The sequence below is a fragment of the Lissotriton vulgaris genome, chromosome 5 (assembly GCF_964263255.1).
Source record: "Lissotriton vulgaris chromosome 5, aLisVul1.2, whole genome shotgun sequence".
Lineage (NCBI taxonomy): Eukaryota > Metazoa > Chordata > Amphibia > Caudata > Salamandridae > Lissotriton > Lissotriton vulgaris.
In genome coordinates this window covers 1,219,754,225-1,220,042,582 of record NC_141693.1, presented here as the reverse complement: position 1 = coordinate 1,220,042,582, position 288,358 = coordinate 1,219,754,225, and the positions used below count along the sequence as shown (strand labels likewise).

The window sequence follows — 288,358 nt, the reverse complement described above, 5'->3', positions numbered from 1 at the left end:
TTTCTACAGCAAAATCTCATAAATGAGGCCTATGTCAGTAGTCAAATATTCGTGGTACAAAGTGGGCCTTATGGCGTATAGTGTTTCAAACTCCTACAGACTGTGCATACACTGTTCTATATACCTGCATGTTTGTTTTATTTATGTTGAATTTCACAGTTTCTATCTTTTTACTTCCACCAAACACTCTGTTACTCTTGGCATAGTTTTCTAGTGACTCATTGATCAGTGTGTAGTAAGGCATTCACTACATTAAAACAGTAATTAGTAGTTGTACAATAAGTGGTATATCCCCAGAGATATGACAGTTATTGTGCACTGTGACATCACCACCATGGATGCATCGTATTTACAATGTGGTGCACTATGAGTCAAAAGTGGCACAGATATGTAATGTAATCGTGCTGTGAAAATGGTGCATTGCTTGATTTGCGTTGGAAGCGCAATGCAGCTCCAGGAATGCTCTTTGGGCCCTATACTCATAATGCTGTGTCAATCCTTACACCTGCTTCAAACAAGTGCAGGGTTTTGACACAGTATAAGCTGAAAAGTGACTGAATCAAATCTTTTAGATTTCACTTACTTACTTTTAGGTGGCGTTCCTGCGCCAGAACACCCCCCCCACCTGCGCAAGAAAGCCTCCTTCTGGCGCAGGGCTTTACAATGTGACGCACCTTCCAATTACATCACATTGTAAATATCATACATTATGGTACATCTTTTGCACCACCACTGCATCACAAATGTGATGCAACAGTTGTGTAAAAGAGGCACAAGGACGTTATAAAACCACCCTTAATACATACAAATTCATCCAGGCAGTTTTACCAATAGTGCAAATTGAAGCATAGACTTGTAACATATTTATATACATATGTTACATTCAAGTGCTTTGGAGGAACTACAGTATACTATAAGTAAACACCTTATAGATTTATGCTGTAGCACATCCTTAAAGTTATGCACGTTCACATTCACCATACACTACTAATGTATTCATTCATTCTTTTTAGAACTACACATTCTTTCTGACAAACATTTACAGACTAACATAGAAGTATAGTTCTTTTTTTGACCAGTAGTGGTAGTTCTAAAAAGAGCAGGTTTTTTTGTCGTTTTATATTTTTTTTTGTAGTTTTTTCAACATTTCTTTTTCTTTTTTGAAAACCCCCCCAGAAAAATGGAACGGTGCTGCTCCTGCCTCTTGACAATGAGGTCCACAGATTGCTCTCCATAGCACAGCAACTGATTGCAATATTTGCAGTGGAAAGTTATGTTAGCAAACTGGGGAACAATAATAGGGGTAGGACCGTGTCCAGGAGGTGGTGGTGGTGCCTCCCTTGCATAGTTGACCGGATGCAAATTTCTAATGTGACGGTCTATACTCGCCGTCCCAAAAGAGTATTTTTTCGTAGGGTCACCTCTTGACAATGTAACATCACATATCTTGCATGTGACCTTAGGTGCATTCACCTTTTTTTGGCCCTCTGGAAAACTGAAAAAATTCCAAATTAAAGCTTCTTTTTTTTTCTTCTAAGGAGGCTCATTTAAAAATTCATTTTCATCTGATGAATGGTCAGAGGGTGATTGAGGCAGACCAGCCATATTGATGAAAAAACTTCTACTTGACTTCAGCTCCAAATAAATGATCCTGCTCCTCAGAAAGTCCAAGTGGAATGATCAAAATGGGAGGGGGCCTTTCAACAGTTGGAATAGGAAGTATTATGAACCAATGAAATCTCTTCTTTTAATGTCACATGACTGTGCGTACTCTTGCGGTGCGCTTATGGAGCTCTTACGCTGTGCTTACGTTGCTCTTACGGTGCGAGTACGAACGGCGTGCCATCGCGATGGGCGTAATTGCTTTGAACAATGATATACGCTTATTAAAAGTTAAAATAAACTATTTTCTTGATTATCCCAGATAATGTCTACATTTAAACTTCACAATAAATACATAGATATATCTTTTTTAACTTTATAAAACTTTTGTGGGGTACGCGCACGGTGCGTCGTACGAACGCAAATGACATTACACGGAAGCGCTGATGCGCGTCGTAACGTCAATATGTATTTGTGATGTATGCGCATGTACACGCTGAGTACAACTTACAGTACAAAAGACGGTGCGATTACCATACGCATACGGTGCGTTTATCCCAAAAAAAAAAAATTATGTAGAATTTCATTTTTATATATATATATATTTTTTTTTTTTAAATATACCTTTTTTGTATTTGTTTTTGTTTTTAGTTTATATTAAAATATAACATTTGAATAAAAAAAGAAAATGTAAATATTTATTGTAAAAATGAAGAAAAAAGTTTAAAAAGAAAGAAATTAAAAAAGAATACATTTAACAATTATCATTTATAACACCTTAGAAATTCACTGAAAAAAACCATAGATTTCAGCCACGTTATAGTTAGGAATTAGCATGTAAAAAACCTTGGAAATTCACTGAAAAAACAATGGATTTCAGCCATGTTATAGTTAGGAATTAGCATTTACAAAACCTTGCAAATTCACTGAATTTGAAAAGCAATATTGTACAACATTCAAGTAAGTTTAGAAACGAATAAGAAGAAGAATCACTTTAAAGATTTTTTAAAAAGAATTAGTAGTAAAACTTATATTTAATTAAATTACAGATTCTGCATATTTTGCTGAATTGATAAAGAAATTTCTACGAACCAAACAAATTAAAAATAATATATAAGTACCTACGCATATTAATCGTAATTTTTATATTTTTAATAAATTTACAGCATACCGCTATTAGTTTAAAAAAGGCAACCTTTATATATTTTTTTAAAAGCCACAATATAATTTAGGAAGACACATTTTTAAACGTAATTGAACTAAAAATGAAATGAGTTTCAAATAAAAAGGAATATATATTTTTTTTTATAATTCACGAAATGTCAAATTTTTTCATAAACAGCACAACTAAAATTTTTCCGAAAAGGACAACTTTAAAAAATTGCTAATATACACATATTTATTACCATTTTCACACAGAAAATCAAGAAAGAAAAAAAACAAGTGCAACAGTACGGAAAGTGTGAGATAGTGTAGAGGCAGGATTTGCTATTCTAACTCCAGGAAGGTGCTGCAGTAGGGAAAGTGTGAGATAATGTAGGGTTAGGAATTACTATTCTAACTCCAAGATTGTGCATTAGTAGGGAAAGTGTGACATAGTGTAGGGCCAGAATTGACTATTCTAACTCCAGGAAGATGCTGCAGAAGGGAAAATGTGGGACAGTGTAGGGGCAGGATTTACTATTCTAACTCCAGGAGGTGCAGCAGTGGGGAAAGTGTGGGATTGAGTAATTGCATCATTAACTATTCTAACTCCAAGAAAGTGCAGCAATAGGGAAAGTGTGGGATAGTGTAGAGGCAGGTTTTACAAATTCTATCACAAAAAAGGAACTGCAGTAGGGAAAATGTAGGACAGTGTATGGGTACAGTAAAATAAATATGACCTTTTCCAAAGAAATGCAGACATTTTTGTTTGTTTAAAATACATTTAATCCAAAAAATAAAATTTTGTACTTTTCTCTGTTTACAGAATCTCTAAGAAGTCATCAAACAACCAAAACTAAAGTCAAAACCCTCAAAATCAGACAACAGAACAAGGAAAATACACCTGATTCTATAGGTAATTAAAATTATAACTCAAACCTATGATTTAAAACTAAAAACAGTTCTTCATTTTAATTTCTCCAGAAAGGTGCTACAGTAGAGAAAGTGTGGCATAGTGTAAAGGAAGAATTTGCTATTCTAACTCCAGGAAGGTGCTGTAGTAGGAAAAGTGTGTGACAGTGTAGGGGCACCATTTACTATTCTAACTCCAGGAAGGTGCGGCAGTAGGGAAAGTGTGGGATAGTGTAGGGGCAGGATTTACTATTCTAACTCCAGCAAGGTACAACAGTAGGGAAAGTGTAAAATAGTGTAGGGGCAGCATTTACTATTCTAACTCCAGGAAGGTGCAATAGTAGGGAAAGTGAGGGATAGTGTAGGGGTAAGATTTGCTACTCTAACTCCAGGAAGGTGCAACATTAGGGAAAGTGTGGGATAGTGTAGGGACAGTATTTACTATTCTAACTCCAGGAAGGTGCAGCAGTAGGGAAAATGTGGGACAGTATAGAGGCATAATTAACTTTTCTAACTCCAGGACGTGCAACAGTAGGGAAAGTGTGGGTTTGAGTAAATGCATCATTTACTATTCTAACTCCAAGAAGGTGCAGCAGTAGGGAAAGTCTGGGATAGTGTAGGGGCAGGTTTTACTATTCTATCTCCAAAAAGGAACTAAAGTAGGGAAAATTAAGGATAGTGTATGTGAACAGTAAAATAAAAGTTACATTTTCCAAAGAAATGCAGACATTTTTGTTTGTTGAAAAACATTTCTTTCAAAAATTACATTTTCATACTTTTCTCTGTTCACAGAATCTCTAAGACGTCTTCAAAAAACCAAAACTAAAGTCAAAACCCTCAAAATCAGACAACAGAACAAGGAAAATACACCTGATTCAAAAGGTAATTAAAATTATAACTCCAAGCTATGAATTAAAACAAAAAACAGTTCTTCATTTTAATTATTCCAGAAAGGTGCTGCAGTAGGGAAAGTGTGGCATAGTGTAGAGGAGGGATTTACTATTCTAACTCCAGGAAGGTGCTGCGGTAGGGAAAGTGTGGGACAGTGTAGGGGCAGGATTTACTTTTTTAACTCCAGTAAGGCGCAACATTAGGGAAAGTGTGGGATAGTGTAAGTGCAGCATTTACTATTCTAACTCCAGGAAGGTGCAAGAGTACGATAAGTGTGGGATCGTGTAAGGGCAAAATTTACTATTTTAACTCCAGGAAGGTGCAACAGTAGGGAAAGTGTGGGATACTGTAAGGGCAGCCTTTACTATTCTAACTCCAGGAAGGTGAAGCAGTAGGGAAAGTGTGGGATAGTGAAGGTGCAGGATTAGTTATTCAAACTCCATGTAGTTGCAGCAGTAGAAAATATTTTGGATAGTGGACGGATAACATTTCATTTTTTAAAACAATGATGAAAGAACAGAAAAGTTATTTTAAGCTTTTTTCCTTAAATGCAATCATTCTTGTTTGTTTAAAATACATTGAAACAATAAATAACATAATCCTTTTTTTCTTTTTTTGCACAATCTCAATAAAAACATCTTTGAACACTACAAGGAATAAAGACCAAACTCAAAAGGTAATTCAAATAAAAAAACTAAGCAATAAAACAAAACTAATGAGAAAATGTGATTAATAAAACTCCTGGAACATGCAGCAGAGGGAAAGTGTGGCATAGTGTAGGGGCAGCATTTCCTATTCTAACTCCAGGAAGGTGCACCAGTAGGGAAAGTGTGGGATAGCGTAGGGGTAAGATTAGCTATTCTAACTCCAGGAAGGTGCTGCAGTAGGGAAACTGTGGTATAGTGTAAGGGCAGCATTTGCTATTCTAAGTCCAGGAAGGTGCAGCAGTAGGGAAAGTGTTGGAAAGTGCAAGGGTAGGATTAGCTATTCTTACTCCAGGAAGGTGCAGCAGTAGAGAAAGTTTTGGATAGTGTAGGGGCAGGATTTACTATTCAAACTCCAGGAAGGTGCTACAGTACAGAAAGTGTAAGATAGTGTAGGGGCAGCATTTACTATTCTTATTAAAAAAATATGCAGCAGTAGGGAAAGTGAGGGATAATGTAGGGGTATAATTTACTAATCTAACTCCAGGAAGATTCAGCAGTAGGGAAAGTGTAAGGTAGTATAGGAGCAGTATTTACTATTGTAACTCCAGTAAGGTGCATCTGCAGAGAAAGTGAGGGATAGTGTTGTTTCTTATTTTCTTATTTAAAAAACACATACTAAAATAATACTTTTTTTACAGAAAATGTCTACTCAGGAAACAGCTTCTTACATCAAAAGTAGGAAAGGAAACAAATTATTGAAACACGCAGGATACATATATTGTAAAGAAAGGATACGTTTTCCACGTAATCATTGGAGGTGTGTGCAATACTACTCATCCCATTGCAGCGGCAGAGCGGTTACCCATGATGACATCATTATTAAAACAACAGAACATAACCACTCTGCCTCTGCAATGGAGATTGAAGTAAGGGAAACCTTAAACGAAAGGAAAGAAATTGCATGCACCTCCAATGATTCCACTGGATCTATTTTAAGAGAGGTTGCACAGCATGTCCCCAGTCATGTTGCTTAATATGCCTATTATTCCTAATTTGAGAAGAATTATACAAAGACAAAAGCAGGCACGTAACACATACTACAACTCCTCATACCTTTTCTGACATTACAATTCCTAATGAACTTACTATTTCTTTTGCTGATGAACCATTCCTCTGCATGACAACAAAAACCCTCAAAAACGTATTCTTATTTTTAGTACACCCCGCAACCTTGTTAAGTTAGAAAATAGTGAAATTTGTATGATGGATGGGACGTTTAAAAGTACGCCCCATCCTTTCACCCAAATTTACACTATTCATGCAAAGATTAACCATAATGTGATCCCCTTAGTATATAGTTTGCTACCTGATAAGCAATCTGCAACCTACACTGAACTTTTATCAGTGATTAAAAGCACAACATCAAAAAGTCCTAGGAAAATAATAGTTGATTTTGAATTGAGTATGATCATTGTGATCACTAAAACGTACACGGATACCCAAATTCAGGGATGTTTTTTGCATTTTTCCCAGGCATTCTGGCGTAAACTACAAAAAACATCCCTGGTTGCAGATGTCTCAACGGATAGCATACTACAGTTTGAATTAAAAAAATTAACATCACTTTGATTTGTTCCTCCCGAAAGTGTACACGAGTACTACGCTGCTATTACAGAATCAGAATTTTTTAATGCAAATGAAGAAAAATTGGCACCCATTCTAAATTATTTTAAAGACACATGGTTTGGGCACCTAAGCAGATCGGGTCGCAGGAGGAAGCCATGTTTCCATGTGGAGTGGTGGAACTGTTACACAAGCTGTTTAGAGGGAGAAGCAAAAACAAATAATGCCATTGAGGGATGGCATAACTCCTTCAACCATACAATTGGGAAACAACACACTAACTTCGACTCTTTTTTGGAAACTTTGAAGAAGGAGCAAAGTTTTCAAGAAATGAGACTTTCTCAAACATTGACTGGTAGCCTAAACCCACGAATTTCAAAAAAATCAAAGGAAATGTCTGAGAGACTATTGGGTATACTGCAACAATTTTCGTTGTGTGTGGCTCTAGACTACCTGGAAAATGTTGCTAACATTCTACATTTATAAATATCTTTTTCAACTTACTTTCCTGCTTTGCCCTAAATTTAATAAAACACAAAAAACAATTGACAGTAAAAAAAATTTACATTTTTTTTTGTAAATTAACGTCGGGTCAGCCTACCTGTAGTTACCTTCTTTCTTTTTCTTATTCTTTTTCCCACCACAATATATCAGTTTTTTGCAAAATCCAAAAATTTAAAGTAGAAGGGATAAAAAATGATTTCTTCTTTTCCCAAAGTGGATCTCCAAATCAATGTTCCGACCATCAGAAAGCATAGCTTATATTTAAAAATGCATTTAATAAGAACGAAAAAATATCTTCTTGACTTTCATAAAAAAGTGTCTTCTTAAAAAACCTGTTTGAAAAATCCATGTATTTTTCTTCTGTTTTTTTCCCTAAAAAAATAATTTAAAGTCAAAATGTGATCTTCTTTGAAATCCATAATCATGGGAATCCTATATTTTGCAAAGTCCATGTTTTCAAATGTTTTAAGTCCAATAAAACCATGTACTTTTTGAAATCCATTTTGCACACAGTCCAAGATCTTTTTCTTCTTCCTGTAGGTCATAGGAAACGTTTTTGAAGGGTGATTGGCATTCCATTTAATATGTAAGGTTCATAAAATGATTCTTTTGGACAAACCTTGAAGAAAATGAAGACTAATCCTGGAAATTCTTGTTTCTTCAGTAAAGTTAAATCCAATATATCCATTGTCCATAAGCATCCCAATAAAATCCAAGAAAATCCAAATGCAAATTCTTCTCCACTCCTTCTTGATAGAATTCCCAAATCCATCTTCTTCTTGAATACAAAACAATGTGCAAAAAATGCAAAAAAACTGTAGTAGCATCCTAAATGAATTACTAACTCCTAGCAAAACATTTTCTCTCTTTGTCACCCTTGCTAGTTTTCTAATAATTCCCAAAGGCATTATTTGTGTAATTTTGAAAAGCAAAGTGCACAAAAAACCAAATCTCAAAAAAACATTTCGAAAGAAATACTACCTCCTAGAAACACATATTCTCACTATATCACCCTTTCTAGTTTCCTATTTGTTCCAAAAACTCTTCTTGGTTTAAATTACAAAAGTCAAGTACAAATAATAAATTCTACCTCCTAACAAAACATATTCTCACTATGTCACCCTAGCTAGTTTCCATTTTATTTAGAAACTTTTTTTGATTAATTCACAAAAGCCAAGTGCAGAAAAAGTAAATACTACCTCCTAGCAAAACATATTCTCACTATTCCACCCTAACTACTTTCAAAAAAGTTTGCAAACAATAATTTACAATAATTTGAAAGTAAATTTCAAAGTCGTTCACAATAAGGAAAAAACCGAAGCATTTTTTCTAACTCGAACATCATAAATTAATGCTTTACATGTTAAGGGAAAACAATAAGATATTTTAAAACAATGCATTTTTAATTATACCTTTGCGTAAACAAAACAATAGTAAAACACCATTATAAAACATAACTATTTCCTTTTATTTTACATTTCCAAACCCCAAATAACTTTTTCCTTTTACATTTAGCGACCCGACATAGGCATACTCTAGAAACATGATCGGTGACATGCTGTTTTTACAAAATTAACATTACATTTGTAAACCGCAACCTCTCCTTATCCTTTCTTTACAATATATGTAAACTTTTTTTCTTTCTACTGTATATAAATAAAGTTTAAAGTGTTTCCTACCTGACCGCAGATCAGCTTCCTGCTGCTTCCTCCATCGATGCTCTTCAAAATGGCCACTTAAGTTCACGTTTATGCGTCGACGTCATCGGAAGCTGCAAAGATTGAAAAAGGACTATTTATTTAACTTGTATTTAATTCATGTTAAAAATATTTTTTTAAATATTACATTACATAATAACATTTTTGTAAAATAAGCAAAAATTCAAATAAAAATAATACTTTGATATATCAATTTGTTTTTATAAAATATTATTTTTCAAAACTATCGTATCTTTGTTTTAATTAATGTATTTATTTTATCTTAAACTTAAACTATGAAGTTGCAACATGTAAAATAATGGTTCTTTATTCTTACCTCTATGCTTATTCCATTTCCTTCCAAAAGTTCTCCTTTCTTCCTTTTTTCCAGCTTCCAAAATAGTTCAGCGATAGACATAGTTTCAGCTATCAAAATAAATGAAGGACAAATCTTCCCATTGCGTTCAATGCAAAAACGTGGGAATTTTTTTAAATAAATTTATTATAAATCATTTATTCACTTAATAAAATATTTAATAAATTTTACATTAATCTTTACATTTTAAGTGATTTTCCCAATATATTTAAATATAAACAAAAATTAAAAATATTTGTTTTTAAATTTCTTTTTTTTTAAATTACTAACTCTATTTCCTTTAAAATTCCTTTAAAAACTTTGTTAAAATATACTTTCTATCAAATCATATTTAAAAAAATCTAGTATTAATTTTTCTGTTAAGGTTACTTTTAAATTAAATTTTAAAATCAATACTCAACTCTCAAAATTTCTTCATCATTTAGTCCCTCATCTAATATTATTTAAATTAATACCTGAGTATTAAATTACTACATCAATTCACCACAATTTTGACCCACTAAACATTTATATAAAATTAATACCTGAGTATTAAAATACTTCAACGATGCTTCATTTTCACTCTCTAAAACTTTTAAAAATATTTTCTTTAAAATATAAACTTTAAATTATCCCCAAAACATTATTCCCTGTTAAAATATATTTTTCAATTTTAGTTGAGTATTACTTTTAGTCTTATAAACTCTATATTATCTTTTATCATTTTTAATATTTTAATTTAACAATAATTGTTTTAAATAAATACTTGAGTATTAATTCCCATTTTTAAAATTATAAATACATAAATTTCATAATTTTCTTAAAACATAATTTTGACAAATTATTACATTTATATTTGTAAAACCCTTGTTTTAAATTACTAAACTAATAAATTACTTATAAAAAATGTGAAACTCTTTTTTATAAAAAAACATTAAAAATAAAATAAACTAAAAAAAATATTAAATACAACATAATACTTACGTTGTAAAAGTACTTGCGTTGTAAAGGCACTTGCGTTGTAAAGGCATGCGTTGTAAAAGCATGCGTTGTAAAGGCACTTGCGTTGTAAAAGTTGTGTTGAAATGGTAGTGCGTTGTAAAATTGCGTTGTAAAGGATGTTCCCCGAAATTAGTGATAGGGGCTATTTTTGTATGGTAAAATTAGGAGTTGCGTACCCAGCGCAATGCTCAGTGCGGACCCTTGGTGTGCATGTGTTGGATGCACGACTCATAACCTGTAGGGTGCACGACTTCAACGCGTTTGGTGCGCAACTTCATTGTGTTGGGTGCACGACTCTGACATGTTGGGTGTGCTACTCCAAGCAAAGAAATAATAATATTTTTCAGATATACATCAAGCTTATGTGTTTAGTTCTTTGGTGGCTCTAAAAGGAGCACTACTGTTTATTGAGAGATGTTGGTACCTACAAGTAAGTACCTATGAAGAGTCTAAAGTTCAAGAGGAAGACTCTGTTACCCTCATCTGTAAAATGTACACCATGTCTCCTATGGATGTACGTTTTTACAACGCGATGTATTACATCGCGGTACTTTACAACGCGTCTTTTACAACGTAAGTCATTACCACGACTTGCACTGTAGGGGTGCTGGGCTTAGGAATAGTTAAATTTACTATTCCAACACCAGCCTACGTACAGTAGGGAAGGAGTTGGAATAGTAAATCTTCTCTTCCTTAGCCTAGAGCGCCCTCCAGCGCAAGTCGTGGTTACGACTTGCGTTGTAAAAGACGCGTTGTAACTGCACTGCGGGGTAACATCCGCGTTGTAAAGGATGTTCCCCGTCTCCTATAGATGCCATCCATATTGAAACGCAGATTGTCATGGTGAATGGAACCCATTCTATAATCTCGGAGAAAAGCAGAAATAGATTTATTGACATGTTTCCAAGCTTTCTCAATCTGTGGACAAATTTGAGTGGACCAGTTCCATTTCTACCTTTGGCATATTTTAGAATAGACAAAGGCAGTTTGGGGGAAAAGTGACATCAATTCTGTAAAGGTTTCCTTTATAAGCAGTTCCAGATGTAGCCCAGTGAAAGTGCCTAGGTCATTGCCACCACAGTGCACGATTATGAGGTCAGGGTGTTGGAGATGCAAAAAGGATTTAACCAATGGCATCAATTGGAGCCACTTTAACCTTCTCTGTCCAATCCATTTAATGTCTACATTTGGTAAAGCTAGGTCTTTGTCCATGTTTCTGTTTTCTGCATACCTTTGGCTCCAGAAAATATAGCTGTGTCCCACAATCCACACTCTGAGCATGTTGAAGGGAGGTCTGGATGCACTCAGATGGTCTCTGTATGTGAAATGTCAGTTTGACAAGTGTGATTTTTTTAAAATGGTGGATAAGATGCAGTTTTGAAAAAGAAAAAAAATGAATGGCTGTTTGAGATCATTCTAGTCTCAAAAGTAAGGTGCATGTTTCTGTTTTTTTAAAGCATGTTTTTTATTGGCTTAGAAAAGGTATTTGAAAGGAACATTACATAGGATACGCTAATGTTTTGAATAGTCAAGCACACTTGCTGTTTGGATTAGCAACATTGTGTGCTGAACTTCTGACCTAAGAGTTCAATTAAGAGTTCCAGGAACTGTTTCTATGGTAACAGGCAGTGAGCAGATTGGGGGTAGGGTTCAAATTTATGTCACTTGGAAAGGGCTGAAATGTCTAACCAATAGAAATGTGTGTTAGCTTTTGAATTATTGTGGGAAGCAATTTCATTTGCTATTTGCATGTATTTGTTTGGAGAATGAGAGTAAAAGCTTGCCATTTTTTTTGTTTTGCTAAGGTGCACAGAATAGAGATTCTGTATAAGAAAATCTGGTGTGTGACTGACATACTTTTTAATCTACAAATCAATTTCAAAGGTAACCTATTCTTTTGTGAGAGGTTGTATTTGGTATGTTTGTTTTTAATAAGATTAATGTGTTTCTCTTGGTAAAGTGCAGGGAGTAGTGTTGCTTGTCTAAATTCAGTGTGTGAGACTGTGTATTAACACCATCGCTGCTGATGGTATCCTTCTCCTGTGCTGGGCCCTAATGTAAATGGGTGTGGTCATGATGAGCTCAGCTAGTCATGAGCACACGAGAGGTATACCTCATGATGAGCTGAGCTCGTCATGAGCATCGTAGGGGTTAAAATATGTGGAATGTGTGCAGTCATGTTTCCTGTTCCAGACTGCTAAATGTTTTTATAGTAAAGTGCAAGGGGTACTGTTAATTGCCTAGAATCACACTGTGAGTCAGTGTGCATTTGGGAAAATTGTGAGAGAAGCATTTGGCTGTTTGATGTGTTTGCAGACACATAAGTGCTTAAAACCTTTCTTGATATTAAGTTTTGGTAGAATTAGAAAATAGACATTGCTTATGTATTTGGAAAATGAGTTAGGCTTTAACATTGAAATGCAGTAATGAAATATGTGAAATGTGTGCTGACACTTTCGTTTTTGCAGATCAGTGAATGTGTTTTGATAAAGTACAAGAGATATTATTGGTTGTCTAGAATCACACTGATACTCTGTGTACATTTGGGAACTGTTGTGAGAGAAGCCTGTGCGTATTTCATGTGCCTTCAGTTCTATTACTGGTTAAAAACTTATGCTGTTGCCAAGTTTTGGTAGAATTTGAAAGCAGTCATTGCTTTTGTATTTTAAAATGTATCAGGCTTGTACTCTCAAATGTAGAAATGAAATATGTGAAATGTCTTCTAGACTAGTGAATAGTGTTGCTTCTCTAGAATCACACTGTGAGTGTGTGTTCATTTGTAAAGCATTGTGAGAGAAGCATTTGGTAACTTCATGTGTAGTTGTACTACGATAATCATTCAGCCATTATCCAATTGCTTATGCAGCGATTCAGAGCCTTAGCACATGTACTGCTTCAAAATTCTATGGACTATGCATGTAGTGATCTAAACACCTTCACACTTCTGTTTCAGGTCTACAATTTCCCAGTTAGTATCCATACACTCCAGGAAATAACCTATGACTGCTCTTGCAAACCCATTGTGACTCTTTCAGCAGCATGTAATAATCCTTTCAGTAAAGTGCAAGGGATACTGTTATTTGTACAGAATCACACTGTGAGTGAGTGTGCATTTAGGAAAATTGAGAGAGAATCATTTGGTTGCTTGATGTGTTTGTAGACACATAAGTACATGCACTCATGTAGTGAGCCAGATTTAAGGGCATGAAGTGCTTTAAATTGTTATGTGCTATGCATGTACTGGTCTAACCACCTTCACACTTCTGTTTCAGGCCTACAATTCCCCAGTTAGTATCCATACACTGCAGGAAACACCCTGTGAGTGCTGTTGCAATCCCATAGTGACTCTTTCAGTACCATGTAGTATCATTTCATTAAAGTGCAAGGGATACTTTTATTTGTATAGAATCACGCTGTGCAGTCAGTGTGCATTTGGGAAAATTGAGAGTGAATCATTTGGTCGATTGATGTGTTTGTAGACACATAAGTACATGTACTCATGCAGTGAGCCAGGTTTTAGGACACACAGTGCCTCAAATTGTTATGTACTATGCATGTTCTGGTTTAACCACCTTCACACTTCTGTTTCAGGCCTATAGTTCCCCATTTACTATCCATACACTCCAGCAAACACTCTGTGAGTGCTCTTGCAATCCCATAGTGACTCTTTCAGTAGCATGTAGAAATCATTTTAGTAAAGTGCAAAGGATACTGCTATTTATCTAGAATCACACTGTGAGTCAGTGTGCATTTGGGAAAATTGGGAGAGAATCATTTGGTTGCTTGATGTGTTTTATAAACACATAATTAAGGGTATTCATGCAGTGAGCCAGGCTTTAGGGTGCGCAGTCCTTCAAGCTTGTATGTACAATGTATGTACAGGTCTAACCACCTTCACACTTGTGTTTCAGGCCTACAATTCTCCAGTCTGTATCCATACACTCCAACAAACATCTTGTGAGTGCTCTTACAATGCTATAGTGACTCTTTCAGTACCATGTAGTAATCCTTTTAGTAAAGTAAAACTGAATCAAGCGAGGCTTTAGAGTATGGAATGCTTCAAACTCTTATATACATGCAGTGCTCTAACCACCTTCACACTTGTATTTAAGAGCTACAATTTCTGAGTCAGTATTTATATCAAATGTGTTTGTATAGTAATAGAAAAGTATAACATAAAGTTATTAATATACATTTATTTATTGTTATTTTTTACAAATACTGTTTATCGTCATTAAAATAAAGTTGTCATGCCGGACAAAGTAAGAAAAAGAAAAGGACAGTAAAAGGACAGTTACTTGAAGAAAACTCAACCACAAGTATTGGATGACCAACATAATGTGGCTAAAAAGAGAACATTTTCTGGACATTATTAAAAATATTACTAGACTCAGAAAGAATATTGAAAATGTTGAAAGCGCTGAAATTGTTCCAAGCACAAAAAAAAGTGCAAAAAATAGGAAAGGAAAAAAAGGCAATACACTTACAAAGGATACTACTTATTGCAAAAGGAGAGAAAATCAATATAAAGAAATCCGTAAAAAAAATGTTATAAAAGAGTAGTACGTAATTTGTTAAAAGATATGAAGAAATATAAAAAGAGAGCACTGTTTTATAAAATGAAGACTGAGAAACAAATAAGGTTTTGGATCCTACGTCTACCCAGCCCGGATCTCAACAACAGGGTAAACAGAACAAAGTGGCTGGATAGGAAAAATTCATATCGTGAGTAATAGCGACGCAGTTTCAAAATTTCAAAAACACAAGGGCAAACCAAGGACTGTCACGACAGTGATTTCATGAGTACAATATCTACACATATACAAAAGTACAAATATACAATATTTACAATATGAATGAAGCAAAACGAATGACAGCAAATAAGCAGGAGTGACACACAAAAAACAATGAATCAATACAATATTCACAAATTAATTGCATTCATAAACAGTGAAAAATTCATGCAAGAAGCAAGGGGACAACCAGTCCGTGAGAATGTGAAACCAAGGGACAGGCGGGGACAGATGGAATGGGACGCCTGCCTGCCTGACAACACTGCGGTACAATATTTATGTTGGGTTGCACAGCTAGGATCTCAAGTAATGGACAATTTCTTTTCCTAGATGCACCCTTGTGAATAACCGCAGGGTGAAGGTGTCGACGCGTTTCGAACCCGGGAATTTAGGGTTCTCTTCAGGACGGGGACTGGGAACAGTGAGTCTGCACGTGGCAAGGAGTATGCCTCGGTGTCGGTAATTCACAAAGAAATGGAGTTATCTGTGGTTCACCAGGTGTGATTCGTGTTGATATGTTGCCCACCGCACGGTGCAAAACTCGGGGGGGGGGAGGAAACAGCTCACATTATCGCTGTGTTTCAAGGCTTCGTAAAAAGGTGTCTGGTCTCATGCGCCAATTTACAGCCAGCGGGCGGTGTCTCCGAGGCCCCGGACTTGTTCAGCAGGATTGAATCTCTTCTCCGGCGAGTCAACATACAGTCAACTGTATGTTGACTGTATGTTGACTGTATGCTGACTCGACGGAGAAGAGATTCAATCCTGCTGAACAAGTCCCGGGCCTCGGAGACACCGCCCGCTGGCTCTAAATTGGCGCATGAGACCAGACACCTTTTTACGAAGCCTTCAAACACAGCGATAATGTGAGCTGTTTCCCCCCCCCCCCCGAGTTTTGCACCGCGCGGTGGGCAACATATCAACACGAATCACACCTGGTGAACCACAGATAACTCCATTTCTTTGCGAATTACCGACACCGAGGCATACTCCTTGCCACGTGCAGACTCACTGTTCCCAGTCCCCGTCCTGAAGAGAACCCTAAATTCCCGGGTTCGAAACGCGTCGACACCTTCACCCTGCGGTTATTCACAAGGGTGCATCTAGGAAAAGAAATTGTCCATTACTTGAGATCCTAGCTGTGCAACCCAACATAAATATTGTACCGCAGTGTTGTCAGGCAGGCAGGCGTCCCATTCCATCTGTCCCCGCCTGTCCCTTGGTTTCACATTCTCACGGACTGGTTGTCCCCTTGCTTCTTGCATGAATTTTTCACTGTTTATGAATGCAATTAATTTGTGAATATTGTATTGATTCATTGTTTTTTGTGTGTCACTCCTGCTTATTTGCTGTCATTCGTTTTGCTTCATTCATATTGTAAATATTGTATATTTGTACTTTTGTATATGTGTAGATATTGTACTCATGAAATCACTGTCGTGACAGTCCTTGGTTTGCCCTTGTGTTTTTGAAATTTTGAAAAACCATAAAAAGAAAATAAATTTGCTTTGGTACTTATGACTGTGGCTACGTAGTACACATTGACTGCGTCGCTATTACTCACGATATGAATTTTTCCTATCCAGCCACTTTGTTATAAAATGAAGAAGCATATTGAATCTATATTGTTGAAAAGGCTTTTGAAGTAAATAGGAAATTATTTATTTTAGTCTTGAACAGAATTTGATCACTAGATAAACAAATCCATTTAATGAGGGCCAAAAGTAAGAAGAAAAGAGTAATTAACAAAACTAATTTTTGTGATGTGTTTTAGGGGAATGGAAACACAGTTCAAGTCCTGAACCTTTCTTTAATGAAGAGAGTTATTTTCAGACCAATGATTTGTTGCATGCAGTTGACACCAGTGGTCAAGCTTATGAGGTTAGAAATGGTTGTCCAATTAAGAAAGAGAAAATGGTTCCCAGAAATGCAGAAGAAGTGATAGCTGATGAAGTTCTAGGCAGATGTCCTAAAGCCCCAGTGTTTACTTGGGATGGCAGTAGTATGTGTATGACAAGAATCTATTGATCTCTTACGAACATATACTAAAGAAGTGTTAAACAAAAGATTAAGAACTTGAAAGGCCTAGACCCTTGTAGAGTAAGAAAAAATACTGGTTTGCAAGGTCATTCTCTGGCTTTTCTTTCTAGGAAAGTTTGTCAAAGTGCTTTTCACCATTTCAGGATGTTGGCAGTACATCATAGTCAAATGCGGAAGTTAGTCAGAAGATTGTATTATGCAAAAAGTCCAGCACTAAAGTGCAATGAGTTGAACAGTGCTCTTTTGCGTGGGTCAGTTTCAGATGTGAGGATGATTTGTGATAACATTGAGTTTTGTTACTTGGGTTCTGAAGAAGAGAGTGCAGAAACTGAGACATCAATAGAAGAAAATGTTGAAGAGAATTTTGAACCTAGTTGTACAAAAAATATTGAAGGTGAAATTATAAAGTTTGAGGTGATTTCTGGTGAAAGGCCAAATTTTTCTTGTACTTGTCGGCGAACTCACTATAAAAGTCAGACTAGGAGTGTTGATTTGTATTTAAAAATTGAAAAAGAAACTAATGGTGTGTGGAAGGAGTTTGCAACGTATTTGTTGGTAGAGAATTGTTTTGATTTGGGTTCTGATCAGCGTATATGTAAATATTGTCATGACAAATTAGATGAGAATAAAATGCCCGCTAGAGATGTGCATAATAATTTAGAGTTAGTTGCTATTCCTCCAGAACTGATAGATTTAAATACCTATGAGTCCTTTCTCATTCAATGTGTGCACCCGTTTCAGGCTATTGTTCGTATGGAGCCTAAAATAGGTAAATTGCCTCCTTCAGATTTTCAAAGAGGATTAAAAGGAAGAGTTGTGTATTTACCGTTAGATTTAAAGAAAAATATTGAAACTATTGGTGTAGAGAATGTAGAAAGTGTACCACTAGTTATTCTTGCTAATGGTGTGCTGACTAAGAATAAGAAAATCTGGCAGGAGTTAGTGCATGTTAGTAAAGTACAGAAGGCAACTTTGTATTTGATAAAAAACAATACGTACTATAACAATGTTTATATGGGAGAAGACAAAATACTTTTAGCACTAGATACTGAAAAGTCAAGTGGACAAATTGAAAAAGTGGACATGTTAAAATGTGAAGAAATCTTTGAGCATTACAGTGTGCATCCACTTTGTTCAAAAATAGTGATGGGGAACACTATTGAGTTGTTCCAAATGAAAAAAGCAAAAGGAGGTCCCATGAGTGTATGGGAAGAGAGCTTGGAAGTGTGTTGTTTTCCGCAGTTGTTTCCAACAGGAAAAGGTGGACAATATGATGAATGTCCTGTGTAGATTCCTGCATCTGAATATCGGACAACAAGATTATATGCAGAAGATCCAAGATTTCGACAATGTATCCCTTATATCTTTCATCTTTTGTTTGAAAGTGACTTGTCTGGACTTTCATATGCAGTCAATCAGATTTTAAAAACGAATACATCGGCAAAATGTATCTGCAAAGGATTTTATGGATAAAGTGCACTGGAGAGATGATCATTTAGAATCTCAGCTGTTTAATCTGATCGCATGTCAGCGTGGAACTAATGAATATTGGTACCGTCGTCATGGAGAAGTGAAATGTATGCTACGGTACTTAGGAACTTCTACATGGTTCCTTACCCTAAGCTGTGCTGAGTACGCTTGGGATGATTTACTTGAATTTCTTCGAGAGACAAATTCCAAAATAAAAAATATTGAATACAAGACACCTGGGGAATTGTGCTCTTTAGATACTGTTAATGTATGCAGGTATTTCAATCATAGATTTGAAGCTATGATGTCTTTTATCTGCAATAAAAAAAATCCTCCTCTTGGAGAAGTTGTGGATTTTTTGGGGAATAAGGAGTATCAAGCAAGAGGTGCTCATCATATACATATGCTGTTATGGATCAAGGACTCCCCCAAATTTGGAACAGAAGCGGATGATACTGTTTTGTCTTTTATTGAACAATAGCCACATGTGTTGTACCCAAAAGCACAGAAGAAAACAACTTAAGAGAACAAAGACACCGATGTGGAAAATACAGTTGACAAAATTACAAGTCTAAGGATAAGTTCTACACCAAATGTAATTTTCCATTTCCATGTCCTGTAATAAACAAATTTAATCAAAAGTGAAAATGGACACAAGTTACACCTTTTAACCTTCGGTTTAAAAGATGAAGAGTACCCTCAAAAACTCAATGCATACGGAGGTGCGGTATATATGGTTCATCTGCCCCGCATTGTAGTTGTGGCAGTTATCATCGGGTTGATCTTCTGTGTGTGAACTGCCAGCCTCACCCGAGGCACCTCTGGGTTATATGGTGCAGTGTCCAGAGATATGAGGGTTTCCCCACTATACACAGTGCAAAAAGGAAAGAAAAAAGTGATGTGCAAAAAATTATTTTAAAAAAGGGAAATAACCCCAAGGATTTATTTAAGGGGTATATTTCCACTATTGTTTAAAATAGGACTGTACTTTACGTAGAACGAGTTACTGGGTCTACAAGTGTTTGGTAAAAAAGCGTCGACATGTTTCAGCTCCTTGGGCCCTACGGGTCTATGGAGCTTTCGTCAGGACTTGTACAAAAAAGACACACAAACATAGAGATTATACTCACACTATTTGTGCAGTATCAGTTTGTCAATTTTCGAACTCTTTAATTAGAGATCGTTTCGCCACCTCAGGGGAGTTCGCTTACTAAAGCCCCGAGCCGCGTGTAGGAAGTCTCCTGACTTGTGCTGGCTCTGCCCCCGGATATGTTTGTGTGTCTTTTTTGTACAAGTCTTGACGAAAGCTCCATAGACACGTAGGGCCCAAGGAGCTGAAACATGTCGACGCTTTTTTACCAAACACTTGTAGACCCAGTAACTCGTTCTACGTAAAGTACAGTCCTATTTTAAACAATAGTGGAAATATACCCCTTAAATAAATCCTTGGGGTTATTTCCCAATTTTTAAAATTATTTTTTACACATCACTTTTTTCTTTCCTTTTTGCACTGTGTATAGTGGGGAAACCCTCATATCTCTGGACACTGCACCATATAACCCAGAGGTGCCTCGGGTGAGGCTGGCAGTTCACACACAGAAGATCATCCCGATGATAACTGCCACAACTACAATGCGGGGCGGATGAACCATATATACCGCACCTCCGTATGCATTGAGTTTTTGAGGGTACTCTTCATCTTTTAAACCAAAGGTTAAAAGGTGTAACTAGTGTCCATTTTCTCTTTTGATTAAATTTGTCTCATACCTAGGGGAAAGAAACGGACACTATTTTTCCTCATCCCTCCATTTGATGAACATACATGTCCTGTAATATCCAAAGGAAGAGTGAACAGTTTTATGTCATCTTTGGCACATACCATCACAAGAAAGTCTCCAAAAAACACCTTCAACTTAAGCAGAAGCAAAGAGTCAAAATACATAAATGACTACAATCCAGTTATTCTGTCCATGTGGAATGCTAACATGGATATTCAGTACGTTGCGGGCAATTCCATTGCTGTTGCTGTTGTCTAGTGAAACAAACGAAAGGAAATTTGATTAATCACAGGAAGCTGAGTTGCGACAATGCTGATAAAAGGAAATTTTACTATTTAGCTCTTTTGCAACTGTTCAAACCGTGGCGTTCAGAACTGGAGTTACTTGGAGATTTCCAGAGCTATGAGGACTCCTTCAATACTTGTAAATATAGCATAGAATGCAGTGCTTTTGCAAATTATGTGAACATTTTGAACGATTAAATTGATGAAGAAGCCACAATTACAGCTGAGATTGCTAGAGACAGTGCTCAAGACAGTCAAAGTTCTGCTGCGCTGAGTCAGGATATACTAGGACAACCAATTGTGGAAAATGAAGCAGCCATCACCATGAATGAGGTGGAAACAGTAATGCATCAAGCTCAAGAAGATGTAATGGACTTAGCAAACTTGGAAGAACAATTACATGTTGAACAGAAAGAAATATGTCAGCAAGTAAGACAACAGATTGACCATGTATTTCTTCATGAAAAGAAAGAATTCACAAGTACATCATTTCAACCTATCCGAATGTATGTGAGTGGACAAGCTGGAACAGGAAAAAGTTTCTTAATTAAAGTTATCACCAGTTATCTACAGAAAACAACTGAGTCACATTTGTCTTGTGTTGTAACTGATCCAACTGGGTTGGCAGCACACAACATCAAAGGAATTACATTACATCGTTTACTAATGCTACCTGTGGAGCATGAAAACAAATTGGAATATCACAAGCTAGCTGGAGAAGCTTGTGGTGAAGTTTCAAGACTGCTGAAGAAAATGAAACTTCTGATTTTTGATGTGGTAAGCATGGTCTCAAACTTAATGCTTGCTTTTGTGCATTTAAGAATGCAGCAAATTCTTAAAACAGAGTATGACGTGTTCTTTGGAGGAAAACATGTCATAGTTTTCAGAGATCTTCTGCAACTCAGTCCCGTAAAAGGCCAACCAGTATTTAAAACACTTGCACATGAAGATACCAGAAAGTATCTGGGTGGTGTTGGAAACGTGACCATTTGGTCATATTTTGAATACAAAGAACTCATTACAAATATGCGACAGGCAAATGAAACTTCAAAACCTGGCTCTTCGACAGACCCCCTCCTTGATGGAATGGAACCTGCACCCCCCCACCCCTAGCACCTTGAGACCCTTACGGGTGAGTAGTTGCGCTTAAACAAACTCCTGATTGATTGATTGATTACTTGATGTTGATTATGGAACTATTGTTCAAGATATAAGAATTGGACTACTGACAGAACATGGCAAACAAGCTTTGAAGAGTCGAATACTTTACAATTTGTTTCCAAATGAAGATATATTTCCAGAGAAAATGTATATGAAATTTACAGAAAACAAATCTGTAATCTGCTTAATGTCAACACTGCGCGAGTGTTGTATATTCAACTAACAACTTTTGAAACTGGAAAATGAAGAAATAATAAAAATGGAAGCCATCGATAAAAAAGAGCATGAAGGAATCACTATTACTTTGACAAAATTGGATTCTTTAAAAAAAACGGTATCTAAAACTGCTGGTTTAGAAAAGAATCTATATGAATGTAGAACCTGTCAAGTCATTTTAAGGCGTAACTTGGACGTAGAAAAAGGCTTAATAAATGGAGCAATGGGAAAAGTTGTGGATTTTGTTAATTATCAGAATAAAGATGGAATTGAATTGTTAAAAATTACATTTGATCAGATTGAAGAAGTTAAACAAATTGGTCGTTGTCCAGTTTGTTTTTTGCTTGTTAAAGATTTATATGTCCGCAGAAACAGTTTCCACTTTCTCTGGCATTTTCAGCGACTATTCATAAATCTCAAGGTTTATTTGTTGACAGTGCTTTGGTGAACATTGGAAATACTGTGTTTAAAGAGGGTATGGCATATGTTGCTTTGTCGCGAGTCAGAACATTATCTGGTTTATTTTTGATGACACAAAGGTTACTGCAGATGCAAACTCTGTCAAAGAGTATAATAGGTTAAGAAGAACATATGCTCCCAATTTAGGTCCATATCCTGCATTTGAAAAGTGTGTAGTAGGTCGAAAAAGAAGGTATGAGAATTTCTGTAGTGAAGGTATAGAGAAGGAAAAAAAGATAATGTCATTGCAAGCAAAAAGAAAAAGGACACTATGGAAGAGATGGTTGGTTATCAGTTTGAAAATAGTTCAGGTGTCAACTGCTATGCTAATGAAGTGGTCACTGTTGTTTTCTTTCTTGAAGGTTTGCAACAGCAAATTATGGAGAATCGGGGAAAAAAGATTTTGTTCCTTGTTGCATTCCATTTATGAAACATTGAAAACTGATTCAAGTGAAATACTAAGGGCCCGATTCACAGAACGAACTTAAGACAAAATCCTAAACTTACTACAATTTGGTATTCACAGAATGCACTTACTACTATTTGGCATTCACAGAATGCACTTACTACTATGGCCGGGATACCCATCACCCCCTCCCAACACAATCCCCAAGAATGGGAAGACGGAAACAATTCTTGAGTTTTTGGAAGGCGGGAGGGAGTTACCCTCCCGGCCGTATTTATTAAAAATATGAAACAAAATTAAAACATTAAAATAACAGTTTCATATCATGTACAATTTCATTTACACATTACGATGTTTATTGGCTAACCTTAACATATCTCTAATACAAAGGTTCTCCTAGCCGATTCTAAAACATCCTGTAAATGCATTTCTCAAAATTCAAATTGTACATCCTAACATTACGGGCCAACGGCAAGGTCGTAACCGGTGTCAGATCCCTAAATACCAGAACTCCCCCCCCTTACTTGTGAGGGGCGGGCGCACAGAGGACTGTACCTCTGTGCCAACTTCCAATTTCCCTTGTCTTAACGGGGGCCCCATATTTACTCGACGCCATCTTGGTGGTCGTCCGAGGACTCGTGTGAGGTGTCTAGAAGGTAGCGTAGACTCCCCTCCCACCCCACACTGCTTACCACATCCGCCGTCGCGGATGTCCTGGCCCCGGGAAATTCCCAGGAGGGGCCCGTAGCCCCTCCTCCCCAGGGAGGGGCCTTGACCGCCTTCCCTTTCGGCGGCCCCATCCTTAGAGGGTACCGCCTCCCCGTGTGAGGGGCCAAAGGCCGCCTCCCCCCGGGCGCTCCCATCCATAATGGGTGGCGCCCCACCTCTAGGGATCTTCCAATTACTGCTCACCGATCATGACCTTACCGCCCGTCCAAAAAATAAATACGACAGTTTTTTAACCTAATGAGGACGGAATAAACAGTTATAATGGACATTTCAGCATAAACTTCTAACTATGCAATCACTGCTCTTTCAATTCAGCTGCGATATTTCGCCTAAAAAGAATAACCATTTTATTGTCACACCAAAAACAATCCAAACTTTATTTGAAACAACCTGAAAAGAGATAATATCCTCGTTAATCAACTTTATTGCAATACAAATCGCTGCCATCAGGGGCTGGTGGGTGGGTCAAAATTGGCTCCTTGTTCCGTCTCGGGCTCACACGTGCAACGAGGGGGTGCAGCTTCCAAGCACAGGAATAAGAGGATGCTTCCTTGGATTTTTGCTCCTTTTATTCTTCCTCGGGGGGGGCGTGGACCCTCCTCCAACCGCCTACGGGGCGTGTCCAACGGTGTAGGTGTCTAGGACAACCCCTCTTGGGCGGGAAAAGGCGCGCCCCGGCTACGCCACTTCGGGCCTACCAGCCGAGACACACCTCCCGCCCAAAATGGTTTCCCGGGGGGATCGGGGCACCCAACCATACGTTCGGGGGGACCGAGTGGTTGCCCCTTTCCATATGGCCGGGATACCCATCACCCCCTCCCAACACAATCCCCAAGAATGGGAAGACGGAAACAATTCTTGAGTTTTTGGAAGGCGGGAGGGAGTTACCCTCCCGGCCGTATTTATTAAAAATATGAAACAAAATTAAAACATTAAAATAACAGTTTCATATCATGTACAATTTCATTTACACATTACGATGTTTATTGGCTAACCTTAACATATCTCTAATACAAAGGTTCTCCTAGCCGATTCTAAAACATCCTGTAAATGCATTTCTCAAAATTCAAATTGTACATCCTAACATTACGGGCCAACGGCAAGGTCGTAACCGGTGTCAGATCCCTAAATACCAGAACTCCCCCCCTTACTTTTGAGTAGCGGGCGCACAGAGGACTGTACCTCTGTGCCAACTTCCAATTTCCCTTGTCTTAACGGGGTCCCCATATTTACTCGACGCCATCTTGTTGGTCGTCCGAGGACTCGTGTGAGGTGTCTAGAAGGTAGCGTAGACCCCCCTCCCACCCCACACTGCTTACCACATCCGCCGTCGCGGATGTCCTGGCCCCGGGAAATTCCCAGGAGGGGCCCGTAGCCCCTCCTCCCCAGGGAGGGGCCTTGACCGCCTTCCCTTTTGGCGGCCCCATCCTTAGAGGGTACCGCCTCCCTGTGTGAGGGGCCAATGGCCGCCTCCCCCCGGGTGCTCCCATCCATAATGGGTGGCGCCCCACCTCTAGGGATCTTCCAATTACTGCTCACCGATCATGACCTTACCGCCACAGGCCGGATAGTTGACCGGCTATCCGGACCCCCCACAAAACTCCTACTAAAGGTCATGGCTACACAAACTTATTAACCAAGCTACGAAGTCACCTATGAGTAAGACATTTCCCTCCCGGGACAAGTGGACCCCGTCTTCCAGATACATATGGTCCCCCCCGGATACATCCATGCGGAACACAATGCAAATTTCCTGTACGAAACAACCTACCTAGTTTGTTATTAACCTTCTTTACCGATTGATTCAAGGCTGACACAGAGAGGGCCCCCGCCACACCTTCCGAGGAATCATGTGTGACCATGCAATCGTGCACCCCGGAACCCTTCTCGCCAACCAACTTACTGAGGATAAGATTAACTCGAGAAGTACTCGTCGACCAATGATCACCAAATCATTGCCCCCAAGATGCACTATGATTACAGACGGCGGTGACCTTGTCCGCCCTAACAGTCCCTCCATAAAACCTTGAAACTGGTCAATACAGAGCCCGCCCCTTCCGTGGAAGGTCACCCTGTACCCGTATTCCCCAGCCACGTGAATCAAGTCACCTGCTTTGAATACGTCCGCGGCGCGCCTCACGTATGAGTGGCCAACGACCCACACCACTCTTCCCTCAGCCGGTGATCTTTGACCGCTGGTCCCCAGGTGTCGGGTCAACTGCACAGTCCGCCCCGCAAAGCCTGCTTGCGAAATTGAAAACCAAACAGAAGACAAGAAGCGTGAGTGCATGACATTAGCTTCACAACATGTGCAACCGCACATACCTTTTATAACAATTTGAAGACCAACGCCCCAACTGTTTCACCTTCTCCACACTCAGACCCCTGGCTGTAGCCTCTGTAGCAGCCCCTATCCGGAAGGAATGGGTCCCAAAATCCCTCGGGTCCAAGCTCGCTGCCGCGATTGCCATTGTTAACACTCGCTGAAACTGAAATCTAGTCAGTGGGGTGGCGTCGGTGTGCCTCAGCAAGCTCCCCCCCATGATGCCGCCCTCTGCGCTAAATACTCCTCCACGCATTTTACCGGGAACATGGGAGACCCCGGAATCCGCTGGACTACCACACTGTCCCCGATGGCTCCCTGATCGGTCTTGGACTTGGCTATTGTGACTACCATGTGCTACTTGTGGGACACCCCCGCGCCGCACGGCCAGCAGCTGCTGCGTGCGCCCCTTGCCTGCCCTCTGCCTCGCTGCTGCCTCGTTTGCCGGTCGCCGGCTGCCGCCGCTGCGGTTGTTTTTGCCCTTTGTTTTGATGTTAATTTGTGCCTGCTTTGTTTTTCTCTCTTTTTGCCCATGTTTTTTCGTTTATTTGTGCCTGTTTTGTTTTAATTTGTATTTTCCCCGTGTTCTTGCTTCCTTCCTTGTTGTCCGCCTACCTCGCCGCCCTCCGCCCTCCCTTCCCGCCACCGCCGCTTGTCCCCGCCCCTTTTTTCTCTTCTGTAACCCTCCCCGCTCCCGCCTCCCAGCTGCTCCGCCCACCCGCGCACTTGGCCTTAAATGGCGACCGTGCGACGCAGGTGAGTGTGACCCACTTGTGGGACACCCCCGCGCCGCACGGCCACCAGCTGCTGCGTGTGCCCCTTGCCTGCCCTCTGCCTCGCTGCTGCCTCGTTTGCCGGTCGCCGGCTGCCGCCGCTGCGGTTGTTTTTGCCCTTTGTTTTGACGTTAATTTGTGCCTGCTTTGTTTTTCTCTCTTTTTGCCCTTGTTTTTTCGTTTATTTGTGCCTGTTTTGTTTTAATTTGTATTTTCCCCGTGTTCTTGCTTCCTTCCTTGTTGTCCGCCTACCTCGCCGCCCTCCGCCCTCCCTTCCCGCCACCGCCGCTTGTCCCCGCCCCTTTTTTCTCTTCTGTAACGCTCCCGCCTCCCAGCTGCTCCGCCCACCCGCGCACTTCGCCTTAAATGGCGACCGTGCGAACGCGCAGCGGGCGCGCCGATTGTGCGCCGAAGGCGCGCCAAAGGTAAGCCCGTCTGCGCCCGTCCGCGACCGGATCGCGACCAGCGCCAGGACCCCTGGCCCACGAAGACCCCGACCTACCCGCCTGACGTACTCAGCCGCCACCCTCATCGCTCTCAACACCGGCCGACTCCCAGAATGCCATCAAGCCACTCCAAGACGTACCCACGGACCTTTCAGCTGCCACGCCTGCAAGTTCTCCTGCATCCGGACCAGCCCCGCACCAGCACCCGCCAAGTCGAACACCAGCAGCACCCACCTCAAGTGCATCCTGCTCAACACCCGCTCCGTCCAAAGACACGCCATCGAACTCTGGAACCTCCTAGACGCCACAGCCCCTGACGTTGCCTTCCTCACGGAGACCTGGATGAACGCCTCTTCAGCTCCCGACATCGCCATCGCTATCCCAGAGGGCTACAAGATCGTCCGGAGGGACCGAAACCGCAACCAGATGGGAGGAGGCATCGCCATCATCCACAGGAACACCATCCGTCTCACGACCAGCACCGACAACACCCTGACCAGCGCCGAACACCTGCATTTCCAGATCCACACCAACCCGAACACCACCCTCAGAGGCACCCTGATCTACCGACCCCCTGGACCACGCACGCAATTCAGCGAGGACATCGCCGACTTCGTCAGCCCGCATGCCCTCCCCTCCGCTGACTACATCCTCCTGAGAGACCTCAACTTCCATCTGGAGAACAACAACGACCGCAACACCAGCACCCTGCTCGACAACCTCGCCAACCTGGGACTCAAGCAACTGGTGTCCACCCCCACCCACCTCGCCGGACACACACTCGACGCCGTCTTCTCATCCAGCACAGACATCGACTTCAGCCACGCCACAGAGCTTCAATGGACGGACCACAGCTGCGTCCACTTCACCTTCAAGAGAACGACGACCCACCATCACCAGCAACAGGCCGCCCGCAGAAGCTGGAACAAGATCACAGCAGACCAGCTCGCCACCTCCCTGAGCCAGCACCCTCCTGCCAGCTCAGCGAACCCCACCCAGGCCGCCGACAACCTCACGAAGTGGATCAGCAACTGCGCGGACGAACTCGCCCCGCTGAGGACCCCACCTAGCAGACCCGGCAGCAAGAAGGCCCCATGGTTCACCGACGAACTCAAGAGCTCCAAGAAGAACTGCCGAGCCCTCGAGAAAGTCTGGAAAAGGGAACCGACACCGGACAACAGGACCTCCTACAAACTTGCCACCCGGAAACACCACCAGCTGATCCGCGCCGCCAAGAAAACAGCATTCAAGGACCGGTTGGACAACAACGCAGACAACTGCAAGGAACTCTTCAACATCGTGAAAGAGCTTTCCAACCCCAGCGCAGGAAACAACGACGTCACCCCATCGCAAGACCTCTGCAACTCCCTCGCTTCATACTTCCACAACAAGATCACGGACATACACAGCAGCTTCAACAACCAACCAACGCACACCATGACCGAACAACCACCCCCCACCACCACCCTCCACGCCTGGACCCCGATCAGCACCAAAGACACCATCCGCACGATGAACTCCATCCGCTCCGGATCACCGACCGACCCCTGCCCTCACCACGTCTTCAACAAGGCCGACGCTGTCATCGTACCCCACCTGCGAGACATCATCAACACATCCTTCGACACCACCATCTTCCCTGAGAGCTGGAAACACGCCGAACTCAGCGCTCTACTCAAGAAACCAACAGCGGACCCCACCGACCTCAAGAATTACCGCCCCATCTCGCTTCTCCCGTTTCCAGCCAAAGTCATCGAGAAGACCGTCAACAAGCAGATGGCCGCCTTCCTCGAGACGAACGGATCCCTCGACCCCTCACAGTCCGGCTTCCGAGCCAAACACAGCACCGAGACCGCCCTCATCGCTGCCACCGATGACATCCGAGCCCTGATGGAAAAATGGAGAAACAGCGGCCCTCATCCTCCTAGACCTCTCCGCGGCATTCGACACGGTCTGCCACCGCACCCTAGTACGGCGCCTCAGCAACATCGGAATCCAGGACAAGGCGCTGGAATGGATCATCTCCTTCCTCGACGGAAGAACACAGAGAGTCCGCCTACCACCGTACAAGTCAGAGGCCTCCGAAGTCATCTGCGGCGTCCCCCAAGGATCATCTCTGAGCCCCACCCTCTTCAACGTCTACATGAGCCCCCTCGCGGCCATCGTACGCAAACACAACCTCAGCATAATCTCCTACGCCGACGACACCCAGCTGATCCTCTCCCTGACCAACGACCCCGCCGCCGCCAGAGCCAACCTGCACGAAGGGATGAAAGAGGTAGCCGAGTGGATGACGACCAGCCGCCTGAAACTGAACTCGGACAAGACGGAGGTCCTCATCCTGGGCTCCTCACCCTCCGCCTGGGACGACTCCTGGTGGCCTCCCGCCCTGGGCACAGCACCCAAACCGACAGACCATGCACGAAACCTGGGCTTCATCCTGGACTCCTCCCTCTCCATGACCAGGCAAGTCAACAACGTCTCCTCGGCGTGCTTCAACATCCTACGCATGCTACGGAAGATCTTCCGGTGGATCCCCACAGAGACCAGGAAGACCGTCACCCAGGCCCTCGTCACCAGCCGACTGGACTACGGCAACGCCCTCTACGCCGGTACCACCGCCAAGCTCCAGAAGAGACTCCAGCGGATCCAAAACGCCTCAGCCAGACTCATCCTCGACATCCCACGAACCAGCCACATCTCCGGACATCTGAGAGACCTTCACTGGCTCCCCGTCAACAAGAGAATCACCTTCCGCCTCCTCACCCACGCACACAAAGCCCTACACGACCAAGGCCCGAGCTACCTCAACAGCCGAGTCAACTTCTACGCTCCCAAACGCCACCTCCGATCAGCCAACCACGCCCTCGCCGCCGTCCCCCGCATCCGAAGAGCGACTACAGGAGGAAGGTCCTTCTCCTACCTGGCCGCCAAGACCTGGAACTCCCTCCCGACCGACCTGCGCCTGACCCAAGACCACCTCTCCTTCAGGAAGAAGCTGAAGACCTGGCTGTTCGAGCAGTAGCGGCACCCCCACCCCCCCCCCAGCGCCTTGAGACCCTACGGGTATGTAGCGCGCTCTATAAGTGTCACTGATTGATTGATTGATTACCATTGTGTCACCCCTTATCTGAATGTGTTCTCGACACAGACCTCCCCCCGTATCCTGCTTATTCCTTGCTACCAGCTCGCTTACCCGCATAGCCCCATGGAATGCTAATGCAAAAGCGGCCCGGAACAGCACCGTCTCCGTTTGAGATGAACAAGTCGCAGGGAGTACGGACATTAACATGGACAACCTTGCTAGATCTATCGGGTGCCTCTCATCCTACCTACGGCCCTCAAGGCGTTGCCACCCACGCAATACCTTCTTTACGAGAAAGGACGATGTGGGGTCATGGATGCCATGCGCCTGCGCCATAAAGGCAATGGCGGCCCTGTGCCTATTGGCTGTTGCCAGTGATCGGCCTGTGCCTGATGTAGTGCTACCAGAAATTTCAGGACATACTCCTCCTGCCCCCAATGCTCCCCCCTAGCTGGACCCAAAAATGACCAATAGGAACGGAACGCTCCTTCATATGCCTTCCTTGTCCTGGGTGCTAGACTCTCTCCCACGAGGTTTTGTAATCCGGGGCACCGAGAGACCAGAGAGCTTCGGGAAATGGTGCCGCCACCAAGTCCGCTGAGGGCAGAAAACCCTGGAAGGCCTGCATATGGGAACGAGAGAGTGCATCAGCTGCCTGGTTCAGTACCCCCGGCACGTGTCTTGCCCTAAAGTGGACGTTTAATCTCATACATAGCAGGACAATTTCCTTCAGTAATCTCAAAATCCACTTGCAGCGTGCTGCCTGATTATTGATACATTCCACAACAGTCATATTATCAGACCAGAACACTACAGCGTGATCACGAAACCCCTCTGGCCATGTTTTCAAGGCTACCAGAATGGGGAACAGCTCAAGAAACCCAATGTTACCTGTGAGCCCACTATCGTGCCACCACGCCGGCCATGTTTGCGCCGACCATCGATTACCAAAGATGGCGCCAAAGCCCACACTTCCTGCCGAGTCGGTCCACAACCCCAGCTCCTCGGAGGAAGCTGATGGTTTGTTCCACACGACGCGACCGTTGAAATCCGCCAGAAATGCCAGCCATATGCGCATATCCTGGCGAACTTCTGCTGACAGTCTTGTGCGGTGGTGCCCTTCCTTGAGGCCCACCATGGCTTGTGCGATAGAGCGGGAAAAGGGGCGAGCCATCTGTATCACTCTAAGGGCAAAGTTAAGTTGACCCACAGCTTGTTGCAACTGATGGAGAGTTACTTTCCTCTCGCCAAGGCATATTCCAAGAGAGGCTTAAAATTTCATTACCTTCTCCATGGGTAAACGGAAGTACCCCTCCACTGAATCGAGCTCAATTCCCAGAAACTCAAGTGAAGTAGATGGCCCCACTGTCTTGCCTGGTGCCAATGGCACGCCGAATCCTTTCATGAGATTACAAAATTCATTCAAAGCCTGTTCACATTCCGTGCCCCCGGCTGCCCCCAGAAACAGAAAATCATCAAGGTAATGCATAACCTGTGTGAAGCCCGTGGCTCTGGTGAACGCCCATTGCAAAAAAGTACTGAACTTCTCAAAATACGCACAGGAGATGGAGCAACCCATCGGCATACATTTATCCATGTAGTAGCGTCCTTGAAACACAAAACCTAAGAGACGCTGATCTTGTGGGTGTACCGGGAGCAACCGGAACGCTGACTCGATATCTGATTTAGCCATCAGCGCTCCGGGCCCCAGGCGATTCAACATGGCGACGGCCTCATCAAAGGATGCGTACCGCACCGAACAAACTCCCGGGTCAATCGCATCGTTCACCGAAAGACCCCCAGGAGCGGATAAATTATGGATTAATCGAAACTCACCTGGGTCCTTCTTGGGGACTACTCCCAACGGTGAACAAACAAAGTTAACAACAGGCGGATTCACATACGGTCCCGCAACTCGGGTCACCTCCTTTGCAATTTTTGCCTGTACCACCGCCGTATTTTGTTGAACAGATAGTTGATTTTTACACTGTGCTTCCCCCTGAAAATCCCCCGCCGGGATGTGGAAACCATATGAGAAACCATCTCGCAACACCCCAGCGGAGACATGATCAGGGTGTTCGTTCAGCCAAGGGATCAATGCCATGATGTCAACGGGAGTAGGTAACGGTGCCCTCGGTCGATGTTAGACCTGTTTGGCTCCTCCTCTACCTCCTGTCTCACCATTCTTGGCTCTGCACAAACTCTCGGGGTGTGAAGACTGCCCGCACCCTGCACACTCATGCCTGAACTTGCATGTCCCTTGTGGCCTAGTGCACTTGCCTCTGTTAAAGCTCCAACAGACCCCTTTTTTACCTGAGTTCCCATTATTCTTTGTGTGCTGATCCCCGTTGGCGCCTGCCCGAAAGGGCTCCGCCGAATAATGGCGGGAAGGCTCTGTCCCATTCCCGCCAAAAGAAGACGACTTCGCCGTGTTCGGCATACCCTGCTTCTGCCATGAAATGGAGTCGAAACAATCCCACATCAGGGATGAGTCGTGCTCCTTGGCCTTACGAAATTTGTTATCATAACTCATCCATTGATTGCATTCGTATGATTCATAAAATTCCATAATACGTGTTTGATAACAGGCTAATTCCGCCAACAGTTCAGGCCTACGTTCCCCCATGATTGCAGTGAACATTCCAAAGGCCCTGGCCCAATTAGCGATCGTTTCATCTACTCTGAAACCCGCCATTTTTGCACGCCATACACTCGGATGTAACAACTCCTTCTGATTTTTAACGTGCTCTATCTCATAGTGATCGGTCAACAGAGAAAACATATTCACATATTTATCAGCCCAGATCCTTTCTTTCACATCCATCGGAATATGCTGCACCACCCTTTCCCTCCTTGAGGGTAACGATCCCACCCCCGCCATTGGCAACGGCTCTTACCCGAACCGGTAGCTGTATCTGTTGTTGCTGCCGTTCCAACGCTCGCCGCCGCCCTTTCCGAGGGAACCTGCGGGGAAACAAGAGGACAAGGTGCCTTCGCAACATCTCTCGATTGCCGCAACTGCTTCATTATTAACCTGGCCTCTTTGGCCGTGTCTCCTGGTGCCCCACCACTCTCGTTGTTCTTGCCCAACCATGTCGCCAACTGGGCGGCCAGTTCGGGAGGCATATCCCCCTCGCTAACGGGTGTAACTACCACAGGGATCGGCTGTCCCGCGTTCGGGATCGGAACTGGGGCCTCCACCGGACTGACCGGGCTTGCTGGAGGGGACTCGAGCACCGGGGCCTCCCCTCCTGCCGCCCTATTCCTGGCCCTTTTACCTCTCCCGGCAGGGACTACTCCCGGCAATGCTGGTCCGATGACTTTCTTCGGTCTACCCGTGCCATTCATTGCCGCCATCTGCTTCTTCATGTTCGCCATATCCTTTACCAGCATGCGAAGCATTTGTTCGGTCCCAACCTTCTTTCCGACCTTCTTGCCAGGCATCGTCTACGGATATTTGATTCGAGGTCCTGGATCCAAAGCTTTGGACTCACTGAAAGAGAAACTCAAAAATTACAAGCTCTCAAAATTGGCTCCTTGTTCCGTCTCGGGCTCACACGTGCAACGAGGGGGTGCAGCTTCCAAGCACAGGAACAAGAGGATGCTTCCTTGGATTGTTGCTCCTTTTATTCTTCCTCGGGGGGGCGTGGACCCTCCTCCAACCGCCTACGGGGCGTGTCCAACGATGTAGGTGTCTAGGACAACCCCTCTTGGGCGGGAAAAGGCGCGCCCCGGCTACGCCACTTCGGGCCTACCAGCCGAGACACACCTCCCGCCCAAAATGGTTTCCCGGGTGGATCGGGGCACCCAATCATACGTTCGGGGGGACCGAGTGGTCGCCCCTTTCCATTCCGGTATTCACAGAATGAACTTACTACTTTTGGGATTCACAGAATGAACTTACTACTTTCGGGATTCACAGAATAGACTTACGACTACTAACTTTACGTCCGCCGCCGGGCCGTAATTTACGGCACTTTGGCGGAATTAGCGGCACATAATCGCGTTTTACGATTACGGGCCGTAATTTACGATTACGGGCCGTGATTTACGATTACGGGCCGTAATTGACGAGTACGGGCCGTAATTTACGATTGCTGGCCGTTGGTCAGGATAGCCGATGGGAAACACCTGGCCAGGGTCCACCCATCCCCCAACATGGATCAGCTGACACACAGCAGCCAACCCCAGCCCTGCAGCATGTATGAATGCAGAGCAGACACAAGCAATCCCTTTTCAGGATGTCACTGAACGTGTTTGTAGCACTACCCCTTGCCATGGGGCAAAACCACTTGAGGAGGAGGAGGAGAGCAGAGAGGATCTATAGGCAGAGGATCAACCCATTTGGAATGTCCAGCCAGGATGTAAGGGCCAGGTACCGTTTCCCACCTGAAGTAATCTTGGAAATGGTATGTGAGTGGGAGCAGGAACTTGACTCTGTGACCTGCTGCTCACATGCAATACCAGCATTCCTCAAGATCCTTTCTGTCCTCCACTTCTTTGCTACTGGGTCCTTCCAAAGGGTCACCAGTGACCATGTGGGCATTTCCCAGGCGAGCCAGTCGCGGGGCCTGCATCAGGTACTGAGATGCATCACTGCTAGAGCCCCCAACTACATCAAAATGCCATATACACTGGACATGAGACAAAGGGCAGCAAGAGATTTTTATCTCCTTGCACAATTCCCACGTGTGCTGGGTGCAATTGATTGCACCCATGTGGCCCTTCAGCCACCCCGCCACATTGCACACATCTTCTGCAACAGACACAGATGGTATTCCATCAATGTTCAAGCAGTCTGTGATGCCAGTGGAAGGTTCATCAATGTGCATGCAGCGTTCCCAGGCAGTACACATGATAGCTTCATATTCCGCATGTCACCTCTTGCTCGGCGTATGGCTGATGGAGAATTTGGTAACATGTGGCTACTGGGTAAGTACCAAGCACTGAAAATTAGTGATATGCGTCATTGAAATGTCTGAATGCCCCCCAATAGTAACGATTGTACAATGAGAAACATGGCTCAACAGACACTGCATGTATGAACGTATAGATCATGTCCTAAGAAAGTCAAAGAGTGACATGTTAACAACTGCCCTTTCTTCCCTCCTCAGGCGACGCTGGGTATGCACTCTCTCCACATCTCCTCACCCCTTACAGGCGTGCTAACACTGTACATCAGCGTAGGTACAATAGGGCACACATACGTACTCGAGCCATCATCGAGCGCAATTTTGGTCTGTTGAAGTCGCGATTCAGATGTCTCGACCGTACAGGGGGTGTGCTTCTGTACTCCCCAGTAGTCATGTGCAAGATCATACTAGCCTGTTGTGTTTTGCACAACATTGCTCTAATGCATGGCTTACACATGCCTCTCGAACCTCGACTAGCTCTGAATGTGGGAGCCCAGCCTATTGCACATGACCGACGTCAGGGCATGCAAGTCCGTGATCAGCTTGTTGCCACGTATTTTGCATGAGCAACCTGTGGTGTCACGGACATGTGGTTTGCTGTCTGTTGTCAATGATGAAATGTGGACAGACACAACAGTGTCCATAAATCCCACCCTGAGATGACTTTGCAAACAACACTAACTGCATGCATATCACAGCTGCTGACAGAAGTCAATAGGTGGATTGTGCCTCAGGTCACGTGCCCATGTCAGCGATTAGCGTAGTGGACATCCCTTAAACAAACTATTCACGCTGATGAAAAACAATACATGTCCTGAGAGACATACCTGGACCTCATAAGGATGGGTCACCAAATCACAACAGGTTGCATACTCAGGCCTATGACCACTACAGAATTGACTCCCCCACAAATGATGGGCCCAGAATGTGAGTGATGATGTCATAGGAGAATCATGCACCATGGATCTGATTTACAATAAGAGTTGCATCTCTGCATATCAGCAGGGATGCCCCAGTAATTGTGCCTCACAGCAGACATCCCTTGCGCCATCATGGCTGTGCCGCATTTACAAAGCTGTGCGCTGTGGGCCAAGTATAGACAGAAGCGTGAAGCATATGCTGTCATAAAGGTGAAGCACCACTGGAGTTGGGTCGCAAGTGCAACGCAGCTCCAGCAAGGCAAGCGGCGGGCCGATGCCTAACATGCTGCATCAATTCTTAGGCCTCCTACAAGCAGGCGCAGGGTTGTGACGCAGCATGGCCATGAAAATGAGTGTAATTTTGTACATTTCACGCTGCCACTGTTCAGAGGTGTTTGTGTGCTGGAACGCCTCCCCCCTGTGCAGGAACGCACAACTGCGGTGCAGGGCCTTACAATATTACACATTTCACAGAAGCGTCACGTTGAAGACACCCCACAGCATGGAGTTGGTGCAGCGCTGCTGCACCACTAAAGTTACGCTACTGTGGCGCAATTGGGGCACACAGGGGTTGTATAGCTGCCCCCATATGTATCTGACATATCCACACATCTCCACACCAATGTTACATAACACTTCATTCAACTCTGATACTGAGTACTCAATATGAACTACATGTCCCATAATGCAAAGTATGAGAATTGGAAAGTGGGATGGATGTAGTCAGCCCCCTACCCCCCGTCAGTGCATAAATGACATGAAATGATCTGTCCCCCCTATTGATACATATTCATGAATCACACCTGCATTGTCATTTCACTTTCCCCTACATCAGAACAACAGGATGGCAGTGGATATGTTTACTGAATGTGGATGGCCCAGGATGAAAACAAAAGGGCTGCAAAATACTTCCTGTGATGTATTTCCTGTCTCCCACTACCTGTATGACATTTCCTGTATGAATTAATGTGTTCCGGGTCAATTTCGTGAGTTACGGCGCAAAATCGTAATTTCCGGTGCCGCATCGTAATGCGCGTGCACGTAAACGACGCCCCTGAACCGGAAACTACGAAATCGGGCCGTAAATTACGAAAATAAACTAGAACACATCCTTTCATACAGGCAATGTAATACATGAAGTGGGAGACAGGAAATACATCACAGGAAGTACTTGGCAGCCATTTTGTGGTCATTCTGAGTCATCCTCTATCACTGATCAGATCCTCAGGCATCCTGCTGCTCTTATCTGACCTATTTCCCCATAATGGCTGAGGAATATGAGGAGAGAGCCCCCCCTTTCTCAGACAGGGAGTTGGACATCTTGGTGGAGGGGTGCTGGAGAAATTCCCTCAGCTATATGGGGACCCTGAGCACCAACTGAGCACTGCAGCCCGGGGCAGGCTTTGGGCCATCATCGCCGAGCGCTGCAGTGCAGTGGGAGTGGCAACCAGGAGGGCTAGGGCGTGCCGCAAGCGCTGGGACGACCTGAAGCGGTGGGCCCGTCACAAGGCTACGGAGCTGGCTGGCCTGTCCTCCCAGCACCATGTACATCGTCCTCGCCTCTCACCACTATACAGGAGGGTCCTGCAAGCAGCGTGGCCGACCCTCCATGCTCAGCTGGAGGAGCACGAGCAGCATAGACCTAGTAAGTGCACCATATGCAATATGAGTCTGGGAGTAGGATGTGAGTGAAACAGTGCTGTACCATTGTGTGTCCCATGCCTCCATTAGCCAATTCCATGTCCAAGCAGCAGTCACCAAGTTTCAAGAGGCACACTGTGGAATATGGACTTTACAGGCCAGAGTGCATTTTGGGAGTCGTAGTTTTATCATGACAACTGGGTATATGAGCCACACTCATGCATCCATATTGAATTCTGCTCTGCCAGCACCACTACAATTGAACCAAGTCAATCATAACGGATGTGTGCATTGGATGAGCGATGATACAGAGACTGTCCAGTCTACACATGGCAGGTCATAGGGATTGGATGTTGTGATTAGCATTGCACCTGCAGTGTTGTGTTCCAATTGAGGCAGATCATCATGTGCCTTGGAGTCAAGACAGATTTTGAGATCCTTGCATCACTCACAAGTCTTCATAGGTCTGCAAGGTGTGTCCACTGACAGACGTCCCACCCTCAGTGGCCTGTATGACATTTTACATGTACAAGTAACTGACACAACCGCCCACCACTGTTCAGCGGTGTACGGCACTACCTTGTCAGTTAGGTAAGCCACTATGTAGCACTGGATTGTCGAAGATGTGTGGGGACATCAAAAGGCTAGACACACAATGTAGCCAGAGGAGTACTCCAGACCCCATGTTGATGTGTGACCCACATTTGTCTTGTCCCATACAATGCTACAAAGCAGATGACACTTGTCCAGATGTTAAATAGCTGCAAATCCATATCAATGGCCAATATCTATTATATCTGGACTCTTCATGTTCTCCTCTGGTGACTTGTAGTTGAACTGGCGCATGCAGCTGTGACACGACACACACATCACAACAATGCCAAGGTTGAGGTATGGATAATGCAGTTGCGCAAGCCACAATGACACACATGAGATGTCCATGTCAAACTCAAATCAGCATATGACAGTGCATACATGTAATGCAAGTGCATGGACTGAATGGGGGTTGGGTGCACACTGCCTCACAGTCCCAGCACGGTTTGTCCCTTTGCATCCTGGTAAATGCAGTACACATTCCAAACTTACTTTGGAATAATCTGGAGTCAAACACCAAAGTTGATGCTGACTTTGCTGTATATCCCTAGACACGTGTTCCTGGAATGAGTGCTACATCAGTAGAGAGCAGCAGATTCAGAGAGAGCAAAGTAAATCATCTGGGTTTGCTGTGTGCCTGTGAGTGTTACTGTGACCTGAGAGGAACTTGGCAGCATTCCCAGCAAACACTGATGATTCAGGAGTCAGTTAGTATTGTACACAGCATTTACCCGGATGCAAAGGGGCAAACTGTGCTGGGACTGTGAGGCAGTGTGCTCCCAACCACCACTTAGTCCATAAGGATGGAGCACACAAAGCGCCATGCTGCTGGATTATTACAACGTGACGCATACGGTGCAGGATCGCATCCTAAAAGTGGCTGAGTAAAACTACAAGATTTCACTCAGTCACTATTAGGGCCAAGCGGAGTCAATTCTACGCACCTGCTTGAAGCAGGTGTAAGGGTTGCCGCAGCATGTTAGCGATCGTGCACCCCTGAGCCTTGCTGGAGGCGGGTTCGCACTTGCCACGCCACTCCAGCAAAGCCCGGCTATTCCACCAGGGATGCATTACACATCTGCCCACCCAAGCGCCACGGTGTGCCGCTTTGTACATGCGGTCCATCAGGGGTGACGCACGGGTGGGCTGATGCGTTGCAACTCGACACACCTCTGCTGATTAGAGGAGATGCGGCAGAAGTTGTAAATCACCCCCTGATAACTGTACAGTGTGATCAGAGATAAACAAATTCGGACCTAGGCTATTCTATGTATGTGTAGCGTCATGCATGTAACAACCACCACATCAAGATTTTGCTTACACTTCTGCAGGCACGGATGGTGAGACAGGAGATCCGCAGGAACAAGTCCGGAGAAGTAGGCCATCAGTCCGCCGGCGGCCAAACCCTCTTTCCAGCAGCGAGGAGGAGGAGGAGCCCTCAACATCTGCAGGCCAGGGGGTTTCACCCACCCAGGATGAAGAAGGACACAACACTGGTACTATGTCCCGGGTGGAGGATGTGGAGATTGAAGGGGGGGATGAAGGAGCGGACACCTCGGACCATGATGCGGGGGATAGCCACTCACCCACACATACATCACCAGTGGGTCACGATGAGGTGTCCCCGGGGCAGGGCAACGTTCAATCTGGGCCTGCCATCAGCCCCTTTCTACCTCGAGAGTCCCCCATGCCATCGGGGGCTTCAGCTCAATCCCCTGATACCTGTCACCCTCCTCGTAGCCGCCAAGCCGAACCCATCCGCTCCAGACCTGAGGCACCACATCCCTACAGTGCCCCCCTCCCCAGTGCCGGTGCTGTTCCTCCTGTGGCTGTGCCAGCGGACTTGAGTTGGGTAGTCGAGGGTCAACCTGACATGTCCGCTCGCATCTTGCTACAGGTGTGTCTGGAGATACGCTCGATGCAGGCGCACCTAGTCCGATCTTTGGACAACCTCGGCACCCAAGTCCAGTCCCTGAACACAGCCATTATGTCTTTCATCTCCCAAGTGCCTTCCCATACCACCGTCAATGTGTCCCCCTGTCCGTTGCCCCACACTGTTTCCCCCCATACTCCTCGTGTGTCACGTTCCCGTGTGGTGCCTGTTCCTGCATCAGCCAGCCGTGTGCCTGCATCGGACACTGAGGATCTGGACATTGTGGTCCTGGAGGATGACCAGAAAGACACTGGACTGTTGGACTGAGACATTGTTTTTGACGAAGATTTCTTTTTCCCCTTGTGAATAGACTGGTTCCCATGACGCTACCTGACGTATTTTATTTGTTTGGCCCCACCCAAATCCAAGTTCCCTTCTCCTTCTGCATTAAGATCATCATTTGTTTTCCTTTCTCCCTTCCAAACGGACGGTTTGTTTGTGTCCCTACATAAAGAACTTTGCAGAATTATACTTTGTCTGACTAATTTGCCTTCATTTTGAATGTCTATTCCCAAATATAGACACATATTTAGTAAGTCATATGCTATGCACATTACAACGTGTTGCTATAATGTGTTACACTTGTACCTGTCTCACACACACACACACACACACACACATACATGTCTACATCGTCAGAAGGGACATGGTACACAACAGGATATTACTTTAGTAGATATTTATTGTCAAATTACTCCTAAGGAGCCCAAAACAAATTGGCCATATCAATGGCGGTCATGTTTGCATTTCCGCAATATTGGGGGGGAGGAACGCGGTGAGGGGTGAGGTTGAGGTTGTCGCCTTCGTGTTTGTGGGTGTTGTCCAGGCTGATCAAGAGTTGCAGGTGCCGATGGTGTCTGCCCATTAGGTGTCTGTGGCTGGACAAGGGCTGGTTGATCAGGTGGTTGAAGTGAGTGTGCAGAGGTTGTTGGTGGCTGGGCAGGTAGTGGGGGTGGTGGGAGTGACTGTGCAGAGGTTGTTGGTGGCTGGGCAGGTAGTGGGGGTGGAGGGAGTGACTGTGCAGAGGTTGTTGGTGGCTGGGCAGGTAGTGGGGGTGGTGGGAGTGACTGTGCAGAGGTTGTTGGTGGCTGGGCAGGTAGTGGGGGTGGTGGGAGTGACTGTGCAGAGGTTGTTGGTGGCTGGGTAGGTAGTGGGGGTGGTGGGAGTGACTGTGCAGAGGTTGTTGGTGGCTGGGCAGGTAGTGGGGGTGGTGGGAGTGACTGTGCAGAGGTTGTTGGTGGCTGGGAAGGTAGTGGGGGTGGTGGGAGTGACTGTGCAGAGGTTGTTGGTGGCTGGGCAGGTAGTGGGGGTGGTGGGAGTGACTGTGCAGAGATTGTTGGTGGCTGGGCAGGTAGTGGGGGTGGTGGGCGTGCCTGTTTAGGGTGCGGGTGTGTTTGTTTACCTTGGCTGTGGTGCTGTGCAGTTTGTGTTACAGGTGTGGGGATGTGCTCTCCTACAGGCCGACATGATTGTTCCCCTCCCTGCGTTGGCCGTGAAGGTAGACTTTGGACCACTCTCACCATGGCCTCCATCATCTTCCTGGCCGAGGCATGGTGTCTTGCACTCTCTTCCCTTTGGATGGATATCAGGTCTCTCATATTTCTAGACATTTCCTGCCAAGTGCTATCCATCCTATCCCAAGCTTGGCTCACCCTGTCCATCACCTGAGGGAATTGGGCCATGTCCTGCAGGGACCCAGCAATGTTTGACAGGGTAGCCCCTATGGCCCGAATGTCCTGCCTCACATCTGCCTGCTGTTGGAAGAAGTCCTGCTCCCACTGGCCACCATCGTCATGTGCAGGCCCCCTCTGCTGGTGTCTGCCAGGGATGAGATGAGGAGGTCCAACAACAGGGGGGCTGGCAGGTAGAAGTCTGTGGGCAGGAGAATCGTTCCCAGGGGATACCTGGTCCACAACAGGGCTGGTACTTCCCACAGATGGTGGAGAGAATGGCAGGGATGAACTGTGTAGGGAAGAGTGGGTAGGGGAACTACCATGTGGGTGCCGGACGTGAGGGCTGTGAGTGAGTGATGACTGTGAGTGGATGTGTGGGAGCCGTGGCTGGTTAGATTTATGCTGTGGTATTGATGGTTTGAGAGGAGGCAGACGGGCGTTGCTTGTCAGAGAATGTGAGGCCGGGACGTCAGTATTGTCATCCCCGGAGTCAATAAAATTGTACTCATCATCCTCCTCAAAGACAACGTCCTCTTGATCTTAATCCTCCTCCTCTTGGGCTTGAGTTGCAGCCGACATTGCTGCCTGGAGGATCAGGGGATTCTCCCCTCAGATTTCCGGTCGGCCAGCACTGGTTGTCGGTCTGTGAGCCTCTCCCTTAGCATCATCTGAAACACAGAGGTTGCAACTGTATTGGTGATTGACCAGGTATTACATGTGCAGCAACACCAGGGTTGTATTTACTGCACTTTGCATCAGCAGATGAGGATCATGTGATCAGGTTAGGGTACCACCACAAATGGCCGCTCACACCATAGCCCTGAGGTGTTACACAGAGATCTACATGATACTAGCAAACTCACCAGTTCCAGTCACAACTCTCTGTCCCTTCGCGCTCCCCCCTGGTGTATCCTGTTGCACCTGTCTCCTCATAGTTGTTGTAGACATAGCTGTAGAGGGTAGGAACAACATTGTCAACGATCTGCCTCACCAAATGACAGACATGCATATGTGTCACTCCTGGTCTGTATTTCACTTTCTAATCAACAACTGTTGATTCCATGTAGAAGGGTATCTCGATCTCTGTCATGGCTTTGTAATCTAAGTTGTTGACACTCCTCATTTTTTTTGTGACAACATTTTTATTGCAACACCAAATTAATGATACAGACATAATCATCATGTCATATGCAATATACATAGCAGGAAAGGCACATCACTAAATTTCGCTCCTAAATCCGCCAGGCAAGTCCCCAGAAAGAGGACTAAACTGCCAGCACGCTGAGTCCATTCCCTGTTGCATAGTTTAGTGTCCATGGTCATATTAACAGGAGGTAGTGGATTGCTTTTGTACTTTTCACCCCTCCCCCACCCCTATCAACCACCCTCCTCCCCAACTTCTGACAGGCCCAAACTCCCCCCCCCCCCCCCCCTGTGGCTGCGCTGCTCGATAACCCAGGTAGGTGTAAGGTCTGGTGTGCGCAAGGAGGTCTTGTACATTCACTAAGGTGTGTCCCTAGTTGTGTCTTGGGGATCATCTTGTTGACACTCCTCATGCCCGATTTACCTGAGGGACATGTGCGCGACGGTTTCACAGCTGCTGCCAGGATGTCATGCATCCCCCGGGATGGTGTCCGCTGCAGTGGTCTCATCCTGTCAGCACCTGTGATGAGAAATACATGTCCATATTTTAGTAAAACAGATTGTAGCTATGAGATCAAATTACTTTCTCATTAGCCATTTGTGGATGATCAAGGACGATGTGCAGCATGTGTAGCTCATTGACTTAACATGTGGGCACCTGCTCACAAGCAGCATTTGCAAGCTTACAGCCATGCAGCACTGACATCAATAAGATGACACATCAACTGATGGACTTGTATGAGAAGGTTACTGATTTCACCCTTACCATTGTGACTGACTATTTTCATGGGTGTAATGTTGTCTGTTGACAAGTCAGAAAGGAGTTCATGTGTGAGATGTGCAATTGTCAGGGGCCTGATGTTGTCCATTTGTGCTTCCCTACCCATGGGGTCACACCACTCATTTTTGATTGAGAGAACACAGATTACTAATGTCCATCCTTTGAGTGTTCTCTGTTCCCATGCTCCATTTCCAACATCATGGAACTACTTACATGACAACAAATAGTGTCTTGTGCAGCAGACATCCAAACCTCATATTTCATACACTCACCTATACATGTGAATATGGGAGGCAAGCAGAAGACAACATTTGGTTTAGATCACACATTGCAGATGAGGTGAGAAGCTTTGAATCTTCCCACCTGCATTGGATTATCCTGTTACTCTTCAGCAAAATCATTTTGCTGGTGTAACTGCATGAAGATTCACCTTAGCAGCCCCTACGCCCATCTCACAGGTACACAACTGGCACCAGTGTGTGCCTCAGCCATACCAATTTCATATTGATTTGACCATGTTACTTTTGCTAGGGATTTAGCATATCATTGACTTGCAAGCCTGTTGTGTTGTGGACGTTTCTTATGACACATTGTTCTATTGTATGTCCATTGTGCACACACTTGGCATACATTTTGTGTCAGCATCTCATTTGCCACCAGGGTCTGATCGGCCATGTGTCCAAATGCCCTATGTGAGCATATTGTGATGCAGGATAACAGTGTTGTAAAACACATACGGTGGAGGTGAAAGGCAAAATTGATAAGCATTCAGCAAGTTTGACTTACCGTGGCCCAGCACCGGACCAGTATGTGGTCCCTGGACAGATGTCGAGTCCAACCTAGCAGAAGTCAGTGGGCGTCTGGGGTTCTGGGAGGACTGCATTGTACCTACAATGATACGATTGTTTAGCTACTTTACATTCCTGCTGCCACATGTGATGCATTCAATTTCTGGCACAGGACGGGCACAAGCAGTCATGGTCACCACCGTTGCAGAAGTGTGTCATACATTTTGTAATGAGTGATCCCACACATAACTTAGATTGGGCCCACTACCTTGATGCTACCTATATCACAATGACATGCCTATGAATCCAGAGGTAAAGTCTACTATCGTGCTTTGTTGATGTCCGGAAATTATCCATCCAATGTACGCAGTACATGATCAGCTGTGTGGACTGTGCTGAATAAAGTATGTATGAAAGATTAGAAGTTGGACAGTGTATGCATAGTCAATACTACAGAGACTGGTATCTCACTGTTTGGTCTTCATTTCCGTATCGGTGCAAATACTATTTCTTGATTAGGTCTACAAACACTATGACAATATGGTGTGTACACCCTTTTGACTTGTTGTGGATATTGATTACAGGATTGCTTTCCACGTTCTGGGTCTGTTGGTGTAATACATGTTGTGTACCACATTTACAAAGGTATGATGAGCCAAGTCATTTTATGATTTGTCTTTCGCTGTTCACTAATGTCATATGTTAAAGCTGAATGTCCATTGACAACTCCAATTGTAATGCAGCAAATGTAGCATAAAAGGTTAACTTACATAGCTGGGCACTATTTGTCCCTCTGTCGTCTTCTGACGATGTATGCATTTTGACCATCTCCTGTCCACTTTGACTTACCAGTTAGTGTGGTTGACATGCCTTCCTCGGTACGTTGCCGATTCCTCCTATGCGATGCGGTGACCTCTGCTACTGCAGGTGTCTGTGCTTTGGCTGGATGTGTCAATGGGTGAGAAGAGAGAAAAGTAGACAAATGGGAAATGTGCTTGTGTAAAGTTCCGGGGATTTGCCCATGTCTTCGGTGTGATAACAGTATTGCCCGGAACTGCCGCAGACAAGGCAGGTATGAGCAGTGGTGTGTTGGGGTTGTAATGGCGTGGCAGAGTGGAAATTGGACAACAGGATATGTGTTGGACATATTCACATCAGAGGATACTCTCACCATCTACTTTGTGATTTATGCTGGCACAGGGTGGTGTACTTTTTGGAGATTTTGTGGCAGGTTTACAACCCCCTAGAAAAAGAATTTACACTGTTGTTGCATCACTTATGTGACAAAAAGGTGGTGTACGACAGACAACACATTTAGGATTATTCGCAACGTGACGCTACTATGGTGAATCGTCATGTTGTGAGGCCCTGCGCAACGTCAGCTTGGAGGTAGGCAGGGTGTGCACTCCTTTGGGATATGCCGCATCCAAGTGAGTCAGTGTATACATGATTTCACAGTATCACTTATCAGAGGCCGCTGCTTGAAGCAGATGTAAGGAGTGGCACAGCACGTTAGGTATGGGCAATGCATGGACATTGTTGGAGTTGCAACGCTCTTGCGACACAACTTCAGCAAAGCCCCCCCTAGACACCATCAGATTCAACACACATCTGTCTATCCCTGCACCACAGTGCACCACCACATGTACACAACACATCCGTATTTGCGCAAGGGTTGAATTGCATGTCACATTGGTACTGGCGCTTCCCTGCTAATGTTTGTCATTCGATTATTTATTTATTTAACTTAATTTTAAATTTCCATTTGTCATTGCACATTTTCTGTTAATATGTACAGTTATTGAATTAGGTGGTTTGTGTATGTATGGCATCAGTACTGTGCACATGTTTTTAATAGGGTGGGGGGGTATTAGCCTTTTCTGATGCAAAGGATGCTGGGACTTGTGGTGCTACGTAGTGGGTGACACATGAGTCTCTGACTAACCATATATTTATATGCACTTTGGACAATTCCCATGCTCACTATGACAGTGTAACACAGACAATCTCTTCATGCACATTTTCTTTTCATTCCACTTACCTGGTACCACGTTGCGGACGTTACTAACAGGCAGCCCATGGACCAAGTGGGGGTGTATTGTGCTCAGGATATCCTCCTCCAGTGGGGCGAGCTGGATGCGGGGTCCAAGGCATGCAGCAGGGAGGACTCTGCTCAGTTCTATCCTGGAGAATTTTTCCTTCACCCTCTGCTTTTCGTCCTGCCATTTTTTTTTATGTCATGTGCAGTTCGCCTCTCCACCCCCAGGGCTGAGACAGCGTGGGCTATCTGCTGCCATAGTTCTTGCTTCTGTGCCCCACTGGTGTAGAATGGTGGTAGTCCATATAGGCGGCTGTGGTGCCTTACTATGTATTCCACTAGCATGGTGGTCTCCTCTGCTGTGAAATTTTTTTTTCCTTCTCAACTCCATGTTCTCTTGCACTGGAAGCATTGTATTGACAGTCTCTCTGTGGCCAAACCTGTTCCTTCACTGTGTGGTGCTTTTATGTGTTTTGTGGTACTGGTCAATTAGTGTTAATTGGCTTCAGCTGTAGCTTGGTGGGGGATGGTAGGCAGTGGCAGCATACACCATGGCAAAATGGAGCTGTTGGCTGGGATTGGCTGCTGTGTGTCAGCTGATCCATGTTGGGGGATGGGTGGACCTTGGCCGGGTGTTTCCCATTGGCTAACATGACCAACGGCCAGTAGTCGTAAATTACGGCCCGTAATCGTAAATTACGGCCCGTAATCGTAAATTACGGCCCGTAATGGTAAAACGCGATTATGTGCCGTTAATTCCGCCAAAGTGCCGTAAAATACGGCCCGGCGGCGTAAATTACGGCCCGGCGGCGGACGTAAAGTTAGTAGTCGTAAGTCTATTCTGTGAATCCCGAAAGTAGTAAGTTCATTCTGTGAATCCCAAAAGTAGTAAGTTCATTCTGTGAATACCGGAAGTAGTAAGTCCATTCTGTGAATGCCAAATAGTAGTAAGTGCATTCTGTGAATACCAAATTGTAGTAAGTTTAGGATTTTGTCTTAAGTTCATTCTGTGAATCGGGCCCATAGTGTTTCTGATGTTCGTAATCTTTTGGATGTATTTTCTGGTTCTACACAATTTACGCAAAATATCCAACAAGATGCTCAGGAATTTCAAATCTATATGCTTACTGTATTGGCAAATGAAGGTGTAGACACAGAGAATATTTTGGGCTTTTGTTATATATGAGACCATCATTGTGAAAATTGTATGTATACATGTAGCACTAATGTAGACACTGAAAGATTTCTATATTTGACATTACCGGACTGTAAATCAGTGTCTTTCAATAAATTAGTTAAAGCTGCAAATCAAAACATGGAGTGTAGCCAATGCAAATCAAAAATGTTATCAACATTATTTATACATAGATATGGACAACATATAATTATAATAATGCAACGTTGTACAACTGATGGTAGAAAATTTTACACCTTAATAAAACATTTTTTAGCAAGTCAACTATCAATATCAAGAAGGACTTTTCTAGCAGTAGCAATAATTGTCCATGATGGTCCTTCCACAACATCTGGACATTACACTGCCTATCTAAAATGTGGCAAAGGCTAGACACTTTGTAATGATGCTCAGTTGGTTTTCAACAACGTTTGCCTAGCAAATTACCAAATTCCTACCTAATATTTTTAAAGCCAAAGTTTTAGGAAGATAATTCAGCCTCTGAGGAATTTATTATTATGATTTAATAGGATTACCATTGGATAATTTACATAAAAAGGAGTGCAACAATACCATTTGGCCACATGGAAAGGCATATGTTTGAATTATGGACTTTTTTCTTGCACATTGACTCGGTGTATACTTTTAAGCGACAACATTTACAGTGCTTATAAATGTAAGTTATAAAATTTTCTTAGCAATAGGGATTTTATATATGTGTGATTTGTATTATACTGTATATTTTTGAGGATGGATTCTTTTTTTTTTAAACAATCTTATTGATTGGTTTTTTTGCCCGCTGTTATGTGATGAGTACGATTGAAATCACTGTTTCTAGTGAAATTCAATATATTCTAAGAACAGCAAAAAAGGCAAAGAAATTGCTTTGTAAAATGTCTGAATTATGCTGTTGTTAAAAATATGTTATTACATATTATAACTATATTTTCTTTTCTTTCACAGATCCTAATTCTAAAATAAGCAATTTACCACAATTTACATTATTAAAAACAACTGAATAAAATGTGTAGCGTTTTTAGATGTATTACTGCTGAGGTAAGTTTAAGTAAGTCTTAAAATGCAAAATGGTGTGTGTTTGCACACAGTTGAAAAAAGGTAAGATAGATGGAGTAGATTTGTACTATTGAATTCCATTGCAGACAGGTATCAAATAGGACACAGCTTCAGAGCACCTGTGTGCAAGACACATGGTATAATATACAATGGAGAGATATGGTGGTCTTGTAGGGCCTTATAATTTCAGAATTAAAAGAAATAAAACTCTTTAACTTAAAGCACATCACTGAGTGTTTTTGCACATATCACATTAGGCCCCATCTCTTCCCTTCAGTAATGTATAAACATGTCCTATAAGTTTCCTAAAATGTAAGTACTTAAAAATGTATCTAAGAATTGGCCTAGCCATTAACTCTCTTTCATATTTACAAGGAGAGGAAAAGGCACTCTGTATATCTTTTGTTTTCCATGTAAATACAATCTCATCATACAAGCCACTTTGCTTTGAAAAGGCGTTCTATAGGTGTTGCTGTGTGTGTTTGCACTGAACACTCATAGAACAAGACACATCTCCAGTTTTATCAAAAATCATAAATCTGGAGATGTGTGTGAATGCTACACCATCCTCCAATTGGTGTAGCAAGGCACAACAAGGAGAATTGTTTTCACTTCTCCTCATTTTTTCTCTTTCAATATATGCTACAATGCACAGCATATCTTGAAGGAGAAAAATGCCTTTACTGATTGTTTTTGTGCAGGAAGGTGTCCATTCCTGCACAAAAACAATCTACGCATGACACAGACATTCTTACACCATGGTGCAAGGGTGCCGGTGTCACCACATGGCTGCAGTTTAAGCAGCTGTGCAGAGGGAAGCACAGATTTGTAACATATTTATGTACATATGTTACATCCCTGTGCTTTGGAAGTACCATAGCATGCTGTAGTTAGACAGTTTACTGTGTCATGCTGCAGCACTTCCTTATAGTTCTGCACTTATCCATTCACCATACACTACAAATGCTTTCTTTCATTCAATTATCTAGGAGGTATTCCACTCCATGTAATACAATTGGGGGAATCTTTGCATTATAAACCTTACATAGCTTGTTAAAATGTCTTTTTCCAACTGAATTAAAATAAAACATTTAAGGTGCTCTGTTGAGATATGCCCATTGATATTATATGTTTCATGTAGTGTTGATGGCTTAAATAGTCCAGAGTGAGCCTGCCTAAGTAGTAGGGGTGGGCGGATTTTGCGAAATCCACTTTTGCAAACTATCGCAAAAATGTTAAAAATCTCTGCGAATACGCGGAAATATCGCAAAGATGCAGAAGTTTTTTTCCCGCCCATTCACAATATTTTCTGCGTGATCGTGTCTCTCCAACTTACCCATGCAGTCGCTCTTGGGCGTGGCCATCTTGTTTTCACTTGACCCGCCCGCTCGCATTGCTTACTTCCTGTTCCGGGTTACGCAATGCATGCTCGTGGTACGTATTTCCTGTTCGGGAACGCTTTTACGTGTTCGCAGCGGTTTTAAGTGCTCGGGGAGAAATATCGCGCAAACTTGATCACGTGGTTGCAATGGGCGCGGCCATCTTGTTTTTCACTCTAATGATATGGTTCTGGGGCCTGATTTTCAATCCTCCCTCTATCTTTCCAATCCTTTGTTTCTAGACACTTTTAAAAAAATATTTTGTAGTTACTATCTCTCTTACTATTTTCCTGTTTCTATATTTTAGTTTTTTGTCTACTTTTTGTGTGTTTTTAGCTACTTTTACACTCTTTTTCTATTGCCTGTTATTTTCATTTCCTTTGCTTACTTTTTTAATTTTATTACCTTTTCTTTCCCGCCCCATCTCACTCTCCCCAGAACCATGTTGAAGGGTAGGGCTTACCGCAGCCAGAGCCGCGACTGCCTTCCTTGCGGAAGGCGGTGTCCACGAGGGGTGCAGGCACGGGCCTTATTTGGGGAGGTGGAGTTGGCTGCACTCATTTTCTTTGTGCAGCGCCACCACCCCTCAACCCTGGCAGCAGGTGACTGGCCTGGATCCGGGTACGGGCTCCGGGAGCATCGGCAGAGGTGGGGGAAGGTGCACCAGGCAGTGTTCCGGCGCACCCAGGCCCAGTTGACGCATCGGTGGTCCGACATCTTGGACCTAGAGCAGGACCTGCTGGACCTGCTAGGAGTGGAGGTCCCGGGTCTTGGCGAGTAACTATTTAATTATTACTACTTTGTGTCTGTTCTTCTGCTCTGTGTTATATAATTATATTGCGAATATCTTTTTTTTCCAACAAGCTAGAATGCTGCTGCTAACATTACAGGTTAATTACGTTTAAAAGTCTTCTATGATTGTTATGACACAGGTGCTCTTCTGCGCTTCTACTAATCTTTCTTGTTTGCAACTTTGCGTTTGCGCTCGCTTAGGGTGATTATGTAAGAGTTTATTTTAGAGAAATTAAGTTACAGAATGCTATAGTGACTCTAGCCCTTCCTTTGTACTGGTACTAAGAGATGGGGCGAATTGATACTTAGGTTTAGTTACTTTGTATGAGTTTGTAATTTTTTAGTGGTATGCGTGATGTCCCCTTTGTTGCGTCACTTGTTGCTAGTACCATCTTTATTAGAACCTTTTCTAGTTTTTTTCAATGAGTGGTAATAGGCTTAGCACTAGCAGAACATCAGCATCATTCAATCAACCAAAAATGTGGTTTATACAAAAATGTAGACATGTGTCCTCCATTTATTTGACCATATGCATTGTTGAGGATTAAAAGAAGTGGAAATGCATACTTAATGTACAATTGGCACACCTGTAATAGGTGGGCTAGGTCAGGTGGTACGTCGTACTTAGGCTTAGTTAGTATTCTGGAATCAGAATGGAAGACTGGATTAGTGTTGATAAATAGTAAGTCGTCGATCCGCGAATACCCCGATACTACTTGTTGAACAGATGAAATCAGATCAGTCAATTTAGTTATTGCAATTGTTGTTTACCGTTCTTTAAAAATATTTTATTTGTTTGACACCATCCATCAATGTTTGTCTCTTTCTGATATCTTTCCTGTTCAGCACCCAGGTGCAGGCAGACAGGGGCACAGTCGGCGGGACAAGAACAGCAAGAGGAGGACACCAATGCGGGCTCTTCTGCTGGCTCTAGTAAGTCTTCTTGTTTTTAATAATAATTCTTATTCCATAACTTTTACTGCACCATATTTTTCCCGAACTATTGTTTCCGTTTCCTAATGCTATTTTTTACCAACAAATATCCTTCAATCTGTACTGTTTCGAAAATCTTGTTATCCCTTCCTCTGCTATGATGACTCTATGTGAACTACTACTACTATTTGTCTGTCTGTACTGTAGTAGCTAAGCTTGCCCAGATGGCCACTCTTTATTTAAAAGATTTTAAATAAAACTCAGATTCACCAGTAGCTTTATCCATTGAGTCCAGACCTTTGGGTTGTCCTCTTGTACTACTTCTAGTCTTATTGATCTTGAGTCTTTATTAATCCTGAGGTTTTGACAATTCACACCAACAAATGCCCAACCAGATTTACTATTTCGATATGACAGGACATACTACTACTGTTGTAGGGATTTTGCACACACAGACCTTTGCACAAGAAAATAGGATGTTGGTGATGGGAGGTTGGACCTTCCTCACACACCTCAATCAGAAGTTCAGAACCCACCACAATCCCCTGCCCGACTAGTTATAGTAGTGTCTTATCATAACTATTAGCTTTCTGAACCCTCCCCTCAAGATACCCAACATGTAGACAACCCAGAACTTAACACACCCAACGTCTGTGTTGTGGAAGCAATGCACATGCACACCCTTACTTTCGCTCGCTCGCTCACTCGTGTAAGTCCACACCAAATAGCACCAAGTCTATGTAAGTTCATAATTTTTATTTTGAATTGACAAGCTCTGTACGCTATAATGCAGCACCAACAAGAACATCAATAACATTAAAAAATAAACATTGTTACACTTACTTACAGTTGGGAAATAAATCATGATAACTGAACAGTTGTGGAAGCACCACCATCCCCTAGGTAGGAATATAGTTTATATAAATGTATAAATGAAGATCTCTGAGTGAATTCTGGGGACCCCTCACCTTAGAAGAACCTAGTACTGGTAGTTGTTGCATCATAAGCTCTGCAAAGCTCTGGTTCGTAGAAGGGAATCTTCCGTCTGTAATGCGAAAAATGAAATGGTGCGCGTTAGTATATTGCAAGCATTTGTCAGCCGTGCCAAAAAGTGCAGCTTTTATGGATAAGCAATATGGACTAACAGTACACCAGAACTTCATAAAAAAATGGCTTGTTAATGTTTTGGTTGACCGCTTGTACGCAGCGCTTAACCAGTAGCAGTATGAGGTCATGTGGGCTCAAAGGTGTCTTATACAACAAGCTGCAAGGTAACGTGTGCAAAAATAAAAGACACAAAGGTAAAATGGTTGCATGGCTCGGGCTAACTAAGCAAAGGCTAGAATGACCCTTGGGACCATGTATAACTACTAGTGTATACTCTACTACTGTACTAGTGATGTATGTTGTATGACGCCTAAAAAATGTGTAATGTTTTCTAGGAGCACTACCGACCACCATTGCCGGGGCAAATGGTGAAGGCGACGCGGAGGGAGAGGATGTGGCAGTTGCCGATACCGACAGATGGGTAGGGGAAGTACCAGCACCAGTGGCGGGCAGTGGTAACTTAGATTCATAATCCTTAACGATTAACATTACACTCACTGCAAATGTGTACTGTTTGTATACTGTACTGTTGAGACTTAGGGCCCCAATAGGATGGCAGGCGGATTGCCCCAGCCGGGCCGGTGGTAGTCATCGCCAGCCCGGCATGGGCAAACCTCCCGGCATCCCTGTAGAAAAGACCCCCTGCCATTACTGGCAGGGGGTTCCGTGGCAGATAGAAACCGTCTGCCGATTTTCCGCACAGTCGACATGTCATGGTGGAAAAGGATTCAATATGGTGGCGGTGTCTGAAACACACCGCCAGCCAAATAATCTGCATTTTGAAATGCCTTTCTGTGGCGGCATTGCCACCACAGAAAGGCATGCGGAGTATGCTTGGGGGGGCCCGTTGAGGGCTTCCATGGAGGGTGCCTATGGTACCCCCCTGCCTTTCAAAGCACAACGTGGCAGACTACGAGCAGGGCCTGTCACGTTGTGCTTGGAAAAGCACAACATGTATTTTTAGCATAGTGGCGGGCGCATCCTAATTGTCCCCACAGGACCCCAACCTCATGGCAGGTGGTCCCTTTTAGCGTGAGGATGGTGGGCGGACTAAGTCAGCCCGCCATCCTAATGATACCCTAAGTAAGTAAGAGTAGTTTGTATTGAGTAACTAATGGCCTCATCTATCTGTGATTTCAACTCCGCTTTGAAAGTTTTATGGAGAAGACTAAAAGCCAGATCAGATCACCTGGTGTTGAACTAAAAAGTCAAAGACGGGTGGAAGGAAGAAGCACGGACGAGATGTGATATTTATTTTGACTGACAGAGAGAAAGATACGTATCATGCAAGCATTTGTGGTATGTATCTATCCTCCCACTTGCTTGGGCTTTAACATTTGCAGGGTTTTTTTCAGGCATTCAACCAACCATCCATCAGATTCTTTACTATCAGCCACCTTTGCAAATGTTAAAGCCCAAGCAAGTGGGACGATACTTACATACCACAAATGTTATGTACTGTGCTTTATAGTGCTACCATGCCACTATGTGTATAATTAACTTGTCTTACTGTTTTTCTAAGAATATATTTTACAATTGTTTTCTATTTTCTTTTTGATATACTGCTACTCCTTCCAAACCTGACCGGAAGGAGTTGGCCGCCAAGGCACGGCGCCGCAAGCTGGAGGCAATCCAGAGAGGATAGCACCACCCGCTGCCGCATTGCCATCTCTGGTGCCCCCGCCCAACTGTGGCTGCAACTGCTGCGCTCTAAAGTGCTGTGTTGCCCGACTAGAGGAGCAAGTGCGTGTCCTCCTCCAATTCCGCCACACATAGAGTCCCTGTCGGATGTATGATGTTACAACGCATACTTTTACAACGCATACCTTTACAACGCATTTTTTACAACGCAACACCCATTACAACGCATTCTATTACAACGCATGCCATTACAATGAATCTTTAGAAACTACCTTTACAACGCATTCCATTACAACGCATACTACCTTTACAACGCATACCATTACAACGCATAACATTACATTGCATGTAAGGTTAAGTATTGGATAGTGTAGGGGTAAAAATTACTATTCTAACTCCAGGGGGTGCAATAGTAGGGTAAGTGTTGGATAGTGTAGGGGTAAAAATTACTATTCTAACTACAGGGGGTGCAACAGTAGGGTAAGTGTTGGATAGTGTAGGGGTAAAAATTACTATTCTAACTCCAGGGGGTGCAACAGTAGGGTAAGTGTTGGATAGTGTAAGGGTACTATGCGTTGTATTGTTATGAGTTGTAATGGTATGCATTGTAATGACTGCGTTGTAATGACATGTGTTCTATTGGTATGCATTGTAGTGTCATGCGTTGTAATGTTTGAGATGTAATGGCATGCATTGTAATGGATGAATACATTGAAAACATGTCCATTATTAATTATGCCTCCCCCAAACTTCTCTTACCTTTGCTTGATGTTTAACTTAGGCACCGCGATGGCTGAATGGTGATGATGGTTTCTTTTTTCTAACATGGGGGCAAAACCTGCTGCACACTTAAGTAAAGTTCAGGCACAAAAGATGTCTCAATGGACATAAAGTTCAATGATCACAGACGGAGGATTCTTCTTATTTTATTTTCTGTTCATGGAAAAGCCAGCCGACACGTGTTTCGTCGCCAGAAAACACAGTTTCCGCGACTCTTCAGGGCTGAAGGAAATAGGTGTATAACCACAGGTCGCGTTGCCGGTGATAATTCCGGCTCTGCTCAAGACCGGGTTAGTCAGAAACTTTAAAACGTGTAGTAAGTTTCCACAGCATGAACCCGGAACCACTACGCGTTTCTGAAGAGCCGCGTACTGACTCCCCGCACTACGGGGACTTTATGCTGTGGAAACTTACTACACGTTTTACTTCGATACATGCCATTAGGATACATCTTGATCTACGTTACCCGAAGAACCCCACACCTAAGTACACTTTTTTATATAGAATCTTTGCCACGCACTTCTTGGAGAAGATCACTTTGGAATTTATAAAGTTTCTGACTAACCCGGTCTTGAGCAGAGCCGGGTCGGAATTATCACCGGCAACGCGACCTGTGGTTATACACCTATTTCCTTCAGCCCTGACAGCGACGAAACACGTGTCGGCTGGCTTTTCCATGAACAGAAAATAAAATAAGAAGAATCCTCCGTCTGTGATCATTGAACTTTATGTCCATTGAGACATCTTTTGTGCCTGAACTTTACTTAAGTGTGCAGCAGGTTTTGCCCTTTTTTGTACATAGTGTGTTCCCTGAGCATACTTCGAGGGGTTTCAGGGATTTACCCCTATCTTGCATGCACCTTTCACTTCACTGTATTCTCCTGCGCGTCAACCCTAGCAGTGCGCCCAGCATTTCCCTTACACTTAAAACCCTGTTTGTTGTTGTTCTTTTTTCTAACATGCCATGATTGGGGTGGTGGTGGTAGTAGTAGTAGTAGTAGACACTGGCAGAGCAGCAGCATTTGCAAAAAAAGGAAATGAGACAGTCATTCGACTTTGAGAGACTGTTCGAGGAGTAGTAGAATGAAGTACAGTACAGAACCTACCAAGCAACAATAATATGCAAAAATATTTTACAACAAAACATAATGGTGGTGGGGATAGCCTACTAGACAGAGTTACAAACTACAGTTGTGTTGAGTTACTTGACTAGGCTTACAGCGTAACAGTTAGTGCTGTGTATGAGGATGACAACAAATCCAATCAATGCCGTCAATTAATGCTGAGGTTTATGTTCCTTTGTTAAAAATCACCTCTAAAATATACTGCTCATGGGTGGGCAAGCAGAAGAGGATCACCGCTCCGCCTTGAAATTGAAGTACTGTTGCTTTCGCCACATCCGCCCCAGCTAGCGTGTAATTAATTATTGGTGTACATTTAATTTAGTCACAACTCAATAAGTCACACATCCCGGGGAAAGAGGGTTAGGGTTTGTTGAATGGATGGTAAGGGGGTTTAGGGAAAGGTTTGACAGTGAAAAACAGTACGCATGGGCAAACAACAAATGACAATCTTTGTAGACTACCATATCCATATCAATATGTCAAGGGAGAAAAAGGAAATGCATGCATGATGATGATTGATAAGGAGACCCGGATTACGTACACTTCTTGTTCAGTTGATTCGGTCTTAATACTTTTACAGATAGCAAATACAATTTTTAAATATTGGTACGGATGAATCATAAAGAGAGAGCAAACCTAATGATAATAACAACAACAAGAATAACACACTGTTGTAAAGATTGTAGATAAAAAAATGAATCAAATTATTTAAAAGAAGATGAAAGTTGATACTGTTACTGTGTTCTCCTGGTCAAAAATGTGTACTGGATTTGCATCTCGGCATTCCTCTTGGTCCTCTAATCCATCAATCTTGGGTGTCGCCACTCGCCAGTCGCCACTGCCCGCCTGGAAAAAAATGTAGATTTATTGGTAAGGTAAGAGTGCATTGTAATGTTTTCCCAAGTATAGGGCAAGGCCCGGTCTGTAATTGTAGATAGAAAAACAAAGGGGATATTGAGAAACAAAGTTGAAACAAATGCACAAGTTATGGTGCAGTGCAACAAGAACACTTTCCGAGTCTGCATGTATGTATCATCTCTACTCTAGTCTGTTTCCAGCATTGACCTTCAACAACAACAGGACAGAGCAGGCCCACAGTGATGGCACATTGCTTAGCAAATCCTACGTTTTGAGTACTTTGTTTTTTAAAGAGTTGGACAAAGCACAAATCCATTCCAAAAATAGCATTTTACAATTTGAGTTAGTAAATCAATGTACCGCAGTCATCCCACCGCTACACTTGACCCCACTTCTACACAGACATTTGGGTCTGCTGTGGTTGTTGTTGACGTGTTTACCTTTAGGCTTTTATATGCCACTCATGAAACGTTCTCCTGACTTGTTATATATTCCATCAATCATCTCCGATACTTGTACTGACTGACTGTGAAGATCGGCCTGCAGTAGAAGTAAAATTTTGTTATTACACAACAAGAGTAGAAATATTATTGACTTGAGTGACTCTTTAGTGTGTACAGTAAGACTACTAGTACACTTTGACTTCAATCTTCGTGCACAACAAACAAACAACAAAAACACAAACACCAATCGCTCAGAGTCAGGTGTCCAATACATGCCATTCATTTTCATTACCTGTTCCTTCTCATCTCAAGTTAACAGGCCGTCTTTTTCGCCATCATCATGATGGATGGTGCTGTTGTCATACTCAGTGTACAGATTGAGTCCCCTTCCTGTATTCAATCAAAAGAAATGTATAAAGCTGCAGTAGAAGTACAAATTTCTTTTTTGCAAGAGGGGGAAAATTGCCTTGAGTTACGTTTAGTGTGCACTGTAGAAAGATGATTAGTGCACAATGACATAACTTCATGCACAACAAACAACAACAAAATCACTCAGTCTGCGACTCTGCACCCAATGCATGGCATCAATCATTACCTGTTCCATCTCATTTTCAGTTAATGGGCAGTCTCTATCGGCTCTGAAAGGAGGATAGCTATAGTAGTCATCATGTTCCACTTCTTTTGGTGGGACTAGGAAAGCTTTTATTTTTTCTTCTATTTTCTATCATCCAATCATCATGAGGGCAATGGATTTAGGCAGGAGATTCAGTATGATGGAGCGAAGGAGCTGGATTTGGAGGACTGTACTGTCAAATGCAGACACCTGAAACTTGTATATTGAAATAAGAAGAGTAGAAAACGGTGGTAATGGATTTGTTGTGATTCAAAGTTTGTAACCGGAACGACAGACACAGTAATAAAGGAAAATAAGGGAGGAAGACAGTAAGTGCAAGCCTAATTGTCAGGGAAGTAAAGCTCGTCCTCAAACTCTGGGGGTTCAGCCAGTAGTAGGTAATCATGTGACACACTACTTACGCTATCTGAGCCACTGTCATCATCTTCCTCCCTTGCTTCATGTATTGTGTAATTCGGTGGTATGAAGTGCTGATTCATTTTGATCATTGTTAACCTCTCCACGTTTTTGGGCGAGAGACTGGTCCTTCTCACTTTTACAATGGAACCAGCAGCATTGAAAACACGTTCTGAAGAGACACTTGCGACAGGGCAAGCCAGATTGCTTATCGTTAGCCTGTTGAGCAGTGGCCATTCAGCCCCTTTCCTATACCAATACTGCCATGGGTTTTGACCAATGTATACCTCTACTGGGTCGTCCAGATAGGCCTGGACCCTCTGCTCAATGTTCAGGGGTGCTGCTGCTAACCTTTATGGCTCTTTTCTCTGTGCATCAGCACTGTGCTTATTAATGCCTAACTGTAAATACCAATCATGTAACAATTCTACTTGGCCTGATGATCCAGTTATTGTAGTTGTTGTCGATAGTGAAGGTGACTGTTGTGAGCCAAATGCACTGCTCTGAGCCTCCGAAGTTGCACTTGATGCTGCATGCCCTGCTGCAGTTCTTCTTGTGGGTTGATCTAGCGGGCTTTTAATTAGCAGCTGTTCATTGTCCGACTTGCTCACTGCCTCAGCTATCCAAGTTTTGTAGCGGGCAACATCCATCTCTGAAAAAGGAATGAATGTCTTCAGTCCCAATTTTGCCCGTGGATCCAGAATTGTGGCAGAAATGTAATGTTCTTGTGACTAAATCTTATTGTGCACCCTTGTATTTTCAGCTAAGCAACGGGCTAAGCTCTCCACCAAGTCATAGTCTTCCTTTTTTTCCTCTACACCTTTGTATGATTCAGACACCTTCTTCAGCTGATGCTCTAGCATTTGCAATAATAGGATAGCTTGGCCCATTGTACAGTCATCCTTGCTGACTTCACGTGTGAAGACCTCAAAAGGACGAAGCATCTCAGTCAGGAATTTAATAGGCACCATTGGTCCATCTGAAGGCTCATGCCTTTCACAGTAGCATCCCCTCTTCGCATGACATATTCATTGAGTGACCTGTACTGCTCAAACAGACGATCAAGCATGTAATACGTTGAGTTCCAACGTGTTGCCACCTCCTGGATGAGTGCTTTGACTGGCATTCTATAGTCACGTTGAATGATCCTCAGCTACTTCCGAGCGTTAAAAGAATGGCTGAAATTAGTGCATATTCTTCTGCAGATGGTCAGTAACTTCGGGGCGACACGGCCGGCGTGTGTGTAGTGTGCGACCCCACCCCCATTTGTAACTTTAAAGCTCCCTTGAGCAGCGGGCTGAGGAGCCTGTGATCCGGCACCTAAGCGCCTGAGTGGTACTATACCTGGCAGATATTGGCAGCCATCGGCAACCCCAGTACACGGCCTATCCCTGCTGATGAGGGGTAATACCCCAAAACATGTGTCCAGGGATGGCGAAGACAGCGAAGATAGCAGAAGATCGAAAGATGATGCATCGCGAACACTTTACTACATTGACCAGAGTCCTTAGGGGCGACACCACCGGTGTGCGAGTAGTGTGCGACCCCACCCCCATTTGTAACTTTAAAGCTCCCTTGAGCACCGGGCTGACGAGCCTGGGATCCCGCACCTACGCGCCTGAGTGGTACTATACCTGGCAGATATTGGCAGCCATCGGCAACCCCAGTACACGGCCTATCCCTGCTGATGAGGGGTAATACCCCAAAACATGTGTCCAGGGATGGCGAAGACAGCGAAGATAGCAGAAGATCGAAAGATGATGCATCGCGAACACTTTACTACATTGACCATAGTCCTTAGGGGCGACACCGCCGGTGTGTGAGTAGTGTGCGACCCCACCCCCATTTGTAACTTTAAAGCTCCCTTGAGCAGCGGGCTGACGAGCCTGGGATCCCGCACCTACGCGCCTGAGTGATACTATACCTGGCAGATATTGGCAGCCATCGGCAACCCCAGTACACGACCTATCCCTGCTGATGACTGCTGAAGTGGAGAAGCGTGGCTCAGTGGTTAGAGGCGGCAGACCCGGAAGCTGAGATCGGCCGTGGACCAGGGTTCGAGTCCCCGCCTCGGCGGGTCTCAGGCTCAAAATTCCACGGAGTCGACAATTCTCGCTCCGGTGCCTACTCGACTCACGGGGTCACACTCTGCGACTCTGGGCAATAGCTTGCTTAATCTCCACTACGGCCCCTCGCGGCGGGATGCCTGGCTTTCACCTTGTGGATACCTGGCCGGGGTATCTCACAGGGGAATACCAGGATGGGTTCCCTAAGCAAGCGCCTTGAGACCCCTGGGTTAAAGTGTTGCGCTATATAAATCGAAGCACATTTACATTTACATTTACATTTAATACCCTGAAACACGTGTCCAGGGATGGCAAAGACAGCGAAGATAGCAGAAGATTGAAAGATGATGCATCGCAAACACTTTACTACATTGACCAGAGTCCTTAGGGGCGACACCGCCGGTGTGTGAGTAGTGTGCGACCCCACCCCCATTTTTAACTTGCTGACTATGGGTTCTTTTTTCAGAAAGTCTTGAACTATAATGTTTATGCAGTGCCCCAAACACGGAACCCTGAAATAGGAACCAAGGTCCATGACCTTAAGTACATTACTGCCATTATCTGTGGCAATACTAAGCCCTCTTGGGCGCAGCCATTCAAAAACCTTGCTGCAAAACTCTTCCAAAATGTTTACAGCAGTATGAGATTTCTCCATGGCGAACATGGCTACAGTTGCATGTTTCCGAGTAGTTTTAAAAATCTCAGCTGTGCCAACAGCACCTCGTTCAGATAGCTTATCTCTAACCCCCACATAAGAGACCCAGTGTGCAGTGATGCACATGTAATCTGTGGCTTGGCAACTGGTCCACATGTCTGTTGTCAGGTGGATATTGTGAACAGCACTCTGCTGCAAAGCTTGTCCGACCAATTCCAGCACATCATGATGTAGTGCCGGAACAGCAATTCTTGCGAAATAGGACCGGCTGGGAACCTTCCATTTAGGGCAGATGGCTGACACAAATTCAAGGAAACCCACCCCTTCCACAAATGAAAAAGGGAGAAGATCCAGTGCTAACATTTTAGCCAGCTTCGCATTGTACAACCGTGCCGTTGGATGGTTGCGTTGGAACTGCCCCTCCAACCTAAGCATGCTCTCAATGGTAGGCTGGATTATTTTCCTTTGTGGGGCTGTTGTTTTCATTAACCCCCTTAGGCTCAACGACGCAGTTTGCCTCAATGCAGTACTCGGTCGCCTTTGTGTCTCCGCCTGACTCTGAGTATGGCTCTTACTGTGGTGCCACTCAGATGTTACTGAGGAGGATGTGGGCGATACCACTATACTACAGGGGACAAGGCTTTGAAATGCCCCCCTCTTCTTCACATTCCACCGCAATAATATCATCCCCTGATCCTTCATGCCCAAATTCAATGGGTTGAGTTTTTTTACTTTGTTTTAAGAGAAGTAGGTGATTCTCCCACACAATAGTGTGGTGTATTCTGAGATGACTTGCTTGGCCTCCAGTACCATAGTTTGTACCAAGCTTACGCGCTGAACACCTGTGAGACAAATTGAGCATATAGCAACGTTCTCCTCCTTGATGCTAACAGAAAAGAAGTCCCAAACTGGGGAGGAAAACTTTCTGGCACTGCTGGATGTGACACTTTCAATACCAGATTAACTGGGGGGTGTGCTTGGAATGTGCCTCTGTGCAGCTACACTGGGACTTTTACTACCACTACCTACTGAGATGGTTGAGCTGGAAATATAACAGCTGGAGGTTGTGGTGGTGTAACCTGTGTTGGTGGTATCCATGCTACATCCCGCTCAGTAGCAGCCTTTCTGGATAGGGTGAGAATGTTGGTCTCCATCCCCTTTGGGGCGGCCGTGATGTGCGTGATGACTGGCTCGTCTTCATCAACATCATCCCCCTCTTCTGTATCTACCTCCATAACTCTAAGTTTTTCTGGAACCTTCCTTTTCAGAAGCAATGTCTTGTGGCGTGCATCACTCACAGACTGAGCTGGTGGCTGCCATGTGGCATCACAATCATTAGAAGCCGGGCTTGAAGAAGAAGATGATGGACTAAGCCTTATTTTCCTTGCTGGTGGTCTGGAAGACAATAGATCTTCCGAAAACAGTGGTTTGCTCCACTTTGTCTGGAGGAATCTCGATTTCCTGAAATGCCCCTACGTCAGGAGCAACAACTACTATTGTGGGCTGTTCTTGAGGCTGCTGCTGTTCTTGCGACTGCTGCTGCTGTTCTTCTTGCGGCTGCTGCTGCTGTTCTTGCGGCAGCTGCTGTTGTTTTTTGTTGCGCCTGCTGCTGCTGTTCTTGTTGCGCTTGTTGCTGTTCTTGTTGCGGCTGCACACTTATCTGCTGATTTTCCGCCTGCGTTGATTGTGTACTACTTTGCGATAATGACATTTCAACATCGCTGCTCGTTAGTAGGCTGGCTACCTCTGCGACACTCAAGTGCTTGGGCCTAGGTTGGTGGGGTTGGACCGCTGGTGCGGAGATGCTGCTCCCAGCTTGGTCCCCGGACAACGCTGCTGCAGGCGTAACTTTTTTGGACCCCAAAAAAGCATTGGCCGGCGCACCAGTCGTGGTTAATGGCACTTCCCATTTCTGTTCCTTCTTCTCACTGGCAACATTGTTGGTACTGGACCTGGTGCCTTTCTTTGGGGCCATCTTCAGATGTCAGGCAGGACGCAGATGCACGACAAGTTGTGGTCACACGTGGACGTGATGCGCAGCATTACTTCTGTGTGGCTGGCAGTACAACGGGTGATGATGATGACACCTCCTGCTCTGGCTTTTTGTGCACCTAAAAGCAAATGAGCCAGGAGAAGAACATCAGTGAAAAGTTGCATTTGTTGTTGTGGTTCAGTTGCTTACTACTGTACTAGTGCAAACTAAAGATATAGTCTAGCCATTTCTGAGACTTTGTCAACAAGGGCTTTGTTATACTACTGTGTACACAGTCACACACTACACTTTCACGAAGGATAGGAAAGAGAATAAGAACCACCAAAATTAAAATGTAATGGAAGTGGACCCTATATGCCATTAAATTATTTGAACATCACATCATTCATGGAACTGCTGCTGGTAAAGGGGGTGGATGGATAGAAGCAGTAAGCCAATAGGAAAACCATGCAGGCCTAAATGGCAAAAGCAGGACACTAATAACTCCCAACACAAAAAAGGCCACCAGCCACATGGACACTCACAAATCACAAGCAACAAGCAAGGGGCCTGGGAAGAAAACACCAAGAGCTGACAAAAGGTCTATAAAAGCCAGGCAAAGGATGCATGCTAAAGCACACTGCTCTGCCTTTTTCATGCAACAAAATGCAAATACGAAAATTCACAGGCCCCAAAAAGTTCTGCAGTAAGCATGGGTGTAAAATCTGTTTCGCGGGCGAATCTGCGGATATTTGGCAATTTCGCGGTCCGCAAATCGCACGAATTTGCCCAAAAATCCGCAAATTCACAAGCTGCTAATTATTTTAATTGGTCGCGCTTTAAAAATACAATATCGCTCACGCGGCATTGACTTACCGTGATTCTGAGTCCGCCGAGTTGTTTTTCTCCCGGTTTGCGTGTTCTGCGCCATTTTCAATCTTGCTGTGTGATCGCGCAAGAGTTTTTCAAACGCAATTACGTCATCGCGGCTCGCCATCTTGCACAGCGAGAGTTTGACAACGCGAGTACGTCATAAAGGCCCGCGATCACGCATTGCGGGAGTAAACAATGCCGAACACGTAGATGTGGCGTGCAGCTGACTTGCGGCGGGAGATTTGAACAGCTCGAGTTCCCGAAATTGCAAAAATTGCAATTCTGCACAAGAAATCCACCACAGGAAGCATAAACCTTGTGAAAATGATGATTTTGTTCAGAATAACTCCTCAGATTGACATTTGGCTGCACTTTTTAGTGCAAGGAGTCCATTTTTTGGGGGGGGTGTGGGAGGAAGGAAGTGCCCCAGAGTCTCCAACTTCCTGTTCCTGTCCAGCAGGCTCCTCCCAGGGCTTTGTCCATGTCCTGGTCACTTTTGAATTGGATCTGGAGCTGGAAGGATTACTTTTTGTGGCTGCTGCTGGATATTTTTATTTGAGGACTTTTTGGACTTAGGAGTTTGGATCACTTTTGGACTTGAGATTTTACAAGTAAGTTGGTGTTGTTTGTTTGGGGCATTGCAGTTGAGGCAACTACAGTTTTAAAACTTTTTTCACAACTTTAAGAAAATATATATTGTGGGTCGACACAGTATTCAGTAGGCCCAGGGTTAGTCATAGGTGCATGATACAACTGTTTCTGGGATTTTTTTAACTTAATTCTCATTTATGTCATGGAATTTTAGCTCACTGTTATATTTTGATTTTTTTTTAATTTTGGGGTGCCTGTAGAGCCTCACTAGCCAGTAGGCCCAGGTGTAGTGAGTGGTGCATGGACCTAGTCTTTCTGTGGGGTGTCCTGAATTTAAACATCATTGAGGGCATGGATGGCATTGGATTGTGGTGATTGTTGTGTTTTTCGACTTTTTGGGGTGGTGTTGGGGCCTCGCCATGTGGGTGGGGGCCATTTTGAGGCCTGGTCCAGGCAGGGCCTGGCCATGCTGCTGAGGGTCAAGGGTCCATTTTGAAACCAGGCAGTGTGCTCAGGCCTGCACCCGGTTTGCCTTGCTTTCAACCATTATGCCCAGGTGTAGTGAGTGGTGCATGGATCTAGTTTTTCTGTGGGGTATCTTAAATTTAAACATCCTTGAGGGCATGGATGACATTGGATTGTGGTGATTTTTGTGTGTTTTTTGACTTTTTGGGGTGTTGTTGGGGCCTGGCCATGTGGGTGGGGCCATTTTGAGGCCTGGTACAAGCAGGGCCTGGCCATGTGGTAGGGGTCAAGGAGCCATTTTGAAGCCAGGCAGTGTGCTCAGGCCTGCACCCAGTTTGCCTTGCTTTCAACCATTATGCCTAGGGTTACTCAGTGGTGCATGGACCTAGTCTTTCTGTGGGGTGTCTTCAATTTAAACATCCTTGAGGGCATGGATGGCATTGGATTATGGTGATTTTTGTGTGTTTTTCGACTTTTTGGGGTGTTTAACTGATGTTCCTCTGGCTTCCATTGCTTTTTGGTGCATAGGAGAACCACCAGTGCCAGGAAGAAGTCCTGCAGCGGTGTGTGCAGCACAACGTCACGTGACGTCACGTGTGGCCACAGACAAGACAACTCTGCAATTCGTGCAACTGCAGCCTGCTGTTCTGACATCTGAAGAAGATGGCTCCAAAGAAAGGTGGCCGTAGCGCCTCAGCGAAAAAAGTTGCCAGTGCCACTGCCAGTAAGAAGGAGCAGAAGAAGCAAGTGGCACCACCTACCAAGTAGACTGGTGTGACCACCAGCACCTTTTTTGGGAAGAAAAAAATACGCCTGCAGCAGCAGCGGTGTCCGCCAAGGACCAAGCTGGAAGAGAAATGTTTAGCGGCAGCCCAGAACAATGATGGTTACAACTTTGGTATGATTATAAAACGCTACCAGCAAGCACTAAAGTTTATATATCCAGAGGAGGCAGCGAGGGTTGTTTACCTGCAGTTCGATAACCGAGGGGCTAACACTGGATACTTGATAGAGTATCACAAGGAGTTTGTTGTAAAGAGATGTTAGTGTTGTTTTTGTGCACAAGTGTAAAGATAACAATTTCACAACTGATTATTGTTACTGTTTTTGTATTTATAGTGACCCCTGAAGAAGTGCAACTATGCACGAAATGAATTGGGTTTTTTAAACAAATAAACACTGTCCTGAACGAAGAATGCTTTATTCGTGTTGTCACTGAGAGGTCTGGATGGACACGGTGGGAACATTAGAAATCTGGACAAATGGCATGAACACTCCGTTTGAGGAATATGCTAATATGTGGAAAGATTAGTAATGGACTAAGTAAGAAGGATGACTAGTTGGAATAAAACATGGTATACTTGTTGGAAAATGTGCCTGAAGGCATTATGACGCTGTGCGACGGATTAGCGCGAAATGACGCTCCATAATGGTGTTGTGTTCACAAAAGTGCTTTTGGGCATTGCACTTGAGAAGTCTGCATGCTAAAAAAATGGAAACAGAGAAAATATTGGTTTAAAAATGTTTATAATGTTAAGCATTGGTGTGCATCCTGTCCCCTACTAATGTTGAAACACAAAGAATGTCCTACTCGGGATTGCACCCACTTGATCTGAGATATCACCAAAAGACAAGAAAAGATCGCAGTATTCACTCATTCGGACTTAACATCGTGATTCAGGAAGGATAGAGACAATTTGGATTTAAACAAGAACATTTTTATATTACAAGTCAAACTTGGAGGTCAAGTAGTTTGCAGATTGGCAGTATATGCTTCATGTGGTATTGTGGGATGTGCAGTTTTTGAGCACAATGGAACAGGTAGCCAGTAACTGTAACCCAGAAAGAGCGTGTTTTTTGAACTGAAGTGGGTAGTGGACGGGCCAATTAGGAAGGTTTTAAGGCAGGCAGATCCAGGGAGAGTGATCGTCAAGAATTTCAGCCGTCAGAGATACGGGAGGTGCTTTGTATGAGTTCAGCGCAGGTATGTGAAACACGGCGTAATGATTCCAGGATTTGGGCTGATTAATTTAGTTTAGGGGTTTGCCAATGCACGATAAATAACTAATACTATATGCTTTTAAATATGAGTTCTGTTTTAAAAAATGTGTTCGGCAGAAGAATAGAGGTCATGTGACCACAAGGAAGTTATCAGCATTTAGGCAGCCTAATTGAGTTCAAAGGCTGGGCAGACGCGCGATAAACAGCACACTTTAAATGCTTTAAAAATGGGTTTATCAGCATGAGAAGTTAACAGTAAATCTCTCGAGAATGTTGGGAAGAAGAGAAATGTTTAGCGGCAGCCCAGAACAATGATGGCTACAACTTTGGTAGGATTATAAAACGCTACCAGCAAGCACTAACGTTTATATATCCAGAGGTGGCAGCGAGGGTTGTTTACCTGCAGTTCGATAACCGAGGGGCTAACACTGGATACTTGATAGAGTATCACGAGGAGTTTGTTGTAAAGAGATGTTAGTCTTGTTTTTGTGCACAAGTGTAAAGATAACAATTTCACAACTGATTATTGTTACTGTTTTTGTATTTATAGTCACCCCTAAAGAAGTGCAACTATGCATGAAATGCATTGGGTTTTTTAAACAAATAAACACTGTCCTGAACGAAGAATGCTTTATTCGTGTTGTCACTGAGAGGTTTGGATGGACACGGTGGGAACATTAGAAATCTGGACAAATGGCATGAACACTAACGGTGGGCGGCCAGCTACGCTCCGTCTGCGGAGTGTGCGTAGTGCCACCTACGACGCATTTTGCGGAGCTGGCGGAGCCAGGCGGCACTACGCACGCTCCGCAGACGGAGCGTAGCTGGCCGCCACCCGCCTCCCTCCCGCCCTCCCTAAATACTTTGAAATCAAAGAATCAAATAATTTAAAAAGCACTTACCTTGCCGCCGCTGCCCGCCGCGTCCCCGGGGCTCACTATCTTCCGTCTTCCGTCATCTATACTAATGCGCATGCGCGGGCGGCCGCGCATGCGCATTTTCTCGTGAAAATGCGCACGCGCGGCCGCCCGCGCATGCGCATTAGTATAGATGACGGAAGATAGTGAGCCCCGGGGACGCGGCGGGCAGCGGCGGCAAGGTAAGTGCTTTTTAAATTATTTGATTCTTTGATTTCAAAGTATTTAGGGAGGGCGGGAGGGAGGCGGGTGGCGGGGCTGGCGGCCAGTGGTGTTTGCGGAGTGGGGCTACGCGGAGTGCGGAGGTGGGCGTAGTTTCTCGCCCACTTCGCGTAGCTCCGCGAAGCCCCACTCCGCGAACTCCGCCCAGGGTTAATGAACACTCCGTTTGAGGAATATGCTAATATGTGGAAAGATTAGTAATGGACTAAGTAAGAAGGATGACTAGTTGGAATAAAACATGGTATACTTGTTGGAAAATGTGCCAGAAGGCATTATGACGCTGTGCGACGGATTGGCGCGAAATGACGCTCCATAATGGTGTTATGTCTTGAATTTAAACATTGTGGTGATTTTTGTGTGTTTTTTGACTTTTTGGGGTGTTTAACTGATGTTCCTCTGGCTTCCATTGCTTTTAGGTGCACAAGAGAACCACCAGTGCCAGGAAGAAGTCCTGCAGCGGTGTGTGCAGCACAACATCATGTGACGTTACGTGTGGCCACAGACAAGACAACTCTGCCATTCGTGCAACTGCAGCCTGCTGTTCTGACATCTGAAGAAGATGGCCCCAAAGAAAGGTGGCCGTAGCGCCTCAGCGAAAAAAGTTGCCAGTGCCACTACCAGTAAGAAGGAGCAGAAGAAGCAAGTGGCACCACCTACCAAGTAGACTGGTGTGACCACCAGCACCTTTTTTGGGAAGAAAAAAAACTACGCCTGCAACAGCAGCGGTGTCCGCCGAGGACCAAGCTGGAAGCAGTACCTCCGCTTCATTGGGCTCAATGCCACCACGCCAAGTTAGGTCCAAGACAATGAGTGCTGCTGTGGCAGCCACTTTGGTTGTTCAATCACCATCGACCAGTGATCTTGGCTCATCACAAGAAAGTACCATCCAATCAACGCCTGGTGTAACTCACTGACGTGTGTTCAACAACCACAGCTGCAACGACAACCACAGGTGCAACTAGTACAAGCGCAAGTACATGGGCAAGGAGAGGTGCAAGGAGAGACGCAAGTAGAGCCACAAGGAGAGGCGCATGGACAGGTGCATGGAGAGGTGCAACTAGAGGTTCATGGAGCGGCACAACGGCCTACAACGCTTGATCCTCCAGAAGTAGGGGCACATCATGAAATTGATATGCAAGAGGAGGTATCATCCGAGGAAGCCACTCCTCCTGATGATGATCCATTGTCTTCCAGATCCCCAGCAAGAAAAAGGTCAAGGATGGCTACTACTACAAGTTCTTCTTCAAGCCCTCTTCATTCTGATGACCTTGATCTTGATTGGAACCCACAAATGCAGTCTGAGAGTGAGGCACGCCATGAGCCGACAAAGGTAGCTAAGCCTAAAAGGAAGGCTCCTGCAAGGCTTCGACTTATGGGTGATGACGACGAACAAGAAGTGGTGTCTTCTGCTGCTGATGAACAGTCTGACGATGACCCAGTCATCACAGTCGTCAATACAGCCCCAGCCGGCATGCAGCAGACAGACATTTTCACCCTATCCCGAATGGCTGCTGAGGGGGATGTGGGCGGCGTGGCACTGGTACCACCACCAACGCAGTTAACTACAACACCGACACAACCTACAGCTTCCATATTTTTTTATTCAGAAGGGCCGGCAGGACCCTCCATCCAGCTCGACCTCAAGTAGTGGTGCTGTAAGTGAACAACAGAAACAAATTCAGCCACGCCGATCCTCCACTTCATCCGGCATTCAAACTCAAAGTAGTACCTCCACCACCAGCAGACATTTCCAGTCCCCAGTTTGGGACTTCTTTACTGTTAGCCTAAGTGTGGAAAACATGGTCGTTTGTTCAATTTGTAAAACATTAGTTAGTCGGGGTAAGCTTGGTACCAACTATGGTACCGGAGGCCAGAGAGGTCATCTCAAGAAACACCACACTATCATTTGGGATGCACACATAAGGAAGATCGAGGAAGGAAAAAGAAAAACAAATCCAAATGTATCCCTTGATATTCCATCTGATGATGACGAGAGGCTGATCGTGCAGGGGGGAAGTGAAGCAGCGACATACATTTTTTCTGGTACACCCAGTACCCCTGGCAGCAGCACTGCAGTGGTATCGCCCACACCCTCTACCCCTGCAACATGTATGAGGCACACTAAGAGTCTGGGAGAGACACCAATGCGAAAATTACTGGGCCTAACTGGTTTGAAGAAGACATCATCATCATCACGTAAAATGATCCAGCCCACCATTCGCAGAATGTTGTAGTCGGAGGCGCCATTTGAACGCAACCACCCAACGGTACATCTGTATAACGCAAAGCTGGCTAAAATGCTAGCGCTGGACCTTCTCCCTTTTTCTTTCGTGGAAGGGGTGGGGTTTCTAGAATTAGTGGCAACAGTCTGCCCTAAATGGAAGGTTCCTAACCGGTCCTATTTGGCCAGAGTTGCGGTTCCAGCACTACATCAAGATGTGCTGGAGGTGATTGGGGCAACTTTGCAGAAGAGTGCTGTCCACACTATCCACTTGACAACACACATGTGGACCAGTTGCCAAGCCCATGATTACATGTGCATCGCTGCACACTGGGTCTCTTTTGCAGGGGTTAGAGACAAGTCAAGTGCGGGTGTTGACCCGAACACACTTTTTCAAGCTACTCGTAAACATGCAACATTAGCCATGTTTGCCATGGAGAAATCTCATACTGCAGTAAACATTTTGGAGGAGTTTAAAAGTAAGGTCTCTGAATGGCTGCTTCCAAGAAATCGCATAGTTGGGTATGTTTCACCGGATAATGGCAGTAATATAGTTAAGGCCATGCAGCAAGGTGACTATTTCAGAGTGCGTGGTTTGGCGCATAGTATTAACATCGTGGTGCAAGATTTCTTGAAAAATGAAAACACAGTCAGCAAGTTACTGATCACCTGCCGAAGAATCTGCACACATTTCAGCCATTCTTTAAGGCCCAGAAGCAGCTGAGGGGCATTCAACATGAACGTAGACTGCCAGTCAAAGGACTCATCCAGGAGGTGGCAACACATTGGAACTCAACCTTTTACATGCTTGAGCGTCAGTCTGAGCAGTGCATGGTAATCAATGAGTATGTCTTTCGACGGGGTTCTACTATGAAAGACATGAGGCTAAAGTTGGAGGAATGGAAGCTAGTTAAAAGCCTGACAGACATGCTTCGTCCTTTTGAGGTCTTCACGCGTGAAGTCAGCAGAGAGAACTGTTCTTTGGGCAAAGCAATCCCATTGTTGGTCATGCTAGAGCACCAACTGAAGGCGGTGTCTTCAACGTTCAGAGATGCTGCTGAAAAGCAAGACGCATATCAGTTGTCGGAGAGGTTATTAAGCCGTCTAGTTGACAATGAAAGGCTTAAAAACATACATACAGAACAACATTACATTTGTGCCACTATTCTGGATCCACGGTACAAAAAGGCAGTTGCCAGCAAAGCATTCATTACTTTTGATGAAGCAGATGTTTGCAAAGTACAAACATTGGCTAGCTGTGTCAGCCACTCGGTTCGAAAAAGATCGGCAGAAAAATCAAGGAGCCGGCAGAAGTCCAACTGACTCAGCAGGCCATCCGGCGTCAAGTTCCACTTCTGAATCTGTGGACGAAGGGAGTCACTTTCCCTCACAGCCGTTAACGACACCAGCAGCAATCGTATCATCATCCTCACCTGCACCAGGCCCAGCCATAATATTGTCGGAAGCGGATTGGCTAACTCTTCAAGGGTTTGCTCGTTCCAGTGCTGCAAAGGCCACAGATAGTGGGCAAAGTGGAGCAACCGTGGATAACCTTGAGTCGATGGTTCAGGCCTATCTGGATGACCTAACAGAGGTCTTTGTTAATAAGAACCCATTGCTGTATTGGTACAGGAAAATGCCTCTATGGCCACTGATCACCAACCTGGCTCTAAATTATTTGTCTTGCCCACTCGCAAGTGTATCTTCTGAACGTGTTTTCAGTGCTGTTGGTGCCATTGTAACTTCAAAAAGGACCCGCCTCTCGGCCAAAAATGTGGGGAGGTTAACACTGATCAAGATGAATCAGCACTTTATACCACCAGATTATAAAGTACGTGAATGCAAGCAGGAAGAAGAGGACACCTACTTAGGTGACGGAAGTTCTTCTCTGTTAGCTGACCTACTCCCGTCTCAATTCATGGAGCTTGAGGACGAGCTCTACTTCCCTGACACCGAGGCCTGAAAATGACTTCCTTTTTTTGTCCTTATTCACTTTAATTCCTGTGTGTCTTTCTTTGTTTTGCAATGTTTACCACAAAAAAACTCTAATTACCTAATCACAACAAGTCCATCAGCAGCACTGTCTTCATCTTGCATTCCTTATTGATTTGAAGGTGCCGCAGTCTGCATTCCTGAGGTTCACAAGTTCACAACTCAATCATGCTCCTCTATACTCCTCCTCCAGACTCCCCCTATCCATTTCCCTCAAGGCAGATGGATGGATTACGAGGAGTCCCCTCAAGTGGGACTGAAATTACTGACTGACTGCATGCTTGCTGATTGCTGACAGAGTTACTTCTGATATTGACAGGAGAGGCTGCCCTGTGGGCCCTCACTTTCCGAAGACGATGCAGACAAAAAGTAGAACAGGTTTTGAATAATTGAGAAGATGGCATGCAATGGACAGCAATGGCTGTCTGGCTCTGATGAGACCAATTGCTGTTTGTTTTTTGTGCATGAAATGATGAATCATATGTCTTGTCGTAGTTATTATTTAATCTTTTACACAGTAATTGTAACTCATGTCAACTACTCTGTTTTTTTTACCTTGTTTAATTCAAATTGTACTTCAAATTTAGGGGCCACTATGTTGCATTTCACAATATGCAAAATGTCCTTGGAGCGGACTCACTTGCCAATATACCATGATGATTGATTAAATAATATATCTTTTTTCTTTACAGTCACTCACTGGGATGGATGGATCATCAGCGTTGGTTTACAGAAGAACTATGGCCAATTTGTTAGTGGCAAACAGGTAAACCAGTCTACAACAACTAGATTCAAAAGCAATGGACCGCACTCCGCCGGTCCATTGCTTTTGAATCTACAAATTAGCTCCCTTGAGCTTCGAGCTGACGAGCTCCTGGACGACGCACCTGCGTGCCGGTTCGGGCATCCAAGCCTTTGACGATTGTTTGGCGGCCTTCTCTTCCACCCCTAAACCATTTCTCTACTGATGAGGGAAGTTATCCCGAAACCCGAGCCATGTCTCTGGAGACATCCAAAAACCCGGGACATGGATCGGGTCTAGAGATCATCAGTCCAACAAGTATTTACTTGCACCCACTTGGGTGAACCACTCTTCAACTTCAAGTACCAGAATCCCAAGGGGCAACCTGGAGGAGGGGCTAGCGGAGTGCGGTCCATTGCTTTTAAATCTACAAATTGGCTCCCTTGAGCTTCGAGCTGATGAGCTCCTGGACGACGCACCTGCGTGCCGGTTCGGGCATCTAGGCCTTTGACGGTTGTTTGGCAGCCTTCTCTTCCACCCCTAAACCATTTCTCTACTGATGAGGGAAGTTATCCCGAAACCCGAGCCATGTCTCGGGCGACATCCAAAAACCCGGGACATGGATCGGGTCTAGAGATCATCAGTCCAACAAGTACTTACTTGCACCCACTTGGGTGAATCATTCTTCAATTCCAAGTACCAGAATCCCAAGGGGCGACCCGGAGGAGGGGCTAGCGGAGTGCTGTCCATTGCTTTTGAATCTACAAATTGGCTCCCTTGAGCTTCGACCTGACGAGCTCCTGGACGACGCACCTGCGTGCCGGCTCGGGCATCCAGGCCTTTGACGTTTGTTTGGCGGCCTTCTCTTCCACCCCTAAACCATTTCTCTACTGATGAGGGAAGTTATCCCGAAACCCGAGCCATGTCTCGGGCGACATCCAAAAACCCAGGACATGGATCGGGTCTAGTTACATCAGTCCAACTAGTACTTACTTGCACCCACTTGGGTGAACCACTCTTCAACTCCAAGTACCAGAATCCCAAGGGGCGACCCGGAGGAGGGGCTAGCGGAGTGCGGTCCATTGCTTTTGAATCTACAAATTGGCTCCCTTGAGCTTCGAGCTGACGAGCTCCTGGACTACGCACCAGCGTGCCGGTTCGGGCATCCAGGCCTTTGACGATTGTTTGGCGGCCTTCTCTTCCACCCCTAAACCATTTCTCTACTGATGAGGGAAGTTATCCCGAAACCCGAGCCATGTCTCGGGAGACATCCAAAAACCCGGGATATGGATCGGGTCTAGAGATCATCAGTCCAACAAGTACTTACTTGCACCCACTTGGGTGAACCACTCTTCAACTCCAAGTACCAGAATCCCAAGGGACGACCCGGAGGAGGGGCTAGCGGAGTGCGGTCCATTGCTTTTGAATCTACAAATTGGCTCCCTTGAGCTTCGAGCTGACGAGCTCCTGGACGACGCACCTGCGTGCCGGTTCGGGCATCCAGGCCTTTGACGATTGTTTGGCGGCCTTCTCTTCCACCCCTAAACCATTTCTCTACTGATGAGGGAAGTTATCCCGAAACCCGAGCCATGTCTCGGGAGACATCCAAAAACCCGGGACATGGATCGGGTCTAGAGATCATCAGTCCAACAAGTACTTTCTTGCACCCACTTGGGTGAACCACTCTTTAACTCCAAGTACCAGAATCCCAAGGGGCGACCCGGAGGAGGGGCTAGCGGAGTGCGGTCCATTGCTTTTGAATCTACAAATTGGCTCCCTTGAGCTTCGAGCTGACGTGCCCCTGGCCGACGCACCGGCGTGCCGGTTCGGGCATCCAGACCTTTGACGATTGTTTGGCGACCTTCTCTTCCACCCCTAAACCATTTCTCTACTAATGAGGGAAGTTATCCCGAAACCCGAGCCATGTCTCGGGAGACATCCAAAAACCCGGGACATGGATCGGGTCTAGAGATCATCAGTCCAACAAGTACTTACTTGCACCCACTTGGGTGAACCACTCTTCAACTCCAAGTACCAGAATCCCAAGGGGCGACCCGGAGGAGGGGTTAGCGGAGTGCGGTCCATTGCTTTTGAATCTACAAATTGGCTCCCTTGAGCTTCGAGCTGACGAGCTCCTGGAAGACGCACCTGCGTGCCGGTTCGGGCATCCAGGCCTTTGACGATTGTTTGGCGACCTTCTCTTCCACCCCTAAACCATTTCTCTACTGATGAGGGAAGTTATACCGAAACCCGAGCCATGTCTCGGGAGACATCCAAAAACCCGGGACATGGATCGGGTCTAGAGATCATCAGTCCAACAAGTACTTACTTGCACCCACTTGGGTGAACCACTCTTCAACTCCAAGTACCAGAATCCTAAGGGGCGACCCGGAGGAGGGGCTAGCGGAGTGCGGTCCATTGCTTTTGAATCCCCAGTCTACAACAACTACTACAGCAGAACTACATGTCGGTCTATTCATGGTATGTAGTGGTCGAGGGCGAGGCAGTGTACTGTTGTTGTTATGCCAGGCAGCGTCCACTCCAGACAGCAGTTCATGTAAAATTGGGGCTATGTGGCTTGCTCCATATAATATGCTTTGTCTGTCTGACAAAGAGCCTAGGTTTGCTACATCAGGTTGCTTCACTCAGTGGTGCCTGCCTTGACCGTCTGCATGGCACTGTCTTAAGCTTGGGCCAAACATCCTTTATGTTTGCAAAATTTGCAGTTTTTCGGTATTTCGCAAATCTCGCTAAATTACCGAAAAATCGCAAATTCTTGAGCGGAACGGATTTTTGGCCCATGCTTGCGCCAGGGCTATGCAGACGTCAAGGCAGGCACCACTGAGTGAAGCATTCTCCTGATGTAGCATACCTAGGCTCTTTGACACAGACAGACAAAGCATATCTAGGGTTTAGGGTTCAGTGTGATTTACTAGGGTATTTGGGTTTAAGTTGGTATGGTTCACGCTGAGTCTAGGGCTCGGGGCCCGATGCAGGCTTGTTCATAATGATGTTGGCAAGGTTTTAGAGGGGTTTGGTGTTCTTTGGTTCAGATTTGGCAGAATGTTGGCCTTTTTGGGTGTTTTGCGGGCGTGTGTGTTTGGGTGAAAACTAAGTGAAAACTGGTCGTAGACCTCCTCCTTCTTCTTCTTCTTCAAAGAGCGCAGTGGTTCGATTTTGTTCTTTCTTCCTGAGATTCTTGGGAATCGCGGTAACAAGTGACTGTCCAGATAAGTTTCAAGAGGATGGAAGTAGTGGAAGTGCTGAAAACAGCGCAATTTACCATGTTTTGAATATACCAGTATTGCATGTTTTTGGGGGGCTGTTTGGGGGTGCTCTAGATTTGTGGGGGTGGGTCAGGGGCTGGGAGCACTGCTGGGATAGTCTAATTTTGATTGCGAGTATTTTGAAGAAAATCCATGGTTGAAAAGGGGGGTTTGGGCCTAGTTGCAGACAGCGTTTTGGCTCAATTTAAACTGAGGCCTAGCAGTATTGCGTGTTTTTGGGGGGCTGTTTGGGGGTGTTCTAAATTTGTGGGGAAGGGTCTGGGGGTCTGGGAGCACTGCTGGGATAGCATAATTTTGATTGCAAGTGATTTGAAGAAAATCCATGGTGGGAAAGGGGAGTTAAGGCCTAGCTGCAGAGCGCATTTGGACTGAATTGAAGGTAGGCCCATTTTTGCTTTTTGCCTGTTTGAGGGTGTTCTGTTTTTTTGCCGGTGGGTTCAGGGGTCTGGGGGCATAGCTGGGGAGGTCTAATATCGGAATTAAGTGGTTTGGACAAAATCCATGGTGAAAACGTTTTTCAGTTTTCGCTCACTTGCCTGTTTTTGGGGGCTGTTTGGGGGGCTTCTAGGTTATTGTGGGTGGGTTTTGGGGTCTGGGAGCACTGCTGGCACAGTCTAATTTTGATTTCATTTGTTTTTCAGAAAATCCATGGTGGAAAAGGGGAGTTAGGGACTAGCTGCAGAGAGCATTTGGACTGAATTGAAGGTAGGCCCATTTTTGCTTTTTGCCTGTTTGGGGTTGTTCTGCTTTTTTGCGGGTGACTGCAGGGGTCTGGGGGCATATCTGGGAAGGTGTAATATCGGAATCAAGTGGTTTGGACTAAATCCATGGTGAAAACGTTTTTCAGTTTTCAGACTTTTCGCTCACTTTTGTGTTTTCGGGGGGCTGTTTGGTGGGGTTCCTGGTGTTTGGGGGTTGGGGGGTCTTGGAGCAATGCTGGGCATGCCTAATTTTGGTTGCAAGTGGTTGGAGAAAATCCATGGTTGAAAAGGGGGGATTTGTCCTAGTTGCAGAAAGCGTTTGGCACTATTTTTAACTTAGGGCTCGTTAGGGTTAGCAGTATTGCATGTGTTTTGGGGTGTTCTAGATTTTTCCGACTGGGTTCTGGGATCTTGGAGCACTCGTGGGAATGTCTAATTCTGGTTGCAAGTTGTTTGAAGAAAATCCATGGTGGGAAAGGGGGGTTTTGGGCATACTTTCTGAGTGGGTTTTGGCACGATTTGAGATTAGGCCTCTGAGAGGTAGGCAGGTAGCAGTATTCTGCACGTTTTTGGAAGGGTAATGTGGGGTGTTCTAGATTTTGGGGCGTGATACTGTCACCACTGAAACTGAAAGTGTTATTTTTGCACTACACAGCGTACCTTATATTGTTTTTAATCCGTGGTGTTTTTTATCACTTACTGTTGTGTTTTTCCATCAACAATTACAGGCAGGCTTTTACCCTGTGCCATCGAACAATGTACTCAGGCTTACCATTAGCAATCCGCAATTCCGCATCAGGCAGGCAGTGGACAGTGTGTCTGGTCACCAAGATTGATCGACGGAGCATCCGATGGAATGAAGGAGTAACGCGAATAAGAGGAACGGCTGGATGCATCAACTTCACAAAAATTCAACAGGACAACTACAACATACAGTTACAGTATCCTCTTAAATTCTCCTTATCTTTTAAATGATATTGTTGTGAACTTGAACTTACTTCTACGAGTGTGACTAATTTAATGTTCTAATAATACGTTTTTATTCTCTCTGAGGGCAGAGAGGCAAGTGAAATTGCGTAATTACTGCAGCCCTGTACTGTCAACTTGTTTCTTCATATTTACTAGTAAGTTGCAGTAAGTAGTTGTACTACTTTTCAGTAACCTAACCATCCATTTAGCAAACAACTTCATGCATGTAGTAGTGCACTTCCTTTATGTCCCTAAGATTTATCAATATCTTCAAATCCTAAGATTTGTTTCTCGTCATTTGTTGTTTGTCCATGCTGTGTTTTTTTTTCCTCCCTACCAAACTTTCTCAAAAACTCCCATTCCCATCCAATTTGCAAACCCTAACCCTCTTCCACTGGGCTGTGTGGTATTTCATTGAGGCGTGACTAACAACAACAATAAATTCCACACACTTGCTGGGGAGGATACGGTCAAAGCAACCAAAATCATTCCAATCAGAATTTCATATGCACCATCGTGGATTGATGATCGTCAAGAACATCCTCCTCCTACACGACGTGAAGAATCAAATGCTTAATGCTTACGTTACGTTGATTTGTCCTTTGCTTTAATTTCTTATAGCAGTCAAACTCCACGCAACTACTACTTATATTTACAATAATTTAGCACTGCTTAGGCTACAATTTATATTAACAACAAGGGGTGGTGAGGGACAGAGTCTCTGAATTAAACAGAATACTCTCACCCAGTCAAGAGATCAGGGCTAGATCCAACACCGTTTTTTAGCTCACTGCACCATCCCAGTTTCAGAACCTGGCTGTATGCAAATTAGTCTGTTCCTGTCCCAGTGCATGATGGGAACAGGGCAAACCAAACTACAAAAGCCAATTCTTACACTGGGAAGGAAACAAGCTACCGGGGACCGGTTTCTGGCATTTCAGCCTCTTCGGCCCGGCTTGCTTGAATCCTGATGGTGCAATGAGCAAGGGACTCACATCTGAGTATACCCTTCCACGCTTAGGGTGGACAAAAATATTAACAACAAGGGGTGGTGAGGGACAGAGTCTCTGAATTAAACAGAATACTCTCACCCAGTCAAGAGATCAGGGCTAGATCCAACACCGTTTTTTAGCTCACTGCACCATCCCAGTTTCAGAACCTGGCTGTATGCAAATTAGTCTGTTCCTGTCCCAGTGCATGATGGGAACAGGGCAAACCAAACTACAAAAGCCAATTCTTACACTGGGAAGGAAACAAGCTACCGGGGACCGGTTTCTGGCATTTCAGCCTCTTCGGCCCGGCTTGCTTGAATCCTGATGGTGCAATGAGCAAGGGACTCACATCTGAGTATACCCTTCCACGCTTAGGGTGGACAAAAATATTAACAACAAGGGGTGGTGAGGGACAGAGTCTCTGAATTAAACAGAATACTCTCACCCAGTCAAGAGATCAGGGCTAGATCCAACACCGTTTTTTAGCTCACTGCACCATCCCAGTTTCAGAACCTGGCTGTATGCAAATTAGTCTGTTCCTGTCCCAGTGCATGATGGGAACAGGGCAAACCAAACTACAAAAGCCAATTCTTACACTGGGAAGGAAACAAGCTACCGGGGACCGGTTTCTGGCATTTCAGCCTCTTCGGCCCGGCTTGCTTGAATCCTGATGGTGCAATGAGCAAGGGACTCACATCTGAGTATACCCTTCCACGCTTAGGGTGGACAAAAATATTAACAACAAGGGGTGGTGAGGGACAGAGTCTCTGAATTAAACAGAATACTCTCACCCAGTCAAGAGATCAGGGCTAGATCCAACACCGTTTTTTAGCTCACTGCACCATCCCAGTTTCAGAACCTGGCTGTATGCAAATTAGTCTGTTCCTGTCCCAGTTCATGATGGGAACAGGGCAAACCAAACTACAAAAGCCAATTCTTACACTGGGAAGGAAACAAGCTACCGGGGACCGGTTTCTGGCATTTCAGCCTCTTCGGCCCGGCTTGCTTGAATCCTGATGGTGCAATGAGCAAGGGACTCACATCTGAGTATACCCTTCCACGCTTAGGGTGGACAAAAATATTAACAACAAGGGGTGGTGAGGGACAGAGTCTCTGAATTAAACAGAATACTCTCACCCAGTCAAGAGATCAGGGCTAGATCCAACACCGTTTTTTAGCTCACTGCACCATCCCAGTTTCAGAACCTGGCTGTATGCAAATTAGTCTGTTCCTGTCCCAGTGCATGATGGGAACAGGGCAAACCAAACTACAAAAGCCAATTCTTACACTGGGAAGGAAACAAGCTACCGGGGACCGGTTTCTGGCATTTCAGCCTCTTCGGCCCGGCTTGCTTGAATCCTGATGGTGCAATGAGCAAGGGACTCACATCTGAGTATACCCTTCCACGCTTAGGGTGGACAAAAATATTAACAACAAGGGGTGGTGAGGGACAGAGTCTCTGAATTAAACAGAATACTCTCACCCAGTCAAGAGATCAGGGCTAGATCCAACACCGTTTTTTAGCTCACTGCACCATCCCAGTTTCAGAACCTGGCTGTATGCAAATTAGTCTGTTCCTGTCCCAGTGCATGATGGGAACAGGGCAAACCAAACTACAAAAGCCAATTCTTACACTGGGAAGGAAACAAGCTACCGGGGACCGGTTTCTGGCATTTCAGCCTCTTCGGCCCGGCTTGCTTGAATCCTGATGGTGCAATGAGCAAGGGACTCACATCTGAGTATACCCTTCCACGCTTAGGGTGGACAAAAATATTAACAACAAGGGGTGGTGAGGGACAGAGTCTCTGAATTAAACAGAATACTCTCACCCAGTCAAGAGATCAGGGCTAGATCCAACACCGTTTTTTAGCTCACTGCACCATCCCAGTTTCAGAACCTGGCTGTATGCAAATTAGTCTGTTCCTGTCCCAGTGCATGATGGGAACAGGGCAAACCAAACTACAAAAGCCAATTCTTACACTGGGAAGGAAACAAGCTACCGGGGACCGGTTTCTGGCATTTCAGCCTCTTCGGCCCGGCTTGCTTGAATCCTGATGGTGCAATGAGCAAGGGACTCACATCTGAGTATACCCTTCCACGCTTAGGGTGGACAAAAATATTAACAACAAGGGGTGGTGAGGGACAGAGTCTCTGAATTAAACAGAATACTCTCACCCAGTCAAGAGATCAGGGCTAGATCCAACACCGTTTTTTAGCTCACTGCACCATCCCAGTTTCAGAACCTGGCTGTATGCAAATTAGTCTGTTCCTGTCCCAGACACTCTGTTCATCACCACCCCCTTTTGTAAATCGATTTTGGCCACTATAGGTGTGGCAGGGTATACTCAGACATGAGTCCCTTTCTCACTGCTCCATCAGGATTCAAGCAAGCCGGGCCGAAGAGGCTGAAATGCCAGAAACCGGTCCCCGGTAGCTTGTCTCCTTTCTGGTGAAGAATTGGCTTGGTAGTTTAGTCTGCCCTGTTCCCATGATGCACTGGGCCAGGGACAGACTGATTTGCATATAGCCAGGTTCTGAGCTGGGATGGGGCAGTGAGATAAATAACGGTGATGGATCAAGCCCTGATCTTTGGACTGGGTAAGAGTGGTCTGCTCAATTCAGACACTCTGTTCATCACCACCCCCTTTTGTAAATCGATTTTGGCCACTATAGGTGTGGCAGGGTATACTCAGACATGAGTCCCTTTCTCACTGCTCCATCAGGATTCAAGCAAGCCGGGCCGAAGAGGCTGAAATGCCAGAAACCGGTCCCCGGTAGCTTGTCTCCTTTCTGGTGAAGAATTGGCTTGGTAGTTTAGTCTGCCCTGTTCCCATGATGCACTGGGCCAGGGACAGACTGATTTGCATATAGCCAGGTTCTGAGCTGGGATGGGGCAGTGAGATAAATAACGGTGATGGATCAAGCCCTGATCTTTGGACTGGGTAAGAGTGGTCTGCTCAATTCAGACACTCTGTTCATCACCACCCCCTTTTGTAAATAGGCTACAATTTATGGCACTGTTCTCTACCGTACTATCTATTGTACTGTTTCCAATGCTACGCTCAGGCCACTCAATGTTTCATTTCCTTTTTTTTCATATGCTGCTACTGCCAGTGTGTACCACTACTGCTACCAGCACAACAATGATATTGCATCCGTTGAGGATTCAAGTCAACAACCAACCTTAATCAACATTTGCAATGCAGGCAGCCCTGTGGCTGCCCCTATTCTCAAACACGAATCACAGGTAAGATAAGCATTTTGGAGAGGTAGAATAATGGGCTAGGACTGGGAGGCGAGCAGAGACTGACAGTACTACTAGTAAAGTACAGAAGAAGGGCTACTGAATTCACTAACTCGGTTACTTGCATTTTGGTACATTTCAGAACTAGATGTTTCATTCATGCTGGTAAGTTTGAAGAAACCAAACGTCCAGAAACCACCGCCAACCCCCACACAAAATAATATGAACGCGTATACTGTGTTTTGGTATGAAAAATATAATTATTAAGAAATATATATTATTGATGTTGTCACAAAAATAAAATAAATTACCCCAACTCACCCCCCCTCACTAACCAAACCAATGTCCAAAAATCCAAAAGTCCCCTTTCCCAAAAACCCAATTCCCACCCCCCCAACAGTCTTTAAAAATGGGGCAAGGGACAGTCACTTCCTCCGGTGGCGTAGTGTGGACAGCTGCTGCTGCACGTCCCGCAGCTCTTTGCTGAGATCCTGGAGCTGGCGCTGATGTTTTTCGCCCAAACGCTCCAGTTATTCCCCATTTTTACGGAGCCGGCACTGATGTACCATCCAGGATCTGGGGTGGCAGCTGATTTTGTTGCTGCTGTGCGGCGGGAGGCTGTCGGGCCACGGCTCCGTTTGGCAGGAGGTTTCTGGCTGGTGGACCCAGGGGCACTGGAGGAGGATGTAGTGGTTGCTGTCTCATCCTGCTCCCGAGCCCACAGCCGCCGATACTCAGCGCAAATAGCCTCCAGCTTACGGGCCCTGGCCCGGACAGCCATCTCCTTGCGCGTGAGCTTTTTTGGAGTACCATCTATGAAGAAAGAAAGAAAATTACTGTAGCCAATAGTCTTTAACATAAAGTTAAAATAATTCAACGGAAAGTTGACTCTGAGTAACACCAGCAAGTAGCAAACACAGTATAACATGTTGGCATGTATCTTTCCGCTGTCTTTGTAAGCCTGTGACATTACTGGGAGCTTCGGGAATTCCACTAGCAGCACTATGGATGGAATCTCTACTACATACATAGTCAGAGAGTACTAAAAAAGTCATTTTTTACTTTTTTCTCTTTTTTTTGCAAAATAAATTACTTGTACGTGAACTTGTGGTAGCCGGCATAATGGCACCTCACTCAGCTTGCACCCAAGAAATACAGACACAAGACATGATGATGCAGACTCACAGTACTTTAAGCAGTACATGCAGGTGGGGATAGGAAGGTCTTACTTTTCTATAGGGTTGGCACTGCCACTGGCCATACTTCATCCACTCAGCGTTTGCTCTACTACATCATACACCTCTGCTATCGATGAGAAAAAAGAAGATAACATCCAGGCTTCCAAAGTACGTCTATGATTCTTCTTAATGTCTCAAATATACCAAAATGTCTTTTTGTCAACAACCAACTAACACCCTTTTCATTATATTTTGGAATCCACTGTCTTCTTATCTTGACTTGCATTCAAAAAAACATTCTTTACAGTCATAAATATTAAGACTCGCTCGTCCTTCGTTTCACCCTTCTTTCACTTTTCGTTCTTCACATCCCTAAACTACATCTGATATGACTTGGCTTCACAATAAAAATTTGCAGGCTGAGTTGAAGTGAAATCGAGGGGGCTATTGCTTACCTGAGAAGGACCGCCGCTAATGCTATTACAACTCAAGGATGACTGTCTTCTCCGTGATAGCCCAAAAAGTAGTTCTAAATTAGTAACTGTTCTTAACAGTACAGTGTACTTATACTAGTGTACTGTGTACTACTGTACAGTACATCATACACTCCTTTGCGAGCCTACTCAAAAAAATTGCAATAAGTAAGGAGAATAATAACTTACCACCGTCCGCCGCCGTGGAGTTCCCCCCCCAGCTCCTCCTGTTGGCAACGCCGCATCCAGCACTAGAGTGGACCCCTCGGCACTGCTGGCCCCGGCAATGGTGGTCATCTGTGCCGCATCAGATGTTGTGACGTCTAGGAAAAACATGTCATATTTTCAGATGCCATACACAACCCCCTATTTTGTCTCGTAATGGAAGAAAATGTTGCATAACACATTTTTTATTACTGGGATTGAAAAAAAGTAACGGTTTTGGGAAGGGTGTTAACGTTTTTTATGCTTACTAGCAGCCCGTCCCGACGTTGTCCGGGTATGAATTGATGCCGGCCAGTAGTATATTGTTTTGTAGGATTTCGTTTTGATAGCATTTCTTATCTGCGACAGGCCTGTGACAGTGCACTGCTGTTGCACTTAAGAGTGCGCTTTCAGTAGTGTGTGAACTCGAGTTTCCCTACTTTATTTTTCCTTGCAATATTATATAGCGCAAACTCGACAACATGGCATGAGCACAATTTACATTACAGAAGAACACATTCATTTGTGGTAGGCACGGGGAGACAAAGCGATTTGCCTGGAATTACAGGATGTTGAGCTGATGCTGAGATTCGAACGTAGCTCCCCAGCTCTAAAGTTCGCAATTCTAGAACTTGTGGCGAGAGGTGTGTCTAAAAGTGTATGTCGGTGCTGGCCATCAAGGAGAGAGACCTGTGCATTTATCAAATCAGTGGTGAAAAAATACGAGTATGTTGCTGAAGATGTGGGCCGCTGTGCCACCAATGTACTTATTGGGGGAGGGTAAACACCCATTATTCCGCAACTTTCTTTCCGCATACCATCGCTCCACATACTTTCATTATGAAAGTACCATGACTACGCAATGCCATTATAACACATGGCATTAAATTTTATATGCTTTTACCACGCATACATTTACAACGAAATTCGTTGTAAAAGCATGAATGGTAAAAGCATGTTTTTTTTTAATGTTTGGATAAGGTAAGTATGGGTATAGGGGTATACGTTTTGGGGTACTGAGGTATATGTTTTGGGGTGTTTGGGTATTTTAAGGGTTCAGATATAGTTTTGGGTTATGGGGTACAGGGGTAGTTTTAGGGATTAGGGATAGGTATGGGTTTTGGGGTACAGGGGTATTGTTAGGGTTCAGGGCTAGGTTTGGATTTTGGGGTATAGGAGTATTTTTAGGGTTCAGCGGTAGGTTTGGGTTTTGGGGTACAGGGGTATTTTAAGGGTTCAGCGCTAGGTTTGGATTTTGGGGTACAGGGGTATTTTTAGGGTTCAGGGCTAGGTTTGGGTTTTAGGATACAGGGGTATTTTAGGGTGCAGGGGGAAGGTTTGGGTTTTGGGGAACCGGGTTATTTTTATGGTTCAGGGCTAGGTTTCGGTTTTGGGGTACAGGGGTATTTTTAGGGTTCAGAGGTAGGTTTGGGTTTTGGGGTATAGGGTTATTTTAAGGGTTCAGGGCTAGGTTTGGGTTATGGGGTACAGGGGTATTTTTAGGGTTCAGAGGTAGGTTTGGGTTTTGGGGTACAGGGGTATTTTAAGGGCTCAGGGATAGGTTTGGGTTTTGGGGTACAGGGGTATTTTAGGGTTCAGGGGTAGGTTTGGGTTTTGGGGAACAGGGATATTTTTAGGGTTCAGGGCTAGGTTTGGATGTTGGGGTATAGGAGGATTTTTAGGGTTCAGCGGTAGGTTTGGGTTTTTGGGTACAGGGGGATTTTAAGGGTTCAGGGCTAGGTTTGGGTTTTGGGGTACAGGGGAATTTTTAGGGTTCAGGGCTAGGTTTGGGTTTTGGGGTACAGGGGTATTTTAGGGTTCAGGGGTAGGTTTGGGTTTTTGGGAACAGGGTTATTTTTATGGTTCAGGGCTAGGTTTGGGTTTTGGGGTACAGGCGTATTTTTAGGGTTCAGAGGTAGGTTTGGGTTTTGGGGTACAGGGGTATTTTAAGGGTTCAGGGCTAGGTCTGGGTTTTGGGGTACAGGGGTATTTTTAGGGTTCAGGGGTAGGTTTGGGTTTTGAGGTACAGGGTATTTATAGTGTTCAGGGCTAGGTTTGGGTTTTGGGGTACAGGGGTATTTTTAAGGTTTAGGGATAGGTTTGGGTTTTGGGGTTCAGGGGTATTTTTAGGGTTTAGGGATAGGCTTGGGTTTTGGGGTACAGGGTATATTTATAGGGTTAAGATGGGTTAGTGTTTAAGGGTGTTGGGGTATTTTAGGGAGTGCTGGTGGGTTATGATGATGGGGTGCAGAAGTATTTAAAGGGAGCAGGGTGGGATTAGCACACAATAAAGGACATGGCATGAAGGGCGGAACGTACCACACGCCCCCAGCGTTTGTCACGCCCCAGCACACGCCCACAGCACAACGCAGACACGCCCAGAAGGGACTACTTTGCTGGCACGGTTCTTTTACCTTTTAAATGTATATGGTGGGCGTCTGCATAGCCTATGTCCTTCTGCTGCAACTGCCCTTTCCAAAGCTGTATTGGGTGTTGTGATTGGTGCTGTACTTTTTGAGTTTACCCGCCTCAAAGGTTTAGGCTGTCTCTTTATATTATTAGTATGGATTCCATTAAATGCTACACTTCTTATGACAACTGATGAATGCTTGCTTAATGTGCACCATTTTTCTAATTACAGAAAGAATATTCCATTGCCCTCCTGCCAACAGGACGATTCACCAACTACTAGTAAGTCATCACCAGCAGTACTTTAGGTACTTTAAAGAAGGTGGGGGCTCCCGCACAGTTATTTTAATATTTTCATGTGTCTGTTAACTATTATTAAGTTTGAGTAATACTAATTTCATTCATGGGTATGTTGTTTAAACTTTAACGTCATCTTCATCCATCACCATCGCTCGCTCCGAATACTACGCTATTAAAAATTAAGAAATCATGTTTTCATTTCTTATTTGAAAATAAAACTTTAAAAATAACAAACACTGTATGGTTTTTGTTCACGAGTGAGTGAGCGGAAGGGTTTGAACTACTGCACTTGGCAGTCATGTTTCAGTGACTCAGATAGGCTGGGACTCGGCGGTAGTCTTCTTCTGTTCTTCTGGGTCGTAAAATCATTGGTCAAACACACTAGATAGTCGGTCAGGGGATTGGGGGTTCAACTTCTGTTCTGACTGAGGTATGTCGAAAGTTGAACTGCACCTATCATCATCAATGTCCTATTTCTCTTGTCCATACTTCTTTATGTGCAGAATAGTCCCTGAAACACTAGCGGTATGGGATGTGCTCCTCTCAAATCAAAAAGGCAACTGCTACTTTTTACTTGGTGTAAACAATGACATTTTGTTGTTGGAAATTGTCAAAGCACTTACATTAAGAAGACTGGAATAGACAGCAAGGTCAACCCAGAGGACTGCACTCAGTGCCTAGAGCTATTCCTGGATCAGAGTTTTGTTTAACACCGTTTGCCGACTGGGCAAGCTTAGCTACCTACACAGACCGACTCATAATCGTAAATAGTAGTAGCACAGAGAGTGATGGTAGAGGCAGGATAAGAATGTAGAAAGTAGTCTAGATTAGAAGAAGATCAAAGACTATTTTGTAAAACATAGAATTAGGAAACAGTTTGTAATGAATAGGAGCTGTAAAAGTTAGGGAAGTATAAGTATTAATATAACAATAGAACAACTTACTGGGGCCAGCAGAAGAGCCTGCAAGGGACAGATCCTGTCCACCTTCTTCAACCGGAGTCTCAGTCGCCTTGCCCCTGGGAGGTGCTGATGATCATGAAATAAAGAAACACAACATGGATGATTGTTTTTTTGAAATATTTGATTTCTTTCAACACAATCTAAAATTATCTCGGGGAAACAAATTAACAACAATTGCATCTGATCTGGTCAACTAGGAGGATAGTAGTACAGTAATACAGGATTCGCAGACCGTCTAATAGGAAAGTTATGTAATTCACTAACTACACCAACAACAAAAAGGTTCTACTATGACTGCCATCTCTCAGCAGCACGAGACGTCGCGTGACAGACACAGTCCGTCATCATGATTGCAGACCACTAACAAATGTCCTAGAACAAGTAATAAATAATATACTCAACGTATCAATCCACCACTATCTTTTCAAAGTGAAAGCAGCAGGAGTACAAAGAAGGACTAGACTTGAGTCTACTGTCTCTAGCATTACGCAGTAATGCTCTCAAACGAGCAAAAAGTTGCAAACAAGTAAGCATAGTAGCAACGCCAATAACCAGGCGAGCACCTGCAATGACAGAAGCTATTTAAACATTAATTTACCTGCAATGTAATCGAATCAGCAGCATTCGTACTCTTCAGGAAAAAATAGATTAGCAATATAACAGAGCTGATGAAAACAAAGTAGTTAATAAAAAGCTACTCACCAAGGCCAGGGTTCTCAAATCCTAGCAGGTGGAGCATGTCCTGCTCCCGGTCGGGGATGTCAGACCACCGGTGCGTCGCTTGCTGGTAGGTGCGCCGGACCCCAGACTCCCTATGCATGGCCCGGCACACCTTCTCCCACAGCTGGCGACGCTCCTGGAGGCCATAACCGGAAGCAATCCTCCCACCTGCTGCCACGGTCTTAGGGAGGTGTCACTGAACATAAAACATCAAGGCGGACACCTCCACCGCAGAGAAGATCTCCCTGGCCTGGACTTGCTCCCCCCTCAAACGCCCACAAGGGAGCCGGCTACTGGGTGCTGGGCCCTTCCCCTTGCCCTTGTCCGCTCCCTTTACCATGGTCCTGGGCACACGAAGTAAAGAATAGTTGTGAAAATAAAATAAAATAAGAGAGCGAGAGAAACAAATAAAGTAGGTAATAAAGTAACAAAAAGTTGAAATAAAACACAAAATATAGATGTAGGAAAATAGAGAGATAGATAATAAGCAAAAAAGTGCAAAAAAACCTTCAAACAAAGGAAGGATGGCAAAGATTGAAGCTGGATACAAAAAGCATGCCCAAAACCATAGTAATGAATGAAAAACAAGATGGCAGCGCCCTTAGAGGACCGCGTGGGTAAGTTTGCGTGCTATTTCCCCCGCGAGCACGCAAAAACGCCTGCGAACCCGTAAGCATGCCACGCGCACAACGCGAGCATGCAGAAAGCCCCCGGAACCGGAAATACGCAACGATAACAAGATGGCCGCGCCCATGTAAGACCGCATGGGTAAGTTCGTGGTCGATGCGCTGCAAGCGGCCCGCATATACGCAAAAAGCCCCGCAAACACGCAAACAAAAGAAATTCGCACGAATTCGCAAATTTTGCGGATCGCAAATTCGATTTTGCGCAAATTCGCGGACCGCGAATTCGCAAATTTCACCCATACTTAGTCTGCAGGGTGCATGCATTGCACACCAACACACACCAGACACATACAACAAAGGCATGTTGACGCCCAACATCAGAAAGCCCACCCCAGAAAAACACACTTCCCAATTCAATCCAATGCCATCCATGCCCTAAATGATGTCTAAATTCAACAGACCACACAGAAACACTTGATTAATAAAGCTGTGCCTACCTGTTCTGAGCCTACAGGATGAAAGCAGGCCTGTTCTATTCTATTCTATTCTGGGTTTGGTAAAGCGCAACAGCTGCCCCAGCAATGGGGCGTCCCGGCGCTGAGAGAAGTCACAAAACCTACCATGAAGAGGAAGGGGGGGAAAAGGGAGCAGCACTAGTCGGAAGGAAAAAGGAGGGTCTTAATCGCCTTACGGAAGGCAGAAAGGTTGTCTATGGAACGTATGTGGAGAGGTAGAGCGTTCCACAGCTTGGGTCCAAGGACCTTGAAGGAGCGACCTCCAGTGCGACAGAGCTTTATTCGGGGTACATTCAGAAGGAGCTGGTTGGAGGAGCGCAACTCACGGCTAGGAACATAGGGGCAGATGAGGTTTTGTATGAGAGTCGGGCTTCCCTGTTTGAAGATTTTAAAGATCGTGATGAGGGTTTTAAATTTTACTCTGTTTTCAACGGGCAACCAGTGAAGTTTGCGGATGGTGGCTCTGGCTGAGCATCTGCGGGGAAGGCCGACTAACGTTCTTGCCGCCGCGTTTTGCACTCGTTGAAATCTAGCAGTTTCTGCTTTGTTTGGACCTAGGAGGAGGACGTTCGCGTAGTCCAGGCGTGATAAGATGGTTGCCTGGACAATCACCTGGCGAACCTTCGGATCGAAAAGGCCAAGTATGGGCCTAAGATTTCTCAGAAGACCTATACACGTGGCTGCCACCTTTTTGGTATGTGTCTGGAAGCTGAGAGTGGCGTCCATCCAGACTCCCAGATTTTTGACACTGGATTTAGGGAGTGGGGTGGTACCAAGGGATGACGGCCACCAGTGCTCGTTCCAATGGCTGGTGTTTCTGCCAAGGAGGAGCACCTCGGTTTTTTCGGCGTTCAGTTGTAGATAATTGTCCGTCATCCATTGTGCCACTGCTGCCAGGCCATTTCTGAACCTGGACGCCGCGATGGAAGGGCTTTCACTGAGGGTGACGACCAACTGGGTGTCGTCGGCATACGATACCAGCGTGAGCCCCCACTCTTTGGCCACTTCCGCAAGAGGCTGGACGTATGATTTGAATAGGGAGGGGCTCAAGGCTGAGCCCTGGGGAACTCCCTGTGTTATGGGATAAGGTTTTGAGAGGAAAGGGGGAGCTGACACCCGAAAGGATCTGTCCTTGAGAAAGGAGCAGAACCAGGTTAAAGCAAGGCCAGACACACCCGCCATCTCCAGACGTTTAAGAAGAATGTCGTGGGATACCGTATCAAAGGCTGCGCTGAGATCAAGAAGGATCAGCGCAGCACTCTGACCGGAATCTAAAATCGTCCGGAGATATTCGATGGTGGCCAATAGGGCAGATTCCGTGCTGTGGCCCGGTCTGAAACCATTTTGGGATGGGTCCAGGATGCCATTTAGGTCCACGTGTTTGGAGAGAATGCCGTTAACGTGAGCTTCTGCTATTTTAGACATCCAGGGGAGAAGGGATATAGGTCGGAAATTTTCTGGCTTCGAAGGATCCAGGGAGGGTTTTTTGATAATGGGTGATACCCAAGCCTGTTTCCAGGCAGTAGGTACAGTGGCGGAAGAGAAGGAAAGATTGAGTATTTCGATCATGGGGGGTAGGAAAAAGTCAAGTGAGTCCAGAAAATGTGTAGGGCTCATAGGATCCCCAGGGGAGCCAGATTTCACTTTTTTGCATAGTTTGATTAGGTCGATAGCAGAGATAGCCGGGATTTGGGTGAGAGGGGTGATATTGGATGTAAGGTTGGTGGGTTCACCAGGGAGAAGAGGGTGCTGCAAAAAGGTTTTGTAGATGTTCTGGACTTTTTCTACAAAATATGTGGCAAGCTGTTCGCATTGTTCAGTGGATGCAATTTTGGGAGAGGGTGATCTAGAACTCTGAAGTTCTTTGACTAGTTTGAAAATCATTTTAGCTGGATTTGGGTTGGAGCTGATTTTATCAGCATAGAAAGCTGCGTGGGCAGTACGGGTGGCTTTTTGATATAGTTTAAGTTTGGATAAATAGGTAACTTTATCCTGACAGTCAAAGTCTTTTCTCCATTGACGCTCGGCTCTTTTGCATTCCTTGCGCAAAGCTTTAAGGGTGTCATTGTACCAAGGGTTAGATGGTGTGGACCATCCTTTGGTCAATAAGTTTGTGCCATGGTCTTTTAAGGCGGCGGTTGGATTCGGTTTTGTACTGACGTCCTGGAACTGGGACGGTAAGTTTGATGAGGTAATAGTCCGTCCATCCCATGGGTATGGGTACTTCTGTGACTGCCTCTTGGATGTTGGTAAAGACCGGGTCCAGAGTATGCCCGGCTAGGTGGGTGGGAGCCTGGATGAGGGAGTTAAGCTGCAATGCCGAGAGATCAGTGAGAAGATTAGTAATAGTGTGATCGTTGGATAGGTCAAAGTGCAGGTTGAGGTTGCCCAGAATTGTAAAGTTGGCAGATTTGGTTATAAGTGCGGTAGACACCTCGAGGAGGGTGTCAATGAACCTGGAAGCAGGGCCAGGTGGGCGGTAGATATATAGACCCGACATTGTGAATTGTGGGCTTGTGGTAATTTTAAATTGGGCGCATTCACAATCAGGGAGAGCTTCTTTAATAAATGAGCAGGTGAAATGCTTCTTATAAATTACCGCGATGCCACCGCCTCGTGTATCGCGATTTAAGGTGACCAAATGATACTCATCTGGGAGCGTGAGGTTGGGAATGGCAGATGCGCCATCTCGTAGCCACGTTTCGCAAAGAAAGAGGATGTCTGGGTTTTCATCCAATATGAGCGAATTGACCTCTAGATGGTGTTTGGTGAGTGACCTGACGTTAAGTTGAAGTATCGTCAGGGGCGAGGTGGTGGTTGTGCCTCGGTTTCCCCGAACGCGGTTTGGGCTGTCAGTAATAAAGTGGCAAGAGTTGCACTGGAGTTTCGTGTGGCCAAGGACGCCTGTCACATCGGAACATCCTTGTCTGTGATTCACGGCAAGGAGTTCTTCTCGGTTGTACCGTAAGGGCATATGGGGCACGGTTAGACCAGGGGGACTGGCGAATGGCGATGTCGTGGCGATGACGGGCGCAGACGGGCTTGCCTTAGGCGCGCCTTCGGCGCGCAAACCGCGCGCCCGCTGCGCCCGTCCGCTGCGCGTACGGTGTATGCAAAAACAACAGGTGATGGACCGAATGTGGATCAATGTCACAGACTCACCCAAGTCCAAAGATCTGGGCCCAAATCCATCGTTTTTTTGCACTCCACACCACCCTGGGTTAGACAATGGCGATATGCAAATCAGCTCTGACCCTGTGCCCCATGGGAACAGTCCAGTCCGAACTACAAAAGCCATGTCCTTCCCAAAACGGAATCAAGCATCCGAGGACCGGACCGGTTTCGAGGTAACACCTCTCATCAGCCCGGCTAGCTTGACTCCAGTGGTGTGGAGTGCCTGGGACTCACGTCTGGGCATCCCCAGCGCACTTAGGGTGGAATATGCAAAAACAACAGGTGATGGACCGAATGCGGATCAATGTCACACACTCACCCCAGTCCAAAGATCTGGGCCCAAATCCATCGTTTTTTTGCACTCCACACCACCCTGGGTTAGACAATGGCGATATGCAAATCAGCTCTGACCCTGTGCCCCATGGGAACAGTCCAGTCCGAACTACAAAAGCCATGTCCTTCCCAGAACGGAATCAAGCGTCCGAGGACCGGACCGGTTTCGAGGTAACACCTCTCATCAGCCCGGCTAGCTTGACTCCAGTGGTGTGGAGTGCCTGGGACCCACGTCTGGGCATTCCCAGTGCACTTAGGGCGGAATATGCAAAAACAACAGGTGATGGACCGAATGTGGATCAATGTCACACACTCACCCCAGTCCAAAGATCTGGGCCCAAATCCATCGTTTTTTTGCACTCCACACCACCCTGGGTTAGACAATGGCGATATGCAAATCAGCTCTGACCCTGTGCCCCATGGGAACAGTCCAGTCCGAACTACAAAAGCCATGTCCTTCCCAGAACGGAATCAAGCATCCGAGGACCGGACCGGTTTCGAGGTAACACCTCTCATCAGCCCGGCTAGCTTGACTCCAGTGGTGTGGAGTGCCTGGGACCCACGTCTGGGCATCCCCAGCGCACTTAGGGCGGAATATGCAAAAACAACAGGTGATGACCGAATGTGGATCAATGTCACACACTCACCCCAGTCCAAAGATCTGGCCCCAAATCCATCGTTTTTTTGCACTCCACACCACCCTGGGTTAGACAATGGCGATATGCAAATCAGCTCTGACCCTGTGCCCCATGGGAACAGTCCAGTCCGAACTACAAAAGCCATGTCCTTCCCAGAACGGAATCAAGCATCCGAGGACCGGACCGGTTTCGAGGTAACACCTCTCATCAGCCCGGCTAGCTTGACTCCAGTGGTGTGGAGTGCCTGGGACCCACGTCTGGGCATCCCCAGCGCACTTAGAGCGGAATATGCAAAAACAACAGGTGATGGACCGAATGTGGATCAATGTCACACACTCACCCCAGTCCAAAGATCTGGGCCCAAATACATCGTTTTTTTGCACTCCACACCACCCTGGGTTAGACAATGGCGATATGCAAATCAGCTCTGACCCTGTGCCCCATTGGAACAGTCCAGTCCGAACTACAAAAGCCATGTCCTTCCCAGAACGGAATCAAGCATCCGAGGACCGGACCGGTTTCGAGGTAACTCCTCTCATCAGCCCGGCTAGCTTGACTCCAGTGGTGTGGAGTGCCTGGGACCCACGTCTGGGCATCCCCAGCGCACTTAGGGCGGAATATGCAAAAACAACAGGTGATGGACCGGATGTGGATCAATGTCACACACTCACCCCAGTCCAAAGTTCTGGGCCCAAATCCATCGTTTTTTTGCACTCCACACCACCCTGGGTTAGACAATGGCGATATGCAAATCAGCTCTGACCCTGTGCCCCATGGGAACAGTCCAGTCCGAACTATAAAAGCCATGTCCTTCCCAGAACGGAATCAAGCATCCGAGGACCGGACCTGTTTCGAGGTAACACCTCTCATCAGCCCGGCTAGCTTGACTCTAGTGGTGTGGAGTGCCTGGGACCCACGTCTGGGCATCCCCAGCGCACTTAGGGCGGAATATGCAAAAACAACAGGTGATGGACCGAATGTGGATCAATGTCACACACTCACCCCAGTCCAAAGATCTGGGCCCAAATCCATTGTTTTTTTGCACTCCACACCACCCTGGGTTAGACAATGGCGATATGCAAATCAGCTCTGACCCTGTGCCCCATGGGAACAGTCCAGTCCGAACTACAAAAGCCATGTCCTTCCCAGAACGGAATCAAGCATCCGAGGACCGGACCGGTTTCGAGGTAACACCTCTCATCAGCCCGGCTAGCTTGACTCCAGTGGTGTGGAGTGCCTGGGACCCACGTCAGGGCATCCCCAGCACACTTAGGGCGGAATATGCAAAAACAACAGGTGATGGACCGAATGTGGATCAATGTCACACACTCACCCCAGTCCAAAGATCTGGGCCCAAATCCATCGTTTTTTTGCACTCCACACCACCCTGGGTTAGACAATGGCGATATGCAAATCAGCTCTGACCCTGTGCCCCATGGGAACAGTCCAGTCCGAAATACAAAAGCCATGTCCTTCCCAGAACGGAATCGAGCATCCGAGGACCGGACCGGTTTCGAGGTAACACCTCTCATCAGCCCGGCTAGCTTGACTCCAGTGGTGTGGAGTGCCTGGGACCCACGTCTGGGCATCCCCAGCGCACTTAGGGCGGAATATGCAAAAACAACAGGTGATGGACCGAATGTGGATCAATGTCACACACTCACCCCAGTCCAAAGATCTGGGCCCAAATCCATCGTTTTTTTGCACTCCACACCACCCTGGGTTAGACAATGACGATATGCAAATCAGTTCTGACCCTGTGCCCCATGGGAACAGTCCAGTCCGAACTACAAAAGCCATGTCCTTCCCAGAACGGAATCAAGCATCCGAAGACCGTACCGGTTTCGAGGTAACACCTCTCATCAGCCCGGCTAGCTTGACTCCAGTGGTGTGGAGTGCCTGGGACCCACGTCTGGGCATCCCTAGCGCATTTAGGGCGGAATATGCAAAAACAACAGGTGATGGACCGAATGTGGATCAATGTCACACACTCACCCCAGTCCAAAGATCTGGGCCCAAATCCATCGTTTTTTTGCACTCCACACCACCCTGGGTTAGACAATGGCGATATGCAAATCAGCTCTGACCCTGTGCACCATGGGAACAGTCCAGTCCGAACTACAAAAGCCATGTCCTTCCCAGAACGGAATCAAGCATCCGAGGACCGGACCGGTTTCGAGGTAACACCTGTCATCAGCCCGGCTAGCTTGACTCCAGTGGTGTGGAGTGCCTGGGACCCACGTCTGGGCATCCCCAGCGCACTTAGGGCGGAATATGCAAAAACAACAGGTGATGTACCGAATGTGGATCAATGTCACACACTCACCCCAGTCCAAAGATCTGGGCCCAAATCCATCGTTTTTTTGCACTCCACACCACCCTGGGTTAGACAATGGCGATATGCAAATCAGCTCTGACCCTGTGCCCCATGGGAACAGTCCAGTCCGAACTACAAAAGCCATGTCCTTCCCAGAACGGAATCAAGCATCCGAGGACCGGACCGGTTTCGAGGTAACACCTCTCATCAGCCCGGTTAGCTTGACTCCAGTGGTGTGGAGTGCCTGGGACCCACGTCTGGGCATCCCCAGCGCACTTAGGGCGGAATATGCAAAAACAAGAGGTGATGGACCGAATGTGGATCAATGTCACACACTCACCCCAGTCCAAAGATCTGGGCCCAAATCCATCGTTTTTTTGCACTCCACACCACCCTGGGTTAGACAATGGCGATATGCAAATCAGCTCTGACCCTGTGCCCCATGGGAACAGTCCAGTCGGAACTACAAAAGCCATGTCCTTCCCAGAACGGAATCAAGCATCCGAGGACCGGACCGGTTTCGAGGTAACACCTCTCATCAGCTCGGCTAGCTTGACTCCAGTGGTGTGGAGTGCCTGGGACCCACGTCTGGGCATCCCCAGCGCACTTAGGGCGGAATATGCAAAAACAACAGGTGATGGACCGAATGTGGATCAATGCCACACACTCACCCCAGTCCAAAGATCTGGGCCCAAATCCATCGTTTTTTGCACTCCACACCACCCTGGGTTAGACAATGGCGATATGCAAATCAGCTCTGACCCTGTGCCCCATGGGAACAGTCCAGTCCGAACTACAAAAGCCATGTCCTTCCCAGAACAGAATCGAGCATCCGAGGACCGGACCGGTTTCGAGGTAACACCTCTCATCAGCCCGGCTAGCTTGACTCCAGTGGTGTGGAGTGCCTGGGACCCACGTCTGGGCATCCCCAGCGCACTTAGGGCGGAATATGCAAAAACAACAGGTGATGGACCGAATGTGGATCAATGTCACACACTCACCCCAGTCCAAAGATCTGGGCCCAAATCCATCGTTTTTTTGCACTCCACACCACCCTGGGTTAGACAATGGCGATATGCAAATCAGCTCTGACCCTGTGCCCCATTGGAACAGTCCAGTCCGAACTACAAAAGCCATGTCCTTCCCAGAACGGAATCGAGCAGCCGAGGACCGGACCGGTTTCGAGGTAACACCTCTCATCAACCCGGCTAGCTTGACTCCAGTGGTGTGGAGTGCCTGGGACCCACGTCTGGGCATCCCCAGCGCACTTAGGGCGGAATATGCAAAAACAACAGGTGATGGACCGAATGTGGATCAATGTCACACACTCACCCCAGTCCAAAGATCTGGGCCCAAATCCATCGTTTTTTTGCACTCCACACCACCCTGGGTTAGACAATGGCGATATGCAAATCAGCTCTGACCCTGTGCCCCATGGGAACAGTCCAGTCTGAACTACAAAAGCCATGTCCTTCCCAGAACGGAATCAAGCATCCGAGGACCGGACCGGTTTCGAGGTAACTCCTCTCATCAGCCCGGCTAGCTTGACTCCAGTGGTGTGGAGTGCCTGGGACCCACGTCTGGGCATCCCCAGCGCACTTAGGGCGGAATATGCAAAAACAACAGGTGATGGACCGAATGTGGATCAATGTCACACACTCACCCCAGTCCAAAGATCTGGGCCCAAATCCATCGTTTTTTTGCACTCCACACCACCCTGGGTTAGTCAATGGCGATATGCAAATCAGCTCTGACCCTGTGCCCCATGGGAACAGTCCAGTCCGAACTACAAAAGCCATGTCCTTCCCAGAACGGAATCAAGCATCCGAGGACCGGACCGGTTTCGAGGTAACACCTCTCATCAGCCCGGCTAGCTTGACTCCAGTGGTGTGGAGTGCCTGGGACCCACGTCTGGGCATCCCCAGCGCACTTAGGGCGGAATATGCAAAAACAACAGGTGATGGACCGAATGTGGATCAATGTCACACACTCACCCCAGTCCAAAGATCTGGGCCCAAATCCATCGTTTTTCTGCACTCCACACCACCCTGGGTTAGACAATGGCGATATGCAAATCAGCTCTGACCCTGTGCCCCATGGGAACAGTCCAGTCCGAACTACAAAAGCCATGTCCTTCCCAGAACGGAATCACGCATCCGAGGACCGGACCGGTTTCGAGGTAACACCGCTCATCAGCCCGGTTAGCTTGACTCCAGTGGTGTGGAGTGCCTGGGACCCACGTCTGGGCATCCCCAGCGCACTTAGGGCGGAATATGCAAAAACAACAGGTGATGGACCGAATGTGGATCAATGTCACACACTCACCCCAGTCCAAAGATCTGGCCCCAAATCCATCGTTTTTTTGCACTCCACACCACCCTGGGTTAGACAATGGCGATATGCAAATCAGCTCTGACCCTGTGCCCCATGGGAACAGTCCAGTCCGAACTACAAAAGCCATGTCCTTCCCAGAACGGAATCAAGCATCCGAGGACCGGACCGGTTTCGAGGTAACACCTCTCATCAGCCCGGCTAGCTTGACTCCAGTGGTGTAGAGTGCCTGGGACCCACGTCTGGGCATCCCCAGCGCACTTAGGGCGGAATATGCAAAAACAACAGGTGATGGACCGAATGTGGATCAATGTCACACACTCACCCCAGTCCAAAGATCTGGGCCCAAATCCATCGTTTTTTGCACTCCACACCACCCTGGGTTAGACAATGGCGATATGCAAATCAGCTCTGACCCTGTGCCCCATGGGAACAGTCCAGTCCGAACTTCAAAAGCCATGTCCTTCCCAGAACGGAATCTAGCATCCGAGGACCGGACCGGTTTCGAGGTAACATCTCTCATCAGCCCGGCTAGCTTGACTCCAGTGGTGTGGAGTGCCTGGGACCCACGTCTGGGCATCCCCAGCGCACTTAGGGCGGAATATGCAAAAACAACAGGTGATGGACCGAATGTGGATCAATGTCACACACTCACCCCAGTCCAAAGATCTGGGCCCAAATCCATCGTTTTTTTGCACTCCACACCACCCTGGGTTAGACAATGGCGATATGCAAATCAGCTCTGACCCTGTGCCCCATGGGAACAGTCCAGTCCGAACTACAAAAGCCATGTCCTTCCCAGAACGGAATCAAGCATCCGAGGACCGGACCGGTTTCGAGGTAACACCTCTCATCAGCCCGGCTAGCTTGACTCCAGTGGTGTGGAGTGCCTGGGACCCACGTCTGGGCATCCCCAGCGCACTTAGGGCGGAATATGCAAAAACAACAGGTGATGGACCGAATGTGGATCAATGTCACACACTCACCCCAGTCCAAAGATCTGGGCCCAAATCCATCGTTTTTTTGCACTCCACACCACCCTGGGTTAGACAATGGCGATATGCAAATCAGCTCTGACCCTGTGCCCCATGGGAACAGTCCAGTCGGAACTACAAAAGCCATGTCCTTCCCAGAACGGAATCAAGCATCCGAGGACCGGACCGGTTTTGAGGTAACACCTCTCATCAGCCCGGCTAGCTTGACTCCAGTGGTGTGGAGTGCCTGGGACCCACGTCTGGGCATCCCCAGCGCACTTAGGGCGGAATATTCAAAAACAACAGTTGATGGAATGAATGTGGATCAATGTCACACACTCACCCCAGTCCAAAGATCTGGGCCCAAATCCATCATTTTTTTGCACTCCACACCACCCTGGGATAGACAATGGCGATATGCAAATCAGCTCTGACCCTGTGCCCCATGGGAACAGTCCAGTCTGAACTACAAAAGCCATGTCCTTCCCAGAACGGAATTAAGCATCCGAGGACCGGACCGGTTTCGAGGTAACTCCTCTCATCAGCCCGGCTAGCTTGACTCCAGTGGTGTGGAGTGCCTGGGACCCACGTCTGGGCATCCCCAGCGCACTTAGGGCAGAATATGCAAAAACAACAGGTGATGGACCGAATGTGGATCAATGTCACACACTTACCCCAGTCCAAAGATCTGGGCCCAAATCCATCGTTTTTTTGCACTCCACACCACCCTGGGTTAGACAATGGCGATATGCAAATCAGCTCTGACCCTGTGCCCCATGGGAACAGTCCAGTCCGAACTACAAAAGCCATGTCCTTCCCAGAACGGAATCAAGCATCCGAGGACCGGACCTGTTTCGAGGTAACACCTCTCATCAGCCCGACTAGCTTGACTCCAGTGGTGTGGAGTGCCTGGGACCCACGTCTGGGCATCCCCAGCGCACTTAGGGCGGAATATGCAAAAACAACAGGTGATGGACCGAATGTGGATCAATGTCACACACTCACCCCAGTCCAAAGATCTGGGCCCAAATCCATCGTTTTTTTGCACTCCACACCACCCTGGGTTAGACAATGGCGATATGCAAATCAGCTCTGACACTGTGCCCCATGGGAACAGTCCAGTCCGAACTACAAAAGCCATGTCCTTCCCAGAACGGAATCAAGCATCCGAGGACCGGACCGGTTTCGAGGTAACACCTCTCATCAGCCCGGCTAGCTTGACTCCAGTGGTGTGGAGTGCCTGGGACCCACGTCTGGGCATCCCCAGCGCACTTAGGGCAGAATATGCAAAAACAACAGGTGATGGACCGAATGTGGATCAATGTCACACACTCACCCCAGTCCAAAGATCTGGGCCCAAATCCATCGTTTTTTTGCACTCCACACCACCCTGGGTTAGACAATGGCGATATGCAAATCAGCTCTGACCCTGTGCCCCATGGGAACAGTCCAGTCCGAACTACAAAAGCCATGTCCTTCCAAGAACGGAATCAAGCATCCGAGGACCGGACCGGTTTCGAGGTAACACCTCTCATCAGCCCGGCTAGCTTGACTCCAGTGGTGTGGAGTGCCTGGGACCCACTTCTGGGCATCCCCAGCGCACTTAGGGCGGAATATGCAAAAACAACAGGTGATGGACCGAATGTGGATCAATGTCACACACTCACCCCAGTCCAAAGATCTGGCCCCAAATCCATCGTTTTTTTGCACTCCACACCACCCTGGGTTAGACAATGGCGTTATGCAAATCAGCTCTGACCCTGTGCCCCATGGGAACAGTCCAGTCCGAACTACAAAAGCCATGTCCTTCCCAGAACGGAATCAAGCATCCGAGGACCGGACCGGTTTCGAGGTAACACCTCTCATGAGCCCGGCTAGCTTGACTCCAGTGGTGTGGAGTGCCTGGGACCCACGTCTGGGCATCCCCAGCGCACTTAGGGCGGAATATGCAAAAACAACAGGTGATGGACCGAATGTGGATCAATGTCACAAACTCACCCCAGTCCAAAGATCTGGGCCCAAATCCATCGTTTTTTTGCACTCCACACCACCCTGGGTTAGACAATGGCGATATGCAAATCACCTCTGACCCTGTGCCCCATGGGAACAGTCCAGTCCGAACTACAAAAGCCATGTCCTTCCCAGAACGGAATCGAGCATCCGAGGACTGGACAGGTTTCGAGGTAACACCTCTCATCAGCCCGGCTAGCTTGACTCCAGTGGTGTGGAGTGCCTGGGACCCACGTCTGGGCATCCCCAGCGCACTTAGGGCGGAATATGCAAAAACAACAGGTGATGAACCGAATGTGGATCAATGTCACACACTCACCCCAGTCCAAAGATCTGGGCCCAAATCCATCGTTTTTTTGCACTCCACACCACCCTGGGTTAGACAATGGCGATATGCAAATCAGCTCTGACCCTGTGCCCCATGGGAACAGTCCAGTCCGAACTACAAAAGCCATGTCCTTCCCAGAACGGAATCAAGCATCCGAGGACCGGACCGGTTTCGAGGTAACACCTCTCATCAGCCCGGCTAGCTTGACTCCAGTGGTGTGGAGTGCCTGGGACCCACGTCTGGGCATCCCCAGCGCACTTAGGGCGGAATATGCAAAAACAACAGGTGATGGACCGAATGTGGATCAATGTCACACACTCACCCCAGTCCAAAGATCTGGGCCCAAATCCATCGTTTTTTTGCACTCCACACCACCCTGGGTTAGACAATGGCGATATGTAAATCAGCTCTGACCCTGTGCCCCATGGGAACAGTCCAGTCCGAACTACAAAAGCCATGTCCTTCCCAGAAAGGAATCAAGCATCCGAGGACCGGACCGGTTTCGAGGTTCCACCTCTCATCAGCCCGGCTAGCTTGACTCCAGTGGTGTGGAGTGCCTGGGACCCACGTCTGGGCATCCCCAGCGCACTTAGGGCAGAATATGCAAAAACAACAGGTGATGGACCGAATGTGGATCAATGTCACACACTCACCCCAGTCCAAAGATCTGGGCCCAAATCCATCGTTTTTTTGCACTCCACACCACCCTGGGTTAGACAATGGCGATATGCAAATCAGCTCTGACCCTGTGCCCCATGGGAACAGTCCAGTCCGAACTACAAAAGCCATGTCCTTCCCAGAACGGAATCAAGCATCCGAGGACCGGACCTGTTTCGAGGTAACACCTCTCATCAGCCCGGCTAGCTTGACTCCAGTGGTTTGGAGTGCCTGGGACCCACCTCTGGGCATCCCCAGCGCACTTAGGGCGGAATATGCAAAACAACAGGTGATGGACCGAATGTGGATCAATGTCACACACTCACCCCAGTCCAAAGATCTGGGCCCAAATCCATCGTTTTTTTGCACTCCACACCACCCTGGGTTAGACAATGGCGATATGCAAATCAGCTCTGACCCTGTGCCCCATGGGAACAGTCCAGTCCGAACTACAAAAGCCATGTCCTTCCCAGAACGGAATCAAGCATCCGAGGACCGGACCGGTTTCGAGGTAACACCTCTCATCAGCCCGGCTAGCTTGACTCCAGTGGTGTGGAGTGCCTGGGACCCACGTCTGGGCATCCCCAGCGCACTTAGGGCGGAATATGCAAAAACAACAGGTGATGGACCGAATGTGGATCAATGTCACACACTCACCCCAGTCCAAATATCTGGGCCCAAATCCATCGTTTTTTTGCCCTCCACACCACCCTGGGTTAGACAATGGCGATATGCAAATTAGCTCTGACCCTGTGCCCCATGGGAACAGTCCAGTCGGAACTACAAAAGCCATGTCCTTCCCAGAACGGAATCAAGCATCCGAGGACCGGACCGGTTTCGAGGTAACACCTCTCATCAGCCCGGCTAGCTTGACTCCAGTGGTGTGGAGTGCCTGGGACCCACGTCTGGGCATCCCCAGCGCACTTAGGGCGGAATATGCAAAAACAACAGGTGATGGACCGAATGTGGATCAATGTCACACACTCACCCCAGTCCAAAGATCTGGGCCCAAATCCATCATTTTTTTGCACTCCACACCACCCTGGGTTAGACAATGGCGATATGCAAATCAGCTCTGACCCTGTGCCCTATGGGTACAGTCCAGTCCGAACTACAAAAGCCATGTCCTTCCCAGAACGGAATCAAGCATCCGAGGACCGGACCTGTTTCGAGGTAACACCTCTCATCAGCCCGGCTAGCTTGACTCCAGTGGTGTGGAGTGCCTGGGACCCACGTCTGGGCAACCCCAGCGCACTTAGGGCGGAATATTCAAAAACAACAGGTGATGGACCGAATGTGGATCAATGTCACACACTCACCCCAGTCCAAAGATCTGGGCCCAAATCCATCGTTTTTTTGCACTCCACACCACCCTGGGTTAGACAATGGCGATATGCAAATCAGCTCTGACCCTGTGCCCCATGGGAACAGTCCAGTCCGAACTACAAAAGCCATGTCCTTCCCAGAACGGAATCAAGCATCCGAGGACCGGACCTGTTTCGAGGTAACACCTCTCATCAGCCCGACTAGCTTGACTCCAGTGGTGTGGAGTGCCTGGGACCCACGTCTGGGCATCCCCAGCGCACTTAGGGCGGAATATGCAAAAACAACAGGTGATGGACCGAATGTGGATCAATGTCACACACTCACCCCAGTCCAAAGATCTGGGCCCAAATCCATCGTTTTTTTGCACTCCACACCACCCTGGGTTAGACAATGGCGATATGCAAATCAGCTCTGACACTGTGCCCCATGGGAACAGTCCAGTCCGAACTACAAAAGCCATGTCCTTCCCAGAACGGAATCAAGCATCCGAGGACCGGACCGGTTTCGAGGTAACACCTCTCATCAGCCCGGCTAGCTTGACTCCAGTGGTGTGGAGTGCCTGGGACCCACGTCTGGGCATCCCCAGCGCACTTAGGGCAGAATATGCAAAAACAACAGGTGATGGACCGAATGTGGATCAATGTCACACACTCACCCCAGTCCAAAGATCTGGGCCCAAATCCATCGTTTTTTTGCACTCCACACCACCCTGGGTTAGACAATGGCGATATGCAAATCAGCTCTGACCCTGTGCCCCATGGGAACAGTCCAGTCCGAACTACAAAAGCCATGTCCTTCCAAGAACGGAATCAAGCATCCGAGGACCGGACCGGTTTCGAGGTAACACCTCTCATCAGCCCGGCTAGCTTGACTCCAGTGGTGTGGAGTGCCTGGGACCCACTTCTGGGCATCCCCAGCGCACTTAGGGCGGAATATGCAAAAACAACAGGTGATGGACCGAATGTGGATCAATGTCACACACTCACCCCAGTCCAAAGATCTGGCCCCAAATCCATCGTTTTTTTGCACTCCACACCACCCTGGGTTAGACAATGGCGTTATGCAAATCAGCTCTGACCCTGTGCCCCATGGGAACAGTCCAGTCCGAACTACAAAAGCCATGTCCTTCCCAGAACGGAATCAAGCATCCGAGGACCGGACCGGTTTCGAGGTAACACCTCTCATGAGCCCGGCTAGCTTGACTCCAGTGGTGTGGAGTGCCTGGGACCCACGTCTGGGCATCCCCAGCGCACTTAGGGCGGAATATGCAAAAACAACAGGTGATGGACCGAATGTGGATCAATGTCACAAACTCACTCCAGTCCAAAGATCTGGGCCCAAATCCATCGTTTTTTTGCACTCCACACCACCCTGGGTTAGACAATGGCGATATGCAAATCACCTCTGACCCTGTGCCCCATGGGAACAGTCCAGTCCGAACTACAAAAGCCATGTCCTTCCCAGAACGGAATCGAGCATCCGAGGACTGGACAGGTTTCGAGGTAACACCTCTCATCAGCCCGGCTAGCTTGACTCCAGTGGTGTGGAGTGCCTGGGACCCACGTCTGGGCATCCCCAGCGCACTTAGGGCGGAATATGCAAAAACAACAGGTGATGAACCGAATGTGGATCAATGTCACACACTCACCCCAGTCCAAAGATCTGGGCCCAAATCCATCGTTTTTTTGCACTCCACACCACCCTGGGTTAGACAATGGCGATATGCAAATCAGCTCTGACCCTGTGCCCCATGGGAACAGTCCAGTCCGAACTACAAAAGCCATGTCCTTCCCAGAACGGAATCAAGCATCCGAGGACCGGACCGGTTTCGAGGTAACACCTCTCATCAGCCCGGCTAGCTTGACTCCAGTGGTGTGGAGTGCCTGGGACCCACGTCTGGGCATCCCCAGCGCACTTAGGGCGGAATATGCAAAAACAACAGGTGATGGACCGAATGTGGATCAATGTCACACACTCACCCCAGTCCAAAGATCTGGGCCCAAATCCATCGTTTTTTTGCACTCCACACCACCCTGGGTTAGACAATGGCGATATGTAAATCAGCTCTGACCCTGTGCCCCATGGGAACAGTCCAGTCCGAACTACAAAAGCCATGTCCTTCCCAGAAAGGAATCAAGCATCCGAGGACCGGACCGGTTTCGAGGTTCCACCTCTCATCAGCCCGGCTAGCTTGACTCCAGTGGTGTGGAGTGCCTGGGACCCACGTCTGGGCATCCCCAGCGCACTTAGGGCAGAATATGCAAAAACAACAGGTGATGGACCGAATGTGGATCAATGTCACACACTCACCCCAGTCCAAAGATCTGGGCCCAAATCCATCGTTTTTTTGCACTCCACACCACCCTGGGTTAGACAATGGCGATATGCAAATCAGCTCTGACCCTGTGCCCCATGGGAACAGTCCAGTCCGAACTACAAAAGCCATGTCCTTCCCAGAACGGAATCAAGCATCCGAGGACCGGACCTGTTTCGAGGTAACACCTCTCATCAGCCCGGCTAGCTTGACTCCAGTGGTTTGGAGTGCCTGGGACCCACCTCTGGGCATCCCCAGCGCACTTAGGGCGGAATATGCAAAACAACAGGTGATGGACCGAATGTGGATCAATGTCACACACTCACCCCAGTCCAAAGATCTGGGCCCAAATCCATCGTTTTTTTGCACTCCACACCACCCTGGGTTAGACAATGGCGATATGCAAATCAGCTCTGACCCTGTGCCCCATGGGAACAGTCCAGTCCGAACTACAAAAGCCATGTCCTTCCCAGAACGGAATCAAGCATCCGAGGACCGGACCGGTTTCGAGGTAACACCTCTCATCAGCCCGGCTAGCTTGACTCCAGTGGTGTGGAGTGCCTGGGACCCACGTCTGGGCATCCCCAGCGCACTTAGGGCGGAATATGCAAAAACAACAGGTGATGGACCGAATGTGGATCAATGTCACACACTCACCCCAGTCCAAATATCTGGGCCCAAATCCATCGTTTTTGTTGCCCTCCACACCACCCTGGGTTAGACAATGGCGATATGCAAATTAGCTCTGACCCTGTGCCCCATGGGAACAGTCCAGTCGGAACTACAAAAGCCATGTCCTTCCCAGAACGGAATCAAGCATCCGAGGACCGGACCGGTTTCGAGGTAACACCTCTCATCAGCCCGGCTAGCTTGACTCCAGTGGTGTGGAGTGCCTGGGACCCACGTCTGGGCATCCCCAGCGCACTTAGGGCGGAATATGCAAAAACAACAGGTGATGGACCGAATGTGGATCAATGTCACACACTCACCCCAGTCCAAAGATCTGGGCCCAAATCCATCATTTTTTTGCACTCCACACCACCCTGGGTTAGACAATGGCGATATGCAAATCAGCTCTGACCCTGTGCCCTATGGGTACAGTCCAGTCCGAACTACAAAAGCCATGTCCTTCCCAGAACGGAATCAAGCATCCGAGGACCGGACCTGTTTCGAGGTAACACCTCTCATCAGCCCGGCTAGCTTGACTCCAGTGGTGTGGAGTGCCTGGGACCCACGTCTGGGCAACCCCAGCGCACTTAGGGCGGAATATTCAAAAACAACAGGTGATGGACCGAATGTGGATCAATGTCACACACTCACCCCAGTCCAAAGATCTGGGCCCAAATCCATCGTTTTTTTGCACTCCACACCACCCTGGGTTAGACAATGGCGATATGCAAATCAGCTCTGACCCTGTGCCCCATGGGAACAGTCCAGTCCGAACTACAAAAGCCATGTCCTTCCCAGAACAGAATCAAGCATCCGAGGACCGGACCGGTTTCGAGGTAACACCTCTCATCAGCCCGGCTAGCTTGACTCCAGTGGTGTGGAGTGCCTGGGACCCACGTCTGGGCATCCCCAGCCCACTTAGGGCGGAATATGCAAAAACAACAGGTGATGGACCGAATGTGGATCAATGTCACACACTCACCCCTGTCCAAAGATCTGGGCCCAAATCCATCGTTTTTTTGCACTCCACACCACCCTGGGGTAGACAATGGCGATATGCAAATCAGCTCTGACCCTGTGCCCCATGGGAACAGTCCAGTCCGAACTACAAAAGCCATGCCCTTCCCAGAACGGAATCAAGCATCCGAGGACCGGACCGGTTTCGAGGTAACACCTCTCATCAGCCCGGCTAGCTTGGCTCCAGTGGTGTGGAGTGCCTGGGACCCACGTCTGGGCATCCCCAGCGCACTTAGGGCGGAATATGCAAAAACAACAGGTGATGGGCCGAATGTGGATCAATGTCACACACTCACCCCAGTCCAAAGATCTGGGCCCAAATCCATCGTTTTTTTGCACTCCACACCACCCTGGGTTAGACAATGGCGATATGCAAATCAGCTCTGACCCTGTGCCCCATGGGAACAGTCCAGTCCGAACTATAAAAGCCATGTCCTTCCCAGAACGGAATCAAGCATCCGAGGACCGGACCTGTTTCGAGGTAACACCTCTCATCAGCCCGGCTAGCTTGACTCCAGTGGTGTGGAGTGCCTGGGACCCACGTCTGGGCATCCCCAGCGCACTTAGGGCGGAATATGCAAAAACAACAGGTGATGGACCGAATGTGGATCAATGTCACACACTCACCCCAGTCCAAAGATCTGGGCCCAAATCCATTGTTTTTTTGCACTCCACACCACCCTGGGTTAGACAATGGCGATATGCAAATCAGCTCTGACCCTGTGCCCCATGGGAACAGTCCAGTCCGAACTACAAAAGCCATGTTCTTCCCAGAACGGAATCAAGCATCCGAGGACCGGACCGGTTTCGAGGTAACACCTCTCATCAGCCCGGCTAGCTTGACTCCAGTGGTGTGGAGTGCCTGGGACCCACGTCAGGGCATCCCCAGCACACTTAGGGCGGAATATGCAAAAACAACAGGTGATGGCTCGAATGTGGATCAATGTCACACACTCACCCCAGTCCAAAGATCTGGGCCCAAATCCATCGTTTTTTTGCACTCCACACCACCCTGGGTTAGACAATGGCGATATGCAAATCAGCTCTGACCCTGTGCCCCATGGGAACAGTCCAGTCCGAAATACAAAAGCCATGTCCTTCCCAGAACGGAATCGAGCATCCGAGGACCGGACCGGTTTCGAGGTAACACCTCTCATCAGCCCGGCTAGCTTGACTCCAGTGGTGTGGAGTGCCTGGGACCCACGTCTGGGCATCCCCAGCGCACTTAGGGCGGAATATGCAAAAACAACAGGTGATGGACCGAATGTGGATCAATGTCACACACTCACCCCAGTCCAAAGATCTGGGCCCAAATCCATCGTTTTTTTGCACTCCACACCACCCTGGGTTAGACAATGACGATATGCAAATCAGTTCTGACCCTGTGCCCCATGGGAACAGTCCAGTCCGAACTACAAAAGCCATGTCCTTCCCAGAACGGAATCAAGCATCCGAAGACCGTACCGGTTTCGAGGTAACACCTCTCATCAGCCCGGCTAGCTTGACTCCAGTGGTGTGGAGTGCCTGGGACCCACGTCTGGGCATCCCTAGCGCATTTAGGGCGGAATATGCAAAAACAACAGGTGATGGACCGAATGTGGATCAATGTCACACACTCACCCCAGTCCAAAGATCTGGGCCCAAATCCATCGTTTTTTTGCACTCCACACCACCCTGGGTTAGACAATGGCGATATGCAAATCAGCTCTGACCCTGTGCACCATGGGAACAGTCCAGTCCGAACTACAAAAGCCATGTCCTTCCCAGAACGGAATCAAGCATCCGAGGACCGGACCGGTTTCGAGGTAACACCTGTCATCAGCCCGGCTAGCTTGACTCCAGTGGTGTGGAGTGCCTGGGACCCACGTCTGGGCATCCCCAGCGCACTTAGGGCGGAATATGCAAAAACAACAGGTGATGTACCGAATGTGGATCAATGTCACACACTCACCCCAGTCCAAAGATCTGGGCCCAAATCCATCGTTTTTTTGCACTCCACACCACCCTGGGTTAGACAATGGCGATATGCAAATCAGCTCTGACCCTGTGCCCCATGGGAACAGTCCAGTCCGAACTACAAAAGCCATGTCCTTCCCAGAACGGAATCAAGCATCCGAGGACCGGACCGGTTTCGAGGTAACACCTCTCATCAGCCCGGTTAGCTTGACTCCAGTGGTGTGGAGTGCCTGGGACCCACGTCTGGGCATCCCCAGCGCACTTAGGGCGGAATATGCAAAAACAAGAGGTGATGGACCGAATGTGGATCAATGTCACACACTCACCCCAGTCCAAAGATCTGGGCCCAAATCCATCGTTTTTTTGCACTCCACACCACCCTGGGTTAGACAATGGCGATATGCAAATCAGCTCTGACCCTGTGCCCCATGGGAACAGTCCAGTCGGAACTACAAAAGCCATGTCCTTCCCAGAACGGAATCAAGCATCCGAGGACCGGACCGGTTTCGAGGTAACACCTCTCATCAGCTCGGCTAGCTTGACTCCAGTGGTGTGGAGTGCCTGGGACCCACGTCTGGGCATCCCCAGCGCACTTAGGGCGGAATATGCAAAAACAACAGGTGATGGACCGAATGTGGATCAATGCCACACACTCACCCCAGTCCAAAGATCTGGGCCCAAATCCATCGTTTTTTGCACTCCACACCACCCTGGGTTAGACAATGGCGATATGCAAATCAGCTCTGACCCTGTGCCCCATGGGAACAGTCCAGTCTGAACTACAAAAGCCATGTCCTTCCCAGAACAGAATCGAGCATCCGAGGACCGGACCGGTTTCGAGGTAACACCTCTCATCAGCCCGGCTAGCTTGACTCCAGTGGTGTGGAGTGCCTGGGACCCACGTCTGGGCATCCCCAGCGCACTTAGGGCGGAATATGCAAAAACAACAGGTGATGGACCGAATGTGGATCAATGTCACACACTCACCCCAGTCCAAAGATCTGGGCCCAAATCCATCGTTTTTTTGCACTCCACACCACCCTGGGTTAGACAATGGCGATATGCAAATCAGCTCTGACCCTGTGCCCCATTGGAACAGTCCAGTCCGAACTACAAAAGCCATGTCCTTCCCAGAACGGAATCGAGCAGCCGAGGACCGGACCGGTTTCGAGGTAACACCTCTCATCAACCCGGCTAGCTTGACTCCAGTGGTGTGGAGTGCCTGGGACCCACGTCTGGGCATCCCCAGCGCACTTAGGGCGGAATATGCAAAAACAACAGGTGATGGACCGAATGTGGATCAATGTCACACACTCACCCCAGTCCAAAGATCTGGGCCCAAATCCATCGTTTTTTTGCACTCCACACCACCCTGGGTTAGACAATGGCGATATGCAAATCAGCTCTGACCCTGTGCCCCATGGGAACAGTCCAGTCTGAACTACAAAAGCCATGTCCTTCCCAGAACGGAATCAAGCATCCGAGGACCGGACCGGTTTCGAGGTAACTCCTCTCATCAGCCCGGCTAGCTTGACTCCAGTGGTGTGGAGTGCCTGGGACCCACGTCTGGGCATCCCCAGCGCACTTAGGGCGGAATATGCAAAAACAACAGGTGATGGACCGAATGTGGATCAATGTCACACACTCACCCCAGTCCAAAGATCTGGGCCCAAATCCATCGTTTTTTTGCACTCCACACCACCCTGGGTTAGACAATGGCGATATGCAAATCAGCTCTGAACCTGTGCCCCATGGGAACAGTCCAGTCCGAACTACAAAAGCCATGTCCTTCCCAGAACGGAATCAAGCATCCGAGGACCGGACCGGTTTCGAGGTAACACCTCTCATCAGCCCGGCTAGCTTGACTCCAGTGGTGTGGAGTGCCTGGGACCCACGTCTGGGCATCCCCAGCGCACTTAGGGCGGAATATGCAAAAACAACAGGTGATGGACCGAATGTGGATCAATGTCACACACTCACCCCAGTCCAAAGATCTGGGCCCAAATCCATCGTTTTTCTGCACTCCACACCACCCTGGGTTAGACAATGGCGATATGCAAATCAGCTCTGACCCTGTGCCCCATGGGAACAGTCCAGTCCGAACTACAAAAGCCATGTCCTTCCCAGAACGGAATCACGCATCCGAGGACCGGACCGGTTTCGAGGTAACACCGCTCATCAGCCCGGTTAGCTTGACTCCAGTGGTGTGGAGTGCCTGGGACCCACGTCTGGGCATCCCCAGCGCACTTAGGGCGGAATATGCAAAAACAACAGGTGATGGACCGAATGTGGATCAATGTCACACACTCACCCCAGTCCAAAGATCTGGCCCCAAATCCATCGTTTTTTTGCACTCCACACCACCCTGGGTTAGACAATGGCGATATGCAAATCAGCTCTGACCCTGTGCCCCATGGGAACAGTCCAGTCCGAACTACAAAAGCCATGTCCTTCCCAGAACGGAATCAAGCATCCGAGGACCGGACCGGTTTCGAGGTAACACCTCTCATCAGCCCGGCTAGCTTGACTCCAGTGGTGTAGAGTGCCTGGGACCCACGTCTGGGCATCCCCAGCGCACTTAGGGCGGAATATGCAAAAACAACAGGTGATGGACCGAATGTGGATCAATGTCACACACTCACCCCAGTCCAAAGATCTGGGCCCAAATCCATCGTTTTTTGCACTCCACACCACACTGGGTTAGACAATGGCGATATGCAAATCAGCTCTGACCCTGTGCCCCATGGGAACAGTCCAGTCCGAACTACAAAAGCCATGTCCTTCCCAGAACGGAATCGAGCATCCGAGGACCGGACCGGTTTCGAGGTAACATCTCTCATCAGCCCGGCTAGCTTGACTCCAGTGGTGTGGAGTGCCTGGGACCCACGTCTGGGCATCCCCAGCGCACTTAGGGCGGAATATGCAAAAACAACAGGTGATGGACCGAATGTGGATCAATGTCACACACTCACCCCAGTCCAAAGATCTGGGCCCAAATCCATCGTTTTTTTGCACTCCACACCACCCTGGGTTAGACAATGGCGATATGCAAATCAGCTCTGACCCTGTGCCCCATGGGAACAGTCCAGTCCGAACTACAAAAGCCATGTCCTTCCCAGAACGGAATCAAGCATCCGAGGACCGGACCGGTTTCGAGGTAACACCTCTCATCAGCCCGGCTAGCTTGACTCCAGTGGTGTGGAGTGCCTGGGACCCACGTCTGGGCATCCCCAGCGCACTTAGGGCGGAATATGCAAAAACAACAGGTGATGGACCGAATGTGGATCAATGTCACACACTCACCCCAGTCCAAAGATCTGGGCCCAAATCCATCGTTTTTTTGCACTCCACACCACCCTGGGTTAGACAATGGCGATATGCAAATCAGCTCTGACCCTGTGCCCCATGGGAACAGTCCAGTCGGAACTACAAAAGCCATGTCCTTCCCAGAACGGAATCAAGCATCCGAGGACCGGACCGGTTTTGAGGTAACACCTCTCATCAGCCCGGCTAGCTTGACTCCAGTGGTGTGGAGTGCCTGGGACCCACGTCTGGGCATCCCCAGCGCACTTAGGGCGGAATATTCAAAAACAACAGTTGATGGAATGAATGTGGATCAATGTCACACACTCACCCCAGTCCAAAGATCTGGGCCCAAATCTATCATTTTTTTGCACTCCACACCACCCTGGGATAGACAATGGCGATATGCAAATCAGCTCTGACCCTGTGCCCCATGGGAACAGTCCAGTCTGAACTACAAAAGCCATGTCCTTCCCAGAACGGAATTAAGCATCCGAGGACCGGACCGGTTTCGAGGTAACTCCTCTCATCAGCCCGGCTAGCTTGACTCCAGTGGTGTGGAGTGCCTGGGACCCACGTCTGGGCATCCCCAGCGCACTTAGGGCAGAATATGCAAAAACAACAGGTGATGGACCGAATGTGGATCAATGTCACACACTTACCCCAGTCCAAAGATCTGGGCCCAAATCCATCGTTTTTTTGCACTCCACACCACCCTGGGTTAGACAATGGCGATATGCAAATCAGCTCTGACCCTGTGCCCCATGGGAACAGTCCAGTCCGAACTACAAAAGCCATGTCCTTCCCAGAACGGAATCAAGCATCCGAGGACCGGACCTGTTTCGAGGTAACACCTCTCATCAGCCCGACTAGCTTGACTCCAGTGGTGTGGAGTGCCTGGGACCCACGTCTGGGCATCCCCAGCGCACTTAGGGCGGAATATGCAAAAACAACAGGTGATGGACCGAATGTGGATCAATGTCACACACTCACCCCAGTCCAAAGATCTGGGCCCAAATCCATCGTTTTTTTGCACTCCACACCACCCTGGGTTAGACAATGGCGATATGCAAATCAGCTCTGACACTGTGCCCCATGGGAACAGTCCAGTCCGAACTACAAAAGCCATGTCCTTCCCAGAACGGAATCAAGCATCCGAGGACCGGACCGGTTTCGAGGTAACACCTCTCATCAGCCCGGCTAGCTTGACTCCAGTGGTGTGGAGTGCCTGGGACCCACGTCTGGGCATCCCCAGCGCACTTAGGGCAGAATATGCAAAAACAACAGGTGATGGACCGAATGTGGATCAATGTCACACACTCACCCCAGTCCAAAGATCTGGGCCCAAATCCATCGTTTTTTTGCACTCCACACCACCCTGGGTTAGACAATGGCGATATGCAAATCAGCTCTGACCCTGTGCCCCATGGGAACAGTCCAGTCCGAACTACAAAAGCCATGTCCTTCCCAGAACGGAATCAAGCATCCGAGGACCGGACCGGTTTCGAGGTAACACCTCTCATCAGCCCGGCTAGCTTGACTCCAGTGGTGTGGAGTGCCTGGGACCCACTTCTGGGCATCCCCAGCGCACTTAGGGCGGAATATGCAAAAACAACAGGTGATGGACCGAATGTGGATCAATGTCACACACTCACCCCAGTCCAAAGATCTGGCCCCAAATCCATCGTTTTTTTGCACTCCACACCACCCTGGGTTAGACAATGGCGTTATGCAAATCAGCTCTGACCCTGTGCCCCATGGGAACAGTCCAGTCCGAACTACAAAAGCCATGTCCTTCCCAGAACGGAATCAAGCATCCGAGGACCGGACCGGTTTCGAGGTAACACCTCTCATGAGCCCGGCTAGCTTGACTCCAGTGGTGTGGAGTGCCTGGGACCCACGTCTGGGCATCCCCAGCGCACTTAGGGCGGAATATGCAAAAACAACAGGTGATGGACCGAATGTGGATCAATGTCACAAACTCACCCCAGTCCAAAGATCTGGGCCCAAATCCATCGTTTTTTTGCACTCCACACCACCCTGGGTTAGACAATGGCGATATGCAAATCACCTCTGACCCTGTGCCCCATGGGAACAGTCCAGTCCGAACTACAAAAGCCATGTCCTTCCCAGAACGGAATCGAGCATCCGAGGACTGGACAGGTTTCGAGGTAACACCTCTCATCAGCCCGGCTAGCTTGACTCCAGTGGTGTGGAGTGCCTGGGACCCACGTCTGGGCATCCCCAGCGCACTTAGGGCGGAATATGCAAAAACAACAGGTGATGAACCGAATGTGGATCAATGTCACACACTCACCCCAGTCCAAAGATCTGGGCCCAAATCCATCGTTTTTTTGCACTCCACACCACCCTGGGTTAGACAATGGCGATATGCAAATCAGCTCTGACCCTGTGCCCCATGGGAACAGTCCAGTCCGAACTACAAAAGCCATGTCCTTCCCAGAACGGAATCAAGCATCCGAGGACCGGACCGGTTTCGAGGTAACACCTCTCATCAGCCCGGCTAGCTTGACTCCAGTGGTGTGGAGTGCCTGGGACCCACGTCTGGGCATCCCCAGCGCACTTAGGGCGGAATATGCAAAAACAACAGGTGATGGACCGAATGTGGATCAATGTCACACACTCACCCCAGTCCAAAGATCTGTGCCCAAATCCATCGTTTTTTTGCACTCCACACCACCCTGGGTTAGACAATGGCGATATGCAAATCAGCTCTGACCCTGTGCCCCATGGGAACAGTCCAGTCCGAACTACAAAAGCCATGTCCTTCCCAGAAAGGAATCAAGCATCCGAGGACCGGACCGGTTTCGAGGTTCCACCTCTCATCAGCCCGGCTAGCTTGACTCCAGTGGTGTGGAGTGCCTGGGACCCACGTCTGGGCATCCCCAGCGCACTTAGGGCAGAATATGCAAAAACAACAGGTGATGGACCGAATGTGGATCAATGTCACACACTCACCCCAGTCCAAAGATCTGGGCCCAAATCCATCGTTTTTTTGCACTCCACACCACCCTGGGTTAGACAATGGCGATATGCAAATCAGCTCTGACCCTGTGCCCCATGGGAACAGTCCAGTCCGAACTACAAAAGCCATGTCCTTCCCAGAACGGAATCAAGCATCCGAGGACCGGACCTGTTTCGAGGTAACACCTCTCATCAGCCCGGCTAGCTTGACTCCAGTGGTTTGGAGTGCCTGGGACCCACCTCTGGGCATCCCCAGCGCACTTAGGGCGGAATATGCAAAACAACAGGTGATGGACCGAATGTGGATCAATGTCACACACTCACCCCAGTCCAAAGATCTGGGCCCAAATCCATCGTTTTTTTGCACTCCACACCACCCTGGGTTAGACAATGGCGATATGCAAATCAGCTCTGACCCTGTGCCCCATGGGAACAGTCCAGTCCGAACTACAAAAGCCATGTCCTTCCCAGAACGGAATCAAGCATCCGAGGACCGGACCGGTTTCGAGGTAACACCTCTCATCAGCCCGGCTAGCTTGACTCCAGTGGTGTGGAGTGCCTGGGACCCACGTCTGGGCATCCCCAGCGCACTTAGGGCGGAATATGCAAAAACAACAGGTGATGGACCGAATGTGGATCAATGTCACACACTCACCCCAGTCCAAATATCTGGGCCCAAATCCATCGTTTTTTTGCCCTCCACACCACCCTGGGTTAGACAATGGCGATATGCAAATTAGCTCTGACCCTGTGCCCCATGGGAACAGTCCAGTCGGAACTACAAAAGCCATGTCCTTCCCAGAACGGAATCAAGCATCCGAGGACCGGACCGGTTTCGAGGTAACACCTCTCATCAGCCCGGCTAGCTTGACTCCAGTGGTGTGGAGTGCCTGGGACCCACGTCTGGGCATCCCCAGCGCACTTAGGGCGGAATATGCAAAAACAACAGGTGATGGACCGAATGTGGATCAATGTCACACACTCACCCCAGTCCAAAGATCTGGGCCCAAATCCATCGTTTTTTTGCACTCCACACCACCCTGGGTTAGACAATGGCGATATGCAAATCAGCTCTGACCCTGTGCCCTATGGGTACAGTCCAGTCCGAACTACAAAAGCCATGTCCTTCCCAGAACGGAATCAAGCATCCGAGGACCGGACCTGTTTCGAGGTAACACCTCTCATCAGCCCGGCTAGCTTGACTCCAGTGGTGTGGAGTGCCTGGGACCCACGTCTGGGCAACCCCAGCGCACTTAGGGCGGAATATTCAAAAACAACAGGTGATGGACCGAATGTGGATCAATGTCACACACTCACCCCAGTCCAAAGATCTGGGCCCAAATCCATCGTTTTTTTGCACTCCACACCACCCTGGGTTAGACAATGGCGATATGCAAATCAGCTCTGACCCTGTGCCCCATGGGAACAGTCCAGTCCGAACTACAAAAGCCATGTCCTTCCCAGAACAGAATCAAGCATCCGAGGACCGGACCGGTTTCGAGGTAACACCTCTCATCAGCCCGGCTAGCTTGACTCCAGTGGTGTGGAGTGCCTGGGACCCACGTCTGGGCATCCCCAGCCCACTTAGGGCGGAATATGCAAAAACAACAGGTGATGGACCGAATGTGGATCAATGTCACACACTCACCCCTGTCCAAAGATCTGGGCCCAAATCCATCGTTTTTTTGCACTCCACACCACCCTGGGGTAGACAATGGCGATATGCAAATCAGCTCTGACCCTGTGCCCCATGGGAACAGTCCAGTCCGAACTACAAAAGCCATGCCCTTCCCAGAACGGAATCAAGCATCCGAGGACCGGACCGGTTTCGAGGTAACACCTCTCATCAGCCCGGCTAGCTTGGCTCCAATGGTGTGGAGTGCCTGGGACCCACGTCTGGGCATCCCCAGCGCACTTAGGGCGGAATATGCAAAAACAACAGGTGATGGGCCGAATGTGGATCAATGTCACACACTCACCCCAGTCCAAAGATCTGGGCCCAAATCCATCGTTTTTTTGCACTCCACACCACCCTGGGTTAGACAATGGCGATATGCAAATCAGCTCTGACCCTGTGCCCCATGGGAACAGTCCAGTCCGAACTACAAAAGCCATGTCCTTCCCAGAACGGAATCAAGCATCCGAGGACCGGGCCGGTTTCGAGGTAACACCTCTCATCAGCCCGGCTAGCTTGACTCCAGTGGTGTGGAGTGCCTGGGACCCACGTCTGGGCATCCCCAGTGCACTTAGGGCGGAATATGCAAAAACAACAGGTGATGGACCGAATGTGGATCAATGTCACACACTCTCCCCAGTCCAAAGATCTGGGCCCAAATCCATCGTTTTTTTGCACTCCACACCACCCTGGGTTAGACAATGGCGATATGCAAATCAGCACTGACCCTGTGCACCATGGGAACAGTCCAGTCCGAACTACAAAAGCCATGTCCTTCCCAGAACGGAATCAAGCATCCGAGGACCGGACCGGTTTCGAGGTAACACCTCTCATCAGCCCGGCTAGCTTGACTCCAGTGGTGTGGAGTGCCTGGGACCCACGTCTGGGTATCCCAAGCGCACTTAGGGCGGAATATGCAAAAACAACAGGTGATGGGCCGAATGTGGATCAATGTCACACACTCACCCCAGTCCAAAGATCTGGGCCCGAATCCATCGTTTTTTTGCACTCCACACCACCCTGGGTTAGACAATGGCGATATGCAAATCAGCTCTGACCCTGTGCCCCATGGGAACAGTCCAGTCCGAACTACAAAAGCCATGTCCTTCCCAGAACGGAATCAAGCATCCGAGGACCGGACCGGTTTCGAGGTAACACCTCTCATCAGCCCGGCTAGCTTGACTCCAGTGGTGTGGAGTGCCTGGGACCCACGTCTGGGCATCCCCAGCGCCCTTAGGGCGGAATATGCAAAAACAACAGGTGATGGACCGAATGTGGATCAATGTCACACACTCACCCCAGTCCAAAGATCTGGGCCCAAATCCATCATTTTTTTGCACTCCACACCACCCTGGGTTAGACAATGGCGTCACCTCCACACCACTGGAGTCAAGCTAGCCGGGCTGATGAGAGGTGTTACCTCGAAACCGGTCCGGTCCTCGGATGCTTGATTCCATTCTGGGAAGGACATGGCTTTTGTAGTTCGGACTGGACTGTTCCCATGGGGCACAGGGTCAGAGCTGATTTGCGTATCGCCATTGTCTAACCCAGGGTGGTGTGGAGTGCCAAATACCGATGGATTTGGGCCCAGATCTTTGTACTGGGTTGAGTGTGTGACATTGATCCACATTCGGTCCATCACCTGTTGTGTTTGCATATTCCGCCCTAAGTGCGCTGGGGATGCCCAGACGTGGGTCCCAGGCACTCCACACCACTGGAGTCAAGCTAGCCGGGCTGATGAGAGGTGTTACCTCGAAACCGGTCCGCTCCTCGGATGCTTGATTCCGTTCTGGGAAGAACATGGCTTTTGTAGTTCGGACTGGACTGTTCCCATGGGGCACAGGGTCAGAGCTGATTTGCATATCGCCATTGTCTAACCCAGGGTGGTGTGGAGTGCAAAGTAACGATGGATTTGGGCCCAGATCTTTGGACTGGGTTGAGTGTGTGACATTGATCCACATTAGGTCCATCACCTGTTGTGTTTGCATATACCGCCCTAAGTGCGCCGGGGATGCCCAGACGTGGGTCCCAGGCACTCCACACCACTGGAGTCAAGCTAGCCGGGCTGATGAGAGGTGTTACCTTGAAACCGGTCCGGTCCTCGGATGCTTGATTCCGTTCTGGGAAGGACATGGCTTTTGTAGTTCGGACTGGACTGTTCCCATGGGGCACAGGGTCAGAGCTGATTTGCATATCGCCATTGTCTAACCCAGGGTGGTTTGGAGTGCAAAATAACGATGGATTTGGGCCCAGATCTTTGGACTGGGTTGAGTGTGTGACATTGATCCACATTCGGTCCATCACCTGTTGTGTTTGCATATTCCGCCCTAAGTGCGCTGGGGATGCCCAGACGTGGGTCCCAGGCACTCCACACCACTGGAGTCAAGCTAGCCGGGCTGATGAGAGGTGTTACCTCGAAACCGGTCCTGTCCTCGGATGCTTGATTCCGTTCTGGGAAGGACATGGCTTTTGTAGTTCGGACTGGACTGTTCCCATGGGGCACAGGGTCAGAGCTGATTTGCATATCGCCATTGTCTAACCCAGGGTGGTGTGGAGTGCAAAATAATGATGGATTTGGGCCCAGATCTTTGGACTGGGTTGAGTGTGTGACATTGATCCACATTCGGTCCATCACCTGTTGTGTTTGCGCATACGGTGTAAGCACATTCTGAAATAGGGAGGGGGAGGCCTGGGGGCGTGGTCTCAAGTGGGCATGGCCTCAAAGAGGGCGTGGCCTCAAGGGGCGTGGCCTCAGAAAGGGCGTGGCAGGAAGAGTGCGTTTTGGAAGTGTCCGCGACCAGCGCTTAATCGGCTGTGCGGCGCTTTCAAGGGCAGAGTCCTGAAGAAATAATAAAGTAAGTGCTCTTAAAATCAGCAATAGTGACAAGGCAGACAAGGCCAGACAAGCTTGCAGGCCTAGGCTTCAAAATGGCCACCAGCCACATGGCCAGGCCCAACAACATCAGAAAGCCCACCCCAAAAAAACATACTTCCCAACTCAATCCAATGCCATCCATACCCTAAATGATGTCTAAATTCAATAGACCACACAGAAATACTTGATTAATAAAGCTGTGGCTACCTGCTCTGAGCCTAAAGGATGAAAGCAGGCCAATTGGCAGACAAGGCCAGACAAGCATGCAGGCCTAAGCCTCAAAATGGCCACAAGCCACATGGCCAGGCCCAACAACATCAGAAAGCCCACCCCAAAAGAAAAACACTTCCCAACTCAATCCAATGCCATCCATGCCCTAAATGATGTCTAAATTCAACAGACCACACAGAGACACTTGATTAATAAAGCTGTGACTCCCTGCTCTGAGCATACAGGTTTAAAGCAGGCCTGTTGGTTGGCAGACAAGGCCAGATAAGCTTGCAGGCCTAGGCTTCATAAATGGCCACCAGCCACATGGCCAGGCCCAACAACATCAGAAATCCCACCCCAAAAAAACACACTGCCCAACTCAATCCAATGTCATCCTTGCCCTAAATGACGTCTAAATTCAACAGACCACACAGAAACACTTGATTAATAAAGCTGTGGCTACCTGCTCTGAGCCTACAGGATGAAAGCCTTCCTGTTGGCAGACAAGGCCAGACAAGCTTGCAGGCCTAGGCTTCAAAATGGTCGCCAGCCACATGGCCAGTCCCAACAACATCAGAAAGCCCACCCCAAAAAACACACTTCCCAACTCAATCCAATGCCATCCATGCCCTAAATGATGTCTAAATTCAACAGACCACATAGAAACACTTGAGTAATAAAGCTGTGGCTACCTGCTCTGAGCCTACAGGATGAAAGCAGGCCTGTTGGCAGAAAAGGCCAGACAAGCTTGCAGGCCTAGGCTTTAAAATGGCCACCAGCCACATGGCCAGCCCCAACAACATCAGAAAGCATACCCCCCAAAAAAACACTTCCCAACTCAATCCAATGCCATCCATGCCCTAAATGATGTCTAAATTTAACAAACCACACAGAAACACTTGATTAATAAAGCTGTGACTACCTGCTCTGAGCCTACAGGATGAAAGCAGGCCTGTTGGCAGACAAGGCCAGACAAGCTTGCAGGTCTAGGCTTCTAAATGTCCACCAGCCACAAGGACAGGCCCAACAACAGAAAGCCCACCCCAAGAAAGCACATTTCCCAATTCAATCTAATGCCATCCAGGCCCTAAATGATGCTTGAAAATAAAATACATTCAAAAAACAACCAAACACCCATGAGGCCATGACTAACTCGGGTCTACTACTGACTACTAGTCTACTTACCACAACATTTAAAAAAAAAGGAATGATAGTTACCAAAATTAAATTGTAGATGCAACAACTGCAATGCCCCCAATCAAACAGACACAACCACCACTTACTTGTAAAATATCCAATTAAACAATCCTCAAATCCAATTGCAATGATGCAGCAGACAAAAAGAGTGATCTTTCCAGCTCAAAATGCAAAGGCAGAATGAGCAGGAGAGGGAAAAAGCACTGGAAGGAGCCTACTGGACAGGAGCAGGAAGTTGGATATTCTGTGGCACTTCCTCCCTCTCCCCACCTTTTTAAACAAGCATTTACAATGCAATGGTCTCGGCATTATTAAAGGTAGAGCTATTGGCATTGCTTATGACTTTTTTATCATAAATAAATAGCATTGTCATTTACAATGCCAATAGCTTAATCGCTTGCATATGCATGACCTATTGCATTTATACACACAGAGCCACCCCCACAAAAAGCTATCTACACAGGAGGAAAAAGTGAGATGGGCAGAAAGAAAGACAAGAATAGAAAGGGAAAGGAAGAGTGAAAGAAGGAAGGAAACTTCGAAACAAAGAAGGAAGAAATGGTGAAGGGTGGAAGGATGGATGGACTTTAGAATGAACGAATTGGAGTAATGGATGGAGCAATGAGTAGCAGAGTGAATTGAGGATTGGTGATGGGCTAGTGACTGGATCAATGGCTAAAAAGATAAATGGATGCATGCATATAGAGACGAGTGGATGGACAATGAAGGAAGCATGCAAATGTGGATGTATAAAGGGTGAAAGCGGGAACCGATGTGTGGATGGATAAGTGAAAGGAAGGACGACGAAAGGGTATAGGAAACTGTTCTAGGGAGTATGGGCAGTGTCCCGTGGTGCTATTTAAGATATGGTTCAAGGTGGGAGCTATTTTACTGTTATTACTACTCAGTTGTTTCAAAGTCTATGAAATGCTGCATTTCATTCCGCAATTGGGATAGATTATCACATATGTCAAATGCTCGAAATCCACATCCTCGCCCCCCCCCCCCTCCCCTCTCTCTAAAAGCCTCACTGCGTGTTTGCTCATTCATTTTACCTTACTGACTCGGGCCTCCAAATCCGTGATCCCAGTGGGGAAAGAGAAGCCGAGTTTCTGTCTGAAAGGACACCATGCAGGGTCTTAAAATAAGTCATGATCTAGTCAAGGATGCATACAGAATACATAATACACACACACACACACACAACAAATCCGCCCATCTCTCTCCCCCACCCCATCTCTCTCCCCCCACCCCCATCTCTTGCATGTCACCTATCTGCAAAGAAGGACACATACTGTGGGTGCAAAAGCTTCCTTTACTCTGGCCCGGGCGCTGGCCACTCTGGCATTGTCTCATTAGGACAAAGGCTAGAGCGTGGCATTACACAGTACAAGTTTTGTAAATTATCACGCAGAAGCCGCTCAGTTAACCCGCATCTAAATTTCTCAATGAAAACTAATTTTAATCCAGATGATTTGCACTGAACCATATGTCAGCACTTCAAACCTGCTAATGTGGATGGGCTGATGAGACAGCAGGCTGTGATGTCACAGAGCTGTGTGGCAATCACAAAGACAGCACATTCTGAAACAGGGAAGATAAAATGCCTATAAAGTACAGAACAGAAATAGCAACTTGCTCGGCACATTAGTGATTTACAGGCATTACCAGCCAGCTAGGAGATACACGCGCTGCAAGTGGTTTGGAAACCAGCACGAGGCACACTAAGTGCTAGCCACATGCGTACACCTGCCAGGTTCACACAGCATCTGCTAGGACATACCTGGGTGGTAGAGTGAGTGCCAGGCATCAACAGGTGCCTGGAGTTTGCTGCACACACCTGGAGGTAGTGACTCCAGTCTCTTACACAGATATTACTAGCAGCCTGCGCATACTTGTGAGGTGCAGGAACATTAACCACGTGTACCTCACGGATACACAGTACACATGTGCTGCTGGCCTCCATGCACCTAAAGGGACATGCCATCTGTCTCTGACTTGTGAGACATAAACTGTACTAAACCAAACACATGCAAACAAATGGGTGAAAAAAGCAGAGTCAGCCGCCTGCACATCGGAGCGCTATACAGACAGTACCTGCTTTCAGCAGGCACCTGGAGGTAAGGTTTCTACAGGTAGTGAAGACAATACTAAACACAAGCCCATATCTTCCAATCTAGGATGGAGGCAGAATCCTCACAACTGAAAGAGCCAAGTACATGATGTCACGCGTCCAAACCTCGGAAATGCAGGCATTGCCTAAAGCGATATCGGCAATACAATACACCACATATACCGGGGAGTGGGAGGAACAGATGCACAGTATTGTAAAGTGCAAGATTATGCCAAGGAATCCAGGAAACAACAGGTAGTTGAAAGCATACTTTATTTTGTTCCTTCGAGATTCAGATACATTCCCATGAATACCCGTAACCGTAAATTTCCCTCTAAGTATCCAACACGGTCCCTTCAAACCCCTACAATCACACGCGACCTCCAACCAATCAGTATACACACTCGCGACACATTCAAACATATACACGCCTTCACAACATGCATCCACACACACGCGCAACCATTTAAACACAAACAAATAAATTCATCCTCTCACTCACGCGCCTAAACACACAAGCTCTCGTTGTTGTTAAAGTTCCATGCGCGCTCAAACGCTCGTGTAACTTGAACAACATACACAACACACAAGCCTTCTGCAAAGCACACACCAGAGATGCACAGTCCCAGGCACCCGCACACTCACTTTGGAACGAACAGTATGAGGCATCAGCACACAATTAGGGGGCACACAGTAACCACCTGCACCCGCCTGGAAGGTACACAAAAAGTCACCTGCGCAAACACTGCTTCGTAACTCGCTACAGAAGCAAAAATGCCCAAGACCCACCTCCGCTTAAATTTACACTGGTTTCTTTAGTTCTAATCTGCCACTTTACGGTCGCTTCAAAGTGCTCTCCCCCCTGTGAGCCCCCGTACCTTCAGCCTCTCGCCTGTCCCCTCACTAGACACCCTGATGCTAATTCAATGATTGAATGATTGCAATGAGTTATGAGCCTGACGTGGCTCGCGCTGCCAGTAATTAATGCGGCCTGCGCTCCTGAGGATTTCCTTATGCTAGAACTCGCCGCCGGCAAGACGGGGGGGGGGTGTTCGCAGATCGGTGGGATCCAGGGCTCATACGGTATCCGAGGTCTTCTAGGGTCAATGGGTACGGGAGGGTAGAGGGAGGAGGGAGACTGGATGGAGGCGAGCTGGGAGTGAGAGTGCAGGGAGGTTACAGGGCAGAGGAGCGCACAGGACGAGAAGCGCCGAGAAGGAGCCTGCCGGAGCAGGGAGCTACAGACTGGGAGGACGGGTGACGGGTGACGGTCGCTTCAAAGTGCTTTCCCCCCTGTGAGCCCCCGTACCTTCAGCCTCTCGCCTGTCCCCTCACTAGACACCCTGATGCTAATTCAATGATTGCAATGAGTTATGAGCCTGACGTGGCTCGCGCTGCCAGCGGCCTGCGCTCCTGAGGATTTCCTTATGCTAGAACTCGCCGCCGGCAAGACGGGTGGGGGAGGGGGGTGTTCGCGTATCGGTGGGATCCAGGGCTCATACGGTATCCGAGGTCTTCTAGGGTCAATGGGTACGGGTGGGTAGAGGGAGGAGGTAGACTGGATGGAGGCGAGCTGAGAGTGAGAGTGCAGGGAGGTGGGAGGTTACAGGGCAGAGGAGCGCTGAAGAGGCGACCTCACAGGGGACGAGTTGGTGCAGGCTAGACGGCGAGAAAATGGCGGACTCGAGCTTCCGATATTTTTCGGATTTGGGGGCGTGGTTTTGCTGTCCTGAGTGACGGACTACGTCACGAGCTAAAGAACAGCAAAAATGACGCCCCCAATCCGAAAAAGACGGAGCCTATTCAGAGGGACGGCTCTCTCCTCCAATGGCTGGCCTCCGTTTAGGAAGCCAGCCAATGGAGGGAGAGCGAAAAAGAGGGCGGGATAAAGCAGCCCTCTTACTGACATTAATTCTCGGACATCCGGTCTGCCGACCGGATATTACCGAGACCTAAAAAGGACTCCTTGCACAAAAAAGGACAGCCAAATGTCAATCTAAGGAGTTTTTTTTCATCCAAATCATCATTTGCAGAAGGTTTCATGCTGCTAGAGCTGATATTCTTTCCAAATTGAAAATTTTACATGTTCGAGTTCCCAAGCTTCACATTACTTCCGCTGGATGTCAATGGCGCGTCCAAAAAGATGTGATTGCGTTCTCTCGCTCCCTGTCGCGTTGGATATGACGTGTTCGGGGTCTCTCACTCCTTGTCGCATTTGATATGACATGCTCGCGTCCTCACACTCTCACTCATTCACTCGCGATGTAGAATGACGTGTTCGGGTTCTCTCGCTCCTTGTCGCGTTCAATATTACATGTCCGCGTCCTCATGCTCTCACTCACGGTGGAGTATGATGTGTTCGAGACCTCTTACTCTTGCGGTGCATGATCGCGAGACGAATGACGTGATCGTGCGACGAATTACGTGATCGCGCGATGAATTGCGTTAATGCGGGCACGAACTCTTGCGAGTTAGTGCAAGTGGCTACCAACAATCCAACATCTCGTGGGGAACGCAACCGGATCGGGAAAACTTGTCGGCGAACGTGGGGATTCAGGTAAGGCGATCGCGCGTGCTTGAGAGCGTATTTGTTTACAGCACGAGCAAGAAAATTTTTTCCAGTACGATGGGGATTGCGAAAATTTTGACCTTTTCGCGATATCCGCAGAACGCGAAAAAAAGTCAAAATATCGGAATTTCCGCGAGCGGAACGGAATTTGACGCCCACCCTTACTAGGTAGGGACACTTGTTAACAAGCTCCTTTAACGCAGATCCCATTTTCCAACTGAATGAATTTTTTCAGCACAATAATATGGATGTCCAACCTATTGCCTCTCTTTTTGAAAAAGCCTAGTTATTTTTTTATACTAATAGGCACAATGCTAAGCATGTGACAATAAAGTTTTGAGTTGGGGTCACTCCTCTGCACCTTACTCTCACTCTCTGTTCTAATGGTCTGGTGCTTATTGGTGTAGTCTGTAGGACAGGTGGAGTAGATCCCATGCCTTTTATCACACAATCTATCTTTAGGCTTGTGAACCCAAATAGTCTCTCATCTGTCTCTTCTGGCAGCTGAGGGCCATGGCATGCCTGCTGCTGGCAGGTGGGTTCACCAGAGTTCTGCTGGGCTGCGGTCACAGGACAGAGGAGAACTACTTAGGCTGGGGGACATGTGATTCGACACAACTCTCTTAGGGCAGATGTTTTGGCTCTTGGAAGTGGCACTCTTCTGGCTCTGTCAATACTCCATAGCATATAGGCCTTGTGGTCTATGCAGGAAATGTGTTACACGTGTAGTTGCGTTAGGCCCTCACTGAAGTTGTGGCAATCTCACAGTCCTCTTCTCCAGTCTTGTGGCACTCTTTGGGGAACAGTGGCAATGTCTGATCACACGCTTCAACCTTCAGCAGCATGAGCGCCAAATGATACTTTGGCAGGGAGCGACGCAAGGCAATGGCTATGCTTTTAGCATAGCCCATTCAGCACCCTTGGTGGATCACTGCCACGCTAAACACTTGGTGAGGGTACCTTAGACTTGGCACCACTGCTTCACATTATTTTACTTTGGGGCATCAGTGACCGCATGGGTATCGGTTTGGCAGTGCTACAGTCACACCAACCTCAATCTCAAGCACACAGCGAGTGATGCAGGGCAATTTCAGTCCCAGTTTCAGTCAGCTAGGCCAAATGCACATATTTGGACAACTTCCATGGCTGCAGCAATGGGAAGAAAAACAGAAACCACTCAGGCACACTTTGGGTGTCCCTCGGTTCCTGTATGAATTTCTGGGACTGGGTTCCAAGATTGAGTAGGAAGTCACATGGGCTTTAGATTCTCTGGTGGATAGAGCCCAGCTTCAATAGTCAGCTCCTCGTGCTGGGTTGCCTTGGTCCTTTCTCGCTAAGGCATAGATCCAATGATTCCCTGGCAAGTCAGGCAGATCTTCCTCCAGGTCATATTCAAGGTGATGGCTTGTCACATCTGGGGAGGTGGTTGTCAGGCAGACTCCAACCTTTTTTGATCATTAGTCCTCTGTGCATTCTGAATAGCATCCCCTCCTTGGACAGAGAAAACTCAGAAGTGGAATACCAAGTGGGTCAGCAGCTCCCGTCTTTATACAAGGACAGCAGAATATGGATGTGAATTGTCTGCCCGCCTCTTCCAAATGGATTTTGGTTATTTCTGTTTTCATGTGTCCTTCAAACTATCCTACAGAATCAGCCTTTGTCTTGAGAAATGTTCTTCACGGAAGGGCTGTCTCCTGGCTGCAGTTCCCAAAATAAGTAACTAAGGTGTGAGTAGTCTGCACCTATCACAGCCATACCGGAGAGTGATCATGAAGAGAGGCAATGAGCTACCCTCCTTCTAAAGGATCCCAAAACTATAAACTACAGTCCTACCCTTCAACCTTGAGAGTCTCTAAATGGCGGTCTCAAGAAGTCTTATCAGTAGTGCTCTGTATCAGAAAGAACCTAATCAAATTTCTCAGTGGAAGCCTGTCTCCTCATTCCCGACTTCATTTTCTGGGCTCCATTCCTCACATTTCAGGATTTTCAGTAATACAATTCTATTGACAGAAAATTAATCCTCACATCCATCTTGCACAAAAGAACAGGCCAGGGATCTCATGAAAGCGCCAACAGGCCTGTGTCACTCTGGTTCACTCAGGGACTCAAGTAATATATTATTTATCATACATGCCAACCCAATTTAGTGTCCATCAACTGTGGTTTTTGCATTTGTCACCCCGAGTGGGATGGGTATGCTAAGACGTGAGTCCCATACACTCTACACCACTGAATTCAAGCAAGCCGGGCTGAAGACGGCTGGAATGCCAGAAACCGGTCCTCGGAAGCTTGTTTCCGGTCCAGGGAAGGCATGGCTTGGCAATTCGGGCTGGACTGTTCCCATGAGGCACAGGGTCAGACTGATTTGCATATGGCCATGTCTGAACTGGGGTGGTGTGGAGTGCAAAAAAACGATGGATTTAGGCCCAGATCTCTGTACTGGGGTGAATGTATGACATTGTTCTGCATTCTGTCCATCAACTGGTTTTTGCATTTGTCACCCCGAGTGGGATGGGTATGCTCAGACGTGAGTCCCATACACTCCGCACCACTGGATTCAAGCAAGCCGGGCTGAAGACGCCTGGAATGCCAGAAACCGGTCCTCGGAAGCTTGTTTCCGGTCCAGGGAAGGCATGGCTTGGCAGTCCGGGCTGGACTGTTTCCATGAGGCACAGGGTCAGACTGATTTGCATATGGCCATTTCTGAACTGGGGTGGTGTGGAGTGCAAAAAAACGATGGATTTAGGCCCAGATCTCTGTACTGGGGTGAATGTATGACATTGTTCTGAATTCTGTCCATCAGCTGTGGTTTTTGCATTTATCACCCCGAGTGGGATGGGTATGCTCAGACGTGAGTCCCATACACTCCACACCACTGGATTCAAGCAAGCCGGGCTGAAGACGGCTGGAATGCCAGAAACCGGTCCTCGGAAGCTTGTTACCGGTCCAGGGAAGGCATGGCTTGGCAGTTCGGGCTGGACTGTTCCCATGAGGCACAGGGTCAGACTGGTTTGCATATGGCCATGTCTGAACTGGGGTGGTGTGGAGTGCAAAGAAACGATGGATTTAGGCCCAGATCTCTGTACTGGGGTGAATGTATGACACTGTTCTGCATTCTGTCCATCAACTGTGGTTTTTGCATTTGTCACCCCGAGTGGGATGGGTATGCTCAGACGTGAGTCCCATACACTCCACACCACTGGATTCAAGCAAGCCAGGCTGAAGACGGCTGTAATGCCAGAAACCGGTCCTCGGAAGCTTGTTTCCGGTCCAGGGAAGGCATGGCTTGGCAGTTCGGGCTGGACTGTTCCCATGAGGCACAGGGTCAGACTGAATTGCATATGGCCATGTCTGAACTGGGTTGTTGTGGAGTGCAAAAAAACGATGGATTTAGGCCCAGATATCTGTACTGGGGTGAATGTATGACATTGTTCTGCATTCTGTCCATCAACTGTGGTTTTTGCATTTGTCAACCCAATTTAGTGGTCATCCCCAGAGTGCGGAGAAAGAGACAGGGCGGCAGAGCTTTCTCAATCATGACTGTCAAGGTCTGGAATACTGTCCGTCTGATCAGTATGAAGTTGCATATATCCTTTAGGAAGGCCTTAAACCCTGTCTCTTCTCTTTGTAACATGGCCTTTTCTCCCTTTGTGATGTGGCCCTGGGCAGGGTTACTCTAAAGGATGAACTATCAGTGCCTTGACACCCCTGGCCAATTTTCTGCGCTGTATGAATTGATATTTAATTTCAACCCTTACGAATGAGGTGGGAGACAACCAATTCCAAGGCTACTCTTACGCCTCCCTATTCCTAGAAGGCAGAAACCCCTTACGGAGTTTTGTAAAACTGGCAAGAAAAAAATATTGATGCCTGTCATGCACTCTCCAATCTTCCCCTCCAAGAATGACCTCTGACATCAAAGGTTAATGCATTTTTCATAATTCTTGGAGAGGGAAATAAAAGCATTTGGAAGGCCTTGACATTATATTTTTGGCAGTTTAACATAGCGCAACATTTTTTGACACACCAATAGACCTGTTTCAGGCATATTGCCTCTGCTTCAATATGTCAGTGGGGAAAAGTCATTCTCCTTCCTATTTATTTTAATTCTTCCACTTGCCTGATCTAAAATGTTGGCATGTATACCACAATAGCCATGCAAGAAAATGCCTTCGTATTTCAAAGTACCCTTTACCACCAGATCCAAGGGAACTCTATGGGGAGCACCTTCACCCCGAGCCTGGCATGTCTTCAAATGGCTGAATTTGAAAACCTCTACATCTACAACAATAACCTCTACTCGAACATAATTAAGATATGGCATTGTTTGACATCTTCATCTTTTTGTATGGTGATGAGGAGACCTGTGACTCTTTCTAAGAATGGATAAGATCAGTCAACCCATTTCGGAAGTTTATAAGCACGGTCTCGGACAAAGAGATCAACTTCCTAGACCTGACGATCTCACTGAGGAACGGCCAACTTTCAACCACCACATTTAAGAAACCTACAGCTTGCAACAACTTATTGCACTTCTACAGCCACCATACTCAGGCCCTTCTGGACAATCTACCCTTCGGCCAGTATCTTTGCCTCTGCAGAAATTGCAGCTCAACATCCAATTTAGACAAAAAGGCTGAACTGCTCAGCAGGAACTTAGGGCCATATTATCAAGAACGACGATAACATTATAGCCGCTTTAGGGGCAGGAAACTGCAGCTAAAGCAGCGACAAGGGGCTTGATATTATGCCCTTGTGAGTTCTTATAGAAGCCCAGGTTCACACCAGAACCTTGGCTTCTATGGGAATTCACAAGACCATGTTATCAAGCCCCTATTATAAAAAGGCGAAAATGTTATCACCGTTCTTGATAATATGGCCCTTAGAGGCCCAGAATTACCCATCACCTGTGATTAACAAGTCATGCAAAAGGACTAGAAACAACAATAGAGAGGGTCTCCTCGAACCGAGAACCAAAGAAAGGAAGATATGTTCATCTGCGTCACAACATTCACTCCTAACTCCACTGGGATCCAGAAGGTGGTACGTAAACACTGACAGATGGTACAGTCATGAACCTTGAGCATCCCTTCACAGGACCATCTAAAGAAATCACCCTGAACAATAAACAGATTTGGACTTAGCGAATCCATACAAACTGCAATACAAGAAATTGCATATATCTCATTGAATATCCATGCTCTCTCAGATACATTGGAATCACTACAAGACTGGTTAAAACACGGATAATCGAACACGGTAGCAACATTCGACACCAGAGAAATACATCTAAAATGAGCACGCATTTCATTGAAGAACATCATACCCCAGATGATATGCATTGTACCGTCTTGGGAACCAACACCTCATGGCACAAAAGAAAACTTTTTGAAATGGAGCAACGTTGGATCTTTCGTCTTTCTACATAGACCAATGGCCTGAAGAACGAAATTCCATGGTATGAATTGATCCAGTAAAATAACATTTCCGATAACCTTCTCGACATACAGAGGTCTTCCATAAACCATCTGGAAGGTCTGCTGTATGACATACCTAGTAACACTGGACTTTCATGGTATGTGACCGCAACAACACTGCTTAACCTCTCAACAGGAGATGTTTGAGTTGGTACTGGACTATATACCACATACATTATAGGTGTTTTCTACGCTTTATACCCTAACTCTGTCACCTTTCAGGTCTGTCCCCTTAGTCAACCAATTCTGAATGTAGAACACCATATGTACACTAATGATGCCCAATTACATACTGAAAATTGTATGTATGTCCATATTCTTATTATAAAATGCCTCTGCACTCTCTGTATTATCCTTAGCAACCCTACCACATGTGTCTTTATTTACATATGGCATTCAACATTCAACATATATTGCTAATGATCAGAGAGTCTAACCAGGCCATTAAAACCAGACCTGTCTGCGTTTCAACACTCACACAATAAGGCCACCAAGCTGGCCCGTAGTCAATCGAGCAACAGTTTGGGGAGAGGATGTGGTCCGACGGCTAGACTGCCGACTTTGGTGCTGGAAACCAGGGTTTGAGCTTCGGGTCTCATCCACATCCTGTGATTCTGGGCAAATCACTTAATCTCACCTGTCTGAATGTGTACTGTAAATACGGTGCTCATGTAAAGCGCTCCAATACCTTTGGGTCGAGTTTGCGCTATATAAATATGCAACAAAAAAAAACCACAACTTCCTGTCTAGTGTAACAGATGGACATCCACCATACGTCACGTGACTTACACGTCCAGCAATATATATCGTGCTTTTCCACACGGCGCCGGCATCTCAAAGCAGTCCGGAGGACAGAGGTCAAGCGGCAATGTCCCGGGCTTCACTAAATAAGTGCTCACCAACTTGTTCTATTTTCACACTTGAGCAACAAGTCTGAGTTCCGGGGGTTTTGAAATCCTCGAGTGCATGTCTGTGTGGTCTGTTTGTTCCAAAGTTCCTTATGCCGATATGTAGGTGCGCACCAGTAATATGCACTTTTGGTCAATGAGTCTGTGTACCAGGGGTGTTGTAATCCTCTAGCACACGTCTGTGTGAGTTTGTTCTTAACAACTTTGTGCAGGTGAGCGCCAATATTACCAATATGAACTTTTTGGCTGGTGAGTCTTTATAATAAGGCCTGTCTTTCTCCCTAAAGTACACATTTACATGTTTGTGTTTGTGTTTACCAATGACCAATTGGCTCTACTTGAGCAGCATGTTAGCTTTCCCACTCATCAAGCTGGTCATGTTCTTGATCCTATCTGCACTAACTTTTCGATTCAGGTACAGAAGCCTTGTCCGGTCACCTGGTCGGATCATTTCATAACCTATTTTTCCTGGGAGGTGTCGAAGACGGAGCCTTTGGCACTCCCTAGTTATAATTCAGCTTTTGGCAGAATTGATCCCGTAGAGTTTAAGTTGGCCTTGGCTGCCTCCAGACCCAGGTTGGTTGGAGAGCTCGAGGACCGGGTCGCAGGGTTCTCCAGTTGGATCCGAACTGCAGTCGCCACGGTTGCTCCCCCACGCTCTACTAGACGGGCTAGAGATCCTCCATCTAAGCCTTGGTCCAATCCTTCTCTTAAAGATCTGAAGCATGATTGTAAAACTCTGGAACTGGCATGGAGGACGAGTGGCTACTGTCCAGCTGCTAAGAGCAAGCTAAGAGATGAGCAGAAGATATATTACGCCGCGATCAAGCTGGCTAAAGGGCAATTTTATTCAACCCGTTTTCAATCTGCCAATAATAACCCCAGAGAAATCTATGCGATTGTCCAGAGTTTTATGTCTACTGCGGCCCAAGCAAGTGTGATGCCATCCTCACCCTCCTGGTGTAATATGCTCTCTGTTTTTTTAGAGATAAGATCCTGGCTATTCAATCAACCTTGACTCCTTGTAGCATCCACTTGGAGGCCGCTCTGGAGTGTCCATCGGCTGATATGGGACACGTACTGTCAGAATTTAAGCCTGTGGATCCTTTGGATTGATTAAAAATCCTCAAAGGTTTAAAATCAGGTTCACCTTCAGACCCTTGCTCTGCGAGAACATTTGCAATGGCAACCAAGGTTATTAACGAGGAAGTGAGTGCCCTCATCAATCTCTCCCTTCAGAAAGTGGTGGTCCCTGATACTCGGAAGAAGGCCAAGATCTTGCCTCTCCTGAAAAAGCAGTCACTTGACCCCCTTTGCCCAGGGAACTATCGGCCCATCTCCCTCCTCCTTGCACTGGCAAAGGTCTGTGAGGTTAACGGCTAGGGCTGTCGACCTTGAATCTGGGGAACTGGGTTCGAGTCTCGGCAGTGACAGCTGAACATCCTGTGATTCTGCGGAAATCACTTAAATCTTCCTGTGCCTAACAAAAATGAATGTGTCCTCATGTAATGCAACTGGTGCTATGTGAACCGCTCTGATACCCGATTCGGGTCGAGTTCGCGCTATTTAAAACTCTGATAAAAATAATAATAATAATAAACAGCTTACTGATTTTGTGGAAAAGGAGGGACTGTTTCACCCTGCACAATCCGGGTTCCAGCCATCACACAGCACGGAAACAGTGCTGTTCGAGGTGGCAGAGGCCATACGGGACTGTATGGACGCAGGCGGGAGGGTGGCGCTTATCGTGCCCGACCTCTCAGCCGCTTTCTTCATGGTCCCACATTCTTTGCTTCTGTCACGCTTGGCCAGGATTGAGCTGTCGGGTGCTGTGTGGGGATGGCTCCGCTCATTCTTGGAGGGGCAGTCTGAGCAGATTTGGATTCCTCCTTGCTCTTCCTTTTCTCAGTCAGTTACAATGGGTGCCCAGCAGGGTTCTTCCCTTAGTCCCCCTTTATTTAATATCTATATGGCTCCTCTGATATACTTAGTAGAGGCGATGGGGGCTAAAGTGTTGTCCTATGCGGATGACACCCAGCTGCTTTTCAACTGGGCCAAGGGGCCATATCCGATACTTTGGGCTCAACACTGCCTGTCATCTATTTTTAAATGGATGGTAGAGGGACAGCTCAAGTGCAATGAGGGGAAATCAGAGATTTTGCTTTTTGGCTCATTCCCTGCAAATTTTCAGAGAACAGCTTTGGCCTCCTGAGTTTCCACGTCCTACCTCCACTGGGCATCCAGCAAAAAATCTTGGGGTCTGGTTTGACGAAAACCTCTCTTTTGCTGACCAGATCAAGAAGCTGGCCGGTGGCTATTTTGCTTTACTGAAATCTTTTAGAAGTTAATTTCCCCTTTTCCCTTCTGCATCAAGTCAAACGATTTCTTGTGCGTTGATCTTGTCCCGGCTGGACTACGCAAATGCCCTTTTCGCTGGTATTCTGGTCTACCGGCTTAAGAGGTTACAGGTGGTACAGAATACCGTGGCCAGACTACTATCGGGGCTGTCATCCAGGGACAGTGTTCATCTCCAGTTGCGCCTGTATCACTGGCTGCCTTTGGCTGCCAGGGTGACATTTAAAATATTGATCATGGCCCACCGCGCGCTTCATGGGCGTGACCCTCTTTATATGCTTCTACTTGTTCTTTGTGCTCTTCATCCTTATTCCTGGCCCAGGTCCCTCATTTCAAGCATCAGAGGATAGGGGGTAGCTCCTTTTCAGTCAAAGCAGCAGGTGCCTCGAATGCTCTTCCTCTGGTCCTGCATACCATCCAGGATCCAGGCATATTTAAGAAAATCCCATCTGCTTATGTGAAGCCTTCTGCCATACTCTATGGTTCCATGGCTGGGACACTCACGAGTAGCCGAGCGCGTAATAAATTCACATAACAGCATAATAAGGGGCTTAAAAATCCCAGGCTGCAAAGTGACAATATAAAATAAAACCGAGAGGGGGAATCACAAGTAGGGCCTCTGTGGACCCCAGGGGCGCACAAACACTGAACATGGCAAAGATTCAGCCCAGGGCAGCACAATCTACAGATCAGCACTGAAGCAGCTGAAATAGTTTTTCAGATAACAGTGTGGGTACGGAAATATAGCAATTGAAAGTAAAAGCCGGTTCTAATCTAAAAAAAGTGAAAATCAAACGCAGAACAGATGCATTAGGTACATGTTTTACTGTGAGCTATGGACGATGGATTTGGGCCCAGATCTTTTGACTGGGATGAATGTGTGACATTGATCCGCATTCGGTCCATCACCTGTTTTGTTTGCAATACCGCCATAAGTGCGCTGGGGATGCTCAGACGTGGGTCCCAGGCACTCCACACCACTGGAGTCAAGCTAGCCGGGCTGATGAGAGGTGTTACCTCGAAACCGGTCCGGTCCTCGGATGCTTGATTCCGTTCTGGGAAGGACATGGCTTTTGTAGTTCGGACTGGACTGTTCCCATGGGGCACAGGGTCAGAGCTGATTTGCATATCGCCATTGTCTAACCCAGGGTGGTGTGGAGTGCAAAAAAACGATGGATTTGGGCCCTGATCTTTTGACTGGGATGAATGTGTGACATTGATCCACATTCGGTCCATCACCTGTTTTGTTTGCAATACCGCCATAAGTGCGCTGGGGATGCTCAGACGTGGGTCCCAGGCACTCCACACCACTGGAGTCAAGCTAGCCGGGCTGATGAGAGGTGTTACCTCGAAACCGGTCCGGTCCTCGGATGCTTGATTCCGTTCTGGGAAGGACATGGCTTTTGTAGTTCGGACTGGACTGTTCCCATGGGGCACAGGGTCAGAGCTGATTTGCCTATCGCCATTGTCTAACCCAGGGTGGTGTGGAGTGCAAAAAAACGATGGATTTGGGCCCAGATCTTTTGACTGGGATGAATGTGTGACATTGATCCACATTCGGTCCATCACCTGTTTTGTTTGCAATACCGCCATAAGTGCGCTGGGAATGCTCAGACGTGGGCCCCAGGCACTCCACACCACTGGAGTCAAGCTAGCCGGGCTGATGAGAGGTGTCACCTCGAAACCGGTCCGGTCCTCGGATGCTTGATTCCGTTCTGGGAAGGACATGGCTTTTGTAGTTCGGACTGGACTGTTCCCATGGGGCACAGGGTCAGAGCTGATTTGCATATCGCCATTGTCTAACCCAGGGTGATGTGGAGTGCAAAAAAAGGATGGAATTGGGCCCAGATCTTTTGACTGGGATGAATGTGTGACATTGATCCACATTCGGTCCATCACCTGTTTTGTTTGCAATACCGCCATAAGTGCGCTGGGGATGCTCAGACGTGGGTCCCAGGCACTCCACACCACTGGAGTCAAGCTAGCCGGGCTGATGAGAGGTGTTACCTCGAAACCGGTCCGGTCCTCGGATGCTTGATTCCGTTCTGGGAAGGACATGGCTTTTGTAGTTCGGACTGGACTGTTCCCATGGGGCACAGGGTCAGAGCTGATTTGCATATCGCCATTGTCTAACCCAGGGTGGTGTGGAGTGCAAAAAAACGATGGATTTGGGCCCAGATCTTTTGACTGGCATGAATGTGTGACATTGATCCACATTCGGTCCATCACCTGTTTTGTTTGCATTACTGTGAGCTAGCAGCAGATATTGTGACCCCTCTCCCACAGGCGTGTTTTTAAACCAAGACACATTTTAGCAAATTTGCTGGAAAATCCACCATTTGCCCACTCTTTTTTTAAAATGTTCCCCCCCCCGAACCCTCCGTAGGTTGTTCGGGCTCACTTGCTATGGTCGCTCGCCACAGTGCAATACAACATTCATTTTACTCCACACCACTTTCCAATGTCACCAGCCGCCACTGCATCTGTGTGTGTTGATTGATGACAATATCCCGGACCAAGCTAAGTATATGCGCAGCAACTTCAGCTATGTGCACCTTTGTACTGTGAGTCTCAGCAATAGTTTTCAATTCTCATGTGCACATCAGTATGTTTAAGTCCAAACTCCAGTTGTGTGTGCTTATAAATCGCACAACTTGATTATGTCTGATGGCTGAGCTACACCTATCATTACACCGCCTTGAGAGCCTTAAGCATTAAATATTCTGGCTTCATGTGTCGCAGAGTTTTTATGTGAGCGCTTGCTTTGAGATTTGTAAACTTTTGTCTCACTTGCCGCACACCATTATTGATGAGTGCACATATTAATGAACAATTGAATTTGCATTACTGCATTTTGGATACAGGTTTCCATCCTAATTCTGTCGCATTTGCTTTTCCACCTCATGTAGGAGAAGTGTGGCTCAGCGGTTAGAGACGTCAGACCCGGAAGCTGAGATCGGTCCTGGACCAGGGTTCAATTCCCTACCTCGGTGGGTCTTGGGCTCAAAAATTCCACGGACTCGATAATTCTCGTTCCGGTGCCTACTCGACTCACGGGATCACACTCTGCGACTCTGGGCAATAGCTTGCTTAATCTCCACTACAGCCCCTAGCAGCGGGATGCCTGGCTTTCACCTTGTGGATACCCTGCTGGGGTTATCTCACAGGGGAATACCAGGACGGGTTCCCAAGGCAAGTGCCTTGATGCCTTCGGGTGATACGTGCGCTATATAAATCGCAATACAATACAATACAATGTTTTTATTTCTCCCTTTGGTAGAATCATTGTGCTGCAACCATCCAGGTGCAGGGGGCAACAGACTACTATTTTTGTTTTGGCCCTGATGAAATGGCAACTGACCCTTTAGGCAATAAAGGCATGAAACATTTTGACCTCATTTTGTTGATAGCTGTCTAGGTACATTGTGACTGAATGATAGCACCACTGTTGTTATGTAGTCCTGGTACCCTTACCCCCTTAAAGAATTTCTTTAGGGCACCAGAGTCTATTTTGGACACACTTCACTTTCCACTAGATACACCTCTGCACTGCCCCCTCTCATGCATTCACCTAAATGATGTATTCGGATCAAAAGACCTTCGGCAAAGTGCCCCCAGGCTTTGCAGTGCCGGCCAGACGAGGAGAGCCCAATGATGAAGCATGATACCCCAACAGGTGTATGAGGGTATTAGGATTGACCTTGTGGTCCCCTTGCAACATAATTGGGCAGCCTTGTTGCTTCATCACCTTGCGATCCCTTTTCTCACGAGGAGCTACTCGTACTTTGAGGGTTAGTCAGTCTGCTATAAAGTCACAGCATACATGCATACATCAATGCACATGGCACCTAGGCACCAATAGACCAAAATCACCATTACCAGCAGAACTTTGGGTCAACCTCCTGGTAGCTTTGGCACAGAGCAGAGAGTTAAAATCGGATAATGTGTAAAGTATTTATGCAGTGCCAAAACTTCATTACATTCAAAACACCAAACTTCTTATTTGGTTTATGGCTGATAGTGGGTTTTGGTTTTGAAAAATAAAAATAAAATGCCATCTTGCCATGGATGTTCTCTCCCATGGCAAAGGGGGATATTAAAGAGTTTTCAGTGCCCCTCACAGTCACGTTTTTTTTACATGACGGGCAGTAAAAATGTATATGTATGTCCACCTTTTTAAATTAGGTGGGTGGACATAAAGGTCAACCTCCAATGACTGCTACTCTGTTGGGCCGCTGGAGAAGTTTAACCACAGTGGAGATGGAGTGGTCTCTGCCGTGGTTACACCAAAGTTCCTGCCATATCTAAATTTGGCAGCGGGCCATTATATTACCGCCAATATATAAATCGGGCCCTTAAATTGTACTCGATTAGGGCGATATAGTAAATTAATCCATAGCCATGGCGAAGTACCCGCCTGCCAAATCTAGAAATGTTCTTTAGCATGATGGACAATTCTACCATTTACAGGAACCACTGGCAAGGCCGTTCGTCAAGGCAGAATTTTGCTGTACGGCTCTGTTAAACATGAAGCACTAGCACATTACTACTGCTTAGCATGGGTAAAGAGCACAGAGTCCGAAAGCCAGCAACAAAAGAGTCCATGAAAAGTCAAAACATAAGCTGTTATCATGAAGGAAACCAGATTTGCTAAGCCCCCCTCTCCAACTTTATTTTCGCTTTCCTCCTCACACTTTACAGTAGATATTCCATAATTCCTAGCCACTTTCCCTTGACACTCCCATATTTACACCTAAAACCTAGGTTTATGTGTGTGGAGTTCTATGTGCTTTCAGTGGCGAGCTTCACACATGCGCCCTATTCACCAAACAGGTAATACATGTCAACCCATAGAAATATCCCTGCGTCAATGTGCAGATTTGCTACTTTTTGTTGTTCACAATCATTTCTGGAGGTATACCTGAAAAGCTGTGCTAAGTGGATGTTTCCAGGTATATTACTGGGAATGCTTTTTGACATAACCTAGGAGGACCTACTCCCCTTATAAGGTTTTCTCCATAACAAAGAACTCACAGAGGTGGAATTAGACCCTCTGTGCAAATGCACATTTTCTTCTCCAGTAAAAATAATTTCACCATGGAGAAAGCCCTTCTCATTAACCCAGCAAACCGGGGTTGATCCATTCTCCTTTCCATCCTTAAAAAGAGAGATACTCTACCCCTTGACTGGAGCTCCTTTCTGACAATTTAAGAGTGGGAAGGGATCAGCGCTGACTTTGGACATGCTCACAAACATACCTGCTTCTAGATGTCCCCAAACTCCTGAAGCAAACCAAGACCTGGATTGCCCACATTCCACCCCTTGTGTGGGATTTACAACTGTGGATTTATCTACAGTTGTGTCATAGAAATACACAGTAGTAAATCCATTCACACCCACGAGAAATTGATTTTTGGATTAAAGGCTGGCTTAAGTGGATATATTTTCATTCTTGAACTTATGTTTACATCCGAAATTACCTTTGTGAATAGGCCCCAAAAGAGAATGGACAGAGACAAAAGCATAGGTCTCCACCTATGCTTTTGTGAATTACACTTATAGGTATGTGAAGTAGTACTACAGCATTACTATTTCAAGTCTTCTTAAATGTCTTATGAATTAGGCACTCATTGCACGTGGTAGCCCCTTGCAGTACAGTTCCCCTATATGTCAATCAATACCAACTACCTTTTTGATTGGCAATCCCTGCCTTAAGGATAGGACATCTGCAAGTGTGCATGGAGACAGGACAGTGCTGTTACCACCTTCTTCTCTACTTGCAATGTGAGCATAGAAAAACAATGGACTCCATCCTGCACAAACTGATACACATACAATAACAATGAAATTGCTGTATTTTGGTGTACAAGTAAAGTTTTGCAAGCCATGAATGAGAGTTATTGTCAATCGATAGCTGTAAATGAGGGTTTATTAATGTGTGAAGTATAATTATAATAATCAATGAGAGACAAGACTGAACTTTTTCCTCTCTCATTGTCCATTGTCAGGCCTAAGAACAATGCTTAACAAGCTGCCTATCGCAATTTGGAATGATATTTCTACTGGCCAAGCCAAATGCAATATCTTGCTGTGCTGAATGGTGTGCAAATTGCTTCGGATTGTTTGTGTGAGAAGCAATTCTGATTCTTGCAGATGTCCATCACAAAACAGAATACTTGGGACAGCACATTGTATGTTGCAGAATAAGTCCTATTTTCTAGCAAAGGTAAAAGCTCGTCCCTCTCTGTAGTCTGCCTCGTCTATCTTCAACTGCCTTGTCTTCCTGTATTTAATTTCGTTCTGGTGTTTAGAAAGAATTTCGTTTAGGATGGTGTAGTTTTTTTCGGTGGCTTCTTGGAGATCAAGAGCCTGAATTTCCTTTTCCAGGTCAGAGATGTCTGCTTGTAATTTGGCTACTTTGCGTTCAGCGTTCTCTATTAGAATGTGAATCAATGAGTTTGAATTACTAGTGAGTGTCTATTCCCAGTTTCCTAGCAGGTCGTCATCAAGATCATCAAAGGTTGGAAAGATTTGGGACTGGAGTCCCCTTGGAACCCTGTTTAGTTGAAGGTATTGTTTAAGCGTGGCACTGTACCACCATCTGGAGTTTTCTGTTTTCCTGAGTCTTTCTAATTTGATGATTTTTTCCCTAAGACCGTCTTTACTTTGTGGGTCTCCACTTGTGGATGGAGTGGTGATCAAGATGCCTTTAGCAAGATTGTCGAAAAGTTCAGAAGCGACCTTGTCTCTATCCATTCACATGTCACTCCACCATCGTCGCTCCGTTTTTATTCTCATTATTTGAAATAACGTACAATTGTTCTACTGTTGGTCTATACATGTTTTTTTAGGAGATTTATTTCCCTTTTCTCCTTTTCCATGCTTGAATATTCACTCCACAACAGGTTTTGTCTTCCAATTGTGTGAAGTCACTTGTATATTGTTCTTTTCACACCTCTTATACAGGATTTCCACTCACATGGAGGTGTTTTTTCCTGCGTCACTAGACTTCCTTGTTTATGAATCCTTTTGGACCAATCATCCTGTCATGTAATGTGGGCTAGGCCTGGTTTGCACACATTTGCTATGTTAGCATGGCTTATTAGAAGTCTAAACACCATTTTACCTTTTGCTGCTTTTTCACCCGACACTGCATATAGCTGCTTTTGTAAGTTAGGCTGCGTAAATATCTTCACATGACAAAGGTTTGTTTTCAGCATCCCTAGACATACATCGCAACCTTAGTCTGCACAGCGAGTGCTAAAGCCTCCAAGGTTATCATAACAAGGTAGCTGTTGTCCGGACTGATCAGCTCACGTTTTTAGACATAACATAGAGGCAGCTGCAAGCCAACGTGATTCTGGCACCTTTATTGCACCATGGGCATGATTTCATACACTTGAAACATTTTCCGTTTCCAGAGAGACAGAGAGCTTTCGCAGATCCTGATGTGATTCACTCCTGCTGATCTTAGAGGTATGGGGTCCCCTGTAAAAGCCTAAGAGACCTTCTATATTTTATAAAACATAGTTCCTATCTAGGGAGGGTGATATAACTGGGACCTGTTTTCATCATCCTTGTAATATGATTTGTCCTTTTGTGTTTTATGGAGTTGTAACAATGCTGACCATATTATTTCTAATCATATGTCTGCTTATGTTCGCAAAGATACTGCATCTTAGAGCACATTGTTAAAATAAATATTTTAACCTTTCCCCTGTCTGTGTTTTACTCCTGTTGTGGACTGGTATGAGAGTATAACGAAAGAGTGTTCTTGCTTCCCACCATTCCCGAGTATAACCTAAGTCGCATGTTCTAGGTTGTCTAATTATTGGTTACTTTGCTATAGCATGAAGAGCTAATGTGACACCGATGCTAGCTGGTTGGGATTTTCTAGGTACTACTGTGAGTTTTTTGGTACACCACAATTCACTGAGGTCCTGGGTCTCTGTGCACAGTTCAGTGTAGGAGCAGAATCCTTGCAACCATTTTATTTTGTTATCCCCAGCCCTGAAGAGTCACGGGTGACTGCCCGATTGACGGAACACGTGTCGGCTGATTTTTCCTTTGATGTTCCCTTTTGAAGAAGGTTTATAATACATTCCACCAAAAATAACGTCCACTGGTGTCGACCCTGTCTTCATTCCTGCTTGAACGTTAGAATGTTATTGATAGACATTTGTAAAGACAAATCTAACGAGTGCACAGGACTATTCTGTAATTTACAGGGTGGGCGCTCGCCACTCTTTTCAAGGGTTGTTTTTGGTATCCCCCGACCTAGTAGCACCGTATTAATTGTGCTTATATTCCCTACTTCACCGCTACCAGTTGAGAGCGCCAATCTTCCTGTATACTAAAAACCCTACGTGGAACCCTCAGCACATTGTACATTGCTGTCCTCTTGATCAGATGCTCAATCTCACAAATGATGCTCGACGGATCATCTAAAAGCCAGTCCTGCTTTGATTAAATAATTAGGGGTCAGATGTATGACAAATGGATTTGGGAAGAGTGGTTGCAAATGCATTAGGAGAAATTAAACATTTTAGTAACATTTTTTAAGAAAGGGCAGTGGCCCATATTTGTGTCAACATTCATAAAGGGAAGTGGTATTTTGGGGAGCACTTCTCCTTTACTAATAGGTTACCACTACTATTGTAGGTAAAATGTTAATGTTTTGCGACTGCAAAACATCAATACATCCCATACTGGATCGCCCCAAACACACTTTCCAAACACTGATTTGGTGTTTGGCCACAAACAGAAATTGAGATTTGGTAACATGCTACTGAATCTCAATTTGAGTTTCATACACACCAAAAGGCCTTTTTGCGGTTGCAAACGGCCTGATAATGATATTTGGAATTTTTGTGAATGCAAAAAGCTCCATATATCTGCCCATAAATAGTTCTAGTCCGTCACGAGACTAAAACAACTTTTTGCAGGTAACTTTGAGCTGGTATACAATATTACAACTATTCTGTAGTTACTTGAATCTACTTTATGCATCTACTTTATGAATCTACTTTATGCTCTTATAGCAAAAGGACAGCATAGAAATATTGTCACAAATAATGGAAAATAGTGGGGGAAGCAGTATCCATGTGGTTGTACCTCAAGAACCATGTTTAAAATGGCTTTAGGTTAAGGAGAATAAGACTGATCGAGGAGGGACTTGACAAATATCACAAATGGCTAGTTTGAGACCTGTTATGACTAGAAACAATATAGGAAACACACGCACAGTTTCATAAATTAGACAACCCCCCCCCCCCCCCCCCCCCCCCCCCATCACTGGAAGACAATATCTTTGCCTTTGACTGAGAACAGTTAATGATTAGTATGCTAAAATAGTTAACAAACGTTTCATGTTTTCTTCACCAGGGATTCTCGTGAGTGAATTCCTTTGTGAATTTTGAAAGCAATATATTCTTTCCATGCCAGACAGTTTTGTCGATGAATGAAGCATCGACTGTTCACGTGAGCCTTCCGCAGCGCCTAAATGGGAGAGAAGTACACCTTTAAACACCAGAATTCGCTGCTATTCAGGTGAGTGCTGAGCCCAACCTTTACCCCACCAGATCGAAGTGGTTTTGCAAAACGGTGGACTTCTAAGTGCAGGGTTCTCCTTTCAGATGCTCACTACCCAAGAATTACTTTTAATTTCGTAGTTCCTAGTTATCAGATTGATATTAACTCCTTTTTAAAGTCACCTGAGCTTTTCCTCCTCCTTCCAACTCCCTTCTCTTACCACTGATTAACCTGTCTCGACAGTTCGAAAATCTTCACTGATACTCTACAAAGTGTGTGAGACCAGTAATGTACACGTAGTAGATCGTGTAACCTGTGGTCATTCCAGATTCGTTTATTTAAATGTTACCACTACCTGCGAAGAGGCAGTGAAGCGCTTTTCAGATGGGTAGCACGCTACTCCGCAGGCCAACAGGGGGATGGAACACTTGCTATGTTTGTTGCTGTGTCTTTGGGAGTGTGAAGTGAAAGGACTGATGGATCAGAGCTTAGGCACACTTGATGCTGTCATGAAGCACAGGTAAGTGGTTTACGAAGACCTGCATGTCCTTTTCAAGGCACAAGGCTTAGGGTCCTCTGATGATGCTGAGGGCACAGAAGACCCGATGGTGGTTCTTAAGTGCTCTGGCTGCGGTGCACGGCATCTGCTGGCATGAGGCAAGAGTTACTGCTATGCTCTTTGGTGCGGTTGCTTTTTACGCTCCTTTTGTCCTCCCACCACCACTGCTACTGCCACCAAAGGAGAGGGGTTACCTGTACGTTTGACACTCCAAACTTGGCGTACTTTGTGGGTCTCAGGTCAGCAACTTGAAGAGGGCCACCGTACCATCAGCACCTGTTTCTAACTTTAAGAAATCACGTTCTGTGAGAAACCTCACAGAAGAGTATCTGGCGCCATCGAGTGTTAGTCAACATGTAAGCTACTTTACCCAACAAAAAGGCACTTTTTTATCTATAAATGCGTAATATATCTGGCTTCTACCCGTCTCTCTTCCTTTCTCTATCCAACAGATATGTTTATTATAAACAATTGACCTGGGCCCCGATTAAGGTTTCGAAGCTAACTTAACTTAGTCCTATTTGCTGGCACTGCAATATCAATACTGGTTCATTGAAAGATTTGCTTAATGAGTGTCCAATTATAATAAAGTTTGGTCTGAAGCATGGGATATAATTTGTAAAATATGCAATATCGACAATCATATTTCATACCTTATGATTGTCTGCAAATCCTTTGCCTCTCTTCCTTTTTGTCCCCTGCAAATAAGACATTTGTTGCATTTTGATGTCTTCTGCAATTAAATACATACGGTCTAACAGGAAAGTTGCTAAATGTTATTTAGGCACAAGTGGTGGGCATGGATTCCCTTCACCAGACAAGAGGAAAGATTCTCTTCTCTAAGCCCCATCATTTTGTTATATGAGCACGACATGTTTTGGGAACCGCTTGATGATTATGAGCCTGGTTTAGAGTGCGGTGGTGGGTTACTCCGTCACTAACATGAGGGATATCCCTTCCACCCTACTGCAAGTGCAATTGGATGTAATGCACTTGTAATATGGTGGATGGAATATCTTTCAGGTTTGTGATGTAGTAACCCATCTCCTGAACTCTAAATCAGGCCCTGTGTTTATTGTTCGAGTTAACAATGTATTTTAACTTGCAAAATTATATATTTCACTTTACATTAAATCATATGATGCAACTATATTGTAAATAGCTCAGTCTTCTTTGTTCATCTTTCCTTTTCTTTCTTTTGCTCTTCACATATTAATATTGGTAGCTTTGGTATTACTTATTTAATGCCGTTGAATATTCAAATGCTAATGCTTTACGGAGAACTTTTTAATTAGTCAATTGAATTGTCTTATTAGATTAAATGTATTAATTTAAAACATATATAAATACAGCAGCACCATTCTGGGGCCATGAAAAAGCATGAGAACCCGAAGGTGAAGGCTTAGCATCACTGACCTGACCACACAGAGGTCTACACGGTCAGCAGGCAGCAGCTGAGCCCCGAATTCCCCTGCGAGTCTGCACACCTTCTCCACTTGTTTTCTTCGCCCATAGGTCCGTGGGAGAGCTCATATCCGGGGGGGTATGCTAAACCCCTTCCAGTTTCTTGACATCGAGGACAGGGTGGGGGTCCTCTCTACACAACATCAAGGACTCTCCTCTTTGGGAGACCCAGTAGGGTGTATGGTCGCAGACTTCTCTTGAATCACCCATACATTAACCCATTGCCTTACAATTACCATACCATAATAAAACGTATAATTTTTGGAGCATTGATTGTCGCTCCTTTTCAAAATATTAGGAGGACATTTTTAATTTGTTAAATAGCGAAGCACCCAACGCTATTTTTATGACGAAAACTTGGTTGAATGATAGTTCAGGTCCGGATGTCGCATGCGCCCTCCCCGAAAATTACACTATAATAAGGAGAGATAGAATTCTCAGTAAGGGTGGAGGGATTGCGATTATTTTTAAAAAGAGCTACTCATGCAAATTGGAGGACTTCCCACTGCAGGATTGTGAAGCTGCCCTTTTCAAACTTATGCTCTCCCCCAGCTTACTCTATCTGGGGCCTTGACCTATCGACCCCCAGGACCAGCTGGGTCTTGGGTGCCCCTTCTGTCAGACTTGTTGGCTCTTTGGCTACTTAAATTGGCTAATTTTACAGTTTTAGGAGACTTAAATCTACAGTTGGAAAGCACGGATTGTCCAGCAAATAAGGCGCTCATTGCTGATTTATCTGCATTGAATCTACCTCTTTGCAATGAAGGCCCCACTCATATAGCTGGTCACTTTATGGACCCTATGTTTTTCTAACTTGTCTGATATTAACTGTCCGCCTGCACTGCCTTTATGTTGGTCTGACCATTTCGCGGTTAAGTTCCAACACAGTAGTTTACTGAACCTGTCCCCATTGTTTCACGATACATCAGGTCGAACCAGAAATTGGGGAAAATTGGATATAGCAAAATTCAACCAGTTACTGTTAAACAATGCCCCTTCTTATAACTCCATATCACTGGCTTCCTTGAACAGTATTTATAATTGGATTGCCTCCGCTTCTAATGCTTGCCTTCCATCCACGGTGAAAAAATGTAATAACCACCGGCCTCCTGCCCTCTGGTTCACAGAGCAGCTAAAAGCTGAAAAAAGCAAGTGTAAAGTTATGGAAAGAAGTTGGAGAAGGAATTACGCCCCTGAGTCCAAAAACATCTACAAAGTTACATTGAAAAAATATCATGCTTTATGCAAAAAGCCACAAGCTGATTATGTCTCCTCCACTATCCTGGGAGCAAAAAATTGTCCTCGTACCCTATTCTCCATGGTTAAGAAGTGAGCAGGTTCAGGAACACAACCCAGTCCGCCTGTTCTTGACGAACCACAATGTAACACTCTTGCTTACTTCTTTATACATAAAGTTGAACAAATCCATCAGACATTAGGAGGAATTTGTGTGTCGTACCCGGCTCTGCCTGACATCGCTCAGGTACCCACAGTGGTAGAGGGCTCTCAGGTAAAATTGGAGCAGTGGGTTCTCTTGAACACTGGCTCCTTTACAAAAATGTTAGCGAGCATTAAATCGGGTTCTCTGTGCGACCTGCTTCCAGCTACAGTGCTTTTACAAATGGAACAGCCCGCCTTAAGAGTGGTTATGGAGCTATTAAATCCCTCTCTTAGTGAGGCAGTGATACCAGCCGCCTGGAAACATGCAATGGAGTTGCCATTGTTGAAAAAGCCTAACGCAGATCCTGCTATGCTGTCTAATTTTAGGCCTATTTCCCTGCTCCTGACTTTTTCCAAAGTCTTGGAGAAACATGTGAGTGGCCAGCTATCTACGTTTGTGGAATCCTCTCACTTTCTGCACACCTCACAATCAGGTTTTAGAGCAGGGTTCTCAATGGAGACCACATTGCTGGGCGTCACTGAGATGCTACGCCAGCGTTAGGACGCTGGTGATACAGTGGCCCTTATATTATTAGATCTAAGTGCCGCCTTTGATATGGTTTCCCATACCATATTAAGAACATCTTTACAGGCATTGGGCATCTCTGGATCGGCGCTTGGCTGGCAGTCCTCCTTTTTATCGGAGCGAACATTCCAGGTGTTTTCCACTAGGGCCACTTCAAAGTCTTACACATCCCTGTATGAGGTGCCACAGGGCTCAATTTTGAGCCCACTCTTTTTCATTATCCATGTGCAACCCCTAGCAGTGATTGCTGAAGCAGCAGGGCTGGCACTGTTTCATACGCCGATGATACTCAAATCATCTTCTCCCTAGCGGCTGATAAGAAACAGGGCCCTTCTGTTCTGCAATTGGGCTTGCGCAATATTGCATCATGGATGCAACCTAATTTGCTCAAGCTCAACGGGAAAAAGACGGAAGTGCTTATCTTTGGGAAACATTCTGAACATTGGGGCCCTCAACATTGGCCAGCTGAAATGGGACCATTAGCTACGCCTTCCTCTCAGGTCCGCAATCTAGGCTTTCTTATTGACAATAAATTGTCAATAAAACAACAGGCAGTACAAATTGGGGACACCTGTTTTACCATCTTAAAATGGTTAAAAAAAACTTTTGGATGCTCCCTATTGATACCCAAAGGACGGTAGTCCAGGCACTTGTAACATCTCGCCTGGACTACTGTAACATTCTCATTTTGGGGTCTAATAGGGATGTACTGCGCAAGCTCCAGGTGGTGCAGAATTCTGCAGCCAGATTGCTGTGTGGACTTCCCAGAATGTTCAACAAAGGAAATGCCCTGAGAGAATTACATTGGCTTAAGGTAGAACATCGCATAAAATTTAAAGCCCTATGCTATATGTTCAGAATTAAGATCGGCTCTGCTCCTAAATACGTACAAGATCTGGTACGCCCTTACCATCCCTCTCGCCTGCTTCGCTCCTCTTCAGAAGAGTTCTTCGAAATTCCCAGGATCAAATTGACGAGAATGGGAGGACGCGCCTTCTCTCTTCTTGGTCCTACTTTGTGGAATTCCTCACCTGATGTGATGCAGAAAGAGAAGCTGTACCTCAATTTTCGTAAGCAATTAAAAACTTGGCTTTTCAATCAACATTGCTAATTCAGATGTCTTGAGTCTCTGTTATGGCCTGCGCTGGGAAACCCTTGTTGGGTAGCTGCGCGCATTAGAAAAATAAATTAACATAACATAACATACCAACCCAACCTTTCCCAAAAAAAACACTGGTAAGATCTTAGTCATTTGCTTGGTGAATATTTCCTTTGCATGCATTTATCCACTTTATTAGGTGTGTGTTTTGTGACCTGACAATGGGATATGTACGTTAATTACCAGACCTAAATGTAGTCCTTCTCTCGTTGGGCAAGGAGTGTGAGCGGAAGCCCTACTTGGGGGCCCATAGCAATCAATGGAATGGCTCAACAGGGCTTCTGAACCGGGAGTGCCTGAATCAAAAGTTGCAATGAGTGCTCCTGCAGTCAGAGCAGGAAAAGACACAAGTGCATGTTACATTAGTACTTATTTACAAAAAGGCCCAACCTCACTGTTCTGTTGGGCATCAATGATGGGGTATGCTGACACATGTGCACTACCTGTGGAAGTCTTATAGTCATATGAGCCTCTTGTCATGATTTCTTCAGTAGTTTCAAAGCTTACAGGGATGATGGATGGAAAAGAGGGTGCTGGTTATTATTAGGGAGACTTCCAATTACTTTCACCGACTCTTGTCTTCCAAATTCTTTGCTAACTGGATGATCAACGAGCTGCTGAACATATTGAAGGCTGCGTTTCGAAATCAGCTCTTTACTTGCAAAGCAACTTACTTGCAACTGTCTTTAATTTTCAGTGGGCTCTATGGGCATTTTGAGGCTTTGAAGCTGGTGCTAACTCTGCATGCTTAGGGCGCAGTACCAGTGAAGGAAAAACTATATATGACTGGGATAAAAAGGGTGAGAGTTTGGTATAAATCTGACCAGGCACTATAGTTTACATTTATGCTGGGCGGAAACAGTGCATAGAGAGCAGAATAATTTTTAGTTGTGGTATTATTTAAAAAAGAAAGAGCGATTAACAAATATTATTATTATTTATTTATTTATTTCGGCCATCTTGGCCATAAAAGACACATACCTAAAAACATAGGATCATAACAATATATGCATACAGATCTTTTTTTTTTTTAAAAAGGAGATTAAAAAAGATTATGTCTTTAAATACAAAATTCATTATAAACATCCTCATGGAACATTAGCAAGAACACCAAGGCTTCATCTCATTTTTAACTGATTGCTAAGCATATACCAAGTTAAGATGGATATTTCGAGGAACAGCAAGAATTTAATTGCTCAAAGTACTTGTCCAAACTTCCTGCGAATATGTTTTGCATCTAGTATTTTATTCATCAATTAGTTTTTTTGATAAACAGACTTTATTGAATTTTGCACAGAAAGTTTAACAAGACATACATTTAGTACATCCAAAGGATGATACAGCATTTGGCTATGGTACAGGCTAGAGAACTTGCATGATATCATAGCACAATTGGGCTGCACATTTTGAACATTTACTAACAGACCAGGTTCTGTCAACAATAGTTGGATTTCCATTATTTCCAAGCAATACTAATTAAACAGAACACTACGCTCCATGCTTGTAGAGCTTATCATCATACCACCTTCTCATAAGAACTCTGTAGGAGGCACTGCTTTCTCAGTACAAGCTGCTAAGCTCTGGAACTCATTACCAACCAGCATTAGAAGCACCCAGGAGCAAGTAGTCTTCTGAAGTCAATTGAAAACCTTGGTATTTCCTAGATAACTGCACCACCTGCATATAGGCACCAGAGCCCAGAAGGCAGCTGCACCATCAAGCACAATCCTCAGCTTACAACCCATTCATTGCACCCAACTCAACAGCAATTATGCAGGTAAGCAAAAAAGAGCTGACCGATGGTGAGAAACAGTCAGAAAACAAATTGTAACTATTACATTCATATAATACATTTCTGCTACGTGGGTTGCCCATGACCAGCTGAATAACCAAACATCACCAAATGAACAGGCATGAAATAACTGATGAGACCTGTCACACATTCCTTGACAAGTCTGAACGATTTTATTATAGTCCATTCTCAGCAGGTTCCAAATATCTATACCATCTCACCACGTTTTATCATCTCACATAGTCACTCAGACATGGGATGATAATCAAAATGTCTTTTCCTACAGATCTCTCCACTTATCTCTTCCTCCAACCTTGCCAGCTCTCAGATTGGACAATTCAGTGTGGTAACCAGCTAAGGAAACTGTACCATATTAATACTATAAAGGCAACTGTCTCTTACATTTAATCACCCAGCACACAGCGATGTGTTTCCCACATAGGATCAAAACAAAAACAACATCCTTTCAACCACACACCCTACATAGTGTAGCATGCTACTTAAGTGGGCAAGCATTTCAGCAGTCCACATAGGGTTAGTAAGCACTTTATAAATGCTGCAATACAATGCAATACACTGGTTTTGTAGTCACCCAGTATATTGCTTAGGCTATTGTGAGGTTTCAAGCTGTCTCATGTGAGGCATCAGTAGCTCATCAAGTCGTGTTCTTCTTTTGCAGTTGGGGACTTACAGTCCTGTATTTGTGTTCCGGATATCACAACCCAAGTATTGGAATACAAATAGTAAACGGTTCCTGTCTCATAAACCCATACATGTGTGGAGTGGTGTGGCTCACTGGTTAGAGGCGGCAGACCCGGAAGCAGAACTCGGCCCGGTACCAGGGTTCAATTCCTGACGCGGCAGGGTCGTGGACCAAGGTCAGCAGACTCGATAATTCTCTCCTCGGTGCCTACTCTAACCAGGGGTCCCACTCGGCAACTCTGGGCATTAGCTTGCCTAATCTTCTCGTCACTCAGCTCCGGATCTGTCCCTCGCATATGGAAAAAGGGCATAGTCAAACCGCTCATGAAGAAAGCTAACAAATCCCCGGTTGACCTGACCAATCTCCGCCCGATCACCCTTCTCCCTGCTTTGGGAAAAATAACAGCACAGTTGGTCTACAAAGAACTCAAAATCCACCTGGAAGCCCACAACATTCTTCACCCCCAACAATCTGGTTTCCGTCCCAAACACTCAACCGAGACCGCTCTGATTTAACTGTCAGATACTATAAAAACGCTGCAAGACCAGAGGAAGAAGGCTATTCTCATACTTCTTGACCTCACAGCAGCGTTTGACACCATATCCCACTCTATCCTGATAAACAGACTGACGGACATAGGGATTTCAGACACAGCCCTACTATGGATAAAATCATTCCTCAGAGACAGGTTCCAAACTGTCGCTCTTGGCCCTTTTCAGTCCAAAGAAAAAAAGGTCTCCTCCGGAGTACCCCAAGGGTCCATCCTGAGTCCCCTTCTTTTTAATATTTACCTCATCCCACTCCTCTCCCTCATTGAATCATTCTGCATTCCTGTAACCTCGTATGCCGATGATACGCAGTTGATTGTACCCTTAGAGGATAACTCAACCAAAGCTGAGCTCAATCTCAAAAACTGTTTAACCGCGGTCTTCCACTGGATGGACACTAACCACCTCAGATGTAACTCTAGCAAAACAGAGATCCTCCCCATCGGAAAGAACACCTCCTTCTGCCCAGCCCTCTGGTGGCCGGACAATTCTGTTGCCCCTCCGCAGACCGTAACAACAGCTAGAAACCTCGGTGTAACATTCGACTCGGACCTATCATTCGACCAGCACGCCAGGAATGTTGCCGGCAGATGCTTTGGTATAATAAAATCTCTCAGAAAGTTCTTTGACTTTCTTCCACTGGAGGCCAGAAAAACAGTAACAGTAGCCCTCATTATCTCACACCTAGATTACTGTAACGGCCTCCTGGCAGGGACAAAAAAGTCCACACAGACCAAACTTCAAAGCGTCCTCCACACGGCTGCCCGACTGGTCCTAAAATTACCCCGTAAATCATCCGTCTCTGCAGCCCTAAAATCCCTACATTGGCTCCCCCTCCATAAAAGAATTCTTTTCAAAATACTTACCATCGCCTTTCGGGCGTTCAACAATACTGGTCAAAAATACCTGACCAGACGCTTCCCCCACTACAAACCGAGTCGTTCCCTCCGTTCTGCTCAAGACAATCTCATGTCTCCCGCCAGGTACAACTTGAAGACTAAGGGTGGAAAAACTTTAAACTCCCTGGCCATCAAAGCCTGGAACAGCATGCCCAAATACTTGAGACAACAGGCCCTTGAGAAACCTTTTAGAAAACTTCTCAAAACTTGGATTTTTAACCTCCCCGACGACTGGACTAAAGCTGCCATCTAGCCCTCCTTCTGCTAACTCGACTAGGATTTCAGGATTTTCAGCGCCATGATGCTCCCTTCGGAGCGACCGCTGCGCTTTAGAAATATCCCCTCAAATATCAAATACAGCGCCAGGACGCCGGCTGGCAACAGTGCGCTTTACAAGTAATACATTACATTACATACGCCAGCCTGCGCTCACTTACTAGCCAATGCCACTCTGCATGTTTGGAATTTTAAGCTCATACTTCAAGTGGGAATACAGATGATGTTGCTTAAAAAGCCATTAATTGGTAAACTCGATATAAACACTGATGTTTTTTTGGGGTGATTACCAATTTGTGCCTTAATCTTAGCATAGATGTTCAATCACTTTCCATTCCTAAGTGAATGTCCTACTGAAAGACGTTTCTTTTAATGTAGTCTCTCCGCACCTCATGACCCTTTTACAATGCGTAAACTTCTGATTACAGTACCTCATAGCCTGTACCTGTTACTTCTCATTTACCGGTCATCCTCAATTCTTATTGTCCTAACCGACGTCTCATTATAGTTCTGTTTTAGTCGCTCGAGTCACACAAGTCCTCATGACACTGCACCACACCCCCAATATCACTTGCACATATCTCTCATGTCACTTCCTTGTATACTGTGCGTTTTCCCGCACATTCTTCATGGGGCTCTCCCATGACAGCGGCACACACACAACAGTCACTGTATTCATTGTGTTTTCCCACGCAAAAACTGGTGAGATCTTAGTCATTTGCTTGGTGAATATTTCCTTTGAATGCTTTTATCCACTTTATTAGGTGTGTGTTTTGTGACCTGACAATGGGATATGTACGTTAATTACCAGACCTAAATGTAGTCCTTCTCTCGTAGGGCAAGGAGTGTGAGCGGAAGCCCTACTTGGGGGCCCATAGCAATCAATGGAATGGCTCAACAGGGCTTCTGCCGGGAGTGCCTGAATCAAAAGTTGCAATGAGTGCTCCTGCAGTCAGAGCAGGAAAAGACACAAGTGCATGTTACATTAGTACTTATTTACAAAAAGGCCCAACCTCACTGTTCTGTTGGGCATCAATGATGGGGTATGCTGACACATGTGCACTACCTGTGGAAGTCTTATAGTCATATGAGCCTCTTGTCATGATTTCTTCAGTAGTTTCAAAGCTTACAGGGATGATGGATGGAAAAGAGGGTGCTGGTTATTATTAGGGAGACTTCCAATTACTTTCACCGACTCTTGTCTTCCAAATTCTTTGCTAACTGGATGATCAACGAGCTGCTGAACATATTGAAGGCTGCGTTTCGAAATCAGCTCTTTACTTGCAAAGCAACTTACTTGCAACTGTCTTTAATTTTCAGTGGGCTCTATGGGCATTTTGAGGCTTTGAAGCTGGTGCTAACTCTGCATGCTTAGGGCGCAGTACCAGTGAAGGAAAAACTATATATGACTGGGATAAAAAGGGTGAGAGTTTGGTATAAATCTGACCAGGCACTATAGTTTACATTTATGCTGGGCGGAAACAGTGCATAGAGAGCAGAATAATTTTTAGTTGTGGTATTTTTTAAAAAAGAAATAGCGATTAACAAATATTATTATTATTTATTTATTTATTTCGGCCACCTTGGCCATAAAAGACACATACATAAAAACATAGGATCATAACAATATATGCATACAGATCTTTTTTTTTTTTTTTAAAAAGGAGATTAAAAAAGATTATGTCTTTAAATACAAAATTCATTATAAACATCCTCATGGAACATTAGCAAGAACACCAAGGCTTCATCTCATTTTTAACTGATTGCTAAGCATATACCAGGTTAAGATGGATATTTTGAGGAACAGCAAGAATTTAATTGCTCAAAGTACTTGTCCAAACTTCCTGCGAATATGTTTTGCATCTAGTATTTTATTCATCAATTAGTTTTTTTGATAAACAGACTTTATTGAATTTTGCACAGAAAGTTTAACAAGACATACATTTAGTACATCCAAAGGATGATACAGCATTTGGCTATGGTACAGGCTAGAGAACTTGCATGATATCATAGCACAATTGGGCTGCACATTTTGAACATTTACTAACAGACCAGGTTCTGTCAACAATAGTTGGATTTCCATTATTTCCAAGCAATACTAACTAAACAGAACACTACGCTCCATGCTTGTACAGCTTATCATCATACCACCTTCTCATAAGAACTCTGTAGAAGGCACTGCTTTCTCAGTACAAGCTGCTAAGCTCTGGAACTCATTACCAACCAGCATTAGAAGCACCCAGGAGCAAGTAGTCTTCTGAAGTCAATTGAAAACCTTGGTATTTCCTAGATAACTGCACCACCTGCATATAGGCACCAGAGCCCAGAAGGCAGCTGCACCATCAAGCACAATCTTCAGCTTACAACCCATTCATTGCACCCAACTCAACAGCAATTATGCAGGTAAGCAAAAAAGGGCTGACCGATGGTGAGCAACAGTCAGAAAACAAATTGTAACTTATACCTATTAAATTCATATAATACATTTCTGCTACGTGGGTTGCCCATGACCAGCTGAATAACCAAACATCACCAAATGAACAGGCATGAAATAACTGATGAGACCTGTCACACATTCCTTGACAATTCTGAACGATTTTATTATAGTCCATTCTCTGCAGGTTCCAAATATCTATACCATCTCACCACGTTTTATCATCTCACATAGTCACTCAGACATGGGATGATAATCAAAATGTATTTTCCTACAGATCTCTCCACTTATCTCTTCCTCAAACCTTGCCAGCTCTCAGATTGGACAATTCAGTGTGGTAACCAGCTAAGGAAACTATACCATATGAATACTATAAAGGCAACTGTCCCTTACATTTAATCACCCAGCACACAGCGATGTGTTTCCCACATAGGATCAAAACAAAAACAACATCCTTCCAACCGCACACCCTACATGGTGTAGCATGCTGCTTAAGTGGCAAAGCACTTCAGCAGTCCACATAGGGTTAGTAAGCACTTCATACATGCTGCAATACAATGCAATACACTGGTTTTGTAGCCACCCAGTATATTGCTTAGGCTATGGTGAGGTTTCAAGCTGTCTCATGTGAGGCATGAGTAGCTCATCAAGTCGTGTTCTTCTTTTGCAGTTGGGGACTTACAGTCCTGTATTTGTGTTACGGATATCACAACCCAAGTATTGGAATACAAATAGTAAACCGTTCCTGTCTCATAAACCCATACCTGTGTGATACGCCAGCCTGCGCTCACTTACTAGCCAATGCCACTCTGCATGTTTGGAATTTTAAGCTCATACTTCAAGTGGGAATACAGATGATATTGCTTAAAAAGCCATTAATTGGTAAACTCGATATAAACACTGATGTTTTTTTGGGGTAATTACCAATTTGTGCCTTGGTCTTAGCATAGATGTTCAATCACTTTCCATTCCTAAGTGAATGTCCTACTGAAAGACGTTTCTTTTAATGTAGTCTCTCCGCACCTCATGACCCTTTTACAATGCCTAAACTTCTGATTACAGTACCTCATAGCCTGTACGTGTTACTTCTCATTTACCGGTCATCCTCAATTCTTATTGTCCTAACCAACGTCTCATTATAGTTCTGTTTTAGTCACTTGAGTCACACAAGTCCTCATGACATTGCCCCACACCACCAATGTCACTTGCACATATCTCTCATGTCACTTCATTGTATACTGTGCGTTTTCCCTCACATTCTTCATGGGGCTCTCCCATGACAGCGGCACACACACAACAGTCACTGTATTCATTTTGTTTTCCCACGCAGTACTCATGACAATCATGACAGCGGCACGCTCACTATAGTCACTGTCCACTGAATGCTCTGTCTCCCAGGTTTCTGCAGGTACACTATTGGTGATTCCACAAATCCTCATTGACCCTCATTTTCCTTTTTTTTCTCCCCTCCCATTCATGTCACCTATGTCAGAGAAAGACTGTGTCATAATCAGTTTCCCTTCTATCCCTTATCTCATGTCTTGTATGTTCCTCAGCCCTGAGGAGTCACAGGATAACTCCTTGTGACGAAACACATCGGCTGGTTGTTTTGTCCAATACAGTTGTTGCCTTGTGATATATAAAAAACTTTTTCAAATCATGCACTGGTGTCGACCGCCGCTTTTTCAGAACCAAGAACATTTAAACCAACTTTGCAAATACCCTCACCACGTGTGCCCCGGACTGTGCTCATTTTCCAGTGTGGATCCTTCGACCCACACAAATCCTGGGGTCATCGGGTAATTCCCCCAACCTTGCAGCACCGTACTTACTTAAATCCTCATGAACATTACGCAAACAAGTCCGAGCACCACTTCTTCCTGTTCTCACTAAAATCCCCATCCCTAGCTTTTACCTTAGGGGTGACCTACTTGTAATAAAAGGGGAGTTTAGGGCTTGGCCAGTGGTTTCAAATGGCAAGTCAAAGTGGCTGTAAACTGCACACACAGGCCTTGTAATGGCAGGCCTAAGACAAGTTTGAATGTTTACTAGTGTGGGTGGCACAATCAATACTGCAGGGCCTGATTTAGATTTTGACAGAGGTGAACTAACCATACAAAAATATTCTACTCTCCCATACTCCACCATATCTTACTGCCCATCCTTTTAACAGTTGCGGGGTAAATTCTGTCATCTGTTAGCCGCCTCCAACACCTTTTTAGTCACTGTGATGCCTGTGGGACCACCAAACATGGCTGGCAGACTGAAGGAAAACCAATACGCAATCTGTTATATTTAGAGTTTTGTCATTCAAATGACAAAACTGTGTCATGTGCCAGTCACCTCTGCCACATTTCGTTTACTCTGTCGACTGTGCGTCCATAGAAAAACAGCTGATAAACTGATGGAATTGTAATACTCCATCTGCTACATATATGACTTAGTAGTCCACTGGTGGAAATATGGCAGAAATATGGCTTTCAATACTCAACACCTATGTTGGATATAATAAGAGATAAATTGGCAAACCCTGACCAATACGCCACACAACATACTCAAACACCATGTCCCTGCTACTAAAAAGTTCTGGTGCCCATTTGGCACTGGTGGAGGACCACATACACAATGCCCTACAAAATAGAAGCTAAGCACAAGTTTTAGAAGTTTTTTAAATCACAATGGCAATTGGCAAAACTACTAAATTTTAACTACTCCAGAACATATCTTTCACAGTATCCCCTGTTTCCCTGTCTGGCCACATGCCTCACACTACCCACACATGTAAAACAGTTCTGTACTACAATTATCTTACCCACCCCACCCCCCATCTGTAAGGAAAGTGCACATTAGTCTAAAATTTACATAGACAGTCGAACCAAAGCCAGATAGAACATGTTAATATTTTTATGTAAAGTGTATGCACACTGGTGATGGCATGTATGCCAGGACAAAATCTCAGAATTTTACTCCATAGAATTCCACTGATACAAACTCTGTGAGATTCCAAGGATTTCAGCGAATGGGCAGAAAAATAAATGTTGCTTTCTCATTCTGAGTTTTAGCAGCAGTAACGCATTCCGGGCTGAAAAATCAGCATGAACATTACCATGAGGTGCGCAAGTTTGTGGGCATTTTGTTTTCTTACTACTTCTGCCTGAATTCTCCTACATGCCCACTTCCCAGTCCCATAATAGTTACTAATTGTTATAACTGTATCTCTTTCCCTGTGTGTATTTACATTTCTGTGTGCATTTTTTGTGACTTTTTCTACTTTGTTTTTGGTTTTTCTTTCCTGACCAGCCCTCCTCCTGTTTCTTTTTCCTTCCCAAGTTTCTCATCCCAGTCTGACTCCCTTCCGTCCTGACCAGTCCAATCCACTCTAACCCACTCATCCCAGGACAGAAGCAGAGAGTGCTAGTGCGACACCACACAACCCCGTGGGTGGTGCAGGGGTGCACCCCGCCCAATTTTCAGCAAGGTGGAGATGGTCACACTAATCTTTTGGTGCAGCATCACCTCCCCTGCATGTTGGCAGCAGACAGCAGGCCTGGTAAGAGTTATGCCCTGCGGAAGCATCAGCTGCTCTAGGGGCGAGTGTGGCGCTGCATATGCTGCAGCATAAGGGTCAAGTGCATCCAGTAACAGAATTACTGGAATCGGATTATAGATAAACTGAATATATATATATATTTATATATACATATATATATCTATATGGTAAACCTGAAAGGACATTACATATGCCGCACAGACCATGCAGTTTATGTGTTATAATGTGGCTGTGGACTCCACTATGTGGGGAGCACTAAGCTCCCAGTCCACCAACGAATATTACAGCACCTTTGGGCTACTGTAAATTCGGATAGTACATATACGGTTGCCCGCCACATTAATGAAGAACACAGCAGTAATTTAAACATGCTTCAATGTTTTGTCATTGACTGTGTGCCCATGAGCAAACAAGGTGGTGATCGCGAGAAAAGGTTGCGACAACTTGAGACTAAATATATTCTCAAACTCAATTCCAAGACGCCCAATGGGTTAAATATCTGTGAAGATATTCATAATTTTCTGTAAAGTCATGGCTATGACCCCAGGATACTTGATGTACCCTTTAGGGCTGTATGATTTTTCTGCACACTGTAACAAGCCCATGCTAACTCAATTGATCTAATATAATGAGTAAGATTGATTATAGATCTCGAGTTAGCAATCTATTGCTTTTCTGATACCTGACCCTTTCTTGATTTAATTCTTCACATTTTATTTTTCTATATCAATTTTTCTTTATATATCTTTGGATTATGTCTGGATAAAAAATCCTTCATGTTGACTGATTCTAGTGTCTTCTTATAAATTGTCAAACATTCACCCTCGTAAAGTGACCCAATATAGGTCAAAGTGGTGATAGTAATTTTTATGGAAGATTCAAACATGCCTATCCTTCTCAACCAGCACAACTCAGTGTATGAGATACACTTGTTGGTTTAGTATGATGACAAGCCTTTTTAAAAAAACTACACCCTTTTGCAGATAAATACCACTTTGCACATATTGTTTTTCCATACTGAGATTATATTGTTGAGTTAAGGCGTTAACAAACTGTGGGCACCAATAGGTATTTGATGTTTTGATTGAAAAGTTGCATTGGGTTGAAGTAAGGCTTTAATTTCAAGATAAAACTGCAAGGTAGTTGGCCACAGACCTCCTGCATTTGTGCACTGATTTGCTTCAAATCTTGTGTTTCCAACTTCTTGGAGATCAACTATATACATATTAAATTATTTTGATTCCTTATGAGTATAATGTACAGCCTTCAACTGTGTATGCATATAACAAGATCACAAGGCACCCGATAAACAATTTGGTTGATTCCATGATTGAATTATAACTGTATTTGTACAAGAAATAATGCCTTATTGACAGAATCGTTAAAATCTCTTGTTTTCATTTTTTATAACAAATGTATTGGTACAGATAATAACTTTGCATTGCCCAAACTAATTAGGGGCAATACAATGAGCGTTTAATGTTTAATATTTGTGCATTTGATTCACAATGAGAAATTAGAAAACAATTCTGTAGTTCTTATCGCAGTATGTTTTCACTTTTTATTACTTGTGTAGTTCCATTAATCACGTGATCACCTACACCAATGTATTTAAATTTAGTTGTCTGAGCAGCGAAGTTATGTGAGCAAGGCTACACGTTAGCCGAAACGCGTCATCCTGTCTGACATTTCGCACCAACTTTAATAAAAGTCACTGCAGCCAGCAGTGAGCAATTTTGGAGTCCGTGTCTTTCTACGTTTGGTGGTTTCAAGCGCCGGAGCGGTAATTGGATATGTGTATATATATATATGTATATATTACCTACTGGTGGTCCCCAGTAGGTAGTTATAGTTAGGACCTAGTTTCCATAGGAAAAGCATTTTTTGTTTTCCCATTAACTTTGGGTTAATCTTCGCAAAATTTTCAAAACTAGTGATCAGCTCTGGTCAGCTCCTGTCTTACAACTTTTGGGGTGATTCGCCAAGCGGGGGCTGAGAAAAAAGTGGGGTCCCAGACTCTTCAGGCACCGCCCCCTTCCCGGGGCACTAAGTATGTAAATGCGGGGGTCCGTTACGGATCCCCGAGCCCCAGGGACCGCCACCTCCCCGGGGCTTTAAATAGTAGGGAGGGGGCCCCCTCTAGAGCCCTTGATGGCCCTGGGGGCCGCCACCGCCCAGGGCCAACTCCGGCAGTGTCCCGGGGTGCCCACCCCGGGACACTGCTATTTGCTATGGAAGGGTGGGAGCACAGCTACCGGCCTGTCAGAGCAACCCCTGCTTTGGATTTTAGAAGCAAGAGCAGGTTTCCCCTTGAATCCTGAGGGTCCCTGGGGGCTAACTAGCCCACCAGGTATCTCCAGTAAACGCCACAGAGTTGCGTTGCAGAGAGGTGTAAAAAGGGGCCTGGCCACGGACCACCTCTCTGCAACGCAGTCCTGTGGCGCCTACTGGAAGTTTCAGGATGGCTAGTTGGCCCCCAGGGACCTTCAGGATTCAAGTGGACTTAATTCCCCAACTTAAAACACACCACAGGATGCGTTTGCACACTTGTTACATCAGGCCCTGCCCCCTCTCCGCAACACTGTGGAAACACCCCCTTGGTACATTTTAAGTTGGGGGATTAATTCCCCTTCAATCCTGAGGGTTCCTGGGAGCCAATTAGCCCACCAGGTTCCTCCAGTAAGAGCCACAGGGCTGCATTGCAGAGAGGTAGTCCAAGGCCATGCCCCTTTTTACACCTCTCTGTAACGCAGCTCTGTGGTGCTTACTGGAGTTGGGCCCCAGGGACCCTCAGGATTCAAGGGGACTTAATCCCCCAACTTAAAATGCGCCATGGGTCGCGTTTGCACACTTGTCACATCAGCCCCCCCCCCCTGCACCACTGTGCAAATGTACCCTCTGGTGCGTTGTAAGTTGGGGGATTAAGTTCCCTTGAATCCTGAAGGTCCCTTGGTCCAACCAGCCCACTAGGTACCTCCAGTAAGCGTTACAGAGCTGCGTTGCACAGAGGTGTAAAAAGGGGCGTGGCCTTGGATCACCTCCCAGCAACGCAGCTCTGTGGCGCTTACTGGAGGTACCTGGTGGGCTAGTTGGCCCCAAGGGACATTCAGGATTCAAGGGGACTTAATCCCCCAATTTAAAACCTGCCAGGGGGCACGATTGCACAGTGGTGAAGGGAGGGGGCAGGCCTCACGTGACATGTGTGTACTTATCTAATCACTCCGCCAAAACCCAAGCACTTACAAACTCACCATGCACTCTCCTTGCAGTACTCTAATCATCCAGTCAGTACCCATGCACTCATGCAATGACCCATGCACAAACCCATGCACTGCTACAATACCCTGAGCACCACCCATGCAGTCCAGCCATCATCCTGTTACTAACCATGCACTCCTCCAATCACCTAGCGAGCACCATGTACTTATCCAATCACTCTGCCAAAACCCAAGCATTTATAAATTCACCATGCACTCTCCTTGCAGTACTCTTATCATCCAATTAGTACCCATGTACTCATGCAATGACCAAGGCACTAACACGTGCACTGCTACAATCATCATCATCAATCTTTATTTCGGTCAATTAAGATCATAAAAGTCAATTTTCAATAAAAGGCACTCATCCCTGCATTTTAAAAAGAAAAAAAAGTACAAAATCTTATTATAGTAGTGGGTCAGTACAATTGATACACAATCTTTCTGGTGGTTCCAAAGATCAAAAATTTCAAATAATTTACTAAAACATTATCAATATCAAAGGACATAAAACAAGTCTTATAATACAGTTAGTATTTCTAAGCAAGAAAGCTAACCTTAGAGTCCACAACCGTGGGAGGCACAGAGGAACAAATACTGGGTTTGTCTGATATACACCTATTTATAAAAGGTGGGGGTGGCGAACATAAAGTAGGTTCCACCTTACATTGGAATGACAACTATATTCAGGCGTAAAAACCAGCCTGCCCAATTCAGCATTGTTTAATGTTCTCACGGACTTTAGGTTAGATAAGCTAATATGAACTAAACAGCCTATGTCGTATTTCTTTCACTGATTGACCACATCCAACTCAGGATTTTGGCAACTGCTATCACGCATGATACATTAGTGTCAGTCAGAAATATTCTCATTGCAATAACACTGCTCCTAACGCCCATATTTCTAACATAATAAGCGCAGCCATTTTTTCTATGGAGCCTGATAAGCTGGGCAAACAGATTAAACGTGCGAGTAAGTTTCCTCGTACTCCAAACACAACTTACACATGCTGTCATTTCCACTATATGTAGAAAAACAGGAGTATCAACCCATCAACCTATTGGGATTGGGGTCTGAGGAGGTGTATACAAAACAATATCCCAAATGGTATTATTGAGCACGTAAATAAACAATACTTGGTAAGGATATCCATACAGTATTATCCTAAAAAGATCAAGGAGTCAGTTATTTTTGGTAGTGCTAAAAAGCATCATTTTATGTTTGTCATTCAGAAAAAAGGAGGACAGATAAATACAGTTAGTCACAGCACTGTGTGAACAAGTAAACAAATAGCAAATATCAGCCCAAGGGTACTACAAGGTGCACAAGTGCAGTGGGTTGTGACACTACGGCAGCGCAAGTGACAAAAAATACAGCGTGAGCGGCGCAAGGTGCAAGGTGCAAATATATACAGTGAAGGTACACAATGGTTTCCAGTTCAATAATAATAATATCTCAGTTCAGCATTTGTAAGGAGAACCACTGTGGAGAGGCGCCTAGAGTCTGGCTGTTTGGTCGACGGCGTTTCGATCCGTGTTAATAAGGATCATCATCAGGACATGGTGGGCTGGGTACAGTGCAATGATCAGTAATGGTCGGATCAGTATGAAGGGTTCCAATAGTGGTCTAGACTGTTGTAGTTCAGATTGGGGTGATTCGTGGAGAACAGCAGTGTCCTGGGGTAGGGTGTGGTCCCGGAAGGACAAGGGCCGTCTGGTGGCGTCAAAGCGTCCACTTCGGTGGTGATCGGATCAAGTATCTTCACGCTGAAAGTTCAATCGCACGGTGAAGGAATAAATCGTCTTCGATTCCGGAAGTAAGTCGGATCGGGTGGCAGCGCTCAGTCGTTTCCACTATGCCATATGTGTGTAAATGCATTAACAGGTAATGAGCTTACTCAAAATTGAAAATATAGGCGTCTATCCCTAGGTTTAGTGATAACATCCTAGTAGTGACAACTGATCTGGTTGGGAAAATCCCTTCCTGTGGGATGTGCGCACTTATTTACAGGGAACCACTTGTTCCTTATCCATGTGTAGAAACCTTCATAATAACCATGAAATCCTTTTAAAAGTGAGTTTCAAACTTCTTTATTTCATTCTTTCCATAGATTCTTCATGTATTCACATAATTATATGTACTTCATATGAATTCTACCCGATGCATTTCGGGTCACTTCATGAACCCTTACTCAGGGGTCTATAAAAATAACAATAGAAACAGGAAACTTATTAATCCTTAAACTCAAGTCAAAAGTGTACAAAACACAAAAAACATGTCAAGTTTTTAGAAAAATAAAATATCGGTTCAAATCATTGCACATGCATATGTCTTATATTATTTCTGCAATGTCATAAATCCTAATAAACGAATTAATGCTGATGTGAATCTTCCTGATATAAAATAATGTCAATCAACGTATTCACCTTCAAAGTAAAGTACTTTTTCCATGGTAAATTATTGCGTTCTTTGGTTAACCAGTCACATTCTGCTTATGCACACTACAAAGATGGAATACAGAGATAATAGTATGTTGAAAGAAAAACACGATTTCATAACAACGTTAACAAGTCTCTCTGTGTGACGTAACACACAATCCTGTTTGAAATATAGCTCAACTATTTAGGAAATGACAGCAAAAGCCGAATCTGCAAACAGCTTAACAGGTTCTAAGTATTCTGATCTATTTCCACAGCAGCAGCAAGCTCGCTGTGCCAGATTTACTTGGAATTCACAAGAGTAGTCACACTCGAACAAGCTCCACGCCATTCATTACGGGGAGAAACAAACGCCCTGTTCCCTTACGCTGCGTATGTTATGCGTCGTGAGGTATTCACGTGCACCTTCATCTTACAAATCTAAAGCAACAGCAACTCGTTCGCAGAGCGAGAGCGTGCAATAAAGTTTTCTGTAACAAAACCTGTTTGTCCATATTTGATGAGTGAAATGGCAATTATAATGCTCATAAACAACAAGAGAGATAGGGAGAGTCATGAACACTCTTAGTCCCCAAACTATATTATACATCAACAACAAAAGAGTGTTCCTGGTCTGTTTGAGGTGGAAAAAAGCACAGAGCACAAGGAACCAACAAAGCCCATTTAGTTTGTTAGGAAAGCCCTCACTCACCGACCTGGTCGGTGACTTGCTTCATCATCGGGCCCCACCGGGTGTGACCGAATGCCACCCCGGTGTGCTGCGACGCCAGAATTACTGCGGAGCTGGTCTTGTGAAGGTGGGAGGGCTATGTGAAAAATTAAGTGGATAGTGTGAAGTGGTGACTTAAAATTGCCTTGTATGTATCAAAAAATTAATTTTAATCAAAGATCATCAAGGACAAGATTAAAAAATGTGTTGGTGAGTAGGGCCAACTAATTGAATGGTCTACTCCCACTAGCATTAAGTGACAATGTGAATGGTCAACATGAACATGTTTCAGCCGATGTGGTATAATTAACCTGGCATTCGTCAGGACCTAGAGTGTAAACCTCGGCGGTATGGGCACTCTAAGGCCCACCCAACCAGAGGACTTGAAAGTTAAAAAGTCTGTGAAGTGCAAAAACAAAGGGGGCGGGCTTCACCACCCGAAGGTAGGACGCACACACCTCCAGCCTCTAAAATTTAGAGACAAAAAATAAAAGCACCTGCGGGGATTTAAAAACAGACAAACAAAACAAGACAAACAAACAATTAGAATATTTTGTCGATAGATTTAGCCGATTCAAGCTAATTACTCGTGCTCAAGGTGCCAGGGTGCACAACTCATACATAATAGCAGAGGTGCGTGGCTCTGCCTGTGGCTGAGACTAAACGATAGGTAGTATAGTTTATACAGTGACACTCTCATGGTAGATTGGCAAGTTGCAGAATCTAGCGGTGTGAGTGCACAGGGGGGTTTGATAAGTGAAAAAGGAGGCGAATGGCAGTGAGAACATTCAAGCAACACTGAATCACTCAGCGATCAATGGGCCAAATGGCCAGTGACCAGTCAACAAAGAAGCAGCAAAAGAGGTGAGAAAAGGTAGATTCTCACTTCACCAGGGATGAAAATCCACCCCATAGACCGCGGGAGGGAGGGGACGGCGCATTTGGCACATCCTAAAAGGGAAGCATAAAATGGGGAGGAAAGAGGGACAAAACCCAGTCAGCACGCAGTAATAGTACTTAGCTTAAATGGTCCTTTTCACCCAGAGTCGTACTCACGCCCACGGCGCCCGTCTCCTGCAGGTACGCCTATTCACCCTCGGGACCGGGTCTCGTCGATCCGGATTAGGAGAGTGTGAGCTATTTTATAAGGCACCGGTAAGAAAACGCGCGTTCGCGCTTCCGGGAATGGAAGCGCGCGGCATGCGCATGCGTGAAGACTGCAACAGAGGACTAGACCGAGAACCTCATCCGGTAGAGGATACTCACTTCCGGAACGGAGGCGCTGTTGGACGCGCATGCGTGCCTGCTCGGCTCTGCTGGTTGAGGCAATTGAACTCGGTTACAATGATTGTTATGCGCATGCGTCGACGTTGTATGTCAAATGCGGGGGGAAGTAAACAAAGAGCAATTGGTTGTAGCGCGCATGGGGAGTACCCATAGAGTTAGAGTCAGGCAGAAATGGCCCATGGGTTAGAATTACAGTGACAAGAGGGATTTACAAGATAGCCCATAAGAAATGAGATAGATATTCGTTTTAAAGGTCTAGCTTATTATAGTTAAATAATTGTAGGACACAGTCACCACAGACAGAGGGAGTTATTAGGAACAGATACGAATCAGGGGATTATGGCATTATTTCAGGACAGAGCCCCAAGGTATATCGTCATTGAGGCCATTAATATGGGTGCCCAGGCGGTATACCCAACGTTGTTCCTTTTCAAACAGTCTCTCAGATATGTTGGTGCCCCCAAGGATTTGTTCAATCACAGTCCATTTGAGATCGTTGGTGGTGTGATTGGTTTGGAGAAAGTGATCACTCATTTTTGTCGTCGCTTTTTTGCACCTAATGTTGCCTCTATGCTCACATATCCGTTGCTTAATTTTTCTGGTTGTCATGCCCACATACCGAAGTGAGCATGGACATGTGACAAGGTACACAACATTTACAGAGTTGCAATTAGTATGGGCTTTTTGCCACCAAGTTTTCCCGGGTTCAAGAGTCAAGGATTTTGTAGGGGCTGTCAGGTGACAGACAGAACAGTTTGAGCAGGGGAAGTGGCCTGTCACTTTAGGTAGGTTCCATGCATCAGTAACACTCCTCACAGGGGTTATGGGTAGTTCTTTGGGTCTGGTGTGGACCAAAGCATCTTTGAGACTGTGCCCTTTCTTAAAAGAAAACAGTGGTTTCTGCCAGTCCTTCTTGCTGCTTGTGATAATTTTCCAATTTTTGTTTATTGATTTCTTCATTTGATTGGATAATGCACTGTACGTAGTTACACAAGTTAAGGGGACTTCCGTTGTTGTTTTTATGATGGGTTCTAAGAGGGCTTCCCGTGGTTGGTTCCGTGCACGTTTAAAACCTTTGTTTGGCAGGTGACGAGGGTAACCTCTTTGTGCCAACTTGGTTGTTAGATCAGTTGATTGACGTTTAAAATCAACTATGTTGCTGCAGTTCCGGCGGATACGTAAATATTGTCCGTACGGGAGATTCTCCCTTAACGGGCGAGGGTGAAAGCTAGAGAACTGTAACAAGTTATTTTTGGCTGTGGCTTTGTAGTGGGTCTTGGTAGTCAAGGTTGTTCCACTGTTTGTGATTACCACATCAAGAAACACCACCTCCGTAGTGCTCACTGTATGGGTAAATTTCAGGTACCTGTTGAGGGTATTAATCCAGCAGAGGAAATCCATTAGTCTTTCCATGCTGCCCTTCCAAATGAGCAGCACGTCATCAATGTACCGTTTCCAGTACGAAATGTTTCTGCCGAACGGGTTGTTGATAGACTGTATGTTTTTAGCCTCGAAGTCTGCAACATACAACCCCGCTATGCTTGGAGCAAATGTACTGCCCATCGAGGTACCAGAGCATTGCAGGAAGAGCCGTCCTTGGTAGGCGAAGAAGTTTTCTTTAAGTGCGATTGTAGCGCATTCTGTTATAAATTCTCTGGGGGTATTGTATTCCCAAGTGGTAGAGTTCAGAGCAGCCTTTAATACCATAATTGTCTCATCTTGCGGGATACTGGTATAGAGGCTCTCAATGTCTAAAGTGGCCAAGATGATAGTATCTGGCTCAAAAGTGATGGTCTGCAGTTGATGTAACAGGCTTTTGGTGTCCTTGAGGTATGTCGGTGTGTTTTGAACAATTGGTTTCAAGAACTGGTCACAGAAGGTGGACAAGGGTTCTAGTATAGACCCGATTCCTGACACAATTGGGCGTCCAGGGGGCGGCAATTTGTTTTTATGAGTCTTCGGGAGTGTATAAAAGTAAGGAATAATCTTCTTACTTATCGATAGGAAGTCTGCTTCATTTTTAGATATATGTTCCCTTGATTCGGCTTCCTTAACCAAATCTGTAATGCGGTTCTGGAGTTCCGGAGAAGGATCTTCGGTAAGTGGAAGGTAATTGTTGGTGTCATTTAGTAATTTCTCACACACTCTCTCATAGTCCGTCGTATTTTGAATTACGATGCCGCCGCCTTTATCGGCAGGTTTTATGGTAATTGCGTTGTTGTTTTTTAGTTTTTCCAGTGCCCAATACTCCTCGGCACTGAAATTCCCGTAGTTCTGTGGTTCAGGGCTTGTTTCTAAATCCAGAAACACTGCTTGTTCGAAAGCTGTGATAGCAGCTGGTACAGTGTGAGGAGGGGGTACAAACGTTGATTTTGGTCTTAGGCCAGTGTCTCCTTTCCGCGTTTCTGCATTAGGATCCTCTTTCCCTTCAAAAAAGGCCTTCAATTTTAATTTGCGGAAAAAGTCAGTGAGTTCGCAATGTAACTTAAATTTATCGGGACGGGCTGTAGGTACAAAGCCCAGCCCTTTCTCTAATACTCGCTGTTCCACAGGTGTTAGTTGGATATCCGACAAGTTAGTAATTAGACTTGTTGGTTGCTTGTCCCTGGTTGCGGTGTCTGGCTCCTGGTGCGGTTCCCGACAGCCTCGTCTGTTTGCCAGGAGACTTGGTTGGAGGTTCTCTTGTTCTTCCCTCTGCCTCTGCGGCCCCGTTCTAAAAAAGGCTGTTGGTATTGATTTTGGGGAGGTGGGTGATGCCACCCTGGGTTCCAACCCATCATAGGAAATTGTGGGTGTGGAAAGGGGAATGGTGGGGGCCCATATCCAGCATGTGGTGCCATTGCCCAACTTGGTGCTTGGTTATGATTCTGGTATCTCTGATTGCCTCTATGGCCCCTATTTCCTCGTCTCCCTCCTCGTTTGAATGAGCCTGAACTAGATCCACTGCTATTCGAGGAACTATCATCTGTTAAATCTGATTCAGAAAGACCTTAAGAAATTTGAATTCAACAAAATTTACCCTTACGCTGACCCTGAGTACACAGCAACAGCAAAGGGCTTGAGTGAATCAGATTTAACAGATGATAGTTCCTCGAATAGCAGTGGATCTAGTTCAGGCTCATTCAAACGAGGAGGGAGACGAGGAAATAGGGGCCATAGAGGCAATCAGAGATACCAGAATCATAACCAAGCACCAAGTTGGGCAATGGCACCACATGCTGGATATGGGCCCCCACCATTCCCCTTTCCACACCCACAATTTCCTATGATGGGTTGGAACCCAGGGTGGCATCACCCACCTCCCCAAAATCAATACCAACAGCCTTTTTTAGAACGGGGCCGCAGAGGCAGAGGGAAGAACAAGAGAACCTCCAACCAAGTCTCCTGGCAAACAGACGAGGCTGTCGGGAACCGCACCAGGAGCCAGACACCGCAACCAGGGACAAGCAACCAACAAGTCTAATTACTAACTTGCCGGATATCCAACTAACACCTGTGGAACAGCGAGTATTAGAGAAAGGGCTGGGCTTTGTACCTACAGCCCGTCCCGATAAATTTAAGTTACATTGCGAACTCACTGACTTTTTCCGCAAATTAAAATTGAAGGCCTTTTTTGAAGGGAAAGAGGATCCTAATGCAGAAACGCGGAAAGGAGACACTGGCCTAAGACCAAAATCAACGTTTGTACCCCCTCCTCACACTGTACCAGCTGCTATCACAGCTTTCGAACAAGCAGTGTTTCTGGATTTAGAAACAAGCCCTGAACCACAGAACTACGGGAATTTCAGTGCCGAGGAGTATCGGGCACTGGAAAAACTAAAAAACAACAACGCAATTACCATAAAACCTGCCGATAAAGGCGGTGGCATCGTAATTCAAAATACGACGGACTATGAGAGAGTGTGTGAGGAATTACTAAATGACACCAACAATTACCTTCCACTTACCGAAGATCCTTCTCCGGAACTCCAGAACCGCATTACAGATTTGGTTAAGGAAGCCGAATCAAGGGAACATATATCTAAAAATGAAGCAGACTTCCTATCGATAAGTAAGAAGATTATTCCTTACTTTTATACACTCCCGAAGACTCATAAAAACAAATTGCCGCCCCCTGGACACCCAATTGTGTCAGGAATCGGGTCTATACTAGAACCCTTGTCCACCTTCTGTGACCAGTTCTTGAAACCAATTGTTCAAAACACACCGACATACCTCAAGGACACCAAAAGCCTGTTACATCAACTGCAGACCATCACTTTTGAGCCAGATACTATCATCTTGGCCACTTTAGACATTGAGAGCCTCTATACCAGTATCCCGCAAGATGAGACAATTATGGTATTAAAGGCTGCTCTGAACTCTACCACTTGGGAATACAATACCCCCAGAGAATTTATAACAGAATGCGCTACAATTGCACTTAAAGAAAACTTCTTCGCCTACCAAGGACGGCTCTTCCTGCAATGCTCTGGTACCTCGATGGGCAGTACATTTGCTCCAAGCATAGCGGGGTTGTATGTTGCAGACTTCGAGGCTAAAAACATACAGTCTATCAACAACCCGTTCGGCAGAAACATTTCGTACTGGAAACGGTACATTGATGACGTGCTGCTCATTTGGAAGAGCAGCATGGAAAGACTAATGGATTTCCTCTGCTGGATTAATACCCTCAACAGGTACCTGAAATTTACCCATACAGTGAGCACTACGGAGGTGGTGTTTCTTGATGTGGTAATCACAAACAGTGGAACAACCTTGACTACCAAGACCCACTACAAAGCCACAGCCAAAAATAACTTGTTACAGTTCTCTAGCTTTCACCCTCGCCCGTTAAGGGAGAATCTCCCGTACGGACAATATTTACGTATCCGCCGGAACTGCAGCAACATAGTTGATTTTAAACGTCAATCAACTGATCTAACAACCAAGTTGGCACAAAGAGGTTACCCTAGTCACCTGCTAAACAAAGGTTTTAAACGTGCACGGAAGCAACCACGGGAAGCCCTCTTAGAACCCATCATAAAAACAACAACGGAAGTCCCCTTAACTTGTGTAACTACGTACAGTGCATTATCCAATCAAATGAAGAAATCAATAAACAAAAATTGGAAAATTATCACAAGCAGCAAGAAGGACTGGCAGAAACCACTGTTTTCTTTTAAGAAAGGGCACAGTCTCAAAGATGCTTTGGTCCACACCAGACCCAAAGAACTACCCATAACCCCTGTGAGGAGTGTTACTGATGCATGGAACCTACCTAAAGTGACAGGCCACTTCCCCTGCTCAAACTGTTCTGTCTGTCACCTGACAGCCCCTACAAAATCCTTGACTCTTGAACCCGGGAAAACTTGGTGGCAAAAAGCCCATACTAATTGCAACTCTGTAAATGTTGTGTACCTTGTCACATGTCCATGCTCACTTCGGTATGTGGGCATGACAACCAGAAAAATTAAGCAACGGATATGTGAGCATAGAAGCAACATTAGGTGCAAAAAAGCGACGACAAAAATGAGTGATCACTTTCTCCAAACCAATCACACCACCAACGATCTCAAATGGACTGTGATTGAACAAATCCTTGGGGGCACCAACATATCTGAGAGACTGTTTGAAAAGGAACAACGTTGGGTATACCGCCTGGGCACCCATATTAATGGCCTCAATGACGATATACCTTGGGGCTCTGTCCTGAAATAATGCCATAATCCCCTGATTCGTATCTGTTCCTAATAACTCCCTCTGTCTGTGGTGACTGTGTCCTACAATTATTTAACTATAATAAGCTAGACCTTTAAAACGAATATCTATCTCATTTCTTATGGGCTATCTTGTAAATCCCTCTTGTCACTGTAATTCTAACCCATGGACCATTTCTGCCTGACTCTAACTCTATTGGTACTCCCCATGCGCGCTACAACCAATTGCGCTTTGTTTACTTCCCCCCGCATTTGACATACAACGTCGACGCATGCGCATAACAATCATTGTAACCGAGTTCAATTGCCTCAACCAGCAGAGCCGAGCAGGCACGCATGCGCGTCCAACAGCGCCTCCGTTCCGGAAGTGAGTATCCTCTACCGGATGAGGTTCTCGGTCTAGTCCTCTGTTGCAGTCTTCATGCATGCGCATGCCGCGCGCTTCCATTCCCGGAAGCGCGAACGCGCGTTTTCTTACCGGTGCCTTATAAAATCGCTCACACTCTCCTAATCCGGATCGACGAGACCCGGTCCCGAGGGTGAATAGGCGTACCTGCAGGAGACGGGCGCCGTGGGCGTGAGTACGACTCTGGGTGAAAAGGACCATTTAAGCTAAGTACTATTACTGCGTGCTGACTGGGTTTTGTCCCTCTTTCCTCCCCATTTTATGCTTCCCTTTTAGGATGTGCCAAATGCGCCGTCCCCTCCCTCCCGCGGTCTATGGGGTGGATTTTCATCCCTGGTGAAGTGAGAATCTACCTTTTCTCACCTCTTTTGCTGCTTCTTTGTTGACTGGTCACTGGCCATTTGGCCCATTGATCGCTGAGTGATTCAGTGTTGCTTGAATGTTCTCACTGCCATTCGCCTCCTTTTTCACTTATCAAACCCCCCCTGTGCACTCACACCGCTAGATTCTGCAACTTGGCAATCTACCATGAGAGTGTCACTGTATAAACTATACTACCTATCGTTTAGTCTCAGCCACAGGCAGAGCCACGCACCTCTGCTATTATGTATGAGTTGTGCACCCTGGCACCTTGAGCACGAGTAATTAGCTTGAATCGGCTAAATCTATCGACAAAATATTCTAATTGTTTGTTTGTCTTGTTTTGTTTGTCTGTTTTTAAATCCCCGCAGGTGCTTTTATTTTTTGTCTCTAAATTTTAGAGGCTGGAGGTGTGTGCGTCCTACCTTCGGGTGGTGAAGCCCGCCCCCTTTGTTTTTGCACTTCACAGACTTTTTAACTTTCAAGTCCTCTGGTTGGGTGGGCCTTAGAGTGCCCATACCGCCGAGGTTTACACTCTAGGTCCTGACGAATGCCAGGTTAATTATACCACATCGGCTGAAACATGTTCATGTTGACCATTCACATTGTCACTTAATGCTAGTGGGAGTAGACCATTCAATTAGTTGGCCCTACTCACCAACACATTTTTTAATCTTGTCCTTGATGATCTTTGATTAAAATTAATTTTTTGATACATACAAGGCAATTTTAAGTCACCACTTCACACTATCCACTTAATTTTTCACATAGCCCTCCCACCTTCACAAGACCAGCTCCGCAGTAATTCTGGCGTCGCAGCACACCGGGGTGGCATTCGGTCACACCCGGTGGGGCCCGATGATGAAGCAAGTCACCGACCAGGTCGGTGAGTGAGGGCTTTCCTAACAAACTAAATGGGCTTTGTTGGTTCCTTGTGCTCTGTGCTTTTTTCCACCTCAAACAGAACAGGAACACTCTTTTGTTGTTGATGTATAATTATAATGCTCAACCATGTGATCAGAAAGAACAGTTCAGTATTATATAGTGATGTTAACCAACAAACTCATTACAATGACAATAACAATTAAAAAGATGCAGTTAATAGCGATAATCATGAGAAAAAACCTGTTATACAAGACATGAAATAACAAAGGTATTAATGTTGAAAAAATTATGAAAAACACGAAAATTCGATGCGGTCATTCAACCCAAACGGCTGTAGGGTATTCAGTTTTTCAATCCAAAGGAATTCTGCTTTCAATAATTGTTTATGTGTGTCGATGCCCGAGTCAATTCTTACTGCTTCTAGTACAGTGTATCTTTGTGACATGCTGTGTCCAGCCTCTTGCCAGTGCGTGGCCACCGTTGACTTCAAATTCTTCAACCTGATGTTACTTTTGTGTTCTGTGATGCAGACTTTTATTTTCCTTTCAGTGATGCCCACATGCATTTTGCCACACGGGCACTTAATGGCATATACCATATTTTTGGAATCACAGGTGCTTGTGTGTTTCAAATCAATTGTGAAACCTTTTCAGGGTTGAGTCAGTTTTCTTCCTCTCATTACATTATTGCAATGTGTGCAGTTCCCACAAATTTGCATCCCTTTAAATTTCGAGGTGAGTTCTTTAGTGCCTTTCTTTGATAACAAATCCTTCAAGTTTCCTGATCTTTTTTTTTATTTCCAAGGTTTTTATTGAAGATATTTTATGATATGATACAGATACAGTACAGTGGTTATGCGGGCCACATACAGATGAGATACAGGCATATTGTGGTAAACATACGGCATCTAGGCATGGTGGCAGATATTGGTAGTCGACGTATCTGTAGGCCCAAGAGTCTAGAAAGGAAGTGTGAAAGGAGGAAAAGGAAGAGAAAAAGAAAAAAAGGGGGCAGATCCCTTGCAGGGTGGTTTCCTTTAACCTGCGGCTGATTACCTCCCATGGTCGCTGGCCTGTTGTTAGTCTACGGGGGTTTGTGTGACCCTAAGTGTGCGTCTAGGGCAGCCCACATCCTGCTTCTTGCTATATGACTGGTTGAGTACCTTGCAGTGATGTTGTCCGCCCCTCTCAGGAAGGTTACCCAGTTGACCCATCTCTTAAAAGTCTCCTTGCTAGTGCACTTCCAGTTCGCTAGAATTGTTTTTACTGCCGCTGTGAGTAGGAGGTCCACTAGTTCCCTGTCCTCCCCGGATTCTAGGTCTGGGGCCATGAATGCGGTGGCTAGTCCATCGGGACCTTGCTGTATGGATCCCCCCACTACTGTCTTGATGAAGTTGTTCACTTTGCTCCAAAAAGACCTGAACTTCGGGCATTCATAAATGAGGTGGGCCAGTTCTCCCTTTTCTTTATGGCAATTCCAGCATATGTCGCACTCTGTGGCACCGTCTGCAGCTAGGCGGGCCGGCGTCCAGAACATTCTGTGGAGTAACCAGTACTTTGTTTGCGCTAGTTGGGGGGAGACTTTGTTCTTGGAGGCTGAGACCCAAAGCCGGGATTTCTCCTCTTCGCTAAAGTGTCTGTTATGCAGTGTTTCCCAGAACGCCATCGTTTTGGTGTTAAGTGTTGACGTGTTTGGGCTTAGGAGTTTGTATAGGCGGGCGGTTTCGTGTCCGATCTTGTTCAGGGTTTGCATGTATTGTACGATGGAGGGTGTCTCTTTGGTCAGGTTTGGGCTTTTGATAGCAGCTCTGATCTTTAGGAATTTATAGAATTCAATGTTGGGTAGATTGTGGTTCCGTTTTAGCTTGTCGAATGTGAGTGGTGTGCCTTCCTTCCCCAGCTGAGCAGGTGTGGTGATCCCTCTCTCGTACCACGCCTTGTTGGCCAGTGTTCTACTCCTGTATTTTATTTTTGAGTTGAACCAGATTGATTCCCAACTCGATCTTCTGATGCTTTGTTCCATCCTTCTGTCTACCTTCAATAGTGCTATCCTAGTGTTTTTGAGGACAGCGTTGGTTGCCTCGGGGTGCTTCTTGGCTGTGAGTATGGCTACGGGGTCGGCACCCTCCAGGATATCCCTGTCTAGCTCGAGCCATACTGGTGTGTACTCCTGGTCTGGGATGAGCCAGAACATACCCTGTTTTGCCAGGCAGGCAGTTTGGAATACCTTGAAGTTCGTGACATTTAGCCCCCCTAAGTCCTTGCGCAGTCTCAGTTTTGCAGGCTGATTCTGGGTTTCTTCCCTTTCCATAAGAACTTGTTGATTGTATTGTCTAGCTTCTTGTGGAAGTCTTCAGTGAGTGTTAGTGGCAGCATACCTAGCATATAGTTGATCATGGGTGCTATCATCATTTTGATCGTCTCCACCCTTCCCCATCAACTGATGAATTTGGGAGACCAGGAGTCCAGTTCCTTTTTACCTTTGTTTAAGATGGCTTCTTCGTTATGGTCAAGGGTTGACCTCAGATCTCTGCCAAATAGGAGGCCGAGATACTTTAAAGGTTTCTTTTGCCAAGTTAGTCCAGATGTGCCTAGTACCTCACTTGTTGTGTGACAGTCATGGGTTTGCATTGTGACTTCTCCCTGTTTAGTTTGTATCCTGAAACTAGCGCGTACTCTTCTAAGGCGTGCATCAGCGCCACTATTGAGGTGGTCGGCTTTTTCGCTGTGATCAGTATGTCGTCTGCATAGGCTGCTCATTTCACTGTATTGTGACTGACACGAACGCCTGTTATGTGTGGGTTATTCCTGATCATGACTAGCAGTGGTTCCAGAGTGTTGGACCTAAAATTGTCAGGTCACCTAGGGTAGCCTGGCCTAGGGTAAGACAGTCAAATATCAGAAGCACATGTGTAAAGGTTGCACACCACCCAGCAGTAACTTAATGCACTTCCACGCTAAAAACGACACTACACCAATAGATTGGAAAAATATGGATTGCTTTATAAAAATAGATTGGTTTTTCTCTTTCTTTTTCACACCATCATTTCTCCTTATATTTCTTTTCACTCTTAAAGTTAGGAATCACATTTCACAGTCAAATTACATTTCCTTTGTCAATCTCATAAGGGTTCAGCATTAAACTCTCTCTTACAGCTTTCTATCAGCACTACTCAATGGGGGCAGAGCAAATAGAACTTTGAGCAAATTAACCTTTTCAGTTCCCCCAATTGGTCATCAGCCTTTCAACAATCAGATTGTAAGTGATAATCAAGATTCCACCGTAGACCCTGTTGTTTGGGTTAACCTACGCAGTTCACTGAGAAACTGGAAACAGGCAGGCTCTGTAGAACCTGTTCCAAGGTACCACCTACTCCTTTTACCAATTGGGGAATTTCTGCTAACATCCTCTCATAGGTTGGCTCTACTGCTTGGTCAGGGCCAGTGTCTACTTCCCAGTGGCTCCGGTCTTCCTATGGAACACACGCACATCAACTGTGAGCAGCGTTAAATAAAACAGGGGTACCGGTCTCTTGGGCTACACCCCAGCCCGGGAGACAGGAAGTCTGAATGTCACCTTGTTGCCTGGGTCCTGCTCCAGGGACTCCGTCACACCACTTCTCATGAACCCAGCCGCCTGAAAGGAAATATTCGTCCTTCTCTGGGACTTCACCCAGACAGGACGCTTACTTCTTTAGCTTCCCCCGGTCCTCTTGAAGGGCACAGGAGAACTTCCGCGCTCCTCACCAGGCCCGCTTCCCTCACGCTGCTTGGCCGGCCGCCAGTCTTCCCAGCTCCGCTCCTCACCAGGTCAGACGGACGCCCAGCGCACCTCTGGGCCTGCGCAGCTCACGGAACGCCTCCGCTCTTCAAAAGCCGCCCAGCAACACTAGGCATGCGTGGCCTTGAGACGGCGCTTCACCTCACGGGAACCACCTCGCACCTCACTGGGCCTGCGCAGCACTTGACCCACTACTCCCAGCCGGGAGGCGCGGCACTTCGCTGACGGGTGGCTAAATCCAAGGCAAGTACACTTTTGATCAAATGCTATTCCGAAGTGCCGGATTTAGGCGGGACACTTCCTCTGGCCACGAAGACAGTCTCCCTGGCCACCGGAGATTAGGGTAGAGCAGGGATTTCCTTACTTCCGTCCCATATAGGCCCGACCTTGACCTAGGGGGCACCCCTGATTGCCCTCACCTGGCGGTACTTTACTGTCCTCGCCTTCAGGCTCCACAGAGGATATCCAACGATAGCCCCTACTGAAAGGGGGGGGGGGAGGTCCCCTGAATCCACGTCTTGACAGGGACAGGTCAGGAGATGAGGGCTAGTTACATTACAGCGAGGACCGCGACCAAGCAGTTCTAACAATCCTCACAGGGCACCAGTCTCCTCCTTCAGCCGCCTAGACTCCTGTCGTCCACCTCTCCTCTTCACACAAAAGACAACATAAAATGGCCGCCCTGGTTCTGGCCTTATATAGGCTGACCCTATGAGGTCCAGAAGGGACCAGAAGGTTCTAGAGAGTCCCTATTCTTTCCTATGGGGCAAGCTCCAGGTGTGGCAGTTAGGGCAGTTGTAACCCACCATTTTGTTGATCTGAATGAATTCCTGTCAGAAAAGGCACCTAGGCCTGAGGTGAAAAACTATGTGGGCAAAAGAGCATCATCCCCCAGGCCAACACCATAAAAATCTAGTGGACACAAAGAGATAGGAAGGGAATGAGGGGCAAAAAGGGGACAAAATAAATAATAAATTGGAGGGACTACGCAAAGGGCCAGACAGGTCTAACACAGAGCTAGCAGGAATAAGGCTGGGGATAGTGGGCATCCCTGCCTCGTGCCTCTTTCTAGGGTGAATGCTTCTGATGTTCCTCCGTTAACTGCCTCTCGGGCTCTAGGATTGTTGTATATTGACATCACCATGCTTCGATACTTGGTCCCCAGCCAAAACTCTTCCATGCATAAGTCTAAGAATGGCCATGAGACCCTGTCAAAGGCCTTCTCTGCGTCTAGCGCAATCATGACCGCCTGGTCTTGACTGTTGGCTGTGAGGTGGATAAGGTGGCATAGGAGTCTGGTGTTGTCTTGAGACAACCTGTTTTTAAGGTATCCAACTTGCGAGTTATGGATGAAATGGGGCAGGAACGTATTGAGTCTTGCCACCATGATTTTGGCATATATTTTACAGTCGACGTTTATGAGGGAGATTGGGCGGTAATTTTGTGGGTACTGTGAGTCTTTCCCCTCTTTGGGTATGACTATGATGTTTGCCTCAGCCATCGAGTCTGCCATTCTCCCCTTTTGGGCACAAAGTGAGAAGACTTCGACCATATAAATTGCAATTCATACATAAATTTCAAACAAATACTAATATTGACTAGTCTTTTAAACAAAACCCACAGTTAGTGTTACTAAACTACCTTACCAATCAAAGGCATCAAAAGCCAACAGCAAGTGCCGCAGAATGGCTCTTACCAATCAAATGGTGTCCAGGTTCCAACTGTCAAGTTCTCAAATCGACCAAATAGTCACTGCACGGTGAATCAACAGAAGTGATCTCAGTCGAGGACCGGCGTCACCTGGATGGTCAGATCAGAAAGAAAGTAAAAACGCTGTGGTTGCCAAGACTCGGGTCTCCTCAGGCAGCGATCGCGTCCAAAGCGAGATTCCAATCCTTCGTCTCAGCCACTCCTTCAGGCATCCGAGTCACTGATGAGCCCCGCGTTGGATGCGCCAATATGTAGTAGTGGGCCTCAGCAAGGCCTACAAGTGCTAGGGGTTCTCTCTTCTCTGCACAGAGTCCTCAGACCAATAGGAAGAAGTTGGCACAGAAACTGGAATAGAAAAGACAGAGTTAATTAAACCTCATGAGGTGGAAATACCTTCACACAGCACCCTTCGGTAATGTAAGAAGTAGCACACTGAATGGAAGGAGCTTGGTCCTTTTATACCCACACAGGGGTTCAAATGAAGGTGGTGCAAGTACAAAATGTTGGTTTTAGGTACATATATGGTCATACAGAAAATGCACAGTCAACAAGTGGGAGGAGCTAACAGTGGCTGTTTTTGGCAAGCACATCCTGACAGTTACATTCTAGTGGCAGCTACAAAGACAGATGCAGGCTCAACTGAGCATGTACGAAGCAGAAAAGGCTAAATATATCTCGTCTCAAGGCAGATTTCAAGAGCAGTTAACAGGAAGGTAGGACAGAGCACATGGCGAGCACATGGTAGCACATGGCAAACAAAATGGCTGACAGAAATACAAAATGGATTCCACGAAATGGGCAAGATAGTCTCTAAATACAAGATGTCTTCTGCTAATGTTTAACCCAATTGCTGCCAAATTACAACAGTAGGATGAGCTAACATCTGCCAGATGGGTACACATTATCAAGGCCTCAAGGCCACAGCACTGGGTCTCAGCATCTCTTAACGTGGGAGCAAAAACAACACATTCAGATAAGTATGCCAGGGTCGAATGGCCTATTCATTAGCCAGTCAGAAAACAGCCTTGAGCAGCAGAGAAAATAATAACGAAATGCTGTGGTCTGCTGAGGCAAGCAACATGAGCAATGAAGACTAACTCGGGCACAGTATAAGCAGCCTAATAGGGATTACCAGTGCAAAATGGAGTCACACTTGCTAACTGAAGCCTGCACATTATGGGGATAACTCAGTGGGTTGCATAATGTGAACACAAATGGTGTCTATTTAGCCACGCACTGCTAACCTAACATAGCATGAGACAAGTGCCTGGCAGGGATGGGAATTTCAAACCTAACAGACCCTCCTTTTAGCAGAAGTGGCTAAATCCTTTATTTGGCTATCCGGTAGGGTCTTTACAATTCTGAAGGGAGGGGGGTCAAATGTATAGGTATGTATGTGACAATCATATAACACTGGAAAGAAAGCAACACTTTTAATATGGAAATGCAACTAGTACTCAAAGATGCACTCATCTATGAGCATTAGATCCTGGATACCCTGCATCATCATACTAGAGACTTTGTTATCATGTCCTGGGAACCTAGGAGTAGGGGTGAGTTTGGTAACACAATAAGTGCAACATGCTGGAAAGCAATTAATACATAAGCAACATGTAAAGATGACACCTGTGATAGCTATTAGGACCATTGGTATCTTCCAATGCCATAATGTCAAGCGACCCCAGAGCCACCCTGAGAGGGACCACACACCGTTATCCTGGTGGATTTCTGAAGCCGGTCTGTGCAATTTCTTTATTGCAGAGTATACAGTAGGGGCGCTATCAGGAATGTATATACAGCAACTGCTGCCGTTGACACGACAGGCTCCACCCCCATTAGCCAAAATAATGTCTAAAACCATCCGATTTTGAAGAGCAACGAGCCTCGTAGCCTGAGGCTTGACTATAATATTAGTTAGTATGCCTGCTGTATATTTAATGACTCCCTCAACTACTCTGGCCAGGCGCCGAATATTACGACTATTGAATATGGGACCCCAGAATGGCAAAATTCATTTTATTATGTCAGTGAATTGCTGTAAAGAGGTATCTGGCTGATCAATATCATCTGCATTGACTACTCTTTTAAATCAGGAGGCTAGGACAATCCTACACTGTAGGCGATGAGTCTTGTGGTAGTTGGGAGGGGCTATATAGACGGGAGAAGGAGGTAGGAAGGTAGCAAATCCCGGACCATCCCTCAGGGAGCCACACATAACCACGAGCACCACAAACAAAATAAACATTAGGTGGTTTGACCAAGGGCAGACTTTTGGACATTCTCAATATGGAAGTGGTGTTGCATCTATTTTCCCCCACCTCTATGGCTCCCTGCATTGAACACAAAAATCAGCTAGTACATCTACCACTGCCAGGGGTATGGGCTTATCTTTGGTGACATTGCAGGTTTGAAAGGATTGGTAGTATTCAATTTCTGATACATTGAACTGCAAAAACCTATCCGTATCCATCTCTGTCTGTTCCTTTCTACCTTGATCTGCGGCCCTAAGGCAAGAATTTAAGAACACTCGATCAAACTGTCCGTCTTCAGGGGAAACACCAGGTGGGGATCTATGATGGAATACACTTTCATTGTCAAAGAAGGGGGAACCTGTTCTTTTTTTGTCTAAGGATTCAACTTGAGAGAATGAGCGGATCAAACTAAGTAAGGTGAACCATCGCTCACAACTATGAATATAGGATAAGGGCATAGGCAGCAGGTTCTCACTTTGATGCGTGACAGAAGGTAACAGCCCACACACCCAACATTTCATTGTATTATAAACAGCATGCACTTGGTGCAACGTTTGAATAAAAACCTTATCCTTATAGGACTAGCGGTGTTCCTCCTTGTGAGGCGCTAAGGTTCCAAAAATATGCCGAGGAGGTGTTGGCGTAGTACTTATCCAAGCATGCACAGGATAATTCTCTTCTAAGAAGAACAGCAGCCCAAATACAAACAGCAGGGAAAGCAAAATTATTACAACAAACACTATCCTAGTCTTAGTGGACCAAGAGGACCAAACAGGGCCATCTAAAGTGGAACGCGGTGCTGCAAAGGGCTGCTCCTCATCCGGGATAGGATGACCAAAGGAATACATTTAGAAAACTTCAAGGGCAACTTATATGTGTCACAAAGGAAAATAAATATTCACGGCCTAGAGCCACTATTGCAACAACAGTACCAGGGGGGCAAATGTCACGCAGTATCCTTTTTGTAGACTCACTGACAGGCTCCTATTGATCATCAACAACAGCGCTGTGAAGCACTCCTACAGGGGAGCTGCTCGATCGTAGCCCTTGCTGAAAAAACAAAATCCGTTCTTTCAGGATAGGGCCCCCTCCCTCCTGGGCAGGTACCCTCAACTATCCTGTCCAGTGTCTAGTTTAGTGAACCAGTGTTGTTCACTCTAGTCTAATACAGGCACCTTAGGCATAGCACCTGTGCCATAATCTCAAGTCCTTCCCTAACTCCTAGGCTTCGGCTGGTGCACTGTCCATCTTTTGGGGCCTCAAGTCATATTTAGTAACTCCAGGCACTATTTCATCAACAAAAAGGGGCAGAAACTCAGAATCAGGTGGGCATCGTGACTCAGAGTTGGGTGTAATGGAAACAGAGTGATACAAGGCAGCCCTTATCTCTGGGGGAATCGCGTCAAACAGGGCAGTGTCACTCTCTTTGTCCATCTGCGCCCACCTCAATCGGGCATTTGAGGAGGGAATAAAGCGTAGCACCCTCTCACTTTCCTTAACAGTGATGCCGTCTTGTACCCAGCTGTCATACGAGAGCGGGAACAGCACCGTCTTCACATGAGATGCATGGATCCAGTGCTTTCTGCCGTCTACCTTTTCAGCCGTACGAGTGACAAGAAGAACGATGACAGGCCCCTTCCACCTCGGCTACAAACAGCTTTCTTGATGAAATTTTTTAATTAGAAAATAAACTCTGGGCTGTATTTGGTACCCAGGCTCCTCTGGTACTGACTGCAACACGGCATGTACCTGCTGGTGAAGAGAATGTAGATCTTTAGACAACTTGTACAAATAGTCTACAGGCAGAGGGTACTCTATCTCGGAAAAGCTCTTGGGTCTTGGGATGCTCCAGACATTAGCAGGGCGTCCGAAGACCACTTTGTAAGAGGACCCTGTTCTAGAGTGCGCTGTCGCTCTGGTAGATAACAAGGTCAAGGGTAACGCATCTGGCCATCGCAATCCTGTGCTTTCTTGAATTTTTGCTAATTTCAGCTTGAGAGTACCATTGTACTTCTTAACCAGGCCTACTGACTGAGGGTGGTTCGCTGCATGAAACTTCTGTTTAATATGCAAGCCGTTGCACACCAATTCAGTGACTTTAGAATTGAAGTGACTTCCATAGTCACTCCAAATCACACGTGGCAATTCTTGGCGTGGGAAGAATTCTTTTAAAAGTGCCTTCCCCGTTGCCATAGCTGTATTTTCTTTAGTGGGGTAAGCCTCAATCCATTTACTGAATGCGCAAATCACTACCAGCACTTACTTCAAGTTATTCATTCATTCCATTTCAATTAAATCCATCTGGAGAACCACGAAAGGCAAGGAAGGCGCTGCAAAGTTACCAGTGGGTGTAGGAGTACCTTTTCCAGGATTATGCTGTAGACAAATGATACAATGCCTATCTAGGTGTGTGGCTACCTTGGCGATATTATCATTCTGCCATACTGGGTCTAGTAGCTTGCATATTCCTTTGGCACTGATATGTGCTGGGCCATTGGCAATGGTAATGTCAACAAGCACGTAGGAATTATGGAGTAACAATTGCTTTTTCCCAGACAAGTGAGTCTAACACCCATCCTCATCCAAATGACCTGTTCTCTCCTCCCACATTGCCAATTCATCTTGTATCACCTCAGCCTGAATTTCCCTGACATTTTCCAATGTGTCCTCGAACATTCTATTGTCTGGGACCCACCTAGTGGACCTGCCACAAACATCTTTTAAATCTTTGATCGAGCTGTCTGGTCCTTGAACACATTTCCCCTCCGAACATCATCTGTGTGGCTACATTTTACTATTGCTAACTTTTCAGGAAGTGTCAATGCAGACAGCAATCTGTGTATCAATGGGCCGTTCTGTATTCGCAATCCGTGCAAAGTTAAAAACCATCTCTCCGCCTAGAGGCGCCCAAAGTTATGGGCCACCCCAATGGTGTACTGGCTGTCCATGTAGATATTAACGGCCAGTTCTTCACTCAACTCACAAGCCCTGAGAATGGCTACCAACTCTGCTGCTCGGGCCGATTGGTGTGGGACACGGGAAGCCTCAACTACAGTGTGTAACGTTGTGATTGCATAGGCTGCAGTGGTGGTGCCATCTGGTAGCTTGAAACCAGAGCCATAGACATATAGCTCCCCTTGGCGTCAGATAAGGAAACACCAGTCAGGTCCAAAATAAATAATCATGGGCATCATTGTCCTTTTCTTCTGAAGGGAGGGGTAGTAACGTGGCTGGGTTCAGAGTGGCACATCGTTTGATGGTAATATGCAGAGCAAACAAGGTCAGCTCATATCCAGTAAGACGTGCACTAGTAAGGTGCTGTGTCTTTGTCTTATTCAAAAGCGTATCCACAGCATGAGGTTCCATTACTGTGAGATCAGTATCAAGGACAAGCCGTGCAGATTGTCTGATAGGAACTGCCATTGAAGCATCAGCTTTCAGACAGCTCAGGAGAGCTCTGGCAACGTTATAGAGCACACACTGCTCCTGGTATCAGGAGTACCAAGCAGGAGCAGAGTAAAGCGCAACCTTTAATTGCTCAAAAGCTTCCTGGCATGCAGGTGTCCTAGGCAAGGGTTCATGCACATCGTTGATAGTCAGGTAAAGAAGGGGTTTTGTTAGTAGGGAGTAGTTAGGGATCCAATGCCGACAATACAAAGTTATCCCAATGAAGGCACATACCTCGCGTTGGGTCTTAGAAACAGGTATATTAGTATTAGCAGCTATGAGTTCAGGCGTTAGTCTGCGGCTCTCCTTTAACAGTAGGTGACCTAAGTAGGTTAAATCCTGTCGACAATATTTAAATTTTGAAAGAGACACCTTGTGTCCATGATGAGCCAAATGCAACAATAATTTAAGTGTGGCTTCTTTGAAACTATCCTCAGTGTCCGAAGCCACAAGGAGGTTGCAATATACTGCAACAGCACATTACCAGAGGGAAGCTCCAAGGAATCCAATTGAGCTTTCAAAGCTTGGCTGTAAATACTAGGACTTTCAGTATAGCCTTGTGGAGCACAGCAGAATCTAAAGCTCTGACTGTCTATTGCAAATCCAAACAGATATCTACTGTCTGTACGGATGGGTATATTGAAGAAAGCTTTTTTAAGTTAATGACAGAAAAGAATTTTGCAGATGGGGGAATTATTTGTCAGGATTGCAGTAATGTCTGGGACCGTAGGGTACTGGGGAACCACAAACTTATTTTCCCTTTATGAGGTCGATCACAAAATGGTAAATGTCAGGGTGGGCATCAGAAGAGTCCAAGGGTATCTTTCTAAGAATAGGAAGAATAGGGCTATTACACACATTCGCCACTGTCTCCTCAACCACATCAGACTTAATCAAATCCTGAATTATTTGTAATAAGACCTTTTCTCCTGCCTGCGAGATCTTGTACTTGGGAATGCATGGCAATTTGGCATTGTCCTTTATCTGAATGGAGACCGGTGGGATCTGAAGCAACCCCACATCCGTGTCCCCTGTAGCCCACAATGTGCATGGCACATCTTTAAACTCTGCAGAAAGGGGAGCATCTTTTGCAAAGCATTGCTTTGCATGGGCCACCTGTGGTCCAATTGTCATGTATACGCCATCAGGAGAACAAAATATTGTCACATGTAACCTCTTTAAAAAATGTAATCCCAACAAATTCTCTCCACAATTGGATGTTAATACAAATGGTGAATCAACCATGAAGGGAGGGACCAATAGTCAAGGTGAGAGGTTTGGAAATGGGGCTAACACCTGAAAAACCCACAAAACATTATTTTGGCCAGACAGAGCTGCACCTGGGACCACTGAATGGGAAACAGAGCTATTCATAGCCCCTGTATGAACTTGACATTTTTCTGTGGTGCCCTGTAAATCAGCAGTGACGTAGGGTCCGCGCTGATCTATAGGCACCAGAACTGGTCCGTCGCCCTGTCCCTGTCAGTCCTAGCTGTGAGACAGCCTAGTCACCTCATCCATGTCATAGTCATAGTGATAGTACTGTCAGCTCTGGGGGTCGTCACTCAAAATAGTTCCGGCTCTGCCTATTATACGATGCATTCTCTGACTGCTTCCCCCCTCGGCCTCCTCCTCCTCTTCCATGTCCTCTAAACCCTCAACCTCTCGGGCTTCTCCTTTCTGCAACAGCTCCGGACACTCGTTCCGCCAATGTTCCTCCTGCTTACAATATGCACATTGGTTAAGCCCAAGGGGTGCATATGAAGCACCACCCCTATTGGACTTGGTCATCCGCTGAGCCGAACACGAACCTCTGCCTCTCCCCTGTGCAACCTGCTTCATCAACACCCTTGTCTTCATTGTTTTCAAATCCTTTGACTTCTTCTCCACCTTCTCTTTGTCCTCATTTGCTCTATGCTCATAGTACTGTGCCATACTAAAAATCACTGATGGGGATGATGTCGTCCAAGTACTTTCCTAATCCTGCAACCTAGTTGCAATCTCAGGAAGCAAATTAGTGACAAATCTGTTAACAAACAAACAAACACCACCTTCCTGTGACAAGTCCAGACCACTAAAAATCTAGAAACACCCTGTTAGACCTGTCAGCCCTTTGGGTGGTCCCTCCTAATATTTATTTATTTATTTCCCTTTTTGCCTCCTAACTTCTCTATTTTTTATGTCCACTGAGATTTTTGATGTTGTCTAGGGGGGTTAGGTGCTGCTTTGACCCTCTGCCCTTTTTTTTGTTAGGCCTTGAGACCCTCATAACATGATGAATACATAATCACAAAATGGTGGCTTGTAACTGCCACATTTTTACCTCAGGATCTAGGGCCATAGGGTTGTATGGAAAAGCTCTAGAACTAGTAGCCAGAGGCCAGCCTATAAAAGGCCAGAACCAGGGCGGCCATTTTGTGAAGTGACCAAGTGAACTTGGTGAGGAGTGAGGCAGAAGTGTAGGGAGGTGGGCGCACTGAAAGAGGTTAGATCGTCCCATGAGTCGGCAGCCCTTCTCCGAGGACGTCACCCCCTAGCTATTGACTGAGCCCTGTCACTGTTCTATTGATATTACCTCACCAAATCCTGATAATGTCCCTGTGAAAAGGGTCACTGAATCCCCTCTTAGGAGCGGTTGATCGTTGACAGGGGAGCAGCTGATTGGGAAGAGACTGACCCGCTTTACCCCCCTCCTCGCTTATCTCCTCTGTGAACATATTGGGACCACTCCTGCAGAAAGCGCGGACCCTGAATTAATCACCATCATTACCCCCTCCTGGGATCGCTGTGCCTTCCAGCTGTGGGAAAAACCTACCTTGTGGCCACTCTTGCCGAGTGCCTGCCTTGTGGTCCCGGGCCCTTAGTGAAGTGTTCTGGCGGGAGAGGACCCGGGGTTGGGCACTGATGCAGCAGATCGGGTGTGGGAGCAGCGCAGGGGGCGGAGAGTGACGACAGGCGGGCGCTGAGAGGAAAGGGGCGGGAACCAGAGCAAGCCAGCCTACTTCAGGTCTCTTCCTCCGTGTAAGCTGAGGAGAGGGCGTGACGCGAAACCAGTGGAGTCGTCGAGGGAGTGGCATACAAGCTCCGGCTTCATCGACTGCAAGTATCCGGCACCAACAAGGCTGAAATCAGAGCGGAGCTGGGGTCGGGTGACCGGAAGAGGTACCACAGTCAAATCCTTTGACCTGGAGGAGGCTGCCAGAGCCCGGTAAGACTGTTGGGGCTCCAGAGCTGAAAAGGGTCTTGTTCCGGCCCATAGAAGTTGTGCTGGGTGAGGTGGGAAGAGTCTAATTTACCCAATTGATCGGCCTCATTATAACCATTGGCCGTCACCGGAGGCCTGAAAATAGTCAAGCGAGTGAAACAGTGTGAGAAGCAGGAATTGTACCGATCCCCCCCCCCCCCTATTATCCCGGGGGAAATTAGCATACTTCCTGGCATACAGTAGATAGACAGAGGCCAAGGGAGAATCATCGGAGTTGCATAGCTATGTCAGAGTCAGCAGAGAGAAAAGCATGAACCCACGAGGGTGCCACTAACTATATAAACTCTGTTGGTTCGGTGAAAGTGTACTAGTATTTAATGGTGTGACAAGGCTGAGGATGAGGAAAACATAAGCCTCATGAGTTAAACCTCCTATTTGGCTACTGGAACAGTGAATCCATCTGTACGCTAGAAATTGCACCAGGAGAGGGTTCAAAGCAAATTTGAAGTGCTATTTACAACTGTGATATAATATTGAGGCTAAATTGTCTTCTTTTACAGGATAACAACAAGTTAAACAACACAGGTTACTTGATGTAAAAATTCCCTATCTGGTCCAGGTTAATGTAAGATGACATAAGGGATTGAAGGGATCTAGTGTGCTAAATGAAATGTTGGGCTGAATAAGGTTTGCCAAGTGAGCTATGTCCCTATGGAATTGGAAAAGCTTATATGAACAAGTAAAGTGATTGCACTGTTATAAATGCGAATGTACAACTGTCTTTGCAACTGGGAGAAAAACAAGAAACTAACTAAAACAGAATATAAAGAATTTTCTACTTTTCTAAAAATGGTGTGGTGTGTCATTTTTGGTGGATGGGCATTGGGTTACTGCAACAGGTGCGATGCAAGTATAACACTATTGCCTTGGAGTAGACCTTCCCACTCTGTGCCAGGCTACCCTATGTAGACTGGATGACCCAGGTCTAACATAATTGGTGTTCAGTTGTGGGATTAGAGCTTGTGCTTGCATCCCCCTAGCAGTAGCTTAGTGTGCTCCTCAGACCTACACCTGGAGTTTTCTCCTAGAGGACTCCCTAATTACAGTTTTGCTTTTCCAAATTCTTTCCTGGTGGTGGGTGGAGGAAGCCCTCACGTGATAATCTTCCTTGAATTCTTCCAAGTGGCTGTTTGATACCCTATTGGCAAAATGGAATTTGATTTGGTAGGGTTGGAGACCTATACTGCGGCGCAACACAGAGAATTTTGTCAGAGAAAGGGGGTATTTTTCAAGTGAGGTACGAAAAAGAGTGAACTTCAAACTAGCCTGAGGGCATGGGTGGAAGCTCATCCAGAAGGGGAGAGGGAAGAGGGAGAGAGAGACCAGGACACTGACATCGGGGTAGATGTATTGTACCAATCTGAGGGGGAGAACCTACTGACAGGTCCCAGAACACTCTCAAGGGAGGGCAGCAGTGTCTCTGTGAGGAGTTTAACTGAAGCTGAACTAACGGACCGGAGAGAAGAAAGGCAGTTAAAGTCGGAGTTAGCGAGATTGGAGAAAGAGAGGGAGGAAGAGAGGCTGCTCTCGAATTGAGTCTCAGAGACTTAGACCTCAAGGCCCTGCAAATAGGGACTCCCAGTACTCCTATTGGTGGCAGCGAATCCAAAGACACAACCAGGGAACCCAGACCCTATTTGCCAAAGGACGCAGTCGCCAGCTACGGCGCAGGGGATGACATTGCGAAATGGTTGGCTGCCTATGAGGTCTCCTTAAGAGCCCATGGGATATTGGAAAAACACTGGGGGGGGGGGGGTAGCTTGTACAAATACATGCCTTCTGCTGGAAGGGATACACTTTTGGCCCTGGAGCAAGGGGAGCAGAGCCACTACCCCACCATGAAAGTGGCGCTGATAAAAAAGTTTGGGCTGACTCCCGAAAAGTACCGTCAGGAGTTTAGGAGCAGTCACAAACTGGCCACACAGAATTGGGTGGATTTCCTATCCTATGCAAAGAAGGCCCTAGAGGGTTGGGTGCAAGGCAGCGAGGTGGGGGACTATGAGGGGTTGTATGATCTTATCCTCAAGGAGCACCTACTCGAGAAATGTTTTCCCAAGCTGCGACAGCAACGGTGGACAGCAAGCTGACCAGCCCCCGGAAGCTTGCTGAGGAGGCGGACATCTGGGCCAGTACCCGGGTGTCCTCAAAGGGGACTGGAGGGGATTCCCAATGGACCGGACAGGGCGCTCCCCAGACGAAAGAGGGGGGAGATAAAAAGAGGGAGTTCTCAAGAGGCCCCCAAAACAGTTTCCAGGGAAAGGGAACAGGATTCATTCCCAAGGCTAACCTGCCAAGAAACCCTCATCCTGACCATAGTCAGCAGCCAAGGGTTTTCCGCTGCTATGAGTGCGGTGGGGTTGGGCACTATAAAGGTGATGTCAAGTGCCCAAAGAGACCACCCCCTCCCACTGGAGGAAAAGCCCGGAGTAGCTAGTGTAGTGCTCGGGGAGGAGTTGCCCTTTGATAAGGAGGGGAGTGGGCGGGAGTCACCTTAGTGTCCCTGGGAGATCGGGAGATGGTTCCTAAGATCCAGGTGCCCTCAAAGACTACCAAGTATGGGCAGTGGGTCACCATCAATGGCCAAAGAGGGGAAGCTCTGAGAGACACAGGAGCCAATAAGACTATGGTAAGGAGTCATCTGGTGTCTCCAGAGCAGGTGATTCCACATGTACTCCACCCCGCCGTGATGGCTGGCGGCAGAGTGGATCACTACCCAGTGGCCGAGGTTCCATTTGAGTGGGAAGGGGTTGCAGGTCTACTTCGAGTTGCCGTAAGCCCTGCGTGCCAGTTGATTGTCTGTTGGGGAATGATATGGAACACAATGCTTGGAAGGAGGTGGAATACCGGACTCATTCTGAGATGCTGGGCACACCTGACTGGGCCTGTGCCAGCACAAGGTCCGCGACTACTCGGAGGGGGAGTTCGCCAGGGCTGGAGCCTGAAACAAAGGCACAGCCAGCTGCCAGGAAGGGAAAGAACCGGGGACAGGAGAAGCCTGCCTCGACATCCAAGCCCCGTGAGATGGATAGCCACCTGAGGTGGTGGACCTGGAGTCCACGGAGGGGGATGTTGTCTCACTGGAGAACCTACCAATCCCTGCCGAATGGCATGTGGAGGAGTTTTGTAAGGGCCAGATGGAGTGCCCTACCCTTGAGGGACTGAGGCGACAGGCCGAAGCCCAGGCAGCAGGTAACGTTACTGGGAATTACCACATTTACTGGGAGGATGGACTCCTCTACAGTGAACCCAATGAACTGCCATATCAACACTGTGTCCTTATCAAGCTTCCACACCCTTTGCCTGCTTCAAAAGACATTCAGATGGATTCCCACCAAATCAAGAAAGAAAGTCACCCACGCACTCATCATCAGCAGACTCAGCTACGGCAAACCACACTATGCCAGCATCACCCAGAAACTCATCAGGTAAATTACAGGACATTCAAATGCCACAAACAGACGGGTCCTCATCATCCCCACTGCAGCCACATTACCGAACAACTTTGAGAACTCCACCTGCTCACAGTCAACAGAAGAATCACTTTCAAGCTCCTCACACTGCAAGACCAGCATATCTGAGCTACCACCTCTCATTCCACATACCCACCAGACACCTCTGCTCTGCCCAACTGGCCCTAGGCACTGACCCATGGATCCACAAGACTAGAATCAGAGGAAGATCCTTCTCCTACCTCACCGCCAAAACCTGGAACACCCTGACTCTCCACTTCAGGCATTTCCAGTCACTGACCCAATTCAAGAAGGATCTCAAGACCTGGCTCTTCGGCTGAACCCCAGTGCCCAGTCGAATCAGAGGCCCCACCTTCAGCACCTTGAGACCCACAAGGGTGAGAAGCTGCACAACAAAAACCCCTTATTGATTGATGGATTGAGCTACTCATACACCCAGTTGTACATCCATACAGCCACTCACAAATACATACAAGCAAGGATACATACAGTCATACAAATACTCGCATAATGTATGTTAGAAGTAGTATCACTCAGTAGTAGAGCACCTAGTAGTGCAACTTGTATACTCATTTAACTTATTTAGTAGTTTCATTTATATGATTAACAACAATAAACTCTCTAAAACACTTACACTCACTTGATCTGATATAACTGTTGAATTTCACTGGTTTTGTACGAGTTAAGTCTGAGTCTAACTATAACATCCCTGTAATTCAGTTTTTTCACTGAATATATTACCAAGACGGTCACCATTTTTTGATTTGCCAATAACTTAGGCGCCATTTGATAAATCTTCACAAAATTTTCAAAACTGGGATGGTCATGTCAGCTGCTGTCTTGAAAATTTTGGAGTGATCCGTCAAGTGGGGTCAATCTGCAGGTCGTTCTGAGGGGAGTTCCTTCTGCTCTAGGACCAGCCACAGACCGCGGGGCACTTCTACCATGGACCGGACACTTCTTGACCGATTGGTACTTATTCCTGTTCTCCATGCACTTTCCTTCAAGGCCTCGATGCTAGGATCTGCTCAGTCCTGGTTTCACTGTTGTGCTATGGGACAGTCATGGCTGTCATTGTTAACTTCAGTTGCACTGGACTCCTTCCTGTGGCAGAAGTTTGGTGTTTGGTGCTCGCAGTCCGCGAGAAACCTGAGAAATTGTAGCCATAGCCGTAGCCTGCATCATCAGAGCCGCCCGCCCGCCCGCCGTTGTCACCCGTTGTGGCCCCGTAGCTACAGCTGAGCAGTGGCAGCGGAGTTCGGTTCCCGGCTCCCGGCTCGAGAGCAGGGTTTCGGTGGAGGCAGCGGAGCAGGGGGGGCGGCGCGTGGAGCGCTGGCCAGAGGTGAGAGCCAGAGGAGGGAGCCAGAGAGAGCCGCAGAATGCCATCCGGAGACGGGAGCAGACGGGAGCAGACGGGAGCAGGCCACCTCATCTCATCCCTGTCCTGCCACCACCCCGTCACCACCCTGTTGTGCGCAGCGCGGCAGCGGTGCGAGAGCGAGAGTGAGAGCGAGAGCTCCAGCCGCTCAGAGTGGTGGCAGCTTGATCACAGCCAGTAACCGGTGAGCAGGAGCTGAGGGCGGGCGAGATTGCGGAGTAGGCGAGCTGCAGGCGGGTGTGAGCGGGTGTTAGCGCTGCGCGGGGATAATAACCAACACGGTCCCGACGCTGTCGCTGCCACACTATCACCGTCTCCCTCCAAATTTATTCACCGTCAGAACCTGTACCTCAAGCCCCGTCTCCCAAGTCACGAGCTAAAAACCTCTAGCAAGGCGTAGGCTTCTACAAAGGCGCTGTGCGCCCAATACCTGTCCTCGTTATAGACACGCCGGGCCGCAGAGCCCCACGGCAGAAGGTGGAAGGGGAGCCCGTCCAACCAAACTAGCACCGCCCAGCTCACCCACAGCAAATTCCCAGGGGGAAATCCCAAAACCAAACCAAAACCCTTAAACCCGTCCCAGGTACCCGGTAGTTGGAAGCCGAGGTAGTCTGAGGAGGTGTCCTGCGGTGTGCGGTGTGCCAAAACAGAGGCATCCAGACAGCAAGCACCTGTAGTACATACATGCAGGCAGAGGGTGATCAAGACAAAGCTGTGCCGAACGGTGAAGTGGGTAAAGAGCCCTAATCGGGGGACATTGAGGTCGGGGAGAACGCGACGACCAGTGGAAAACAAGAAGCCCTCGAAAAATTCAAAGAAGTTAAACGTAGCGGATACATCTTCGGGGGCTCAAGTCGACCAAAGGGAGAGGTTGGTCTCAGCACCCACTCCCGAATCAACGTCAAAATTCTCAAGCAAGTCAGGGCTCTTAAAATTCTTCTACTTAAAGGATCCAATTGCAGCGATCTACATGTCAACAGCCGAAGCAAGTAACTTACCAAATCCAATTTTTCCAATTAACGTTCTACCCCCCCTGGACAATAGCAAGTCAAGTATGAGCGATGGGCCAATCTCCTGTACACAACCCAAGGGCCTCTCACCCAAGGGAAGCACACTGAAAACTGCCGCACAAGTACACCATCCAAATGCCCACGAAGGGGAGAACGATCACTCAGAAGCTCAAAAGCACACCGCGGCGGATGACACCATAAAGGACCACAGCAGGATAACAACTGGCAGTATAATACCAACCGATGTGGCGGAAGTAAATGATCCTACAGGTCCGACAAGACCCCAGAACAGTATAATACCAACTGAAGTGGTGGAAGTAAATGATCCTAAGAGTCCGATAAGATCTAAGGAGGGCTCAAAAAGCCAGGCCAATCTACACGCAGAATCCATGCTTGATAGTGACCCATGGCATAAACCATTGTTCTTGTCAAATGATTCTGAATTGGAAGAACTGACGGAAAGGATATCAATGTACCTAGAAACCCAAGGTAGAGCATTACGATCCGAGCCAAGTCCGAAAAATCTTTACCCGAGTCTGGGTCTGGCGATGTCTACCCCTCGAGGGCCAGTAGAAAAAAGAAACCACCAAAACCTCACCATGAACAACAGTAACAACATGACAATAAACGACCCCTACATAAACAATACTGCACCAACTACCATCTCGTCGGGCAGTCTGATGGTCATTGATTCGAAAGTTTCAAATGAGTCTCAAGAAGACCAGTCGCCCATTTGGATTAAGTCCTTACTAAACTCTTTAGATCAAGCTATAAAAGCTCTGAACTTTCAATCGAATAAAATGGAGGTGAAGATTGACCTTATTACTTTGGTGGCAGGCCACATTGCGGGCTTAAACTCAAAAATGGACGCACTTGCCTCACTATTAAGAATCCAAGGGAAACTAGAAACCCAATCAGAGTTTAAAAAACAACAGCTTTTTTGTGGTTGTGGTTCAATAATTGAAAAACTAGCAAGTTTGCCAGCAAGTCTGACGGACATTCTATGGGAGGTGAGACAACCTCACAACTCAGTTGAAAAGTCCACAGAATTTACCCCGGAAAAATTACACTCCCGCAACAGGTCAATCTCAAAGGAGCATCCAACCAGTAATCACCCAAAGGACTCAAAACACATCTCAAGGGAAGTGGGGCAAGAAAGATCAGTACAAGATCAGGAACCAGCATTGTCCTCCCAAATTTTAATTGAAGAGGAAAAAATTGCCGTCAAGGAGGAAAAAACAGCAACCAAGAGACAAAAGAAAAAGGCCAGGAAAGCCAGGCTAAAGTATAAGCAGCAACAAGTCTCAGACCCAGGGAAGCTGTTTTCAATCTTTAAAGTAAACACCGCTCAGGTCTCCAATTCTGATTGTCCCACTATGTCCCAAGATGGCAAGGTAGGTTCAACTCAGATGCTAGCGATTAAAGAGTCCCAAACACCCCCGAGGGTGGACAAACCTAGGCAGAGTACAACCATAACATCTGTTACCCATCACAGCATAACGAATTTGGTATTATCCGAAGCTCTTAGCGGCCCAACGGAAAAACCATCAGTTCCAAAAAACATCCGGACTCACAGGGAACGAATCGCCGACTCTACAAGGATTACCGAAAACGGAAGCCCAGAGCAAATAAGGCCTATAGAAAACACGGGAGACCACATAGGGGGACAAGGTCAGTCAAACCCGGCCAACAATAACAGTCCGCAGCCCACCGGAACACAGCTCAGCTGTCAGAAATCGGGATTCCTCCTAAATAATAAGTCAGTAGAATCTCAAGGACCACAGCTAAAAACTGTACCTATCCGCATGTGCGTTACTGTTTCGGAAAAGCAGTGCACCTGTGCCCTATCACAAACCCGGCGTAACTCTCTTTCAAAGGGTTACTACAACCCAGGTACAATTCAAAGCACATCCGATCCAATGTCGTCAGCAATTACGGACCAGGGGCTAGACTCCTTCGCATCATCTCCCAAAATCAACGAAAATACGAAGTCACAACAGTCTAAAGACGCAAAAAAAATCCTTCATCATTCTGAAACAACACTACACAACTTAACATTCATCCCGGAATATTTATCAAAGGGGCTTCAGGACTTCTTAAACCGGGGCAACCTGCTAAGATTATTCCAGGAAATAGAGGAGTTAAATGAGATAACATCACAGGACCTCCTGACCGTTGAATTCAAAAGAATCCCCCAGCATATAGAATCTGAAGTCACCGTCACAACGAGGGCTTCAAAAGCCATCGCTGACAAGATATTCTCCACAAGAGATCACTTTGAAACATGGGGAATCTTGCTTTTAAGAAACACAAGCCCAAGATACCCATTTCCGTTACAAAAAACCACCCATAATGAAACAAAGGGTAACGGGGAAAAACGTCCTCCGTTCTCCTGTCTATTAGGAGCCCGTGCTACCTCTCCAGCCGCTGCAAGTGTAACGGAAGGGGTAAACTCGACAGACCACAATCAACCAACTAGGTTGCCCGGTCGGGACATAACAGATTGGTCCTGGGTCCCAAGGTTCCTGTGTAAAAAGGGACCCTAACACGGAGACACATTTTTCTCCGTCTCCACGTAGGAGGGAGGAAACGCAGAGTGCAAAAACTATTTCAACAAAAATCACAGTATGCACATGGAATGTACATGGTTTCCACGAAATTGAGCTGGACCACGAAACTCAATCCTTTTTTTCCAACCAAGATATAATCCTGATTCAGGAGACATGGAAATTAGCACCAAGTGTAATACCAGGCTTTAAGACCCACCACATCCCTGCAGAAAGACACTCAAATTTTGGGCACCCCCGGGGTGGTCTATCAACTCATATCACCCAAAAATGTAACTGGTCCTCTGAAGCACTGGACGTAGGACTCAACTGGGTACAAGTGACCAAAATCACTAAATCTATGTCAGCTGGGCACATAAAATGGCAAATTATAATCCACAACGTCTATATCCACCCGGATCGTAATTTACAACAAGAAAAACAAATGTTCCTGACGTCGCTGATTAAAACGATGCAAAAAACCTACCTAGGATGTCCTCTATTAATCTCAGGGGACTTCAACTGTGATCTCATTGGAAAATTGAGGGCAAAAGAAATCACGCGACTGCCCAAAGGAGGCCTCAGGTTAGCCTTCAACCCAAAGTCCTGGGTCTGACGGTTCCAAACGGCAACACGACGGGGGATAGGCCGGCTGGTATTACGTTCCTGAGCGGAAGGGCTCACTCAACAATAGACTACACAATAGTAAGTGATGACTTAATTCCAGACATTGAGACCTTCAAAATTGTCCAACGACCAGAAAGCGACCACTTCCCCCAAATAACTTCTCTAAACACTGCGCCCAATTTGGCACCAAAATTATCAAGTCTGCTTCACCAAGCCGCTAAATTCAGTTTAAAGAAAATAAAATGGAGAGGAGAAATGTTGGAAAAAATCCAGCGTGCCGCAATTGCTCGAAAATCCGAGTTAGGGATGCAAAAAAAGGAGGACCTCGTAAAAAACTGGGAGCTATTGGTCCTGGGCCTTCTCCATAAATTTCCTGCAACTCCAGGTGTACTGAGTAAGTCTACCTCTAAAAAAGAGCCCTGGTTTACCAACGAACTAAGAACAAAGAAAAGGAGGGTAGCAAATGCTGTTCGTCACCTTGCTCGGAAAAAAAAACTGGGGCTACAAACAAACAAAGGGGTTTTGACAGAAGCCCAAAGTACTTATAGGAAGGCACTAAACATCGCAAAATCCACCTACAATGAGAAGCTATGGAATAGATTGCTAAGTGCTGGAAAACACTCCAACAGTCGAGAATTTTGGGGCATCATTAATGACCTAAATAATGGACAAAAACTCCATCAGGAAGCGGGAGTAGGAGCTGACGCTTGGTCTCAACACGTGCAATCCCTTTACTGCATAACAACAACAGGCCTCCCAAATAATATGCGGAAAACAAACACAGTAGAGAATGGCCAGTTGGAAATCTGCAATCCAGGCACAGAAGGACCGGTGATAAAGGATTGCTCAACAGAGGAAATGACAGTCCCAGAATTAACAACCAGAGGGGAACTCTGTAAAATCATCAACAGGCTAAAGGCTGAAGGAGCACCAGACCCGAACGGACTGCCCAACGCCATCTTTAAACACGACCCGGTATTTTGGGCAGAAACCCTGACACCATTGTTTAATCAAATCTATCATGACACACAGGTACCTGCATCATGGAAGGGAAACGTGATTCATCCAATATTTAAACAAGGCGACCATGGCAACCCAACAAATTACAGACTTATATCACTGATAGACGTTGAAGCAAAGCTCTATGCCTCTTGTATCCTCCTTAAGCTGCAAGACTGGATTGAAGAATCTCAGAGAATCCCCTGGTTCCAGACAGGATTCAGGAGGGATATGGGGACAATCACCAACTTAACTTGCCTGTCACTATTAATGGACAGAACAGCAGTAAAGGGCACATGATTATACGCCTGTTTTGTTGACATCAAATCTGCATTTGACAGAGTAAATCGAGAGCGTCTATGGGACAAATTGCAGTTTTGGGGGACGCCATCAAAATTAATACAGGCAATAAAAGTTTTGCATGAAGATACATGGGCAAAGGTTAAATTGGGAGATGGAGCTTACACAACAAGGAACATACCAACATACCAGGGCCTAAAACAAGGCTGTGTTTTAGCCCCCACCCTTTTTAACCTTTTCCTTTCTGATCTCGCAACAGTATTGGACACAGATGAGGTGCACCCTCCATCATTGGCAAACCGGCGAATTCCCTGTCTGCAATATGCAGATGACATAGTCCTGCTGAGTAAAACCCAGTTCGTCTACAAAGAGCTTTAAATATCTTATCAGGATACTTAAGACAAGAAGGACTGGACTTAAACAAAGAAAAAACCAAAGTGGTACGTTTAGTAGACCCAAAAAAACTTAGTTACACATGGTCGTTCAACGGGACGAAGGTGAACGAACAAGGTTCGTATAAATACCTTGGAGTGACAATATCCCAGGGAGCAAAACTAACGGAGCACAAAACTGCAATACGAGCAAAAGCCCAAAGTCTAATCTTTGCTTACCGGTTGCTAAAAACAAAAATGAATTGCCCGAACTATAGCCACCTCTTGAAGGTCATGTCGGCACAAATTTTACCATCATTATCTTACGGTCTCGTCACCTGGTGCGGCAAGGAAACAGACCTACTAAACGAGCTTCAAACTAAAATCTACAAAGCAGTTTTTAACCTTCCAAAGAGTGCTTCAGCCCCGCAAGTAAGGCTGGAATTCGGGCTGCAAAACCAGAAATATAGGAGCATGAGCGGCTTCATAAAACTGTGTCACAAGTTAAGATCTGCAGATCCGGATTCAATGGATTGGCTAAACTGGGAAGCCATAAAAAATCATGGAGTGACTGGAACCCTTTGCCCTTGGGGAAAATACCTGAAAACCTGCGTGAAAGAGCTGGTGTTGGAAGGAACTTGGGAATCTGTGAAGGGCAAAGCAACCATAAGTAGTTTAGCCAACAAGGCAACAAGGACAAAATCTTTTCAAGAAGACAAAGCATTACTTCTCAAGCGACGACATGGTTGGACCATAATCAACTCCTTCAAAGCTGGACGACCGCACGCATATTTAACCTATCATTTTAATGTGCATATAAAAAGAGCTTTTACAGCCTATAGGATGGGAATGCACATTTCGAAAGACTTAGTACCATCGTGGAAAGGTAGACATCAGACTGAGAGTTGTAGACTTTGTGGCTATAAAACGGAATCATTAGCCCATTTCTTGTGCGTCTGTCCGGCTCTCCTGGCACAACGTTGAAGATTACTAAAACAGATCTGCAACGAGTTAAAAATCCGCACCTGTACGCAAGCGGTAACTTATTGGCTAGGAGGGAGTTCAATTATTTTGGCATGCCGGGGAACAAAGTTCCTGGCAGAAGTGAATAAATGCCTGAGTCTTGTGGAACAAGGACACGGTGAAATAAGCGGTATAATATCTCTGCCTTGATCCCAATGACTGGTAACCTTTGCACAAACACTTAATAACATTCTGACCTCCTGAAGACGGGGGGAGTTTCCCTGGAAGAAACCCTTTTTAACTGTGTTATACCATTTTAACAAAGGAAGAGTCCAATCTTTTTTAGTAGCATATATTTTTGTATCATAATATTGACATGTGGAAATTGTAATGATTTTAATTAATTATGCAATAAACCTCTTTGACTTGACTTGACTTGACTCCTTCCTTATGTACTCTCTGGGCGTAACCTCTTCAGCTGCTCGCTCCATCTCAGCTATCAATCCAAGTCGCTGTCCTGGGACCAGCCTGATGAGACTGAGACTTCCTACTCCGGATCAGACTGGGTACACTGGCTAGTGCCCAACCCTGATCTACTCATATCCTTCTCGTTGGTCCAGATACTATGGAACATCCTGCTTGTTTTGCTGTTTCCTATATGATGTGAATGCTACTATTGATATACTTTGTTCTAAAGATGCACTAGGCTTGACAATCCTTTTTTCTTGCAGCGGGGGCCCCCTTGGCTCTCCATACACCCCATCGATGTTTGGGAGGGTGACAGGCACTCTGCCTAGTTGGGGAGTGGATAGTTTCAAGTCCGGGGGCAGGGGTGCAGGGAGGGGAGTCGGGCTGGGTGGGAAGGGGGTTCTAGGTTGTTCCGTTTTGCTTTCTTTCCATCTCCAATGGCCTTTTTTATTTTTCTTTGGTGTTTGTAGATTTTGCAGAGTCCTCCTCGCATATGGACATAATAGACACAGCCGTCCAGCCTCATTTGCCATCCTATCCTTTACAGATATCTGTCCTTGGTCCTTGTTCCCGACTATCACAGTTTTTGGCTAGAATCCTTCCCCCACGTCTTTCACTATACAACACAACATGACTCAAACCCATACTAGGGCACTCAACCTCATGACGTGGAATGTTAATGGACTTGGTAGCAAGATAAAGAGGGGAGTGACGTTGCAATACCTCAAACGCCACGCTCCTGATGTAGTGTTACTCCAAGAGACGCACCTGATGGGTAACACATGTTGAGCACTCCATCGAGGGGGGTACAAACTACTGATACATGCGGGGTTCACCTCAGGTTCCCGGGGCACCAGTACCCTCGTCAAAAAAAGTCTTCCACTTACATGTAGTAAAACGTGGGCTGACCCCCTGGGCCGCTTCGCGGTGGCCGAGACCACATGCGAGGGGCGACACCTAAACATTATCTCAGCCTACATCCCGCCAGCACTGAGCAAAGACGCCCTGATGACTCTTGAACGACTGTTGTTAGACCTCCCCCAGGGTACACTGGTTATAGGTGGAGACTTTAACATGACGATGGATGACGCTATAGATAGACACCCCCAACGTGGCTCCCATAAACAGTGTTCGGACCTCTTGGAATTTACACAGGGATGGGCTTAGAAGACCTCTGGCGGGTGTCACACCCCGATACCCCATATTATACACATTATTCCAACGCCCACAACAGTAAGTCCCACATTGACTATATCCTTTGCCACATGGCAGACATTGGCCTCTTTCGCAATCCAAAGGGGCTCCCCTGAGGTATCTCGGATCACTCTCCCCTCACTGTCAAACTCACCTACCACCGACAGGTGACAAGGGGTCCCATAGTTATCAACCCATGGCTCCTGAAAGTTCCTGACATCAGGGACAGCCTGCTTGAACATACTGAATATTATTTTGCCGAGAACCTTGGTTCAGTCCACTCGGCCGTTACAATCTGGGAAGCATATAAAGCAGTCATTAAAGGGAGGTCGCTCGCTCTTAAAGCCGGATATCAGTTCAAGCAGGCCGAACTGTTGCTTCAAACCGAGTCAGAGTTGCTCAACTTAGAATCTGACCTTAATACTACCCCATCCGTTGAAACCGCTGCCCGTCTCCAACTGAAACAAATGGAATACAGAATGCTGGCCTTAGAGAAGGCTCAAGCAAAACTGTTGCAAACTCGCCACCGAATCTATGAGCTAGGGGACAGAGCATGGTAAAATGCTTGCTTGGCTGGAACGCCTCGAACAGGGATCTAGATGGGTCCCGCTACTGATTTGTCCTGATGCCTCGCGTATCACAGACCCACTGGACATAGCTGAGGCATTTGCAGACCCCCTAGAAGAGGTCTACTCCTCGAGAGCATACTACTCAGAGGACGAATCCCGCCTCCTTCTCGAGGAGATACGCTTACCCACCATCTCTGATTCGGACAGGGAGGCATTGGACGCGGCCCTCACAACTGAGGAACTTACGAATGCCCTCTTTGCTATCAACTCGGGCAAGGCTATGGGGCCTAATGGTATCCCCATCGAATTCCTCAAGGGGATGGCCCAAGAAGTGATTCCTCACCTAAAAGCTATGTTTGAGGAAAGCCTTGAACGTGGTAGTCTCCCACTGGACCAGCGTCTAGCCTCCATAGCAGTCATTCATAAGCCCAATAAGCCGGCCACTGACTGTGGCTCTTATAGGCCGATTTCTCTCATTAACGCTGAGGGTAAGATCCTGGCCAAACTTCTGGTCACCAGACTCCTCACAGTCATCCCCTCCCTTGTGCATGACGATCAATCGAGATTCCTTCCGGGCCGGAACATGGCTTTAACCCTCCGTAGACTCCATAACGTCATGGGCAGGCAACCCTATATACAAGAGAATGCCGCAATTCTGTCCCTAGATGCCACCCTAGCATTCAACTCCATAGAATGGTCCTAACTTTTTGAGGTCTTGAAATGTTTTGGCTTTGGCCCGGTTTTTATCCAGTGGGTCCGATTGCTTTAGACTGACTTGTTAGGCCAGGTGCGAGTCAACGCTCATACATCCAGACAAGTCCACCTGCATAGGGGAACCAGGCAGGGATGCCCCCTCTCCCCCCTCTTATTTGTGCTTACATTAGAACCTCTAGCCCATTGGATCCGTACAGATGCCTCAATCAAAGGGCTGAGACGGAATAACAATACGATTGATAACATTTCCCTGTATGCTGATGACATTCTTGTGTATGTCTCCTCTCCCAGATCCTCCATCAACAGTCTGTTTCATGTCCTTAGGAATTTTGGGAAATACTCTGGTTTTTCAATCAACTGGTCCAAGTCGGCCCTGTTTTGTCTCCACGGCCCACCACCCATGCTCCCGAGAGGGTTCTCCATTGCTGTGGCCAAAGATGGCTTCAAGTACTTGGGTATTTTTGTCACTCCTAATCCCAAACTCTTTTACGACCACAACCTAAAGGGCCCGCTCCAGAGGCTCCATAGTGACATTTCCCACTGGCGCACGCTGCTCCTGTCCCTCCCTGGCAGAGCAGCTCTCTTCAAAATGTTAGCACTTCCACGCTTTTTGTATGTCCTTCAAAATTGTCCCTACCCAATTGCTGACTCCTTTTTTCGTGCATTGGAGGGTGATTTGCGGCTCCTCCTATGGGATGGTAAAACGCCTCGAATTGCCCTGAATTAACTAACTCAGGGATGGTATGATGGGGGTATTGCCTTGCCAAACATACGCCTCTACTATTGGGCTTCCCAACTAGTAGCCACCAACTCCTGGAACCACGGGTCTCCTACCAACCCGGCATTCCATTTATAGCGCTATCAGACAGGACGGGAGGGTTACTTAGGCGCCTTATATGGCAAATTCCCCCTGAAATCGATATGTGGGACCCATGACGCAAACTGTGGCTATCTGGCACCGGGCTGGTAAAAGCCTGGGTTGGTCTGACAGATTTACTCAAGCCACCCCGCTCTTGGCGTCCCAAAAGCTAGGTTCCCTTTGTCATCTTAAGGGCTTTGACAGGTGGGACACGATAGGCATCTCCACTCTAGGCGACTTGATTCATAAGGGGAAACTATTGACTTTTGTCGAACTCCAACAGAAACACGATCTTGCCCAATCCGAGGCATTCAGATACCTCCAGATTACACATGCTATCACAACCACTGTACCAGACCACTCCTCCCTTCCGGAGGCCTCTCCCCTAGAGGATAGGCTACTTTCAGAGCCACTCCAGACAAAGGCAATATCGTGCACGTATCGTAAACTATGCAACAATATGCCTGACTCCTTCCAGGCTGTGAGAGACAAGTGGCAGGAGGATGTGGGAGACCTAGACGATGAAGACTGGAGATCGGCGCTAATGTCCCCTAGGGAAACGGCGATAAATCACTGCTTCAGATTGATCCAATTGAAAATTCTACACAGAACGTACATGTCTGCCCCCCTCCTGGCCAAACTGGGAAGACGCCCGGATGACATGTGTCTCCGCGGATGTGGCCGCCCTGGCATCTTTTACCACGTCCTCTGGGAATGTCCAATTATCCAATGGTTCTGGGACAGAGCGGTTCGTAAAATGGCAGAGGCGTTGGGGAAACCCATTCCTCTTTCCCCTAAGGAAGCGCTTCTTGATATATGGGGTGCTACAGACCTCGCTGAGATGGAGCTTCAGTGGGTTGCCCTGGGTATCCTGTTAGTAAAGCGAGCAGTGGCAATGCACTTGGGTGCCCCCCAGAGGCCTCTCTTAGTGGGTTGGGTGGCAGAAATGGACAGATGCATGCTGGCTGAAAAATCTGTATTTAAAGTCAGAGGATGCCCCAAGAAGTGGGACAAAAAATGGGGGCACTGGAATGTCTATAGAGGCGAAATTTGTGCCTCCCCCTCGGTGGAAATGGCAATGGATAGGGCTGGACCGAGACGATGTAATGACCTTTAAAGTGATTGTTCTGTATATGCCTGATTTATTTGATTCTGTATTGTATTGCTTAGTTGCTGGATGATGGCTTTTGTTTGTTTCTTCAATAAAATATAAAAAAGAAATTAAAAAAAATTACGAGCGCGAGTTGCATGCTGATTGGCTGTGAACTGTCTGTCAACACTCGAAACCAGGAAGTGTTGGCGGCCATCTTGTGCCTCGCTAGAACCGAGTCACAAGAAAACAGTAAAGAAAGATTGAGAAATAAGGGAAGGGGGTAGGCTAGAAACTTTCTGACCCTCTAGGCTTTCTCAGGGGGTCGTACATGGATGTTTAGGCTCTACTTTTTATTTTTATTTTTTAGAGGAAAATCGAGGCATACGCGTATGGAAATTCGTACAATTACGAGCAAGAGCTGCATACTTATTGGTTGTCGATACTCCAAAACAGGAAATGTTGGCAGCCATCTTGTTTATCGCGAGAGCCGAGTCACAAGAAAACAGTAAAACAAAGTTGAGAAATAAGGAAAGGGGGCAGGGTAAAAACATTCTGACCCTATAGTCTTGGTCAGGGGGGTGGTTAATGGATCTTTAGGCTCAATTTTTATTTAAAAAAATAAATAAAAATGGAGGGGTACTCGTGCAGTACTTGTACGCGGTGGAAAAGGTGAAAAAACAAGAAGTCTGTTTTGTTTATTAGGTCCAGGGGGGGCAAACTACGGGGGCAATTTTTAGAGCTATATTTTTATGACAGTATGTAAAACTTTCAGGCTTTTTTTTTTGCTGCATCAGTTGTACTCTCTACGCATGCGCAACCTTGTTTGCAATTTCACTTTTTTTTCTTTTTCTTCGAGTTTGCCAAGCAAACCGCTCCTGATTTTCGGTATTAAATTTGCCGCTTTCTTTTCCCGGGTCATGTGTGTTATCCGGTGCTATACTTTTGTAATATATTAATAAACATATTGTATGGATATTTATTTGAAATGTAGTGTCGAGGCACCAAACTTTGATTACATACTCCGTCCAAGCGCCCTTTTAGTAATTTTCCTCCGTTATTTTTATTATACCTGTTACTTTCATTTTACCCTGCGCATATTTTCTCTGTGATCGATGAGATTTCGTGCCACAGATACCACGGTGTTTGTCCTTGGCCTCCGATCTTATCAGACTTGGTCACACGTATACCTAGAAACTAATTTGAAGGACGTAAGGCACAGGCATTACAACACGTGTTGGTCAACAAAAAAACATTATTAAGATTATGCATACTAGTTGTAAAAGCATGTGTGGAAAAGCGATATGCGTGCTAATGGTTTTGTGGTGACGATCACACGTGCTTATGAACCGGGTCTGGGCGTGGTGGAGTCTAGGGTACCGGGCGGGGGGGCACGCAGCTGCACTCATACAATATAGAAGTAATATAAGATTTCTAAAACTTATAAAAAAAAATTTCCACAATTATCCTAGATTAAGTCTTCTGTTAGTATGTCCATTAAATATATGAATATATGTTTTTAAACAATTAAAAACATTTGCGTCTTTTTTTGTACGGGGCGCCGTGCATGACGTCACACGGAAGCTTTGATGCGACACGTAACCTCGAAGCGTATTTGTAGCGTATACTGAGAATGATTAGCAGTACAAACTATGGTGCAATCACTCTCTCACTGTCAAATCAGAGTACAGGGCGCGCTATGAGAATGTTTAGAAGTGGTCACTCATTGGAGATCCAATTCAGGTGTGTGGCTTATCCACAGTATCATATCGTTATTTTTTAACATGGTTGAGTTTGAGGTTTGCATGAAACGCTATTCTATAGGCAGATATGGATGTTTAGGGAGCGGTTATCTGCATGAAGCTTGGCTATTACTATTTACATATAGTTGTCTGAGGGAGGGAAAAGAAGTCTATGTGAATGGCGAAGATTGCACAATAGTACCAGAATACTCTTTAATTTGTAGACACATATAATTGCATGGCTCTTGTATACAAGATGCACCTAATTTGGACTGTGTTTTGAAAGGTAGTCTGACACCTGCTATCATAACAACGTTCAGTTTACTGGAAATGGGAGTTATTTACTTTGAAATAATGGAGATTGTTGTGCAATGTTAGCAGGCATCGCTTACATTATTATGGTAACTGAGCGTGTGTTTTGATTAAAAAAAAGTTGTGTTAACTCCTCTGCTTGGGAAGCTGGATGTTTGAATCTGGCTTTCGATTTCGACCTTGAAAGCAGAGTCAAACAAATGAGTCGTATAAGTGCGCTATTGTCTCAAAAAGAGGTCGCTCGGGGGCGTGGCCAAGATGGCGGCGTGAGAGGACGCTTCTCCTTGCGGCTCCCCGATCCGACTAGGCCCAAGCCTTGAAATATAGCTTCTTCTCCCCCGCTGGCCTTAAACAGTGCCGGGACAGGTAGTAGAGCTCGGAGCGAAGACTTTGGCAAAGGAACTGGCCTCGGAGTGGTCCCGGAACAGCCTACCGGGCGGCATCGGAGGTCGGGACCGGGAGACAAAGGAGACGGAGGCCGACCTCCGGGAATCAGCAGAAGGTGACACAGCCGGCTGCACACCGCGCTAACCCTCGGCCCGGTGTAGAACGGAGGAGAGAGAAGGACTCCACAGCACCCGGATTGCCCGGAGGGCGGCTTGCGGCCCGGCGAGTAGACCCGCGCTGGAAGGGTCGCTGCAGGGCGGTAATTGAGGCGGAGTCTGCGGCCTAGCGGACCAGATGCTCGCTGGGGGTGACCCGACACCGACGGAGGCGAAGCCCGGAGTTCCGCCCCTGGTCCTAGGTGCTGACCTCCCTCCAGAGCTCTCCCCAGGCTAAAAGACAAAAGAAGATACAGAGGGGGTCCCGTGTGACATAGAAAGCTCAGGAAGTGCAGACTGGCCCACACTAAGCACGGAGCACGGCGGTGCCGGAGTAGCCACAGAGGGAAACGCCCCGAGAGGACTCCATCTGCCTGTATGCCCGGGAGGTGTCGGGCCGCAGTCGGTGCCTAACAAGGCCCAGCAGAGACGACGGGCAGAACAGCAGCACCAGGGATCGCAGCCGCGGCCCACCAGCAAGGCCTCTAACGGAGGCTCCTTGGAACGAAGCGAGCCTGCCTATCCAAGAGTCTTACAACAAGGTGGTATCGGCCGCACCGGGAGATCAGCGGGCCCCAGCAATGGAGACGAGCAGGGCAGCAGAACTTGAGGTCGCGGCTGCGGCCTCGTAGCGGAGGGCCCCGATGGAGGGTCTCCGGAGCAGACCAGGGATACCTGGCAGGGATTTCTCAGTAGATCCCGGAAGACGTCTGGAGAGCCTGAAGTAGTGGAACAGGTGGAGCAAGGGATCTGGCCCGCATCCATTCCACGATGGCGAACAACAGGGGAAGCAAGAAAGGGGATCGCACTCTCCCGGAGATGCTCAGCAGGACCCAGCAAAGAGGAGACAGGGGACAACCGTCACCGAGCTCCGCCGGAGAATCGCATAACTCGTGCGGAGGGGAGCCGCCGGTCACTAGGTCCTTCCTGGAATCCCTCTTCAGCACCCTCAGAGATGATTTTCAAACATTGAAGCAGGAAGTAACGGGAGAGGTGCGAGAAGTGCGCAGAGAAGTAGACAGCCTAGGTGAGCGGGTGGCCACTGTGGAGAGCACAAACCACCGGCTTGACAATGAAATCGTACAGCTGCAACAGGAGGTGTTGCGCCTACGAGACCAACATTTGGATCTCCAAACTCACAACGAGGACCTTGAAAACAGGTCTCAACGGAATAACATTCGGGTCCCGGGAATTCCATCTGAAGAAGAGGGCACGGATGTGGCCAGTTACTTACGAGACCTTTTCAGGGATATCTTGGGAGAAACAGCGGAGTTTCCCATCTGGATTGACAGGGCGCACAGAGTGGGACCGTCAAGACGTGCTTCGGCACGACCACCGGACATTTTGGCCTTTCTCCCAGACTTCCCATTGAAGGAGCGCATTTTGGCTGAGGCACGAAAACAACAATCTTTCACCTTTCGCGGTCATTCTGTGGCTCTGTATCAGGACTTATCCGCTATCACCCTCCAGAAACGTAAAGCATTTAAGATAGCGACCGATTTTTTGAGAGAGCACGAAACGCCCTATACTTGGGGCCACCCCTTTTGCCTTATTTTTAAGTGGAATGGTACGATGCACCAACTACGATCGCTGCAGGAGACATGCGAGGTTCTGGGGATCACCGCAGAGGAGGAAGATACAGCTACGTCAAGCCAGAGACGAGGCCCTAGAGACGGCTGGCAGAGAGTGTTGAGGAGACGGGCCCCTGCTACACCCCTGAGACTAGACTCACCCACCATTAGAGCCAGCATGGCAAACGCCATTTCCGAAGTGTCCAGAGACACGGCTTCTAATGGTGATGTCGCATTGACAGCATAGGATCACTCCGGGGGGAGAACATCACAGCCTTACTGATATTGCAGGTTTGGGGCTCCGGGAGGTGGGGGGCCATGGGGAGGAGTATGTGGCCGTACGTCCATTCATTTAATTCACCACAGACTTGTCCACTCGGGACATGACTGGGACTAAAGGTTGTTTGAGTTTCAGGGGCGTGCGGGAAGGGAAGAAGGGACGGGGTTGGAAGAGACTGGTTGTGTGTGCGAAGGGGTTGTTGAGGGGAATGTGGGGGAGGGGGAGGACAGGGAAGGGAAGTTCGGGGGAGTTGGGGGAGGAAGAGTGAGGATCTTCCAGTGCTTTTGATGCATCTACTCTGGCCTTACAGAGCTCCTGCACACTACATTTCTCAGTGCCGCCTCACCGGGGCCATGACTCAGTGCTTGCGCTACATTTTTCCCTACACCCATGGCAGCCCTTAAGGTCGTCACCCTTAATGTGAAGGGGTTGAATAACCCAGTCAAGAGGAGGGTGGTTCTGTCCCTGCTGGAAAACACACAGGCAGATATCTGTCTCTTGCAAGAGACCCACTTACTAGCCCGTGATTGCCATAGGATGCGATCTCACAACATTCCCAACACAGTTTTTCTCCTCCAACACTACTAAGACAGCCGGGGTAGCAATCCTAGTGTCCCGAACATTTAAAGGGGAGGTTTTACATAAATTTGCAGAACAAAAAGGGAGACTCCTAGTGTATAGAGTTAAGTCAGGAAGTCTGGTGTTTACCATTGGGTCGATATACAGCCCCAACGAACATCAAGAGCGATTTTTCAACTCGGCCTTAGTAGATATTATAGCCACCTCAGATAGGCACATTATCATAGGAGGAGACCTGAACATGGTCTTCGACTCATCTTTAGACATATCAACACATAGGTACCCGCAGACAGGAGAGATTTCACAGGTGGGCAAATCCCAATTGGATCTCCACGACCTCTGGCGCCGCCTCCATCCCACCGACAGAGACTACTCCTATTACTCGCATGCACATAAGACCTATGCTAGATTGGACCATCTCTTGGTCACAGGGACAGTCTGTGACCTAGCCATAGCCTCCGAAATGGGGGTTCTCTCCATATCGGACCACGCGCCTGTCACGGGCACATTTCACTTACCGCCGGTGTCCCCCTCGCGCGGAGTTTGGTGCCTCAGGGATACTCTATTGCATAAAAAAACAGTAGTGAAGCACATCACGGATTCGGTCCGCGATTATCAGACCCACAATGATAATACCAACAGTTCCTTAGCGACACAGTGGGCAGCATTGAAGGCAGTGCTCAGAGGGGAATTTATAGCAATATCGTCAGCAGAAAACAGAGAGCGGCAACACAAACGAGACGAACTCACGCACAAAGTACGTGAGCTGGAACAGGTACACCAGCGTACAGGAGCCCCTAGAATCTGGAGGCAGCTCAAGGCAGCGAGGAAACTCCTGTCGGCCTTGGAGACAGACAGGGCGGAGTATGCAGCTTTACGTTTGAAACACGCGTATTACACGGGGGGAGACAGATGCGGCCGGCTTCTGGCGAACAAACTCCGAGTAGCGCATCAACGGCAGTTGGTGAAGGAGCTCTCGGTCTCCGACGGAGTGACAGTCATGGAGGACAGCCAGATAGCGGAGTGTTTCCGTCAGTACTATGCAGAACTATACACCGGTGAACCCCGTTGGCACATACGGAGGCAGATTATCTGACTCGGTCACCCTTCCTTCCCTCACTCCGGAGCAAGCGGAGTACCTGGAAAGGGACATTCAGGTTGAGGAAGTGATTACTGCCATCTCTAAACTCAAACATGGAAAGGCTCCAGGCCCTGACGGCTATGCGTCACTATTCTATAAAACGTTCTGCTCCACGTTGGCACCTATCCTCACCCAGCTCTTCAACTCATTCTCCGCTCCTGGAGCTATCCCACCTGATCTACTCCAGGCAACCGTGTCGGTCATCCCCAAACCGGGGAAGGACCAAACTCACTGCAGCTCATACAGACCGATCTCTCTTCTGAACATTGATCTCAAGCTGTACACTGGGATCCTTGCGGCTCGGCTGGCACTTCACCTGCCGGGACTGGTGGACCCGGACCAGGCAGGATTTATACCCGGGAGGCAGACGGTAGACAATACCAAAAGACTCGTTCACATCCTAGAGAAGGCCTCCCGGATTCCCGGAGAGCGAATGTTGTTAGCCGTAGACGCGGAGAAAGCGTTTGACCGAGTACATTGGCCTTATTTGGAGCGGGATTCAAAATGAACATGGGGAAGTCGGCAACCCTCGATGTGTCATTGTCCGCTGCCACGCGAACCGAACTCCAGAACCTCTTCCCCATGCACTGGTCACGGGACCTGGTGCCTTATTTGGGCATCTTATTGGCACCTACCCTGCCCTCTATGGTAACCGCCAATTATGCAGCTTTGGGGAAGAAAATTAAAGAGGAACTGGGACGCTGGAACAGGGGCACGCTCTCTTGGCTCGGCAGGATAGCCTCAGTTAAGATGACGATCCTACCACAGGTTCTGTATTTGTTCCGGGCTCTGCCGCTCCAACCCCCCAAAGGGTGAATTCAACAGACTCAAGCAGACCTTGCACGTTTCATCTGGCAGGGCCGCAAACCTAGGCTGAAGAGGGCTTTATCCACGCTAGCCCCTGAAACAGGGGGTCTGGGTATACCGGATTTACGCAAGTATTTCCAGGCGGCACAACTACGATATCTTGTGGAGTGGAGCAGATGGGAGTCGGATAAACACTGGCTGTTCCAAGACCAGGCAGTAGCGGGCCGGCCTCTACAAGAGGTGCCCTTTTTGCGCAGGGCGCACCGTCCTCCCAATCTGTATGCGTATTTCATCACGCGAGTCCCGATGAAGATATGGGATGCCTCTAATATCATGCATGGTCTCACCACGTTCCCCTCGCCGTTAACGCCATTGGTCGAAAACCCGGATTTCAGCCCCGGGATGGAACAGGGGGCCTTCACGCGATGGCGGACTGCGGGGTGCAGGACGCTGTTCCATATATATACTCCAGATGGCGTTATCCCATTTCAGGATCTCAGGCGAGATTATCAACTGCCTGAAACGGAGAGAATGCGTTACTTACAAACCGCAGGTGCGTGAATCAGCGGATAGGAGGCTTCTACCCTATGAGAAGTGGCTTGTGACACGCACCTCAGATGCAAAACTAATCTCTGACCTCTACAAATTTTTGCAGCCTCCTTCCTCTCATCTTTATAACCCGGGCAGGGAACGTTGGGAACATGAATTGGGGAGGACACTGAGTCACACAGAATGGGACCAGATTTCATACAGAGTACGCCATTCCGCATACCACACGGGACTTACTGAAACGTTCACTAAGGTAACCACTTACTGGTACTACACACCAGCAAGATTGCATGAAATGAACCGCAACATTGAGGACACATGCTGGCGGGCTTGTGGACAGATAGGCACACTTACGCATGTGCTGTGGGATTACCCTCTGCTGTGCCCCTACTGGAAAGAGGTCTTGGACGAGATTTACACACACTTTGACAACGAGAAGCCACGCTTCCCTGCATATGTACTGTTGGGCTTGCCCAACCGGTTGATGTACCCCCTAAAGTCCCGTAGAGGCAGGCAGATTGCAATAGCACTGGGCTCAGCGGTTCAAAACATCCTTATACACTGGCGCACCACCACACTCCCCTCCATTACGGGCTGGCTGCATAGATTATGGCATGTTCTTGGCATGGAGAAGTTGTCGCTCACAGTGGCGGAGAGGTGGAGCAATTTAACGACTTGTGGCAACCATTTCACTCACTACTGGTTACGGAATTTAAAGAACTCACATGTCCACAATACCTCTGACTTTTGAGATTAACATCACCTGCTGATTCAGATGATCGATGAGTCTTAGATTAGAACTGGCTGAGAGGGGAAGGCGGCGTGGGAGGGGTGAGGCGGGAAAGCGAACTTAGCACTGAACGGGAAGGGGGTGAGAGGGGACTGAAGGGGTGGGAGTGGGGGGGAGTTGAGAAGGGGGGTTGTTTATTTTATTGTTATTGTCGCTGCATACGCACCAAGCATTGAGCCCGGATGGGCATTTAGTTAGATGAGACTTTGCGCGCCGAATGCGCTCATACATGGTTGTGTCATAGCACTGATCCCTTGCGACAACTGTTTTCTATTTTTGTAAATGTCAATAAAATGCTTTAAACCTAAAAAGAGGTCGCTCTTATATCTGGTACAGAAACATTTGTCCTTTATGTAGCAAACACCCGCACAGAAGTGCATGATTTATTAAATACAGACGTGCTCTTGAATTTTGGGAAGGTAATTTAGAGTATCTTTAATGTGTCCTTGACTACGGGGTTACCTTACTTAGAAGCAGTGGCCTTGTGACTTCTGTAGAAAGTATATGTGGTGTCTTTTTGGGATTTTTTTATTCGATTTTTTCCAGCATCTTTGGTGGACTGCGCTTAATACTCGCATTAGTTACCGGTGTGCTTTTATTAATTTGTTTACATAAATATGGATGCACATCCTGCAGCAGACGATAATATGTCCCGGCTGTTGCTGCTCCGCAGCCGAATGCTTAGTTACTATGGAGCGCTGCCTTTAATTACATTGAGTGCAGCTTATGGATTATCGTTTCGATTTTCCTTTTTCACATGCGTTCAACCTGTGTTCCATTGCCTGAGTTGTGATTTCGACTGGGCCCTGGATTTGTGCCTCTGCAGTACGGTGTTTCTCAACGCGGATTATGACCAGCTGATGAGCCCCTTACTGGTTCATGACGTGCTCTGTTCTGGCGGTGGGATTATGGCTTTAGCAGCGACACATGGAATAATGGGACGTTGAAATGTTTTTGCAGCTGCGCTTGAGTTCCTGGCACACAGTTACATTGAAGATGACCCGAGTTTTCCTCCGATGGTGATAAAGGCTCCAGTTGTTGAGGAACATGCATGTTCATTCCCACTATTGAATTGGATGGCTGAAATGTTTTCAGATGAGAACAATGACTTCCTCTTGGAGGCTGTTGCTACATACTGTGCTTACACGCTGTTGGATTAAGACTCTTTGATTTTTCTACGTATTCTTTATTATTTAGTTACTGTTTTCTATCAAAGAGCGAATAACTTTTTTTTGGAAATGTGAACTTGACTCTTCTTTTTAGGCTTGGACTTTGCGTTCCTAATTCGCCCACTTTTATATCACGTGCTTTAATCAAGAAAGGGTGCTGTGGGGCTGAGCGTTGCACTCACACCCTGTTAAGTTAGCATGGGTTTATTAAAAGCTTACACACTATTTTTGCTTTCCTGCTCTGCTTTGCACACGACACGTACTTGTGATATTGTTTAGAGAAGGCTGCGTATTTTCTTTAAAATGAGAATAATTTGGTATGCTAGATTTGTAAACTGCCTCGCTAGTTTTGTGTGCATAGTGAGAGCATGGAACATCAAGGTTATCTTGCATACTGTGTATGTTATTCAGAATGTTCCTCGCACGTTCGAGCCATAATACATATGTAGCTGTGGCCACCTCTGATACTTCCGCATTTCATAATCCATTGTGGAGGCAAAGTTACACACAGTTGGAGAACATTCGTATCTTGACAGTTTGTGGAACACTGAATGTGATCCACTACTGCTGAGTACCAGCGGTATGGGTGTGCCCATGGAATCCTAAGAGATTTTCTGTAGTTATAAACTAATCTGCTAGGTAAGGAGGGTGAAATGTAGGTATATTTTAGATTTGTTTACCTTTAGCATTATAGGATGCTTTTTCCATTTGTATTTCATAGAATAGTAACAATGCTGACAACCTTGTTTCTGATAATATGTTTGGTTGTATTTTCTAAGGTACTGTGCATGAGATTATGGTGTTAGAAATAAACATTTCAAAGTTGCACGTGTCTTTATTTACATCTTGTGTTTGACTGGTGTAAGAGCATATTGAAAGAGTGTTTTTGTTATCCACTTTACTTCATGTAATCTATGTCGCATGTTCTGGGTTGACTAGTCATTGGTGTTTTTGCTCCAGGGCATGTTTTCCCCATGCAATTTTCCATAGGACCTTTAGCCAGAGCTACAGCTCGAACGGCTGAATGGAATTACACCGAATTTGGCAAAAAGGTAGAGTTCGGTTCGCAGATCATGCTTTTTGTTTAATGGTGTAAACTCATTCAGTAGTTCCTGAGAAAATCAAAAGTAAAATCATAGTGATATCTGGAGACGAAGTACAGTACTCTTTACTGTACTCTGACTGTACTCTGTACTGTACTCTGTATCTTCCCGAGCTGCATTGTCATTGGCTGTCAACTGTCTGTCAACACTCCAAACCAGGAAGTTTTAGCAGCCATCTTGTGCCTCGGTAGAACCGAGGCACAAGAAAGCAGTGAAACAAACGTGCAAAACACACAAAGGGGGCAGGGTAGAAACATCCTGATCCCCTAGGCCTGCTCAGGGGGTCCCACAAGGGCCCCCAAGGCCCAAAAAAAAATATATTTTTTTAAATCATGGGGTCCGAAGTACCGTACTCTGTACTGTACTCTGTACTGTACTCTGTACCTTCCTGAGAGCATACTGGAGGTTCCTGGTGGGCTAGTTGGCCCCCAGGGACCCCCAGTATTCAAGGGGAATTAGTTCCCCCTCTGCAAACGCGCCAGGGGGCTACGTTGCAGAGAGGTCTAAAAAGGGGCGTGGCCTCATTACACCTCTCTGCAAGGCAGCCCCCGGTGCATACTGGAGGTTTCTGGTGGGCTAGTTGGCCCCCAGGGACCTCCAGTATGCAAGGGGAGTTAGTTCCCCCTCTGCAAACCCAACAGGGGCTGCGTTGCAGAGAGGTGTAATGAGGCCATGCTTCTTTTTATACCTCTCTGCAACGCAGCTCCTGGCGCATACTGGAGGTTCCTGGTGGGCTAGGTGGCCCCCAGGGACCCCCAGTATGCAAGGGGACTTAATCCCCCAACTTACAACACGCTACAGGGCACGTTTGCACAGTGGTGAAGGTAGGGGTGGGGCTTGAGGTGATGTGAGTGCAAACATGCCCTGTGGTGCGTTTTAAGTTGGGGAATGAATTCCTCTTCAATCTACAGGTCGCCTAGGGGGCAACTAGTCCAACATGTATCTCCAGTAAGCGCCACAGAGCTGTGTTGCAGAGTGTTGTAAAAAGGGGGCAGGCCCTCTTAACACCTCTCTGCAACACAGCTGCCTGGCACATACTGAAGCTACCTGGTGGGCTTGTTGGGTCACAGGGGACCTCAGGATTGAAGAGGAATTAATTTCCCAACTTAAAACATGCCATAGGGCATGTTTGCACTCACATCACCTCAAGCCCCGGGGTTGCCGGGGGGCAGTGTGCCCCCCCACAATCAAAATAAAATTGAGCTCTGGGGTGGCGGTCCCTGGGGCTTGGGGGCATTAGAGCCCCCCAAACATTTCATCAACAAACCCCGGGGGTGTCGGCCCCCTACGCATTTCACTCACCTGTGTGTGCTTCGCCAAGCGTGTGCAACCTCTTTCTTCCAAATTTAATGGCCGGCCTGGTCGTGGCAGAAGCACTGCTGCGGGAGCAGTCCTGTGGTGACGCCGATGTGGAGTCACTAGTCTGGACAGTGAGACCTGTTTGGAGGGTGGAAAAGACCTTTGCAGAGCGCAGTGGGACATTCATCAATCCACTTGGATTTTATTGTTTGATGAAATAGTGGTTTTGGAGAACCCCCGTGTGGGACTAATTTGCATAAAACTACCAGTACCATGAGGCTTTGCATACGTGAAGCAACTGCGATGCCCACTGGGGAGGTATGCTCTTCAAAATCATCACGTGACACCTGTGATCAAGGGGGTATGCCTGAAACGCGTAGGGTGAATATGAAATGAACTGCTCTGGATGTCTCCTGCTTCGTGTAACGCAACCTCCAATAAACGGATGCAACACTCACTTGTGTGTGCTTCGCCAATTGTTGGCAACCTCTTTCTTCCAAATTTAACGGCCGGCCTGGTCGTGGCAGAAGCACTGCTGCAGGAGCAGACCTGTGGTGACAACGATGTGGAGTCACTAGTCTGGACAGTGAAACCTGTTTGGAGGGTGGACAAGAGCTCTGCAGCGTGCAGTGGGACATTCATCAATCCACTTGGATTTAAATGTTTGATGAAATAGTGGTTTTGGATAACCACCGTGTGGGACTAATTTGCATAAAACTACCAGTACCATGAGGCTTTGCATATGTGAAGCAACTGCGACGCCCACTGGGGAGGTATGCTCTTCAAAATCATCACGTGACACCTGTGATCAAGGGGGTGTGCCTGAAATGCGTAGGGTGAAGATGAAATGAACTGCTCTGGATGTCTCCTGCTTCATCTAACGCAACCTCCAAGAAATGGATGCAACACTCACCTGTGTGTGCTTCGCCAACGTGGGTAACCTCTTTCTTCCATATATGGATATATATATATATATATATATCTTCAAAACAAGGAGCATGACCCACCCACGCACCAGAAACCTACAATAGGATGCTACTACAGCGAAAAAATTGGTGCAAGATGGAAAGGATTTGTGAAGGGTGACATCCTTCACGAGCGTGCTGGAACTGAAGGGGTTATTTTCAGGTGAAGTGAAAAATCGAAAATTAACTTCACATTGAGGATTACATCTTGCCTGACTACTCGCCTAAAACCCACACTTACAACGATGACATTGTCACTTAAGAACACTGCAACCTCTGAAAAAAGGTAAAATAAAAACGAGAACTTTCCGGGAGAAAGTGGCATCGAACTGACAATGCATTGTGGGACCTGTATTTTGAGCGAAAGGTCACGTGAGGAACAATTTGAAAAGGCAGGCACGAATGCACTTTACAGATTGGGCATTCCTACTTCCTGCTTTGAGAAAGGCTACTCGCCAAAACGTTAGCTTTTGGAAGTCTGCTGCGCTGCTGTAATTACCTGAATAAAAGCGCTTTCTCTCCAGTATTGGTCCTCACGAGTTTGGTTTACACTGGATGGTGTGTTGATGGGTTACTCCGAGCCCATTGTTGTGAGGACGCCTTGAAGGGTCGGGGGCTCCAGAATCGAGAGAACTTGTGCAATCATATATATATATATATATATCTCATGGAGATTCGTCAAGTGGCGCCAAGTTATTTGCATAACAAAAAACCCTTTTCCTATGGAAACCTTTGTCCTAACTATAACTACCTACTGGTGACGAATCTCCATGACAACATTGTCACACAGCTTCTCCTTTTTGGTTTAGCTACTGTGTTAAATGTTTTAGGGTGAACCGTCAAGTGGGAGCTGAAAAAAAAGGGAGTCCCAAAACGCATTTTCCCCATGTTAAGTCTATGGGAAATTTTCTTTTTTTGGACACGACTACTGCCCGAACTGCTAAAAATAATTGCACCAAATTTGGCAGAAAGCTAGATGTTGGTCCAAACAGAGAGGTTTTTGTGACTTGTTGCAAATCCTTTCAGTAGTTTTTGAGATATCTATCTTTAAAAAACATAGATAACTGGGGACACGAGTCCTTTCAGTGGACTCAAGAACCCTACAAAAATTTGATTGGCTCTCAACACTTAACTATGAAGTGTTGGCAGACATCTTGGGACTCAGCTTGAAGCCGAGAAATGGGGCAGGGTAATAATAATTTGACACCGCCCGTGATAAAAAGCATTTGCTTTTTTAAATTCTGCTGCAAACTCATGGGTGGATTTGTCACTCTGTGGCAACATGGGCCCTCCTCCTAGGCATTTGTTAAGTCCTGGGGACGGCACCTCCCCAGGACATAAAATACTATAGATGGGGGAACTTGTCCCCGCTGCCCCAGGGCCTGCCAACTCCCTGGGTCACAGACATAGATTGATAAACCACATAAGCTCTAGTGGTACTTCCTGTAAATCCTATATAGCAGGATTCCTTAGAGGTTACAGTGTCATTATAGTTAGGGGCACATTTCACACATACAAAACCAGTGAAATTAGACAGTTATACTTACCTGAGATAACTATAACTTACGCCCCCGCAATGCACTGCTTATGACCTCACAAATGATATCATTCACAACATTGTCAGTGATATCACTGATGACATCTCAAATGACATAATTGATGACTCAATTGATGACATCATCCACAGAATCACTCACACACCTACTCATACTCCCAGACAAACTCTTGTACGCCCACTAAACACCTGTACAACCACTGACATACACATTCACAAACCTATACCAGTACTCGCACACCTACTCACTTTTCCAAAGAGCCACTCACACACCCACTCACTCACTCGTACACCCACTCACACAACCCTTCACTCACCCATATAAACCCTCACACACTCACTCACACACCCATACAACCACTTACATACCCTGGTTTTTGTACGACTGAAATCTCAGTCTAACTTTAACGTCTATGTGGAAAGGGGCGACCACTCGGTCCCCCCGAACGTATGGTGGAGTACCCCGATCCCCCCGGGAAGCCATCTTGGGCGGGAGGCGAGTCTCGGCTGGTATGCCCGAAGCGGCGTAGCCGGGGCGCGCTTTTTCCCGCCCTAGAGTGGGTTGTCCTAGACACTGAAGCCGCCAGCCACGCCCCCGGAGGCGAGCGGAGGCGGGTTCACGCCCGCCCGGAGAAGGATAAAAGGAGCAACAAGCCAAGGAAGCATCCTTTTGTTCCTGTGCTCTGAAGCTGCACCTCCCCGCTGCACGTGAGCTCGAGACGGAACGAAGAGCCAATTTTGAGCGTTGTAATTTTGTCCTTGTTCTTTCAGATATCTTCGTTGGAGAATGCCGGGCAAGAAGGTCGGAAAGCGGGTCGGTACCGATCAGATGCTCCGCATGCTCGTAAAGGATATGGCCGAGATGAAGAAGCAGATGGCGGCAATGAACTGGGCAGGAGGCCCGAAGCGCATCATCGGGCCAGCATTGCCGGGTGTAGTCCCCAGCGGTAGAGGCAAGAGGTCCAAGAGGGGGGCATCTGGGGGAGAGGCCCCGGTTCCCGATACACCGATTGAGGAACCAATCTTGGTTCCGAAGGAGGGACAACCGATCCCCGTCGTAGTCACCCCTGTGAACGAGGGGGATATGCCTCCCGAGTTGGCTGCACAACTGGCAGCGTGGTTGGGGAAAGATAGTGAGGGCACCACGGCAGATGACGCCAGGGCAGTAATGAGGCAACTGCGAGAATCTAGAGAGGCTGCGAAGGCATCATCTTCTGTTTCCACACAGGCTCCGGTGGGTGAAACCGCAGCGGGCACGAGTTCAGCAGCGACTACAGCTTCTAATTCAGGTAAGCGGCTACTGCCGATTGCGGGGGAGGGGTCTGTACCCTCACGGAGAGAGAAAGTGGCCCAGCATATTCCAATGGAAGTCAAGGAAAAGATTTGGGCTGATAAGTATGTAAACATGTTTTCTTTGCTTACCGATCACTACGAGATCGAGCATGTGAAGGGTCAAAAAGAGTTTCTGCATCCGAGTGTTTGGCGCGCAAAGATGGCCGCCTTCAAGGTCGAGGAGAACATAGGTACCTGGGGCAGAGCGTTTGGCATATTCACTTCAATTATGGGGGAACGTAGGCCTGAGTTGTTGGCTGAGTTGCCCATATATCAGACACGTATCATGGAGTATTCTCAATCATATGAGGGCAATCAGTGGTTTTGCTATGATAATGTTTTTCGGAAGGCCAAGGAGCACGACCCAGCTTTGACCTGGGATTGTTACGACTCCATTTCTTGACAAAAAATGGAGAATTCAGGCATGTTAAAGACACCATTGGCGGGGGGTAGCGGGGGTGAGTTTTCCCGCCATTCGTCTGGGACGCCCTTTCGGACGGGGGCAGGTAACGAGCATCATTCAAAGCCGACTGGCAACGCAGGTAAAAAAGGGATCTGTTGGAATTTTAATAGGGGAAAATGTACAAGGCCCCAGGGGTCATGCAAGTTTAGGCACGAGTGTGGGGGGTGTGGACAGTCCTCGCATCCTGAGACCATGTGCAGAGCCAAAACGGGTGATAACGGTGGTAGGGGAAGCGCCAAACAGGTCTGAAATAGTCCGAGGGGCGCCTTTACCTACCCCGGTTGATACCATGGCAATGATTCCTTGGCTCAATGAATACCCGGATCATGTCTCCGCTGGGGTGTTGCGAGACGGGTTTTCGTATGGTTTCCGCATTCCAGTAGGGAATTTTCAGGGTAAGGCACGTTGTAAGAACCAACTGTCGGTCCTGCAAAATACGGCGGTGGTACAGGTAAAGATTGGGAAAGAGGTGACTCGAGGGCGGGTTGCCGGACCATTCGATATACCACCAGTTGCTAACTTTGTTTGTTCCCCCTTAGGAGTGGTCCCAAAGAAGGACCCGGGTGAGTTTAGACTAATACATAATTTGTCAGCCCCATGAGGTCTTTCCGTGAATGATGCGATAGACCCGGAAGTGTGTTCAGTGCGGTACGCATCTTTCGATGAGGCCGTCGCCATGTTGAATCGCCTGGGGCCCGGAGCGCTGATGGCAAAATCAGACATCGAGTCAGCGTTCCGGTTGCTCCCGGTACACCCAGACGATCAGCGTCTCCTTGGTTTTATGTTTCAGGGTCGCTATTACATGGATAAATGTATGCCAATGGGATGCTCCATATCTTCTGCTTATTTTGAAAAATTCAGTTGTTTTCTGCAATGGGTATTCACGAGAAAGACGGGTTTTCAGCATGTTATGCATTATCTTGATGATTTTTTGTTCCTGGGGGCAGCCGGGGATCCAGAATGTGCACAGGCTTTAAAAGAATTTTGTGGCCTGATGAGTCATTTTGGTGTGCCATTGGCACCAGGTAAGACTGTGGGGCCATCAACTTCGCTCGAGTTTCTTGGAATAGAGCTCGATTCAGAAGAAGGTTGCTTTCGGCTACCCAAGGAAAAGGTGGGGAAATTCAGGGCCTCCCTTGAAACATGTATTCGGGAGACTAAGGTGAACTTGCATCAATTGCAGCAAACTGTGGGTCAGTTGAATTTTGCCCTTAGAGTAATGCCAATGGCCCGCCCCTTTTCCCGCTCGATTGCACAAGCCATGGTCGGTCTTAAAGAGGGACACCACCGCACAAGGCTCTCGGCAGAGATTCGCCAGGACATGCGCATTTGGTTGGCATTCCTGGCGGATTTCAATGGTCGAATTGTCTGGAACAAGCCGGCGGTGTCCTCCGAGGAGCTGGGGCTGTGGACAGATTCGGCGGGGAGTATAGGTTTTGGCGCCATATTCGGTAATCAATGGTCGGCTCAAAAATGGCCGTCATGGTGGCACGAGTGCGGGCTGACGAGTAACATTGCTTTTCTTGAACTTTTCCCTATTTTGGTGGATCTGAAAACATGGCCTGAGGGGTTCCGGGATCACTCTGTGGTGTTCTGGTCGGATAACATGACCGTGGTTGAGTGTATCAATAGTCAGGCAGCACGATGCAAATGGATTCTGAGATTGCTCAAAGAAATTGTGTTATTGTGTATGCAATTGAATGTGCTCTTTAGGGCAAGACATGTGCCGGGGGTACTGAACCAAGCGGCTGATGCGCTTTCTCGTTTCCGTATGCAGGCCTTCCGGGGTTTTCTGCCCACAGCGGACCCGGTGGCGGCACCCTTTCCCGAAGCTCTCTGGTCTCTCGGTGCCCCGAACTACAAAACCTCGTGGGAGAGAGTTTAGCACCCAGGACAAGGAAGGCATATGAAGGGGCGTTCCGTTCCTATTGGTCCTTTTTGGGTGCTGCTAGGGGGGAGCTTTGGGGCCAGGAAGAGTTTGTTGTAAAATTTTTGCTGTCTTTACATCAGGCAGGCAAATCAGTAGCTACGGCCCAGAGGCATCGGGCCGCCATTTCCTTTATTGCAAGGGCTCATGGGATCCAGGATCCGACAGCGTCTTTCGTTGTGCAGAAAGCGCTACGTGGGTGGCAACGCCTTGAGGGTCGCAGAGTAGATGAGAGGCACCCGATAGGTCTGGATAGGTTGGCCCTGTTATTATCCGTACTCCCTGCGACATGTTCATCCCAGTATGAAACAGTGTTATTCCGGGCCGCTTTTGCGTTAGCATTCCATGGGGCGATGCGGGTAAGCGAACTGGTGGCGAAGAACAAGCGGGATACGGTGGGAGGACTGTGCCGAGAGCACATTCAGGTTAAGGGGGAGACGATGATTGTCTCGTTTGTCAGGTCCAAGGCCGATCAGGGTGCGATTGGGGATTGCGTAGTCATACATCGAATTCCCGGATCTCCCATGTGCCCTGTTGTTTGCGTAGAGGAATATTTAGCGCAGAGGGCGGCATCATGGGGGGGGACCTTGTTGAGACACGCTGATGCCACCCCACTGACGAGGTTTCAGTTCCAGCGGGTGCTTACAATGGCAATTTCGGCCGCGGGCTTGAACCCCGGCGAGTTTGGGACCCATTCCTTTCGGATAGGGGCTGCTACTGAGGCTACAGCCAGGGGTCTGAGTGTGGAAAAAGTGAAACGATTGGGGCGTTGGTCCTCGAATTGTTACAAAAGGTATGTGCGGTTGCACATGTTGTGAAGCTGCTATCAAGTACTCACGCTTCTTGTTTTTGTTTGGTTTACAGTTTCGCAAGCTTACGAGGCGGGGCGGACTGTGCAGTCGACCCGACACCTGGGAACCAGCGGTCAAACATCACCGGCTGCGGAAAAAGTGGTGTGGGTCGTGGGCCACTCATACGTGAGGCGTGCCGCGGACGTATTCAAAGCAGGTGACATGATTCACATGGCTGGGGAATACGGGTACAGGGTGACCTTCTACGGAAGGGGCGGGCTCTGTATTGACCATTTTCAATCCTTTTTCGAGGGTTTGTTAGGGCGGACAAGGTCACCGCCATCTATAATCATAGTCCATCTTGGGGGCAACGATTTGGTGACCACTGGTAGACGACTTCTTCTCGAGGCGATACTTTCCACAGTAAGTTGGTTGGCGAGAAGGGTTCCAGGGTGCACAATTGCATGGTCCCATATGATTCCACGTAAGGTGTGGCGGGGGGCGAATTCGGTGTCTGCTATAAATCATTCGGTGAAGAAAGTCAATAACAAATTGGGTAGATTGTTTCGTTCAAATGCATTGCATTCTATTCCTCATGGTTGTATCAAGGGAGACAGTATGTATTTGGAGGATGGGGTCCATTTGTCCCGGGTGGGGAATGCGTTACTCATAGGAGACCTCATAGCTTGGTTAAAGAGTTTACAGCATGACCTTTAGGCAGGAGTTTTGTGGGGGGTCCGGATAGCCGGTCAACTATCCGGCCTGTGGCGGTAAGGTCATGATCGGTGAGCAGTAATTGGAAGATCCCTATGGTGGGGGCGTCACCCATTACGGATGGGAGCGCCCGGGGGGAGGTGGCCATTGGCCCCTCAACGGGGAGGCGGTCCCTTCTAAGGATGGGACGCCGAAAGGAAAGGGAAGGCGGTCAAGGCCCCTCCCTGGATAGGAGGGGCTACGGGCCCCTCCTGGGAATTTCCCGGGGCCAGGACATCTGCGACGGCAGATGTGGTAAGTTGTGTGGGGTGGGGAGGGGGGTTTACGCTACCTTCTAGACACCTCACACGAGTCCTCGGACGACCATAAAATGGCGTCGAGTTCATTGGGGCCCCCGTCAAGACAAGGGAAATTGGTATGTGCACATGAGGTACAGCCCTCTGTGCGGTCGCCCCTCGCAAGTGAGGGGGTAATTCTGGTTTAGGGATCTGACACCGGTTACGACCTTGCCGTTGGCCCTTAACGTTAGGATGTACAATTTCAAGTTAAAATGTATTTGTAGGATGTTAGTTTCGGCTAGGAGAACCTTTGTATTAGAAATATGTTAAGGTTAGCCAAACATCGTAATGTGGAAATGAAATTGTACATAATATGAAACTGTTATTTTAATGTTTTGATTTTGTTTCATATTTTAATAAATACGGCCGGGAGGGTCACTCCCTCCCGCCTTCCAAAAGTTCAGAACTGTTTCCGGTTTCCCATCCTTGGGGATTGTGTTGAGAGGGGGTGGCGGGTATCTCAGCCATATGGAAAGGGGCGACCACTCGGTCCCCCCGAACGTATGGTGGAGTACCCCGATCCCCCCGGGAAGCCATCTTGGGCGGGAGGCGAGTCTCGGCTGGTATGCCCGAAGCGGCGTAGCCGGGGCGCGCTTTTTCCCACCCTAGAGTGGGTTGTCCTAGACACTGAAGCCGCCAGCCACGCCCCCGGAGGCGGGCGGAGGCGGGTTCACGCCCGCCCGGAGAAGGATAAAAGGAGCAACAAGCCAAGGAAGCATCCTCTTGTTCCTGTGCTCTGAAGCTGCACCTCCCCGCTGCACGTGAGCTCGAGACGGAACGAAGAGCCAATTTTGACCCACCCACCAGCCCCTGGAGACAGCAAGTGGTTTTGAAATAAAGTTTTGATGTGGTAACTCTATTTCTTACAGGTTGTTGTGATTAAAGTGTGGTTTTAGTATGCAATAAAGTGAATGATTCCTTACAGTATGTTTTTCGAATAAAGTATTTTGCACCAGTGTTGATCAATGATGTTTCAATAGTCATACTTAAAGCGGTTATTGTTTTGTTTTTTAATTTAGTATTGCTAGTTAATGTCGTATTTATTTTGGTCGGGCGGTAAGGTCATGATCGGTGAGCAGTAATTGGAAGATCCCTATGGTGGGGGCGTCACCCATTACGGATGGGAGCGCCCGGGGGGAGGTGGCCATTGGCCCCTCAACGGGGAGGCGGTCCCTTCTAAGGATGGGACGCCAAAAGGAAAGGGAAGGCGGTCAAGGCCCCTCCCTGGATAGGAGGGGCTACGGGCCCCTCCTGGGAATTTCCCGGGGCCAGGACATCTGCGACGGCAGATGTGGTAAGTTGTGTGGGGTGCGGAGCGGGGTTTACGCTACCTTCTAGACACCTCACACGAGTCCTCGGACGACCATAAAATGGCGTCGAGTTCATTGGGGCCCCCGTCAAGACAAGGGAAATTGGTATGTGCACATGAGGTACAGCCCTCTGTGCGGTCGCCCCTCGCAAGTGAGGGGGTAATTCTGGTTTAGGGATCTGACACCGGTTACGACCTTGCCGTTGGCCCTTAACGTTAGGATGTACAATTTCAAGTTAAAATGTATTTGTAGGATGTTAGTTTCGGCTAGGAGAACCTTTGTATTAGAAATATGTTAAGGTTAGCCAAACATCGTAATGTGGAAATGAAATTGTACATAATATGAAACTGTTATTTTAATGTTTTGATTTTGTTTCATATTTTAATAAATACGGCCGGGAGGGTCACTCCCTCCCGCCTTCCAAAAGTTCAGAACTGTTTCCGGTTTCCCATCCTTGGGGATTGTGTTGAGAGGGGGTGGCGGGTATCTCAGCCATATTACCTTGGGTTTTTTCAGTGAATTTCTAAGGTTTAAAAAAAAAAAATCCTAACTATAACGTCCATGTAACCTATGTTTTTTTCAGTAAATATAGATATAGATGTATAGGTATATTAAATATTTCTATTTTGTTCTGTTGGCTATGGCCCCCGTATTGAATTACAAGAAAAGGTGCCTCACCACTCTTCTTTTTCTAGCATGGATATGTGGTGTACCAGAGAATGCAATAATAATATGCTGCTGATTAACACTTCCGGATTAGAGCACGTGGGTTTGAAATTTGGTGGGCTTTTAGAAACAGTATAATTTGAGAAAGCCAAACGATGCTGGTTTTACTATCAACCAGTGGACCGCACGTACGAGAGGAGCTGTCTCCACACCCTAGTAAGTTCTAACTTCTGTAAAAGTCTTAAATTTGAGTACTTTTTATTTGAAGATGAATAACGTAGGTTTTTATATTATTTAGATGCCATTCTGTGGGAGAGTTTAAATGCGAATAAAATTGAAAATCATACTGGAAGTGACCCAAAAACTTTGGGGATAATATTGTTGGTGAGCGATAATTTAACTCTCCAATATAGTAAATAAATTATTTTTTTCAGAACTAGGGAACACTTCATTCAATAACCATCTTATAAGAAACAGGATTGTGTGTATATATATTAAATTGACATATCAAAATGTAACATGAATTTGAACAACAACCCTTTCTTTAGAGATAATAGTGGCATTTAGAAAGCAGGAATATGTAGGACAATAATTCCATGTTGCAAGGGTGCCTGCACTGAAGGGCAATTGTTTATGTGCTGCTTTATTAGAGCCACTGCTCGGGGAAAACACAGGGGTGCACAGTATTTTTGTAAATATGGCGCATCCCTGCGTTTTAAAAATGTCAGAGCATGGCTTTACCAATTGTGGTATAACACCACGCTCCGACATTTTGTTATAAATCTTCCCCCTCTTATAGCCATTCTAAGACCAGGTATCACCTGGCCTTAGTTTTTGGTGCTGCCCCAGCCTTTTAGATTTAGGGCAGCATAAAACAGCAAAGGGTGTTGCATTGGACGCCCACAGGAACACCCATTGGCTACTCCTTTGCCACAGCAGACTGCTGTGGTAAGGGGCATATTTACAAGGTGGAGTTACGCCACATTAAGTAGCTTAGTGCCACATTGAAAATATGTTAAGTGGCGCTACGTCACCGGTACATCTGAAAAAGTGACGCTCCGGTGTTGAAAGGGTCTCGCAAATATGTCCCATTGTTTTTTGGAAAGAGCCTTAACCTAAAGTCAAAATACCTAATGACTGCAGGTAATAAAATTGTTGTGTGGGATTGTCAGTTCCTTCACAATCAGTACTCAATTCACATTGAAAGCACGCCACTGGTTCAGTGATTATTTATGTTCAAAATGTATTTACATTTTGGTTCTCTTTTGTAGCATTATCATCAAAAGAATTTGCGTCATCCATCAGCCACGTAAAGCAAGACTGAGAAGGATCTATCAGTGCAATAAGCGTGTGCACAGACCACTTCCTCATATGTGCAGGAGAGTCAAATAATTAGGAAGTACAAGCCTGATCACAATTCCATTGAGGCATGGAGTTAGCAATTTAACTTAAAATTGTTGCCAGACATCAGAATGCATACTGCCAAGTCACAATTACAATTTTATTTTTATATTACTTTTCAAGAAGGACTATATATAGTGCTAGGAAGAGGACAGTGAGATTGCAATGGTGGTGGGGTTTCTTTGACTAGTCTATCACTTCCAGTCTCTCAATCTCTGTGAAGTGCAGTGCACAGTTTGTGTATGCGAGTGCATAATTTTATTGCAATAATAGTGAACATACTATGTAGCTAGTAATGGACCAATATTGATTGAAGTTCACAATTTGCACAACAGAGAACTGTAGAGGATAGAGGTTATAGGGGAAATTGTAATTGATCACTAAAGTGGTAAATTCTTTCCTGTAAATAATTGAATGTGCTTTAATATAGTACTGGTACTGTCTTTTTTCTTTCCTCATTTCAATACCACCAAGGAGAGGGAATTGGGCAGGGGAGTCTTCAGCGTCTAGTGCCCAGGGTGTTGCTGCAGCTGGACCATAGCTGAAGAGGCTCCCTCTGGCACTGGTAGGTCTTGTTTATCTATTTTTCTTAGATTTAATGATCATTGACGCTTATTATGCACTGTGATCATGTTTATTTCCTATTTTTTGTATCTTTCTCCTAACTTCTCCTTAATTTTCTTAAGTGTCCATGAACCCTGCACAACTCCTAGGGGTCTATTAGAATGTCAGGGTAATCGCCACCGCCCGCATTGCATTGGCAATCCGTCCGACATTCTCCTCCGCCTGAATACCATTTCCCCCCTATATTAGTATGGCGGGGGAACCCAGGCGGACGGAAAGAGCGTCTGCCGGCTTTCCGCTGGTCACACATGTGATCGGGCCAACAAGGGACCTGATATGGTGGCAGTGTCTGCTAGACACCACCATCCATATTATTATGGAAGCGGTTGCCGCCACGGAAAGTTACAGGTGGGGGCCCGTTGCGGGCACCTGGAATGTTGAAAGGGTGGGGGGGCCACATGGGGAGTACCATCCCCCCTGCATTTGCATGCACAACATGGCAGACACCGCGAGGTGCCTGCCACATTGTGCAGGCAAATGCACAGTGTGCAGCACAGCATTGTGGTGGGCGGTGCTGAGTGCACCGCCCGCCACAATGATGTGGATGGGGGATGCCACCGCCACCGTGGCATCCTAATTGCTGGTTTGGGACCGCCGCACTACTGGCGGGTGGCCCAGCACTGCAATGGTGGCCGGCGGACGTAAGTCCGCCCAGCATCCTAATAGGCCCCCCAGTGTTTCCTTTATGCTATCTTGCATTTCCACAGGATTCTTCTTCCAGTCTTTAATATTTTCTCCTCTTTCCCTCAATTTTCTTGGCTGTGGATGCAAGCTTTTCCTTATCCCTACTTTACATTTCCAAATTCTACTCAATATTTTAATCATGGCTTTCCTGATCCTGCCTTTCCATTAAACATGTGTTTTGTAGCATTGAACTGTTCACTACTTGATTTGTAAAATGCAGAAGTTAACTTTTCAAAGTGCTACTTTAGATAGAAATTATTTGACGTTTATTAGGTGTTGTTTTTCACTTGTGCAAATACTGTAGCTGGCTGTGTGCCATCACTAGTATTAAGTGAGTGTCCTCTGTTTTACTAGCACCTACCCAGGACCACTACACTGTAGAAAGGGCAGTGGGGGATCAGGCTGCTGGAACAAGTGGTAGCAGTTAGCCAATTTCCATTCTCTAGAACAATTGCTACTTGTGTTCACTCATTTTTTCCTTGCTGAAAGCAGGTCCCCAATCCATTTAAAATGATCCACCTTCTGCAGTTTGTGTTTCTGCCATTGCTGTGCTGCCTAGTGCCCATCACTCAGTGCCTACCCATACCAAAACCACTATTCTATTGCATATTTTGTATGACTGAAAATGGCATCTCTGATCCTCTGTATGCATGCTGGGAGCAGGACACTGTTGTCTTTCAGCCTGCCTGTGCTTTAATGCCACTGATTCAGAAAAGGGGGTGGTGATGAACAGAGTGTCTGAATTAAGCAGACCACTCTTACCCAGTCCAAAGATCAGGGCTTGATCCATCACCGTTTTTTAGCTCACTGCACCATCCCAGCTCCGGTAGCTTGTCTCCTTTCTGGTGAAGAATTGGCTTGGTAGTTTAGTCTGCCCTGTTCCCATGATGCACTGGGCCAGGGACAGACTGATTTGCATATAGCCAGGTTCTGAGCTGGGATGGTGCAGTGAGATAAATAACGGTGATGGATCAAGCCCTGATCTTTGGACTGGGTAAGAGTGGTCTGCTTAATTCAGACACTCTGTTCATCACCACCCCCTTTTCTGTATCGTTTTTGGCCACTATAGGTCTGGCAGGGTATACTCAGACATGAGTCCCTTTCTCACTGCACCATCAGGATTCAAGCAAGCCGGGCCGAAGATGGCTGAAATGCCAGAAACCGGTCCCCGGTAGCTTGTCTCCTTTCTGGTGAAGAATTGGCTTGGTAGTTTAGTCTGCCCTGTTCCCATGATGCACTGGGCCAGGGACAGACTGATTTGCATATAGCCAGGTTCTGAGCTGGGATGGTGCAGTGAGATAAATAACGGTGATGGATCAAGCCCTGATCTTTGGACTGGGTAAGAGTGGTCTGCTTAATTCAGACACTCTGTTTATCACCACCCCCTTTTCTGTATCGTTTTTGGCCACTATAGGTGTGGCAGGGTATACTCAGACATGAGTCCCTTTCTCACTGCACCATCAGGATTCAAGCAAGCCGGGCCGAAGACGGCTGAAATGCCAGAAACCGGTCCCCGGTAGCTTGTCTCCTTTCTGGTGAAGAATTGGCTTGGTAGTTTAGTCTGCCCTGTTCCCATGATGCACTGGGCCAGGGACAGACTGATTTGCATATAGCCAGGTTCTGAGCTGGGATGGTGCAGTGAGATAAATAACGGTGATGGATCAAGCCCTGATCTTTCGACTGGGTAAGAGTGGTCTGCTTAATTCAGACACTCTGTTCATCACCACCCCCTTTTCTGTATCGTTTTTGGCCACTATAGGTGTGGCAGGGTATACTCAGACATGAGTCCCTTTCTCACTGCACCATCAGGATTCAAGCAAGCCGGGCCGAAGACGGCTGAAATGCCAGAAACCGGTCCCCGGTAGCTTGTCTCCTTTCTGGCTTGGTAGTTTAGTCTGCCCTGTTCCCATGATGCACTGGGCCAGGGACAGACTGATTTGCATATAGCCAGGTTCTGAGCTGGGATGGTGCAGTGAGATAAATAACGGTGATGGATCAAGCCCTGATCTTTGGACTGGGTAAGAGTGGTCTGCTTAGTTCAGACACTCTGTTCATCACCACCCCCTTTTCTGTATCGTTAATGCCACTGAAGCACTGACTTGATTGGCTGCAGCAGGAGCTGTCCCCTCCCCCCCATTTTAGCTCTTTTAGGGTGACTTGACTTTCTTGGATCCTCTAACTGACACAAGTTATGACTGTGTGCCTTTTGATTCATCAGAATATGGCTGCTATGACCAAGATAACAATTTGTTGTTTTATTAGGAGGACGGATTTGTCTAGGCGTTAGACCACTTTTCAATCATCAGTGAACAGAGCGTTGGCAGTCACCCTAAAACCTTGAATCTTTTATCAAACAGTTGCCACACTTTGCAAAGTACTACAGAGACAGTCAACCTTCTGGGTTGAGAACGATGGAGTCAGAGGTGGGAAAGCCCCCACAAAAACCAAACCCATGCCTGACAAATATCCTCATGTTTATGTCCTGGCAAGTTTGTCACAGGATTTCCTTTAAGACTGTGCTTATACTGCCACCAGTGTCAAGAAAAACAAATTGCCTAAGAGAGCCAACTTGAGTGCTGATTCAGATAGTGGAACAGATCATTCAAGTCAATAGGACCAGTACAGATCTAAAGGGCATAATTACAATAGGTTGGGATGTTTTTCCACCGGAGCTGGAATGACTAATGTCATTCCAAATCCACTGCAATTCGACCCTAAAGAAATATTGCATCAGAGATCATTGGATTGGTCTTCGACCCCAGCAGTGAAGAAAAAAATCTACAGCCTCATCAGAAAAAAGGGCATTGATAAAGTAAGAAATCACTTGTGAGCAGTGTGTCCTTGGCCAGAACTATCCGGGAATGTCAATGACACCCCGGACATTTATCTTAGCATGTTGACTTTTCTTTAGAAAGCAGCAAAGGACCTTAAAAAGGCATTGATTGATTGTGGCATGCATGCCAAGTTAATTGCTTGGCATTTCAAGGCACATCACCAAAAATTTTGAAATTACCTTAAAGTCTAAAGAAACGATAACCGAGATTACTCCTGACATGCTGGCAAGTTGGACCCAGCGTTCTACTTGTCAAACTTAGAAACGCAAACTGCTCCATCTTTGCACCATGTTCTTGGTAACAAAGAAAGGTGGAGGACACAGAGTAGTTTGAATCTCAAAGAGTTCAATCAATAGACACTACACAGGCACTTGAAGATGGAAGCCACCCAACTTTTACAAGAAAATGACTGGTCTGTATGGACCTCAAAGGCGCTGACTTACCGATCAAAATCTTTGCGTCCCACAGACAATTGCAGTGGAGAGATCAATGGTAGGAATTCAGTATTGCCTTTCGGACTCTCCTCAGTGCCTTGATGTTTTGCTAAGATAATGAAACTGGTGGTGGAGTGGTTGAGAGAGAAAATTATGAGTCTGATTGTCTACCTAGATGATCTGATCAATATGGCACAAAACTCAAGTTGGCTGTGAACAAGCAGTGTCCTTGAGAATAATAGCAAGGATAGCAGGTATTCTCGCATCTACAATTTAAGCAGTATTTCTAAGATTGTTTTGTTACAGAGTTTTGCAATGCCTCAAAATTCAACATCTATCGAAAGGACTAGCTTATGCAGGTCAATATCCTATTTCGTAGGAAGCCAAAAGCGGAAGCTATATGGTAGATGGAATATATAGTAAGTATGGGCGAATTTTGCGAATCAGCGGTCCGCGAATTTGCTCGAAATCGCAAAAAAAACGCAAATTAGCAGATTTCCCCACGAAATCGCTGATTTTTTTGCGATTTTCACCATACTTAACTGGAGTACTTTCTACTGGCTAATCAGTAAGTGCTACCTCGTTGGGTAAATGTATAGTGCTTTTCCTGCACTACAGCTGCGTAGGGCCAGAAGAGTTGCCTCCATTGACCATGTGTGTGTAACTTTGTAATCGCACCGATTGGCGCCAGGGTCCCTCGAGTGAGCTGTCCATCATAGTGTGTAAAGGGCGGAAAGACGGTGGACACCTCTAGTGTGTGGGGGGCAAACGCGGGGGGTTTCTTTGTGAGTTCACATGCCTCTTGTGTGTAGAAAAGGTCAGGCACAGATCAGAGCAGCGGATGAGGAGAAAGAAGCTTCTGATTACAGGAACTGCACAGGGATTGCGCTTGTGAAAGTCAAGGATGCAAAGGCCTCCATCAAGCATCGTAGCTAATTTTCAACGGTAGATATCGGGAGAAAGCACACCTGCCCAGCCTCGACAAAACACACATTTGTGTTGGGCTGATTAACTTTGCCATCGCGTCGAAGGGCGCCGGGCTCCCTCGAGTGAGCTGTCCATCATAGTGGGTAAAGGGCGGGAAGACGTGCACACTGCTAGCGTGGGGGGGGCAAACCGGCGGGTCTTCTTTGCGAGTTCACATGCCTCTTGTGTGTATAAAAGGTCAGGCACAGATCAGAGCATCAGATGAGGAGAAAGAAGCTACTGGTTACAGGAACTGCACGGGGATTGCACTCGTGAAAGTCAAGGATGCAAAGGGCTCCATCCAGCATCATAGCTAATTTTCGACGGTAGATATGGGGAGAAAGCACACCTGCCCAGCCTCGACAAAATGCACATTTGTTTTGGGCTTATTAACTTTGCCATTGCGCCGAAGGGCGCCGGGGTCCCTCGAGTGAGCTATCCATCAATGTGGGTAAAGGGCGGGAAGATGGTGCACACCGCTAGTGTAAGCATCCTAGCTAATTTTCGACGTTAGATATTGGGAGCAAGCACACCTGCCCAACCTCGACAAAACGCACATTTGTTTTGGGCTGATTAACTTTGCCATCGCACCAAAGGGCGCCGGGTTCCCTTGAGTGAGTTGTCCATCATAGTGGGTAAAGGGCGGGAAGATGGTGCACACCGCTAGTGTGTGTGGGGGGCAAACGGGTGGGGCTTCTTTGCGAGTTCACATGCCTCTTGTGTGTATTAAAGGTCAGGCACAGATCAGAGCAGCAGATGAGGGGAAAGAAGCTTCTGGTTACTGGAACTGCGCTGGGATTGCACTCGTGAAAGTCAATGATGCAAAGGCCTCCATCAAGCAATATAGCTAAATTTCGACGGTAGATATAGGGAGAAAGCACACCTGCCCAGCCTCGACAAAATGCACATTTGTTTTGGGCTGATTAACTTTGCCATTGTGCCGAAGGGCGCCAGGGTCCCTCGAGTGAGCTGTCCATCATAGTGGGTAAATGGCGGGAAGACGGTGCACACCGCTAGTGTGTGGGGGGGGCAAACGGGGGGGCTTCTTTGCGAGTTCACATGACTCTTGTGTGTATAAAAGGTCAGGCACAGATCAGAGCAACCGGAAGTAGGAATTGAGTCCAATGCCAGGAAATGGGGCTGGAGAGCCAGATGCAGAGACATCTCATCAGGAAGCTGATGGTCTCAGATGGGTAAGGATTCCACATTAATCGTCTGGAGTTACTAGTGGGGTCTTTTGCCATAAAGACCCTTTGTCCCAAGAAAAACAATTGCTGTACTTTATTCAAGATGGACAATATCTCAGCATTGAGATATGTCTGCCAACTGGGTGTGGCCAGGCCCAAGATACTAGCAGAGATAGGGAAAGATTGTTGTAATTTTGCCTGAAGGACAAAATATCCATTGTGGTGGAGTATATCCTGGGTCAAAGGAATTTGAAGTGAATTGGAAAACTCTAGGTTCCAGGTTCTTGACGGATACGAGCAGTTGGCAGTTACATCCATATGTATTTACTCCCTCCTTCCAACATATAAGGGGTCTCTGCAAGGTAGACCTATTTGCAGCAACATTGTTGGAAGAGTTTTATATTTAGAGGCCAGATTTAATTTTTAAAAGACTGGTCAACAGCACTAAACTATGTGTTTCCCGCAATTGCAATGACGTCGCAGGTAGAGTCTTGGGCAAAGAGACAAGGAGTGGATCTGGTGTTAGTGCCCCTGATTTAGAGAGGACAGCCATAGCCCCTGGAGTTCTGGAGATTTCTTGGGATTATCCAGTAACACTACCAATAACTCTGGAAATATTGAAATACGCTTTAAATGAGTGACTGTGAAGAGTGTACATTCTTCTGAAATTGTCCAGCCTGTTACTGACTACCTCTTCTTTTTTGAGAAAGTCCTGCACAATTAGGCTGATAGAAATCTCTAAACACAGGACTCTGAAATATCCACCATCAGCCATGGTGTTGACTATTTTCCTGCCATTGTCAGTGGCAACAAACCCAATACTGAGACCTCTGGGTTTAAGCTATTCATAGACCTTGACATTAAACGTGTCCAATATGTTGTCGTCTGAATGCAAATTCTCCAGGGCCAACATCACAACTTTTGCATGTCCCTGAATTCTTTGAAAAACATCATCAGTGGCAAGACCAGCAGCTAGTCTTTGCTTAACTCCCTTTAAAGAAAGAGATCCAGTGTGCAGTTGTTATACACTTGTAACATTTTCTTTAACACAAATGTAGTTGAGGCCATTTAGGCTCCTAAAGTAGATAGAGATTTAATTGGCACAGATATGTAAGACTGACTTAAAATCCTCACAACAGCTAGATGTATAGTATAGCATTCATGCCAACATTTATACTAAAAGTTGAGCAGGGCTTATGACAATATTGAGATCATTCCTGTACTTACTTGTTGTGTCTGCTGGAAGGTGGGTGTTTGTGCAATTGCCTGTACACTGCCCTTCACCCTTGCAAGGGTTTGGGATATCTAGCACATTTGCAATAACGTTTTTTTTTAATTTCCCTAACATTTGCTGTGTATTTTTATAAATATATTAGTTTGACTGTTTGTGTTCATGAAATGTATATTGCCTGTCTTGACAACTTTACTGAAAATTGTATTAACTGTGATGTGAAGTCTTTAGGTTGTGTGACAAAATAAAGATAATCCAGACTGTGTGCGTGAAGAAGTGACATAGCAATTTATTTGGTAAATTTTTATTTTATTTTTCTAAAATCATTTGCACAATTAACACTGTTGTAGTCAGTGGATGAATAACAGAAAACCAGCTAACTATGATGTGGGATGAGAAAGTTCAGATTTGACACCAGTTGTTTTCAACAGACTATGCATGGATGGTAAATACGTGGCTATCTGGTGGATAACAGACATTTTCCAGAGTTTCACTTTGTGGATCTCTTAGGGCCTTATTATGACTTTTGTTTGTGTGGGGTGGGTACCACCACCCTTCCCCCACACTTCCTAGAGTCGCCACGACCCACCCACCAGATTACAGCTTAAAAATGATCTGGCATGGGGGCGGCAGGGTGGTTCCCGCTGCGGTGCCTCTTTCAAAGTTGGCAGTGCCTTTGAAAAAGGCACCGCAATGGAAATATAACACAAGGTTTTTGCACAACATGGACTATAATGTCCATGCCATGCAGAAACTGGTGGGCATGCACACAGGGGGATACATGTTGTGCCCCCTGTGTGCATCCACAGAGTGTGAGGCACAAGAGGGCCCTTTAGGGCCCCTTTTGTTTCCTCTCTGCCACGAAATTGGTTATGGAGGAGAAACTTGTAATACTCGTACGACCACATTGGTCTTAGGGGTTCAAGGGCAAAAGTATGATTGTGCGCTTGAATGGTCAGCTCTACAGTTGCCAGGTAATAATGTGGCAAAGGATGCCTCAAGGCTACGGCATCATACCTTTGTAGCCGCATTGTCCATTCGGAACCCTTGGGGAGTCACTAACATAGTAGCCACTGAGCAAGCATTGGGCACCACTGGTTTGCATTCTATTCTTTTAGGGTGGGAGGAACTGCATGAGCATCAGTTTTTAAATGGCAGTTGTTTCAACCTCAGTCATAGGAACAGTGTCTGTGCCATGGAACAATGTTGATGCCAACATCAGTTGGGCAAGCCGATCGGTTTCATTTTGGCAAGTTACACAGCTAGAACAATGGGGATTATGTCACAATGCATACTTGACAAGACTTCATTCCACTGTAACTCCAAACATAGCAGACAAATGTCTGCCATACTGACATTCACTGAAGCTTGTCTGTCGAAGGAGAATTTGGAGGAACAATGATGGAGGACTGGTAGATTATCCACAGTCCTGCCTCCAATATTGGGACTGGGGGCCCATCAGTGAAAACCCTAAAAACGCCATGCGTATAACCTTTGGCTTGACAAACTGATTGTCACTTCATGGCAGAGGAATGACAGTCCATCTGACAGACTCTAAATCATGCCATCAGTGTTTGAAGATAGAGATTGTTTCTTGTATTACATACAAATTTTAGGTTATGGGCATAGCATTAGAATGGTTCAATGACAAAAACCATAACTGGGATGATTATGTCACTAATGTATACAGCAAAGAATATGTCTGAATAGTTGTCACGTGTCAGTGGCATTCCAGCGCAACATGTCAGAGCATTTAAACATTGGCTGTAGAAGGACATCCATTACATTCCAAAATAGCCCAGAAAGAGCAATCATATAAGACTTCTATGCAATGTTGAAACTTATCGCCAAATTATTGAACAGATTTTTTTGTTTATGTTGCAGATTGTTATGAAGCCAGCAAATATGACCGCAGTTACAGGATTCATCCTTGTGGGGTTTTCCATCCCTTCAGATGCACGAATTGCCCTGTTTTGTACCTTCCTGTTCACCTATGTGATCACAGTGCTGGGAAACCTGCTTATTATTTCACTCATTGCAAAAAACCGAAGTTGCACATTCCGATGTATTTATTTCTGTGTAATATATCATCTTTGGACATTCTCACTATAACAGTTGCAGTCCCCAGAATGCTGGTAAATATACTTTTTAACTGGAAATACATTGCCTTCAATGACTGCATCGCTCAAGTCTTTGCCATGATATGTCTGGCGTGCACAGAAGTTACTGTTCTATGTGCCATGTGCTATGACCGTTATGTTGCCATCTGCCGCCCTTTAAATTATACAATGGTCATGACCTGGAAATTTTGTTTCCTCTTGATTATCACCTCTTGGATGGGTGGCATCATCTACTCATTTATTTTAATCATGCAGGTTTATCAGTTGTCCTTCTGTGGAGACAATGTGATTGACCATTTCCTCTGTGAGTTGCCTTTGTTGCTGAAACTGGCATGCACTGTTAACCTACCCAAGGAGACTGTGTACTTCGCAATAATTGGGAGTGCTGCAGTGATCACCTTTATGATCATATTCATGTCTTATGTTCATATTATCCACGTTGTTCTGAAAATTCCTTCCAGGGAGGGGAGGAAAAAGTCTTTCTCCACCTGTTCTACTCACCTCATAGTGGTTTTCCTATTTTTTGGCAGTTGGATTAGTACTCACATGAAACCATCCACCAGCTCAAGAACAGGACAGGAAAAAATTGTTTCGCTGGTTTATACAATTTTTGGCCCAATGTTAAACCCGATTATCTATAGTCTCAGGAATGAAGAAGTCAAAAAGGCAGCAAAAAATGTAATGCGCCAAATGGAAATGTATACATAGGTAATGGTATTGTGCCTGTTTGTTCTTTCATTCATCTCTACATACCACTCCTAAGATTTTTGTCACCACCTATTGTACTAAGGTTCACAATGTCTTCCTCTATGCTGTCACATTATTAAGTTGTCCAGTTGCTCAGTGAATGATTGCTTGCTTCTCATTTTCCCATCACTTCTTCCTCGAATACTCAACTGAGATATATATATATATATATATATATATATATATATATATATAGTATATATATATATATATATGTGTATATATATATATATATATATATATATATATATATACTATATATATATATATATATATATATATATATATATATATATATATATATATATATATATATATATATATATATATATATATATATATATATATATATATATATATATATATACATATATATTACCTACTGGCGGTCGCCGGTAGGTATATATAGTTAGGATTTTTTCTCTATGGGACTTTTGAAAATTCTATGTCTAATAACTTTGGCGTTTGTGGACGGAATCGGCTGAAATTGTCAGGAAAATGGCACATTTTCTTTCTGAGCAGCCCCTGAAAATTTGGGGGGGTTTCGTCAAGGGGTGGCCGAGAAAAAAGGGGGGTCCCAAAACGCGTTTTTAACATTGAGTTTTCCATAGGGCGTTTGGCCTCACTTTTAGCTCGAACGGCTGAATGGATTTGCACGAAACTTGGCAAAATTGTAGGGACTGTTAGCCCGATGTGCCTTTGCTGGGTCTCAATATATGTGCTCCAGTGGATTTTGAGAAATTAACGTAAAAAACAGATATATCTGTGACAGCGTCCCGGGTAGCGCTCCGGTTCGCGTACTTGTCGCGTAACGGAGCTTTGCGAAGCGAAGCTGATTGGCTCTCCGGTGTCTGTCAACATTCTAAACAGTCCGGAGCGGCCGCCATCTTGTCTCTCGGTAGGATCGAGAGACAAGAGGAGGCCAAAACGAAGGGGCAAATGACCATAAGGGGGCATAGTAGATCCTCCCTGACCCCCTAGGTTTGATGTGGAGGCTTTAAAAGGGCCCCGTGGGGTGCGCCCGGTACGCGCACCAGAAAGCGGTCCGGGGAGCGTACTATAAGGAAACAAGAATGATTGACTTTCAAAATATTGTATGTTTATTGATTGTTCGTTTTGTTGGGTTTTTTTGTTTATTTTTATTTACGTAGCAACATGTAGGTACCAATGCAGAGTCTAAAAATAAATAAACACCGTCTCCTTTGTAGATATCTTGCAAGTTGTTTTTGAAGTTTTTGTGGTATATGGAATTCATACCATAGTCTGTCTGGAAAGCCGAAACAATATGGAGGCAGGAGATGATAAAGAGATGTTAAATACACATTGGAGATAATATAGTAGAAGAAAGGAAGTAACTATGAGCAAACTTACTATGTAACATAAAAAAGTTGCACAGTATATTTAAAGTCTGACTTTACATTATAATCAATTTACTACTAGTTTACAAAATACATATAAAAATGAATAATGTCTCAAACAATTTTTGAATTATTAAATAAAAATTTATTTTTCTGATTCTTTTTCAAAATTAAAAAGAAATTCTAATAATTCATTGTCAGTTTTTTTTTTCATTTTCAAGTAGGAAATCTACTGATTCCACACATTGCAGAAGTTCAAAGTCCCGTGAATCATCATAGAATTCAGAGTCAATTTCTGTATCTGTTATGCTTCCTGCAACAATTTCCAAGTTAGTTTTGTTCTCTCCTTCCATTTTTGTGCTGTAAAATGAATTTAAAAAAATATATCAGTACAGATAGGGCACTGTTGGGTTTAAGTACAGACAGGTAGTTTGGTTTTTTAAACAGTGATTCTTTCGTTGGGCAGTGTATGGCATCAAACTGGAAGTAGAAATATGAAAAAATTTATGAAATAAACTCTAAGTCAATTCTTAATTATACAAGACAAGTCTAACTCCATCCATAACTAAAACAGAGAAGTCTATTTTATTCTATAAGTATTACAGAGGGATAGTATATAACTATCTGAAAATGTTTTCCTAATTAGCTTACAGTACAGAACATACTTCAGTTTTTAAAATAACATCTTACCTTTCAAATAGAACTTCAAGTTATCAGTTGAAATGTACTTGATATGTACTTCAAGAAGTAGTAGTCAAAATGGCTGTGTTTCTCTCTCTTTCTTTATATATATTCAGGTACATAACCAATCAAATGTCTTGATATAATAGTAGAAATTGAAAGTAACATTTTAATTGGTTGTCAATTCCAACACTTCAAATGTGTTATGGCTGAGATACCCGCCACCCCCTCTCAACACAATCCCCAAGGATGGGAAACCGGAAACAGTTCTGAAGTCTTTGGAAGACGGGAGGGAGTAACCCTCCCGGCCGTATTTATTAAAATATGAAACAAAATTAAAACATTAAATAAACAGTTTCATATTATGTACAATTTCATTACCACATTGCGATGTTTGGCTAACCTTAACATATTCTCTAATACAAAGGTTCTCCTAGCCGAACTAACATCCTACAAAACATTTACTTGAAATTTTGAAATTGTACATCCTAACGTTTAAGGGCCAACGGCAAGGTCGTAACCGGTGTCAAGATCCCTAACCCAGAAATATCGCCCTCACTTGTGAGGGGCGGCCCAGAGGCGTACCTCAAGTGCAATTACCAATTTCCCTTGACTTGACGGGGGCCCCAATAAAACTCGACGCCACTTAGAGGTCGTACGAGGACTCGTGTGAGGTATCTAGAAGGTAGCGTAGACCCCCCCCCAAACCCCACACAACTTACCACATCTGCCGTCGCAGACGTCCTGGCCCCGGGAAATTCCCCAGGAGGGGGCTGTAACCCCTCCTACCCAGGAAGGGGCCTTGACCGCCTTTCCTTTTCTTTCGGCGACCCATCCTTAGAAGGGACCGCCTCCCCGTTGAGGGGCCAATGGCCACCTCCCCCGAGCGCTCCCATCCGTGCTGGGTGACGCCCACTCATAGGGATCTTCCAATTAGTGCTCACCGATCATGACCTTACCGCCCGACCAAAATAAATACGACAATGCTAACTAAATGACTAAACTAAAAAGACCGTAGCAACTACACTTTTATTAAAAGCATGCTTACCAATGAACACTAAAGCAGAATTTCCTTATTTACGAAACTTAACACAAATTGACCATTCTTTATTACATACTCAAAAACATCACGATAATACCACAACCTGTAAACGAAAATCAGAGTTATCCATCAACTTTATTCAAAAACCACTTGCTGTCCTCAGGGGCTGGTGGGTGGGTCAAAATTGGCTCTTCGTTCCGTCTCGAGCTCACGTGCAGCGAGGAGGTGCAGCTTCAGAGCACAGGAACAAGAGGATGCCTTCGGATCTTGCTTCTCCTTTTATCCGTCTTCAGGGCGGGCGTAAACCCGCCCCTGCCTGCCCCTAGGGCGTGGCCAGCCGCGTCAGTGTCTAGGCCAACCCACTCTAGGGCGGGAAAAGGCGCGCCCCGGCTACGCCGCTTCGGGCATACCAGCCGAGACGCGCCTCCCGCCCAAGATGGCTTCCCGGGGGGATCGTGGTACTCCGCCATACGTTCGGGGGGACCGAGTGGTCGCCCCTTTCCATATGGCTGAGATACCCGCCACCCCCTCTCAACACAATCCCCAAGGATGGGAAACCGGAAACAGTTCTGAAGTCTTTGGAAGACGGGAGGGAGTAACCCTCCCGGCCGTATTTATTAAAATATGAAACAAAATTAAAACATTAAATAAACAGTTTCATATTATGTACAATTTCATTACCACATTGCGATGTTTGGCTAACCTTAACATATTCTCTAATACAAAGGTTCTCCTAGCCGAACTAACATCCTACAAAACATTTACTTGAAATTTTGAAATTGTACATCCTAACGTTTAAGGGCCAACGGCAAGGTCGTAACCGGTGTCAAGATCCCTAACCCAGAAATATCGCCCTCACTTGTGAGGGGCGGCCCAGAGGCGTACCTCAAGTGCAATTACCAATTTCCCTTGACTTGACGGGGGCCCCAATAAAACTCGACGCCACTTAGAGGTCGTACGAGGACTCGTGTGAGGTATCTAGAAGGTAGCGTAGACCCCCCCCCAAACCCCACACAACTTACCACATCTGCCGTCGCAGACGTCCTGGCCCCGGGAAATTCCCCAGGAGGGGGCTGTAACCCCTCCTACCCAGGAAGGGGCCTTGACCGCCTTTCCTTTTCTTTCGGCGACCCATCCTTAGAAGGGACCGCCTCCCCGTTGAGGGGCCAATGGCCACCTCCCCCGAGCGCTCCCATCCGTGCTGGGTGACGCCCACTCATAGGGATCTTCCAATTAGTGCTCACCGATCATGACCTTACCGCCACAGGCCGGATAGTTGACCGGCTATCCGGACCCCCCACAACACTCCTACCTAAAGGTCATGGTGTAACGTTTTTAGCCATGCTAAGAAGTCTCCTATGAGTAACTCATTCCCCACCCGAGACAAATGCACTCCATCCCCCACATACATACTGTCATCATTAATACACCCATGTGAAATAGAATGCAGTGTCTTGGAACGGAACAACCTACTCACTTTATTATTAAGCTTTCTAACAGAATGATTTAAAGCAGGAACCGAAATAGCCCCCCGCCACACTTTTCGTGGGATCATATGGGACCATGCAATTGTGCACCCTGGAACTCTCCTCGCTAACCAACTTACAGTGGAAAGCATCGCCTCAAGGAGAAGTCGTCTACCAGTGGTGACCAAATCATTACCCCCAAGATGTACTATGACTACAGACGGCGGTGACCTCGTCCGCCCTAGCAAACCCTCAAAATATGATTGAAACTGTTCAATACAGAGACCGCCTCTTCCGTAGAAGGACACACTGTACCCGTATTCCCCAGCTACGTGAATCATATCACCTGCCTTGAATACGTCTGCGGCACGTCTCACGTATGAGTGGCCCACGACCCACACCTCCTTTTTCACAGCCGGTGATGTCTGACCGCTGGCCCGGTGTTGGGTCGACTGCAAAGTCCGCCCCGCCTCGTAGGCTTGCGCAACTGAAAACCAAACAAAACAAGAAGCGTGAGTACATTGTTACAGCTTCACAACATGTGCAAACGCACATACCTTTTATAACAATTGGAGGACCAACGCCCCACCCGTTTAACTTGTTCCACATCCAGACCCCTGGCTGTAGCTTCTGTAGCAGCCCCTATCCGAAAGGAATGGGTCCCAAACTCGCCCGGGTTCAAGCCCGCAGCGGCAATCGACATCGCAAGCACCCGCTGAAACTGAAACTTTGTCAGTGGGGTGGCGTCAGCGTGTCTCAACAAGGTCCCCCCCCATGATGCCACCCTTCGTGTTAAATAATCTTCTAGACACCTTACCGGGCACATGGAGGACCCGGGAATCCTGCGTATGATTACGCAGTCACCCATCCCACTTTGATCGGTTTTGGACCTGACAAACGAGACCGTCATCGTCTCCCCTCTGATCTGGACGTGCTCAAGGCACAATCCTCCTGTCACATCCTGCTTGTTCCTCGCCACTAGTTCGCTTACCCGCATAGCCCCATGGAATGCCAGCGTAAAAGCGGCTCGGAATAACACAGTCTCAAACTGAGATGAACACGTAGCAGGGAGTCTGGATAGCAACTGGGCCAGCCTATCTAAACCTATCGGGCGCCTTTCATCTACTCTGCGACCCTCAAGGCGTTGCCACCCTCGTAGCGCTTTCTGTACAACGAAAGACGCTGTCGGGTCAAGGATCCCGTGGGCCCTAGCAACAAAGGAAATGGCAGCCCGATGCCTCTGAGCTGTGGCCACCGATTTCCCGACCCGATGTAAGGACATCAGAAAATTCACCACCCACTCTTCCTGGCCCCAAAGCTCCTCTCTATCAGTCCCCAAAAAGGCCAAATAGGACCGGAACGCCCCTTCATATGCCTTCCTCGTCCTGGGTGCTAAACTCTCTCCCACGAGGTTACGAAGTTCGGGGCACCGAGAGACCAGAGAGCTTCGGGAAAGGGTGCCGGCTCCGGGTCCGCTGTGGGAAGAAAACCCCAGAAAGCCTGCATACGAAAACGAGACAGTGCATCAGCTGCCTGGTTCATTACCCCTGGGACATGTCTTGCTTTGAATAACACATTCAATTGCATACACAGTAAAACAATTTCTTTGAGTAGTCTCAAAATTCACTTGCATCGTGCTGCCTGGCTATTGATACACTCGACCACGGTCATATTGTCAGACCAGAATACCACAGAGTGATCCATGAACCCTTCGGGCCAAGTTCTCAGGGCTACTAAAATGGGGAAAAGTTCCAGGAAAGCAATGTTACTTGTCAGCCCACTGTCATGCCACCATGTCGGCCACTTTTGTGCAGACCATCTTGTGCCGAAGATGGCACCAAAACCTATACTCCCTGCCGAATCCGTCCACAGCCCCAGCTCATCAGAGGACACGGCTGGTTTATTCCAGACGACTCGACCATTGAAATCCGCCAAGAATGCCAACCAAATGCGCATGTCCTGGCGGACCTCAGCCGAGAGCCTCGTGCGATGATGGCCCTCCTTCAGGCCGACCATGGCTTGAGCAATCGAACGAGAAAAGGGGCGGGCCATTGGTATAACCCTCAGGGCAAAATTCAACTGGCCAACTAGCTGCTGTAACTGATGCAGCTTAACCTTGGATCCATTTATACATATTTTCAGAGATGTCCTAAACTTTGACACTTTTTCGGTAGGTAAACGAAAACACCCTTCCTCGGAATCCAACTCGATCCCCAGAAACTCGAGGCAAGTGGAAGGGCCCACAGTCTTACCAGGTGCCAATGGCACGCCAAACTGATTCATTAAAACACAAAATTGAGCCAAAGCCTGCCCACATTCCGGATCCCCGGCTGCCCCCAGGAACAAAAAATCATCAAGGTAATGCATCACATTTCGGAAACCCGTCTTCCTTGTGAAGACCCATTGTAGAAAAGTACTGAATTTTTCGAAATAGGCACAAGATATAGAGCACCCCATCGGCATACACCTATCCATGTAATAATGACCCTGAAACATGAAACCTAGGAGACGCTGATCGACTGGATGTACCGGGAGCAACCGGAACGCTGACTCGATATCAGATTTTGCCATCAGCGCCCCGGGCCCCAGGCGATTCAAAATGGCTACGGCCTCATCGAAGGATGCATACCGCACCGAACACACTTCCGGGTCTATCGCTTCGTTTACGGAAAGACCACGTGGGGCTGATAAATTGTGTATCAGCCGAAACTCACCCGGGTCCTTCTTTGGGACCACACCTAAGGGGGAACAAACAAAGTTAGGAACCGGTGGTACACTAAACGGACCGGCGACTCGACCTCGAGTCACCTCTTTCCTGATCTTATCCTGTACCACGGTCGTATGCTGGAAGACCGATAGCTGATTTTTACATTTCGTTGCACCTTGAAAGTCCCCCACTGGGATGCGGAAACCATAAGAAAACCCGTTCCGCAACACCCCAGCAGAAGTACGATCCGGGTATTCACTGAGCCAAGGAATCATCGCCAAGGTATCAATCGGGGTAGGTAAAGGCGCCCCTCGGACTATATTAGACCTGTTTGGCGCCTCCTCTACCCCCGTTATCACCCGTTTTGGCTCTGCACGTGGACTCAGGATGGGATGATTGCCCACACCCACTACATTCGTGCCTAAATTTGCACGATCCCTGGGGCCTGGTACATTTACCCCTGTTGAAGTTCCAACAAACCCCCCTTTTTCCTGTATTTCCGGCAGGCCTCGAGTAATTGTCGGTACCTGTACCTGATCGAAAGGGCGTCCCCGCATACTGGCGGTAGGATTCGCCAACGTTACTTCCCACCAATGGCACTTTCAACATACCAGTCTCCTTCATTTTATCCCAAGACACAGAATCATAACAATCCCAAGTTAAGCTTTTATCATGTTCTTTAGCCTTTCTAAACAGATTATCATAGCAGAACCAATGGTTACCCTCATGTGACACCGAGTACCCCATGATTCAAGACTGATAAATCGGCAATTCGTGCAGCAGATCGGGCCTTCGTTCCCCCAAGATCGATGTAAAGACCCCCCACGCTTTGCCCCAATTGCCAATATTTTCGTTCACCTTAAAGGCGGCCATTTTTGCGCGCCAAACACTCGGATGCATGAGATCCTTCTGGCCCTTAACATGCTCCATTTCATAGTGATCAGTAAGCAACGAGAAAATGTTCACATATTCTCCCGCCCATATCTTCTCCTTAATAGCCAAGGGAACATGCTGACCCACCCTTTCCCTACGAGAAGGTGCTGACTCATCCCTTGCAATCGGCAATGGCCGCTTACCTGAACCGGACGGCGTCTCTGCGACCGAACCTGTCCCCTGTGGCTTCTCTACTACCGCAGCCGGTGTGGATACCTTCGCTGCTTCCCGTGACTCACGCAGTTGCTTCATCAGCACCTGCGCGTCGACAGCCGTGGCGCCCTCACTATCTTTACCCAACCACGCTGCTAGTTGTGCTGCCAGCTCAGGCGGCATATCGTCCCCGGACACGGGGGTGACCACAACGGGAATCGGATTCCCTCCCTCCGGCACGGGGGTGGGTGTCTCTAGCGGGGCACTAGGGCCCGGGATGTCTTCCACAGCTCTCCCTCTCCTGGGCCTCTTGTTTTTCCCTCCCGGGGCCACTCCCGCCAAAGGACGTTTCGGTCCCCCTTCCTCGTTTTCATCCATTCGCCTCTTTAACTCAGTCATCTCTTTCATAAGAACGCGCAGCATCTGGTCAGTAGTCATGCGCTTTCCCGCCTTCTTCGGCATTCTCCAACAGAGTATCTGGAAAACAAACAAGAAAGATTACAACGCTCAAAATTGGCTCTTCGTTCCGTCTCGAGCTCACGTGCAGCGAGGAGGTGCAGCTTCAGAGCACAGGAACAAGAGGATGCCTTCGGATCTTGCTTCTCCTTTTATCCGTCTTCAGGGCGGGCGTAAACCCGCCCCTGCCTGCCCCTAGGGCGTGGCCAGCCGCGTCAGTGTCTAGGCCAACCCACTCTAGGGCGGGAAAAGGCGCGCCCCGGCTACGCCGCTTCGGGCATACCAGCCGAGACGCGCCTCCCGCCCAAGATGGCTTCCCGGGGGGATCGTGGTACTCCGCCATACGTTCGGGGGGACCGAGTGGTCGCCCCTTTCCATATGGCTGAGATACCCGCCACCCCCTCTCAACACAATCCCCAAGGATGGGAAACCGGAAACAGTTCTGAAGTCTTTGGAAGACGGGAGGGAGTAACCCTCCCGGCCGTATTTATTAAAATATGAAACAAAATTAAAACATTAAATAAACAGTTTCATATTATGTACAATTTCATTACCACATTGCGATGTTTGGCTAACCTTAACATATTCTCTAATACAAAGGTTCTCCTAGCCGAACTAACATCCTACAAAACATTTACTTGAAATTTTGAAATTGTACATCCTAACGTTTAAGGGCCAACGGCAAGGTCGTAACCGGTGTCAAGATCCCTAACCCAGAAATATCGCCCTCACTTGTGAGGGGCGGCCCAGAGGCGTACCTCAAGTGCAATTACCAATTTCCCTTGACTTGACGGGGGCCCCAATAAAACTCGACGCCACTTAGAGGTCGTACGAGGACTCGTGTGAGGTATCTAGAAGGTAGCGTAGACCCCCCCCCAAACCCCACACAACTTACCACATCTGCCGTCGCAGACGTCCTGGCCCCGGGAAATTCCCCAGGAGGGGGCTGTAACCCCTCCTACCCAGGAAGGGGCCTTGACCGCCTTTCCTTTTCTTTCGGCGACCCATCCTTAGAAGGGACCGCCTCCCCGTTGAGGGGCCAATGGCCACCTCCCCCGAGCGCTCCCATCCGTGCTGGGTGACGCCCACTCATAGGGATCTTCCAATTAGTGCTCACCGATCATGACCTTACCGCCCGACCAAAATAAATACGACAATGCTAACTAAATGACTAAACTAAAAAGACCGTAGCAACTACACTTTTATTAAAAGCATGCTTACCAATGAACACTAAAGCAGAATTTCCTTATTTACGAAACTTAACACAAATTGACCATTCTTTATTACATACTCAAAAACATCACGATAATACCACAACCTGTAAACGAAAATCAGAGTTATCCATCAACTTTATTCAAAAACCACTTGCTGTCCTCAGGGGCTGGTGGGTGGGTCAAAATTGGCTCTTCGTTCCGTCTCGAGCTCACGTGCAGCGAGGAGGTGCAGCTTCAGAGCACAGGAACAAGAGGATGCCTTCGGATCTTGCTTCTCCTTTTATCCGTCTTCAGGGCGGGCGTAAACCCGCCCCTGCCTGCCCCTAGGGCGTGGCCAGCCGCGTCAGTGTCTAGGCCAACCCACTCTAGGGCGGGAAAAGGCGCGCCCCGGCTACGCCGCTTCGGGCATACCAGCCGAGACGCGCCTCCCGCCCAAGATGGCTTCCCGGGGGGATCGTGGTACTCCGCCATACGTTCGGGGGGACCGAGTGGTCGCCCCTTTCCATATGGCTGAGATACCCGCCACCCCCTCTCAACACAATCCCCAAGGATGGGAAACCGGAAACAGTTCTGAAGTCTTTGGAAGACGGGAGGGAGTAACCCTCCCGGCCGTATTTATTAAAATATGAAACAAAATTAAAACATTAAATAAACAGTTTCATATTATGTACAATTTCATTACCACATTGCGATGTTTGGCTAACCTTAACATATTCTCTAATACAAAGGTTCTCCTAGCCGAACTAACATCCTACAAAACATTTACTTGAAATTTTGAAATTGTACATCCTAACGTTTAAGGGCCAACGGCAAGGTCGTAACCGGTGTCAAGATCCCTAACCCAGAAATATCGCCCTCACTTGTGAGGGGCGGCCCAGAGGCGTACCTCAAGTGCAATTACCAATTTCTCTTGACTTGACGGGGGCCCCAATAAAACTCGACGCCACTTAGAGGTCGTACGAGGACTCGTGTGAGGTATCTAGAAGGTAGCGTAGACCCCCCCCCCAAACCCCACACAACTTACCACATCTGCCGTCGCAGACGTCCTGGCCCCGGGAAATTCCCCAGGAGGGGGCTGTAACCCCTCCTACCCAGGAAGGGGCCTTGACCGCCTTTCCTTTTCTTTCGGCGACCCATCCTTAGAAGGGACCGCCTCCCCGTTGAAGGGCCAATGGCCACCTCCCCCGAGCGCTCCCATCCGTGCTGGGTGACGCCCACTCATAGGGATCTTCCAATTAGTGCTCACCGATCATGACCTTACCGCCACAGGCCGGATAGTTGACCGGCTATCCGGACCCCCCACAACACTCCTACCTAAAGGTCATGGTGTAACGTTTTTAGCCATGCTAAGAAGTCTCCTATGAGTAACTCATTCCCCACCCGAGACAAATGCACTCCATCCCCCACATACATACTGTCATCATTAATACACCCATGTGAAATAGAATGCAGTGTCTTGGAACGGAACAACCTACTCACTTTATTATTAAGCTTTCTAACAGAATGATTTAAAGCAGGAACCGAAATAGCCCCCCGCCACACTTTTCGTGGGATCATATGGGACCATGCAATTGTGCACCCTGGAACTCTCCTCGCTAACCAACTTACAGTGGAAAGCATCGCCTCAAGGAGAAGTCGTCTACCAGTGGTGACCAAATCATTACCCCCAAGATGTACTATGACTACAGACGGCGGTGACCTCGTCCGCCCTAGCAAACCCTCAAAATATGATTGAAACTGTTCAATACAGAGACCGCCTCTTCCGTAGAAGGACACACTGTACCCGTATTCCCCAGCTACGTGAATCATATCACCTGCCTTGAATACGTCTGCGGCACGTCTCACGTATGAGTGGCCCACGACCCACACCTCCTTTTTCACAGCCGGTGATGTCTGACCGCTGGCCCGGTGTTGGGTCGACTGCAAAGTCCGCCCCGCCTCGTAGGCTTGCGCAACTGAAAACCAAACAAAACAAGAAGCGTGAGTACATTGTTACAGCTTCACAACATGTGCAAACGCACATACCTTTTATAACAATTGGAGGACCAACGCCCCACCCGTTTAACTTGTTCCACATCCAGACCCCTGGCTGTAGCTTCTGTAGCAGCCCCTATCCGAAAGGAATGGGTCCCAAACTCGCCCGGGTTCAAGCCCGCAGCGGCAATCGACATCGCAAGCACCCGCTGAAACTGAAACTTTGTCAGTGGGGTGGCGTCAGCGTGTCTCAACAAGGTCCCCCCCCATGATGCCACCCTTCGTGTTAAATAATCTTCTAGACACCTTACCGGGCACATGGAGGACCCGGGAATCCTGCGTATGATTACGCAGTCACCCATCCCACTTTGATCGGTTTTGGACCTGACAAACGAGACCGTCATCGTCTCCCCTCTGATCTGGACGTGCTCCAGGCACAATCCTCCTGTCACATCCTGCTTGTTCCTCGCCACTAGTTCGCTTACCCGCATAGCCCCATGGAATGCCAGCGTAAAAGCGGCTCGGAATAACACAGTCTCAAACTGAGATGAACACGTAGCAGGGAGTCTGGATAGCAACTGGGCCAGCCTATCTAAACCTATCGGGCGCCTTTCATCTACTCTGCGACCCTCAAGGCGTTGCCACCCTCGTAGCGCTTTCTGTACCACGAAAGACGCTGTCGGGTCAAGGATCCCGTGGGCCCTAGCAACAAAGGAAATGGCAGCCCGATGCCTCTGAGCTGTGGCCACCGATTTCCCGACCCGATGTAAGGACATCAGAAAATTCACCACCCACTCTTCCTGGCCCCAAAGCTCCTCTCTATCAGTCCCCAAAAAGGCCAAATAGGACCGGAACGCCCCTTCATATGCCTTCCTCGTCCTGGGTGCTAAACTCTCTCCCACGAGGTTACGAAGTTCGGGGCACCGAGAGACCAGAGAGCTTCGGGAAAGGGTGCCGGCTCCGGGTCCGCTGTGGGAAGAAAACCCCAGAAAGCCTGCATACGAAAACGAGACAGTGCATCAGCTGCCTGGTTCGTTACCCCTGGGACATGTCTTGCTTTGAATAACACATTCAATTGCATACACAGTAAAACAATTTCTTTGAGTAGTCTCAAAATCCACTTGCATCGTGCTGCCTGGCTATTGATACACTCGACCACGGTCATATTGTCAGACCAGAATACCACAGAGTGATCCATGAACCCTTCGGGCCAAGTTCTCAGGGCTACTAAAATGGGGAAAAGTTCCAGGAAAGCAATGTTACTTGTCAGCCCACTGTCATGCCACCATGTCGGCCACTTTTGTGCAGACCATCTTGTGCCGAAGATGGCACCAAAACCTATACTCCCTGCCGAATCCGTCCACAGCCCCAGCTCATCAGAGGACACGGCTGGTTTATTCCAGACGACTCGACCATTGAAATCCGCCAAGAATGCCAACCAAATGCGCATGTCCTGGCGGACCTCAGCCGAGAGCCTCGTGCGATGATGGCCCTCCTTCAGGCCGACCATGGCTTGAGCAATCGAACGAGAAAAGGGGCGGGCCATTGGTATAACCCTCAGGGCAAAATTCAACTGGCCAACTAGCTGCTGTAACTGATGCAGCTTAACCTTGGATCCATTTATACATATTTTCAGAGATGTCCTAAACTTTGACACTTTTTCGGTAGGTAAACGAAAACACCCTTCCTCGGAATCCAACTCGATCCCCAGAAACTCGAGGCAAGTGGAAGGGCCCACAGTCTTACCAGGTGCCAATGGCACGCCAAACTGATTCATTAAAACACAAAATTGAGCCAAAGCCTGCCCACATTCCGGATCCCCGGCTGCCCCCAGGAACAAAAAATCATCAAGGTAATGCATCACATTTCGGAAACCCGTCTTCCTTGTGAAGACCCATTGTAGAAAAGTACTGAATTTTTCGAAATAGGCACAAGATATAGAGCACCCCATCGGCATACACCTATCCATGTAATAATGACCCTGAAACATGAAACCTAGGAGACGCTGATCGACTGGATGTACCGGGAGCAACCGGAACGCTGACTCGATATCAGATTTTGCCATCAGCGCCCCGGGCCCCAGGCGATTCAAAATGGCTACGGCCTCATCGAAGGATGCGTACCGCACCGAACACACTTCCGGGTCTATCGCTTCGTTTACGGAAAGACCACGTGGGGCTGATAAATTGTGTATCAGCCGAAACTCACCCGGGTCCTTCTTTGGGACCACACCTAAGGGGGAACAAACAAAGTTAGGAACCGGTGGTACACTAAACGGACCGGCGACTCGACCTCGAGTCACCTCTTTCCTGATCTTATCCTGTACCACGGTCGTATGCTGGAAGACCGATAGCTGATTTTTACATTTCGTTGCACCTTGAAAGTCCCCCACTGGGATGCGGAAACCATAAGAAAACCCGTTCCGCAACACCCCAGCAGAAGTACGATCCGGGTATTCACTGAGCCAAGGAATCATCGCCAAGGTATCAATCGGGGTAGGTAAAGGCGCCCCTCGGACTATATTAGACCTGTTTGGCGCCTCCTCTACCCCCGTTATCACCCGTTTTGGCTCTGCACGTGGACTCAGGATGGGATGATTGCCCACACCCACTACATTCGTGCCTAAATTTGCACGATCCCTGGGGCCTGGTACATTTACCCCTGTTGAAGTTCCAACAAACCCCCCTTTTTCCTGTATTTCCGGCAGGCCTCGAGTAATTGTCGGTACCTGTACCTGATCGAAAGGGCGTCCCCGCATACTGGCGGTAGGATTCGCCAACGTTACTTCCCACCAATGGCACTTTCAACATACCAGTCTCCTTCATTTTATCCCAAGACACAGAATCATAACAATCCCAAGTTAAGCTTTTATCATGTTCTTTAGCCTTTCTAAACAGATTATCATAGCAGAACCAATGGTTACCCTCATGTGACACCGAGTACCCCATGATTCAAGACTGATAAATCGGCAATTCGTGCAGCAGATCGGGCCTTCGTTCCCCCAAGATCGATGTAAAGACCCCCCACGCTTTGCCCCAATTGCCAATATTTTCGTTCACCTTAAAGGCGGCCATTTTTGCGCGCCAAACACTCGGATGCATGAGATCCTTCTGGCCCTTAACATGCTCCATTTCATAGTGATCAGTAAGCAACGAGAAAATGTTCACATATTCTCCCGCCCATATCTTCTCCTTAATAGCCAAGGGAACATGCTGACCCACCCTTTCCCTACGAGAAGGTGCTGACTCATCCCTTGCAATCGGCAATGGCCGCTTACCTGAACCGGACGGCGTCTCTGCGACCGAACCTGTCCCCTGTGGCTTCTCTACTACCGCAGCCGGTGTGGATACCTTCGCTGCTTCCCGTGACTCACGCAGTTGCGTCATCAGCACCTGCGCGTCGACAGCCGTGGCGCCCTCACTATCTTTACCCAACCACGCTGCTAGTTGTGCTGCCAGCTCAGGCGGCATATCGTCCCCGGACACGGGGGTGACCACAACGGGAATCGGATTCCCTCCCTCCGGCACGGGGGTGGGTGTCTCTAGCGGGGCACTAGGGCCCGGGATGTCTTCCACAGCTCTCCCTCTCCTGGGCCTCTTGTTTTTCCCTCCCGGGGCCACTCCCGCCAAAGGACGTTTCGGTCCCCCTTCCTCGTTTTCATCCATTCGCCTCTTTAACTCAGTCATCTCTTTCATAAGAACGCGCAGCATCTGGTCAGTAGTCATGCGCTTTCCCGCCTTCTTCGGCATTCTCCAACAGAGTATCTGGAAAACAAACAAGAAAGATTACAACGCTCAAAATTGGCTCTTCGTTCCGTCTCGAGCTCACGTGCAGCGAGGAGGTGCAGCTTCAGAGCACAGGAACAAGAGGATGCCTTCGGATCTTGCTTCTCCTTTTATCCGTCTTCAGGGCGGGCGTAAACCCGCCCCTGCCTGCCCCTAGGGCGTGGCCAGCCGCGTCAGTGTCTAGGCCAACCCACTCTAGGGCGGGAAAAGGCGCGCCCCGGCTACGCCGCTTCGGGCATACCAGCCGAGACGCGCCTCCCGCCCAAGATGGCTTCCCGGGGGGATCGTGGTACTCCGCCATACGTTCGGGGGGACCGAGTGGTCGCCCCTTTCCATTTGTGAAGTAATTTACCTCAGGGAATTTAGAGAGTTCTACATGCTAAATGGCTAAATGGAATTCCAACCAAATTTGTGAAAATGGTAGGGATTGGTATGTAGTATGAGCTAATGTTTAATTGGTGAAAGTGTCTCCAGTGGTTTTTCTGTAAATTACTTTCCCACCTTTTTTGAGCGAGTGCTTGTCAGTGCGTGTCCCGGTACGCGAACCTGCAGCGTTACGGGAGTCCTCCATTTTGTGTTTCGGTAGAAATGAGATACAAGATGGAGGGTAAATAATGTTCTGAATGGGTAGAAGGGGGCACTTTAGACGTATCCTGACCCCCTATGTTTTCTGAGGGTGGCTGAGGAGGCTCATATATGTAAAAAAAAAATTTAATTTTTCGCGCTGTTAGCTGCCGGTACGCGAACCGGGTAGCGAACCGGGAAGCGAACATAAGTGAAAATTAGTGAAAAAAGGTACATTCAAAATTTAAAAAGAGTAATTAAAGTTAAGGTAGCTCTGAAAAGAGCTTTTGGGTTCTGTGTAAATTCTAGGTACTTATAAGTAGGTACCAATACACAGTCTTAAATTTTGTATGAAAACTCTGTTCCCCTCATCTGAGAAGTGCACGCCATCTTCTCTGTAGATATCTTGCATGTAATAACGCAAGTTATTGCTGTAGATCGAGCCCATTCCATGGTCTCTCATGTAAGCAGAAACAGACTTATTTACATGCTTTCTCGATTTCTCAATTTGTGGACAAAATTGATTGGACCACTTCCATTTCTGTCTTTGGCATATATTGGAATATACCAAGGCAGTTTGAGGAAAAAATGTCATCAATTGCTCAAAGGTGTCCTTTAAGAGCATTTCCAGACCTACCCCAGTCAAAGTGCCCACATCATTTCCTCCACAGTGCACTATTATGAGGTCAGGGTTTGGCAAATGCAAAAAGGTTTTCACCAATGGTATCAATTGGTGACATTTCAATCCTCTTCGGCCAATCCATTTGATTTCCACATTTTGTAAATTGAGGTTGTGTAAATTTCTGTTATCAGCATACCTGTGAGCCCAGTGGATGTAGCTATGTCCAAGAATCCAGACTGAAAACATGGCTAGAGGAGTTTTTGCTGCAGTCAGTTGAAGTGTGGGAATGAAATGGCAGTTGAAATAGTGAAGTTTGTAATGAAAAAAAACTGTGGAGTTTGAGTGCAAATGATTCATTAGTAGTGATTGGTGTATTTCCATTGCTGAAAACAGAAAGTTAGGGTGCATGGATGTGTTCTTTGAAAGATGTAACTTGAATGGTTAATTAAAAATGATGTTATGAAAGATTGCAGTGGATTAGCAGGTGTACTGAGAGTTCAGAGTTCATTTGAAACATTGTTGTGTGAACTTGTAAACATGAGAGGTCTGGCAGGCGGTAGTTGCTATGGAAAAAGGGCAGAAAGGGCAGAGGGGGGAAGGGTGTTGATTTGAAAAAAGTGAGGGAAGAGTTTTGATTGGCTGACATAAGAGATATGTGTGATGAATATCAGCATTTCAGTGCCTTTGTTGGTTCCAGCCTCCGGAGTGCATACCTTTTATTCTGCTAAAGAAAAATTGGTGTGTTTCTGAGACTGTTTTGAAATTCAAACAGCATTTGTAAAGGTGAGTTATCGTTTCTATATTTTAGAAAAAGACTAGTATGCTTTTTTGCGTAAATAAGAAAGCCAGCTGTGTATTTAAAATGATGTTTTGAGTCAAGTGTTTGCATTATGCTTTCAAAGAAGATTTTGCATTATTTTACCAATTGTAATTGCAGATAATGTAAAGTATTAGTACTGGCAAGGTGTGGTTGTACATAGGAGCTGTGCTGTGTTTTCAAATTATGATCAGAAAATCGTTTTTAAGGAAAAGGAATGCTTTAAACAATTATGAGAATTTATTTACTTGTGATGTGACTCCTGCAATGCGTCGTTTTTGCGGAACAGATGCATGATGCATCTGTGTTGTTATTGCCCCATGCTGCTCTACAGTGTACATGTAAAAAATGATGCATAAGTGTTGCACGGGCATTGTAAATACTCTCCTATGTGTGCTTAGCCATTTCAAGTCACTTCCCCCTGGTTCAAGGGCCTTGTAAATACGTCCCCATGTGTGTCTGGTCATTTGTAGTCACTTTCCCCGTGGTACAAGGTCCTTGTAAATACGCCCCCATGTGTGCTTGAAAAATTTTGATTTTGATTGTTTGAGTTACATAGCTATGTTAAAAGTTATTGAAAAAAAGGTGCAAGGACCTTAAAAAAACGTTTTCATGTGTATTAGGGCATTTTAAGTCAGTTCCCCATGAATGTAGGTATATAATTGTTTTACATAAAAGGTTTAAAAACGTTTTTTGAAATCAATTAGGTTTCTTGATATGTACTGCTAGTGTTTCATAGGTTGTTTGGGGCATATTTACAAGGCCTTTGAGTCCCTTTGATGTAATTTTTCCAATTTTAATTTAAGACATTTCCCCTGAGCCATAGAATGTCCTGTTTTTCCAAAATATCTAGAAATGTTGAATGCAGAAATCGAGCAGGAAGCAACAATTGCAGCTGAGATTGCTAGAGACAGTTCTCAGGACAGTCAGAGTTCTGTTTCATTGAGTCAGGATCCACTAGGAGGACCAGTTATCGAAAATGAAGCTGCTACAGCCATGATTAAAGTGGAAAGAGCCATGGCACATGCTCAGGAGGATGCGGTTAACTTAGAAGATTTGGAAAGACAACTCAACGTTGAGCAGAGGAAAATATATGACGAAGTTACCAACCAAATTGAGCATGGATTAAGTCATGAGAAGAAAAAGTGCTCATGTACGTCATTGAAGCCTGTCCGACTATACGTGAGTGGAGAAGCAGGAACTGGAAAAAGTTTCCTCATTAAAGCAATTTCATGTTATCTGCAGAAAAGGACTGAGTCATCGCTGTCTTGTGTTGGGACCGCTCCAACTGGACTGGCAGCTCATAACATTAAAGGGATTACTTTGCATAGGCTACTGATGCTGCCAGTGGAGCATGATAACAAATTACAATACCACAAGTTATCTGGAGATGCTTGTTGTGAAGTATCTAGAGTCCTGAAGAAGATGAAACTTCTTATCATTGACGAAGTAAGCATGGTTTCCAATGTCATGCTTGCCTTTGTGCATTTGAGAATGCAGGAAGTTCTCAAAACAGAGTATGATGTGTTATTTGGTGGCAAACACATCATTGTTTTCGGTGATCTTCTGCAGCTGACACCAGTGAAAGGACAACCAGTGTTTAAACTGCTTACGCATGAAGATACCAAGAAGTGCCTAGGGAGCATTGGCAACGTTAACATATGGTTAAACTTCAATTATGCTGAGCTGCTTGAAAATATGCGTCAGGCGAAGGACGAAGATTACAAGAATATTCTACAAGATGTTAGAATCGGGAAAGTGACTGAGCGTGGGAAAGAAGCTTTACATGCACGATTACTGTCACATTTGTATCCAGAAGAAGACGTTCTGCCAGAGGATATTTTTCAGAAAATTACTGAGAAGAAATCTGGAATATGTTTGATGCCAACTCTTGCAGAATGTTCCATCTTCAACAACAAAATGTTGAATTTAGAAAAACAAGAGATTGTGAAACTGGAAGCTATTGACAGAATAGAGCATATGGGAGCAACAATTATTTTGTCTGAGAATTTGAAATCTAAATTGGATTCATTAGAGAAGACTATATCTAAAACTGCGGGTTTTGAAAAGACTCTGAATGTGTGCTTAAATTGCCGCATCATTTTGAGAAGGAATTTACATGTTGAAAGAGGTCTGGTAAATGGATCAATGGGTAATGTTGTTGATTTTGAGAAACACAGAAGTAGAGATGGAATTGAATTTTTAAAAATTAAATTTGATGGCATTGAGGAAGTACAGCTAATTGGTCGTTGCACAGCTAGGTTTTTGCTTGTAAAAGACCTATATGTTCGCCGTAAGCAGTTTCCTGTTTGCTTGGCATATGCGGTGACAATTCATAAATCGCAAGGTTTAAGTGTAGACACTGCTTTAGTGAATATTGGCAGTTCTGTGTTCAAAGAGGGTATGGCTTATGTAGCATTGTCACGAGTCAGAACTTTATCGGGATTGTACTTGATTGACTGTGATGTCACAAACATTTGTGCGGATCTAGATTGTGTTAAGGAATACAATAGGTTAAGAAGAGAGTATGCGCCACATTTGCCTCAATATCCTTTGTTTGAGAAACGTGTGGTAGGCCAGAAACGAAGAAATGTGAGTAATAGTAGGGAGGTTGAAGCAAAAAGACCAAAAGTCGATGAACCAAAAATTGTAAGCAGGAATAAAATGAATTCTGTTGAAAATGTTGTTGGTTTTAAATTTGAAAATAGTTCTGGTGTCAACTGCTATGCTAATGTAGTTGTTAATGTTCTCTTTTCACTAGAGACTTTAAAAGAACAGATTGTGATCAATTCGGAACAAAGTTTATGCTGTTTGTTGAATTCTGTGTTAGAGAAATGTAGCGCTGATAGAACAAGAGTAGAAAGTGTGTCTGAAATTCATTATCTGTTAGACGAATGTGCAGGTCAAACACAATTCTCTGAAAATATTCAGCAGGATTGTCAGGATTTTTTAATGTATATGCTTGATGTATTGCAAGATGAAGGTGTAGATATAGATTATCTGTTTGGCCTTTCTTATCTATGGCAGCATGATTGCGAGAACTGTAGGCTATCAAGTACTACTAGTGTAGACTCAGAAAGATTTATATATTTAACTTTGCCTGACAGTAAATCAGTATCCTTCAATAAGCTAGTAAAGGCAGCCGATCAAAACATGCAGTGTAGCCAATGTAAGTCTGCAATGCTGTCCACGTTAATTTTACGAAGTTATGGCCAGTATGTCATTTTAATGTTCCAACGATGTAGGCCTGATGGAACTAAATTGACAACTTTAATTAATAATTTTGTGGCTTCGCAGTTGTCAATATCAGGAAGGACTTTTGTAAGTACAGCAATTATATATCATGAAGGTCCTTCAACTACTTCACGACATTACACAGCTTATTTAAAATCTGGAAACGGCTGGTCATTCTGCAATGATTCTGTTTTAACTTTCAAAAAAAGATTGCCTTTCCACCTTCAAAATTCTTACCTGGTGTTCCTTTAACCAAAATTTTAGGAAAGGAATCTTGGGATTTGTTCAGAGGAATTTCCAGAGGTTCTAATGGCTCCTACTCTATATGGCCTTGTGGATAATTGTAGTACAGAGTGAAAACTGGTTGTGTTTATAAGCTAAGTCAAGCAGCAGATCAAAATAAGGAGTAGAGGAAATGTAAGTCTGCAATGCTGTCCATATTATTTATGGAAACTTATGGGTGAAATGTCATTTTACAATTTCAACTACATAAACTGGATGAAAAAAAGTTGTCAAGTCTAATTAAAAATGTTTTGGCTACACAGTCATCGATTTCAGGAAGAACATTTGCAACTGCAGCTATTATATATTATGATGTTCCTTTGACAACATCAGGATATTACACAGCTTATTTGAAATATAAAAAAGGCTAGTCTTTCGGCAATGGTTATCATTTTAGTATGAAGCAATGTTGCCTTTTGACTTGTTTTCTGAAGTGAGAATTTTGGGTATGTAACTGGATTATAATGATTCGAGGTGTTGCTGTAATTTAGTGTGCTGTTTTAAATTGCTTTGTATGTCTCATTTTTCTTAAATCGATGGAGTTTATCTTTCAGAAAGTGGCGGGCAGAAAATAGTAACAGCACAACAGAGTATAAGCTGTTCATAGGACATCCTTTGACGTCATAGAAAGTAAGTTACTTTTGAGGAGTTCTGATTACTGATTAGTTATATTATTTGGGTTTTTTAAACACAATCATTTTGATTGTGTTTTTTTTCCCCGCTGTTATATGATGAATACCTTCAACTCACTGTTTTCAGTGAAATTTGATATATTCTGAGAACAGCAAAAATAAACCATTAAATATGTATAATTAATTTTGTACTTTGAATTGTGATTTATAATATGTATTCATCTTGTCTCATGCTCACTCTTTTTTTACTACCTTCTATTAATTACATTTTTTTTGTTCTTTCTTACACAGATTAAAAGTATAAAAATGACAATTGGCAACGTTAATGACAATTATAAGGTAAGTGTTTAGTACTCTTTACGTTACATCTCTATCACATTTAACTTTTATTAGTTCCACTGCTTCATTTCTTTAACCCTTAGTTTCCTGCCTTTGCTACTTCCTTCATTTCTTTTTCTATTACTTATTTATACTACTCTTTTCACTCCTTTTCTCAGTCCCTCTTTCAACAGTAACTGTGTGTTACTCCCTCAATTTGTCTTTCTTTTCACATTACTCTCTGTTTACTTACTCGTCTTTTTTAAAAAAAAACAATTTTTAGTTCGCTTCCGGTTCGCGTACCGGCGAGCAAACCGGGAAGCGAATCAAAAGAAATAGAGGATGCTAGAGTGCTAAACATTCTAGCAATTTTTCTTAAAGGGAAGGTAGTTCTGAAAAGAACTTTTTTTTATTATTTTTGTTGTTTTATATTTTTTTGTGTTTTTTTGGAGGGGGGGAACAAAAATGATTCATTACAAAGGGCTCAACAGGAGCAACAAAAAAAAAAGAAAATTTAGTTTCTGGGACGTTTTGAACATTGATGATGTTCATAAGCTCTATTGATTAGAGTAACACTCCTCTCTCCACATGAAATTAATTTGCCGCAAGTTAAACATGTCATTTTCATTTGTCCAAAGTTCTTCTGAAGATTTGGGACCGTTTCCCTTGCCTCTGATTCTGTCACTGCCACTTCATTGGTGGATGTACTGGCAGGTCGGGGGTTATCCACCAAATCTCGAATTTGGGCAGCACAGTAATTAATCGGGTGCCACCTCTCCATATGACGATGCATGGTATAATTACCATAACTATATTTTTTTCGGTTCCTCTGGAGAGTACATCGTGGCAGATGAGGCAGGTAACGTACCTGGCATTTACTTTTTTTTCATGTGGAGGAAATGAAAAAAATTGCCAAATAAAAATTTCTTTAATATGGGACCTCCTTGGCTGTTCTTTTAAAAACACCCTTGTCCCTTGCTCCTGTTCCTCGTCTTCCTCTTCTTCCTCCACTTGTTGGAGGATGACCTATGGAGTTGGTCCTCTCTTCCTTGGAGGTGGTGGTGGTGGTGGGGATCCACCAGCTGCAGCTACTACAGATGCCATGACTGAACAAGCAGAAACAGATCTTTCTCTCATAAAAATGAAAGTCAGAGTGAGGAAAAAAGGTGGGACTTTCATCATTTGGGAAAAAAAAATGTTCTAAACCAATGAAAAGTGTTTATTTTACGTCATATGATCAAGCGTTCCATCATTAGGAAACTAAAAGTAAAATGAACCAATGAAAAGTTTTATTAACTAGTCACATGACCTGTTATGCTTACGTTACGCGCTCCACGCCGCGCCTCGGATCGTTTCCGGGGCCCTGCATTTCGCGCCTTGGTTCGCGTTCCAGAACGCTTCCGGGTGCGCTAACGCGGCGTGTCGCAAGGCGCATTACGCAGTATCGCGATACGTTGCGATTACGCGACGCGTCACGATGTGGCTTTCTAACGCGGTACTTGCACTAACGGAACTTTATCGGTTCGCGTACCGGCAGCGAAACAATAAAAAATAATTTAAATTATAATATAAATTAAATTAAAAAAATATAATACAAAAATATATAAAATATATTTTTGAATTAGAATAAGAATACATTTTTACAGCTTTTGATATTTGCTATTAAAAAACCATTGAAATTCACAGAAAAAACCATAGGTTATAGACCATATATAGTTAGGGATTAGCATTTACAAAACCTTGAAAATTCACTGAAAAAACCATAGGTTTTAGACCATATATAGTTAGGGATTAGCATTTACAAAACCTTATTTTACTCGCACAAAACCATTGAAATTCGCATATATAGTTAGTTGCACTAACTATATATCGCACACCCGCAATCCACTGCTGATGATGTCACATATTACATCATTCATGAAACAGAGTAAGATTCATAAATTGCTCACCTGTTTGCTATTGCTAAGGATTGTTGGACTGCGAGCACTGCACGGCGGATTTGCTCTTCCTTCAGCCTTTTGTCAGGATACGCTCCACGGGATCCGGATGGTGAATATAAGGCCCACCTCCAAACGTCACAAACACTCTGATATATATATATCAACAGAGGATTTGAGCCATTAGGCGAGGGGTAATTGCAAAATAATAAACAGGGAAGGGAAGGAAGGGGTCTGCTGGGAAGGGATGTACCTGAAACGACAGAGCATACAAAGGTAAGAACACCATACACACAACACATCCAATAAACCACCAGTACCCCTTGCAACTAAGTACCTGTGAGAACAAACATAAACTCGGCAATTGGGTGGTCTCAAATTCCCCCTCTAAGGATATATGCTTGAGCCCTATTGGAAACAGACATAAGTTAGGAAACCATCAAATGCATAAGCTCATACATATGAATTCATCAAGAGCTCCTATATACCTTGGTGGAAACTCAAGCTATCCGAAATAAGGAGTTCTGGGTGAAGGTTAGATAAGAGAGTAACTGAACACAAGGAAAATTATAAGGAGAAGCTGTTGTTGTTAACCACACTGACACGGTAATGCGTGGGAAGCAAGAACCACAGCACTCCGCTCTGCAAGTAAAAGCACACCAGCCTCTGTTAGGAACACAGGCACTTGAAAGTAACTTTTCATGAATTTTAGCAGTTAGTTTGACTAGTATGAAATACTTTGACACTGTGCCAGCGTAATCTTGATATTTACTCAAGAGTTCTCGCCACGGTAACACGCAGTTGAGACCACCGCCGTGCTCCGCAAGCGTCACTAGTATTTATAGACCATAGAAAATACAAGCGCTTGTTCTGGCTACACGGAGCAGCTGCTACCACCGTGCACCACCTACTAGAAGCAGAAGAAGAAAGCAACCAATAGAGAGACGGCAGCGTGTGGCTCCTCACACTACTACGCTCCGCTCTAATGTCCATAAGCCGACACGGGCTAAAACCAAAAACTCAGCGTTTGTCCCACGGAGGCGAACCTGCTCCTCCGCGCCCCACAGCAAACGAATCCTAAGCAACAAAACAAGCAAGCGCCGCAGTTCCGTCACTGCGCGCTGGAATTCACGGCAACGCGTGGGAGCCCCCACAGCGCTCCGCTCAATGGCGGTCAACGAAAGGGCGGGGAACCGCTCCTACCGGGAGGAAGAATAGCAACGGACACAGAACCTCCCTGCTGGTACACGGATTTCCCGGCTCCTTCTCCCTCCGCTCAATACAAACAGCAAAGCGGAATAACACGCAACAGGATGCGTGTCACAGGAACTCAAATAGGCTACCCGAGGCTTCTGGGAAATGTAGTTCGCTCAGCGCCCGTTTTCCTTTACTGCACATCGTCCCCCCCAGACACAGTAAGGCAGGCGCAAGTATGATTTCTGACAGTAGGTCCTCCTCTCAGCGCCTACTAGGCCCAGGCCGTGTAGGAAACCTCCGATGAAAGGACCGGATAGCATCAGGGGCATGGATGTTGGATACCGGTTCCCACGAGTCGTCTTCCACCGAATACCCTTTCCAAGATACCAGATACCACAATACACCCCTCCTGTACTTGGAATCCTTGATGCTCCGCACCACATATTCAAAACCCCCATCACACAACACCGGAGGGGGAGCCCTGCGTTTGTCTGAAAATGCAGGTTTCAACAAGCTACAATGAAAGACAGGGTGTATGCGAAGGGAACCAGGCAGCTTCAATTTGTAAGCCACCGGATTGATCTGCTTTACCACTACATACGGCCCAATGAACCGGGGGTGAAATATGCTACGGAGTTTGAATTTGATGTTCCTTGTTGACAGCCATACCTTGTCACCCGCTGCATACGTTGGTCCCTGTTTCCTGTGTCTGTCTTCATAGTTCTTATACTCTCTCTTAGCCCTGGTCAGATGAACCTTTATTTTCCGGTGAATGGCTTGAACTTTCCTCATTTGACCCAAAACTGTAGGCTGATTGTCTATCGCCTCAGGGATGGAAACTGGAAGGATCCTAGCATCATAACCATATGTAGCGCAGAACGGGGATACCCCCAGAGAACAGTGCCAAGCATTATTGTAGGCTACCTCCGCCATCCACAACAAGGAAACCCATGAATCATGTGCCTCCGCAGCATAGCACCTGAGATATGTTTTTCAAGGTTTGGTTCAACCGTTCCGTCTGTCCGTCCGTTTGCGGATGGAAGCTGGTTGAAAGGGAGGAACGGATGCCTAAGGCCTGACACCAGAACTTCCAGAATCTGGCGATAAACTGGGGACCCCTATCTGATATAATGACCTCGGGCACCCCGTGTAGCCTAATGATGTTGGACAATAGTAGTTGTGCCGTCTGTCCGGCTGTGGGCAGATTCACACAGGGAACGAAATGACCCAATTTGGTAAGACTGTCAATCACAACTAATATTGCAGTCATCCCTTGATCCGGAGGCAAACCCGTGACAAAATCTAAGCTAATGGTTTGCCATGGTTTTTTAGGAGTTGGAAGGGGAACCAATAATCCTTTCCTTTTCCCTGTCTCATTCTTGGCCATGGCACATTCACTACACGATCTTACCCAGTCCACCACATCTCTCTTGACAGTGTCCCACCAGAAATACCTCTGCATCAGCTGTACTGTTTTACCCACCCCTTGATGTCCTGCCAACTGAGAATCGTGGCACCAGTTGAAAGCAGTCTTTTTTGTAGCATCATCGGGGAGGAAAAGTTTGGTGTATTGAAAAGGAAGGCCTTTCTTTATCATGCGACCTCTTCCCTGGGTGGCCCATGCTACCCACTCACCCGGGGTTTTTGCTCGGCTGACGCGATCCAAGAAAGTATCAGCGTGTATCACACACACAACCTTGTCCGGATCCACGATGGACTCAAGTCTGGGAATCTCTATCGAGTTCTCCCCCTGATGTTGCCTGGAAAGTGTATCAGCCTTTCTGTTGTCAGCCCCAGGACGAAAAGTAATCACAAAGTCATACTCAGAGAAAAACAGCATCCATCTCATTTGTCTCTGAGTGAGATTGCGTGCTGTTTTCATGTACTGCAAGTTACGATGATCGGAATATACAGTAACAGGGAACGCAGCCCCCCACAGATATTGGCGCCATTCCTGGAATGCCTTTTTAATGGCCAGCAGTTCCTTCTCGGCTATAGTGTAGTTCCTCTCGGCCGTATTAAGTTTCTTTGAAAGGTAGGCTACAGGATGTAGTTGCCCTGAGAGGTGATTCCTTTGTGATAAGATAGCCCCCACTGCTTCATCCGAAGCATCCGCTTCGACTATGAAAGGATGTTCCGGCTTAGGATGGGCCAGTATTGGTGCGGTGGTGAAAGCAATCTTTAGGGTCTGAAAAGCTCCTTCAGTGTCTTCTGTCCACAAAAAGGGAACACCCTTTCTAAGCAATCGGGACAAAGGGGCAGCCACCTGAGAAAACTGAGCAATGAATCTACGGTAGTAGTTAGAGAACCCTAGGAATCTTTGCACATCCTTCACACTCGCCGGAACCGGCCATTCCTGTACTGCCTTCACCTTTCTCTCTGACATCTGCAAACCTGAATGACTCAACATCACTCCAAGGAATTCCACCTCACACACATCGAATTCGCACTTGGATAATTTACAGAACAGTCTGTTCTCTCCTAGTCTCTGTAATACTTGAGACACCTGAACATGGTGCTGTGTAGTGTTGTTCGAATATATGAGAATGTCGTCTATATAGACAACCGCACATATGTCGACGAACTCCTTTAGGACATCATTCAGGAAATACTGAAATGCCGCCGGGGCGTTACACAACCCGAACGGCATGACAGTATATTTGTAAAGGCCATATCGGGTCTTAAAGGCCGTCTTCCACTCATCGCCTTCCTTTACCCGGACCAGGTGGTAAGCACCTCTTAGATCCAGCCGAGTATATATTCTGGCATCCTTCACCTGGTCCAACAGGACTGATATTAGAGGCAAGGGGTATCGATTCCTGACTGTGTTTTTGTTTAACACCCTATAATCGACACACGCTCTCAACTCCCCATTGGCTTTCTTGATGAAAAACAAAGGAGAGGCCGCAGGGGACCTCGAGGGGCGAATGAACCCAATCTCTACATAGTGGTCGAGATATTCCCTTAGGTGCGCTGTTTCCGGAACTGAGAGTGCATACACCCGACAGGAAGGCAGAGTAGCCCCATTTACCAAATCTATTCGGCAATCATATGGACGATGAGGCGGTAGCTGTTCCGCCAAACGTTCACTGAACACCTCCTCAAAACCCCTATATTGCGAGGGTAAGACCACCTGTTTCTCAGCAGCAGTGGCTACTATCAAGGGCAGGAATGACACAGCAGTGGTTGTTCCACAAGAGGAAACCACATGCTCTCTGCATTCCTCGGAATCAAACCGGACCTCCTTCGTTCTCCAATCAATCGTGGGGTTATGGTGACTTAACCAGGGCATACCTAAAATAACCTCATATTGAGGCGCCTCGATAATGTTCAGGATCAGTTCCTCCCTGTGATATCCCTCTGAAATGTCCACGGACAAAACAAGCTTGTCAGTATGTTCCGTGATCTTTCCTGACTTCAAGGGTTTCCCATCTACTGCTAATACGTCCTCAGGAACGTCTCTTGGCACTCGCACTAAGGACAGAGCAGTCACCAGTCCACTGTCGATAAAATTCCCCGTGGCTCCTGAATCTATCATCACCTTCACCTGATGACTCTGTGACTGACTCTCCAGATACATGGGAAGGAGTATGTGAGCCTCTGTTTCTAATAGCGTCATCACTGACAAGGATGGAATCTGATAGAGGGGGGCCCTGGTTGCTAGGGGAGGGTCTACCTTCGCTTCTTCATCCCCAGACACCCCTACAGCAGTAATGGCTAGTCTTTTGTTACGATTCCATCCCCCGCTCATCTTGGGTTTAGTAGGACAGTCCCTAACATAGTGGCCCTTTTTCCCACAGTAGAGACACAGACCCAGGGCTCGACGGTGTTCCTTCTCCTCTTTAGACAGAGGGGTTTTTACAGCCCCTAACTCCATGGGTTCTGAACTGGACTCGGGGGACGGTAGTGTCCTACGAGGACTGAAATCGGACCCTGAATAACCCCGATCCCAACGTTTCCTGTCACTCATTCTCCCATCCAAACGTAGGGTCAAATTAATCATGTCTTTACAAGTAGCTGGCTGCGGGTCTATTTGAGCAATGATATCCTTAAGCCCTTCTCTTAATCCTTGATAAAAAAGAGACATCCTCTTTTCCTCAGGCCACGCCGTTTCGGCTACCAGCCTATTGAAATCCGTCAAATACGAAATTAAGTCTCTTTTCCCCTGTCTCAGCATCAGGAGCTCTCTATCCGCACTAAACGTAGTGGCCCTTCGGTCAAATACGCGCTCAAATTCTGCCCTAAAAGCATTCCAATTCGTTAACACAGGGTCGTCATTGCGAACCAACGGCACTGCCCAATTGGCCGCATCACCTATTAGATATGAAATGGCAAAGGCGACTCTGGAGTGGTTGGATGGGAAGGAGGCCGGTTTGCACGAGAAATGCATCAAGACCTGTGTCAGGAATATCTGTGTCTTAGCTGGGTCTCCTGAATACCTTTCTGGATTTGCAAGGGGAATGGGAGGTGGTACCGTGACCTGTATTTGTGAGGGAGAGGCATCGAAGGGGTTTCTGCTTAGCCTATCTACTTTTTCTTTCAGAGCAGTGGCCTCGGCCTTAGAAGCAACCAGTTCCTGTTGCACCAATATCAAGGCCTGAAGCACTTCATCTAAGGTAGCCATTTAGTCCCCACCCGGATCGGGTGTAGCTTGTTATTCGTGGGCGTGTTATTCTGTCAGGATACGCTCCACGGGATCCGGATGGTGAATATAAGGCCCACCTCCAAACGTCACAAACACTCTGATATATATATATCAACAGAGGATTTGAGCCATTAGGCGAGGGGTAATTGCAAAATAATAAACAGGGAAGGGAAGGAAGGGGTCTGCTGGGAAGGGATGTACCTGAAACGACAGAGCATACAAAGGTAAGAACACCATACACACAACACATCCAATAAACCACCAGTACCCCTTGCAACTAAGTGCCCTATTGGAAACAGACATAAGTTAGGAAACCATCAAATGCATAAGCTCATACATATGAATTCATCAAGAGCTCCTATATACCTTGGTGGAAACTCAAGCTATCCGAAATAAGGAGTTCTGGGTGAAGGTTAGATAAGAGAGTAACTGAACACAAGGAAAATTATAAGGAGAAGCTGTTGTTGTTAACCACACAGACACAGTAATGCGTGGGAAGCAAGAACCACAGCACTCCGCTCTGCAAGTAAAAGCACACCAGCCTCTGTTAGGAACAGAGGCACTTGAAAGTAACTTTTCATGAATTTTAGCAGTTAGTTTGACTAGTATGAAATACTTTGACACTGTGCCAGCGTAATCTTGATATTTACTCAAGAGTTCTCGCCACGGTAACACGCAGTTGAGACCACCGCCGTGCTCCGCAAGCGTCACTAGTATTTATAGACCATAGAAAATACAAGCGCTTGTTCTGGCTACACGGAGCAGCTGCTACCACCGTGCACCACCTACTAGAAGCAGAAGAAGAAAGCAACCAATAGAGAGACGGCAGCGTGTGGCTCCTCACACTACTACGCTCCGCTCTAATGTCCATAAGCCGACACGGGCTAAAACCAAAAACTCAGCGTTTGTCCCACGGAGGCGAACCTGCTCCTCCGCGCCCCACAGCAAACGAATCCTAAGCAACAAAACAAGCAAGCGCCGCAGTTCCGTCACTGCGCGCTGGAATTCACGGCAACGCGTGGGAGCCCCCACAGCGCTCCGCTCAATGGCGGTCAACGAAAGGGCGGGGAACCGCTCCTACCTGGAGGAAGAATAGCAACGGACACAGAACCTCCCTGCTGGTACACGGATTTCCCGGCTCCTTCTCCCTCCGCTCAATACAAACAGCAAAGCGGAATAACACGCAACAGGATGCGTGTCACAGGAACTCAAATAGGCTACCCGAGGCTTCTGGGAAATGTAGTTCGCTCAGCGCCCGTTTTCCTTTACTGCACATCGTCCCCCCCAGACACAGTAAGGCAGGCGCAAGTATGATTTCTGACACCTTTCTTCACCACTCCTCGCGGAACCCGCTTCGCGGGTCCCGCATCGCCTGCGGATTCACTGGACTGCGCTGTTTGAATTGCGCTGTGGTCAAGTTCTGGAAGTGAGACAAGAACTGCCCAGGTTTATTCTTTGGGGCGGCGATGCGTGCAGGGCTGCGAGCGAGGGCAGGCGCAGGACTTCAAGTCCCAGGAGCGCCTGACCCTCGGCATTTCCATCAGCTGACACGCTCTCCCTGCTGGCTCCTCCCCCGCCTCAGCGCTGCTAAAACCTGTGTGCCAGAGACTCTCGCTGGATTGCTCACCTGTTTGCTTTTGCTAAGGATTGTTGGACTGCGAGCACTGCACGGCGGATTTGCTCTTCCTTCAGCCTTTCTTCACCACTCCTCGCGGAACCCGCTTCGCGGGTCCCGCATCGCCTGCGGATTCACTGGACTGCGCTGTTTGAATTGCGCTGTGGTCAAGTTCTGGAAGTGAGACAAGAACTGCCCAGGTTTATTCTTTGGGGCGGCGGTGCGTGCAGGGCTGCGAGCGAGGGCAGGCGCAGGACTTCAAGTCCCAGGAGCGCCTGACCCTCGGCATTTCCATCAGCTGACACGCTCTCCCTGCTGGCTCCTCCCCCGCCTCAGCGCTGCTAAAACCTGTGTGCCAGAGACTCTCGCTGGATTGCTCACCTGTTTGCTATTGCTAACGATTGTTGGACTGCGAGCACTGCACTGCGGATTTGCTCTTCCTTCAGCCTTTCTTCACCACTCCTCGCGGAACCCGCTTCACGGGTCCCGCATCGCCTGCGGATTCACTGGACTGCGCTGTTTGAATTGCGCTGTGGTCAAGTTCTGGAAGTGAGACAAGAACTGCCCAGGTTTATTCTTTGGGGCGGCGGTGCGTGCAGGGCTGCGAGCGAGGGCAGGCGCAGGACTTCAAGTCCCAGGAGCGCCTGACCCTCGGCATTTCCATCAGCTGACACGCTCTCCCTGCTGGCTCCTCCCCCGCCTCAGCGCTGTTATAAATCTCCTTCTAGGCACCGCGACGCGGGAGCGCGCGGGAGCGCGCCGGGAGAAGCCCGGGACAAGGGCGGGACCGTCTGAGGCCGTCAGAGGCTGAAGTAGACTGGGCTGGGCCCCCCCCTTTGATTTATTTGTATTGCTTAGTTTGTCAATTTCCTTCATATAGCGGTATCGTACTATTAGGGTTGTATTGTGTCTCATTGCTTAGTAATTTTCTTAAACATTTCATCTTCCGTAAATTTACTCATGACGGCTAAAAAACTTCATTCTGGTCGTGTTCTAGTAGGGAGATCTGGGTCCAAAACGAAATCTAACCCTTTACGTAATAAAATTACGTCCTCAATGCAATTGAAAGGCCAATGTCAGCTTTTCAATTTATGGGATAAAGGGAAGGATAAGTCGGTAGAGATGCATCTCCAAAGTGAAGCACTAGAGAATAATGTTTCTGACCCAGCTAACATTGTTAATAACGGTAACTCTAGTCTGGGCTTGGTCCCCGGTCAATCTCAGTTCTTACCTGTCAGCCCCGAAATAGTAAGGGGTTCTCCTTTGATATCCACTGATTCACAACTGAAATTGAAGCTATCTCTTGAGACCTCGGGATGTAATGTACAGAAAACTGACATTATCGTCCCCCCTCAAGCCCCTCTCATGGTAGCTCCCAAAGTTATAGTGAATACTAGTACTTCTTCAGTCTTGCCGGCTAACTCTGCCATCCCAGAGGGTGATTTTACATTACCAGATATTGATTTAACAGCTCATAAAGATCTGTTGAGACCTTCTCAGGTGAATTCCAGGGCTATTCCAAATACAAACGAAGTTATAACAATTTCGAGTGCGGGTCCTCTAAGTAGTACCCCTTCAAATAAATTAGATTTTTCCCTTGCTCATCTAAATTTTACTTCCTGTTCTGGCCCTAATTTGAACAATTTACCGGAGAGTTCCCCAAGTATTAACGGGAGGCTAATTTCCAATTCATTATCTTCCTTGGAATCTTTAATATCTTCTATTCTGAGTCTACTTGAAAAATTTGTTGGAGGCTCTGAGTGTATTTTTGACACTGTAACTCAAATCTTAAGAGTACTTTTGCAGAATAAGAGTGGATCAGTGTCTGAATACCTTTCAATGCCTGCTAATCCGTTGGAGATCCCTAATAAGAGATCTCCGAGTGGACAAGTAGTATTGGACTCAGTTCAAATGCTTCTTAATACGGAAGGTCTGAAAAGAAACAATCCAGTAGCTCTACCAGCTGACCCTAAGGTTTTCAAGGTGGCTTCGGCCGGTGCTAACTGCATAGTTACTCACAATGATGAGATAGATGTAGTATCTGCTTCCCCGGTTAATCAAAACTTGGAAACTCCCTCTCTCTTCCCTATATTCTCGTCACAGTCAAAAAAAGAGGAGGAGGCCTTGACAACTAATCTAGGAAATGTTGAAAAAACGGTTCCCCTAAAACAAAAAAAGATCAGAATAAAGAAGAGAAAACCCATTCGAAGATTTTCTAAAAAAAGACAGAGGAAACTCCTGTTTGAAAAAAGTTTGGAACCAATTCTAGAAAATCCCTCCCAGACTGAGCAGTCTTTTGCTTTACAGGAAGATATGATTGCCTCCCCTAAGGTGGTTTTAACATCTACAGGATCAGGTCCTATAAGTTCCACTAACCCCTTCCTCCCCAATGTTTTATTACCTCCTGCTAATCCTTTCCCTTCCTCTCTCAATCCCTTAGCAAGGCCTTTCCAAGATGCAGCCACAAGTGCAGTTAGTCCTCTGGTGTCTCCTAAGGAAAAAATAAATGTAGATACTTTGTTTCTTGATTTTTCTCCCTTATTTGATACTGATTTAATTCTAAACAGATCTGCCCTACTTATCTGTTTTCAAGAGATTGAAAGCCTAAAATTAATCCAAACGTCTGACTTGGACGTGGTATTTCTTCTTAACTCCTTAGTAGGGAGATCAACAAGGGTGAAATTTCAGTCTAAAGTGGTGCTAAATCATATTCTACAGTGGGCTGAGGAATTACAAATCAGAGGGATAGATGTTACTCCATACTTTGGGGAAAAACGAAATCAAAGTGCTCTCTCCAATTTGCCATCTTCCTCTAATACTGATTTGATGCCGTCTGATTGGTCCACTTCTAGATCTGAGGACTTAAAAATATGTGTGTCTAGAAATGAAAGGCAAGTTTTGTATAAAAACCCTCCTCCTCCTAAACATACCTTGAAGGATGATCATTCTAAATGGAGTTGGTTACCAGGAGTTTTATCGAGTAAATCTTCTTCCTGCCCCAAACCGCACTCAAATTTTTAACAGAGACCTGAAGTTCATTTCTTGGAATACTGCAGGTTTTAAAGATCACAAGGAGAAATTATGTTTCTTGCGCTCCCTGGAGGCAGATATAATCTGTCTACAAGAAACGTGGGTAGAAGGCAGATTAATTCTAGAAAAAGACTACTTTGTCCTAGAAGATAGCGCAATCTCCTCCAGGAGAGGCCATGCAAAGGGAGGAATAGCATGTCTGTTATCTAATAGAATAAATTGGAATTATTCTCATTATCTTGATCCAGGGAAATTATTCCAGGCAATAACTTTAAAAAATGTATTTAATGATTGCCCTAATAGATCACTTGTTGTGATAAACATTTATATTCCCCCAAACTGTTGCTTCAATGAAGGTTTAAAAACACTCTTCTCTTTTCTAACTAAAATTATGGATACTACCCCCTCACCTTATGTATTAATGCTTGGGGATTTGAATTGTAATTGCCTTGACTTGTTTAGACTTGTTTAGAAATAAACTTAGGGAAGATTCTCTGAGTATACCCCAGGCCCAGTTCCCCCCTAAAGTTAAATCTAATAAAAGAGGTAAACTAGTCTTAGAAGGTCTACGTAAAGTTGATTGTCTAATAGTAAATGGGAGACTCCCCTCTGATACCCCAGCAGCTTTTACGCATAATTCAAATAAGGGTAACTCTATTATTGACTATATAATTGTAGATTATGCTTTCTTTTCCCTGCTGAAAGACATGTATGTCATTGAGACCAATCTTAGTGACCATAATGCGTTGATGCTCACAGCTTCCCTCAGTCCATCAATGGCGGATTCTTGGAGCATTGATACGGATATGGTGAATTTTGACTCCAACTCAGGGAAATGTTTTTGGAATTTTCGTTCCTGTGAAAGCTTGTTGACCCTCTTGAACTCGACTGTCGAGAATTTATTCCTTTGGGAGGGGAGAGAACTGTCGGCATTTGCTGATTTTTTAGAATTAGTAACCTCTATAGCTAAAAAGAAATCCTTTGTGAAAAAACCCCTAGCAGTCCCCCAACCCCTTCGGGCATTAAACATAGAAAGAAATAAAGTAATACGGGGGCAATATTTATCATTTAGCCAAGAAGCCAACCATAAGTTGGCAACTTTAAAAAGGAGGAGATCCAGGCTTAAGGCTCGTTTAAAACGAAATAAGGAAGACTCAATATGGATCCAACTTAGGGAAGCTTCTTATAACGGCCAAGCCAAGACCTTCTGGTCTTTAATTGGCAAAGGGTGTGGTACTAGAGTCTGTCCTACACCTATTGCCATTGAGGAACAGATTTGGATCCAATATATTGAGAATTTGTACAGTAATAATAATTCACAGTTATATAATGTTGAATCTTATGTTGACTCGCGTGTTTTTGATTCTCCATCTGAAAAGGAAATTGAATTTGCTATTAAGAACATGCGCTCCTCTGGTGCGATGGGACCAGATGAAGTTCCCATCTCTGTATTAAAACAACAGAGTGAACTTTGGAGCAAAATCCTTTTTCCGGTATTTAAATTTTGCTTTTCTAGCAGAATAGTCCCCCCTTCCTGGAAAGGGAGTATCCTTGTTCCTTTATATAAAAAAGGGGCAAGAGACCTTCCTCAAAACTATCGCCAAATTGCTCTACTTGATGCTATCGGTAAGGTTTTCGCAAAATGAATTCTTATTTTAATTAACGAATGGGTAACCGAGTTCAAAATTCTGCCTCTTGAACAAACGGGTTTCAGGCAAAAGCACGGAACTTTAGACAACTTGACGGCACTACAGGTTATCACGGAAAAATATGTGAAAGTTCGTGGTGGGCATGTATATGGGGCATTTATTGACTTCTCCACCGCATTTGATAAAGTGGATAGAACATTGCTGTGGAGAAAGCTATTTGATTTAGGGATGCCCCCTTTTCTCATTAAGTTAATCCGTGCCCTTTACTCAGATACCTGGTGCAGAGTTCTGCTGGGAGGTGAAAGAGGTTTATCTAAAATAATTCCCACATCCAACGGGTTAAAGCAAGGTTGCCTTTTGGCTCCTTTGCTTTTTTCTCTTTATACAGTTGATCTACCTCTAGCGCTCTCAGCTTGCTCCGGTATTGCCCCGACGTTGGGGGGCGTTCCGGTTGCATGCCTCATGTATGCAGATGATATTTTGATTCTCGATCTTACCCCGAAGGGCCTGAATACCCGCCTGCAAGCTCTTTGTGAATACGCTGAAAACCATTATCTGTTGATAAACACTGCAAAAAGTAAAGTGATGTGTATGGCTGGAAGGAAGAAACCTAAATTTCCCAACTTTCCATGGGTAGTAGGGGGTCAAAAACTGGAAATTGTGAAGTCCTATACCTTCCTTGGTAAAATTGTCACAAGTAATCTAAGTGACAAAGCGCATATGGACAATAACTCCCGGAAGGCTATCTCACAGGGAAAGAGTTTGGTATCCTTGTATAAAGCCACAGGTAGAAGGCATTTTTCTATTTTACTGGATGTATTTAGAGCTAAAGTACCTGCCTCCCTATTATACGGAACGAGCTAATTGACCAAAAAAAGTGGAGCTTCTTAAACTCCTCGGAAGGAAAAATTTTGCGTAGTTTACTATCTGTTAGCACAGCAAATTCTACTGCTTCCTTGAGACAGGAACTCGGCTTACGCAGCAGCTGGGTTCAAGGTTTGGCCAGCATCATATGCTGGGTTGTAAGTATTGCAAAAAGTGAGTTCAATACCTTAAGACATCTCATAAAAAATGAATTGCTGGGAAACTTTAATGACTATTCTTCGATTGTAAAAAATTTCAGATATGCTGTGAGCCTATTGCAATTAGATAAAGAGGCTCTATTTTCTTTATCCTCCTATCAATTAAAAACCATCTTGAAGTCCTCCACGTGGGAACTTGGGTTTAGACAGGATAGAGATTTCCGGTTGTTGAAAAAAGGCCGTACCCCTGTTATTAAATCCTGTAGTCTGAGGAAAGCTCAACTCTACACTCACTGGAACATTCCTCATTGCGTTAGACGCTTAGTGTTTTTAATAACACAGGACCTGCTTCCGTTGAAATCTCTTTATGCCAGATGGTATGGCCATTCAGCACTCTGTGATTTTTGTCAGATTTATGACCAGGATTTGGTTCATGTCATTTTTGTTTGTCCTGCCCTGATGTCTTTTAGGCGAAGATGGTTAAGACCAATTTGCCTACAACTCAACATTTTATCAGCCTCTGCTTTTCAGGCGGCCATGATTAATCCACCAAATGAAATGTTTTGTTTTAAACTGTACAATTTCTTCAAATGTTTTTTGGACCTGTATTAAGATGGTAATTTTTAAATTGTTGTCCATTTGATACTGTTGCATAATTGCTTTTTGTATGTATATTTTTGTCTTTTATGTGGACCTCGTAAAGAGTTCCGTTATCATAATAAATAAACTTGAAACATCATTCATGACATGGTCAGTGACATCACTGATGACATCACTGATGACATCACTGATGACATCACTGATGACAACATCCAGTGACTGTATGTTTCTGTAAAGTTAAAATATGTCTTACATATTGAAGAATGAGTGGATGTATAAGTGTCTGGATGAAGAATTTAGTAGGTGCATGACTGACTGTATGAGAGAGTGATTAAATGTGTCTCACTGAGTGCATGGGTTAGTGACTAAACTGTCTTAATTTGTGCATCATTATGTCTGTTGTTCTGTAAACTGCTGAATGTGTTAATCAGTAGCTATATGAGTAACTATATGGGATATTCATTGGTTGCCCAAGTATTTGTATGGGAGACTGAGTATGTGTGTGAGTGGCTGGGAGGTGTATGACTCTGTGCATAGATGTGTGAGCAGTTGATTCACTAGATGTATGGGTTCAAAAGTGCATGTGGAAACAGCTGCATGGGCGGTTGACTGTATGCATGAGTGTATTGGTGAGTGAATGGATATCTCAGTGCAACATGTCAAAGTAAGTACATATTTAAAACACAGTACATGTGAGAGTTGACATATATAACCGTGCATAGGAGCCAATGAACGTGTGAGTGGCTGTATGGATCATTGTGAACTTGTATCAGGGATCGTATAGGAGAGTAAATATGTGTTAGAATATGTTTGAATTAGTAAGGTGTGTATAACTGTATAGTTGAGGAAATGGAGGTGTGATTGATTCTTTGCATGACTGACTAGATGTATGAGTAACTCCATGGATGAGTGACAATCTGTGAGTGTCTGTTTACACTGATTGTATCTAAGGCTATATTAGAGTCTGAAGAGGTTCATCGTATTATCACATGAATTATATTATCAGTGATGTCATCAGTGATGTCAAATGAGATGTCATCAGTGATGTCATTTGAGATGTCATCAGTGATGTCATCAGTGATGTCACTGACCATGTCATGAATGATGTAATATGTGACATCATCAGCAGTGGATTGCGGGTGCACGATATATAGTTAGTGCAACTAACTATATATGCGAATTTCAATGGTTTTGTGCGAGTAAAATAAGGTTTTGTAAATGCTAATCCCTAACTATATATGGTCTAAAACCTATGGTTTTTTCAGTGAAATTTCAAGGTTTTGTAAATGCTAATCCCTAACTATATATGGTCTATAACCTATGTTTTTTTCAGTGAATATATATATATATATACATATATATATATATATATATATATATATATATATATATATATATATATTACCTACTGGCGGTCGCCAGTAGGTAGTTATAGTTAGGATTTTTTTCAATGTTAAATCTCAAAATTCTATTTGGAATAACTTTGGCACCGGTTGACGAATCTGCCTGAAAATTTCATGAAAATGGCCTCGTCGAGCTCCGGTCCTTCCCTGAAAGTTTGGGGGGGATACAATAAGCGGGGGCCGAGATAAAAGGGGGGTCCCAAAACGCGTTTTCCCCATGTTAATTTCCATAGGGCGGTCGATTTCACTTTTAGCCCGAACGGCTGAATGGATTTACACCAAACTTGGCAAAATTGTAGGGACTGGTAGCCCGATGTGCCTTTGCTATGTCTCAAGATATGTGCTCCAGTGGATTTTGAGTAATTTAGGTTCAAAAAAATATATATATCTATAGCAGCGCACCGGTGCGCGCACCAGGGAGCGCTCCGGGCGCGAGACGCGAGGTGCGCATGGAAAGCTGATTGGCTCTCGGGTGTCTGTAAACATTCCAAACAGTCCAGAGCGGTTGCCATCTTGTGTCTCGGTAAAATCGAGACATAAGAGGTGGCTAAAACAAAGTGGGAACTGACCATAAGGCGTCAGGGATAGACCCCTTTGACCCCCTAGGTTTGATGTGGGGGCTATAAAAGGGCCCCGCGGGGCATTTAAAATATTTTTTTTTTTTTCGTTTTGCGCGGGGGAAGCGCTCGGTGCGCGCACCAGGTAGCGCACCGGGGAGCGTAAAATGAGGGAAAAAGATGACAGAGTTTTAAAAAAATGAAGTTTTTATTTAGAAATTGGAGGTAGTTCTTAAAAGAACTTTTTTTTTTCTTCTTTTTGTTGTTTTATATTTTTTTTGTGTTTTTGGAACTTTTTGAACTTTTTTTGGCTTTTCAAAACAGTTTTATATTTTTTTTTGTATTTTTTAGGGGGAGAAACAAAAAAAGGGAATTGAAACTGGCTCAACTGGAGCAAAAAAACAAAAAACCCAAAAAATTATTTCTTTTTGGGGCACTTGTGATTATCACCTGCAAGGATGATGAGCTTAATACTTTGTTCCCCATAGGAGATAAGCTTGCCACAAGCAGTACAAGTAATTTTAAAATCAGCAAATCTCGGCTGAATGCAAGGCATCACCTCAGATGTTTCTGGTTGCGAGGAAGTGGGTTGGTTTCTTTGGGAGGGGGTCCTTGATGACTGGGGGAGGTTACTGGCCAGTTCCCGGAACTCTGCACGAGAGTAGTTGTTTGGATGCTTTCTTGTCATGTGCCGAATCATGGTATAGTTACCAAAAGAATATTTCTTGTTTGGGTTGCCCCGTGAAAGTTCATCATTGCAGATAAGGCAAGTCACCTTGGGAGCATTCACCTTTTTTTTCCCCTCTGGAATTGAAAAAAACTGCCAAACAATGTGTGGTTTGGGTTTGTAAGGTGTATTTTCTTCTGGCAGCCATCTTCTTCTCCCCTCCTCCTCTTCCTCTTCCTCCTCCTCCTGTTCTTGACCACCAATATAATTTGGAGCTGGTCCTCTTGGTGGTGGTGGTGGTGGTGGTGGGGCAGATGCACCAGCTGATGCTACTACTGAAGCCATTATTTGGAGCAAAAAAGTAGAGAGAGCAACAAACAGGTCTTCCTCAGTCAAAGGACAAAGTCAGAATAAGGAAAAAAGGTGGGGTCTTTCATCATTTAGAAAAAAAAACTGTCCTGAACCAATGAGAAGTGTTATTTTCAGGTCACAAGACCAGGGGCTTCATCATTATGAAACTAAAACTGTTATGAACCAATGAAAAGTGTTATTTTCTGCTCACATGACCCGACGCGCTTACGCTACGCGCACGGGGGCGCGCAGCGTAAGCGCGTCGGAAGTTTACGTTTTGCGATCGTATTCGCTCGAGTACTTCCGGGTGCGCTTACGCCGTGCGTATCACGCGGTCGCGGCTACGCGATACGTCACGATCATGTTTTCGTTTGCGATATTGGCGCTCACGAGACGCTCCCCGGAGCGCGCCCGGGGGCGCTTTTCAGAAATACGCTTTTCGGGGCGCACTCCGGGGCGCGCTCTGGGAGCACTCCCCCCAAAAATAAAAAAATAAAAAATGGGATAATTGTAGAGACAGGTAGCCCTATTCTGAAGTGGTTTGTAAAAAAATTAACTTTATAAAAATATGTATTGTGCTACATTGGGCTTAATATATGTTAGAGCCAAAATGTAGCCCAAATGTAGCCCAAAGTAGCCCAATGTAGCCCAAAGATGGCCACCAGAGATCAAAAATTGTAAATGTAGCCCAAAATTCAACTAGATGTAGCCCAACTGTAGCCCAATGACAGAATGTACCAGAGTGTTAAAAAGAACAACTAGAGTGCTAACAGTCTTATTTATAAAGTGAAACTTATAGTTAGGAATTAGCATTAAAAAAACCTTTGAAATTCACTGAAAAAAACCATAGGTTTCACACCAGTTATAGTTAGGAATTAGCATTTAAAAAACCTATTAAATTCACTGAAAAAACCATAGGTTTCACACCAGTTATAGTTAGCTGGAAATTTTACTGATATAAAACCATTGAAATTCCCACGTTATAGTTAGTCGGACTCACTATAACTTGCGCGTGCAATGCACTGCTGATGACATCACATATTACATCACTCATGACATGGTCAGTGACATCACTCATGACATCACTGATGACACCATCCAGTGAATATGTGTCTTTCTGAAAAATAAATATTAGTGAGTTATATTTAAATATTTAAATACATATATTAGTGTTTCACTTTGTGTATAAGTGGCTACATGTGTTGATAAGTAGCTACATGCGTATGTATATGGGTTATTTGATATTTTTAGTAGTATCAGTATGAGTGTCTATATGGTTTGGTGGAGGTATTACTTAGCACATAGATGCATGAGTGACTGACTCTTTGTTTGTATGTGTTTTGAAGACAGCATATGTACAGGACTGTATGGGTGGATGAGTGTCTATATGTGTTTGTTAGTGAGTGAATGACTGTCTCACTAGTGTCTTTATCAGTAACTACATATGTTTTAATCTAGTATATATGAATATTGATGTATATAAGTGAGTATATGTAAGAGTAAGAGATTGTAAGATTTCCTGTTTAAATAAGTATGTGTTTCTATAAGTGATTGTTTAAGAGAATAAATATGTGTAATTTTCAGTAGAAGTAAGGTGGAAGTGTGTGTATAACTCTATATTCAAATAAATGGTTGTTCAATAGTTTATTTGCACGTGTGAATATGTGTGTGAGTAACTTTTGGATGAATGTCGGTGTGTAACAGGATGTATAGGTGTATCTCTTCATATGATGAGTGAGTATATGTATGAGTGACTATATAGAACTGTTGGTGAATGAGTGGATGTGTATATAGATAGTGGAAGTACAGAATTGCTTGTTGTAACTGATATAGGTATGTCCATTTTTTAAAAATTTCAGTTTCTATTTTTGAATATGTGTCTCAAGGGTTACTTTACACTGAGAGGAGGTCTGTGACTGTGTCACAAGGATGGTGTCATCAGTGATGTCATGAGTGATGTCACTGACCATGTCATGAGTGATGTAATATGTGATGTCATCAGCAGTGCATTGCACGCGCAAGTTATAGTGAGTCCGACTAACTATAACGTGGGAATTTCAATGGTTTTATATCAGTAAAATTTCCAGCTAACTATAACTGGTGTGAAACCTATGGTTTTTTCAGTGAATTTAATAGGTTTTTTAAATGCTAATTCCTAACTATAACTGGTGTGAAACCTATGGTTTTTTTCAGTGAATATATATATATATATATATATATATATATATATATATATATATATATATATATGTATATATATATATATATATTCACTGAAAAAAACATAAGTTTCAGGCACGTTATAGTTAGAAATTAGCTTTTAAAAAAACTTTGAAATTCACTGACAAAAACATAGGTCTCAGGGACGTTACAGTTAGTTGGACATTTGACTCGTACAAAACCATAGAAATTTCCCCTTATAGTTAGTTCAGCTAACTATAACTCGCGCCCCGCAATGCACTGCTGATGACGCCACATATTACATCCTTCAGGACATGGTCAGTGACATCACTAATGATATCCCTGATGACATCTCAAATGACATCACTGATGTCACCTTTAATACCTCCTATCCTCGACCGACCGACTGTTCAATTGAACGGCTCAGTTGAGAAGGCGGCTTCCTTTTGGGATCTTTTAAGGGCCTGCTAATGTCAGCCGCTCCTTAACCATTCCTTTTTTTTTGCTGCGATGGAGCTTTGTGGAGCTCTTTATAGGGCACACCTGCTACTCAGATCCCTGGGGCTGAGGTAGTGCTCGCTAGGTCATATAGCTTCTGGGAGGGGATTTGTGTTTCTCACCTGATCTGATGACCCCCCTCATGGGTTCACCTTTGGTCCACTCCAATCGCGGTCTCCAGCCGGGCCCCGGCCGCACCAGCCAAGCTAAGGGAGGCGATGTGAATATCCTCATCGTTATATTTGTATCACTGCGGGGAGGGTGCTCCACAACTTTGCTGCCTCCCTGCCGCCTGTCCGTACCTCCAAGGTCAGTTTTTAGCAAGACCCCGGGGAACCACTATGCCCCTTAAGCCAACAAGGATCGCTGTAGTTTCACTTTTACGCTTTCACACAGCTCAGTAATACACGCAAGGCAGCAGCTTCCTGCAACAGCCGGGCCCCATCTCGTCACACTGCTCCTCTTCAATGGTAGAGGCTGCAAATCAGCTGTTTAGACTCCCTGTGGATTGCGTTACCATTAGAACTGCAGTTTCATTGTTAAGGTTGGATTAGTTGGACAGATTTTATGGTGGTCGGGGTTAAGATCTTCAGAGCTCTTATACCGCACAGCCATCTCCGTCGAAGTGTAGCCACGTCCCGCCCTCATCCTTCTTGATGTCCTTGCAGCTCTTGCCAAAGTCGCCCATGATTTCATCACTGTTGATCCAAAATACGCTGTCTAAATGAGCATACTGAGGTCTGCTAGGATCCCGCGGAGAGCACACCATGGCCAGGCCGACCGTATCACAAGATCACAAGGATTGCCTCCTGTCTAAGTGCGTTCTTCAAAACAGTAAGTTTATACCGTTAACAGTGGTGGGACAGTAAGGCCGGGTTTGGGGGGTTTTGAAGGAACGATGCAGAGGGAAAATTAAATAAATAATACATTTTCCCGCGATATCGTCCTTCTAAATTCCCCCATGCGACCCCACTGCCCTTACCTGCACGGACCGCGGATGAGTTTATATTCCAAAAGCCAGCTTCAATAAGTTGCACAAATATAGCAAAACAGTGCCTGATGCGTTTCAGAAAACATTCCTGTTTCAAAGGCTGCACTGCACTTCCACTAAAGGCAATCCTTGTGAATTTATATATAACCTACTAGCGGGTGTCAGTAGGTAGCTAGGGTTAGGACCAAAGTTACCATAGGAAAAGTGTTTTCTTTTTGTCAATAACTTTGATGCCCCTTGATGAATATTCACAAAATCTTCACCAACTTTTCAACAATCTTCCCTTTTTTGGTTCAGCAGTGGCATTGAAAGTTTTGCGGTGGTCTGTCATGTGGGGCCCCAAAAGGGGGTCCCAAAACATGTTTTCCCCATGTTATGTCGATTGGGCTTTTTCCTTTTTTGAACACGACTACAATCGAACCGCTGAATGGAATTACACCACGTTTGGTAGAAAGCTAAATGTTGGTCCAGAAAGCGTGGTTTTTGTGATGTGATGTAAATCCGTTCATTAGTTTCAGAGCCTGGCAGTGGATCATGGATCCTACTAAAATTTGTTTGGCAGTTAACACTTTAACCAGCCATCCCTGGACTCTGCTTGAAGCTGAGTCCCACAAACAAAGTAAAAAATAAAGAAAATGGGGGCATGGTATGATTTCCCTGACACCCCTCACATATAGTAGGAGTTCCCACAGGGAACCCACTGGAGGTTAAAAGTACTTTTTTAAGTTGAACTTAGCCATAAATGTGTGTGTGGACCCAGTTCTTTGGCAAAAATTTTAAAAAACAAGACTCGCAAGCTCTTGTCCATCTTTTTTATGATGCCCCCGGATGGGCCAAAATCCAGAGAGCAGTGTTTATTAAATATGTGGAGGGGCCCATGCGGCAACCCCAAGCCCGGGGCACACCCCTCTAGGGCAAACAACAAAATGAGTACAGGGGAAGTCTGTATGGCCTCCCCTGCAGCTGTGGAGACTGCAATCTCCCTGGGGCTAATGTATTACCAAGCAGGGGGCAGCACGGACTCCTTGCAGCCCCAGGGGTCACCACTTTTAATATTGAATAATGCATGGGCCATGCGAACCCCCCAACCCTGGGGACTGCCACCTCCCTGGGACAATTAACATAGAAATGAGGGGTACCCACTCTGCCCCCCACAGCCCCAGGGATTGTAACGTCCACAGTGCTCAAATAATATAATGGAGGGGGACCGCTGTGGACCCCTGTGGATCCCTGGCCCCGGTGACCACCACCTCCCTGGGGTTAAGTGAAATAAAGGAGGGGGTCCATGCAACTCCCCTCCTGGAGCTATAGACTCCCCAGGGTTGGCTCCTGCTATGTCCCAGGGTTCCCAACCCAGTACATAGCGGTTTGCTATGGCTTGGCGGGATATTCACCACCAAGCCATACCAAACTGTGCTCCACTTTGCGCAAGCAAAGCAGAGCAACATTGCTTTGACACAGAGGGAGCTGTATGCTAGAAGCTCCCTTTGTATCAAAGCACTGCTGGCTCCCACAGAAGGCGTGGAGCCATCACTGACCATGGGGGTGTTGAGGCTCTCCCCCATGGTTCCCAACACTAGAAAGTATGGTACCAGGACACTCACAACAGAGGCCGGACCCTGGGGAATGGGGTCTCTGAGGCCAAAATTGGCCCAGAATGGGGGCTGTGTGGCACCGAACCCATCAATATTTAAAAAATGTATATATATAAAAAAAATAGGCTGTACCCCGTTAGATGGGGTCCCTGGAGCTGAAATCGGCACTGGAGAGGCCCACTCCCATTTGACCAGGGGAGAAAATAAAAAAACTTTTAAAAAAGACCGGCAAGTCACCTGAGGCCCTGCTCCCTTTCTCCACTACTCTGCAAACACTCCTCCTGGTGCCCTGTTGGTTGGGGAATGATGTCCCCTTGCCTGCTGAGGGTCCTTGGGAGCAAACAAGACCTTCTGTTACCTCCAGTGAGTCCCACACAGTGGGATTGCTGAGAGGTCTTCGGAGGCCACACCCACTTTCTCCAACACTCAGCAAACGTGCCTCTTGGCATAATACTTGTTGGGGGTTGATGTCTTTTTGCCTCCTGAGGGTCATTGGGGGCCAGAAACCCCTCCAGTTACCTCCAGTAAGTCCACACAGTGTGATTGCTGAGAGGTGGTTGGAGGCCACGCCCCCTTTTTCCACACTCTGGCAATGTGCCATCTGTCGCACTACTTGTTACGGGATGAAGTCCCCTTTAATACTGAGGGTCCTTTGGGTCTGTATGGGGTACTGTTATGTGTGTGAAAAGTTGTATAGGTGGGTGAGTGTTTATATGGTTGTGTCGGTGATTGAGTGCATATGTAAGTATGGGTGAGTAACTAAGTACTTGAAAGGCAGTTTATGTGAGTGATGGAGTTTATGAGTGACTGTATGTGTGAGTGAGTGAATCTGACAGGGGCTATACAGATAAGTGCATGCTTCTGTCAGTGACTATATAGCTGAGTATGTGTTTACATTTGTATGAGTAAGTGTGTGTAAGTCGGTGTATAAAAGATTCTATAGCGGTGTGAGTGGGTGCATCAGAGATGCC

General features: G+C 46.3%; 1 pseudogene; it reads left to right on the top strand.

The window, feature by feature from the left end:
• The first annotated feature begins 240,249 nt into the window (after nucleotides 1-240,249).
• LOC147712335 (olfactory receptor 2A12-like) lies at nucleotides 240,250-241,172 on the top strand (annotated as a pseudogene).
• Nucleotides 241,173-288,358: the final 47,186 nt, after the last annotated feature.